Raw genomic sequence first — 288,358 nt, forward strand, 5'->3', positions numbered from 1 at the left:
AAGCAACTTGGTTATTTCTGTCCCCATCACAACTCTTCCATCTTTTAAAACAAGTTCCAGCACTTTAAAAGCTACTTTCCCCTTTGAACGTTGCACATTGCAATCCTTCGAGATATATGCAGCCAGCCAAGGTCTCTGAATCAGCTTCACTTGCCTGCATTTTATTCAAGACTGGTGACCTGTGACCAGTGGAGTGCCACAAGGATTAGTGCTGGATCCATTACTTTTTGTTATTGGAAGTATAATTAGTAAGTTTGCAGATGACACCCCAATTGGAGGTATAGTGGACACACCTCAGATTACAACGGGAACTTGATCAGCTGGTTCAATGGGCTAAGGAGTGGGAGATGGAGTTTACTTTAGATAAGTGTGAGGTGTTGTATCTTGGAGGAGAAAGTGAGGACTGCAGGACTTATACATTTAATGGTAAGGTCCTAGGGAGTGTTGCTGAACATAGAGATCTTGGAGTGCAGGTTTATAGCTCCTTGAAAGTAGAGTCGCAAGTAGATTGGATAGTGAAGAAGGCATTTGGTATGCTTTCCTTTACTGGTCAGAGTATTGAGTACAGGAGTTGGGAGGTCATATTGTGGCTGTACAGAACGTTGGTTAGGCCACTGTTGGAATATTGCATGCAATTCTGTTCCTTCCTATCGGAAAGATGTTGCAAAACTTGAAAGGGTTCAGAAAAGATTTACAAGGATGTTGCCAGGGTTGGAGGATTTGAGCTACAGGGAGAGGCTGAACACGCTGGGGCTGTTTCCCTGGAGCGTCGGAGGCTGAGGTGTGACCTTATAGAGGTTTATAAAATCATGAGAGGCATGGATAGGAAAACTAGACAAAGTGATTTCCCTGTGGTGGGGGAGCCCAGAACTAGAGGGCATAGGTTTAGGTTGAGAGGGGAATGATATAAAAGAGATGCAAGGCGCAACTTTTTCACACAGAGGGTGGTACGTGTATGGAATGGGCTGCCAGAGGAAGTGGTGGAGACTGGTACAATTACAGCATTTAAAAGACATCTGGATGGGTTAGTGAATAGGAAGGGTTTGGAGGAATATGGGCCAAGTGGTGGCAAATGGGAGTAGATTAGTTCAGGACAAATGATCGGCATGGTCAATTTGGACCAAAGGGTCTGTTTCTGTGCTGTACGTTTCTATGACTCTGCGACTCTAAATAGGAAAGCTGGGCTTACTTCCTTAAGTTTGACATTGTAGCATTGTACTTGTCCTCAACTGGACTTTAGTCTAACTTAAGACCACTATTTAGGAAAGCAAAATCACAGATTCTTTGACAGCCTCTAATGATCCATTGGAACCTTCTATTGTACTAATTACAGAAAAGTTAAAGATTTTAAAGTAAATTTAGGAATGTAACATCCTCGATTCCATTGACTAGATCAAAATACTTCCAATGGTCACACATCTCTTGTCTATTTTCCTAAGTGATAGGCTAAATGGCCTCCCCCGGACTGTATCAATCTATAAAGTCACTGAAAAATCAAACTGCAAGTTTGTATCATAATCAAAATATCAGAGTAAACTGTGAAGAATAATTGACTTGTTAGCATCTTTTCATAAATTAAGATTATCTGTTCTTTGAAACATTGATCTCCAATTCTACGTTCAAATTTTTGTCATTCTTTTTCACATAGCATACGTCAGTGTTTCATTATAATGTAAGTAAAATACAATTTTCCCATCTGTTAAATAATATCCTTAATATATTTGTTTCTTGACCTTGAGAGGCTCTGCACCTTACAATGTTAAACATCTCCAGACCCACTAATGATGTGTTGTCTGGTGTATGACCCTCCTGACCAAACTGACTTGCAGCTATGCTGAAGTGAATAAACTTCATCTGAACATTGGCCAGCTGTTTTGTTGCTTTCCATTGGAAGCTGAGCTCTTGCCAAGTAAATGGTATGTAAATTGAAGATGTCACCCAAACGAGTAAAATATCAGGTTAAAGTCAGGCTTAGATAAAGTTCGAAGATAAAGAACAACTTAACTTCAGCGAATTTGTTGTTTAGTGTGACGTTAGTAAAAGGATAGCAGTTCTGCAGTCATTACTATATCTCATCTGTGAACCGCTTCTGGCATATTTTTCTTAAACCTGATTTGATTACTTACAGGCAAAGAATTGGAAAGACATCAATGGATTCTGGCACCAATTGTGGCATACTTAATTAAAGGTAAGGTTGCCATAGTCTTACCAAACCATAGGCCTGGCCTCTCTGCAAGGAAAAACAACTGGTGGTGGTTTTATCCCAAGTGTTACCACACCTCAGACTAGGGAAGCAATTCAGTCCTTCATGGTAACTTCAGCCAGTGTGGAATATGACTGCTAATATATCATAACAGTGCATTAAGTTCAGGCTGGGTATTTTCCCCCTACTTTTCCAGTTCTCTCCTTCATTTCTTTGTGGTTATTTTTACTTCTCTCCTCCCAACTCAACTGTGCACCATTTGTCTTGCTCAGAGGCTGAATGCACAACCTGTTCCCTACTGCGTAACTGGCTGAAAGAATTGTGCATGTGTTGATTGATTTGCTCCTTCCCTGTGGGGAAATTCTTTGATTCTGGTGTGCTCCCTGATTTTCCCAGATGGCCAAGTGGAAGTTTTGTGAAAGAATGGCAGACATTGATCTCTGCTACTGTGTGGTGAAGCCTGTTAATGTATCTGTTCACAGCACTCCCCAAAATGCCTTTGGCCTCACATGACCATCTCTCTTATGTTTAATGAGTGTGACCTAGTTGTACAGTTCAAATGATCTTATTTGCAGTAAGGCAGCAATTGAAAACTAATTTAGAAATTAATTCTTGAAGTTAATCTGTAGTATTTTGTAAATTTGCTATAAATCCATAGAACACCTAATTAGGCTTTCTCAAGCTAGATGTTAGTGTTGCTAATCTAATGGAAGAAATGCTTATTGTATTTATGTAACTCTCCAACTGTTATTATTCCAGAGTCATTTAGAAGAAACTATGGAAGATCAGTGTTACAATATCAGTGATAGCTTATAAACATGTATTTTGTGGCCACCTATTAATGTTGTCACCATTGGTTTTTACTCGATGTACATTTTAAAATTATGAAATTAAGTCCTATCTCAGTAGCACTGTAACTGAATGTAGAGCACTTAATGTTTCAATGGTTGAGACCAACTCCAGCACAACTCAGCAATCAAAGACAGGGCCATTCCTGATAGTTAAGATTCTATCACTCTGAGCAGTGTAGTATCTGACTAAACTTCCAGTGACATTCTTCACAAAGATCATTTTTAATTTTTCCAAGTCAGCCCATGTGGATTATAAATGTACTTATCCCAAATACTTTGGGGTTTGTTTTTTCAAGCGTTGACTGTAATCCGGGCAATGTGGTTTGACAGACATATTTTCATCATGGCATTCCTGCACCCAAAATACAGTTACTCAGTGTGAACCTTTTACAGGGTGTTTAGATCCAATGTCAAGAAGAACAAAGAAACAGCCACATGCAATTTCAAATAAGGAGTAAACCTTTCAAAGCCTCCTTTAACAGTTGCTGTAAAGGTACATTTCATACAATGTAATCCTAGATGACTTTCTATTAGTTTTTTCCAAGCATTACATGCAGCACTGAATAGGATTACATAGAAGCCGAATTCCACAGATGCCTTGCTTTGCAGTTTTTGAAACCCAAACTGTTGTAAAAGTCAAAATTGATGGCATTTGATGAATCACCTTTACCCTATGGTTAGTGCCATGAGTAAATCAAATCATTTTACTATATCAGTTACTACCCAAAGCTTTAAACTGTCAGCAGGGAGAAAAAAGAAAAACGAGGAAGTTGTTGGTACTCTCTTTACACTAAGTTTTCATTGTAAAATGAACCAGAATTGGGCTTATTTGAATCTGCTCCCACTGGACATAATGTGGATTTTCTAATCAGTTGTGCAAGGACAGAGAAGAAGCACTGGGCTGAGAAAATTGGGTCATCAGTTTTTAAGTATGGTTTACACCAGATTAATTCTAATACATGATTTTCTACCTAATTGTAAATACGTTTTTTAACTTTTCTTGTGCCACCAGAGGCAATTTTAATTTCTACTGCCCAGAGGAAATTTAAGTTGTTGTGATTCTGTTCGCCGAGCTGGGAATTTGTGTTGCAGATGTTTCGTCCCCTGTCTAGGTGACATCCTCAGTGCTTGGGAGCCTCCTGTGAAGCGCTTCTGTGATGTTTCCTCCAGCATTTATAGTGGTTTGTCTCTGCCGCTTCCGATTGTCAGTTCCAGCTGTCCGCTGCAGTGGCCGGTATATTGGGTTCAGGTCGATGTGCTTATTGATTGAATCAGTGGATGAGTGTCATGCCGCTAGGAATTCCCTGGCAGTTCTCTGTTTGGCTTGTCCTATAATAGTAGTGTTGTCCCAGTCGAACTCATGTTGCTTGTCATCTGCGTGTGTGGCTACTAAGAATAGCTGGTCGTGTCATTTCATGGCTAGTTGGTGTTCATGGATGCGGATCGTTAGCTGTCTTCGTGTTTGTCCTATGCAGTGTTTTGTGCAGTCCTTGCATGGGATTTTGTACATTACATCGGTTTTGCTCTTGCTGGGTATCGGGTCCTTCGTTCTGGTGAGTTATTGTCTGAAAATGGCTGTTAGTTTACAGAAAAGCCTTCAAGTGAAAGAAATTACGGCATTGTTAAGATACCACAGAATTTCAAAACTTGGAAGTAAGAAGAGTAAATAATTGCATCAGAAAGACATAGCAGGAGAAATAATACCATAAAGAGTGCAAATTGAAGGTAGACCAAAAAGAACACAGAATTAAATATCTTGAAGAAAACAGTTTATAAGATACAGAATTGCTTCAAACTTAAATATTAAATCATAAACTGACCAAATAAATACATTATTACATTCAATAGGACCTAGAACTGATGATGTTATGAATTAGTGAAACAAAAAGGCACAGATACTTTTGAAGATGTTCTAGAAACTTTTGACGACTTTAAATTACAACAAATAATACCTTAAAAGAGTAAGAGTTAACAGAAGAGGTCAGCATACAGGGAAATTCAGATAATTTATTTTAGGAATTCCACAGGTTGGCAGAAAACTGTGACTATGGAACTTTGAAATTAGAATTTGTAAGGGGTAGATCTGCTCTTGGAATTATTGATGAATTTTAGCAGATCTGTTACTATCTGAAGAAGATTTGACTTTGGAAACTACTATGCCAGAAGCATTAATCAAGAAAATTGCAGCAAAATCCTCAATGGGAAGGATAACTTTATCACAGGAGAGACTAGAACTTATCAGGTGACAAGGTAATGCAAAGAGTTAAACAGCAAACATGAGACACTTTCAATATGCTGGAATGAAAAGAAGCCTGACAGTTTAAAATTAATTTCAAACTTGATACAGGTACAAGTGTCACTGCCTCATTATACTGAATACCACAACAGACATTACAGCCTACAGAAATGAGAATACTCTCCAGCTTGCATAACTTTCAAGATTAAACGTATTCTACAAACAGTGCTGCAACAAAAGAGTTTAAAAGTGTTGAGAATGTATATGTGTTTTGCAATGAACTCTTATCACCTCAGGCCCACATGCATCTCATAATCTCAACATCCTTGAGGTAGCTGAAGGAGTTCAATTACTTACAAGGGAAAGCGAGCAGGTCAAGAGAAACAAAGCTATATTAAAAAGGCTAAGTGAATTCGCAATAGAACACAAAAGAAAGATTCTACTAAGATTACCTTTGATAGAATAAACAAAGTGTTTCATATGGCCGCAAAGAACCAGTGGAGACTAAGCCAAAAGAGACTCAAGTAAGTTTGACAAGAATAATGGTGCTAGCATTCACTGGCATTGTGTTGAAAGTTGGCTAGAGCAAAAGTCCAATAAATTGGTCAAGTGCTCATTTTTGAGAAATGATTGCAAACGATCATAGCTGACTTACTTGTATGTGGTAGAAGACTTGTTATTCCAGCTTCCTTTTGGAAGCATGTCTTAGAAATAATACACTGGCAAATACACTATGTGATGCTAGACATACACCCAGGGCTCAGTCAGCAATGTGGTGGCCAATGCTTGAAGATCCCATAAGTCATTGTGAAATCAGTGATTGTCCCAGATTGTCAGGTCTTGAAAACATTCCGAACATTCCGGTCAGCAAAGTTTGCATGAAGAAGCAAATACTGCAAAGAAGAATGTTGAGAACTCTTTAACTGAAGTTCATCATACAGCAAAGCTATCTGCAGAACAATTGCTATAATAGTCTCAAAAGTGATTTCAGATGCTACGATGACACAAGTGTGATAGGATCATTTCAATTTTTTCATTTTCCAAGGAAGTATTGTCAGTATCAGCAAATATTGTCAGTACCAGCAAATCATCAGCAATCCTCAAGTAACATGACTGAACACAGAACATAGAAGAGTATAGCAAAGGAACAGGCCCTTCAGCCCACTATGTTGTTGCCAACCATGATGCCATTGTAAACTAATCCCATTTTCTTGCACATGGTCCGTATCCCACTATTGCCTATCTGTTCATATGTCTGTCTAAATGCCTCTTAAATGGTGTTATTTGTGTCTAGATCCATTACTTCCAGACACCTACCACCTTCTGTGTAAAATAACTTGCCTTGCACATCTCCTTTAAACTTTCCCATCTCACCTTAAACCTATGTTCCCTAGTATTTGACATTCCACCCTGGGAAAAAGACTTTGACCCTTCATCCTATCTATGCCTCTCATAATTTTATGTACTTTGCCCCTTGCCCTCTGATGCTCTAGCAAAAACAATCCAAGTTTGTCTGACCTCTCTTTATAGCTAATGCACTCCAATCTAGAGGACATCTGATAAACCTGTTCTGCACCCTCTCCAAAGTCTTCACATCCTTCCAGTATTCCAAATGTAGCCTAACTGAAGTTGTAACATGATTTGCCAACTTTTATACTCAGTGTCCTAACCAATGAAGGCAAGCATGCCATATGCTTCCTTTACCATCATATCCACTTATGTTCCCACTTTCATGGAGCTATGGATTTGAACTCCAAGATCCCTTTCTATAAGAGTCTGGCCATTTAGAGTATACTTTCCTCTTCCATTTGACCTCTCAAAATGCATTACCAAACACTTCTCCAGATTAAATTCCATCTATAATTTCTCCACTCAACTTTCTGAGTGAGTTATAGCCTGCTGTATCCTTTGACAACCTTCCTCACTTTCCACAACTCCACCATTTTTGTGTTGTCTGTAAACTTGCTTATTAGACCATCTATATTTTCATCCAAATCATTTATTTATATACATATTTTTTTTAAAAAAGCAAATGTCCCAACACTGATTGTGGACCACCACTGGTCACAGACGTCTGGTCAGAAAAGCACCCCTCTATAACTATCCTCTGTCTTCAATGACCAAGCTAATGTTGTATCCAACTTACCAACTCACCTTGGATCTCATGCTAAGTAATCATCTAGACCAACTTACCATGAGGGATCTTGTCAAATGCTTTAGTAAAGTCCATATACCCACCATCTGTGGCCCCATCCTCGTCAACCATCTTGATCACATCCTCAAAATTCACAATCAAATTTGTAAGACAAGAGCTCCCCCATTGATTCTTTCCAAATGTGGGCCCATTCTTTCCAAATGTGAGTAAATCCTTTCCTAAGAATCTTGTCCTATGATTTCCCTTTCACTGCTGTTAGGCCCATCAGCCTATCATTTCATGGATTATCGCCATTGCCCTTCTTGAATAAAGAAACAACATTGTCTGTTCTCCAGTCATCTGGGACCTCATCTGTGACAAAAGAGGATACAAAGATCTCTGTGAAGTCCTCTGAAATCACCTTGCTTGCCTCCCACAGTATCTTGTGATCGCATTAAGTCCTAGACTTATCCATCTTAATCTTTTTCATGACACTTGACTACTTCTCCTTAATAGTGAATTGCCCTAGAATGTCAACATATCCCTCCATATTCTTACCATCATCCATTTTCTTCTCCTTGGTGAATGAATTGCAAAGTACTCATTAAACAGCTCACCCACGTCTCCTGGCTCTACTTATAAATTCTCTCCTTTGTCCTAGAGTCAACCCATCATTTTCCTAGTTACTCTCTTGCTCCTAATATATGTATAAAATGTTATATGATTCTCCTTAATCCTATTCCCCAAGGACAGTTCATGGCCCCTTTTAGGCTTCATTATCCCTTGTTTAGGTTCTTTCTTACTTCCTTTATATTCTTCAATGGCCTTGTCTGATTTCAGTTTTCTTAATCTTACGTTTGCCACCTTTTTCTTGTTGACAAAACTTTCAATATCTCTTATCAACCAGGGTTTTGAAATATTATCATCCTTACTTTTCATCTTCACAGCAGTATGTTGGTCCTGAATTCTGATCTTTAAAAAAACTCCCATATATCAGATGTGAATTTACCCTCAAACAATCCCAATTCTAATTTTTCTAGTTCCTTTTAATGTGGTTGTAATTGGTCTTCCCCCAACTGAGATCTTTCACCTGTGGACCAGACTTATCCTTATCCATAACTATCTTAAAACTTACAGGATTATGATCACTGTTCCCAAAATAGTTCCTCACTGAAACTTTGGTTACCTGGCCAGGTTCATTCCCCAACATAAGGTCAAGTATGGCCCCTTCCCTAGTTGGAAAATCTATATTTCAATAAAGCTTCCTGGATGCATTTAACAAGTTCTGCCCCTTCTAAGCTCTAGCACCAAAGAAATCCCAGACAATATGGGGGAAATTAAGATCACCCACTACAACAACCATGCTGTGTTTACTACCTGTTCCTTTATGGGAAGGCCTATTGTCTAACCCCTTCATAATCATCATAGAATCCCTACAGTGTGGAAACAGGCCATTTGGCCCAACAACTCTCCACCGACCCTCTGAAGAATAACCCACCCAGACCCATTCCCCTACCAACCTACACATCGCAGAACACTCTGAACAATTTAGTATGGCCAATTCACCTAACCTACACATCTTTTGTGATTGAGGGAGGAAACCCACACAGACACAGGGAAAAATATGCAAACACCACACAGACAGTCGCCCAAGGCTGGAATTGAACCCAGGTCCCCGGCACTGTGAGGCAGCAGTGCTGACCACTGAGCCACCATGGCACTCTGTCTTATTTCTGAGTTCTACTCTTACAGCCTTGCTGGATGAGCCCTCCAAGATGTCCTCTCTTAGTGCAGTGTGACATTCTCCTTAATCAATAAATAAACTCCCCATCTCTTTTGCATCGCTCTCTGTCATACCTGATATGCGAATGAGTTGGGTTCACCAGTAAGATAATCACAGAGGGCAAATGAAGATGTTCAACATAATATACAGGTGAAATAAAGGGTTTACTTAGTTCAACACAATTCTACCAGCAGGTTGAAAATAAATATTTGCTTAAAGATTGAAAACGGGCTGCATACTACTCCCAACAGTGAACTGGGACCAACCAGTGTTCACAATATCAGATACAGAGATCTAGGATACAGTCAAGAAGAATTTGCCTGAATTAGAAATCAAGGCTAATGCAAAAAATAAAACACTTGGCTCAACAAAGCAGCTGCATTTGACAAAAATTCATGAGGACATCAAGGACCTTCCAGATAATGTCATGATTGACTATCTGGTTCAGCAGGAACAAAATCCTCAGTGAACGAAATGCAAGATCCTCCAGTGCAGAGAGACCTTGCGATCCACACAAGTTTAAAAACAGAACAAGGGCTTAAGCAAAAGACCTACTAACCATCTAGGTCTGAAAAAAGTGTCCTGGGAGAATTGTGAAACTGCCTGAATTTGTAAAATCAGTGTCTTAATGGGAGATGCTGTGTAAGCTAATTGTTCTGAGAGCTTTAATGTTGGAGATTGCACTGAGCTCTAGTCAATCTAATGATAGTGTATCTGTTTAGGTTTAATTAAGACAGATCAGATTAGGATCTCATGCAGTGAAGACATATCCATAGATATTCTCGTGGACATTTGAACTAATTTGTTCAAATGTGTCATGACTTCTGGGGCAGGTAGGTCTGGAATCCAAGACTTCTAAACCAGAAGTAGGTACATGCCAACAGCCTTCAGCTAGTTTGCTCAGCAGAGCAAAATATATCAAACTAGCTAAATAGCTTGTACTTAATTGCAATAAACTAAGAGAAGAGCCACCTCTAGTTTAGACTCAATATATTTGATTATACATTAAATATACCCAGTCAAGAAAAGAGGATTGGTGACAACATCCTTCTACACACAAATACCACGAAGGTCAATGAAGGATTTCTAAGGACTTAATGCAAATCATACCACCCATCTCTGACTATTCAGTGTATCCCACCTCCATCACTCACCCCAAAGCATAATATCCACATTCTCTTACTCTCTGAGCAAGGTTCACCATGGAAGTCCTTATCAGAATCCCTTGATTATAATTGACCTTGCCATCCGGTGAGCTTATACTCCAATCTTTTGCTGTGGCCTGACTGTATGGCTGGAATGGTAGCTCTTGCAATTTCTACTTTTCTCCCTATTGATGAAGGGAACCAACACCATTGGGAATATTACTATCCAGTCAAATATGTAGCTCACGTAACCTCCTACCCTTTCCTTGGAAACAATTTATTAGCCAGCCCTACCTTCTAATGTAGGTCTCCTGAAAGAAAGTTGCAGTAGTTATTGTCTATGAGTGTACGCTTAGCCTGCCATAACTGAAAGTCAGATATTTTTGAAAGCGACAGTGAAAGATAGGTACGAAGCTGACATCGATAGAAACAAACAACAAGATTCACAGCTGGCCTTGGAGAAACCTGTGTGGGGGAGCTCACTGCAGGGGAGCAGCTCAGTGGATACTTTTAAAGTGTAACCTTCCTGTTTTTTTAAAAAATCCACAACAGTGAATAGAGTGGGTTCATTTTTTGTTATTAGTTTTTACTGAGATCTGTCTCTTGAGTAAACATTAAAAATATAAAACATAAGTATTAAGCTAGCCTGGAGCAATGTTTCTTAGAGCAGTTAGATGTTTATTTTCTGGGATGATACATTGTTAAAGTGCAAAGATGGCCTTTAGTAGAGTAATGTGCTCTTCCGGTCAGATGTGGAAGATTAGGGAGAGTTTCCATGTTATTGATGATTATGTCTGCAGGAAGTGTGTTCAGCTGTGAATCTTATCGGATCGCATGGATCGGTTGGAGTGGCAGTTAGAGGCAATAAAGAATTTACAGGAACTACAGGGTATGATGAATGGCAGTTGCAAGGAGGGAAATAAACTGAAGATACACTCAGGTAGGTGGGTTATCTCCAGGAAAGGTAGGAGAGGGAGGCAGGTAGTGCAGGAGTCTCTTGTGGCTCTCCACATCTCAAACAAGTATGCTGTTTTAGAGAATATAAGGGCTGGTGGACTCCCAAGAGAATGTAGCACAAACAACTAGGTTTTCAGTACCAAGGCTGGCCCTAATGTAGCAAGGGGTACGTCAGGTTCCAAGTGATCAATTGTGATAGTGGACGCTCTGGTCACAGGCACAGACAGACCTTTCTAGCTGACAGCAAGACATCAGAATGGTATGTGGCCTCCCTGGAACCAGGATCAAAGACATCTCAGAGAGGGTCCGAAATATTCTCAAAGGGGAGAAGGGCCAGCAGGATGTCTTTCTTTTTAAAGATAACAACATCAAATTACTTCATAGAGGTGTACAGTATGGAAACAGTCCCTTCAATCTAACTTGTCCATTCCAACCAGATATCCTAATCTAGATCATAGAATTCCTACATTGTGATAACAGGTCCATCGGCCCAACAAGTCCACACCGACCCTTTGAGCAGTATCCCACTCAAACCCATTCCCCTACCTATTACTGTATATTTATCCCTAACTAACACAACCCTGAACACTATGGGCATTTTAGCATGGCCAATTCACCTAATCAGCACATCTTGAAATTGTGGCAGAAAACTAGAGCATCCAGAGGAAACTCACACAGATACGAGGAGAATGTGCAAACTCCACACAGTTGCGTGAGGCTGGAATCAAACCCAGGTCCCTGGCACTGTGAGGCAGCAGTGCTAACCACTGAGCCACTGTGCCACCCCAAATGTGTTATTGTGCACATGGGAACTAATGACACAGGAAGTGAAAAGATGAAATTATGAGGCGAGAATATAGTATGTTAGTCAAGAAGTTAAAAAGTAGACCCTCGAGGGTAGTAATATTTGGATTATTCCCGATGCTACAAGCTTGTGAGGATAGGAGTAGGAGGATAGAGCAGATGAATGTGTGGTTGAGGAACTGGTGCAAGGGAGAAGGGTCCATATTTTTGGATCATTGGAATCTCTTCTGGGGTAGATTTGACCTGTACAGGAAGGATAGATTGCACCTGAATTGGAAGGGAACAAATATACGGGCAGGGAGATTTGCTAGAGTTGCTTGGGAGGATTTAAACTAGGAAGGTGGGGAGAAGGGTTTGGGACCCAGGGAGTTAGTGAGGAAAGAGATCAGTTGGAGACTGATACAGTTGGGAAAATGAATAAGTCAACAGTTAGGGCAGGCAGGAACAAAGCAAAGAACAAGGTGGGACTGATAAATTAAACTTCATTTATTTCAATGCAAGAGGCCTAACAGGTAAGGCAGATGAACTCAGGAAATAGCTGGGAATATGGGACTGGGATATCATGGCAATTACAGAGATGTGGCTCAGGGATGGGCAAGACTGACAGGTTAATGTTTAAGGGTATAGATGGCATTAGAAGGATCGAAAGGGGGACAAGAGGAGAAGTGGTGTTTTTGATTAGGGATAACATTACGTCTGTAACATAGGAAGGATATTCCTGGAAATATGTCCAGGGATGTTATTTGGGCAGAACTGAGAAATAAGAAAGGGATTATCATCTTCTTGGGATTGCACTATACACCTCCCAGTCGTCAGTGGAAAATTGAGAAACAAATTTGTAAGGAGGTCTCAGTTATCTGTAAAAATAATAGGGTGGTTATGGTACAGGATTTTAAATTTCGAAACATAGACTGGGACTGCCATATGTTAAGGGATTGGATGTGGATAAATTTGTTACGTGTGTACAAGAAAACTTTCTGATTCAATATTTGGATGTATCTACTAGAGAAGATGCAAAACTTGACCTACTCTTGGGAAATTAGGCAGGGCAGGTGGCTGAAGTCTCCATGGGGGAACACTTTAGGACCAGTGACCATAATTCTACTGATTTTAAAATAGTGATAGAAAAGGAGAGACTGGATCAAAAAGTTGAAGCTCTAAATTGGAGAAAGGCCAATTTTAATGACATTAGGTAATAACTTTCAAAAGTTGTTTGGGAGTGGATGTTCACAGGTAAAGGGACAGCTGGAAAATGGGAAGTCTTCAAAACTAAGATAACACGAGTCCAAAGACAGTATGTTCCTATTAGGGTGAAGGGCAAGGCTGGTAAGTGTAGGGAATGCAGAATGCAAGAGAAACTGAGGGTTTTGGTTAAGATAAAGAAGAAAGCATATGTCAGGTTTAAACAGCAGAAATCGAAATGAATCCCTAGAAGATTATAAATGCAGTCAGAGTATAATTAACAGGGAAATAAGGAAGTCAAAAAGGGGACTTGAGATAGTTTTGGCAAATAGGATTAAGGACAATCCAAAGGGATTCTACAAATATTTAAGGACAAAAGGGTAACAAGGGAGAGAATAAGACCCGTTAAAATGAGCAAAGTGGCCTATGTGTGGAACTACAGAAGATGGGGGAGATACTAAACAACTATTTTGAATTAGTGTCTACTGTGGAGAAGAATGTGCAATACAGAGAACATAGGGAAATAAATAAAAACATCTTGACAAAATATCCATTTTACAGAGGAGGAGGTGCTGGATGTCTTAAAATACATAAAGGTGGATAAATGCCCGTGACCCCCTGATCAGGTGTACATAAGAACTCTGTGGGAATCTAGGGAAGTGATTGCTGGGCCCCTTGCTGAGATATTTGTATCATCGATAGTCACAGGAGAGGTGCCAGAAGACTGGAGGTTAGCTAACATGGTGCCACTGGTTAAGAAAGATGGTAAGGATAAACCATGGAACAATAGATCGGTGAGCCTGACATCAATGGTGGGTAAGTTGGTGGAGGGAATCCTGAGGGACAGGATTTGAATGTATTTGGAAAGGCAAGGTCTGATTAGGGATAGTCAACATGGCTTTGTGTATGGGAATTCATGTCTTACTAACTTGATTGAGTTTTTTGGAGAAATAACAAAGAGGATTGATGAGGGCAGAGCAGCAGATGTGAACCTACATGGACTTCTGTAAGGCATTCAACAAAGGTCCTCATGGGAGACTGGCTAGTAAGGTTAGATCACACAGAATACAGGGAGAACTAGCCATTTGCACACAGAACTGGCTCAAAGGTAGAAGACTGTAGTGGCGAAGGGTTGCTTTTCAGACTGGAGACCTATGACCAGTGGTGTGTCACAAGGATTGGTGCTGGGTCCACTGCTTTTCATCATTTATATAAATGATTTGAATGTGAACATAGGAAATATAGTTATTAAGTTTGCAGATGACACCCAAATTGGCGGTGTAGTGGACAGCGAGGAAGGTTACCTTAGAGTCAATGAGATCTTGATCAGATGAGTCAATGGGACAAAAAGCTGCAGATATCGTTTAATTCAAATAAATGTGAGGTGCTGCATTTTGAAAAGGTAAATCAGGGCAGGACGTATACATTTAATAGTATTAAGTCCTGTGGAGTGTTGCTGAACAAAGAGACATTGGAGGGCAGGTTCATAGTTCCTGGAAAATGAAGTTGCAGGTAGTTAGGATAATGAAGAAGGCATTTAGAATGCTTTCCTTGATTGGTCAGTGCTTTGAGTATCAGAGTTAGGAAGTCATGTTGAGGCAGTACTGCACATTTGTTAGGCCACTATTGAAATACTATGGGAAATTCTGGTCTCCTTCCTATTGGAAAGTTGTTGTGAAATTTGAAAGGGTTCAGAAAAGATTTACAAGAATGTTGCCAGGGTTGGAGGATTTTAGCCAAAGGGAAAGGCAGAATAGGCTGGGGCTGTTTTCCTTGGAGTGTTGGAGGCTGAGGGGTGACCTTATAGAGGTTGATAAAATCATGAGGCGTATGATTAGGGTAAATAGACAAAGTCTTTTCCCCAGAGAGTCCAAAATTAGAGGGCACAGGTCTAAGGTGAGAGAGGAAAGATGTTAAAGGGAACTAAGGGGCAGCTTTTTCACGCAGAGACTGGTGCATATATAGAATAAGCTGCCAGAAGAAGTGATGGAGGCTGGTACAATTACAACATTTAAAGGCATTGGGCTGGGTATATGAATAGGAAGGGTTTAGAGGGATATGAGCCAAATTCTGACAAATGGTACTAGATTTATTTAGGATACCTGGTTGGCATGGACAAGTTGGACTGAAGGGTCTGTTTCTCTGCTGTACATCTCTATGTACAAGGCTGTAGTATATGAATATGAGACACGAGCCCTGTGTGATAGTGTGTAGTGCACCAAGTCTCACACAAACCAGTGGTTTTCTGTATATGTTACATGACGATGCGTTTAGTGGCCTTGACCATCCATGTGAAGTCATTAAACATCTTGTAGTATTGCTTCCAGGTCCTTGGGGTCTGACATTGTGCACTGCCCTTCCTTATTCACTAATTCTGCAAAGTGCACAAAGTGCTGTCAGTCTCAAGTAGAATATAAACAAACAAGGAAAGCAAGTAGTTCGCTTGGCCCTTTGATCCTGCTCCACTACTCAATAAAGCTATGGCTAATCTCATTTTAATCTCAACTGTACATTCTCGCCAATCCCTGCTTATCTTTCAACCCCTTGATAATCATTAATCTATCTGTATCTGCCTTAAAAGTATATAAAGATTCTGCATCCACTACTTTTGAGGAAGGAAATTCCAAAGACTTACAGCCCTTTGAGAGAAAGAAAATGTTTCCTCATCTCTGTCTTAAATAGGTGACATGTTATTTTTAAACTATGATCCCTAGTTCTGGATTTTCTCACAAGAGGAAATATCCTTTTAACTTTCACCCGGTCAAGTCATAGAGTAATAGAGATGTACAGCATGGAAACAGGCCCTTCGGTCCAACCTGTCCATGTTGACCAGATATCCCAACCCAATCTAATCCCACCTGCCAGCACCCGGCCCATATCCCTCCAAACCCTTCCTATTCATATACCCATCCAAATACCTCTTAATGTTGCAATTGTACAAGCCTCCACCACATTTCTGGCAGCTCATTCCATACATGTACCACCCTCTGTGTGAAAAACTTGCCCCTTAGGTCTCTTTTATATCTTTCCCCTCTCACCCTAAACCTATGCCCTCTAGTTCTGGACTCCCTGACCCCAGGGAAAAAACTTCGTCTATTTATCGCATCCATGCCCCTCATAATTTTGTAAACCTCTATAAGGCCACCCCTCAGCCTCCGACCCTCCAGGGAAAACAGCCCCAGCCTGTTCAGCCTCTCCCTATAGCTCAGATCCTCCAACCCTGGCAACATCCTTGTAAATCTTTTCTGAACCCTTTCAAGTTTCACAATATCTTTCGAATAGGAAGGACATCAGAATTGCACGCAATATTCCAACAGTGGCCTAACCAATGTCCTGTACAGCCACAACATGACGTCCCAACTCCTGTACTCAATACTCTGACCAATAAAGGAAATCTTACCAAACGCCTTCTTCACTATCCTATCTACCGGTGACTCCACTTCCAAAGAGCTATGAACCTGCACTCCAAGGTCTCTTTGTTCAGCAACACTCCCTAGGACCTTACCATTAAGTGTATAAGTCCTGCTAAGATTTGCTTTCCCAAAATGCAGCACCTCGCATTTATCTGAATTAAACTCCATCTGCCACTTCTTAGCCCATTGGCCCATCTGGTCCAGATCCTGTTGTAATCTGAGGTAACCCTCTTTGCTGTCTACTATACCTCCAATTTTGGTGTCATCTGCAAACTTACTAACTGTACCTCTTATACTCGCATCCAAATCATTTATGTAAAGTCCTGTCAGGATCTTATGTATTTCAATAAAGTCACTTCTGACTCTTCTAAATTCCAGGTCTGTGTGGGTAACAAATGCTGACTCCTATGCTCAAAAAATGTTGCAGGCAGATTTTTTAGCCCAGGATGATTAACTAAAAGCAACAGAAACTACAACACAAAAGCAAAAAGATAATTACATGAAACAAAACAAATGCAGTTTCACTTTCAACTCCAACATTAAAATGAAATCATTTAGTCAAAACGGCAGAACAATATCTGCTTAGATTTTATAAGGTCGTGATGTAGAGAGAAGCAAATTAAATTTTCGGAGGTGTTTAATAGATGCTGTATTCTATTATTTGGCTAGGAGATGTCATTTTCGATGAATAGTTTGAGTGAAATCCATAAAAATGTTTCATAAATGTTATTCTGTGCTAAATTTCTCAAAGCTAATCTTATATCTGTTTTATATTGTTCTTGAATCAAAGGAAATAAACAACTGTAATGTGTGAACAAAAGGCAATGAAGCCACAGCACCATGCTACACTAGCAACAGTGTTTTTTGGAAATCACTAGCTTAACTCTCACATTTGCTTTATATTGATATATTTTTGGAGACAGGACTGGCAGAAATTCGTGCAGGCTGTGGCATTATCCTTCTAGTTCTGCCTCATGCCTAGATGCCAACATCAAAGGTAGCAGGTGCAGAAACTACCAATCATCAGGACACCTGCAACTGCACAAACAGGATGAAGACTGACAAATAACCAGTCCTGCATCAACCTCTGCTGCTCAATGGCCCCAAGCAAACCCAGGGAGTGCCACAATAGTCACAGATATCTGGGCACATTTCAGGTCCAATGGAGGCTCCAGCATTAATCTCTAGCATTAATCTCATTCTCATCCAGATACTGACAGACTTTCCACACTTCGCCAGCATTTTCAGATTTAGCATTCTACATCCTCCTTTAAGCATGTTAGGGATAGTCAACATTGCTTCGCGAGTGGAAAATCATGTCTCACTAATGTGTGTTTTGAGAAGTAAGGAAGACAATTGATAAAGCCAGAGTGGTGATCATGATCTATATGGAATTCAGTAAGGTGTTCAACAGGGTTCTTCATGTTAGACTAGTTAGCAAAGATCACACAGAATACAGGGAGAGATAATCATTTGGGTACAGAACTGACTCAATGGTAGAAGTCAGAGGATGGTGGTGGAGGGTTGCTTTTCAGACTGGACCAGTGAAGCGCCACAAGAATCGGTGCTGGGTCCACTGCTTTTCATCATTTATACAAATGATTGGCATGTGAACATAGGAGGTATAGTTACTAAGTTTGCAGATGACACCAAAATTGTAGGTGGAGTGGACAATGAAGCAGGTTACCTCAGATTACAACAGGTTCTTGATCAGAATGGGCCAATGGGCAAATGGAGTTCAATTTAGATAAATGTGAGGTGATGCATTTTGGGAAAGCAAATCTTAGCAGGACTTATACACTTAATGATAAGGCCTGGGCAGTGTTGCTAAACAAAGACCTTGGAGTGCAGGTTCATAGCTCCTTGACAGTGAAGTTGCAGCTAGAGAGAATAGTGAAGGTGGCATTTGGTATGCTTTCCTTTATTGATCAGACTATTGAGGAAAGAAAAAGAGTTCAGAAAAGATTTACAAGGATGTTGCCAAGGTTGGAAGATTTAAGCTATATGGAGAGGTTGAATAGGCTGGGGCTGCTTTTCCTTAAGCATTGGATGCTGAGGGGTGACCTTATAGAGGTTTACAAAATCATGAGGGGCATGGATAGGGTAAGTAGCCAAACTCTTTTTCATGGGGTGGGGGAGTCCAGAACTAGAGGGCATGGCTTTAGGGGGAGGGGAGAAAAATTTAAAAGGGACCTAAGGGGCAACATTTTCATGCAAAAGGTGTTGCATGTATGGAACGAGCTGCCAGAGGAAGAGATGGAGGCTGGTACAATTACTTCATTTAAAAGGTATCTGGATGGGTATCCAATAAGCAGGGTTTAGAGGGATATGGGCCAATTGCAGGCAAATCGGACTAGGTTAGGGTGGGATATCTGGTCAGTGGGGACGATTTGGACCAAAGCGTCTGTTTCCGTGCTGTACATCTCAATGACTCTATAGGGTGGAGATGATTTCTGGTCATGTGATGTTCAAATTCTTATTGCCTATAGGCTTCTATAGAATTGACTATTTTGGGAAGGTACAAAGTGTTAATTAATCCATTTTATGAGTGTAAACTAGATGAAAGTGCATTTACCTATAAAATGAAAGATGCATTAGCTGACAATCACCTCCTAAATACACACACAACAGAGCGGAGACAGAAGCAACCCAAGAAGGGTAATCATAGGTCTTCACTACATTAGTTCTACCCAGTTTTATCAAATTATCCCCAGGATAGATTGCTCAATCTTACTTTTTAAAATTCATTCACAGGAGGTGGGCATCACTGGCTGGGCTAGGAGTTATTGCCCAGAGTGCATTTAAGAGTCAACCACATTGCTGTGGGTCTGAAGTCACATGTAGGCCAGACCAGATCAGATAAAGGTGGTAGTCCCCTTCTGTAAAGAGCCTGAGTGAACCAGATGGGTTTTTCCAACACTTAACAACAGCCATCATTTATTGAATTCAAATTCCACCATCTGTCATGGCAGGATTTGAACCAGAGTCCCCAGAACATTACCTGGGTCCCTGGATTAACAATCCATTGATAATAGCACTAGGCCATCACCTCCCTTGGCCGATCTCTATAAGTCTAAAGAATACAAATTTCTTAATTTAGTAGGGATAAGGTAACTGTATACCTGTTCAGCAATTTTAGAAAAGGTTAATAAAAAGTGGTATTGCACCACTTTTTACAGATTGCTAGAAATGTATATCAAATCAGTTACCTTCCTACTGAATTATTATTATCAAAAATTTCAGTCGTGATGTTATGAAGTATCATCAAAATGTCAGTTGGTTTTGGCTGCTTTCTCCAAAGAATTCTCCAATCAATTTGGTTGGATAGGTGGCCAAAAATCTGCAAGTTGTCTTCCCGATCTTGCCTCCAACAGAATTTCAAAATTGGAACTAGTGTCAATGAGGTCACTATTTGCAGTACCTTTTTACCTATTGCTATTCATGAACTAGTCACTTGCAAGGCAACCTAAACACACGGTCTCCAAGTGTGTAAACCATAATATATTCTATTAATGTAGTTATGATGAGGTATTATAGACCAATATATCTTGAGACTGTGCAGAAGTTCTTTTGGATAATGTTTTGGACCCAACAATCTTCAACTATTTAATCAATGATGTATCCTCCAACACAAGGTCAGAAGTTAAGATGGTTGCATATGACTGCACTGCATTTAACATAATTAACTATCGCTGGGTAATCCAAGATGGAGGACCGGAAAAATTTCTGACTGTAAGAGCTGCTCCTTTTTTTGAGACATTTTAGGTGTTGGAGGTGATTTCCTTAGGTCTCTTTTACATCTTTCCCCTCTCACCCTAAACCTATGCCCTCTAGTTCTGGATTCCCCGACCCCAGAGAAAAGTCTTTGCCTATTTATCCTATTATGCCCCTCAATTTTGTAAACCTCTAGAAAGGTCACCCCTCAGCCTCCGACGCTCCAGGAAAAACAGCCTCAGCTTGTTCAGCCTCTCCCTGTAGCTCAGATCCTCCAATCCTAGCAACATCTTTGTAAATCTTTTCTGATCCCTTTCAAGTTTCACAACATCTTTCCGATAGGAAGGAGACCAGAATTGCACGCAATATTCCAACAGTGGCCTAACCAATGTCCTGTACAGCCGCAACATGGCGTCCCAACTCCTGTACTCAATACATTGGCCAATAAAGGAAAGCATACCAAACGCCTTCTTCACTATCCTATCGACCTGCGACTCCACTTTCAAGGAGCTATGAACCTGCACTCCAAGGTCTCTTTGTTCATCAACACTCCCTAGGACTTTAACATTAAATGTAAAAGTCCTGCTAAGATTTGCTTTCCCAAAATGCAGTGCCTAGCATTTATCCAAATTAAATTCCATCAGCCACTTCTCAGCCCATTGGCCCATCTGGTCCACATCCTGTTGTAATCTGAGGTAATTCTCTTCGCTGTCCACTACACCTCCAATTTTGGTGTCATCTGCAAACTTACTAACTGTGCCTCTTATGCTCGTATCCAAATCATTTATGTAAATGACAAAAATGAGAGGGCCCAGCACCGCTCCTTGTGGCACTCCACTGGTCACAGGCCTCCAGTCTGAAAAACAACCCTCCACCACCACCCTCTGTCTTCTACCTTTGAGCCAGTTCTGTGTCCAAATGGCTAGTTCTCCCTGTATTCCATGATATCTAACTTCGCTAATCAGTCTCCCATGGGGAACCTTGTCGTACACCTTACTGAAGTCCATATAGATCACATCTACTGCTCTGCTCTCATCAATCCTCTTTGTTAATTCTTCAAAAAACTCAATCAAGTTTGTGAGACATGATTTCCCATGTACACAACCATGTTGACTATCCCAACAAAAGCAACCTGCCTGACTGGCACACCATCCATCACCATACACATTGACCTATAGATGGTGCATGCTGCTGGCATTATGTGGCGGTTATGGAAGGAGTCATTCTGTAATAACGAGTGTTTCGTCAATTCACTGTAATGCGATTGACAAATTGGGGACGTTGATTCTAAAGCGCAGACTTTTAAAACCTGTGTTGGCTGTAACACAATTACATTGCCAACATCTTAAGTGCTGTGCCTAAAGCATGATTTTTCTATACAGCAGGATTATACAGGAACGCAACCATCTCGTTATAAAAGAACTGACTGTATTAAATGAACTGCAGCAACTCGCAGAGGTTCCTTCATCACCTTCCAAACCTGCAACTCCTGCCCCCAGAAAAACAATGAAAGCACATGCAAGGGCAGCCAAATTTATAGATGACATTAAAATAGGTGGGAAAATAAGTTGCAATGGAGAAAAAAAATTACAGGCAAATATGATCAGAACATAGAACATTACAGCAGAGTACTGGCACTTTTGTTCCATAGGTCAGCACAACATCGAGGGCCAATCTGAAGCCCATCTAAAGTCTGGTTGAAGATTTGTAGCTCGGGTGTCCGTTGTTGTGGTACTGTTCGCCGAGCTGGAAGTTTTTGCTGCAAACGTTTCGTTCCCTGGCTAGGGAACATCATCAGTGCTATTGGAGCCTCCTGTGAAGCGCTGCTTTGATGTTTCTTCCGGTATTTATAGTGGTTTGTTCTTGCCGCTTCGGGTGTCAGTTTCAGCTGTAGTAGTTTGTATGTGGGGTCCAGGTCGATGTGTCTGTTGATGGATTTTCTTGCCGCTTCCGGGTGTCAGTTTCAGCTGTAGTGGTTTGTATATGGGGTCCAGGTCCATGTGTCTGTTAATGGAGTTTGTGGATGAATGCCATGCCTCTATGAATTCCCTGGCTGTTCTCTGTCTGGCTTGTCCTATGATGGTAGTGTTTTCCCAGTCAAATTCATGTTCCTGGTTGTCTGAGTGTATGGCTACTAGGGATAGCTGGTCGTGTCGTTTTGTGGCTAGCTGATGTTCATGGATGCGGATTGTTAGCTGTCTTCCTGTTTGTCCTATATAGTGTTTTGTGCAGTCCTTGCCAAATATGATCAGAACATAGAACATTACAGCAGAGTACTGGCACTTTTGTTCCATAGGTCAGCACAACATCGAGGGCCAATCTGAAGCCCATCTAAAGTCTGGTTGAAGATTTGTAGCTCGGGTGTCCGTTGTTGTGGTACTGTTCGCCGAGCTGGAAGTTTTTGCTGCAAACGTTTCGTTCCCTGGCTAGGGAACATCATCAGTGCTATTGGAGCCTCCTGTGAAGCGCTGCTTTGATGTTTCTTCCGGTATTTATAGTGGTTTGTTCTTGCCGCTTCCGGGTGTCAGTTTCAGCTGTAGTAGTTTGTATGTGGGGTCCAGGTCGATGTGTCTGTTGATGGATTTTCTTGCCGCTTCCGGGTGTCAGTTTCAGCTGTACGTTAGTTTGGCTCGTGCTGGCTATTGGGTCCTTTGTTCTAGTGAGTTGTTGTCTGAGTGTGGAAGTTGGCTTGTGTGCTGTTATGAGTCCTAAGGGTTGCAGTAGTCTGGCTGTCCGTTCTGAGACGCTCCTGACGTATGGTAGTGTGGCTAGTCCTTTTGGTTGTGGCATGTCCTCGTTCCGTGGTCTATCTCTTAGGCATCTGGTGATAAAGTTGCATGGGTATCCGTTTTTGGCGAACACCTTGTATAGGTGTTCCTCTTCCTCTTTTCGCAGTTCTGGTGTACTGCAGTGTGTTGTGGCTGTTTTGAATAGTGTCCTGATGCAGCTTCGTTTGTGTGTGTTGGGGTGATTACTTTCATAGTTTAGGACTTGGTCTGTGTGCGTTGGTTTCCTGTGTACCCTTGTGGTGAATTCTCCATTGGGTGTTCTCTCTACTAACACGTCTAGGAATGGGAGTTGGCTATCCTTTTCCTCTTCTCTCGTGAATCGTATTCCTGTGAGTGTGGTGTTGGTGATTCGGTGTGTTTTTTCTATTTCTGTGTTTTTGATGATTACAAAAGGTGTCATCGAAGTATCTGATCCAGAGTTTGGATTGGATTTGTGGTAGGGCTGTATGTTCTAACCTTTGCATAACTGCCTCTGCTATGAGTCCCGAGATTGGTGATCCCATGGGTGTTCCGTTGATTTGTTCGTATATCTGATTGTTGAATGTAAAGTGTGTGGTAAGGCACAGGTCTAGTAGTTTAAGTATGCCGTCCTTGTTGATAGGTTCGGCCTCTTGTGTTCTGTTATGTATGTCCAGTAGGTTGGCTATTGTTTCTCTGGCTAGGAACGAAACGTTTGCAGCAAAAACTTCCAGCTCGACGAACAGAACACAACAATGAAGCCCATCTAACCTACAATATTCCATTTTCCTCCATGTGTTTATCCAATGGCCATTTAAATGCCCTTAGAGTTGGCGAGTCTACTATTGTTGCAGTCAGGGCATTCCACGGTCCCCACTACTGAGTAAAGAAACTACCTCTGGCATCTGTCCTATGTCTATCACCCCTGAATTTAAAGTTATGTCCCCTCGTGCTAACCATCATCATCATCATCATCGGAGGAAAAACATTCTCACTGTCCACCGATCTAACCCACTGATTATCTGTTACATCTCAATTAAATCACCTCTCAACCTTCTCTCTAACGAAAATAGCCTCAAGTCCCTCAGCCTTTCCTCATAAGACCTTTCCACCATACCAGGCAACATCACAGTAAATCTTCTCGGAACCCTTTCCAAAGCTTCCACATCCTTCCTTTCATGTAGTGACCAGAACTGTGCCAGTGAATTTGGCAGAATTAAGTTTAACCTAAGTGTGAAGTTATCCATTTTGTCAAAAATCACATGACACCAAGATATAGTCTGAAAGTTAGCATTTTTAAATAAATCTGTTGGACGATAACCTGGTGTCGTGAGATTTTTGACCTTGTCCACCCAGTCCAACAGTGGTACCTCCACCTCATGGTTATCGATTTTGGTCAGAAGAATTGAAAGACAGCTTATTACCCAAGTTATAGTGCTTCAATGCGGAGGTGTCTTTGTTCATTAAATGCAGAAAATGAGTATACGGATACAGCAGATTATTAAAAAGACAAATGGATACTTAGCATTTATTAGTGAAGTAAGGGTATTATAGTATTGCTTATCATGTTGGTCCCCTTATTTGGAGGAGGAACATAGTTGTGTTGGAGGCAGTTTAGGGAAGGTTCATGAGATTGATTCCAGAGATTAGGGACTTGCCTACGAAGAGAGATTGAGCAGTTTAGGCCTATATTCTCACTGGAGTTTTAAAAGAGAGTAGACCTAACTGAGATATCTAAGTTAGCTATTAAAAGGGGATTGACAATGTAGATGCAGAGCACATGTTTCCTGTTGTGGAACAATCAAGAATGAGAGGTCATAGTTTTAGGATAAGAGGTAGCAGATTTAAAAAAGGTAAATTATGAATCTGTGGAATTCATTATGCCAAAAAGTGTGCTGGATGCCAGGACACCGTGTAAATTTAAGAAGGAGATAGATTTTTAGTTAGAAATGTGTTGAATAGACTGAGTAGGCAAATAGAATTGAGATCAGCCATGATCATTAAGTGGCAGAGCAAGCTCAAAGGGCTGAATTGTCTACTCCTAGTTCTAACTTTCTACTAAGTACACACGAAGACCATCACCGACAAATTTCACTTCAAGTCATGTAAACTTCCTGACTTGGAACTATATCATAATTCCTTCATCACTGAAAATCCCTCCCCAACGGTACAATGATATATTTAAACCCCAAGGACTGTTCAAGCCAGCCACTTCTCCAGGGCAACAAATACTGGCCATTGCAATGACACTCCCAACTCAGGATTGAATTTTTAAAATCCATCATTTAAAAAAAATGATACTTTATGACACAAAAGGTGGTCTCTTCTTATTTCCAGGTTCTGGGTTTTAAAAATTGTAACTAGAAGTCTATTCATTAGGCCTTTCTTTTAAAAAAAAGCTCAGCTGAGGAAATGGGGTTGTGCACTAGTTGGAAAGGGAACTGTTGGAAGTGAACAGAAGTTCTCCTGGAGAGAATCAGAAGCCTGGTAGATTTTTATTGATGAGACTCAGTTGAATCTGGTCAGTCAGAAAGCAGGAGCTTTCTGACAGCACAACCATGTGACGTTGAGCATCTTTTAACAAGACACTTGGTCAGCAGTAAGGTCATGCTGGGTGGGAGTGGGAGAGGTGGGGTTGGAACAATTCTGGTTCTTCAAACCACTTGAAAAGTTTGTTTTCGAAGTTATTTCTGCAGTACTCACTACACTTGCCCCTCTCTTTCTCACCCCACAAACAAGGAACAAATAGCTATTCATTTGACAGGCAAGGCTTAGGTGTCAGTTTAGACCCATTTGGGTCCTACAGGTACACATCCAGTCAGGCAGCATCCGAGGAGCAGGAGAATTGATGTTTCAAGCATAAGCCCTTCATCAGAGTCAGTTCATTCCTGATGAAGAGCTTATGCTCAAAATGTCAATTCTCCTGCTTCTTGGACAGGAAGACCGGCTGTGCTTTTCCATCACCACACTCTTACAGTCAGATCTCCAGCATTTGCAGTCCTCACTTTCTCCTATGGGTGCACCACGGAATACAGTCATAGACTCAGAGATGTATATCATGGAAACAGACCCTTTGGTCCAATTCGTCCATGCTGACCAGATATCCCAACCTAATCTAGTCCCACTTGCTAGTACCAAGCCCATAACTCTCCACACCCTTCCTATTCACTTACCCATCCAGATGGCCTTTAACAGCAGAGAATGTTGAATAATGTTTAATAATTGGCAGGAACCTGAACTGTCCATAAAATGTGCAACAGATTAAAACCAGGTATAGAGCAAAAACAAAAATGCAGCAGTTCCATTTTAACTTCTCTCTGCACTGTTCACATTGAGTAGGAAGGTTAAACTTATCCTGATTCTGTAGAACACTGAAAAACAACAGCCTTTTGTACAATTACCTGAAATTCGCATTAATGGCATTGTTGCAATGAAAAAGATTGATTTCACTTCTCCTAACTTCAAAGGTATTCCAAAGTGCTTTAGCAGTTAACAAAGCTCTTTTGAAGCATAGTAATTATGATCTCAACTGATGTAATACTGACAAAAGAAATCCTAGAATGAAACTCACCTTGACAGACATCGACACTTAAAAAAGTCATGAGGTTAATTACTTAAAACATTGACAAGACTCTGCCAGTGTACTTCCAAAGAATAAAATACTTACTAAACAAAAGCATTAACTGCATTCCATTGGATAAAAGGGTTGAAAGCTTTCATTACAAATGCCAGAAAAGGATTCAAACTCACTTCCTTTCGTTTCAGCAATATCCTCACAAACATCAGACCCGAGTGAAGATTTACCAGATTCGCTACACCAAATCATCTTGCTCAGACTGGTGAATGGCAAAGTGGGCAGTTTCAAAAAACAGAGCTGACACTTAGCCCAAGTCCAAGAATAGCACATGCAGCAACCAGTTTCCTTTTGGATGATTTTTTTGATATCTCAACTAAATACTTGTTGTTCAGTTGGCTTTTCTTCCAAGAGACCCAAACAAAACTGCAAACTAAATTTGCTATTTCTTTATTGGTAGTAAAACAGTTTCCTAAATTCAATTCCAGCAGTCTTGCAGGACTCTCTAGACCATACATTCATTGATGGACTCCATTCTGGATTTTTGGGCTGTGTCCCTCAACTCCTTTAAGTAGCAAAGGATACTTTTTCCTAACTTTTGCTCAATGCACTAAACTACTAATCCTCATCTCTTTAATTCAAGCTTGTAAAACCTCACTAAAAAATGTACACAGAGTAGTCTCCAGACTCCTCTGCACCAAATCACAAAAAACTCAAAAATACTGTTGGAATATTGCGTGCAATTCTGGTCTCCTTCCTATTGGAAAGGTATTGTGAAACTTGAAAGGGTTCAGAAAAGATTTCCAAGGATTTGAGCTATTGGAAGAGGCTGAACAGGCTGGGGCTGTTTTCCCTGGGGCGTCGGAGGCTGAGGGGTGACCTTATAGAGATTTACAAAATTATGAGGGGCATGAATAGGGTAAATAGGCAAAGCCTTTTCCCTGGGGTGGGAAGTCCAGAACTAGAGGGCATAGGTTTAGGGTGAGATGGGAAAGATATAAAGAGACCTAAGGGGCAACTTTTTCACGCAGAGGGTGGTACGTGTATGGGATGAGCTGCCAGAGGAAGTGGTGGAGGCTGGTACAATTGCAACATTTAAGAGGCATTTGGATGGGTATATGAATAGGAAGGGTTTGGAAGGATAAGGGCCGGGTGCTGGCAGGTGGGACTAGATTGGGTTGGGATATCTGCTCGGCATGGACAGGTTGGATCGAAGGGTCTGTTTCCATACTGTACATCTCTATGACTCTAAAAGCTAAACCATGCCTCAATCTCCTTAACACAAAATATAAAAGCAAACTTCATTTAAACAATTACTAGGAATAATGTATAAGTGGAAGGAAGCAAGGGCATAAAACAAATATGGCCACAAGGAACAATAAGTAAAATAAGTGTGCAAGTATATGTTTAGCATTTTGGATAATTCTATTGAATAAACTTGCCTTTTAATGTAATTTGTGATGTAGATAAAATATAATTCTGGTTTTGATTCTTTCAGACCTATTTTTCCTCAAAATGGGAGACAGCACTATTACACAAGAATGATCTATTAACACAGATGTTTTATTGGCCACTTCAAGTAGACTACTATAATCAGATTGGACAAAATGAATTTTCTATAATATCAGGACAAGCAGATCAGAAAACAAAGTAACATATAACTAAAACATACAAAAGCAGAATAAACTTGCCCAATTAATGATCTTAGGCCAATAATTTAAGCCTTAGTAAAAACCAAAAGAACTGCGGATAGATGCTGTAAATCAGACAAAAAAAAAAGCCAGGAATTGCTGGAAAAGCTGAGCTGGTCTGGCAGCATCTGTGGAGAGAAATCAGAGTTAATGGAACTGCTGAGGAAGGGGTCACTCAACCTGAAATATTAACTCTGATTTCTCTGTGACAGATGCTGCCAAACCAGCTCAGCTTTTTCAATTTAAGCCTTGAATCTGATCAAGTAAAATAGCATGTTATTTGTAAATTCATGAGCCCTGATGAAATCACAAGACATGAAAAAGGAAGAAATCAGAATGACTCAGTTTATTACATTCAGTAAGTAACACAGCTTGATATCTAAGTAGGAAAAGTTATTGACTTTTAGTAACAGTGAAATAATTAACATTTCAGCCAGGTACCATTCAATAGATCAGTAAATCCAAAAGGTGAAAAAAGCACATGAGACGTTGCTGCAGAAATAATGCCACTTATAATTTTTACTGTAATTTTATTTCACTGATTCTAGAGTATAAAATCTTTGAATCTCCACTTATCCTGTACTGAAAATAAATAATTTCCACTTTGCCCATTGCAATTTTTTTTTATATATCAATACAAACTGTGTCTCTAATGTTGCTCGAAAAAAGGACATCACATCTAAATATAAAGGAAACATTCTTTGAGAAACACATTAGCATTTTAGTCAAAAATTGACTTCGACTTTCAAAGTTATTGTTATAAAAAGATAGTTCACATGCTTTTAAAAAAAATGACAAACATATGATATATAAAAAAATTCTGTAACGATGGCACAATTGATTGCAACTGAAGTCTGCACCAAGGCAGAATGTACACCACAATCAAAGACTTTTAATGAATGGCTGAGATATGACTCTTTTTACCGTAGCCTTTCAATGAATACAGCTCAAAATCTGTTGCTCATTTTCTGTTCAGGATGTCATTAAAAACTGGTTTTGTAAACTCCAATGGCAGCTGAAAAGGTAGTTAACCAAAAGATAACACTGTACATACTTTTATGGAGCTCAATTGTGTACACTGTTTAAAAGTGATCAAATTATTCTGGAAACAATTCTAACACAAAGAACAAAAAAAATGATTATATAGTCACTGTGTTAAGCTCAATGTTGCACGTATCTTCAATATTTTACAGAAGAAAATTAAAAATCTTCTAATTTTAGGTTAAACGGGGGCATTCCTGATTGTCTGAATTAATGGACCCAGTCTTTGGGATTCCTCAGGACCTCCATAATTTCTGCCTCGCTCGTGCCCTTGGCTGGACTATGCATGTATTCCCACCTGCAAGACAGAAGCAAACATGGACCATGAATTAATCCTAACATTGAAAAAGAATCTCAGCAATATAATCAAACTTTGTGCCTTCATTGTATCAATGTACATAGGTATGGTTGAACCAGCAGTTACTCACGACCCAGAACTCATACAGCTAGTGAAAGAACCTGCCAGGGTTAAACCCTCCCCAGTTGTTTGATCACAAGTTGTTGTCTCAAATGACAAGATGCTGAAAGTGAGATATGGCAACACCCCTGCAGGTGTGCCTTTTTATTCAGATTGAAGGATTATGAAATGGACTGTATCTAGTCTGGACGAGGAAACAGTATGAAATCGATTCCAAATCAGGTGCATCAAGAAAAATTAATAGATAAGAGATGAAATTGGACTAAGTTGGGAAAAAAAATGACAAGTTAACTACCATTATTTCAGCAGGGATTTTAAAACCAATATTGCAAAAAAAAAGTGTGACAAATGGGATTAAAAGTACAATTTCTTGCTCTTAGATTGTGACTGAATCTCTCTCTGTTAATGGTGGCTTAAATGCTAAATCAAAACATACGAAATCTTGATCCTTGCATTCTTTTATTTTCTTACTATTAAAGTATCCAAAATGGCACCAAGATCATGGCAAAATTGAAAATGCTTTTCAGTGTTCTTGTTGTAAGATACAGGTGATAATCAAATCGTTCATAAATCATTCATTCACATGTTCTTTTGATTTTCTGGATTTGTTTTTGATTCCTTGCCTGGCCTACATATCACACTGAAATTCAATTGCAGTTTGCTTTCCAATTAGAAATCAGATATCCATCGGAGACCTTATTTGTCTGGCCCCTCCACTGACAAAAACAGCATATTACTGTCATATCAGCAAAGCTGGAGAACACGAGTTAACCATTAGATAAAAGCAACTTGAAGTCCTCAATGCAAAGAGGACATGAGGGAAAGTACCAAAAAGTGAAAAAAAAAGAGAGGCTACATGGCATTGCTAGCAAAAGGAAACCTATTTGGACTATATTATTGGATGTATTTTGAAGAATGGGATTTCAGAGTTAGAAATGTAAAGACCATATTTCACTTGAGCCTATCAAATAGAATAGTGGTTACACATGTTTATGGACTAGGCCAGACCCCCTCAAAACATTAAGTAGGCAAGACCCTGACTTTGCTAGCTGTTTTAAGCAGGTGCAGAGCGGATATTCCCGAAGAGATGCAGCTGGTCAACCACTTTGTTTTAAACAAAACTGAATTTATTTGCAAGATTACTGAAAGAAACACAAGCAAAAGAGAACAGCATACTAAATAACTCAGCCTGTCCGAAAATCCAGTAGATTATCCCAACGTAATGATGCTATTCTGGATGTAGGTTTGATCACCGAGCTGGAAGGTTCATTTTCGGATGCTTTGTCACCACACTAGGTAATGTCTTCAGCGAGCCTCCTGAGGCTCAGTGAAGATGTTACCTGGTATGGTGATGAAATCTCCGAAAATGAACCTCCCAGCTCAGCGAGCAAACCTACACCCAGAACCTCAACCTGAGCTACAAATCTTCTCAAATCTCGTCAATGATGCTGTTCCAAATAATTACAACAATCCCCATACACCGCTTGGCACAAAAGATACAATCAAACCCAGGGTCTTACAGGAGAGATGTCAGAGAGAGGGAGAATCAGCCTGGACCTGCTTCTCTGGGTCCAGCAGCTTTACAACTTTCAGTGAACAGACAGACTGCTAAAAAAAAAATCAAATCAAACCAGAGGAAAGCTGCACTGGGAGAACTGTCCCCTCCCCTTTCATTCTATAAGTGTTTTTTTTTCCCCAAAAACTTGAAAGCCTTTTTTCCTGAGGCAGTATCTGTGAGCTATAATCAAATTGGCCCTAAACCCATCCAAGCCCAGACTTTTCAGAACCTGTGTTTTTTTTTTGCTACCCTCTGAAATAAAAACCAAGGACAACATAACTTTGTTAAAGGGGCAGCTTTGTCCCAGACTGTAGGGAATAATAGCAATGCTGGTATACATTTGTTTAATATCGTAGCTAATAATTCAAAATAATTATTTCTAAGAATTTAATATAAATTATGCTATGATGATTAATTAAATACTGTATAACTTCACTTAATCCATCAGTATCACTCAAACCACTTAGCTTAATTAATGTCACATTTCAGTATAAAACCAAAAAGTAAATGCACAGATAATGGTGAAACTGTGAGATTATCTTGCTGGCCCCTTACCTAGCAGTCAGTGGGAGAGACATCAGAATACTTTCTATCCTAGATCCTGGAGTTGCAAGACCAAATTTTGTTCCTCGATCGTAAACTAAATTGAACTCTACATATCTGAAAGAGAAATCACAAAGAAATAAAAGAGAGCCCACACTGTTAGCAAGGACGGCTGAACAGCTAGTATCATTTACGTCATGGTCAGGAGAACAGAAAGTGTAGGAAATACTCAGCAGGTCTGGAAACATCAGACAGAGAAACAGAGTTAATGTTTCAGATGAAGGAGCCCTGACTGAAAACATTAACTGTTTCAGTCCACAGATGTTGTCTGATCTGTTGCATATTTCCAACATTTTGTTTTAACGTTAAATTTCCAGCATCCGAAATATTTTGCTTTTATGTGTCATGGTAATGCCAGATTGCAGCAAAATGTAAAACTAGTTTTATCTTGGCGTAAATGTAACAGAACCAGAATCTATGATAATGCATGGTAAATCTATAACAAGTGTGCTGAAAATAAACAAGCATTAGTTTGAACTATTTCTTTCTGCCTCTCTGCTTTCACTGCAGATAGATGAGACTAAGATTTGAAACAATCCTATTATTAGAGTTCCAGATTAAGTAATGAGTTGAGTAAATTCAAACTGTCTGTGGATCTTGGAAAATAGCAATGTGAAACTTTGCTTAAATGATTGACAAATAGTGCCACCTATTGGAATATTTTGTAGCTTTCCCTTTAGGACTGAATATAATAGAACAACTGTGCACAAGACAGAAAAGATCTACAGTATTATGAAGAAAAACAGAGAAGGCATAGAGAGGAGGGTTATGTGCCACAGAGCACATTGTAGACCATGGTCAGGTTGGATTGTGCCAAACAAAATGCTTTTCAGCAGAGATTAAACTGGCTTTTGCAACAATGTCCCCGCTTCCAAAAACAGGAATTGCTGGACAAACTCAGCAGGTCTGGCAGCATCTGTGGGAAAAGAGCAGAGTTAACATTTTGAATTCTAACAAAGGGTCACTGGTCTCAAAATGCAAACTCTGCTTTCTCTCCACAGATGCTATTGGATCTGCTGAGTTTCTCCACCCATTCCTTTTTATGATTCAAATCTCCAGCATCTGCAGATCTTTGCTTTATTTTGATGTTCTTTCTATGATTGCTGCATGGCAGCTTAAGATACATGCAGGCTGTTCATAAGTTGTTCCTTTTAAAATAGGACTTGTATTTGTATAACGCCTTCCATCACAACCAGGTGTCTCAAAGCTCTTTTCCCTCAAGTACATTTTGAAGGTGCAGTCACTGTGGAAAAGCAGGAAATATGGCAGACAACAATGTCCTATCATTATCAACGTGATAATGACCAGGTAATTGATGGTGACTGAAGACTAAATATTATCCAGGATACTGGGGATAACACCCCAGCATCTCTTTAAAATACTGCCATGGAATACTCTATCAACCAGAGAGACCAGGTAGAACTTGGTACTTCTGCAGCATTCCCTGAGGTACCACATATTTGGATTAATTTGATTCTTGCTCCAAAGCAAGTTTACAGAGGTCAACGTTTTCACGTCTTGTTGGTTGTTTACACTGAAATAACCCTAATCACCACCAAATTCCAGGATTAATGCACTGTTTCTCTATGGAGGAGATGCATAAAGTTGCAAACAGGACATTCTCTTCACACCCATCTTGAGCAGGTGCTTGTTTTACCAGCTATCAAGTAGCACTGGATACTTATGATTCAACCACACCCACACCCTCCCCAACGAATCGGTCTTGTTTTTTTTTCATCCTAGCTTTTGTTTCATTTTTATCTGCCATTGTTCCTTCTCACACATTTGAAATCCATTTGGAAACACTATTAAAATAACTAAAACCTATACGTGCCACCAGAAGCAACCACTTATAATCAAGTGCTCATCCCTTTAAATATGGCCTGGGGCAGACTTTGCAACGTTCTCCAAATGGCTGCTTTCTGATTAGTAGGTAATCATGTAAATTGCATGATTGTTTAGTTTTATACCAGCATGAGAAGGAATAGACTAAAACTTTGTAGAAGCACAGAAGTCAGTCCTTATTATGCAAGAACTGTTTAAAATTAATGTCAATTAAACTTCAAGGCTGCTGATGGGACTCAATGAATTGTAAACAGAAATGGAATATTAACTCCTTACATTATGGGAAATGGCACATATTATCAACCACTAAAAAAACTTTGGAAAGCTCTCACAATCAGCAATTTATTTTTGAACTGCTAACACATTTCCAAAAGGATAAAATGTTCATTATTAACTAGGCCTCAACTATTGGCCAGATGTAGTTCAAGTCACATTAAACTTCTGCACAATACATTTACCAGAGATTGAGCAGTTAACTAGGAAGATTAATGGAATTTTGCCCTTACTTTCAACAGGGTGAAAGAATAAGAGCAGTGAAGTCTTATTGGTGAGACCACATCTGGAGTACAGTGAGTAGTTTTAGTCCCTTTATTTAAGGAAATATCTCATTTCACTGGAGGCAGTTCAGAGAAGGTTTTTTTCAGGGAGGAGAGATATCCTGGTATGGAGAGATTGTCTTATGAGCTAAGGTTAAACAAGTTGGGACTCTACTCACTGGAGTTTAGCTGAATGACTGAGAGATGGTCTTATTGGAGCATATGAGATTCTTAAGAGGCATACAAATTAAAAACAGAAAAAGGTTATTTGACCCCTCAAACCCACTCCACTGTTTAATACGGTCGTGGCTGATTGGTTTGTGTTATGAATTCCACATTCCATCTGTCCTGAAATCATTTGATTTCCCTGCCCAACAAGAAGTTATCGACCTTTCCCCTTAAAAATATTCAATAAACACACCTTCATGGATTTCTCTGGCCGAGCTCCAAAGTCACACAATCCTCAAACAAAATCTCCTTATCTGGCCTAAAAGGGTAACTCCATTTTTAAACACTTGTGGAAACTGTTTAACCTTTCCTCAAACAACCTCCTCTGAAACGCCTCCAACGCATTAACATTTTCCCTCAGATACGGAGACCAACGAGACACACTACAGGGAAGTGTGACCCCACCACTTCCCTGTATAACTGAAGCACAAAGTTTTAAAAACAAATCACACACCTGGTCATAGTCCAACAGGTTTATTTGGAAGCACAAGTTTTCGGAGCACCACTCCTTCAACCAATTGAAGAAGGAGCAGAACTCCGAAAGCTAGTGCTTCTAAATAAACCTGTTGGACTATAATCTGGTGTTGAAAAATGTATTGCTGGAAAAGCGCAGAAGGTCAGGCAGCATCCAAGGAGCAGGAGAATCGACGTTTCGGGCATAAGCCCTTCTTCAGGAATGAGGAGGGTGTGCCAAGCAGGCTAAGATAAAATGGTAGGGAGGAGGGACTTGGGGGGGAGGGGCACTGGGAATGCGATAGGTGGAAGGAGGTTAAGGTGAGGGTGACAGGCCAGAGAGGGGGTGGGGGCGGAGAGGTCGGGAAGAAGATTGCAGGTCAGGAAGGCGGTGCTGAGTCAGAGGGTTGGGACTGAGATAAGGTGGTGGGGGGAGAAATGAGAAAGCTGGAGAAATCTGTATTCATCCCTTGTGGTTGGAGGGTTCCTAGGTGGAAGATGAGGCTCTCTTCCTCCTCGTGTTGCCATGGTCTGGCGATGGAGGAGGCCAAGGACATGAATGTTCTTGGCGGAGTGGGAGAGGGAGTTAAAGTGTTCAGCCATGGGGCGGTTGGGTTGGTTGGTCCGGGTGTCCCAGAGGTGTTCTCTGAAACGCTCCGCAAGGAGGTGGCCTGTCTCCCCAATGGAGAGGAGGCCACATCGGGTGCAGCAGATGCAGTAAACGATGTGTGTGGAGGTGCAGGTGAATTTGTAATGGATATGGAAGGATCCCTTGGGGTCTTGGAGGGAAGTGGGGGGGGGTGGCGGGGGGGGAATATATACTTGGTGGGGTCTGTTTGGAGGTGGCGAAAATGACGAGGGATGATACGATGTATCAGGAGGTTGGCGAGGACCAGTAGGGTTCTGTCCTAGTGGCGATTGGAGGGGCGGGGTTCAAGGGCAGAGGAGATGCAGTGGAGAGCATTTTCAACCACGTCTGAGGTGAAATTGCGGTCTTTGAAGAAGGCTATCTGGGTTGTTCGGTATTGGAATTAGTCCTCCTGGGAGCAGATGCGGCGGAGGCGAAGGAATTGGGAATATGGGATGGCGTTTTTACAGGGGGCAGGATGGTAGGATGTGTTGTCTAGGTAGCTGTGGGAGTTGGTCGGTTTATACTAAGTGTCCATGTTGAGTCGGTCGCCCGAGAAAGAAATGAAGAGGTCAAGGAAGGGGAGGGAGGAGTCAGAGACGGTCCAGGTAAATTTGAGGTCGGGGTGGAAGGTGTTAGTAAAACGGATGAACTGTTCAACCTCCTCGTGGGAGCACGAGGTAGCACCGATACAGTCAGTCAGTCATCGATGTTGCGGAGGAAAAGGTAGGGGATGGTGCCAGTGTAGCTGTGGAAGATGGACTGTTCCACATATCCGACAAAGAGGCAGGCATAGCTGGAGCCCATGTGGGTGCCCATGGCTACTCCTTTGGTTTGGAGGAAGTGGGAGGATTGGAAAGAGAAGTTGTTCAGAGTGAGGACCAGTTCAGTCAGTCGAAGGAGGGTATCAGTGGAAGGGTACTGGTTGGGTCGGCGGGAAAGGAAGAAGCGGACGGCTTTGAGGCCTTCGTGATGGGGGATGGAGGTGGATAGGGATTGGATGTCCATGGTGAAGATAAGGTATTGGGGGCCAGGGAAGCAAAAATCATGGAGGAGGTGGAGGGCACGGGTGGTGTCCTGAACGTAGGTGAGGAGTTCTTGGACTAAGGGGGACAGGACAGTGTCGAGGTATGCAGATTTCAGTGGAGCAGGAGCAGGCTGAGACGATGGGTTGACCGGGACAGTCAGGTTTGTGGATTTTGGGCAGGAGGTAGAAACGGGCGGTGCGTGGTTATGGGACTATGAGGTTGGAGGCAGTGGATGGGAGATCACGTGAGGTGATGAGGTTATAGATGGTCTGGGAGATGATGGTTTGGTGGTGGGAGGTGGGGTCATGGTCAAGGAGGCAGTAGGAGGAGGTGTCCATGAGCTGGCATTTAACCTCAGCCTCAAAGCCCTCCACTTCCTTCCTTTCCTGCCACGAAGGCCTCAAAGCCCTCTGCTTCTTCCTTTCCCGCCAAACCAACCAGTGCCCTTCCATTGACACCCTCCTTCGACTGACTGAACTGGTTTTCACTCTGAACAACTTCTCTTTCCAATTCTCCAACTTCCTCCAAATTCACCTGCACCTCCACACACATAATTTACTGCATCCACTGCACCCAATGTGTCCTCCTCTACATTGGGGAGACAGGCTGCCTACTTGCGAATGTTTCAGAGAACACCTCTGGGACACCCGCACCAACCAACCCAACCACCCCTCCCACTCCCCAAGGATATGCAGGTCCTTGGCCTCCTCCATTGCTAGACCATGGCAACACAACACCTGGAGGAAGAGCACCTCATCTTCCACCTAGGAACCCCCCAACCACAAGGGATGAACGCAGATTTCTCCAGCTTCCTCATTTCCCCTTCCCCCCACCATATCTCAGTCCCAACCCTCGGACTCAGCACCACCTTCTTGACCTGCAATCTTCTTCCCGACCTCTCCGCCCCCACCTCCTCTCCAGCCTATCACCCTCACCTTATCCTCCTTCCACCTATCACATTCCCAACGCCCCTCCCCCAAGTCCCTCCTCCCTATCTTTTATCTTAGCCTGCTTGGCACACCTTCCTCATTCCTGAAGAAGGGCTTATGCCCGAAATGTTGATTCTCCTGCTCCTTGGATGCCTGACCTGCTGCGCTTTTCCATCAATACATTTTTCAGCTCTGATCTCTAGCATCTGCAGTCCTCACTTTCTCCTATAATCTGGTGTTGTGCGATTTTTAACTTTGTACACCCCAATCCAATATTGGCACCTCCAAATCATTGCTGAAGCACAACATTCTTACTTGTATATTCAATTCCTCTCATAACAAAGGATAGTATTCCATTAACCTTCAGAATCCGGAGGGTCAGAACCAATCCCATGAGGGATTTTTAAAAACTATGATAAGGGAAATATGTTAAGTAGAAAGCTGTTTCTCACACTATTTTGTCAAGTATTCCGGAAGATGCCACATGCCATTATGTTAGAACACATTTTGGTAATATTTATACTAGATGTTGGTTTGTGAAGTAACTGTGAAGACATAGCATTGGTCCAGTGGAGGCGGACTGGTTTGCAGAAACAGGGCTGTAGGGGCAGTCAGGCAGCCAAAGTGCTAGGGGCTCTGGGAAATTGGTAAAAGTATGACTGAAAGACTCGGCATTCTGCCCGCATTGCTGGACAGGATACAAAGTGATTCTTCTGTTCAGTAAGACAAGTAAGATAATGGAAAAAGAGTGTGCTTGTTCAACAGGTATGTACGAAAAAAATAAATTAACAACATGAGAATTCAACAAAGATATGAAAAAAACAGAGCTATGATGAAGGGTACTAGAAGAATGGAATTGAAGACACTGGCAGTGCCACATTTGTCTGGCTGACTGTTAGATGACAATATGCGATACAACTGTGCCAATGCCTCTCTTGTAAATCATGACTCGTGAATAACTTTGGGTGAATGGCTGTCTTACCTCAGAAGAATCTAAGTGGAAAGGCTTGTACCAAAAGATCTGCCTTATGTTTAAAAAAAACTCACATCAAAAGTTCTAATTGTACAGTAGAACCTCACCGTGCATATTTGTCATGCCCCTTGGCTCCCTATAGCAAGCATTTTCATTCCCTTCTCAAACCTGGAATTGACACTGGGTGAGACATGAATAGAGAAACTAGTAACTCTCCCTATTTTAACCTTGCTTCCTCTTGCTCTATCTTCAGGCTCAAGGGACTAAAATAAACATTAATGGTTCTACTCTCTAAAAGACTTTTCATTTTCCTATTTGGATTTGAGCTTGAATGTGAAACTTAGCAATACTCAGCAGCTTCCTTGCATAGAAGCTTTTGATGAAGCTGCATGAGGAGTTGGTTTCACATTGAAAGAAGAAAGTATGAGGTTTAATTTTCCTGTCAAAAAAAAAATTGGTAACTGTAGACTTGTTACTAAAGATTCTACTGAAATAATTATTGAGGGAATTTAAAACATATTCATAGCATTTCCTTTACTTATGTAGTAGTTGCTTGGACAATAGTTCTCGGTGGCTGTAAAAGATACAAAATTTGGAAGGACAATTTAATTTTTTTTTTAAATCTTCCAGCATACCAGTGGAGAATAAACTCATTCTTAAATTAGCATGAAGTAAACTGATTATTTTCTTTTGGATTTCATTCAACTCACCGGCCTCTCCGAAGTTGCTGCCAGGCTTTTTCTTCTGCTGTATATGAATCATGGAGATGCTTCCGCACAATAGGAATATAGCAAGGAACCACAGCCTTAGCACAGCTTTGGACAAATTCGAACAGCCCTTCTGCTGAGGGTGAATTCAAATCATCAAAAAATATGCCTCCCACTCCTCTCCGCTCCCCACGATGTTTGATGACAAAATAATCATCGCACCTTTATTTGGGAGAATGGAAGGAATATATAAATAAAAATGTTAAAATATATATTAATGTAAATTTCTAAATTTTCCTTAAAAATGTCATAGCATCAATTTAGAGCACAATCTGATGATGTTTACATTAACTCTGAAGAATTTAAGATCTAGCACCAAAATTGAACACATTGTATGAGCTTTATCCTCAAAATATGTTCTCAGGTCAGGCTGATCATTATTTCTGTCCTTGCCCCTCATAGAGCACTAAACATATTTTCACACAGAGACTAAGCTTTGAAGATATCTATTTGCATATAGGTCGTACAGGGATGTTTCCCAAAACTTTTAATGCTGTGATACCATATCAAAGCCTGAACGTTGTGGTAATCTCTCAAAGAACTATGGATGAGTGTGTGTGCGCAAGAGTGGTGAGTGGTGGGTGGTAGTGGTAGTGTCTGTTCCAACTTGGTCAAAGCCCCGCAGTAGCATGGCTGTCTTAAAACTTGGGACCTCAACATTTCAGTTCATCATCCGTCTACTTTGGGAAGCCCAGTTCTACAATTCCTCACATACATCTAAGAAAGGAAAGTATCATGGTGTGAAGCGGACTTAAACATAACATACCTCTTGTTAAAATTATGGTTACATAAAACTTTACAACAGATAAATTTGAAGATCTGAAACCTGAATACAGGTTAAGGCGACTAGTTGTTGTCAGGGGCAAGCACTTAAACTGACAATTATGCTAAAGTTGCATACAATGGCTTTTAAGTTACTAACTGCTAATTCTGCTGTATCTGCACAAGTGACTAACCACTGTCTGCTTCAATGGAGATTAGCAGACAATACACCCTTTAAAACATAGAAATAACTCAACTAGATAAGACATTGCTAGCCATCCTGACTGACTTTCGGGTGCAGGTGCAATGGCTCGGTTAGTGAGATAAAGGTGGCCTAAGTGTTGGAAAATCAAATTGGTTCCCAGGAAATATCATTGGACTGAGTAACTGTCACATAAAGCAATATTGTGTATTGATTGGTAATTGTCTGAATGTACTGTGTGATCATGGCCTGTAACCTTCTTTAAGTATGAAAAATGTCTTTGTTTTAAACCATGTGGGCAGCTCCTCCGAGGAATACAGAAGTACACAACCTGTGTGTTTCCAGACGCTCTTTACCCATCTGTATTAAGAATGAAGTCTTAAAGAACCAGACTGTTTGGTCAATAAACACTCACAATCATGGAACAGAGATACCTCCCACCACACCTTCCCCGACCCCCCCACTCCAGGGGTCCAGATCTTCAAATGGTCTTTCCTATCCACACAGAACAATGCTCCAGTGTCTTCTCACATTACTCATATCATCCTATTCCTTGTCCGCTCATGTACTTATTGAGCTTGCCCCCAACCATTCCACATGGTGATGTGTTCCACTTTGTGTGTAAAATCAATTCTCTTAAAGTATGTTGCATCAATGGGGAATTTAAGTTTATAGCACTGAAGCTATTGTGCCCATGTTTTGGTTGAAAAACTATAGTGTGAAGTTTGTTACAAGTGGATCTAAGTTGCTAAGTTTGTAGATGACACAAGATAGGTGGAGGGGCAGGCAGTGATTAGGAAGAGGAAAGGCTGCAGAAGGACTTGGACAGGCTAGAGAATGGGCAAAGAAGCGGTAGATGGAATACAATGTGGGATGGGATGAGGATATGCACTTTGTTAGGAAGAAAGAGGCACAGACTATTTTCCAAAAAGGGAAAGGCTTCAGAAATCTAACACACAAAACGACTTAGGAATCCTAATTCACGATTATTTTAACATTAATACGCAGATTCAGTTGCAGTTAGGAAGGCAAATGCAATGATAGCATTCATTGCAAGAGGGCTAGAACACAAGAGCACAGATGCCCTGCTTAGGCTGTTTAAGGCACTAGTCAGACTGCATTTGGAATACTGAGAGCAGTTTTGGGCCCTGTTTCTAAAGGAGGATGCACTGGCCCCAGAGGAGATTCACAAGAATGATGCTGGAAATTAATGTTTCGTCATGAGGAACAATTGAAGGCTCTGGGTCTGTTCTAAATGGAGTTCAGAAGGATGAGGAGGAATCCACTGAAACCTATAGAATAGCAAGAGGCCTGGATATAGCGATATGCACAAGATGTCTCCACTAGAGACTAGGACCTGAGGGCAAAACCTCAGAGCGAAGCGTTGACCCTTTAGAACTGAGATAAGTTGGAATTTTGTCAACCGGAACGTGGTAAATCTGCAGAACTTGGCCTCCACAGCCTTCTGCAGCAACAAGTCACTGAGTGTCTTCAAGACAGAGGTAGATAGGTTCTTGATTGCTAAGAGGTCAAGGGTTATGGGAAGAAGACAGGAAAATGGGGTTGAGAAACAGACAGCCATAATCAAATGGTGGTGCATACTCAATGGGCTGAATGGCATAACTCTGCCGATTTCTCTTGTGGTTATATAACCATAATATAAAATACTTCACAACCACAGTCTCTTTAATAAAAATGCCAACCTGTGTATTTCTGCCTGTTTTAGTGCAAGGACAGTCCCATATATTCCCAGCATTGGCTGACCAGATTCTCAACCCACTCTTACTGCTATTCAGCTAAGTCAAAAAATACAAAGATACACAGATGTTTCCAATAGGAAAGCTACTGCAATCTCTCCTAAAATAGTTTGGGACAAAAGTACCAAATCAACAGCAAATTTCACAAAGGCAGTTATTATTGCAATTGTAACAATCAGAGGCAAGTCAAACTAGGGATAGGCTCTTAAACTGCTTTCCATTATCATCTTAGTAGCTTTCTTATACAAAAAAAGGGAAGAAACACTGCTGCAAAAAAAAAAAATGGAAATTGTAGAAAATGGCACACTGGGCAATAGATCTGATTTACTTGCATGGAATTCCCCAGCATTTATTATGTGTTTTCCTGCAGCCATCAGTAATGACAGTAGAATTTGGAGAAAACACAGTAGAGAGCAGAGGCTTGACAGTATGAAACTCTGAGGTACTCTTGTCAACTTTTCCAGTTGGATGACACAATCTTGACTTTGGAGTATACTCCAGGTTTTGAAAACAATGGGATGCACAAAAAAAAAATCATCCAACAGATTTGTCACTGGTTATTGTAAGCCAGGTTTGGACTGAGTGAACACACCCACTCCACAATGACAAGTATTTGACAAAAATGCCGGGAATCACACTATAATTCCTTTGTGTACCCTTGATAAGAACTCCTCAGTCCAAAGTCACTACGATCTGGTTTCACACACAAAGTTCAGGCATAATCTTACAAGTCACAAAAATGATCAGTCATTCAACTGACTCTTATCAGTGTGTCCAGCTGCAACTTCCAGCGAGGTTAGCCAAACCTTTCCCAGTGTGCAATCATAGAAAAACAGCAGCTTTTTTAGGAAACAAAGCAAAAATAATCAGAAAACAGTAGCCTGGATAGACCGATAGAAAGAATGGTCAAGAATGCTCATAGTTTTAAAAATTGTAAATCTAACAGAACTTTCAAACAAGTGCAGTGAAACACAAAGTGGAAAACCTTTTCTTTTCAGCTTTAACAGGGTGACTCAGTTTGAAACATAACATGACCAAGTCAAAGAAAATTTAAATATTTGTCTGAAGATCAAAAAGCTGTCAAACATATACCCTTAAGGCACTTGTACTCTAACCAAATAACTGTAGCGCCTTTTCTTCCCTCCACAATGGGTTTCTATTTTCCTCACGTTTACCTACCAGTTTCTAAGATTTTTTTGACCCTCCCACCCTTAGCACTGGTAGAGATATCCAGTTTGTTGGTATGTGCCATTGGGCAGCATGGTGGCTCAGTGCTTAGCACTGCTGCTACACACAGACCTGTGTTCAACTCCATCCTTAGGCGACTGTGTGGAGTTTGCACATTCGCTCTGTGTTTTTCCTCGGAATGCGCCGGTTTCCTGCCAATGTGCAGGCTCGGTGGATTGGCCATGCTAAATTGCCTATGGTGTCCAGGCTTGGTGGATGAACCATGGGAAATCCAGGGTCATTGGGATAGGTACCGGGGGGGTCTAGTTGGGATGCTCTTCAGAAGGTCGGTGTGAACTTAATGAGCCAAGTGGCCTGCTTCCACACTGTAGGGACTCTATGAACCTCTATTAATTCTATGCCTTTCTGTCTTTTCCACCTTTGTAAAAACTCAAATGACTCTATTTTCAACATTCTTGCTTAATGCAATCCCCCACAGTCACTCCACTATGTTACACCAAATTCTGGTTAACCGCAGAGTACAGGAGTATAGACCATCCCATGAGTAACAAATAAAAAACCTGCAAGGTGCTATAATAGAAATTGCCCATCTATTGTGAAGGACAGCACAATCCAACATGTCCTGTCAATTAAAGAGGAGGAAGAAAATCAGGATCAAAATTAGCATCTGCAGTACCCACTTATGCCTGGAAGAAAATCAGGCTCGAGGCTGATCTCGGAAGTGCATGGATGGATTGTATTCTCTTGCACATGGCCAACTTTATATAGGTTTTGTTAATAATGTATATATACTCACAGCACTTGATAATGTCGCACATTAGTAATTAGACATTTTCAATGGATTTGAATGAGATTCTAAAAAAAATCAATCCTTAAAACAAAATCAATGAAACAGCTTCTGCATTCCATTCAACTCACCATTTTTTAAAAGTTGGATAATAACTTTTATCATGCTTGTCACAGGCCTCCTTGAGGGTCTTGTGAAAATGGACAGCATCGTCCTTATTCAGGTATGTCGGAGTAAGGTCTGTGCCCCCACCAAACCACCATGATTTCTGACCTATTAAACAAGAATGTTTAACTCAACAACAACAACATTTATTTCATATTTACAATACTATTCAATTCACAAGATGACTTTGACGCAGAGGTAATTTTTGTATCACTAAGATAAAAGATCAAAGGTCTGAGTCCCATAATGGATAGCCTCAGAGAATAGAGACTAGAATTTGGTGAATAAATACTGCAGTGACATCAAGTGGGCAGTCACTTCATGACAGAAGATGCAGTATTTCCACCTCCCAGTCCGAAAGGTTAAGGTTAAACCCACACTATGCAGTGCTGGAGAGAGAACACTGCAGCACTGTTGACAATGGGAAGCAGTTGTGACAACCACGCAGCAGTGGAGATAGGGTCATTGAAGAGAGTTAAGATGGAGTTAGATTGATTTCCTTGTCAATTCAGAGTCAAAGATTATAGGCTGTGGACAGGAAAGTAAAGTTGACGCCACAATCCAATCTCATCAAATGGCACAGCAGTCTTGAAGAACCAAACGGCCTACTCTTGTTTCCAATACATATGTTAGTATAAAAAGCTTAGAATTACATGTTAGCTTTTGTTTTGAGGGCAAGGAGGTGGTGGTTATTTTAACCCCATGGTGAGGAATGACGTAGCAGTAAATCAGTCTGCCCGATACACAATGTGTGATTTGAACCATTTTAGAGCGGAACCATACTTTTCCCTGTTCCCAGGTTACATATAATATCATCTGTGCTTTACTGATCTTCACATTCCTAAATGCAACTGTGCCAATGATGCTCAACAATGGGTTTAGAAAAAAATCTCGAGCAATAATTGATGGGAATAATTTACTGCTACCATCCTCTCCATGAAGTTCACTGGGGCAGTCTTTCAGTCAGTCAGAGTAGGGGATGCTCTATAGTTAAACGTACCCATCTCGGAGATCTGTGGTAATGGATATTGGTGTCCTGATGTCCTCATTAAATCCTGCCTCCTACATTTCATGTCTTGCTACTCTTGCCCCAATCTACAGCCATAAATGCAACCCATTAATTCAAAATTGACAGAACCATATCACTGAAGAGGTCATGGGTGTCTCGTTGGCATATATTAATTGCCTCCTCCAGTTATCCTTCAGAACATGGGAGTGAGCTGCCTTCTTGAACTGCTGCAGTCAAACCCACAATAGCCTTTGGGAGGGAATTCCATTATTTTGAGCCAGCAATAGTGAAGGAACATTGATATAGTTCTAAGTCAGGATGTGAGTGACTTGGGAGGGAACTTACAGGTGGTGTGCCCAAGTATCTGCTACCCTAATCCTCCTGGATGGAAGTGGTTGTGGCCCTGGAAGGTGCTGTCAAAGGATCTTTGGTGAATCTCCGCAGTGCATTTTGTAGATCACACACACTGCTGCTACTGAATGTCGGTGCTGGAGGAAATGGGTGCTTGTGAATGTCGTGCCAATCAATGTCCCGGATGGTGTCAAGTTTCTTGCAAGTGAAAAGTCTATCACATTCCTGACTTGAAGCTGGTGGACGGACTCTGGGGAGTCAGGTGGTGAGTAATTTGCCACAGAATTCTTAGCCACTGTATTTATAAAGGGAAGTCCAGTTACGTTTCTGGACAGTGATAACCCCAGTTATAATTTGTAATGAGGGATTCTGTGACCACTGAATGTTGTGAGTGATGGTTAGATAGTATCTTATGGGAGCTGGTCATTGCCTGGGTTTTGTGTAGTGCGAGTGTCACTTGTCACTTATCAGCCCAAGCCTGGATATTGTCCAGATCTTGTTGCACTTGAACATGGACTGCTTTGGCCTTACGATGGTACAAAAAGTGATTGATGAAGCAGCTAAAGATGATTGCGTCTAGGACACTACCCTGAGGAACTCCTGCAGGCATGGCCTGGGGTGGAGATGACTGACTTGCAACAACCACAACCATTTTCCTATATGTCGGGTGTGACTCCCACCAGCGAAGGACCTGCCCCCTAATACTCATTGAATCAAAGTTTTGCTAGGATTCCTTAATGTTACATACAGCAGAACATGGCCTTGATGTCAAGGGCTTGTCACTCTCACCTCACCTCTGGAATCCAGCTCTTTTGTCCATGTGTGAACCAAGGCTACAATAAGGTCAGGAGTGGAGCTATCCTGGTAGAACACAAACTGGGTGTCACTGAGCGTGTGCTGCTTGACAGCACTGTTGATGACACCTTCCATAACTTTACTGATGATCAGACAGGTGACAGTAGACTAATGGGACAGTAAGTCCCTGGTTTGGCTTTAGATTAAATCGGATTTTATTGTCACATGTACCCGTGTTCAAGAGTACTTTGTGTGTACAGGGCATACCTGGATAATTTTCGATATTGTCAGACAGATGCCAGCGTTGTAACTGTACTGGAACAGTTTGGCAAGTTCTGGAGCACATATCTTCAATACTATTGCCAGAATGTAATCAGGGCCCATAGCTTTTGCATTATCCAGTGACTCCAATCATTTCCTGATTCTTTGTGGAATGAATTGGATTAACTGAACATCTGTGATGCCGAGGGCCACTGAAGGAAGCCCGGATTAATCATCCACTCAGCACTTCTGACTGAAGATTGCTGCGAATGCTTCTGCCCTCTCTTTTGCGCTGATGTGCTGGGCTCTTCTATCATTGGGGATAATCACAGAATCTCCTCCTCCAGTGAGGTGATTAAATGTTAAAACCATTCATGACTGGATGTGGCAGGACATAAAAGATAAGTTAACAGTGAATATATAAAATATTTTAAAATGGACACTTACCATCTGCTTCTTCAATTTCAAAGTATCTGTAGTTGAAATGGATGGTTGGAATGTGGGGATTCTTGGGATGGATCACAGAACTCACTCCCATGGCACAAAAAGGCAGTTTCCCTGCATCCAAAATAACACAACACACTCAAATGACAGGGCTACATTCATATCGTTTCTTTAAGGGTTGCTTCATAGCCTGCAGCAAAGTTAAGGCTAGGAGTCTAAGGAGGCCTGTGACCAGTGGAGTGCCACAAGGTTCAGTGCTGGGTCCACTACTTTTTGTCATTTATATAAATGATTTGGATGGGAGCGTAAGAGGTATAGTTACTAAGTTTGCAGAAGACACCAAAATTGGAGGTGTGGTGGACAGCAAAGAAGGTTACCTCAGATTACAACGGGATCTTGATCAGATGGGCCAATGGGCTGAGGAGTGGCAGGTGGAGTTTCATTCAAATAAATGTGAGGCGCTGCATTTTGGGAAAGCAAATCTCAGCAGGACTTATACACTTAATGGAAAGGTCCTAGGCAGTGTTGCTGAACAAAGAGACCTTGGAGTGCAGGTTCCAAGGTACCCTTGAAAGTAGAGTCGCAGGTAGATAGGATAGTGAAGAAGCAGTTTGGTATGCTTTCATTTATTGGTCAGAGGACTGAGTACAGGAGTTGGGGGGGGTCATGTTGCGGCTGTACAAGACATTGGTTAGACCACTGTTGGAATATTGTGTGCAATCCTGGTCTCCTTCCTATTGGAAGGATACTGTGAAACTTTAAAAGGATTCAGAAAAGATTTACAAGGATGTTGCCAGGGTTGGAGGATTTGAGCTATAGAGAAAGGTTAGATAGGTTGGGGCTGTTTTGCCTGGAGCATCACAGACTGAGGGAGTGACCTTATAGAAGTTTATAAAAATCATGAGGGGCATGGATAGGAATAGCTAGACAAACTCTTTTCCCTGGGGTAGGAGAGTCCAGAACTAGAGGGCATAGGTTCAGGGTGAGAGAGGAAAGATATAGAGACCTAAGGGGCAAGTTTTTCATGCAGAGGGTGGTATGTGTTTGGAATGAGCTGCCAGAGGAAGTGGTAGAAGCTAGTACAATTGCAACATTTAAAAGCATCTGGATGGGTATATGAATAGGAAGGGTTTGGAGGGATATGGGCCGGGTGTTGGCAAGTGGGACTAGATTAGATCGTAAAATCTGGTTGGCATGGACGGGTTGGACCACAGGGTCTGTTTCCATGCTGTATATCACTATGACTAAGGTATCCTTTCTAGTACAGAACCCTCTCAACTAGAGGCAGATGTGGGAACTGCAGAATTAATCTTGTTTAAACTGTAGAATAGTTTGCACAGTGCAAACCAGCAGTAATTTGGAAATACTGCACATGCTCAAATTTATTTTTATGGAATTGTTTGAAAGTTGTCAGTGTGACAGAGCATGCACAAGCCAGTGATAGAAAAATCCCACTGACAATCTGCACAGCTAACATAAGTGATCATGGTCAGAAAAAGTGGCAGCATTTGGCAACTGACGTAACAGGTTAACAGCATCCTTCAATGTAGTTTCTTCCTCCTCAGATACCAAGCCATTCCTATTATTGTTCTGGCATTGAAATAGGGTCTGCTAACAAACTCAGCACCTCAATTTACACATATTAGCTTTAAAAAACACCAAGGGTAAGGAGGGTAAACACAAGGAATGGGTGCACGCAAGAGAGCGCAATTATAAATGAGAAGGTGGTTGTGTTGGGGAAGATGGCAACAAGCACCACCAAATAAGATTCATCCCAAAAGGTTAAGTACATCTCTATGACTCTATTACCTAGATGAAGTGAGTCTTGAAATTCTTTGGGCTAATACTGACTGAGTTTGGTGTCAAACAGGAAATACTAATTCAGTCTTGGTTCAGCCTTCCTACTTGCGCCTTGTGACTGAAAGGTGAATGCAAGGCATATAGAAACATTGAACATTACAGCGCAGTACAGGCCCTTCGGCCCTCGATGTTGCGCCGACCTGTCATATTAATCTGAAGCCCATCCCACCTACACTATTCCATGTACGTCCATATGCCTGTCCAATGACGACTTAAACTTAGCGAATCTACTACCGTTGCAGGCAAGGCATTCCATACCCTTACTACTCTCTCAGTAAAGAAACTACCTCTACATCTGTCTTATACCTATCTCCCCTCACTTTTAAAGTGTGTCCCCTTGTGTTTGCCATTCCCATACTTGGAAAAAGGGTGGGCAGGGAGAGCCTATCTAACCCTCTGATTATCTTGTATGTCTTTATTAAGTCACCTCCATAAGACCATAAGATATAGGAATGGAAGTAGGGCCATTCGGCCCATCGAGTTCACTCCGCCATTCAATCATGGCTGATGGGCATTTCAACTCCACTTATCAGCGTTCTCCCCGTAGCCCTTAATTCCTCGAGACAACAAGAATCTATCAATCTCGGCCTTGAAGACATTTAGCGTCCCCGGCCTCCATTGCACTCCATGGCAATGAATTCCACAGGCCCACCACCCTCTGGCTGAAGAAATGTCTCCGCATTTCTGTTCTGAATTGACCCCCTCTAATTCTAAGGCTGTGTCCACGGGTCCTAGTCTCCTCGCCTAATGGAAACAATTTCCTAGCGTCCACCCTTTCCAAGCCATGTATTATCTTGTACGTCTCTATTAAGTCTCCCCTTAATCTTCTAAACTCCAGTGAATATAATCCCAGGATTCTCAGCCGTACCTCATATGTTAGACCTGCCATTCCAGGGATCATCCATGTGAATCTCCGCTGGATACGTTCCAGTGCCAGTATGTCCTTAACCAGCTTCTCGCTAACAAGAACAGCCTCAAGGCCCTCAGCCTTTCCTCATAAGACATTCTTTCCATACCAGGCAACATCCTAGTAAATCTCCTCTGCACCCTTTCCAAAGCTTCCACATTCTTCTTATAATGCAGTGACCAGAACTGTACTCAATACTCCAAGTGTGGCCACACCAGCAGCATAACCTCCTGGCTCCAGAACTCAATCCCCCTATTAATAAAGGCCCAAACACTGTATGCCTTCTGAACAACCCTGTCAATCTATTAAATTCTATTAAAGCTCGAAGTTCGAACTGATGAGAACTTGAGGAAATATAGTGATTAGCTGCTCTAAAGCACTTTGCACATTGCCACATTGATTCAACTCCAATTTCACTAAGATTCATGTGTTCCACTTGGCTGCAGAACATGAATTTAAGAACGTAAATGTTTAGGACCAAACTCGCAGTCTGGGGTCTAAAGTCCAAATTCACATACGAACAATGTATAAATCAGTAAGTGGATAAAAATTTTAAATTCTTATGTGGAAATCCTGTCTAAGGCCATCTGCAGGACAAAGCTTCGGGAACAATGATATTGCTTAGATGATACTCTTGAGGATCCACGGGCTCATCCGTCGTGGGTTTTTGGACATGCATTATGGTTGGTTTTATTCACACAGCCAAAAACAAATCAGTCCATTAAAATGGTCAAATCTGAATTGAAACCAACAATTATTGGGTGTCTGTTTACAAAGAAAACAGAAACTGATTAATGCCACATCACTCAAAATGCTCTTAAAAATCTTAAAATCCAAGGTAATGAAACAGAATGTAATTTATTCAATTCACGTGAAAGGAGCAGTTTGATAATTTGCTTTTATTCAAGACTATTTACACTTTGTGGCTGGGAGGAGGAGACTGAATTCTACTTTTGTGATGTTTTTCAGCTTTTCCAATTGTTGTAGGTTGACATACAAGGGAAAATTAGAAACCAAAAAATGTGTTGCTGGAAAAGCGCAGCATGTCAGGCAGCATCAAAGGAGAAGGAGAATCGACGTTTCGGGCATAAGCCCTTCTTCCCACCCCGTGGCTGAACACTTTAACTCCCCCTCCCACTCCGCCAAGGACATGCAGGTCCTTGGCCTCCTCCAGTGCCAGACCCTGGCAACATGATGCCTGGAGGAAGAGCGACTCATCTTCCGCTTAGGAACCGTCCAACCACAAGGGATGAATGCAGATTTCTCCAGCTTCCTCATTTCCCCTCCCCCCACCTTGTCTCAGTCCCAACCCTCGAACTCAGCATCGCCTTCTTCCCACCCCCTCTCCGACCTATCACCCTCACTTAACCTCCTTCCATCTATCGCATTCCCGATGCCCCTCCCCCAAGTCCCTCCTCCCTACCTTTTATCTTAGCCTGCTTGGCACACCCTCCTCATTCATGAAGAAGGGCTTATGCCCGAAATGTCGACTCTCCTGTTCCTTTGATGCTGCCTTACCTGCTGCGCTTTTCCAGCAACACATTTTTAAGCTCTGATCCCCAGCATCTGCAGACCTCACTTTCTCAAAATTAGAAGCCAACAAAAAGCTTGTATTTCAGAGTGCAGGAGACAGAGAGAGACAGAGAGAGACAGAGAGAGACAGAGAGAGACAGAGAGAGACAGAGAGAGACAGAGAGAGACAGAGAGAGACAGAGAGAGACAGAGAGAGACAGAGAGAGACAGAGAGAGACAGAGAGAGACACCAGTTTGAAAGGACAGAAAGAAAGAAAAGTTTCTATAATATGAGAAAGGCAAATGCTGGGAATTATAAACCAACAGATTTCAAATCAAAAATTCCTCCTTACCACCTTTAGTTTTCAACGACTTTCCTCTGCTTCGCATCTGCTTAGCAGCTTCCTCCGAAAGGTTGCCAAATACAACAGAAACATTCACCCCGGCTTTCTCAAACACTTTGCTATCTTGAAGTACGCAGCTTATCCCACCGCCACCTGGAATAATAAGTGTGTAACTCAAATGTCAATCAAACCAGACCAGCGTTGCCCATTAGAGAGCAAAATACTTGCACAGAAGGTCTTAGTCAAGCACACCTGACACAGGTGTGTGCAAAACTATTCAATTTTTGTCTTCCTTTAAATGAACCGTAGGGGGAATAAAGAAAAGGTGCAGATCTGCTCTAATTCCAATCCACTGTAACTTGTTAAGAATTCATTAACGATTTTAAACTAAAGAAATATAAAATAAAGAGGAGAAAGTTCTATTACAACTATACAGAGCCCTCATTGGATCTCAGTTGGAGTACTGTGTATGTTGGGGGAAAGGGATTCAATGGCATTGGTACAGAGAAAAGATGTTAACATTTCAGGTGTAGGCTCTGTTGTCTAACAAGGAGTCGACATCTAAATTGTTCACTCTTCTGTTTTCTCTCCACAGCTGAGTGACCTGCTGAGTTCTTTTGTTTCTCAAAATATATTTTCATAACTATAGGCCATTGCCTCTAGTATCATCCTGGTGAATCTACTCAGTGTTTATTTCTGATAATAGGTCGTCAAAAACAAGGAATATTCCAATTTCAGACTGAGATATATTATAAATTCAACAAAGCCTTCATGATCTTTTATAACGTTTTTAAAGATTCAAAACTAAATATATTGCTTTATTTATCCATCCTAGCACATTTAATGATTTGCATATCTGTAGCTCTTTCCCAACTTATTTAAAATGCAAAATGTTTTTTCCATGTTGAACTACACTTGCTGTCTATAGGCATCTTATTTATTTTAGCTGGTACTGTTAACTTTCACAATTTGGTACAATCTCCAAACAGGTGTCATCAGAAAATGTTAATGCAAATTCTAAACCCAGACTTATTAGATGCATACAGATTGCTGGTGGAACATCACTCAACATAACTAATTTACCATTCTGGGAAACTTCCTTACATACTGACCTTTACATTTAACCCTCCAAACAACTCATTAGCCTTGTATCCAATTTCCCCTTAGTTCCATGATCCGTCAAGTTTATCACAAATCTCTTTCAGGTACCTTATCAAACACTTTTTGCAACTTATTACAATATCCATTACATCTAGTTTTGCTGCTGTAGAGAATTCTACTTGACTGGTTAAAATAAAGCTGCCTTTGGAAAATCTATGCTGACTGCACTCGTTAGCTGATGGTTCTCCAACTGCTTAAGAATTCAACCCGATATAAAAAACTAGAAAGTAGAACACACCCTGAATTGTTACATGCTCGTACTGGCAAAATTGATTAGATGAGGTCAACTAATTTAAAAGGAATTGCAAAAAAAAACCAGGCTCCAAATGAACATAATCTCACCCCATCAACATGAATTACAAGTTTTTTCCTTAAGTGTTTACCTAGAGTCCCCTTAAATATACAGTATCCATGATATTCTCCTGAACTACTCACTGTGACAATGAGTTCTATATATCCTAACACTCTGGGATTTCAAAAGAAATATATAGGTCTTTAACCAATAAATGTATTAGTCATTACCTTGCATTTATGAGCCCTTATTTTGGTTAATACCAGCTCCATCACTCACCACCTTTGAAACCTCTATCTTTTCATAATCATGAAAATTTCTATCACATTATATTTCTCTTCTGAAAATAGCCCCAAACACTTGGATCTTTCCCTACAAGTCTGCATTCTCGGGGATAAGATCACCAGTGTGAAACTTTCTTACATCTTTCCCAGTGCCTCTGCATCAATTTTAAAGGACTCGCTTGTTTTTTCCAATTCCACTCCACTATAAATTAAGTCCAATACTGTGTTACTGTGTTAGCTTTTTTAAAAAAAATAGCCTGATTAACATGTGAACTACTCAGATCTCTCTGCACATCCGCTCCTGCTCCTATAGAATCCTCTTTACAAAAGATCTCCGGTTTCCAAGACAGCCTATCAAAATGTCTCGTTACTGATGAAGGGCTTTTGCCCGAAACGTCGACCCTCCTGATCCTCGGAAGCTGCCTGATCTGCTGTGCTTTTCCAGCACTACTCTAACCTCCAGCATCTGCAATCCTCAAAAAACAGACCACCACGCACTTTGCTATACTAAAAAATATTTACCAACTGCCCATACTTTTCTCCAAGTTTATTAATTAGACGTGGTGTTTTGTTACAATCAATCTCAGTATTGCCTACATTTTCTAATTTGGTATTTGAACATTTTGATCTGGTAATTCTGATTTCCTATTCAAAATTATTTATGCCACGATGAATAACAGTAATCTCGCAACTTACCTTTGTGGACAGCCATCTTCCACTTTCTCACGGGCAAAGTAACTATATCACCAACTCTCTGCTCTCTGTTTTGTAGCCAGCGTGCTATGTATTCTGTTATCTGCCTTCCCCAATTCCAAATGTCCCAAAGTACAAACAGAAAATGCTGGAAATGCTCAGCAGATCTGGCATTATCTGTGTCGACTGAAGCAGTGAGCCATGAACTTTCATCTGAATTAAAGTTACAAATGTTATTGTTTTTATGGAAGCAAATGTGGAGAGAGTAAGGGAAAAAGGAAAGTTGACAGTAGGTTAGAAAGCGAAGACAATACATTACAAAAAAAAGTGTTGATGGGAACAGCCAAAAAAGGACAAGTTAAGAAGTCCAAGGTGGATGGCAAACCTTGTCCACTCCAGTCCCACATCCGCACCTCCAAGAGATAGGTTGAGAAATAGTTGTGAATGATAGAGAAATTAATACTGCTGTTTGAAACAATACAAGAAAAATGAGATTAAGGCCAAAACATGCAAACAAAAGGAAACAAAATGGTGGAGCAGGGAAAACAATCTGAACTTGTTCAACTTAATGTTAGTTCAAAAGGTTGCCAACTATTTAATCAAAAGACAAGTTGCTGTTCCTCAAATTTGCTTTGAGCTTCACTGGAACACTGCAGGAAGCCAAAGTCAGCAAGATCAGCTTCAGAGCAATGTGCAACATTAAGATGGCCAGTCACCCAGAGTGCCAAATGTTCCAATCTTAGTCACAAGCCTATGACTTGTCATTTCAAAACCCTTTCCAAAATAAGAATACATTGCATCTACTGCATTCCTTAATACACCCTGTTACTTCCTCAAAAGAATGCAATAAATTCAGTTAAGCCAGAACTTCCCATTTTGAAATCTTTGCTAACTACTCTTCATAATGTTTTCCACTTTTAGACTTATTTTCTATTACTTCCTGGAGTATCACACAACACCAGGTTATAGTCCAACAGATTTAATTGGAAGCACTGGCTTTCGGAGCGATGCTCCTTCATCAGGTGGTTGTGGACCAGATCACATATCACTCCTGTTGGACTACAACCTGGTGTTGTGTGATTTTTAAGACTTTGTACACGCCAGTTCTACACCGGCATCTCCAAATCATTCCTGGAATATGAAATTTCATTTCCTTCCTACCACCAACAGTCTAAATGGATTCATTCCTACTATCTCCCACTTTAAATATAAGAATCCTGTCAGCTGTCTACCAATCCTCCTAGACTTCCCTTTTGATACATAATGTGTGTAATCTTTATAATAATGACCCTGTTCTATCTTGCTACCCATTTTTTAAAAAAGTCTATACACATGCACAATTCCCTCGAGGGATTCTATCCTCTCCAAATCGGATTAGTTTATCAAAAGAGAAAATGCTGGAAAATCTCAGCAGATCTGGCAGCATCTGTAAGGAGAGAAAAGAGCTGATGTTTCGAGTCTAACTGACCCTTTGTCAAAGTTAAAAAAAGGGAGGAATAGGGAGGTTTTTATACTAGACTGAGAGAAGGTGAGTCATGGCTCCAGAAGCAATAAAGAGATGATAATGACAGTGCATAGAGAGATTATAGGGAGATTAGGAGCTGTGAATGACCAAAGCTGAAGCCAGTGCTATGTGACAAAATATGTGGGGGATGTGGGAATTGGGTGAAGCAGAGGGAAAATGGAAAACAGGGGAGAAGGGTAGCAAAGGGGGAAGAGGAGAGGAAAAAGGTGGTGAAAGAGTGGGGAGCGAGAGAAAGAGAAACAAGAAATAAGAGGTACAGAACACTGAAAAAAAATTTAAAAGGATAAATAAAATAAATTAAATAAAATTATCTGAAGTTGTTGAATTCAATGTTGAGACCGTCAGGCTGTAACGTGCCTAATCGGAAGACGAGATGCTGTTCCTCCAGTTTGCGTTGAGCTTCACTGGAACATTGCAGCAGGCCAAGGACAGACATGTGGGCAAGGACAGACATGTGGGCATGGGAGCAGGATTGTGTGCTGAAGTGGCAAGCCACAGGAAGGTCCAGGACCTGATTGCGTACAGACTGAAGGTGCTGACCATACATTGGACAGCAAAGCAGTTTATTCCACCCCATTCACACCATTACGACAGTTTCACTGACAGTTGGTATTTCCCAATAACATCTGCCTCTCCAGAAGCATGTGCATTTGCACGTAGACATACATTCAGAAATGTTTACCTTCCTTACGGTGCCATCGGTCGACTTTGAAGGTCTGACCACCGTCAACTTCAGCCAAGGCTTTGCAAACATCAGCCTGAACATCCATGATCAGTAACTCCATCTTAGTCCTCATGTTCTCCTTATTTTCCAGCAACTGGTCGATGTTGGTCACCGGATCCGACATGAAGTGTTTGCATTTCTGCAACATTTCCTCCCGCGCCAGCTGGTCCCGCTCGGTCCCTCCGCGCCAGCGTTCCGCTGCCATCACGGCCCGCTGACGGCTGAGCCCAAAGCCGACGGCGGTGACCCCGACCAGCACGGCGCCACCGACCAGCAGCCCCGTGCAAACACCGTCCCCCAGGCCGATCTTCCGAACGCCGTGCCGGCTGAGCCATCGCACGCCGCAGAGGCGCCGGCTGACGGCGGTTCCGCCGGCTCGCTGGTGCGCTGCGACGGGGGCGAGGGCGGACCTGGCGCAGATTCCGCAGCGAGCCAGCGCGATCAGCTGGGACATGGTTACAATGCGGGGCGCGCGCTCCGCTGGACGACACAACGTTCCAATCCCAGATACTCTTTTATGAATGGCCCCGCGCTGCCTTCCAAATGTTACACTAGGATGGGATGACAAGCTCGCGAGCCGGCTTCCGAATGTTACACCGCAAGGGAACTCCCTGTTACTAGCGCTCCTGCCTATGAGCTAGGACACCCAAGTTAATGTCCCACCAGCTCCACAGATGGTGCGCAATGACATCTCTAAATAGGTCGTTTTAAGAAAATATCTATACCAGAAGGGCGGGGCGCCCCAAGTCGTAAATTACACCGGAGAGGCGGAGCGATTAGCACATAACCCAACTGTCTGCTGGGATTTGTAGTTTTTAGTGGGACTTGTTTTGATATTTACATAAAGGATCTTTACCCTACAAAAAAAATTAAAAACCTTCCTCCTAAAATGTCCTTAGTTCCTACAGGAAAATTCTCTGCACCTTACAAACTGACCACACTTTCTCCATGGTGCACTTCCGGGTTGACTGCAACTTTGGTGACGTTCCGGGGCTTTCCACCTTCTACGGTCAATCTGGACAGTTCTCAAGCCTCTCTTGAAATTTGGCCAGCGGAGATGTGGTCACATGCAGCCCACGCCGAGCACAGGAAACGGATCAGATGTGTCTATCCAAGTCAGAACATCATCCATGATTGGACTCAAAATGCTAACTGTGTTTCTCTCTCGCCTATGCTGCCAGACTTTCCGCTTTAGTTTCAGATAATCAGGATGCACAGTATTTTGCTTTTGTCCTTTTACTGAACTTCTGCCAAGTGATTCATTCATGTATCATTCCCATTCACGTGTAACTGTTGAATGAATTGTTGACTTCCACAAAGAATATAACTGCGCCACCTTAAGGAAATGTGAAGCCAACTTGCACGTTCTCCTACCTTCCTTGGACCACAGTACCAGCCCTGAACATAAAACTATCATTTCCCAAACTCTCATCAACTTAATCTCCTCTGGAGATTTTACTCCAATTGCCCCTCATTGAATTTATTCCACATTGCCTTTTCTGCTCCCTTTCCAAGAACAACAAATAGGAATAGCCACATCCACTATTCCAACCTGTTGTTGCTCTACATAACTTACTGCTTTCTCTTCTAACTTTATCTTTTCTTGTCTTTTCCAGTCTCTTCCAATCACTGATAAGTGATTATTTGGATGCCGGCTGCAATGTTAAGTGTTAAAAAATCCATATCTTCTTTATTATTGGATGTCTAGTCCGTGTACACCTCCAGTCTCACCAGGATGGGCAAGTGGGTGTTATGCCTCTTCCTTGAACAGAGATCTGATCAATGCTAGGATCAACACCTTGTCTACCTGGCAAATTTTTTTTTCTTATATTGGAAAACTTTTCTGTTCAATTTCTCCAAGTAAAATCTTTTGCTATTGGAAGTCATATGAGTCCTAACAATACTTGCCTTTGGATATAGTTTTGCTCACTGAGCTGGAAGGTTCAATTTCAGATGTTTCATCACTATACTAGGTAACATCATCAGTGAGCCTCTGGATGAAGCTCTGGTGGTTTGGCCCACTTTCTATTTATGCGTTTAGGGTTCCTTGAGTTAGCAATGTCATTTCCTGTGGTGACACCATTTCCTATGATGATGTGATTTCTGGTTCTTTTTCTCAGGAAGTGTTAAATGGGATCCACATCAATGTGTTTGTTGACTGAGTTCCCGTTAGAATGCCATGCTTGTAGGAATTCTCATGCATATTTCTGTTTGGCTTGTTCTGGGATGGATGTGTTCTCCAGTCGAAGTGTTGTCCTTTCTCATCTGTATGTAAGGATAATAGTGAGAGTGGGTCATGTCTTTTTGTGACTAGTTGATTTCGTGTATCCTGGTGGCTAGTTTTCTGCCTGTTTGTCCAATGTAGTGTTTGTTCCAGTTCTTCCCAGATATTTTGTAAATTATATTCGTTTTGCTTGTTGTCTGTATAGGGTCTTTAAGTTCATTAGTTGCTGTTTTAGTGTGTTGGTGGGTTTGTGGGCAACCATGATGCCAAGTGGTCTCAGTAGTCTGGCAGTCATTTCCGATTATGCTATCTAGTATGGCGACGAAACGTCTGAAAACGAACCTTCCAGCTCAGCGAACAAATCTACACCTAGAACCTCAACCTGAGCTACAAATCATCTCAAACACTAGCTAACACCTATGGGTGCAATCTGCTAAAACAGGCCTGAAAATGGGAAGCCAATGCCATCTGACAGAGCGCCACCTGAGAACAGCTGTACTTCCTGCACAAATGCCTAAGGAAATAGGTACTACCTGAATGTCTTAAATTCAAACCTCTCCTTAACACCCACTAGCCAAAAGAATAGCAGAACAAAACAGCCACAGAATACTGAGAGAAATGATTAATGATGCCCACAACAGACTCTGTATATACAACTGGGAAATTTCGTGTCAAAAGTCTCTACTCAGTAATGCAACAGATCATGAAATAACAGAAGCTGTACAACAAGCCCATAAACATTAGACAGTGACAAACACAGAAAATGAAAAGAATTATCATGCAAAAAAAACTAGACAAACTTACACGAAATAACAACACAGACAACACAGAGGTAGGGATAAAAATCTTATCTGATCGACCCTTAACAGACACTGAAAAAGCCGTCTTAGCAAGAAGATGGAATGACAACTTCCAGGATGTGAACAAGAAAGATTTATTAGCAGCATTAGAAACAACACTGAAAGACCACCAACTCACAGAAGAAATCCAGCAAACCATCAGACAGACAGGCCATCAACATTAAGCAGGAAAAGGGAAGGAAACACAATCCACAAGAATGAATTGCACTAGAAAGATTTTAAAAAATTGTTATCTTACCTGCAGACAGAGGACGCTTGACAGTCATTTTAAATCAAAGATACTACAGTGAGAAAACGAATGCACTACTTGCAGATACTAACGCTTACCAATAAGTGGCAATAGACCCAACCCCACAACTAGTGAATTGCATCACAGCCCTACTCAATAAACTTCAGAAATCTGGAGAAATAAATAAGATCGATTCCAAAAAATGGAACCAGTTGGATCCAACACACCACACTTCTACAGATTACCCAAAATTCACAAACCAGGAGTCCCCCCTCAGACCCATGGTCTTGCTACCTGGAACACCAAATTACAGATTTGCCAAGGAGCTACACTAAAGACTAAAATACTCAGTAGAAGACTCACACCACTCCATCCACTCCACCCAAGAATTCCTGAAGACCAATGATACCAAGATATAATGAAATAATGGTCTCCTTTGACATAATAGCCCTGTTCACATCCAACAATATCAACTTGGCAAGGAAACACTGACTACACTATTAGAAGAACCAAATGCACATACACCAAACACCAAACTTCACCAACAAGGGCAGTATCATCAAGCTAGAGGATCTATGGCTTGCCACCCACTTCACCTTCAACAACAAACCTATAAACAAACCAACGGAACATCCATGGGGTCTCTGATATCAGGGTTCTTAGAAGCGGCAGTAATGCAGAGACTCGAACAAACAGCTCTGCCAACCATCCAACCCAAACTTTGGGTCCACTACGTGGCTGACATCTTTGCCATCACCAAATGAAACAAATTAATGGAAACCTTAAAGATCATCAATAATACCCTTACTGGCATAAAATTCACTAAAGATGAGGCAAACAACAACAAACTGTCATTCCTAGATGGCGCAGTAGAGCGAACTGCCAATGGGGAAATTCAAACCACTGTCTACAGGACAACAACACATATTGACCAAATACTGAACTACAGAAGCAATCATCCCAACATCCACAAATGAAGCTGCATTAGAACATTATTTCATTGAGCAACCAAACACTACAGCACAGAGGAACTACAAAGACCAGAGGAAACTCACCTATACAGTGTATTCAAAAGGAACGGGTACCCAATGAACACAGTCCGCTGATTTCTCAGCAACAAATCCAGACAAGCAGACAAAACACATCCAGAAACCCTAGCCACTCTCCACTACATCAAAGACTTATTGGAAATGACTTCCAGACAACTCAGAACTCTTGACATCATGGTAGCCCACAAACCCATCAAAAGCAGCAGCTAATGAAGTTGAAAGACCCTAAACAGATAACAAACAAAACTAATGTCATTTACAAAATACCTTGCAAGAACTGTAAGAAACACTATATTGAACAAACAGGTGGAAAACTAGCCACCAGGATAAATGAGCATCAACTAGTCACAAAAAGACATGACCCACTCTCACTAGTATCCTTACATACAGATGAGGAAGGACAACACTTCGGCTGGACAACACATCCATCCTAGAACAAGCCAAACAGAAACATGTATGAGAATTCCGAGAAGCATGGCATTCCAACTGGAACTCTACCATCAAACACATTGACTTGGATCCCATTTACCACTCCGTGGGAAAAAGAACCAGAAATGACATTGTGACAGGAAATGACATCAGCACAGGAAATGATATAACCAATACAAGGAAACCTAAACACATAAATAGAAAGCAGGCCATACCACCAGTGTGTCATCCGGAGGCTCACTGATGATGTTACCTAGAATGGTGACAAAACGTCTGAAAACAAACCTTCCAGCTCAGTGAGCAAACTTACATCCAGACCCTCAACCTGAGCTACACATGTTCTCAAAACTTGCTATACCTGCCTTTCATGGAGTCTGTAAAACAATCTTCATTCCAGCCCTGCTCAGATCCAATATCTAAAACTAAATTGCAGCAAATCCAAACTGGAACATTTCAACAAATATAATTCAAGTTTCCTTTGTCACCTTCACATGTTTTAATGGTTTGGTTGTGTATTCTTAATCAATATTCATAATGATTTGTACACGGCACTTCATTCATCTTCGTTCTATCATTATATTAAATAAATAAACCTGGGATCTCACATTGATATGAGGGTAATAAATTGTGGTTGTGGTATTTTTGCATCATGAAATTGAATAAATGGAAATGATTGTTTACAGAGGTCTTGTTCCATTTGAATTTCTAGGTTGGCACTAATTTCCATATTTTCTGACGAACTCTCAACAGCCAAATGGCTTGATCCAGGGGCCTGAATTCCCATGTTTGTGATTTGAATCAAAGTAGCTGCTGCATTTAATAGCTGCTGCAGAGTTAGTGGTCCAAATCTGGTAAACGACAAACACAACTCACTTTTAGGAATCAATACGTGAAACCGGGAGATGACTGTACAATTCAGTGATGTTGCAATAATGATAATGTTAGTAAAGCTGGCCTGTCTGGGCCTCCAAAGTATTATCAAAAGAGAAGAGCAGTGTACAATTCCTGTGAGGACGATACTGTTTAAAGTACTTGTTAAAGAAAGATTATAGGCTACAAGGGAAGACAAATATGTGACAAAGCTGCTTCTTTAACAAGGTTATGTTGTCCTTGTTTTTTTTTATCAGAAAGGCTGTAAAAGACACAAACTCTGAAAAATCTAAGTTGAAGGATTTTAGGGCCAGTTTGATTATAGCTAACAGATACTGCATCAGGCATCAGGTTTTCAAGTTTATGGAAGGAAAACTCGTATAATGAAAGGGGAGTGGCCAGTTCTCCCAGATCAGCTTTTCTCTGGTTTGGTTTGGTTTGGTTTTTAGCTCCTCGGATGCTGCCTGACATGCTGTCTTTTCTAGCACTACACTTTTCGACTTTGGTCTCCATCATCTGCAGTCCTCATTTTCTCCTTGGTTTTTAGCAGTAGTATTGAAAAGTTGTTGGATCCAAAGAAGCAGGTTGAGGGTGGAACTCTCTCTCTCTCTCTCTCTCTCTGACTTCTCTCCTGTAAGACCCTGTGTTTGATTTTACCTTTTGTGCAAAAGGGTATTTATGGGAATTGTTGCAAGTATTTGGAATCATTTGGTATCATTATCTGTTGGGTTTTCAGATAGGTTATTCTGTATTCTGTTCTCTTTTGTTTGTGTTTCATTCAATAATCTTGTTAATAAATTCTGGTTTGTTTAAAATGAGGGGTTTGACCAGCTGCATTTCTCCTGGAATCTCTCCTGTACACCTACTTAAACAGGTAGCAAAGTTAGGGTCTGGACTACTTTCTTGAAATCTTTTGAGTGGGCTCAGCCTGGTCCATAACAAATATTATCCATCCCTTATTACAGCAACAACTTGCAATTATATACCACCTTTATAGTAAAACAAAGATGCACTTTAAAGAGGCAAAAATATAAATAAATAGATACTAAGCCAAAAAGAGATATTAACCCTGATGGCCAAAAGCTTATTCAAAGAAATAGGTAAAGAAACTACAAGTGGATGAGTAAGATAAATAGGCAGAGAATTCAAGAAAGTGGACCATTAAATCGAAGTGTGAATAGAGAAAAGCTAAGTAAATAAATTTTGAAGGTTGGATTTGGCTGTGGAAAGGGTTTTTTTTGTAAATGAAGGGAGTTATAGTGATATATAAAAATGTATTTCAATAGTGAACTCTGGACGTTGGCAAGATCAACAGACAGATAGATAAGTGGATAGAAAGATAGACAGATAGGTAGGTAGTTAGGTAGGTAGATGGATAGATAGATAAACAGACAAAAAGCCAGATGTATAAAATACATTAGTTAATGCGATATCCGAAATTTTCAAATCTCTCAACTTGTAATAGCTAGGTATGATTTTAAATCCAGCAAAAGGATTGTCTAAAATGATTACATGCTGTGCCAGTTGTAAAGCTGAACTAAACTAAAGGATGAAGAGTCAGTGATGTAGTAGTAATGTTACTAGACTAGTAATACAGGGACTCAAGGTAATACTCTGATGATAGGGCTTGATTCCTGCCATGGAAGATTTGAAATCAAAGGGTCTTGTGATGTGACTACTTCCAAACCAAAAGATTGACATTGCAATTGTTCTGCAGGTACATCATAACATATTCAAGTATGTTTAACTCCAAATCCTTTGGTGCTCTTGTGGAACAGTGGTCCTTTTCTTTATCTCTAAAAAGGTCTAGGTTCAAATCCCACTACACCCCAGGCATATGTCATAACATGTCTAAACACATGGACTCGAAGGATATGTTTTTCAGGCAATGGTGTCATAGTGGTAATGTCACTGGATGAATAATCCAATGGTCTAGGCTAATACTATGTATAAATGGTTCAAATCCCAACAGAGCAGCTGGAAGAATTGAAAAAAAATTGTTCAAGTCCCACCTATGCCAGAGGTATATAATATGGCAGGTTGTTTAAAAATATACAAATCAGATTAAAGGTATGACATTATTCCCCAGTAAGCCTCTTTAATGCTCCTGTCAGCAATTACAATGATTCAGGCAAAGCCACCTGAAAATCTGATTGAAAATATTTCAGCATACATGGATAGTTGAAGTAGGATAAAAATTGTTAACTTCCATATTTTGGTAATATGACAAATTATCCCCTGTTTTCAGTTCATTATAGGATATTTCATATAGATTTCATAGAAAAAGGGCTCCATTGGCTACATTATCTTTTGCGATACATATTTTTATATTGTTGACTGCAGTATTTGGCATACTGTGTATTGCGAAGAAGTATTCACTCAAATAACATTGAAATTGTAGTGCCTTGCACTGAGTTGATGCATTCAAGGCTAATTCAACTGAAGTTTCATGAAATATGAACATCATATTTTGGATTCAAAGGATGAGTTGTAGATTCTCATGTAAAATAAAAGAGGGTGTGATAATTAATGGTAGTTAAAATACAGAATACAAGGGAGCAAACAGTTACTTGATGTTTTGGAGAAATATGATACAAATACTTGATACAATGCCACACCACAGAACTGTGAACAAAGTTACAGCTCATAGAAGAAAAGGACAGTAACAATATGGATACTACATTGGCTGAGTGACACAAAACAGAGAGCAGTGGTTAATGGAAATTCTTTGAACTGGCAGAAGATTTGTCTGGACGTTCCAAGGGATCAGTGTTGCTTGGTTATCCTGACATTTATTGGTGATCTTGATCTTGGTGTACATAGGATAATTTCAAAATTTGTGTATGACATAAAATTTGAAAGCACTATAACTGTGAAGAGGACGGTGTAGAAATTCAAAGGGCCCTAGATAAGTTTTGAGAATATAGATGGACACCAGATGAAGTCTGATATGGAGAAATGTGAAGTGATTCATTTTGTTATGAAGACTGCAGAAACTTAATATAAAATAAAATCTGCAATTATAAAGAGGGTGCAGGAGCAGAGGGATTTGAATGTATATGTGCTTAAGTCATTGAAGTTGACAGGACAGGTTGAGAGAGGACAGTTAAATTATGTACAGTATCCTCAGCTTTGTTAAAAGGGCCATGGAGTACAAGAGCAAGGAGATTAATTGTATAAGACACCAGTTTGACCTTTGCTGGACTACTTTGTCCAGTTCAGGGCACTGTACTTTAGAACGGCTAAGAAGGCATAGGGAAAGTGCAAACAAAACCCCGATAAGAATAGTTTCAGGGATGAGGAACTCTAGTTAGGATAGGTTGAACAGGTTGGAAGTATTTTCTTTGGAAAAAGAAATGTTGAAAAGTGATTAGATACAAGTATGCAAAATGAGAAGTGGACGGAATAGATAGAGACTGTTCCCACTCATGAATAGATTGAACCACAGGGCACAGATTCAAAATAACTAACAGAAGAAGCAAACGTGATATGAGAAAGCAAACGTTTTTTTACAGAACCAGTCCTGAGGATCAGGAATGCATTGCCTGAGAGGGTGATGGAAGCGGTCTAAAAGGAATTAGTTTTTTCATTGAAAAGGAAGAATTTGGGGGGGGGGGTAGGTTGGGAAAGGGGACAGCAGTGGGGGAGACGGAGGAGTGGCTTGAAAGGAATTGCCAGCAGAAATAATGGGTCGAATGGCCTCCTTCCGCGCTGGAGCAATGCTGCGATTCTGAGATTTCGTATTTTTCAGTTAATTCGGACTCAAGTTCCACCAGAGGGAGCGCGCTGCACTACAATGGGACTTCTTCACAGAGTGCACAGTAACAGTTAATATTTACTCTAATACCTGAAACATGTTACATCAGTCAGTGTGCACCAGCCGTGCGCATGGGGGGGCAGGTAGAAAACCGGGGAATACCTCCTTTTGAATGCCCTTGACATAGAGGAAGCTGCATTGAAAATATTTTTCAAAAGGTCAATGCTGACATCCAGTTGTCTAAGGTGCATTGAAAGCCGAGTACTCTGCACTTTAAAGCTACTGAGCTCAGAAACAAAACAACCCAGTAGACGTCACAGGTGCGTAGTTTTCCTTGTTGATGTGGGGAATTAGTCAAAGCAGCAGGAACCTCTTGCCAACTTTCTTGCCTTGGCACCGCGTTTTTACTGCTGCGCGCTATATTTTTATGTACCCCGCAGTCCTATAGCTGCGGTAAGGATATAGCACTTTTGGAATGTACATCAGCTATATGATCTATCCAGCACACATCAAGCTGCCTTGTGTGAGACTCTGAACCAACTTCTTAGATTATGCTCATGTCCTTGATCCACAAGGGGGTTGGGGAGAGAAAAAGTTTGAAGCCTCCATTAGTTTCGGGCTGGCGAGGGGAGCAGCATTTGCAACACGTTCCGCCCACACTTCGTGACGCTTCATGTTGTCAATTCAACCACCAAAACACTGGCGGCTGTTTTCATTATTTCTCACCCAAAGGTCAGAAAGCCAATCGGACGTGTTTCACATTGAGACATGCCATTGGCGAGCCCCGTGCGGGGAAAGTCTGACACAGAAACAGGTGAAGTGGGAAAGGGAATCGGCGCGAGCTTTTGACTTGAGGGTGACACGGGACCGTGTATGGTCGCCGATTGGGGATTACCTGAAGCCGAGGTGGGGATAGAGCGTGTCAGGAGAGGGAGGCAAACCGGGGAGGGCCCGCAGGCTGAGAGAGTCACACTCTCTCCAGCCATGGGGACGGGACAGAAGCTCAACAGTTTCAGAGCTCAGTCAGCCTGACTCCTCCCGCGTTCTTCCACTTGGGAAAACAAGGGTCACCGGGAGGAGGAGCAGGGTGGATAAATGATGGAAAACCTAGCACTGTTGGAAAATAGCCCTCAAATTGGGAATTGATGCTGCAACTTCTCTAGTAAAAGGACCTGAGGAGGGTTTACTCCACAAGGGGACAAGATACAACTGAAGACTTTCCTACCTCCAAGAGATTTTAAACATGATTACACTCAGCGGCCAATATGCTTAATTTTCTCGAACTCAATCATTGAACAAACGCACCTGAATTGCGCGATGAGGAAGTGCTTTTAAAAGAAAAATAATTGAGGTTTGCACCTTTTTAAAGGAGCCGACCCTAGTGAGCTAGGGATGACAGTCCAGTGGAGAGCCCCTGGTACAGTCTGGTGGTGAAGAGACAGACGACACTATCTGTGTGTGGAGCGCTTACTGGAACTGCAAGTTTACAAATCAATGCCAACTCCACTGGACTGGAAATTTAAACCGATTCGGGACGGCACTGCCAACAAGCATTGGCAAGCGAACAGGACGGCGCGGTGAGGAAAACTGTTCGCTCCGTAGCGCAGTTTTTGGATGTGCGCTGGTAGTGGACACACGCGGGGACAGAGAGCGTCTGCACTATACTGTACACCAAGAGACAGCAACCGACATCGAGTGGTGCACGCTGGCAGTTCGAGACAAGAACGCATCCAGAACTGGAGGCAAAACAGCTCAGTCAAACTGGTGGTAATATAACGCGGAAACTCGGAGCACTGGCGCACAGCCAGAACTGGGCGCGCCGGCCTCAGTGATTCAACTCTCGCACCCTTTCAGGTATTGGGTTCTATACTGTCACCCTGCCCCTCAGGTGGAGTTTCTATAATGTCCCCCTGCTTCTCAGGTGGGGTGTCTGTACTGAACCCCTGCTCCTAGGTAAGGTTTCTATACTGTCTCCCTGTCCCTCAGGGGTTTCTATACTGTCTCCATATCCCTCAGGTGGGGTGTATATACTGTCCTCCTGCTCCTTAGGTGGGGTTTCCATACTATCCCCCTGCCCTCAGGTGTGGTTTCTATACTGTCCCCAATCTCCTCAGGTGGGTTTTCTATATTGTCCCTCTGCCCCTCAGGTGGGTTTTCTATACTGACCCCAATATCCTCAGGTGTGGTTTCTATACTGTCCCCAATCTCCTCTGGTGGGGTTTCCATACTATCACCCTGCTCCTCAGGTTGGGTTTCTATACTGTCACCCTGCTCCTCAGGTGGGGTTTCTATACTGTCCCCTCCCCGTCAGGTGGCGTTTCTATCCTGTCCCTGTGCTCCTCAGGTGGGGTTCCTATACTGAGCCCCTATCCCTCAGGTTGCGTTTCTATACTGTTTCCTTGCTTCTCAGTCAGGATCTCTATATTATCCCCCTGCTCCTCAGCTGGCATTTCTGTCCTGTCCCTGTGCTCCTCAGATGGTTTTCTGGACTGTCGTCAGGCCCTTTAGGTGGTGTTTCTATACTGTCACCATTCCCCTCAGGTGGGGTTTCTATCCTGTCCCCCTGTCCTCAGGTGGGGTTTCTATACTGTTCTCCTGTTCCTCAGGTGAGGTTTCTGTACATCCTCATGTCCCTCAGGTGTGGATCTATACTGTCCTTATGTTCCACATATGGCCATTCAATACTGTTCTCATCACTTTTAAATTGGATTTCTACACAGTCCTCGTGTTCCTCAAGTGGATTTTTATGCTGAGCTCATGTTCCAAACACTGCATTTCTAAACTATCTCTGCATGTTGCTCAAATGGGTGCCTATACTGTCGTCATACTCCCACTTGAGTGTCTGTGCTGTCCTCACAAATCTTGGGTGCTGTGCTGTGCACTTTTCTTTGTGTCTATCACACACCTCAGGTAAGTGTACCTGTGAGATTTTGTGTTGCATTATTTACTTGGGGCAACTTGGTGACAACTGCTCTTTTTCCGGCTGTCCAGGGCCTGTGACCTACACACCTGAGAAGGACGTCACCTGGAGATGGGTGGTCAGAGAAAAATTTAAAAAGATGTGAACTGCTAGTTGTCAATACACGATGCACCTGCTTGATGGATGTCATAGGAGACAGATACCAGTGCTTCTCAGTGTGATCTATGTTATACTTATTTGGACCAAAGAGATGGGCGCTTCAGGTATTTTTTCAGGTAAGGGAACATTTTATTTAAAAAACACTCTACTGAGTAGTCAATAATGCGATCAAGAGTTAAAGTGTTTGTAAATGTCTGTTTTAGTTTAATTTGACACGTTATCGCCGTGTACGTCAAGCACTTCACTGATTATTATTGTTAATGTGAGGATTATGGAATGACATTGTGCATCCAGTCAGTGAATGTTGACTGTGTTTAATACTTTTCTGTTGAATAAATTGTTTGAAGATTAAAGCTGAACTTGAAGTTGTATCCTGAAACACACAGAATGGGACAATATGTGAGAGAGAGGAGCCTTGAACCTTCTTATTGCAAATCTGACTCTGAGTTTGTCATTACCAATAAATTCAAAGATGGCAAATAGTGGTGAATGGGGCTGTTCATCATTGTGTTCCTTTTAATCTCAGCTTTAAATAATAAATATTGTAATCAACTTTTCAGTCTCTTCAATTAGCTAACATTGATTAATATTTAAGCATGGGTGTTTCTAAAATTTGAATTGCAGAAAATTTTGTAAAATGTTTACTTGTGAGTAGATACAAATAGAGATATAATTATGAGTATTTGTCCTGCGCATTAAGTAAATGATGATGATAATGTTGACATTGTGAACTTTCTTTTGCTAGTTATGCCAACTATTGAAATGTCTAGTTAAGTATATCAGTACAATAGAATTTGCCTCAGTCGACTGCTGCTTTGTTCCTTAATGGTGGGAACTTTCTTTTGTAGCAATAATCTTTTTATTTATAAAATTCACTTTGTTTAAATAATCCGAGGTTTCCCTTTGGGCAGCACATACTAGCAAATGAACAAAGGTCAATCTACTCCCACACCTTCACTGTTTTAGTTTATGGCATGTGGGCATTGCTGGTTAAGTCAAATGTAAAGTTAAAAACACCAGGTTATTGTCCAACAAGTATAATTGGAAGCACTAGCTTTCGGAGTGCTGTTCCTTAATCAGGTAGCTGTGGAGCAGGACCATAAGACACAGAATTTATAGCAAACAGTTACAGTGTCATGCAACTGAACTGATAGTTGTATGACACTGTAATCATTGTAATCTATCTTCCAGAACCGCAGCAGTCCATGTGGTATAAATACCATCATTTTTGAAAGAGGGGTCCAATCTTTGACGCATGAAAGTAATGTAACAATGATTATTTTCCAAGTCAGGATGTGTGTGACTTGGTGGGATACTTTCAGGTGGTAGTATTCCTATGCTTCTGCTGCATTGGTCCATTTATGTGATAGAGATCATGTGTTTGGAAGGTGCTGTCAAGGGAGTTTTGGCAAGTTACTGCAATGTATCTTGTAGGTAATAATCCTTTGTACCAAGGGGTTGGGGGAATGCTAAGTGGAGAACAAGGAATCAATCTTGTATTGACCCAACTCCAAATATGGTGCAAACAGAAATCCTTGCATCTTGTGATTGGCATGAGGCTATTTATACATAGTTATTTTACATGCACCTTGTAGCTGCTACACTGTTGGCAGAGGGACAAATATTTAAGGTGATGGATGAGGCATTGATCAAGTAGCCTGCTTTATCCTGAATTGTCTTATAGCTTCTTGCATTTTGTGGGAGGTCTCTTATCTAGCCAAATGGAGACTATTACAGTAAAATCAAGGCTTGGGCCTTGTAGATGGTGAACAGACTTTGGGGGCAGGAGAAAGTGTGGTCAGGAAATGAGTCACTCATTGCAGAGTTTTCAGCCTTGGACCTGCTCTTTAATTTCAGTATGTCATCCTAACCAAGGCTAAAGTAACAATTTTACTACTGTATTACTTTCAGGTTAATGCAAAACAATTTTGTGTGTGCCTCTGTGCAAGAGCTGCATTGTAACTAAAGAAGGGGATAGTATTGAAGCAAAATGTTGTAATAGGACTATAGAAGCTGTTCTTCTGTTACATTTAAAATTGCCTAACCACAACCCAATATGAAGTCACGTTCGAAGTGTCTCAGAACCCTGTTGCATCTCATAAAACTTGTACTCTTGGCTTAAAATGTTAAAATATATGCCATAGGCTAATTTTCAATGACAAAATAGAGCAAGCTGATGATGGGTGGAGCAATTGCACTACTCACTTGTTGACAATAGCCAGCGGACTGAATTATTTTCATGGTTAAGACCCAATTGCATGTTTACCAGAGCTGTAAGTATTTAATGAGCCCTGAGGGCTCTTGTGCTGTAATGGTAGTATCCCTGTCTTGTAGCCCAGATCAATTTGGCTTCAATTTCCAACTACTGTGGAGATGTGTCTATACAAGTTGATTAAATGAGTACTGAGAGGGAGCTTGTCAATACAGAACAGTGTAAATCTGGCAGGCACTTTGGTTGTGAGTTCCAAGTTTAATTTTAATGGGTACAGGGGGAGATCATTATGGGGTCATGCATGGAACTTAGTACTTTTGGTATCAGGAGCAGATAAAGAGACTAATATCGTAACTTTGATGTGTTATGCAGCAGTACCGTTAGGACCTCAGATCAGCTAAAATTATATGGTGCCACTGAGTAGCACACAAGTGATACATGCGGCTGCCAGTGACATTTGAAAATGAAATTGTTGGCGCATTAAAATCCTCTCCTTCCCCATGTCTTTATATTCCCCTTGTGTTAAAAGTTTGCCACTTTGGAGAGATGATTGTATAAATTCAACCAAATATGCACCAGCTGATTGCTTTTCCATTAGGACAACAACATAGTGCAGCAAGTGTTTAAGTTGAGTCTTTTAGCAGCACACAGTACTATGACTATAGCATAGCAACAGCTGAGATCAGTCTTTGAATAGTTCTGTTTCCAAGTTATTCAGTAAGAAAGTGTTCAAGCACCACTCCCACATGGAGATAGGGAGTTCAGATACATGGAAGCTAACAATCATGAGCCCATATCCCATGACTCTAACATATTGTTTCATTCATTTCTGTTTAACTGCTCTTTTGAAATGAATACTGACAGTGCGGTTACTTTTCAATTTATATGGAAGATGAGATGAGTTGAGGAAACAAAGCATGCTATTAAAATTGTGGATGTGGATTTGGATGTGGATTAAAATGGTATTGTCAGTTAGTGAGTTTTGAGAAGATTTGTAGCTCAGTTGGAGGTTCTGGATGTAGGTTTGCTCACTGAGCTGGAAGGTTCATTTTCAGACATTTCATCACCATACTAGGTAACATCTTCACTGAGCCTCCGGATGAAGCACTGGTGATGTAGCCACTTCCTATTTATGTGTTGGATTTCCCTGAGTTGGTGATGTCATTTCCTGTGATGTCAGTTCGTATGGCAATGTCGCTTCTTGTTCTGTTTGTCAAGGGGTGGTAAATGGGATCTGAGTCAATATGTTTGTTGATAAAGTTCTGGTTGAAATGCCATCCTTCTAGGAATTCTTGTGTGTATCTCTGTTTGGCTTGTCCTAGGATGGATATGCTGTCCGAGTTGAAGTGGTCTCCTTCCTCATCCATATATTTTTGGATTCGATTAGATTCCCTATAGTGTGGAAACAGGCCCTTCAGCCCAACAAGTCCATACCAACCCTCCGAAGAGTAACCCACCCAGACCCATTTCCCTTTGACTAATGCACCTAACACAATGAGCGATTTAGCATGGCCAATTCACCTGTCCTGCACATCTTTGGACTGTGGGAGGAAACTGGAGCAAACCCACGCAGACACAGGGAGAATGTGCAAACTCCACACAGACAATCGCCCAAGACTGGAATTGAGCCTGGGTCCCTGGTGCTGTGAGGCAGCAGTGCTAACCACTGAGCCACTCTCACTAGTATCCTTACATACAGATGAGGAAAGACAAATCTTCGACTCAGACAACACATCCATCTGAGGATAAACCAAACAGAGACACCCACGAGAATTTCTAGAAGCATGACATTCCAACTGGAATTCTGTCAACAAACACATTGACTTGGATCCCATTTAACACCCCCTGAGAAAAAGAACAGGAAATGACGTCGCCGTATGAAATGATGTCACCACAGGAAATGACATCACCAACCCAAGGAAACCCAAACACATAAATAGAAAGTGGGCTACACCACCAGAGCTTCATCCGGAAGCTCACTGATGATGTTACTTAGTTTGGTGATAAAATGCTGAAAATGAATCTTCCAGCTTAGTGAGCAAACCTACATCTGGTATTGTCAATTGTTAAAAATGGTAATTGTGGTAAAGAAAGTTGTAGGACCCTTTGTTCTGTGGTACTGTTCCCATACTAAACAAACCAGTACATTTTAAGGATAGAAATAATATTGTTTCCAGAGATCTAAATTTCTGATTTATGCTTAACTACTTTCTCTGTGGATTGAACATCTTACTGCCTGTACTTCTCATAAATTGTCTGAAAATAAATATGTAAATGTGGCATTAATTAGCTGAGTGAATATCATTGTTTTCTGAATTAAGGCTAGCTATTTTTCATAGTTACTTTGCTCAGGAAGATGACACATTATGCAGTGGATCTCATGAAATATGTTACACCGGTAGGCAATTGTTGAGCTACTTCATCCATATTAAAGGCCCATGGAATTTTGAGGTAACAAAGAATATGGTTAGTCCTGTATCAAACCAAATCAAGGAGTATTGTGAAAATAGAAGTAATGGAGTTTTGTGTTTCGCATGAGCCTATTTACACATAAAATAAGCAAGGGCTAGAAATGTCATACTTTTTTCCTGTTTTAATTGCAGTAAATTCTCGATCTTGATTACATTAAGTGTGGCATCAGGACTGTGGAAATATAATTGTGAAAGAATGTTCATACTTTCACTTAATAATGTATTTTCAACATTATTCCCTTGGTTTGAGATGTTCTTTAACTAACCTTTCCCAAGTGTACAAAGTGACAAGGCCACTTTTGGGACTGTAAGAAATGCAAGCAATGAGTCATAGCCATTGTTAGAACCGTGGATATGACTACTTCCTGAATTTCAGAAGGCAGTTATCTACCTCAACAACTGAATTTTCTTGCATGCAGAAACTAAGTCTTCTTGTGATTTCAAGAAAAAGTTGAAAGTAAAATGAAACTTCAAGAAAAAAACATTATTAAATATCATCCTGGAGATTGTATTAATTTTAATACAACATATTTTCATTTGCCATTTAATTCATGTCAAAATCAATTTACATTTTTGTTGTTCCTGTAACAGATGCATGCATCAAAGTAGGAGATATTGGAAGAACTGGAAGCTTGGTCAAAGGCATAGGTCAGCAAGTCAGTACAGTTTGTAGCTGAGAGGGAAACTGGCAGCTGGTGTTTTCCCGAATACCATATGCCCTTGTCCCTCTCATTTGCAGAGTTTACCACCCACAGCACTTTAGTGCCAGAGAAGACACATGTTCAAATTAGTGAATGAGTTCCTGATCATACAGAATGTGGGTATTTTTTATTGAGGCCAGAATTCTGGGGAGGTGCATTGATTATTGATGCACTGGCCAAACCCCGAGAAATGTAAGAAGGAGGGATGAGCAAGATGGAAAATACCTTCAGAATGAAAACGCATGGCCTCAGGCCTACATCATTGTCATCAGTTGACTATTATCACGGTTCCTGTAAACGTATTCATCCTATTTTATTCACCATGCATGATCATAACTCTTCAGGGGGGATTTTCTATGTTATATGAGTTAAGTATTTTACTGACATGTAGGTTTGCTCACTGAGCTGCAAGGTTCATTTCCAGACATTTTGTTATCCTACTAGGTAACATCTTCAGTGGGCCTCAGGCGAAGCAATACTGAAAATTCCTGCTTTCTATTTATATGTTTGGGTTTCTTTGGGTTGGTGATGTCATTTCCACAGGAAAGATGTTACTGAAGATGTTATATAGTAGGGTAACAAAACGTCTGGAAATGAACCTTGCAGCACAGCGAGCAAACCTACATCCAAAACCTCAACCTGAGCTACAAATCTTCTCAAAACTCACTCATTTTACTGTCATGTTTTATGCTTCTCAATGTTGCTTTTTTAAATGAACGAACTCACAGATATTGGTTAATTCACCTTTTGACAGTCTTTCTTTCACTGGAATTCCACTACCCTCCCCAAAAGGCTCATTCACCTCTGTTGTGTGTTTTTTGGATGTGGCCAGGTATATTAAACTACTGTCTGACCTACAGGGTTAATCTGTCACTGGCAGTATCATTTACTGTCTGTATGGCAGAAGGATCTAATAACTGACTTAACTTATTGAGTTTACATAGGCATGATCTGCCCTGATGGTAAATATAAGACAGGGAGATGATGAGACTTGAGCCCCCCCCCCCCCCCCCCCCATCAATGTACTTGGCAAACTGGATAATAAGAGTATTGAAACATAGGCCTGCTCCAAAGTCACTTTATAGTTGGCTTTAATGAAAGGTGCAGAAGTAGAATGTAGTGACTCTGCCTTTATCTCTATAGGCAGAGAAATAACTATCCTAGAACTTTGTGGGAAAACTAGGGAAGAGATTGCTGGGCCCGTTGCAGAGATATCTGTAATATCATTAGCCACAGTCAAGGTGCTGGAAGACTGGAGATTGGCGATTGAACACAAGCATCATGTACCTGGAGTAGGCTGCAAGGGTGCATTCATGATTCCCAGATGAATTCTCCATTATTTAAGCAATGTGGTAAGGAAAAGCCAGGGAACTATAGACCAGTGAGCTTGACATTGGTGGTGGGCAAGTTGTTGGAGGGAATCCTAAGGGAATGGATTTACATGTATTTCGAAAGGCAGGGACTAATTAGGATTAGTCAACATGGCTTTGTGCATGGGAAATCATGTCTCACGAACTGAATTGAGTTTTTTGAAGAAGTAACAGAGAAGATTGATGAGGGCAGAGTGGTGGATGTAATCTATATAGACTTCAGTAAAATGTTTGACAAGGTTCCTAATGGGAAACTGATTAGCAACATTGGATATCATGGAATAGCGGGCAAACTAGCCATTTGGATACAGAACTGGTTCAAAGGTAGAAAACAGAGGGTGGTGGTGGAGGATTGCTTTTCAGACTGGAGGCCCGTGACCATCAGTGTGCCACAAGGATTGGTGCTGAATCCGTTGTTTTTCATCATGTATATAATGATTTGGATGTGAACATAGGAGATATGTTTAGTAAGTTTTCAGCTGACTCTAAAATTGGAGGTGTGGTGGACTGGAAGGAGATTCCCTCAGAGTGCACCAGGATCTTGATCAGATGGACCAATGGGCTGAGGAGTAGAAGATGAAGTTTAATTTAGATAAATGTGAAGTGCTGCATTTTGGAAAGGCAAATCAGAGCAGGACTTAATACACTTAATGATAAGGTCCTGGAGAAGGTTGCTGAACAAAGAGACCTTGGAGTGCAGGTCTTGGAGTGGAGTTCATAGTTCCTTGAAAGTGGATTCACAGGTAGATGGGTTAGTGAACAAGGTGTTTGGAATGTTTTCCTTTATTGGTCAGAGTATCAAGTATAGGAGTTGGGAGGTCATGTTGTGGCTGTACAGGACACTGTTTATGCCAATATTGGAACACTGTTGTGAAACTTGAAAGAGTTCACAGAAGATTTACAAGGGTGATTTACGAGGAGGATTTAAGCCATAAGGAGAGGGTTGAATAGACTGGGGCTGTTTTCCCTGGAGGTTTGGAGGCTGAGGGGTGACCTTATAGAGGTTTATAAAATCATGAGGAGCATAGATAGGGTAAATAGACAAGGTCTTTTCCCTCGGGTGGGGGAGCCCAGAATGAGAGGGCATAGGTTTATGGTGAGAGGAGAAAGATTTAAAAGGGACCTAAAAGGCAACCTTTTCACACACAAGGTGGTGTGTGTATGGAATGAGCTGTCAGAGGAAGTGATGGAGGCTAGTACAATTACAACATTTAAAAGGCATCTGGATGGGTATATGAATAGGAAGAGTTCAGAAGGATACGGGCCAAATGCTGGTAAATGCAACTAGATTTATTTAGGATACCTGGTTGGGATGGAGTTTGACAGAAAAGTCTATTTCCATGCTGTACATCTCAATGAGTCTTATCACTCTCCGCACCTGCTAGAAATGCAGTTCCTCAATCTAAAAGTGGAGAATTCATCTGGGAATCATGAATGCACCCTTGCAGCCTACTCCAGGTACATGATGCTTGTGTTCATTTTTTAAAAAATCTATACCTGCTTTTAAATTATCAAGAAAATGCACTTTACCTGTGACTGATGTAATCGGAAAGTATTCTATATAATATTCTAGATTTGTGAAATAAAACCTGATAATCACTATTATGTGGTTTTATATGGTTACATGTAGATATTAATATCTATATTAAGTAGTCTTATTTCTATAAAATAGTTTTCAGTTGTGTATAGTCCATACTGATATCGTAAATAAACATAAATATTTACTCAATATGGATGTCGTTCGATGAAAAGTTACTTCCATGTGTTTGGTGTTCCATATTGATTATTGAGAATAGGATGGGTTGGTTGTGCAGAATACAACTAATTACCAGTTTTATACGAAGCTGCTTCTCTATTCACAACAATTGTCCTTGTCACACTTTTATTTGTTTGTAGCACACTAAGAGTAAGTTACACTGTAGTAGTGTACATTAAATGATGAAAATCCTAACAACAACGAGAATGTACCCAGATCTTGGGCTGTAATGGCTCAAAAAAGCAGCTCACCACCATCTTTTCAAGAGCTGTTAGAAAAAGGCAACAATTACTGGCCCGACCAGTGCCATTCACATCTTATGAAAGAATAAAAGGGAAATAGTGATGCCATAGATATCAAGAGCTGCCAGGCATAACCAGGAAGCTGAGCTCCTAATCCGCTGCTTGGGGAACTTAAAACTGTCTCCTGCCACCTGCAGGATCCTGGAGGCTGATTAAAAAATCTAAATTGGCCTCCTTTAAAATGATCTGGGAGTAGACCGTATTAAACTGTGTCAGCTGCCCAACACATAGTGAGCTATGGCCATAATAGAAGCATGTGGTTAACTGCTCCCTGAACTTCACAAGTGACGGACAATTATTTACCACAACTTGCATATTTTTTGGGAGAAGGAACAGGTTATTCATGCTTTCAAGGGAAAGATGAAAACAAAGGAAAATTCAATTAATAATATTATTAAGTTCCTTTTTAATGTTTATTTCTCTTAAAATGACATGAAAGATGGGACTAGGAATTAGCACTCTGGCCATATTTTAACTCCTATGTGCCTCTAATACTGACCACAGTGGGATATAAAAGCCTAGTCCATGATAACATGCAGATGCTGGAGAGTCAGAGTCGAAAAGTGTTGTGCTGGAAAAGCACAGCAGGTCAGACAGCAGGAATGTCGATGTCCCGGGCATTAACCTTTCATCAGGAGTGTGGAGGGGAAAGGGGGCTGAGAGATAAATAGAAGGGTGGGATTGGGGCGGGGGGGGGGTAGGTAGGTGGGAAGGCAATTGCTGAATGCAGGTGGGAGTTAATTGTGATAGGTCAGTGGAGAAGGTGGAGTGGATAGATGGGAGGGAAGTTGAACAGGTAGGACCAAGAAGGCAGTGCTGATTTGGCGGGTTGGATCTGGGATGAGATGGGGGGGAGGGGAGATTTGGAAACTGGTGAATTCGATTTTGATGGTGTATGGTTGGAGGGTCCCAAGATGGAAGGCATTCTTCCTCCAGTTGGCAGATGGGTTTGATTTATCGGTGGAGGAGGCCCAGGACTTGCATGTCCTTGGGGGACTGGGAGGGGGTGTTGAAGTGATTGGCACAGCTTGGTGGGGTTGGTTGGTGCGTGCGTCCCAGAGATGTTCCCTGAACCGCTCTGCAAGTTGGTGTCCGGTCTCTCTGATGTAGAAGGGACCACATCGAGAACAACAGACACAGTGGACGAGGTGCAGAAAATCTCTGCCAGATTTGAAATTATCCTTTAAGATGTTGGACGGAGGTGAGGGGGGAGGTACGTGTGCAGGTTTTACACTTCTTGCAGCAACACGGAATGGTGCTGGGTATAGAGGGTGAGTTGATATGGGGCATGCGCAGCACCTTCCCTTGCAGCTGCAAGAGGTGGAAAACCTGCTCCCATACCTCCCCGCTCACCTCCATCCAAGCTCCTAGAGGATAATTTCAAGACCAAATAGAGATTTTCCTGCACATCCACTCACCTCAGCTACTGCGTCCGTTGCTCTCGATCCGGTTTCCTCTACATTGGGGAAACAGGATGCCAGTTTGCAGAACAATTCAAGGAACATCTCCTGGATGTACGCACCAATCAACCCACAACGCTGTGGCCAATTTCTTCAATTCCCCCTCCCACTCCCCCTCAAGGACATTCAAGACCTGTGCCTCCTCCACTGCCAAATCAAACCCACGCACCGACTGGAGGAAGAATGCCTCATCTTCCAAGTTGGGACCATCCAATCACACGGCATCAATATCGACTTCACGAGTTTTCAAATTTCCCCTCCCCCCACCTCATCTCAGATCCAACCTTCCAACTCAGCACAGCTCTCTTGACCTGTCCTACCTTTCCATCTTCCCTCCCATCTATCCGCTCCACCCTCCCCACCATTAGATAAATAACATAATTGCCTATTGCCTTCCCACCTACCTTCCTCCCAGCTCCACGCCACCCCTTATTTATTTCTTAATCCCCTTCCCCCTCCACATACCTAATGAAGGGCTTATGCCCAAAACGTCGACTATCCTGCTTCTCGGATCCTGCCCGACCTGTTGTGCTTTTCCAGCACCACACTTTTCGACTCCATCTCTGTTGTTCACACACCGGAACCCACTCATTGACCTTGTGTTCTGTTTTCATGCTTCAAACTGCAACAATATTTTCCAGTGTGGCTCCCCTTCAAAAAGGATGACTGCCAGGCTTGCTGTTTCATGTGCCATTAGCACAACATTGTCCAGTCTTCTACTGAGTCAGAAGTAGCTGCCAGCAAGGTGGATGCTCAACCACTGTGCCACAATTATAGTAATGAGGTGGGGGTACCACATTTTTGTGCTGCTTACCTCTAATGTTACCAATGTAGACAGATTATGAAGCATGACCCCTGCATCTGAAATCCATGGCAAACCACCTTTTAACCATTAGTTTTCCTGTGTTTAGTATCATGGGTGAAATGGACTGGGAAAGCAGATATTATTCCCTCTTCTGATTAATATTCAGTCAGTTCTATTTATGTATTGTGAACTTAAAGTGAAAATTTGTTTTAGCCATAGCATTTTTCGTACTTGAGTAATGCTAATGTTTGCTGTCCAGATACTGCTACTTGTGAGAAGGATTTGGTCACTCATGATACCAATACCAAATCAGTGCCATTAACAGATGAATAATGACTAAGGGCAATGATCAATAGCATCAATCAAACACAGGTTTGATTGTTTAATTCTTCACTTCAGATCAAAATTGTAATGTCCATGAAACTGCATGGATATAAATTAAAAGACTTAGTAATGAAGTTACTGTGGGGAGATAGAAACTGCAACTACAGCGTGCGTCCGTGTAGAAAGAAAGGTCACATTAACATAGTTAGACAGTGGTTTATTGTATAGAGTTACAATGACTCTTGATTTTTATAAGATATAATAAATTGTTAAAAGTGATTACGAGGCAGTAATTGAAATTTTCAGATGGTATTGACTATAATCCCCACTTGAATAATTGGTTTATTTGACCACCAAAATAGAGTGTATGATAATATGACAGGAGTTCTGAGAAATTATTTTTCAATGGGAGGTGGTGCTTATGTGATAAATGGATTTAGATTGTCAAGAATTGTGATTTCAGTGGCAATCTATGAGATTACTGGCATCTGGAGTGATTTTTTAATATATTTATTTCACATTCATTTCTACAAAATTTTTTAAATTAACTCTCATGATTAGTGCATTGCAGCAAGTCCAGAATTTATTACCATCATTTATCATCTTTAAGAAGGTGGTAAAATTAACTTGTGTGAAAGGCGATTTAGAAAGTGGGTTTAAGTCCAGATTGATGTGGAGCTAATGTAAATATAGAGTAGGTTTTTTTTAAACTAAAGGACATTTGTGAATCTGTTCAGTTTTTAATAGCAATTGAACAATATTGTAGTATTTTTTTACTGGTATTGGCTTTTTAATTATAGATTTTTAAATCAACTTTTATCATTCTTTTGGATACTGAGGGAATTGCAGAGTCTTTCTTGAGATTAGTGCATAAAATCATGTGAAAGTGTACCCAGTTTGAAGTAAACCCCTATTGCAGAATGATCACTGATTAAAGTGGCGGCATCTCTGTAAAAGTTTGCATCCCTTCTGGTATTAGCTTTTGCATCTTCCTTCAATGGGTAGAACTTACATTGAGTGCTCAGGTCATAGAAGAATAATAGCTGCATTGCAATAATCTCAATAACAACAACAGGTAATGTGAAGTGTGAATAGTATGCATTGCAAGTTAAGTCATAGGAGAATAAGTCAATATTCTCCTGATTTTTATGCACCCATTTATCTCCAATGGGATTGCTCCCATGCATCAGAACATATATGCTGTAATTTCCAAATTTGGAGCAAATGTGAAATTCAGGTAGAAATATTTCACCCAATGTTACTAGGCATATAAAATAAATAGGAGAGCGTATAGCTTGAGATTTAATGAGAGTGTTTAGCCATTAATAATTGTTCCAAAATGTATCCCTATCTAAAAGAAAACTCCTGTACTTAGAAATATTGTAGGCAGGAGTTAAGCCTGTTAAGCCGGTTACCCTTTTGTCAGACAGAATTGTAACTTAATGAACGTTTAATTAACACTTTACATGTTGCTATTTTAAAAAATATATTTCATGCTGCCAGTTCTTACCTAATTAAAGTCTTTAGGGAATCAACTTGAAAAAAGAACCGTAAAGACATAATAGGATTTCTTTAGGTTGTTTTGTATTAAACTTGGCCTATTTGAGTTGAGCTCTTGAAAAGTTACATTAGTGTTTTTCACAAGCACTCCAGTGACTTATGGTTTTGTAAAATACATTTATAAGCTCTGTTAGCTGAGGTCAGTGAAGGTCCAATGCATTCAATTTATTTATAGACCTTTGCTATTGTTCTAATTCGGCTGATGATTAACTACTTTTTTGTTTTATATGGCCAAAGAACAAAATGTGCTGTACCTTATGTGGTACTTTAGCTGTTTCTTCTTCCACCAATGTAAGACTTCTGCTTGACTTTTTCAGATGGAGTTCCATAAACAACCTCCTAAGTTTATACACCGGATATTATATATACAAAAATTCATTTTTGTTTCTTCACAATGTTGTGCATCCCTTAGGAAGAGTTGAGCAATTTTCCTGTATTTTTGTTTACTCATCTCAGTATGTTATTACTACTTTGTCTGTAGTGATTGCAACTACAACTGTCTATGAGCTCTGTTTTCATTTCAGAATTATTGTTGTAATAAATAGCAGTCATGCTTCTTAGGACTCTTAGGCACAGACGGCCAAACATTATTTATAATGCATTGTTACAGACATTGTCATGTGTGTCACAATGTAGTTAATAGTTTACAAAGGGAATCAAAACCTTGCCTCACTATTGTTAGCAGGACAAGATCATTCCATTTTGGCTAGTGATGTTTAGATTAGATTACTTACAGTGTGGAAACAGGCCCTTCGACCCAACAAGTCCACACCGACCCTCCGAAGAGCAACCCACCCAGACCCATTCCCCTACATTTACCCCTTCACCTAACACTACGGGCAACTTTACATAATCAATTCAACTAACCTGCACATCTTTGGACTGTGGGAGGAAAGCAGAGCACCAAGAGGAAACCCATGCAGACACGGGGAGAATGTGCAAACATTCCACAGAGGCAGTTGCCTGAGGCAGGAATTGAACCCGGGTCTCTGGCTCTGTGAGGCAGCAGTGCTAACCACTGTGCCACTGTCCTGCCCATGACGAAAACTGCTAATAACAATCTAATAATCTCTTTTCTACTGAGCTCCCCTTTCTGGAGGCCAGATTGATTAGATTACTTACAGTGTGGAAACAGGCCCTTCGGCCCAACAAGTCCATACTGACCCTGTGAAGAGCAACCCACCCAAACCCATTCCCCTACATTTACCCCTTCACTTAACACTACGGGAAATTTAGCATGGCCAATTCACCTAACCTGCGCATTTTTTTTTGGACTGTGGGAGGAAACCAGAGCACCCGGAGGAAGCCCACTCAGACACGGGGAGAATGTGCAAACTCGACACAGACAGTTGCCTGAGACAGGGATTGAACCCGGGTCTCTGGCGCTGTGAGGCAGCAATGCTAACCACTGTGTTCCAAGTCATCCCTCAATTTTCACAACTGGTTACTATTGGACACTTCACCTATCTAGCTTTGCACTAATTCTTTTTTAACTTGGCTCAGAGAAGAACATTGGTTGAAACTACATGGCATGGCTTCCAGGCAAATAATTAACTTATAATTCTGATACTCGGAAACTGTAGATAATTTTTAAAGTTGCTTTTTATCAAAAGATCTATCAGTCATGTTTTTCCTGGTCCTTTTTTTTTGAAAATTAGCATTTTAATTTTGCTACTTAAGATTTGGAAAAATTAACCAGAACATTTGGAAAAAGCCAATCTAGTGCTCTGTGACCTGATAATGCTTGATATAAGTGACAGATTTACCAATGAGGCATGAAGTGTTTCCAAACCTGATAAAACCACCCATCATTCCATTGCTGATCTATTTACTAGCCAATTTGTCCTTCTAACTTTGTTGAATTAAGATTGCCATATTATAACTAATTATGGGAGATTTGAGACCAATTTATATTGAACATATGCACTGGAAGTTGAATTATGAATCCCCAAATAGAGAAAACAGAATTTAAATTTAAACTGAAAGGGCTGTGGAAGCTGTAAATATCATTTAATGCCCTCTTGAATACCTTGTTTAGAACTGCCCAGTACACATCCAAGCAGTGCATTTCACATCTGACCCTCACACTGTCTGAAAAATATTTTTTCTCAAATCATGGTTACTTCTTCTGCAAATTACTTTAAATCTGTGCCCTATTGTTCTAGATCCTTTGACAAGCAGGAATAATGTCTCCCTGTCCAATGTCCAAAACCCCATGTTGAAATCTTTAGTAAGATCTCCTCTTTAGCTTCTTTCCAAATAAAATACTCCCAACTCCCCCAATCTGTCTTAATTATGCGTGGCGGCTCAGTAACTAGCACTGCTGCCTCTGAGCACCAGGGACCCAGGTTCAATTCTAGCCTCACGTGACTGTCTGTGTGGAATTTGCACATTCTCCCCCTGTCCGCATGGGTTTCCTCCGGGTGTTCCAGTTTCCTCCCACGATCCAAAGATGTGCAGGTCTGGTGAATGGGCCATGCTAAATTGCCCATAGTATTAGGTGCATTAGTCAGAGGGAAATGGATCTGGGTGGGTTACTCTTTGGACAGTTGGTGTGGACTTGTTAGGCCAAATGGTCTGTTTCCACACAGTAGGAAATCTATTCTAATCTAATATAAAACAGAAACAAAAATTGAGGTTGCTGCAAAAGTTCAGCAGGTCTGGCAGCATCAGTGAAGAGAAATCAGAACTAATGTTTCTGAGTCCAGTGACCCTTCCTCAGAACTGATGATGGCTAGGAAAATGTCGGTTTATATGAAGAAGATAGGGTAAGGGGTAGGGGAGTAAACGATAGGTGGGGATAGAGCCCAAAGAGAGTGAAGAACAGTTGGACAGACAAAGGAGGGGATAATCATCTGGCTGGGAGGGTGAATTGCGGTTGATGGTGACTGTTAGTGGTTAACAATAGGCAGTGTGTCAGCTATTGTTAGCTACTAACAGTCACCACCTACAGCTGTTCATCCTCCCAGCAGGATCATTATCCCTTCCTTTGTCTGTCCAACTGTTCTTCTCTCTCTTTGGGCTCTATCCCCATCCATCTTTTACTCCCCCACCCTCTACTCTATCTTCTTCATACAAACCGACAATTTCCGAGCCACCATCAGCTCTGAGGAAAAGTCACCAGACATCAATTCTGATTCCCCTTTACAGATGGTGCCAGACCTGCTGAGCTTTTCCGCTAACTTCTGTTTTTATTTCAAATTTAAATTTGCCTTATTATGTTGTTATAGAAACAATAGAGCTCCCAGTGATAGAAGAGTTTATTTATTGGATTTTATTTAAATTAATATAGCTGTAATTAGATTGATCATGATATTATCTGAAATGGGTGTCTGTTGACTTGCTCCACAATCTGACAGTCATAAGAGATCAGAGTTCAGAATGTGGTACTGGAAAAGCACAACAGGTCAGGCAGCATCCTAGGAGCAGGAGAATTGATGTTTTGTGCATAAGCCCTTCATCAGGAAGGCTTATGCCTGAAACGTCGATTCTCCTGCTCCTCGAATGCTACTTGACCTGCTGTGCTTTTCCAACGCCACACTCTCAGCTCTGATCTCCAGCATCTGCAGTCCTCACTTTCTCCTAGTCATAAGAAATAAGCCATTATCATCGGTAGTTGTTCAGAGGATCAATCACAGGAGCCAGAAATAGAGGTGGAAGAAAAGGAGGGCAGGCAGACAAAGCATCAGTGTGTCCAAGATTAACAGCCCACACCTGACTGCTGTTTAATTGAAGAAACCTTTTCACAGAAATGCTTCATCATCAGACTTGGACTACAACTTAACATCCATCAATAAGTCCACAATTTACATTCAACAGCTTCCTTGTGAAGCCCACAATGAAAATAATTATCAACTTTGCTACCACCAATTTAAATTACGTTTAACCTGTGGCAAATGATTGAAATATGAAATGCCAAATTGATTTTTTAAAAACAAACTTGTGGGACTGTTTGGGTCAGTAGTGATTGCCCATTCCTTGCTTCCTTTCAGAAGTTGGCAGTGAGCTGCCTTCTTGAACCGCTGCAATGCTGTAGTTTGGCCCACAATGCTGTTAGGGAGGGAATTCCAGGAGTTTGGCCCAATTACACTGAAGGAACAGTGATCTATTTCCAAGTCAGGAAGGTGAATGACTTGGAGGCACAATTGTAAATGATGGTGTTTCCATGGTATCTTCTGTCCTTATCCTTCTGGGTGGAAGTGGCTGTGGGCTTGGAAATTACTGTCTTAAGGAGCCTTGGTGAATTTCTGCATTGTTTCTTATAGGTAAGTATACATCACTGTTACTAAGTGTTGATGGTGGACGAAATGAATGTTTGTGGATGTGGTGCCAGTATTATCACTGGCTTGTTAATCTAACGACCCAGGTAATGTTCGAGGTACCCAGGTTCAAATCCTGTCATAGCAGATCGTGGAAATTGAATTCAATAAAAAATAAATCTGGATTTAAGGGTCTAATATTGACCATGAAACTGTTGTCAATCATCAGGAAAACCTATCCAGTTCACTAATGTCCTTTAGGGAAGGAAACAGCTGTCCTTACCTGGTCCAACGTCCATGTGACTCCAGACTCACAGCATTGTGGCTGCCTGGCTAATTAGGAATGGGTAATAATTGCTGATCTGGTCAGCAATGCTTACATCCCATGAATGAGTAAAAAAAAATCATGTGAGCTGCTTTGTTCTTGATGATGTCAGGCTCTTGAGTGTTGTTGGAGCTGCACTCACCCAGGTAAGCAGAGTATTCCATCACACTCCTGACATGTGCCTTAAAAATGGTGGACAGGCTTTGAGGGGTCAGGAGATGAAGTTGCTTGCTGCAGGATTCCCATCCTTTGAGCTCCTCTTGTAACCAATGTATTTATAAGGCAAGTATAGTTCAATTTTTAGTCAAGGTAACACCCACGATGTATTAGCTTAGCCATCGTGGATATTCTTTAAGGAGCAAGACAATATTGAAAGATGTTAGAAGAATGAATGAACTAGGATCCCTGGTTTACACTGCTAATCTGTGACCTGTTGGAAAATGAGAGTTTTGATGTCAAATATTGTCAAACATTCTCGTGATATTCATTATTTTGGATCGTATCAGTATCTACTTGGGTGAGATCCAATAGAACAGCAGAAATTATTGCATCCAGGACTGATAAGGAGGAAAGGAGAGATAGTAAGGTATTGTGTTTGAATAGTTTTAAAGTGGCTGTGTTGATAGCAAATTTGACACGGTTGAGATAAGAACTATTACGAGCTGTTAAGCAAAGTAATCACAATAGTGCTGCATGTTTCTGATTTGAATCTTGTAGGACTTGTAATTTGTAATCCATTTTTATAACATGATAAAAGGCCTTTGAAACATAACTTGTTTCTCCCTTGTATCTGAATATTGTGACAGAAATTTCACAAAAGTATTAAAGGTGAGTTACAGATCAAAGAAGGAATTAGAGTCACAGAGTCATAGAGATGTACAGCATGGAACAGACCCTTTAGTCCAACCCATCCATGCCGACCAGATTTCCCAACCAATCTAGTCCCACCTGCTAGCACCCAGCCCATTTCCCTCCAAACCCCTCCTATTCATATACCAATCCAAGTGCCTCTTAAATGTTGCAATTGTACCAGCCTCCACCACATCCTCTGGCAGCTCATTCCGTACATGTACTATCCTCTGCATGAAAAATTTGCCCCTTAGGTCTCTTTTATCTTTCCCCTCTCACCCTAAACCTAGACCCACTAGTTCTGGACTCACTCACCCAAGGGAAAAGACTTGATCTATTTATCTTATCCATTCCCCTCATGATTTTATAAACCTCTATAAGGTCACCCCTCTGCCTCCGACATTCCAGGGAAAACAGCCCCAGCCTCTTCAAATATCCCCTTCCTATAACCCAAATGCTCCAACCCTGGCAACATCCTTGTAAATCTTTCTGAAACCTTTCAAGTTTCACAACATTCTTCCGATAGGAAGGAGACCAGAATTGCATGCAATATTCCAACACTGGCCTAACCAATGTCCTGTACAGCCACACCATGACCTCCCAACTCATGAACTCAATACTCTGACAATAAAAGAAAGCATATCAAACACCTTCTTCACTATCCTATCTACATGCAACTCCAATTTCAAGGAGCTAGGAACCTGCACTCCAAGGTCTCTTTGTTCAGCAACACTCCATAGGACCTTACCATTAAGTGTATAAGTCCTGCTAAAATTTGCTTTCCCACAATGCAGCACCTCACATTTACCTGAATTAAACTCCATCTACCACTTCTCAGCCCATTGGCCCATCTCATCAAGATTCCATTGTGATCTGAGGTAACCTTCTTCGCGGTCCACTACACCTCCAATTTGGGTGTCATCTGCAAAGTTAATAACTATTCCTCTCATGCTCACATCCAAATCATTTATATAAATGACGAAAAGTAGTGGATCCAGCACCGACCCTTGTGGAATTCCACTGGTTACAGGCCTTCAGTCTGAAAAACAACCCTCCATCACCACCCTCTGTCTTCTACCTTTGAGCCAGTTCTGTATCCAAATGGCTAGTTCTCCTTGTGTTCCGTGAGATCTAACCTTGCTAACCAGTCTACCATGGGGAACCTTGTCGAACGCCTTACTAAAGCCCATATAGATCATGTCCACTGCTCTGCCCTCATCAATCTTCTTTGTTACTTCTTCAAAAAACTCAAGTCAAATTCATGAGACATGATTTCCCAAGCCCAAAGCCACATTGACTATCCCTAATCAGTCCTTGCTTTTCCAAATACATGTACATCCTGTCCCTCAAGATTCCCTCCAACAATTTGCCCACCATTGATGTCAGGCTCACTGATCTATACTTCCCTGGCTTGTTCTTAGCACCCTTAAACAGTGGCACCATGTTAGCCAACCTCCAGTCTTCCGGCATCTCACCCGTCAGTATCGATGACACAAATATCTCCGCAAGAGGCCCAGCAATCACTTCCCTAGCTTCCCACAGAGTTCTAGGGTACACCTGGTCAGGTCCTGGGTATTTCTGCACTTTTATGTGTTTCACGTCATTCAGCATTTCCTCCTCTGTAATATGGATATTTTCTAAGATGTCACCATCTATTTCCTTACATTCCGTATGTTCCATTTCCTTTTCCAGAGTAAACACTGATGTAAAATACTCGTTTAGTATCTCCCCCATTTTCTGTGGCTCCACACAAAAGCTGTCTTGCTGATCTTTGAGATGCCCTATTCTCTCCCTAATTACCCTTTTGTCCTTAATGTATTTGTAAAAACCCTTTATATTCTCCTCAACTCTATTTACCAAAGCCACCTCATGTCCCCTTTTTGCCCTCCTGATTTCCCTCTCAAGTATAATCCTACTGTCTTTATACTCTTCTAAGGATTCACTCGATCTTTCCTGTCTGCACCTTACATATGCTTCCTTTTTCTTAACCAAACCCTCAATTTCTTTACTACTTGGTAGTGTGGATGAGCAGAGGGATGTTGGTGTCCATATACACAGATCCCTGAAAGTTGCCACCCAGGTAAATAGTGCTGTGAAGAAGGCATATGGTGTACTGGGCTTTATTGGTAGAGGAATTGAGTTCCAGAGTCCTGAGGTCATGTGCAGTTGTATAAGACTCTGGTGCGGCCTCATCTGGAGTATTGTGTGCAGTTTTGGTCGCCATACTATCGGAAGGATGTGGAGGCACTGGAACGGGTGCAGAGGAGGTTTACCAGGATGTTGCCTGGCATGGTAGGAAGATCGTATGAGGAAAGGCTGAGGCACTTAGGGCTATTCTCATTGGAGAAAAGAAGGTTTAGGGGAGATTTGATAGAGGTGTACAAGATGATTAGGGGTTTAGATAGGGTTGACAGTGAGAACCTTTTTCCGCGTATGGAGTCAGCTGTTACTAGGGGACACAGCTTTAAATTAAGGGGAGGTTGGTATAGGACAGATGTTAGGGGTCGATTCTTTACTCAGCGAGTTGTGAGTTCATGGAATGCCCTGCCAGTAGCAGTGGTGGACTCTCCCTCTTTATGATCATTTAAGCGGGCATTGGATAAGCATATGGAGGTTATTGGGCTAGTGTAGGTTAGGTAGGCTTCAGTCAGCTCAACATCGAGGGCTGAAGGGCCTGTACTGCGCTGTATTTTCTATGTTCTATGTTCTATGTTTAGTTATGCAGCCTTCCCTACACCTAACAGCTGTTCCTTTCACCCTTACAGGAATATACTATCTCTGGACTCTCGTTATCTCATTTCTGAAGACTTCCTATTTTCCAGCTGTTGCATTACCTGTGAACATCTTCCCCCAATCAGCTTTTGAAAGTTCTTGCCTAATAACATTAAAATTAGCCTTCCGCCAATTTAGAACTTCAGTTTTTAGATCTGGTCTATCCTTTTCCATCACTATTTTAGAACTAATAGAATTACAGTCACTGGCCCCAAAGTGCTCCCCCACTGACACCTCAGTCACCTGCCCTGCCTTATTTCCCAAAAGTAGGTCAAGTTCTGCACCTTCTCTCGTAGGTACATCCACATATTAAAATCAGAAAATTCTCTTGTACACTTTTACCAAATTCCTCTCCACCTAAACCCTTAATACTATGGCAGTCCCTCGTCTATGTTTGGAAAATTAAAATTCCCTCCCGTAACTACTCTATTATTTTTACAGATAACTGAGATTACTTTGCAAATTTGTTTCTGAATTTCCCCTGACTATTAGGGGGTCCATAATACATCCCAATAAGGTGATCATTCCTTTCTTATTCCTTAGTTCCACCCAAATAACTTTCCTGGATGTGTTTCCAGTAATATTCTCCCTCAGTACAGCTGTAATGCTATCCCTTATCAAAAATGCCACTTCCCCATCTCTCTTACTTCCCTTTCTGTCCTTCCTGTAGCCTTTGTTTCCTGGAACATTAAGCTGCCAGTCCTGTCCATCCTGAGACATGTTTCTGTCAATTGCTATGATAGCCCAGTCCCATGTTCCTAACCATGCCCTGAGTTCATCTGCCTTCCCTCTTGCATTGAAATAAATGCAGTTTAATTTATCAGTCCTCCTTGTTCTCTACTTTGTCCCTGCCTGCCCTGACTGTTTGACTCGCTTCTGTCCTCAACTGTACCAGTCTCAGATTGAAATCTTTCCTCACTATCTCCCTGGGTCCGCTCCGCCCCCCCCCCACTAGTTAACTATTTTAAATCCTCCTGAGCAGCTTGAGCAAATTTCCCTGCCAGTATATTAGTCCCCTTCCAATTCAGGTGCAATCTGTCCTTCTTGTACAGGTCACTTCTACCCCAGGAGAGATTCCAGTGATCCAAAAACATGAATCCTTCTCTCATACACCATCTCCTCAGCCATGCATTCATCTGCTCTATCCTCCTATTCCTGTCCTCATTAGCTCACAACACCAGGAGTAATCCAGATATTACTACTCTCGAAGACCTTTTTAAATTCCGGCCCACCTCTCTATATTCTCCCTTCAGGATCTCATCCTTTTCCCTTCCTATGTCATTGGTTGCAATGTGTACAATGATCTTCTGCTGGTCCCTCTCTCCCTTGAGAACATTCTGCACACTCTCTGAGACATCCTTGATCCTGGCACCAGGGAGGCAACACACCATTCTGATGTTTCACTGCTGGCCACCGAAATGTCTGTCTAGGCCTTGGAGTAGAGAGTGCCCAAACACAATTGATCTCTTGGAACCTGACATACCCCTCATTGCATCAGAGATAGCCTCGATACCAGAAACTTGTCTGTTCATGCTACATTCCCCTGAGAATCCATCATCCCCTTTATTTTCCCAAACAGCATACTTGTTTGAAGTGGGGAAAGCCACAGAAGACTCTTGCATTACCTGCCTACCTCTTTTACTTTTCCTGGAGTTAACCCATCCATGTGACTATATCTGCAACTTTTCTCCCTTCGTATACCTGCCATCCATCACATCCCCGTGCTCTTGTAAATTCCTCATTACCTTTAACTGTCTCTCCAACTGATCCATTTCGATCTGATAGGATTTGTAACGAACGGTATTTATTGCAGATATAATCCTCAGTAACACATAAACTCTCTCTAAACTGCCACATTCGACAAGAACAGCATATCACTCTACTAAAAGCCATTTTTGCTTCTTTCAATCTACAGACCCAGACAATTGCACTGTCTTAGTCCTCTACAAAACACTGCTCCAGGCTAACTTAATACTTACAGCTTATATTTTTAATTTTAATCAAGAGACATAGCTCAATGTAACTTATAATCAAGAAAGAACCCACTCCACTCACTACTGCAGACTTAGTTTAAGGCCACACTTAAAATCCACTTATCAGTTTCTGTGCTGTGATCTCTCCCAAACAGGTTCCTCCAAGATCAGTTGTGAATTTCACTGTTCGTTACTTTTCCTAGATACACTCTGATGTCCAGTGATACATGAATTCAGAGGCAGTAACTGCACAGGTTCAATGCTGTGTCAGTTAGCATTACCCCAGGCTGTTTTTATAAAATTCTTTCAGAGCCTTACCGTAAAGGCTTTAGAGAACTTTATGGTTAGAGATGAGGTAAGGCACAAGAACAGGAATGGTAGGATATTTTCAAAAGTAAAGCAGCCTTAAGGTTCATCATTAGGTCGGTGTATACTCCTTGTATTTAATTCTGTATTACAGGATGTATACTAAAATTATTTGTCATTGCATTTTTTTTATATAAATGCTAGTTGATTATGCTTCATAAGGATCACCTATCTTGCAGAAGTGTCTTGGAAGATTAAAAAAAATTCAAACTTGATCTAATGCTGTATATCACACCTGATAGTGCATCTAGTCCATCATGAAAATGCACTAGAATTTTGTTTATGAAAATATCGTGCGATATAATTCTATATCATGTAATTGCACAAGGTAGAGTTTAAGAGTAAGTGCATTTTTCCTCAAAGTGAGGGACTGTTGATGATGCTGTCACTGCCAACACACTGTACCAGCTGGAATGCAGCAGTTCAAGAATTTGCACCACCTTCTCAAAAGCAGTTCTCAGTGGGTAGCAAATTCTGGGCTTGTCAATCATGCTGACATCCTACTGAAAAAAAATCCCACCAATTCTAGTGAGGATGCTTGAATTTGCAAATTGAAGACTGGAATCTTACCAGCATTGCAGCTTTTTCTACGTTGGCAAAAAAATGCCAGTCCCAACTTCAAGCATATAAAACCTGAAAGTACTGGTGAATTCAGCAGGTCTGCCAGCATTTGTGGGGAGAGAAAAACAGAGTAAAGATTTTCAGTCAGATATGACTTCTCCTTTGGAACTGGAAGCTACCAGCTTCAGTGATGTGAGCTGGGCGTAGGATGTTGCAATCTTACAGAAAGTAACCAATTAAGAATACCCTTCCTTAATTGAGGACAATGGACAGACTGCCCAGGTGGGAGGCCCATTCAGAGAGCTAAAAGCTGTGGAAGCCGGCAGCCTCACCAAAGGAGATGGATGCTACTCAGAGAGGCAAGGCTCCATGACAGCACCTCAAACTGGAAATGCTTTTGACAGCTTTCAAAAAATGCGAAAAACATTGGGGGACACAAATGCCAGACTGGCTTTGTGGAGTGGTGGCAGGAGCCAAAACTGTAGCCCTGTTCTTCTAGGGTCAGCATACCTAGGGTATTAATTCATGGCCTCAATGGTGTTCTGGCTTGCTCCTAGGAGTTTCCACCTTTCATATGTCAGACTCCAGCTTCATTTGAGGAGCCGACTATTGTGGCAAGATCCCCAATATGCTGCAACCATTCCCTTTTTTGATTTCTTAAAGGGCCCACTTGGCTATCTGCTACTGCAGAGCAGGTAGCTGTTGCTGCATTGACCCTGATCCAGCAAGATTGACTCATTCCTACACTGGAGCAATCTGATTCTCAAGTTTCCTCCTGATCCTGCCTCCCTGTGTGGTTCCAGGAAAAGTTCACTAAAGGTGTTATTCATTGTTAGGTTTCCAGATATTTTCTCTTTCAATCTGTTCAGAGAAGGTAGAATTTGAACGTAGTCCACTGCATCACAACACCAGTTTCACGTTAGTCTTCTTGTCGTGATTGTAATGAGGTCAGCCAGGTGGACCTCATAGACTATGAGTGCCCTGACTTAGCTTGGGGAGCACAAATTGAGTGAAGGCAATTGCATTACCTCATTCAGGACATATCCTGATCTGAGGGACTTCAGGTCAGTCCACAGGAAAACCCCAAAACAAAGCCAACCCTCAGCCAAACAGTTAATATTTTCTTCAGGATCCGGATTGGCAAGCCATTGTAGTTGCTGCTGGCATGTGGACCTGAGAGAGCAAAACGGTCCCACTGGATCTGAATGGAGTAAGAGTATGAGTTCATAGGCTTGTATCCAGGAGACTACATACCCTGGAAAGTCCACCTCCAGCTGTTTTGGAAGACTTAAATTGCTTAGTAATATCCAGATCAGAACCAATCAAAATAAGCATTCTGTTAAATGGTCACCCAATACTAATGGAGGCTGATACTGGAACGGCCATTTCACTGATCACAGAACCAATGTTTAACAAAGCTTGCTCTGGACTACAACTCTTAATTCTGTGCAAAACCTCGGTGAGACCAAGAATCTGCACTGGAGAACCTTTACAGACTAAAGGTACAACTTCAATTCTGGTCTCTAATGAGAAACAGCTGGTTCAGTTACCACCGATTGTAATAAAAGGCTTAGACCTAAGCTTGATTGGTGAAATTAGTTGAGAAAGATTCACCGATATTGGTCCAACATTTTTTGATTAGAAAATGGCTGCCAGGTTCTACCCCAGGTGGCCATTTATCTAGATTATATGCTAATAACATGGAAGACCAATAAGAAACACTTACTGAACTTGGACAAAGTCCTCAGATATTTTTCCCAAGTCAGGGTATGACCTACCTGGGTTACAGAGTCGACAAGACTGGGTTACCCATTGGAAGAAGAAGTGAGGACGATCAATGGTGCCCTGGCTCCCACGGCCATGCCAGAGTTTAGGTCTTTCCTTGGATTGGTGAATTAATACAGAAAGTTCATACATAACCTGGCCTCCATCCTGTCACTTTTCTATCAATTCTTAAAAAAGGGTCAGCCTTGAAATGGTCACATATCCAAGCCAAAGTCTTCATGGAATTGAAGAAACAGCAATCATGCTTTAAGGTGTTGGCACACTATGATCCCAAGAAAGGTCTGGTATTGACATGCAATGCCTCTTCATATAGGCATCAGGATAGTATTAGGTCAAAGGTGGCCCAAAGGAGAGGAATATCAGGTCGCATATGCCTCCAGGGCTTTGGATAATGCAGGGGTACATATGCCCAGATGGAAAACAAAGGTTTGGCCGTCATATTTGGAGGCAGGATCTTCCACCAATACCTATATGGACATAAATTTGTAATAATAATGGACCACAAACCTCATAAAGAGGACAAGGCAGTGCTGCCCATAGCTTCAGGCCGAATTCAGCTCTAATGCTGAGTGCCTATTATTATAAGTTGGAATGGCATCTGGGAGCCCATAAAGCAGGTGCATTGAGCTGCCTTTCACTGACAGATTAACCACAGGTAGTAGTGCCACTGGAAGAGTCCGTGATGGTTTTAAATTTTCTGGACATATTTTCAGCCACAGCTGACGATATCAGACTTTGGGCACAGAAAAATCCAGTCCTGGCAAAACTTAAAACAGCTGGTGGTGATGGGGGAAGTCATCACAACTCGAATTGAAATCTTTCTGGACCTGAGAGACCAGATCACAGTGGAGGATGGAATGTTATTGTAGGGAGAAAGAGTGATTGTCCCAAACAACGGTCACCAGCAGATATTGGCTGAACTTCACCAGAGTCATCCAGAGTTTTCCAGAATGAAGATGTTGGTGTGAAGTCGTGTCTGGTGGCCAGGATTTGATGCAGACATAGCTGTGTTGGTGGGGTAGAGTCCAGAGTGCCAACAAAGACAAACATTACCACCAGCATCTCTCCCACATTCATGTGAATAGCTGGGGAAACCTCGGACTCAGTTACACGTCGACTATGCAGGCCCTTTCATAGGCTCAATGTTCTTAGTCATCTTGGATATTGACTCAAAATGGCTGGACATGCACAGAGTTCATTCGTTAAACACTGGTACAATGAAAGAAAAATTGCGCGCATCCTCTGTAATACGTGGACTCCTGGAAATATTAGTCAGAGATAATGGGCCATTGTTTATCAGCAGGGAAGTTGCACATTTCCTAAAATTGTACGGTATTTGTCATATAATGAAAGCTCCATACCATCCATCATCCAATGATCTGGCAGAAAGAGCAATCCAAACTTTGAAGGTTGGCTTAAAGAAACAGTCTGCAGCTTCACTAGATACCAAACTGTCCTGGTTCCTATTTGTTAACAGGACGACCCCTCATGTAACTGCAGGGATAACGCCAGCAGAGTCTCTAATGGGGAGAAGACTCCGCACCAGGTTAAATCTGATCTTCCCGGACCTGGCAGTGAGGGTGAAATGATATCAGGAACATCAACCCAGACACAAAACTCCGCTAAGTGAGAGAGATAGTTTACTTCAGGTAATGAAATTTGGTGTAGAAACCATGGGAATAGCCCTGCACGGGTAAAAGGCATGATTGACGCAAGGTCAGGTCCAGTGATGTATAAAGTTCGGATAGGGGCAATGGTGCAAAACAAGCATGTGGACCATATAAAAGCTGTTCCTGATTCTCCATAGATAAATAAATAGTAACACAGCGAAGGGAATCTGCCCTCTGTGAAGTTATTTCACTTCTAATTTGTAAGTATTTAATTGCAACTGTTTAATCCTCATCGTCAATAAGGACACTTCATGATATCTTTGGTGTTTGGTAGTGTGTTCCATCCAACTTTAAAAATATCTGCAGACAGAACACAAGTGCTGGTCTCCTTCCTATTGTAATGATGTTGTGAAACTTGAAAGGGTTCAGGAAAGATTTACAAGAATGTTGCCAGGGTTGGAGGATTTGAGCTTTAGGGAACGTTTGAGGAGGCTGGGGCTGTTTTCCCTGGAGCGTCGGAGGCTGGGGGGTGACTGTATAGAGGTTTATAAAATCATGAGGGGAACGGAAAAGATAAATAGATCAAGTCTTTCCCTGGGGTGAGTGAGTCCAGAACTAGTGGGTCTAGGTTTAGGGTGAGAGGGGAAAGATAAAAGAGACCTAAGGGGCAAATTTTTCACACAAAGAGTGGTAGTGTATGGAATGAGCTGCCAGAGGAAGTGGTGGAGGCTAGGACAATTGCAATATTTAAAAGGCATTTGGATGAATATGTGAATAGGAAGGGTTTAGAGGGATGTGGGCCGGGTGCTGGCAGGTAGGACTAGATTGGGTTGGATATCTGGATGGGTTGGACCAAAGGGTCTGTTTCCATGCTGTACATCTCTATGACCTGGTCACACTGTATAAGCAGAATGTTCATACTTGCTTATTTGATTTGTTTGCAGTATTAAAAATGGCCAAGACATCATTTTTTATAACAATGCAAATAAAACAAAATGGTTTGCATGATGGTTTAATCAAATAATACTGTACTTAACAAGTTGGGCTTAATGATATCCAGTGGCCTGTGCTGCGTTATGCTTGTAGGGTGAGCTAAAATTGGACAGAATTATGATGTTCTCCACTGCTAAATAATCTGTCAACACTTCCTATTCAGAATTGCATATGAAAAGTGGTTGCTTTGGTGATGTACCAGAAGGTTGCCAACACTTGTCCTGGATGGAAAAACACGTATGAGATGGATTTAAGTCACTCTGCATCACAACAGTGTAAATTAATGAGTCTTATGTAACAAAACCGTATTCATGTTGCCTATGTATATTAGAGCAAATGTTTTCAAATATTTTTTAAATTCGATTTCCACTTCCACAAATAGAAATGTAACACAGCAACTTAAAAGTAATCAGACTGTGGGTAATAAGATGGTAATTGTGCCTTGTGGAAAACTAGTGTTTGGAACCTGTGTTCACTGACCCAGAAATCATTGGGAAGTCAAGCCATTAGAGTATTCTATTAATGTTGAGTGCCAATATTCATTCATAAAAAATCCACAAGATTTGCAGAATAAAAGACATATGCTATGATTTCTGATCCTTAGCAAATGGCTGGAGGATTTCATTAGTATCAACAAAGTCAATAAAAGTTTCTTCTTGCCCTAATTTTAATGGAAAGTATGAAATTGATGCAATTAGGACAATATTACAAATTATTCCCATTGTAGCCGTTGAAGGCTGATAATTACTGCGCCCTGGGAAAGTGATAATATTTTCATCCTCACATGATGCTGAATATTGTCAACCATAAAAGACCAATGAACTGGATGTTTCAAGCAACATGTCGTAAATGATTGGTAGAGAATATTTACTTTTTAAAAAATCTGTTTGGTCAGTCTTTATATGCCAGTCTTGATGTCCACACACACACTGTCACTGACACAAAGCAAACATTTTTAGTATACAAAGCCCATTGGCACACCGAAAAGGGCGTACATTGAAATGCAAATCAGATTATTTCAGAAAATAAAATTCTAGAAAACATTATTCGAGCACTTTGAGACAAAGCATGTGGTGAGTGCAGTGAATCTGAGAACAAACAGTGACATTGTTTCCAGTGCTCACCACCACTGGAATTTTATTTTTGGGTCTGTAGTAGACTAATTGATATGGATTGATGCAGTGATTAGTCAGTAATTCCACTATATTTGTTTCTAACAAGTAGAGGATGTTGAATCTTGTCATTTTTTTTTCTTTTAACCAGCCTAATATCTATTAAAACAATGCATGCCATTCCCATTGGGTACTTCACTCTTCCTAATGAGATGTACAGAGCTGCTGATTCTATATTTTATAGGTCAGGAATGTTAGTATATGTTGCACATCTACTGTGCTACTCACTCATTAATTTCTCATGGAACAATGCACCAATTCATAGAACAGAATGACATACAATGTCTTTTTTTGTTGTTGGTACTTCTTAAAAATTTTTCTGTTTCCTTCTTTGTCGTTGTCTTCATTTTTCACTGAAGGCTGAATTTAATGCTCCCTGAGGAATAGAATAAGAGGCAGAAAGGGGGAATATAATGGGGCAGGAAGGCACCGTTGCCTCCCTAATTGAACCCAGTTGTGTCCAGGGCAGGCACGGTAAAGAATGAACTCTAACCAAGCTGGCACTTTGAGGGCCTCATCCTGCCACTGGAAATCAACCAGCTCATACCGTGTGAGGAAACCTTCATACTGTAGCCTTGTGGAGGAGAACTACTTCCTTCTTGGGCGATAGGAGACCTCACCATTGCCAAGTGAGGGATTATTGGAAAGCCATTTCCCCTCACTTGATAACAAAACCCCTCTTGCCCTCCCTAGGGTTTTCTTCACTGGGCCTGGGGTTCTCAGCCATCTTAGCTATGTCCTGAGGCTCCAGTGACCTTTGATCAACTGTCAGGTCTTGGAATGCTGCAGGAAAGTGTCCCTGCAGAAACTGTGAACCCCAACAACAGACAACGCACAATCTGATTGAGATTTCATTCTGACAGCACTTCCAAAAATGACCAGAGTGGATTGGCCCACCCCCTATGATCATTAAATTTTATCAAAATTTTTCTGGGATGAAAATTCTTGGAGTGTTTATGGAAACTTTGTCATTTGTGAAATGGCAATGGATCTTTTTAGTAAAATCATCTCCAGGAGAGGTTAGTGAATAAAATGCTAAGATGATGGCTGGGGGTAGTCCGTCCAAAACTTAAGGAAGCCTAAGCTATTTAACATTTTCAAACTGATATCCTTTGAAGAAGAAAGAATATTTGTTTTTGTAACTTTAAAGGTAAGGAAATAACAGAAGTTTATCTTGTTACGTACATTGCTACGAGTCAAAGCAGTATAAATCCATGTGTTTTGTCTGTAACATATTAGCCTTATTGTGTGGGCAAATTTTTAACAAATATGCTATATCTCTATTGTTTAAAAACACCTATGCATCATTGCACGTCATTTACGTCCTGTTTTGCAAAAGGTCTGTTTATATTCTTTTAGCTCAAGATTCCTGGGGCTAGAGAAGGAAATTGAAGCTAATTCCCTTTTCAATATATGCATTTGGAATCCTACTTTCCAAGATCCATCTTATTGGCAATCTTGTGAATGGGGCCCTAACTATCTGCTCATCACATAAGCTTGACGCTGAGAAATGGTGTGACAAAATGATCCCATAATAGCTACTGTAGGAACTGCAGACTCATGAAGGAGTCTGTATCCACCTCTTGGCTCTGAACAGTACCCTGTCTGCTGCAGAGCGAAGGTGTCTCAATAGCTGAAGCCAGCTTTCACATATTATTACTTTGCAGTATACCCTGAGGGATTTTCTTCACTGTTATAGGGAGGATATTATTAAGCTTGCAAGGGTTAAAAGAAGATTTACCAAGATGTTGGTGGGAATGGTGGGTTTGAGTTATAAGGAGAAGCTGGAACGCCTGGTACCGTTTTCACTGGAATATACAAGGTTGACGAGTAACCTTATGAAGATTTTTTGAATCATGAGGGATAAAGATAAGATGAATGGCAGGTGTCTCTTCCCTAGGTTGGGGATTTCAAGACTAAGAGGTATATTTTGAAAGTGAGAGGAGAAAAATTTAAAAAAAGACATGAGGGGCAACATCGTTACAGAGTGGTTTGTATGTGGAATGAACTTCCAGAGGAAGTAATGGATACAGTTACAATGTTTAAAAGGCATTTCGATAAGTACACGAATAAGAAATGTTTGGAGGGATATGGGCCAAGCAAAAGCAGCTGGGCCTAGTTAGTTTGGGACTGTGGTTGGCATAGACTGGTTTGACCGAAGGGTCTGTGACTGACTAATAGGATGCTGCCATAAGGGCAGAAAAATATTTTGCCTAACACAAAAATGAATAATAGGTCATATGCACGTCAATGCTAGGTTTATAGACCATACTTCCTACTGACTGGCAGAGTGTATCAAACAACATGTCCTGTTGACCATTTACAGCAAACAGCATGCTAAACATCTCAACCAGCCTGTGTTTACAAACCTCGAAACACCATGAGCAACATTAGATGCTGGAAATCAGATACAAAAATAGAAATTGCTGAAAAAGTTCAGTAGATCTGGCAGCATCTGTGGAGAGAAATCAGACTTAATGTTTCAGGTCCAGTAACCCTTCTTCAGAACTGATGATAGCTATCATAAGTTCTGGATGTAGGTTTGCTCACTGAGCTGGAAGGTTCGTTTTCAGAAGTTTCATCACCATTCCAGATAACATCATCAGTGAGCCTCCGGATGAAGTGTTGGTGGCATGGCCCACTTTCTATTTATGTGTTTAGGCTTCCTTGGGTTAGTGATGTCATTTCCTGTGGTGACATTATTCCCCGAACTGCAGAAGCAATCGTCCTAACACCCACAAATGAAGCTGCATTAAAACATTATTTCAATGATCCACCACACACTGCAGCACAGAGGAATTACACAGAGCAAAGGAAAATCACCTACACCGTGTATTCAAAAAGAACGGGTACCCAATGAACACAGCCCACCAATTTCTCAGCAACGAACCCCAACAAGCAGACAAAACATGTCCCTAGCCACTCTTCCGAGATGCCTTTGATGTAGGGGAATGACTGCTGGACTACTCAGATCACTTGGCATCATGGTAGCCCACAAACCCACCAACACATTAAAACAGCAGCTAATGAACTTGAAAGACGCTATACAGACAACAAGCAAAACTAATGATATTTACAAAATACTATGCAAGGACTGTAACAAATACTACCTTGGACAAACAGGCAGAAAACTAGCCACCAGGATACATGAACATCAACTAGCCACAAAAAGACATGACCTAGTCTCACTAGTATCCTTACATACAGACGAGGAAGGACACCACTTCAACTGGGACAACAGATCCATCCTAGCACAAGCCAAGCAGAAACATGCATGAGAACTCTTAGAAGCATGGCATTCCAACTAGAAATCTATCAACAAACACATTGACTTGGATCCCATTTACCACCTCCTGAGAAAAAGAACAGGAAATTACATCACCACTGGAAATGACATCACCAACCCAAAGAAACCTAAACACATAAATAGAAAGCGGGCCATGTCACCATCAACACTGATGACATTACCTTGTATGGTGACGAAACATTTGAAATCGAACCTTCCAGCTCAGCGAGCAAACCTACATCCAGAACCTCAACCCGAGCTACAAATCTTCTCAAAACTCACTAGCTCTCATCAGTTTTGAGAAAAGATCACTGTAGCCAAAACATTAACTCTGATTTCTCTCCACAGATGCTGCCAGACCTGCTGAGCTTTTCCAGCAATTTCTGTTTTTGTGCTACATTAGATGTGATTCTGCTGATGGACCACATTTATTAAATTATCTGCACTAAGAATTATATCAGAAACCACTGTTAAGTTTATCAGTCCAGCTTGTGCTACAATCTATGTATTTTAACACGTAGGATCCTGCTTTATGTAGGCAGAAGAAATTTGTATGGGCATTACAACATTTCATTTCAAAAAGAGTCGTCGAGACTGCCAATCTTTGCTGTGTTGCCATGGCAATGCCCTGACTAATTAGAATTGACTAACCTGATCTGAGAACTAAGCTTGACAATTAACTATTCTTGCTGCATCTTCATACCAGCACTGATCCAGTCAGCACCCCCTTTGCATATTATATGAATTGGTGTTTATTTTCCACGTCTGGTTACTTGTGTTCTCGTCCTATTGATTGCGTGACAAAAAGTTTCAACATTGTGTCACCTCTCAGCAATGTTTAAGCTCTGTACTACCAAGCAACTATCAAGATTATTTTGTCTATATCCTGACATATTATACTTCACAAGGATTAGGTTCTGTGCATAGAGGTTAAATGGCTCTCTTTGAGACAAAGGTGATTTTATTTCCGAGGTCCTATTGTTGCAAGTTGAAGTTTAATCTTTGAAAGGCAATCAGGACAGATATGGGCAGTGTACCATGGCTATACAGATTGATTTTCCAGTATTTGATTTGGGGAGCCCAGGCTATGGTTGGGAGAGAGGGGGTTCGACAGCATCTCATTTGTATTGGTGGTGAGGATGCCAGGAACTTTGGGACCTGTTTTGATTTAAATTAAGCTTTAATTTTCCTCATATCATTAAGTAACATCAGTGGAAGAATGTTAAAGCTCTTTATCAACAGAAGTTTTCTCTCGTGCCCTTATTCAGGTTGACCATTCCCATTTCCATCAGCATTTCTTCCGAAATATGATTTCCCATTATTCTGTTTTTTGGTCAGACTTGCTATCGGTCATGAAACACATCAACCATTGCACTTACTTTGAGCAAAGCCAAGTAATTTACATTACATCATCTAACAGATGATTAAAGAGAATTCTTATCAGTGGCACTCAAACTATCAAATACTGGAGCTGTACTTGGCACATTTGCAGCCTACAGAAAATACTGTAGATGAGTAATGTAGTCTTATTTTACTTCTGTGAATTTTCTTGGCCATGTTTAATCGTCTTCCTGTGCTGACAATTTCACCAGTAGAGGAGAACAATGTGGGAAGCAAGCTCACAATCTATACCTGTAACCCAGCCAATTCTATTGCGGGGGCACACATTTCTCTTCCTCCTGTAATCTTTCCTGAATTCTGGCCAGTTTCTTGAGTACTCTTAGATTACAGACCCATAGGGGAGTCTGGATTCATGAGCCTTTTAAAAAATAAGTTTACAAGTTCCTATCCATTTCCCCTCATATTGCCCATGGTTCTTCTCTGTAATTTTTATTACACTCATGCTCACTTTACATTCCTCATTCCCCATCCTTGTCCTCTTCACCTTCTTGCCCACTCACCTAGTATACACTACATACAGAACTATGAATCAGACAGTAACAACGACAAACTTTGATTCAAAATAAAGCTGTTAAGAAATCTACTTTGAAAAGCAACTGCTGCTCTTGCAAAATTGTAAATCAAACATTGCCATCCATAATTTGAGGAGCATAAACGTTTCCCCACTTCATACTTTTAATCTTGTCCAAATAAAAATCCACTCATTGGCTGGGATTTTTTTCTCTGGAGTATAGGAGGCTGAGGGTGACCTTATAGAAATCATGACAGCAAAGATAAGGTAAATAGCCAAGGTCTTTTCCTAAGACTAGGGGAGTCCAAAACTAGACAGCATAAATTTAAGGTGAGAGGGGAAAGATTTAAAAGGGACCTGAGGAGCAACGTTTTCCACACAGAGGGTGGTGCATGTATGGAACAAGTTGCCAAAGCAAGTGGTAGATCGGAGTACAATTACAACATTTAAAAGATATTTGGATAGGTACGTGGAAAGGAAGATTTATAGAGATATGGGCCAAATGCAGGCAAATGGGACTAGTTCAGTTTTAGAAACCTGCTCAGCATGGTCGTGTTGGGCCAAAGGGGCTGTTTCTGTACTGTATGACTCTATAACTCAAGTTCTAAAAAAAAGTAAAAAGCATTTTATTAATGAATGCTAACACTCCACTACAGTATGTGTCAACAAACCCCTGTACAACAATTCCAAAAATTCAAATTCATTGGTCATTCATAGAGATAAGCGAGGTATTTATCATGGAAAAAGAGAAGTCTGGCTATATGTCTCCATTGCTTGATATTGAAGCACTAATTACAGGGGCCTGTGTATCATGATAAGTCTTAGGCCCAAAGTCTGGGGCTCATTAGGTCTTCCCAGTTGAATGCAGATTGTTAGTGTTTTAAAAAACAGTTTTGTGATTAATTTCCATGGCAGGTGGGACTTGAACCTAGATCCTTTGTCCCAGAGGTATGGACACTACCATTGTGCTACAAGACCACTAATGCTTGACAACTTTATCTAATTAATTTTCCTAATCAACCTGTTCAGAGATGTGGATCTTCAGCTCGTCTCACTTCAGAGATAGGGTCTCTACCATTGTGCCAAAACAGGGCCCCAAGCTTGGCAATTTAAAAAAACGTATTTTTCAACTTTTGTCCATTTCAGTTAAGGGGTAGTAATTTGACCATTGTCTACAAGAGGGGCCCAAGCTTGGTCATTGTTTTTTGTTTAACCTATTTTTCTAATCAACTGTTCAGAGATTTTATTACTCACCTCCAGAGTTGGTGGGACCTGAACCTCCTGGTCTAGTGGTAGGAACTCTACTCCAGTGCCACAAGAGGGCACCAAGCTGGACAATATTGTAATGGAAAGATGATTGGAAATAGGTGTGGAACATTGAATTACTAGCTTAAAAAGTAAGGTTAATTTCAGCTGTTGTAAAATGCAAGTTTTTAGATGTAAAAGGAAAGGTTTGTGGGACTTGGGTGTTGCTAACAGAACTATTTTTTTTCCGGACAAGTTCTCTTCATGGTTATCATGGAGTTACATCACTATTCTTTCAAACATGACTTTGGACATTAATCCAGCAAAAGCAGCTGGAAGGATAACATATACGGTTATTAAAGTCAAAGGTAAATTTAATATGATAGTTTAAATTCAGTACTAAGTTGATGCTAATGTTAAAAAAGACTTAGCAAGGAGATTGAGTCAATGCTTTTTTCAACATTCTCCTTCAAATGGGGTACAAGAGACAGAATCTGGGCAATGTAAATGTCACATTGTGAAAATACAGGATTATCTGTGTGATTAAAGTACATTAGGTTTATGCAAGAAGGCTCTGCATTATATCTGTCCTAACTTTCTCATGTTGCAAAATGTGTTTGATGCAACTGTCTGCGAATGGAAATATTGTTAACAATATTTGTTCATGAATTATACTTGTTCGTGAAAATTTCCAGCATGATCCCAGGCTAATTACATAACACTTGAAAAACAAACTCATAATTATATTTGCATGAAGTGTTTAAATTGAATTTAATACCACATTTTTAAACTTTTAGAAATATTTTGTAAATAGAGAAAATGTAAATATGCAAGACCCATTTTATAGTTGGGAGAATATTCATAGGAGAATGTGGTGGTTATGTACAGTGGTAATGCTGCTGTAAACCTGTATTAAGAATTTAGATCATAATTTAATTATTTCTGAAAGTATTTTGATTATTATGCAGAAGAACATTTATAAAGGCAATAGCAATGAAGTACAAGATTGTATTAAGTAAATGTGTTGCTGGTTAAAGCACAGCAGATCAGGCAGCATCCAAGGAACAGGAAATTCGACGTTTCGGGCAAAAGCCCTTCATCAGGAATCCTGATGAAGGGCTTTTGCCTGAAACGTCGAATTTCCTGTTCCTTGGATGCTGCCTGACTTGCTGCGCTTTAACCAGCAACACCTTTCCAGCTCTGATCGCCAGCATCTGCAGACCTCACTTTTTACTTGTATTAAGTAAATCAAAATCATGTTTTAAAAATCTAAAATATGCCTGATAACCACCCATCCCCTTTTGGAAAGAAAATGCCCAAGAAATACCCAAATAAAATTGCTGGAAGTGCAAGCTGAAAATGTGCAGTTACAGCAGCAGAGTTTCTGGAGTTTTGACAAACAATGGGATAACGGTAGATTGAGATATAATGAGAAGAACATCAGAAGTCACAAGTCATCAGGTTATTGTGCAACAGGTTTATTTGAAATCGCAAGCTTTCAAGCACTGCTCCTTCATCAGGTGAAGTGATGAAGGAACTACACTCCAAAAGCTTGTGCTTTCAAATAAACCTGTTGGAGTGTGAGTTATGACTTTATCCACCTAGGTCCAATATTGGCACCTCCACATAATGAGAAGAACGGCTGAGCTAGGAGTGAATTATTGTGGGAAAATTCAACATACAATAATGTACTGAAGATTTAATGGCCTGGATATTCATATCAAGGTGGGTGGTTGAGTTAAGAAAATTCCTCACTTTGTGCATGTGCCTTTGGAGAAAAGGTCTGGTGCAGGATGCAGTTAGCCCAGCTGACCTGGGAAGGAAGTCAAAGGTAGTCACATGGTTATTGCGTGCTGGGATGACCTCTTTAAAAGGCCAGCTTTGGTGTCGCTGGACTTCATCCAAGTTAAAACAAAATAAGGAAGAATCCCTAGCCTTTACCCCTCATTCTATCTCAGGCCCACACAATCCCAATGTCTCCTCCATGCTTCCTCATGCATCCTGTGTCCCTCCAGTTAACCCCTGATGCTCATAAGCTAAGCTATGGGACATCCTCACCCATTGGCTACAAACTTCACAGAACAAATGAACTTTAAAATAACAATAGGATGTCTAAGGAAAGTCTCAAAGAAGTCATTCATTTATTACTTTCTATTATGTTAAATAAAACCTTCCTATTAAAGAGTAATTAAAAGTATGAATCATGCAGGCTGTTGAGCATCAATCACCTTGCGTAAGTAAACATTGGGCAATTGGAAGCAGATATTGGAGAGATGGAGCTGTCAATCAAGCAATACTTTCCCTTGGGCTCAACTGTTTCAATAGATTAATGGATTTCTGGGCTCTCAGCCAAGTCAGATTCTGCATTTACTTATCGGATGATTAATGTACTATACTACAGAGAGCTATCCCTTCCTTAAATTCTTAATACAAGCTAAAACCCCATGCTGTAAGACCAGAGATCATAAGATCTAGGTAGGTGCAGATGCAGGCTATTCAGCCCATTGAGTTTTCCACTATAATGAGATCATGTTTGATCGATTAATCTTCAGTTTCACTCTTTTGCCTTTTCCCCATAATCCTTGATTCCTTTACAATTAACGATCTGTCTATTTCAGCCTTGAATATACAGCTGCTACAGTCTTAAGTGACAAATAATTCCACCGATTCACTACCATCTGAGAGAAAAAAACTCTTCCTAATCTGATTTAAAAAGGCAAACCTTGTTCTGAGACTAAGCCCTCTGGTCCTAGACTGTCTCACAAGGGGGAACAACCTTTTCACATTAACCCTGCCAAGTATCCTAAGAATTGTCTGTATCCGTGGAGGACTGAGATGAGGAAGAATGTCTTCACTCAGAGAGTAGTGGAATTCTCTATCACAGGAAGCTGTTGGGGCCAGTTTGTTAGCTATATTCATGAGGGAGGCGACATGGTCCTTGCTCCTAAAGGAATCAAGGGTATGGAGAGAAAATAGGAGTGGGATTGCATGATCAGCCACGGATCATCTTGAAAAGTGGTGCAGACTCGAAGAACCGGATGGCCTACTCCTGCACCTACTTTCTGTTTTATATGTTTCTATGTTTTAATAATGTTGCCTCACATTCTTCCAAACTCCAATGAGTAAAGGCCCAATTACTCCATCTCTCTTCATAAAACTGTCCTTCCTTTCCTGGGATCAGCCTAGTAAAGCTTTTCTGGACTCCCTCCAATGCTAATATATCTTTCTTTAGATAAGATTCCAGCTGTGATTTAACTGGTGCTTTGTATGGTTTTAGTGAGGCTTCCCTATTTTTATACTACATTCTGTTTGAAATAAAGGCCAACATTCCATTTGCCTTCCCTGTTTCCTGCTGAAAGGTTATGCTATCTTTTTGAGATTTATTCACAAGATCTCACAAATCCCAGCTCCCTGCAGTCTTTTTCCATTTACATAACACTCAGCTCCTTCAATCCTTCTGAAAAGTGCATAACCTTATGTTTTCCCACATTGTATTCCATCTGCCATGTTTTTAACCACACTCTTAACCTGTACGTATTCCTTCTTTGTGTCATCCTCACCACTTTCCTACCTACTTCTGTGTCATCCACCAACTGGTCTATAGTCCATTCACTTTCCTCATCCAAGTGATTAATATATATAAAATAAATGAATCCTCAGCACTGATCCCTGTGACACTTCACCAGTCACAGGCTGCCAGCCTGATAATGTGCCCTTTATCCCAACTCTCTGTCTTCCAGTAGTTAGCCAATCCTCTATCTATGCTAATATAATACCTCAAACACCACACGTTCTTATGTTATTTACTACCCTAACATGTGGTACCTTATCAAATGCTTTCAGAAAATCCAAATATGTTATATTTGCTGTTTCTCCTTTACATAGCCTACTTGTTACCTCCTCAAAGAATTCAAGTAAATTTCTCAGGCATGAAGGTGCCCTTCATGAAGCCACAATGACTCTTTTTGGTCATACCATATATTCCTAAGTGCTCTACTATTATATCCTTTATAATAGACTAACATTTTCCCAATAACAGACATTAAACTAACTGGCTTGTTGTTATCTCCTTCCCTTTTCAAATAAAGGTGTTACATTGGTAGTTTTCTAATCCTATGGGAATTTTGCAGAATCTAAGGATCCTTGGAAGAATCATGCTATGTGTGCATACATTATGTACACTTTTTATTCAATTGTATTTACAGCAGTAGGTCTGAAGTGACTGCCATGTGCAACATGTTCGCTTCTCATTGTATCATAACAGCCAGTGTCAATAGAAAAACAATGTCCTCAGTTTTCTGAGAATTTTCAAACTGATGTTGGGCAGCAAGGCACACACGGGTGATTCTTTTTTCTGATGACACTAGGGCAAATGTTGCTGATTTGCAATTCTTGATGTATTTCTTCCATGCTCCAAAGATGTTTGCTAACTTTCACAATAAATAGTCTTCTAAATACAGTCTGGCCCATTATCCCTCACTGACATATTCAGCAAACAGTGAAAATACCACAGGTGGTATTGTTGGGATCTGATACCTTTTTAAAATGATTTGTTTGGTATTCTTCTGTAGATACAGTCACAGAGTCATAGAGATTATAGCACGGAAACAGACCCTTTGGTCCAATTTGTCCATGCCAACTAGATATCCCAACCCAATCTAGTCCCACCTGCCAGCATCTGGCCCATTGCCCTCCAAACCCTTCCTATTCATGTACCCATCCAGGTGGCTCTTAAATGTTGCAATTGTATCAGCCTCCACCACTTCCACTGGCAGCTCATCCATACACTTACCACCCTATGCCCTCTGGTTCTGTACTCCCTGACCCCAGGGAAAAGACTTTGTCAGTTTACCCTATCCATGTCCCTCTTGATTTTATAAACCTCTATAAGGTCACCCCTCAGCCTCCGATGGAAAACAGGGAAAACAGCCCTAGTCTGTTCACCCTCTCCATTTAGTTCAAATCCTCCAACCCTGGCAACATCCTTGTAAATCTTTTCTGAACCCTTCCAGGTTTCACAACATCTTTCCGATAGGAAGGAGACCAGAATTGCATGCAATATTCCAAAAGTGGCCTAACCAATGTCCTATACAACCTCAACATGACCTCCCAATTCCTGTACTCAATACTCTGACCAATAAAGGAAAGCATACCAAACAGCTTCTTCACTTTCCTATCTACCTGCAACTCTACTTTCAAGGAGCTATGAACCTGCACTGCAAGGTCTGTTTGTTCAGCAACACTCCCTAGGGCCTTATCACTACATGTACAAGTCCTGCTAAGATTTGCTTTCACACAATGCAGCACCTCGCATTTACCTAAATTAAACTCCATTTCAGTCCATTGGTCCATCTGATCAAGATCCTGTAGTAATCTGAGATAACCTTCTTCGCTGTCCACTGCACCTCCAATTTTGGTGTCATGAAAAACAGTCTGAAAAACAAACCTCCAGCACCATCTTCTGTCTTTTATCTTTGAGCAAGTTCTGTATCCAACTGGCTAGTTCTTCCTGTATTCCATGAGATCTAACCTTGCTAATCAGTTTCTCATGAGGAACCTTGTCAAATGCCTTACTAAAGTCCATATAGATCATGCTCACTGCTCTGCCCTCACCAATCCTTTTTGTTATTTCTTCAGAAAACTCAATCAGGTTTGTGAGACATGATTTCCCATGTACAAAGGCATGTTGACTATCCCTAATCAGTCGTTGCTTTTCCAAATACATGTACATCCTGTCCCGCAGGATTCCCTCCAACAACTTGACCACCACCAACATCAGGCTCACTGGTGTATGGTTCCCTGGCTTGTCCTTACCACCCTTCTTAAACAGTGGCACCACATTAGTCAACCTCCAGTCTTCCGGCACCTCACCTGTGATTATCGATGATACAAATATCTCAGCAAGACACCCAGCAATCACTTCCTTAGCTTCCCACAGATTTCTAGAGTACAGCTGATCAGGTGTTAGGGATTTATCCACTTTTATGCATTTCAGGGTATCCAGCACTTCCTCCTCTGTAATATGGATATTTTGCAAGATGTCACCATCATTTCCCTCCATTCTATATCTTCCATGTCCTTTTCCACTGTAAACACTGATGCAAAATACTTGTTTAGTATCTCCCCCATCTCCTGTGGCTGATCTTTGCAGCGCCCTATTCTCTCTCTAGTTACCCTTTTGTCCTTAATGTATTTGTAAAAACCCTTTGGATTCTCCTTAACTCTGTTTGCCAAAGCTGTCTCATGTCCTCTTTTCGCCTCCTGATTTGCATCTTAAGTATACTCCTACTGCCTTTACACTGTTCTAAGGATTCACTCGATCTATCCTGTCTGTACCTGACAAATGCACTATGGTAGTCCCAGTCTCTGTTTGGAAAGTTAAAATCCCCAACCATAGCCACCCTATTATTCTTACAAATAACTGAGATCTCCTTATTAATTTGTTTAGGCAGAAATGAGTACTGCAGATGCTGGAGATTAGAGTCAAGAGTGTGGGGAATGAATCAGGAATAAAGGACTTTAGCCTGAAACATTGATTTTCCTGCTCCTTGGATGCTGCCTGACCTGCTGTGTTTTTCCAGCACCACACTCCTTTCAAACTTGTTTCCCAATTTCCTGTTGATTATTAGGGAGTCTATAATACAATCCCAATAAGGTGATCATCCCTTTCTTATTTCTCAGTTGAACCCAAATATCTTCCATGGATGTATTTCCAGGAATATCCTCCCTCAGTACAGCTGTAATGCTATCCCTTATCAAAAATGCCACTCCCCCTCCTTTCTTGCCTCCCTTTCTGTCCTTCCGGTACCATTTGTGTCCTGGAACATTACGCTGCCAGTCTTGTCCATTCCTGAACCATGTTTCTATTACTGCTACGATATCCCAGCCCCTGTTTCTAACCATGCCCTGAGTTCATCTGCCTTCCAGTTCGGCCTCTTTCATTGAAATAAAAGCAGTTTAATTTATCAGTCCTATCTTGTTCTCTGCTTTGTCCCTGCCTACCCTGACTATTTGACTCACTTCTTTTCTCAACTGTACCAATCACAGAAATTTATAATCACTATGCCAGCTATCGAGAAACAGTGAGCAAAATACTGAGGGATGTACAAATCCATACCTGTTCTTGGCATTTCTACAATATTCAATTTTGGATCATACTAAAAATAACAAAACTAAGAATACTGTAATTGAGATTTATCTGCAGTTCATGAGTTGACAGGCACTTAATCTGTATGTGCATTGTATGTTAGATAGCATCTATTTAGCAAAGATGGATTTTAATTATGATGATTTTTTGCGTGGTGTCTACTTTAATTCATGCCAGACGTAGCGTGTGATTTTTGATTGTAATTAGTACTGAAGTAATTTACACACACCGATGATACTGATGGTGAACAATGCATATAGAATTTAAAGTAACCTGATAAATGAAGTATGGTATTTTGTATGAATGAACAACACGCTGTTAGAGAGCATTTTAGCTACAATTGTATCAATGGCCAAAATCTTATAGGGGTGTGAACCATGTGAGAAATAGGGCAGAACCACGTGAGAGGTCCAGTGAGCCCTACTTTAACTTCATGAACAACTTGCTTCATCACAGAGAGAGACTCTCTGTGAAACCCAACAACACTTAAACCAAATAAAAGTTCGATGCATACCAAAACATTTGTATCAAATATTCTGTGTAACTTCTCCATACTCAAACTACGTTTACTAATTTATGAAAATTATGTTGCAAGATCCTAGCTCCTTCGAACAAATCACCATTTTATTAATTGAACTTTTCATGTTTTGGCTGCATTTCAGAACTTACTGACTGAAACTGGATCCTAACTGCAACATTGTTACACTTAAATTCCCTATCTTTCTGAGATTTATTACACATTAAAACTTCTACATTAAATGGTACATATTTGCAACTTTCGCTGAGCCTTGTATGTAATGCACTGGCTAGAATTTATATAGCTCTCTACTTTCTATATCTGTTTCTCTTTTGGACACATTTTACTAAAAAGTAAAAAGTAAAGAAGTGAAAAGTAAAAGTCCAAGGGATTCAGGATAATATGTCAAATTGGATCCAAAGTTGGCTTAGCAACAAGAAACAAAGGGAAATGGTCAATGGCTGCCTTTGTGAATGGAAAACTGTTTCAAGTGGTATTCTGCGAGGTTTGGTGCTTGGACTTCTTTGTTTTATATATTAAAGATTTGAACTTGAATGTGGGGAGACACAATTTGGAAAACTTGCAGATGACACAAAAATTGGCTGTGTCATGGATAGCATAAATGAAAGCTGTAAACTCCAAACTTCTGGAGATGGGTTGCTGGAGTGGGCAGGAAAGGGGCAGATGGAGTTCAGCTCTGATAAGTGTGAGATAATGCATTTAGTGAGGTCAGACACTAAAAGGAACACTCAATAAATGGGAATATACTGAGAGAGGACAATGAAGTCAGAGGTTTTGGTGTGCAACTGTTCAGGTCCCTAAAGGTAGCAGTGCAGGTAGATAATGTTGTAAAGAATGTATATGGAATGCTCTCCTTCGCTGGCAGAGGTATAGAATACAAAAGTAAGAATGTAATGATAAAACTGTATAAGACATTACTGACATCCCAACTGGAATACTGTGTGCAGTTCTGGTCACCACATTACAGGAAGAAGTTAATTGCTTTGGAGAGGATGCAGAGAGAAGTTATTCAAATGTTGCCAGGGCTGGAGAATTATAGCTACGAGGAGAGATTGGAAAGGTTGGAGTTGTTTTGCTTGGAACAGAGAAGCCGAGGGGTGACATGATTGGTATATAAAACTGTGAGGGATGGAGATAGAGTAGATAGGAAGAACCTGTTTCCCTTAGCTGAGAGTTCAAACACCAAAAGTCATAGATTCAAGCTAAGTGGCAGAGGGATTAGACAGAATATGAGAAAAAATATTTTTACATAGAATGGTGGATGCCTGGAATCCGCTGCCTGGGTTAATGGTGTAGACAGAGATCCTGAACTCTTTAAAAAGTACCTGGATCTGTACTGTTAGTGCTGTAAGCTGCAGGGCTATGTGCCGTGTGCAGGAAGATAGGATTAAAAAGGGCATCTGAGGGTCTTTAGGTTGGCATAGACAACATGGACTGAATGGTCCCATCTGTGCTGTATTATTTCTATGCTTCTATGGTACATGATTTATGTCAGGTCAGGCGAGTCGTGAACTAACTGGGAACGATTTCCTGGAGTCAGGAATCTTCTGATAGCTATGTTTGAAAAATGTTGTCAGCATCATATATCAGATGTTACGTGATTATTTAATTATGTTTGTAATGCAGTGATTTATGATTGGTCATTGTTCTTAAAAGGTAGGTGACCATTAAATTAACTTGCATTGTGAAAGTGTTCAGATACATTAGAGTACTTTATATAGAAGCTAAAGGATTCTTTTTCATTGAAAACAATTGAGATTCAGATTTTATTCTATCAATTGGTATCAATTGTGTTTTGACATTTATTTTCCTTTGCAGTCCAGTCACCTGTTGAGGGAAGGGTGGAGTAGTGAGTACTGAGGGCTAATGTGCTTAACAATCACGTGTAGAACAGGTTCAATGTCCCAGTGAATAAAGGCTTTTTTACCCAACTGCCTCTGCACCTGCCTCAGAAGTATCTGAGTGGGTGTCACCCAATACCAACCTGACTCTGTCATTCACCACAAAAACTTTATGGATGGGCACTGCTAGACAAAATGTGGGATCACAATGTCATGAATTCTTTCAACTCACAATTTCTACCTCAAAGGGACAAATGCTTCCCATTTACTTGAATACTATTTACTATCCCATGGCTCTGTCAGGATAGCCAAAATAATTGGTGCACTATGAGTAAAACATAATCCACCCCTTTACTCTGAGAGTGAGTAGGAAAGCACAGGATAGAAATAGTGTTCCCTTCTTGGTCCTCAGATTAAATCAGATGCAGAGAGGCAGATGAGAATAGCTTGCTCACCTGGAGGCCAATTAAAATCCTTAAATGGCCACTTAAAACATCACCCTGCTGTTGCTGGTGTTCAGCCATGCTACATAAGGAGAGAACACCACCGTGGCAATTAAGTTTAGCTATATTAGCGGGCATTTCCCTCATTGGAATAGAAGGGGAGGTGGGAATTAAATGGATATTGTTGGTAAATGTCCCAGCAATCATGTCAATAAAGTATTTCAACGTCAACATTCTGGAAGCAAGATCTGACAAAAACAAAGTTTGATATGTGCTGCAAATTCAAAACAATACTCATATAGGTCATTTTTACCTACTTTGGTCTTATCTGACCACTTTCTAACTGCAGCTGTGAAATGTTAGCCAGGCCCTGAAAACCATTTATTGTTTTTTAACAAATAATGAAAATAATAAAGATCGTGGTTGGACGAATTGCTGGTTTATTTTACTTTTCACAGATCTTGACACAGTCTGTGAGTAATGATAAGATATATATATAGATGAGGGAATAGATAAGATGAATGGCAGGTGCCCTTACCCTAAGGTAGAGGATTTCAGACTAGAGGGCACTTTTTAAAGTGAGAGAAGAAAGATTTAATAAGACATGAGCAGCAACGTTTTTTACACAGCAAGTGGTTTGTATGTGGAATGAACTTGCAGAGGAAGTGGTGGATGTGGGTATAGTTACAATGTTTAAAAGACATTTGGATAAGTACATAAATAAGAAATATTTGGAGGGATGTGGGCTAGGCGGTTGGGACTCGTTTACTTTAGGATTGTGATCGACATGGACTGGTTGGACCGAACAGTCTGTTTCTGTGCTGTCAGACTGTAATGAGAATAGTGCAGGATCAAATTGTAAATGTGATTTCTTTAAACTAAAGTTGAAGCAAAATGTGTTGATTGACAATAATGCAAGTTCTTTCTTATTTGTGCTTGTCGAGAGTGAATGCAGCAATCATGAGATTGCTACAATTTCACTAATATTATTGTGTGTGAGTGCAAGATCAAATTCATGAATCTCATCTTCTCACATCAAATTGCATTTTGATGTTATAGTATATTTTATTTTGTTTGACTCTTAATGTTTTATATTTGATATTAAGTCTAACAAAGCTAAATTCTACTTAACAATCAAGTTTTAGTCATGGATTTTTAAGCCTCATTTTATGCTACATTGATAGTGATGACAGAACTTTTTAAATCACATGTTGCCAGCCCAGGTAAACATCATGGCTCAGAGATTTCAATCAGGGTTGGAAACCCTATTTTCACCCTTACCTGCTTACCTTTAGGTCATTTCTTGGACAGGGGCCTTCTGTTGCGAAACAGTGGAGACCGATCCAAAAAACCTCCGAGTGAGCAAAGAGAATCATTGTGGAAACCATGATCCATTTGCAACAATAACTGTGCTGTGCTCTAAAGTTTAAATGCCAGCAGCGGAACAATCCATTTTGACAGTTAATGTATGTGTGGGAGCAGGGAGGATGGGAGGGGGAAAGATGGACTGTGGGCGACTTGAATTGTGTGCAAGATGAATGAAATAGATAGGGTGCATGGTGGGTGAATAGTTCAAGTAGAATAACAGGTGAGTGAGTGACTGGTAGGGTGCCGTGTGTGAGTGTGTTAGGTACACATATTTGGATGAATGTGGGTTCAGCAAAGTTTTGGGCTTAGAGGCCATTGCAGTGTGTGTGTGTGTGTGTCTGTGTGTGTGTGTGTGTGTGTGTGTGTGTGTGTGTGTGTGTGTGTGTGTGTGTGTGTGTGTGTGTTCCAGTAGAAAGGCTGTCTGATATGGCAGAGACTTGGTGATGGCTTTAGGTCTGGCATTGGGAATGGAGTGGTATTGGGTCCAGCATGGGTTAGGGGCAATGGGGGTTGGTGTCTCGAATCCAGTGATGATTGTATCAAGAATGCCAAAGGGGTGACTGGCCAGTCCAGAATGAGGGATCTGCTGGGTCTGGTGGTGTTGATTGTTAGGTCAGAATAGGGGTGTGAGGTATAAGGTCAGGGAAGCTTTTTGTTCTGCAGAGATATGGGTATCAGATCTGGGTATGTCAGGAGTTGGTAACTCTAGTTGGTGGGATCAGTGGTAAGTTGAGATTTCAGGTTTATAGTTCCCCAGAGTTTCAGTAGGTTTTTAGTCCTCTAACCTTTCCTGGGTAATTATTGAACTTGGATTATTTTTCATCAGTAAAGTGATAGAAGATGTCATCAACAGTGGTATCAAGCAGCACCTGTTCAACAATAACCTGCTCAGTGATGCCCAGTTTGGGTTCCATCAGGGCAATTCAGCTCCTTACTTCACTTCAGCCTTTGTCCAAACATGAACAAAAGAGCTGAATTCCAGAGGTGAGGTGAGAGTGACAGCTCTTGAAAATCAAGGCTGTTTTCGACCGAGTGTGGCATCAAGGAGCCTTAGCAAAACTAAAATCAATGGGTATCAGGAGGCAAATTTTCCACATACCTGGCACATAGAAGGATGGTTGTGATTGTTGGAAGTCAGTCATCTCAGCTTCAGCACATCTCTGCAGGAGTTCCTCAGGGTGGTGTCCTCGGCCCAATCATCTTCAGATGCTTAATCAATGACCTTCCTTCCGTCATAAAGTCAGAAGCAGGGATGTTTGTCGATGATTGCACAATGTTCATCACTATTTGCAATGCCTCAGATACTGAAGCAGTCCATGTTCAAATGCAACAAAATCTGGACAATATCAAGGCTTGGGCTGACAAGTGGCAAGTAACATTTGCGCCACACAAATGTCAGGCAATGCCATCATCAAAAAGAGAGAATCTCATCACCATCACTTGACATTGAATGGTGTGACCATCACTGAATCCCACCACAACCAACATCCTGGGGGTTACCAATGACCAGAAACTCAAGTGGATTCACTACATAAACGCAGTGGCTGCAAAGGTAGGTCAGGAGCTAGGAATCCTGCGGTGAGTAACTCACCTGTTGACCCCTCCAAAGACTGTCCACTGTCGATAAGGCACCAAGTCAAGTGTTTGACAGAATACTCCCCCTTGTCCAGTTGGGTGCGGCTCCATCAATACTCAAGAAGCTTGACACCATCCAGGACAACGTATCATGCTTGATTGGCACCAAATCCACAAGCATCCACTCCCTCCACCACCGATGCTCAGCAGCAGTAGTATGTACTATCCACAAGATGCATTGCAGAAATACACCAAAGATCCTCAGACAGCATCTTCCAAACCCATGACCACTTCCATCTAGAAGGACTAGTGCAGCAGACGAATGGGCACACCTCCACCTTTAAATTTCCCTCCAAGCCACTCACCATCCTAACCTGAACGTATATTGCTGTTCCTTTGCTGTCGCTGGGTCAAAATCCTGGAATTCCCTCCCTCAGGGCGTTGTGAGCCAACTCACAGCAAGTGGACTGCAGTGGTCCAAGGAGGCAGCTCATCGCTACCTTTTCAAGGGCAATTAGGGACAGGCAATAAATACTGGCCGGTCAGCAACACCCATTTCATACAAAAATGATTTTTAAAAAAGTTGAAATCCTCTGAAGTTTCAGACATTTAGCAACATTTCTTGAGGGTTCAGATGCAGGGAAATTGTTGATTGATTTTTTTTCTGTTTCTCAAGCAAATCCCTTAGGCTTTCACATGATGCTGACCCATAACTCCAGTCTAGGCTGCAGAAACTGCAACCTGGTCATTGGAGTGTCTGTTTTCTTCAGCTATATGGCATGCCATATGAACCAAATGAAATAAAGTTCTTGACATATATGAATTATGTAACGTATGCACATGCTGCATGGAGAGAATTAAGTATAGACTAATAAAACTTACAAGGTAACTCTTTCCTTAAATTGACCTTAATTTCCTGTTACAGTGTATATACTCTGTATGCGTGTGGATTATAACAATGGGCTCAGAGCTTTATTTTAATTTTGAAGGGAGCGTTTGTTATATTCAAAATGTGAATGCATTATCAACAGCACTGTTGACTCTGGCTCTGGGAAGCTTAGGAAATCTCATGAAAGTAACTTTAATCATATTGAGGTAAAGTGTCTCAGATCCTTTTGAACTGATTGTAGCCTGTGGTAAGAACTATTGAATTGTCAATAGGAAAATTCGAAGAGCGAATTAATACAAGGTGAGAAAAAAAATGATGATTCACCTTACTTCAAAACTTACAGCTAGGATTTCGTTTTCCAGTTGGGGGTTCATCAACTATGTGTTAAAGTTTGTTTGTTTTAAATCCTTTTAATTGCACATAATCAAAATATTATTTCAATAATGTCATATTATTTGCAGATAAGATTGGAACAGTTTAAGGGCAAATCCAGAAATAAGTTACACCAAACATGGATATTTTTAATTTGTGCTGAAATAGTGAAGCATGCAGAATGTTTGCAGCACTCCCCAAAACTACTTTCAAATACTCAACTCATTTTCAGGTTTGAACTTCACCTTTATTTCAAGTAAAGAGAAGTTCATTTTCACGTTAGAAAATTTGAGATGTTGCTTGGATCAGAATAACACTACACCTTGACCAGGTGTGCATCTAACTAGGCTTTACTTAATAATCACAGTTTAATCTTGTTAATCTGTTATCATGCATGAACGCAACTGTTGTCTCTGTTGCTTTGTGGTGCAGGCATTACATTTAAGCATTCATGAAACTGTATTAATGGGGGTAGATAGTATCAGTTGCAGTATATTACAGCAATTAAGATGACATAGTTAATGCAGATCATTTTGTTGAAGGCTGGCCTAAAGCAAGTTATTGCATAGTCTGTTCCAGGAAGCATCTCACATTATAACAACCATCATTGTAATTTGATATGTTGGAAAATCCATCTCTTTAATGTTACTTTCCTACAAAGAGATGGATTGAACTGAGAAATTACAACCCAAGGGAACTCATTGTCGACTATTAGACAATAAGCCTCGGCAAAGGAACTTCAAAGAAAAATACTCTGGTGGAAAGGAACGTCCTAAACAGTAAAACACCCATATTTTCCATAACTAGAATTTCATTTCCTTTAGGGAATCACCAGTTGAAATATTTGTGTAAAAGTTTCGAGTGTAGTATTTTCACAAAATGGTAAGTGTGTAACCAGTTTCATTTATATTCTACCTCAGCTCCCTGACAAAGATTTAACAGCTTTCAATAGTGTATTGGTTTTTCCGTTTTTTCCCATGGCATATTTACAGATGTAAAATGTCTTGATGGAGTTGATTCTAATCGTCTCTACGTGGCACGGCTCTCTCTGTAACATTAGTGTTTTGACAAGGGCCTTCAGAAGAATAAGGCAACTGCCCACCCAAAACATGCAGGAATCTCTTTAAAGTATTTAAATCAGGGTCATATGGAGTTCAGAGAATGCAGTGTTATGTTCATTAGGAAAATTGGAAGTCATGCTCAACATTGGACTTGAACGCTACTGAGGCACAGGCAGGAAATGGCTTTGGGGAGTCCCCTTTAAAGAGCCACTCACCCGCAAAGTACTCGGGTCATTGGAATCTGCTTTGCCCAGTTGGATATTTTGTAGAACTTTTGATCTTGGAAATCACTGTATTTATGCTTTTAGTCAGCTTAAAAGTCTTCAAAACACTGAAGGAAATCCAAAACACAATACTCTTCCATCCTCCTTATATGCTTCCACCACCACTGTCCCCATTCCCTCCCATACATACTGCACACATAAATGCGCAAAAACACAGAGGCTGACTGTTTGCAGAAAAAGGCTTTCTTATTATGCCTGACTCATGACAATATCTATGTAACATCTGCTCACTGACTGCAAGTTGATAGAACCTGAGCTGTGGACCATTTGTAGTTACCCTGGGTAACTCCTTGGATTACCAAACCTGGTTTGAGGGATATCATGTATTGTTTAGATCATCCTGCATTATAGTTCTCTGCTATGTTTTACACAAATTTGCTGTGGAATTGAGTCTTCTAAGTTGAGGTTTCATTGCAAGAAGATCTTTTATAATTTGATAATAAAGACCTCAACAATATCAGAAGCAAAAGTGTTAGCCTGCAGCTGGAGTTCCTTGCTGCTAGTCGAATAATCGATATTCCTGCTAAGTAGTTGCAAATTCAAATTAATCTCTACACCATCTTTACCAGCCCAACCCCATATTAAAGTACTTCCAACCTTTGAACACAATTGGCACTACATGCTAAAGACTGTTTAGCCAATACAGGATCACATTACAGACAAAATTTACATATTCTAATACTTTGATATTGTGTTACCTGATGCATTTGCTGTCAAATATTACGTTTGTCTATGAGTTAGTGATAGAATTTTGTTTAAGTGATTTTTTTTGTTTATTTTTGCAACTTACAAAGTGCTATCCCAATAGTTGCCTGGTGATGGAAGGTTGCTGACCTCAGGAGCTTAGAGCTGTGAGGGCCAGCTGCTTAATTCAAGTTGAGTTTTACCGGATCCATTTGTCTCAAAATCCAGATTCAAGTGTATTCATTCACCAGGAACTGAATATTGCTTTAGGTTCACACCAAATATAATATCTGTTGTTACTATTTGCGAAGTACTTTTGATTATGGGTACCAGACTGAGTTTATTCCATAGATGATGCTGAAATTGCAGTTCCTCATCACCTTCACTTTAATCAGTCTCTCACCTCAGCTATAACCACAGTGTTGGTTGTCATTATTTCATGTTACCTATTGTCAGCGGAACGAGCTCAAATTCCAAGTTTCAAAGGTTGAGTAGCAGTTTACATCACTGAAGTGCACCCACAAAACCTGAGAACCACAGGGATGTGCTCCCCCAGCACAACTGTTATTCACTCATAAAAATTCTGTCAATGAAAGCAAAAATCCCATTATACACGAGGAACTCTCTCTTTCATATTGTTTTTAGAAAGAAATCACCATAGCTACAGAAATGCTTACAAGTTAACCATTCAATCCCCTCAGACACAGACAAAAATGTGCATGCCAACAGTATATACTCTAAAATAAATGATATTATCTCTAGATAAATCACACGACTTACATCACAGTATTGACTTCTGTGTTCCCACTGTCTGTAGCATTCTGCTGTACTGTCAGTGCTGATTCAATTAAAAGTTCACTAATGATTTCATGCTGACTGTCCTGCTTAATTCTAAAAGCAGTGTTTGGTGTTTGCCTCAAGTCTTGCTGACAGTTATCCTCTCAGGATTCTTCCGTTGTATTGGGGATAGGAAGCATTTCCTGTAAACCAGTGGAACCTGTGGCTTCTCACTGCTGGTAGTGTGAAAGAAATTTTGATCTCCAAAATAAGTGATTTCCATTGGCTAAAGCCTCTTAGCCATTAATCTTGTCAAAGCCTTTCTTGTTAAAATATTTTTTGTTTTAGAAAATTATTTAGAGCTTTAAAATACTGTAATTTTGTAATATCTTTCTAATAACACTTTTGAAATTATTTTCAAATTTCAATGATTGATTATACATTCTGTTAAGAGCTTTTACTCCCTGTTTTAGGAATTTGAATCAGAATTCCTTTTTTTTGCTTCTTCTTGGGAAATTTCTCACTTTTATAAACAAAATGGAGGGCTTGTACACTATCTCTTTCATATTGGGGCGATTTGTGGCTTCAAACAATGACAGAATGATGTATTTTAATTCTTTCCACAATTAAAATATCCTGATTTTCAAATAAAATGTGTTTTGTCTCTGAACTGCTTTTCTCAATGTAATTTTCTTTTGCAGTGGATTTGAGACATATAGATTTGTTCCTGACATTCCCAACTTCAGTATTTAGTTATAGCCCTGTTTTAATTTTTGCAGCTGTCTCCTATTTGTGTCTTTTCACAACTGCAACAATGCCTGTTTATCAGTAAATACTCCAGCTTTATTTTTTCAGCCTCTCAGTCTGGATTTTGTGCTGGATTCAGGAAGGTTTATTCCCTTCTGGATCCAAAATGTTGCTAGAGTTTTGTCCGCCATTCACATCTCAGTCAGTTCCAAACAGATCGGCTCCCTTAGCGCAAAGTGCGACTATCGATACCTTATGCTGTTTTTTTTTTGAAATTTTTTTTAATGAACCTGTTCAGTAATGTTATTGCACACCTCTTGAGCAGATGGTACTTGAATCTGGGCCTCATTCCTCAGTGGTAGGGGCACTACCACTGGTGAAAGTGAGGACTGCAGATGCTGGGGATCAGAGTCTAGATTAGAGTGGTGCTGGAAAAGCACAGCAGGTCAGGCAGCGTATGAGGAGCAGGAAAATCATGTTTCGATTCCTGATGAAGGGCTTTTGCCCGTAATGTCGATTTTCCTGCTCCTCAGATACTGCCTGGCCTGCTGTGCTTTTCTAGCACCACTCTGATCTAGACTACCACTGTCATGTCTAGCTGCCTTTTCACTTCAGAGTGCAGCTGCTTACTGGTATAGCTAGCACGAGCCTGTGTTGACTGACATCCATTTTAAATACTTCCAGCTGCTGACTAACATGTTAAGCCTTTCCTAAAAGGAGCCATGCTTTTAAAATATTAACTCCCTTGTCTGCAAAGCGTTTTTTTTTTCTCTTTCCTTTAGGTTCTACATGTTTTCCACCCCTTCTGATGGTGGTCAGATCTACAGCACTGCTACCATGTTCTAACAGTGATGAGAAGATCTAGACCCAACCATTTGTGGTGGGGGTAGAGCACTGCTGCCATTTCTTCTTCTTATGCTAGTATAGGGGCTTTCTCATAGTCTGTGGTGAAGAATATACTGTGGACAAATCTCAAAAGAGGTTCTTGTCTTAGGTGCGAGAGTGTAGTAGTTCAAAGCACCTGTTGGACCTCGGCTGAGGTATTGTGCCCTGTTCTGGACAGCATATTATACGGAAGATATGAATGCATTGGAAAGAATACAGAAACAAAGAAAATGTGTTAAAGAAATTGGAACTGTTCTACTTGGACAGAACAAGTCTGGGAGGGGATTTGAAAAAGGTTTTCAAATCATGAGTGGACTAGGTAGAGTATATAAGGAGAAGCTGTTCCCGCTCATGAAAAGAAACAAGAATGATAAGGTGCCTATTTAAAATAATGTGCAAAAGAAGCAAGGGGATTCAAGAAAGAGGTTTTCACACGGCGATTAGTTTGATATGGAATGCACTGCCTGGAAGTGTGGTGGAGCCAGGTTCAACTGAGGCATTAGATGATCATTTGAATAGAAGTGGCATACAGGGATAATGGGGAATAGGCAGGAAGTTGGCACAAGGTAGTAGATCTAGTGTAGACACAATGGGCCAGATAGCCTGCTTCTGTACCATAACAATTCTGTGATTCTGATATATCTCTTAGATCATAACTCTTAGACTTATCAGCTATTATTAACAAGACATGTGTGTCTCCATGAGATTGTGCCAAACTCTTAATGCTATATGCTCCAACTTCCCAAGACTGCCTGATGCTGCACTCAGTTGTTTTGGGTCATATAGCAAAATAGGCAGATGATCAACAAAGCTCAGACTAACGGTTTCATATCCATTACCTTATACAACACTTTACAAAACACTTAGCCTGAACTCCTACTGTAAGCACCATGTTTAGAAAGGATGAGAAACTAATAGCAAGTAACAACTAATAACAGAGGTGAGAGGTTTCAGTTACATGGATAGGTCGGAACACCTGGCATTGTTAGAGAACGTTGGGAGGAGATTTGAAAACCATGAGCAGTTTAGATGGAATAGGAAAGGACATATTTGACTGAATCTTCCCAGCCACTGAATGAGTGGGTGATGGCCAGAATGTTGGGAAAATTGGGTGAGATACCTAGCAAGGAGCTTCACAACTCCTTGACAGACACAAGTCCGATTTTCCAGAGAAATGTTGAAAAGAAAGATGAGTTTCTCATTTGTGAGTGGGAAGAGTCCTATTTACATGCATTAACATCTCCTTCTTATTTAATCCTAACCCTATCACAGTTATCCTCACCTTAACAGAGTCATAGAGATGTACAGCATGGAAACAGACTCTTCGGTTCAACCCATCCATGCCAACCAGATATCCCAAACCAATCTAGTCCCACCTGCCAGCACTCGGCCCATATCCCTCCAAACCCTTCCTATTCATATACCCATCCAAATGCCTCTTAAATGTTGCAGTTGTACCAGCCTTCACTACTTCCTGTGGCAGCTCATCCCATACTCATACCAGTCTCTATGTGAAAAGGTTGCCCTGTAGGTCTCTTTTATATCTTTCCCCTCTCACCCTAAACCTATGCCTTCTAGTTCTGGACTCCCCAGCCCCAGGGAAAAGACTTTGTCTATTTATCCTATCCATGCCCCTCATAATTTTGTAAACCTCTATAAAGTCACCCTTCAGCCTCCGACGCTTCAGGGAAAACAACCCCAGCCTGTTCAGCCTCTCTCTGTAGTTCAGATCCTCCAACCCTGGCAACATCCTTGCAAATCTTTTCTGAACCCTATCAAGTTTTACAACATCTTTTCAATAGGATGGAGACCAGAATTGCACGCAATATTCTAACAGTGGCCTAACCAATGTCCTGTACAGCCGCAACATGACCTCCCAACTCCTGTACACAATACTCTGACCAATAAAGGAAAGCATACCAAACGCCTTCCTCAATATCCTATCCACCTGCGACTCCACTTTCAAGGAGCTATGAATCTACACTCCAAGGTCTCTTTGTTCAGCAACACTCCCTAGTACCTTACCATTAAGTGTTTAAGTCCTGCTAAGATTTGCTTTCCCAAAATGCAGCACCTAGCATTTATCTGAATTAAACTCCATCTGCCACTTCTCAGCCCACTGGCCCATCTGTCCAGATCCTGTTATAATCTGAGGTAACCCTCTTCGCTGTCCACTACCCCTCCAATTTTGGTGTCATCTGCAAACTTACTAACTATATCTCTTATTCTCGCATCCAAATCATTTATGTAAATGACAAAAAGTAGAGGGCCCAGCACCGATCCTTGTGGTACTCCACTGGTCACAGGCCTCCAGTCTGAAAAACAACTCTCCACCAACACCCTCTGTCTTCTACCTTTGAACCAGTTCTGAATCCGAATGGCTAGTTCTCCCTGTATTCCGTGAGATCTAACCTTGCAAATCAGTCTCCCATGGGGAACCTTACTGAACGCCTTACTGAAGTCCATACAGATCACATCTACTGCTCTGCTCTCATCAATCTTCTTTGTTACTTCTTCAAAAAACTCAATCAAGTTTGTGAGACATGATTTCCCAAAGCCATGTTGACTATCCCGAATCAGTCCTTGCTTTTCCAAGTACATGTACATCCTGTCCCTCAGGATTCCCTCCAACAACTTGCCCACTACCGAGGTCAGGCTCACCGGTCTATAGTTCCCTGGCTTATTTTTACCACCCTTCTTAAACAGTGGCACCACGTTTGCCAACCTCCAGTCTTCTGGCGCCTCACCTGTGACTATCGATGATACAAATATCTCAGCAAGAGGCCCAGCAATCATTTCTCTAGCTTCCCACTGAGTTCTCGGGTACACCTGATCAGGTCCTGGGGATTTATCAACCTTTAACCATTTCAAGACATCCAGCACTTTCTCCTCTATAATTGGGACATTTTGGAAGATGTTACCATCTATTTCCCTACATCTATATCTTCCATATCCCTTTCCACAGTAAATAATGATGCAAAATATTCATTTAATATTGCCCCCATTTTCTGTGGCTCCACACAAAGTCCACCTTGCTGATCTTTGAGGGGCCCTATTCTCTTCCCAGTTACCCATTTGGCCTTAATATATTTGTAAAAACCCTTTGGATTCTCCTTAATTCTATTTGTTAAAGCTATCTCATGTCCCCATTTTGCTCTCCTGATCTCCCTCTTAAGTATACTCCTACTGCCTTTATACTCTTCTAAGGATTCACTCGATCTATCCTGTCTATACCTGACATATGCTTCCTTCTTTTTCTTAACCAAACCCTCGATTTCTTTAGTTATCCAGCATTCCCTATACCTACCAGCCTTCCCTTTCACCCTGACAGGAATATACTTTCTCTGGATTCTTGTTATTTCATTTCTGAAGGCTTCCCATTTTCCAGCCGTCCCTTTACCTGCGAACATTTGCCTCCAACCAGCTTTCGAAAGTTCTTGCCTAATACCGTCAAAATTGGCCTTTCTTCAATTTAGAACTTCAACTTTTAGATCTGGTCTATCCTTTTCCATCACTATTTTCAAACGATTAGAATTATGGTCACTGGCCCCAAAGTGCTCCCCCACTGACACCACAGTCACCTGTGTTGCCTTATTTCCCAAGAATAGGTCAAGTTTTGCACCTTCTCTAGTAGGTACATCCACATACTGAATCAGAAAATTGTCTTGTACACACTTAAGAAATTCTTCTCCGTCTAAACCTTTAACACTATGGCAGTCCCAGTCGATGTTTGGAGAGTTAAAATTCCCTACCATACCTACTCTATTATTCTTACAGATAGCTGAGATCTCCTTACAAGTTTGTTTCTCAATTTCCCTCTGACTATTGGGGGGTCTATAATACAGTGTAAAAAGTGAGGTCTGCAGATGCTGGAGATCAGAGCTGAAAATGTGTTGCTGGTTAAAGCACAGCAGGTTAGGCAGCATCCAAGGAACAGGAAATTCGACGTTTCGGGGCTCTGGCCCGAAATGTCGAATTTCCTGTTCCTTGGATGCTGCCTAACCTGCTGTGCTTTAACCAGCAACACATTTTCGGGTCTATAATACAATCCGAATAAGGTGATCATCCCTTTCTTATTTCTCAATTCCACCCAAGTAACTTCCCTGGGTGTATTTCTGGGAATATCCTCCCTCAGCACAGCTGTAAAGCTATCCCTTATCAAAAATGCCACTTCCCCTCATCTCTTGCCTCCCTTTCTATCTTTCCTGTAGCAGTTGTATCCTGGAACATTAAGCTGCCGGTCCTGCCCATCCTTGAGCCATGTTTCTGTAATTGCAATGATATCCCAGTCCCATGTTCCTAACCATGCCCTGAGTTCCTCTGCCTTCCCTGTTAGGCCTCTTGCATTGAAATAAATGCAGTTTAATGTATTAGTCCTACCTTGTCCCTGCCTGCCCTGACTGTTTGACTCACTTCTGTTCTCAGCTGTACCCGTCTCAGATCGATCTCTTTCCTCACTATCTCCCTGGGTCCCACCCCCACCTCCCCCCCACCTTATTAGTTTAAATCCTCTCAAGCAGTTGTAGCAAATATCCCTGACAGTGTATTAGTCCCCTTCCAATTTAGTGCAATCCATCCTTCTTGTACAGGTCATTCTACCCCAAAAGAGATTCCAATGATCCAAAAATGTGAATTCTTCTCCCATACACCAGCTCCTCCTCCATGCATTCATCTGCTCTATCCTCCTATTCCTGCTCTCACTAGCTCGTAGCACTGGGAGTAATCCAGATATTATTACCCTTGAGGACCTCCATTTTAAATTTCTGCCTAACTCTCTGTAATCTCCCTTCAGAATCTCAAACTTTTTCCTTCCTATGTCATTGGTTCCAATGTGGACAATGACCTCCTGCTGGCCCCTCTCCCCTGTGAGAACATTCTGCACCCTCTCTGAGACATCCTTGATCCTGGCACCAGGGAAACAACACACCATTCTGCTTTTTCTCTGCTGGCCACAGAAACATCTGTCTGTACCTCTGACTACAGAATCCACTAACACAATTGATCTCTTGGAAGCTGACGTACCCCTCGTTGCATTAGAGCCAGTCTCGATACTGGAAACTTGGCTATGTTATGCAATTTCCCATTCTTATAGCAACTGATGAGAAACTAGGTGCTGAGACTTCCTGACATGAAAATCGGAGCAATTATTTGGCAACTCCAGTTTGCCTCTTGGTCCACTAGACTGACAGTCCCCAGGACCACGGCCTCAGCAGGATAGGAAAGGGTGAGATTGGAGCACGATCATGGTTAGGACTAAACTGTAGGTATGGGGCCAAGGACATAATGCTAAGAGTTGTAGGCATAATTCTAGATGGTGGGTGGGAACGTGTAGGCAATCAGTAGTGTTTGGCTGTTTAGGGAGTGCTAGGAAGAAAGGGATATGGAACTTTGAATGCTATTTCCTCCAAGCGACCAAGGCACAGGGTTGGTACTGACTTTGGATGTCCTAGGACGCTGAAAGATGCCAGCTGCTGGCTTGGCAACTACGAGCTGAAGGTATGGTAGACAGCATATCCTGGCTGGCCATCAGAGCTGGCTACTTCCAAAGATCCATGGTGGCAAGTGTTGGATCTATTAATCATCCGTCTATAAATTTACCAATGCTCCGACCAGAGCCAGTAATACCAGATCACAACATTTCACTTTGACTCCCCATGACAAAGTCATTGTTACAGCACAGTAGGATTTGGCAACATAGTTGGCTTCTGTCAGGTGCAAGGTGTGATAGACCGTACAGACACCACATGAAGAGAGCCATATCACAACTCTGTTAAGTCCATTCCATCACTGCACGTTTTATCTTTAATCATTGGTACTGGATCTTGGAATTCTGTACCAGGTTCCCTTGGAGCAGCCATGATATCTATATCCTTGTAAGCAGTTATATTCCTACCGCACTTGAGGGGCCAGAGGTCTTACAAGTATGGTTATAGGGCGGCACTGTACTTTGTAAACATAACTCTGTTATGTAAACCCTGACTGAAGTAGAGCATGGATACAATGCAACCTGTTCTTCAGCCAGGACCATTATGAGGCAGATGATAGGCCTCCTGAAGATCAGCTTCTGTTGCCTAGATCAGTCTATGGGACCTTACGGTATGGTCTTGTAGAGTGCACTGCGTCATCCTCGCTAACTGTGCCCTGCACACCTGGAGTAGGCAAAGTGAGTAAAGATGGAGGCTGATGAGTCAGGAGAGTGGGAGCAGTTTTCTGAGGAGGAAGATGAGGACATTGAACAAGAGAAACATCACCTGCTACATGACAAGAGGCAAGCAAGAGGCTGGAAGCACACCAAGCCAGGCAGCATCAGGAGGGGAGAAGTCAACATTTTGGGTGCAACCCTTCTTCAGGACTGGTGGTGGGTGTAAGGTGAGCTACAGATAAAGTGGGATGGCAGGGCAGGCTGGTGAGGTGGGGTTAGGTGGAGACAGGCAGAGAGTATGACCTGGTTGGTCAATGTAGGAATGAATTCAGTTGGTGGCTAAGAGGAATGGAAGAGAGGGGGAGGATCTGGGAAGGGAGTCAGGGATTGGGAAGGGAGGCTAATTGAAACTGGAGAAATCAGTGTTGAGTCAGGCTGTAGGCTGCCCAGGTGGGAAGATGAGATGTTGTTCATTGAATTTGTGGTCTGATTCGCTGTGGCAATGATGGAAACCAAAGATGGTCATGTTGGAAAGGGAGTGGGAAGGGAAATTAAAATGGTTGGTGATTGGGAGGTCCGGTCGGCCCCTGTGGGCCCGGCTGAGATTCTCAGTGAAACATTCTCTTAGTTTACGTTCTGTCTCCTCGATGTAGAGAAGACCATATCAGGAGCACCTGATACAATAAACTAGTGTGGAGGAGAATTAGGTGAACCTATCTCACCTGGAAGGACTGTTTGGGGCTCTGGATGGTGATGAGGGGTGTGGTGTGCTGGCATGTTTTGCATCCTTTCCAGTTGTAGGGAAAGGTATCTGGGGGTTCGGGGGGGCTCGGCGAGGAGAGTGGCGCAAACCAAGGACTGTCGAAGGGAGCGGTCCTTGAGGAAGGCAGAGAGGGGTGGGGAGGGGAAGACATTCTTGGTGATGGGGTCTAGTTGGAATTGGTGGAAGTATTTAAGGTTGGTTTGTTGGATACGGTAACTGGTGGGGTAGTAGGTGAGAACAAGGGTCACTCTCTCTTTATTGTTTATAGAGTGGGGGTGTTTAGAGCAGTGGGACAGGGAATGGAGGTGGTGCAGTGGAGGGCTGTCTGGGAGATAAAGCACATTTGTTACTCCAATTGGATGTCTCTAACAAGGCAGAAGGCAACAGCATCTGGCTCTACAAGCCAGATAGTAATTAATTGGCAGCCAATTCCAGTAGATTAATTTTAAAACTGTTGGTGATCAAAAGGCAAGTGATCTATTTATGTTGAGACAGGGAAATCCATATTTTGTTTACATAGAACGTAGAACATAGAAAAATACAGCGCAGTACAGGCCCTTCGGCCCTTGATTTTGCGCCGACTGAAGCCTACCTAACCTACACTAGCTCAATAACCTCCATATGCTTATCCAATGCCCGCTTGAATGACCATAAAGAGGGAGAGTCCACCACTGATACTGGCAGGGCATTCCATGAACTCACAACTCGCTGAGTAAAGAATCTACCCCTAACATCTGTCCTATAACAACCTCCCCTTAGTTTAAAGCTGTGTCCCCTAGTAACAGCTGACTCCATACGTGGAAAAAGGTTCTCACTGTCAACCCTATCTAAACCCCTAATCATCTTGTACACCTCTATCAAATCACCCCTAAATCTTCTTTTCTCCAATGAGAACAGCCCCAATTGCCTCAGCCTTTCCTCATACGATCTTCCTACCATGCCAGGCAACATCCTGGTAAACCTCCTCTGCACCCGTTCCAGTGCCTTCACATCCTTCCTATAGTATGGCGACAAAAACTGCACACAATACTCCAGATGAGGCCGCACCAGAGTCTTATACAACTGCAACATGACCTCAGGACTCCGGAACTCAATTCCTCTACCAATAAAGCCCAATACACCATATGCCTTCTTCACAGCACAATTTACCTGGGTGGCAACTTTCAGAGATCTATGTACATGGACACCAAGATCCCTCTGCTCATCCACACTACCAAGTAGCCTACCATTAGCCCTGTAATCCATCTTCTTGTTACTCTTACCAAAGTGAATGACTTCACACTTAGCTACATTAAACTCCATTTGCCACCTTTCTGCCCAGCTCTGCAACTTATCTATATCCCGCTGTAACCTGCCACATCCTTCTTTGCTGTCCACAACTCTACCGACTTTCGTATCATCCGCAAACTTGCTCACTTGTTTGTTTGTGCTTTGATCACTTTTTGCTGTTAGTGAATAAAAATGAATGGTTTGAATCATTTGAAGGCCCGTCCTATGTAAGTAGTCTAACTAGATCACAGGGCTGCTCTCTGTCATAGACCTAAGGATTACCATACTTCAGACAAAAGGAGAGGTTGAGAAGGAGAGTCCTTCACAGTAACCTCATTGATAGTCCTACAGTGAACATGATAAAATGCCAGTGGACACCAGAGAAAAAGTCACATGATAATAGCATGAGAAAACCCATGAGGTCTCACAGCCTGTTGTTCACATGTAGGGAAGGATCGAGAACCAGACTCGTCCTAATGAGATTTGTGTAAGTCATGATGATATAACTGATGATATGACTCTGATGTCAGTAAGAGAAGATGCCAGGAACAAGCATGTGAAGAGAGAAGTCTTGGACACCACATTAGAGAGCTTGTGCTGATAACTTGTTTTGTACAGATGTAAATATAGAAGTATAACGGTGCATGAGGATTAAAGAACCTTAGTTAGAGTTAAGGAAAAGTAGCTTCAAGGACTGTTTATATGCAGACACCTAGAGATACTCCAGAGCAGGATCTCAACGTGCAGTTAGCAGTATTATCTCAAAGCACAAAGAGCACCAATTTAAAACAAATGACAAAAATCAAAGGCAACATGAAGAACCTCTTTAACAATGGTTATTACCTTTAATACACTGCCTAAGTGTGTGGTGGAAACAGATTCAATTCTGGATTTCAAAAGGGAATCAGGGAATTACCTGAACAGAAAAAAAACATGCAGGGCTATCAGAAAAAGAGAAGAGCATGAGACAAGCTGAGTTCTGAAGAAGGGTTACGGGCCCGAAACATTAACTGTGATTTCTCTCCACAGATGCTGCCAGACCTGCAGTTTCTATTTTTGTTTGATTTCCAGCATCTGCAGTTCTTTCAGTTTTTACTTAGACTAGCTGAGTTGATGTTGTAGACAGCAACAATGGATTCAATGGGCTGAATGGTCTTCTATGCTGAAATCATTCTGTGATTCCATATCAAGCAGCACAGCCTGCTGATGTTTTTATCAGATCGCACCATTTTTAACTTCCTTTGATCATGATCCGTTGTAACATCATTATGAGATTTATGCTTCAGTAAGAATGTACTACAAGTTATTCCAGATAATTCATAACTGTTTGTTTGAACCTGCGCACCCTTCATGATTATTTATTGGCCTTGGCTAACTTGACATTGTGGAACTGCAATGTCAGAATTTCAGAATGTTCCAGTTTTGTCAGTGAATTTTTCTTACTTGGAGATAAATAATCACGAACAACCAGCATGGCAAAGCAGTGAAACATGTCTTATTTAAGGGAGGTTGGCGTGGAAACATCCCGCTGGAGTTTGTTATCTGAAATGAAATGCCATGGATTCCTCCTACATGATGTGAGCATTCTAATATGAGCTAGTATATATATCTATTAACTGGCATGATTGGGATATATATTTTTAATCTCAGGGAGATATTTTTAAACATTCATTATCAGGCACTTGTCAGATTTCGAAGTCAGATTCCATTAGACCTTACTGCTGTTATTTTAATGACGATAATAAGCGCTGTTTGATTAATCAGACTGTGCTCTATGTCTTACTGTTTTTTTCTACCATACTGGACTTTTACAGTATAATGCTGAAAAGATTCAGTAGGCTGCTACAATATGGTGTGTAGATAATTATGCTTCAAAGTTAACAATTGGCTGACCATACAAGAATTACCAGATGAAAAATGATGGAGTCTTACATAATTCTAAACTTGAAAATAGATTCCACTTGTTATGTAAGCCAAATTTATAGAAGTGTAATTAGGAAGAATTTCCATGAGAGTTTTCCTATTCTTCTGCAGTAACTTTGATGGACGAACTGTGGACATCCTGGAAAAACGAACCACCAAAATGACCCCCTGATTGTGGGTCATTTTGGTGGTAAGGGTCTGGAAACCTCTGAAAATGGAATGGAACCCAGTCATGCCATTTGGAATGTAGCAAAAGAAGTGATGATTAATAATAAAAAGTTGACTTGTCTTAAATGAAAAAGAAAGCAGTGCAACAAAAAGTGATATTAGGTGATCATGTGCCAAATGGTGCTACGTAGTCTGTAGAGATACTAGATGTGCTTTTAGTTTCAGTTTTTACCAAGTGGGAGTCAAGTAACTTAATTGATCTGAAAAGGGAGATGGGAATTATTATAGAGGGATCTAATAAATTTATTCATATTACTACTAGCTTGGAACATGACGCAGGTATTAGAAGGACAATGAAGAATTGTAAGGTAGAAGTTTTGGATCTTTATTTGTCTAATTTTGTACCAATGATGGCGCCATTTTTGGCAACATTGTACACATTTCACTGTACTCCTATACTTTCGTACTTGAGTACATGTGACAATGAAACCTAGTTCAAATTCTGATGTACAGGAATCCCACAGATCAGATCAGTTGCATCAGTGAAAGCATAGGAAGTGAAAGGAGGAAATTACAGGGACTCTGACACATTTACCAGAGAATACTGAACATTACATGGTGACCACGAGCATGGCAGCTATTACTTCTATATTTTTCAGAAAAGTTAGCAAATTCAACCCCAGAAAACAGCAGACTGCTGACAGGTGGGACTAGATTGAGTAGGGATATCTGGTCGGCATGGACGGTTTGGACCGAAGGGTCTGTCTCCATGCTGTACATCTCTTATGACTCTATGACTCTAAATTCAATTGGTTTCTTACTTAAGTATGGAGAGCAACATTGTGGACAGCATTTTAGATCAATGTCTTGGACAACTATAATGAAACTTCTCTATTTTTATAATGCTTTTCCCTTTAAATAAATGACAATGTTCAATTTGCCTTCCTAACACTTATTGTACTTACACATCAACCTATTGTGATTTGTGTACCAGGACTCTCAGTTGACACTATATCGCAAACTTCTGCAATCTTTTTCTTTTTAAATAATGGTTTCCTGATTTTCCGGGAAAAGTGAACAAGTTTATATTTTCTCACATTATACTCGTACATTACGAAAAGCCTGTCTCTTTTTCTGCTGAAGCCATTGGGGTAACCGTGAGGAATTAAAAGGAAATGACTTCTACCAAAGCTAAGAATCGCCTGTTGCATCTCTGTGGCTACAGACATTCCAGCCTATCAAGTACTTGGCTCCCTCACTTCCTGCTGGTCTTGCTCATGTTTTAATCTGGCAAAATCCAGTTAATCCAGGAAACTAGGGCTGACAGTTACTGCCAGAGTCTGTGATGAAAGGTGTAGTTAATTGACGTTTTGCATGTGTTAATAATAGCCTGGTCCATCCTATGGGAATATCCTCTGTATTCATTTACTCGCTCAAATTAAATGCAGAAGCTGATGGGTTCCTGCCAACTTCTCAACTTGCCTGCACTTTCTTGATGTTTGAATTTCCTGCAGTCACAAACCCTCTCTGACACTGGCAAGCTAACATTTACCCATGCAAGAGTTCAGAGCATGGCAGCAATTTAATAAGCTGTCCCTTATCTGCCATGCATTAGCATTGTACTCTGTTTATAAGGAACAGATTGCTATAGGATTTCTTTTGAGTCTTGGCAACTAGCTCAACCTTCTCAAAAAGTATATATATGTGCATACCATTCGGTCTCTCTATTCCTATCATGTTGTCCAAATTAATGCTGTGTCATTATTTCATATTCACTACCTCCTTGTTGCCTCCAAAAAAGTTTAATTTTTAAAGATTTACTGATAACAACGGTAAAATATAGGTCCAGACTTATTTAGAAAGTGGTAGTGCACAGCAATGAAGATTCTACCTTATGCCTTGATAGTCTTTTCTTGCATCCTGTTGTAATCGGTTCTTAACCTGTTTAGTAGATTGAACTGGGATAATTTATCATTTATTCTCATGCCGTAACACTAATTAAAGTAATTTTTCTGTAATTGATTGCTGAGGATTTATTGTAACCAAAGAGTTTCTGGCTGTTAGTCTTGGGGCTAAATACAAGACTTGATTTTGCCGTGATAATGTTGACGAATGGGTGAATTAATTAAATGGATGAAAAGCCATACTGTAAATAGAATATCTCGGTGTCTGACTGCCTTACTAACATTCTCACTATTAATCTGTCAGTTAAATTATTCCTAAACAAAAGGATTGGTAATATGATACTGCTCACATGTATGTGAAACCAAAGATAACTACTGTTATTGTTTTGCTATTACATAACCTATTATTGATATTATAATACAGTAGCTAGATTACATCAAAGCTCAACAATTTGGTTCATGCTGATTGCTTCTGCTTTTACGTGGCACAGAATGCAGTTAACACCCAAAAATGAATGGTTTAGAGCTCGTGGCAGTTAAAAATTGTAAAATATCTGAACCCTAGCCCCAACCCACCACCAACACCCTCCATTTCCATTGAAGGGAGGCCAGGAGCACCATCATTTTAAAAGACAAAGCTGTGTGTCTCCTTTCTATCCCCAGAAGCCCAACTTTCCTGCGTCTTGGAAAACCAAGGAATTGGACAAGGTGTGTGAAGTTGGATCTAGGAATTCAAGTGCCATTCTCTGCATTCATACAGCCTCCATTAAAACTCTCACCCCATAGCCTTCAAGTTGCAACCACCCACACACCACCCAGGCCTCCCACGCCATTAGTTCTTGCCGGAGCCCTCCAAGACCCCTTACCAACCTCTGTGAGTGCAGTAGAACACCTCTCCCTACTGCCAACAATTCCAGGATCCACTCCAATGACTGGGGTGGAGCCTTCCCCACCAGTTTGGACTCAGACTTAGTCCTTCAGCCTCTCCTCTGGTGTTTCGGGCCCTACAACACCAAACTAGATCAGGTTGGCTTCTTGCTGGTACATGTGTTAGTGATGTCACACACATGCTGTCAGTTTCCACAGTGTGCAAGTTAACATTGACTTACTGGATTCCTTTTTGTTTTTCCTATGTACTCCCAATAGGTTAAAAGGTTTTTCTAACATAAAAAACTCTTCCCGCAGAGTGTTCTTTATATACTCCATATGTTTCTCCTGTTCCTATAGATTACTTATCCAAAGTTTTGCGTCGTCATACAGAGCAAGCTTGTGATGGTGGCCACCTAAACCTATATTGCCCTCGAGGTACAACAATAAGTATACAGTCAGCATTCTATGGACGTAAAGTGCCAAGTTCCCTCTTGTGCCCTGGTTCACATCCCGGAAGTAGAGCGGAAGAAAATCTAAACTGCACAGCACCAACCACTTTACAGGTACAGCAAGAATTTTATTTTTTTTTACTATCCTAAAAATAGAATGTAAAATGACAGTAAGAATAACAATTGTGCAATTTTATCGTTAGGTGATGTTAATAGTGGTCATCGTTTCCCAATTATACTCTTCTTGAATCATACAATTTTAGCACCTGCTATAACTATTAGAATAGATGCATTTCAGCTGAGTCAAAATTCATAAGCCATCAAAGGTTTGTCTGGAAATTGCAAAGTTTATTGATTTTTTAAACTAATTTTTAGTTTGCTCCACAAATCTGATGCAGATACAATGGTTTAGCAAAGGACTATCCTTTCTAACATGCAGTTCCAACTTTAGGCTTCAGTATATTTTATCATATCATATTGACAATTGCCAGTTTCTTTAGTCCATGGTAATTGTCTGAAATGTGGTACCTTTTAATAATAATAAATGAATATCTTCCAGTACTTGAAAGTGCCTAAGATATTTTACTAGTCCAAAAGAGGCCGAACCTAATAATGCAGCAATTGCAACTAAATTATAGAAACCTACCTCTGAGCAAAGAAGCCTGGGTTTAAATTCCACCTGCTCCAGAAATGTATAATGTCATCTCTGAACAGGTTGATTGGGAAAATATGAACATCCGATGTTTTATGAAGCTGTTCATCTGTGTTCGATTGAAGAACTATCATGGTATACAAAAGCAAAACCAAGAACTGTGGATGCTGGAATCTGAAACAAAAACAGAAGTTGCTGTAGAAACTCGGCAGGTCTGGCAGCATCTGTGGAGAGAAAGCAGAAAGAACACAGCTTCTGAAGAAGGGTCACTTGCCTTGAAATGTTAACTCTGAGTTTGTCTAACAATTTCTATTTGTGTATCATTATATACAGTCGATCTCCAGAAAAATTGACTTGCAACAGAGATTCAGTGTGATATTGCCAGAGATAATACATCACAGTTCTGAAAACAAACCTGAAAACTATTTTTTCTGCAGCTGTGGTGGTTGATAGAGATCTTCAAAACTATTTTGAGATATGTTAAGATAAATGTTGAACAAAAGGTGCATTTCACCTCAGAGTCTGTGTTCGTGCCTCATGACGGTTGCAAACATTTTACCATCTCTCAAAGAATGAAGGGAATCTGGATTGGTGGGTATAAGTCATAAAGGGTATGGGTATGCACAAACTCAAATCTGCATAAAATGCAGTTTTTCTATCTCTCTAATTCTCCTATGAATGCACACTTTTCAAAAATTATTTCATGGAATGTGGCAACATTGACAAGTCCATCATTTATTATTTATCCCGAATTGTCCTTGATAAGATAAGTCACCTTCTTCAATTGCTGCAATGTGATAGGTACACCCACAATATTGGTGAGGATGGAGTTCCAAAATTTTGGCTCATTGACAGATCAGGAACGATGATAGTTCCAAGTCAGGATGTTGTGTGACTTGGTGGGGAACATGGAGGCTGGATACTCAAGCATCAGGTGCCATTGTATTTCTAGACGGTAGAGACTGAGGCTTTGCAAGGTGCTGTTGGAGGAGCTTTGGCAAGTTACTGGGATGCGTCATTATTGATGGTACACACTGCTGCCATTGTGCTTCAAAGTGAAGGGGCCAAATGTTGAAGATGGTGAATGGGGTCTCAATCAAATGAGCTACCCTGTCGTGAGTGGATTGATCATCTTAATGATATGCAGATGTTCAAACAGAAGTGAAGAGTTAGATTTCACTGCAGTTTCAGGACTGTACAGAAACAAAAATTGCAAAAAAAATTTACAATGAGCAGAAAATGTGCAATTTTCATCTCTGTTTCTGTCTCTATTTTCATCACATTAGGAAAGGTATCAATTGGGAATTCCACATGCTGCTTCTTCAAAGCTGCTGGAATCATTCTGACAGTAAACATTTCAGAACTTAATTTTCAGTGAGATGGCCATAGTTTGGAAACCATACAGTATCATATCTACGGGGTAGATTAGAGACAGAAAGAATTTCAAATGTGAGTACAAGTCATGTTGCCCCTTTTGTAGTTTATCATGAAACGATGTTTATTAAAATGAGTAATGATAGTGCTGTGATTAGAAAGAATAAATGGCCACTAAGTGATGTCTTTTGCCGAGTTACTCCTAGCGGTCAGTTAGCTTAGCTTGCTGGATGGCTGGTTTGCAATGCACAGTGATGCCAGCAGTGAGGGTTTGATTCAAGTACCAGCTGAAGTTACCAAGAAGATTCTGCCTTCTCAACCTTACCACTTGCCTGAGATGTGGTGACCCTCAAGTTAAAGTCGCCTCCCTCTAATGCGACAGTAGCCCTGCGGGACGATAGCAACTTCTGACAACTGGAAAAGTTGTCAAGTAGGAGAACAACACTGTAAAAGCAGAAGAGTCTTCAGATGCATTAAAATAAATTTCCACTGGATAAAGTATTATTCTGCATTGTAAAATATTAAAAGGCTAACCTAGTTTGAGAGGAATAACAACTTGTTTTAATTATGCTATTAGCTATTACTAAATCCTGTGTGACTATTTGAAAATATTGTCAGATGCCTGAGCTTTCATTCACTTTGTGCAGAATGACTTAACCATCTGTTTGGCTGTTTGCAAATTGTGACGGAAGTAACAGTTCTTGGCTTCCTTCAAAGTGATAATGGATTCTGTACTGCAAGGTTTATTTCTGAAATTTTCCAGGTTAAGGTGAGTTTTAATTGACAGCTTGGCTGCCAACCAAAGCACTACTGAACATTATATATGTACTTGTACTGGGAATATGAATTTGATGCTTCTGACACATTTCTGACTCTTTTTAAATAATTAATGAAAAGTATGCATTGCTGGCCATATCAACTATTATTGCCCAACCCTAGTTGCCCTTACGAAGGTAGTGGTGAGCTGCCGTCTTGTACTGCTGCATAATTTGTTTAGTGAAGGTACATCCATTGTGTGGCTAGGGAGACATTCCAGGATTTTGACCCAGGCACACTGAAGCAAACAATTGTTCAAGGACAATAAAGGGTTCCAAGTTATTTCTCAAGATAGTTATTTATTTTGACAGATTTATGAGATTTTTAAAGTAGACAAAATTTTAATGCCTATAAAACTGTTGGTTGTTTGTTTTAACAGATTTAGGAGCTTTTCAAAGATTTCTGTATGTTCTTGAGGACCTGTGAATCATCTATAACATGGTTATGGTGTGAAGGATATGCAGAGGGGGTATAAAACAGCTTTCCTGCTAACTTTCTTTTCTTCTGCGTGGACCTCCAAGGTTGGACACAGCAACCACTTCTGGGACAGGAAGTCAGTGCTGTGATTGGTGTTGATATGGCAATCACTGTGCACAGATCCTTGAAGTAGCTGCACTTGCATAGCGTTTAGAACGAAGGTTAATGAAAAGTGAGTGGATTGGGGTGAAAAGAGTGACAGGGTCGAAGTTGAGGGGCACAGAAATGAAAGGAGGGAAGGGGTAGGGATAAGGGGTGAGAAGATGCTTTGCATCAATTGGATGAACTGGGCCAATGTTTCTGTGGATGGAGGCTGGCCTTATAAGGGAACTGCCTTAGCATCAGCCTCCTCTGTCTCAAGGAGAGGCAATGGCCTACTGGTGTTACAGCTGGAATGTTAATCTAGAGACATATGTAATGTTCTGGGGAACTCGGTTCGAATTCTGCCACGGCAGGTAATGGAATTTGAATTCAGTAAGCTCTAGAATTCTATCTAACGATGACCATGATGGTTGATGGGAAAAGCCTATTGGTTCACTAATGTCCTTTAGAGAAGGAAACTGCCACCCTTATCAGGTTTGGCCCTAGTGTGACTCCAGACCGACTTCAACGTGATGCTTCACTAACACCTGGGTTATTTGGGATGTGCCATAAATACTGCCCAAGTTAGCGACGCCCTCATCCTGAGAATGGTTTTTTAAAAAACTGTTGGGTAATGACATTGAGAAAATCCTGACTTCCAGATTCCTGCCTCCATGTTGAAAATCCATGTCATGAGTGCATGTTTACATTAATTTTTCTTTAAAAATATTATGTGGTAGAAATCACTGGTGTCACCTTTCATAAAGATCTACCTTTTATGGTTTTTATTCTCATGCCAGAGCTTGGGGAGGAATTCATCTGTAAAGTGAAGTAGAGCAGAAATTTATATACCACCAATCTCATGCTCCCTGGCATTGAGATGAACAGGAATTGGCAAGTAGATAAAACTTAGTCTTGGGCTAATAGCTGTTGTCTGGGAGAACTCAGTGAGAAGCCAGTGACCACATTCCATTCCATTCAGTGTTGCATAGCTGGGAAAATGTTAGTTTATGTTGGGGAGCGAGAGAGAGAGAGAGAGAGAGAGACTGGATACTAAAAGAGCCAAGGAAAGCAAAAGCAAATTAGAGAAGCAAGAGGGTATGTGTTAGACATGAACAGTGAATCCAGATCAGATTTGTTTTGAACTGATAACGGCTTAGTCAAATAGAGACACCAAACGGATTCAGCTACTTGGAGGAAAATAGATATTTGGAACAAATGAAGGATGGAGGCTGAGCAGGAGAATATTAAAGTCAAACCAAAGAGGAAGTTAAAATCATGACTACCATATGTAATTTTAATGATGTTCCTCTTTTCTTCAATGTAAATATAGTAATCACACTCAAGAAACAACAATGTGAGATCTTAATTTGAAGTTAAGACCATCTGCAGGTATTATTCACTTGGAGGCCAAGATTATACCTCTGATTTCTTCTCCACCTATTTGCAGACTGATTACAAATCATGCAGCAAATATTCCATCCTGTCATGGTGGTAACTATGGATAGCAATTTAAGATATGATCCCTTAATGGTATATCATATCACAGCAGCTTCATAGGGACCTAAATAATCCATAGCACCTGAATTTGCTTGGAACAATTGACAGTATTACAGACATTTTGCCATCTTGCAGAGTTACATCTGTTCCTAAAATGACTTTTTGATTTGTACCTGGACTTTCTTTGAGTTAATTTTGTTGCAAGCATTAAGTTTTAACATATTTGGTAAAAATGCTGGTCAACCAAAGCGATGTCTAGCCATCATAATTATTGCCAAAGTACAATCTCTAGAATATTGTCTAATGTTGACTGCAGATTCTAAGCATTTCTGTTCTTTGTTCAAAAGTTTTTAAAAAGTTCTTAATGCATTTGGTTTTTAAAGCTATTTAGATCACACTTTCAATCTAATAGTGTTTCATGGGCTTGTGCTTTCAGATAATTCTCTTTATTCCTGAACTCTGTCTCTTTGCTTTCATTCTTGCCAGAAAATACTGGATGAATGCCAGGATCAGCAATCCTGCCAGCTTCTTGTCAATAGACGTGTTTTTGGACTTGACCCTTGTCCAGGCACCAGCAAATACCTCCTTGTGTCCTACAAATGCAAGCCGAGTAAGTAATACATCCACACTTAATGAATGCATATTTTCTGGATCAAGCTCTCTGTTTGAGTTACATAGGGTGGCTAGCAAAAATTGTATAATTAGGTATAAATATTTGATGTGATCTACCTTATAATGATAACAAAATCATATCTTATTCATAGAGTAAAAAATGAGGTCTGCAGATGCTGGAGATCACAGCTGCAAATGTGTTGCTGGTCAAAGCACAGCAGGTTAGGCAGCATCTCAGGAATAGAGAATTCGACGTTTCGAGCATAAGCCCTTCATCAGGAATAAGAGAGAGAGAGCCAAGCAGGCTGAGATAAAAGGTAGGGAGGAGGGACTAGGGGGAGGGGCGATGGAGGTGGGATAGGTGGAAGGAGGCATAGCCAATTTGTACAAATCCATCTAATTTGACCCTTGACATCACTTCGTAATTCAGATTTAACTATTATTAATATCTGTGAGCCAATACAATGACATCTGTTTTCATTTGTTAATTCACTTCCATTTTGTCTTGTTCCAATGGAAGTCCGAAAGAAAGGACACTGGTCAGCAACTTAGCACTAAAGTGTTATAGTCTTTTCTCCCACTGTGTTCCCATTCCAAATGCATGTCTCAACCTGTTCTCAGTGGGGAGGTGGAAAGGTTTGGAATGTGGCCCTCGCCACAGCAGTAGCATCCAAGAGCAGATGGTAGAAAGAGTGATTCAAATAGAAAGAGTTTAGTCAGTCAACATCAGTTTTCCATTTCAGCAGGATAGCATTTGTATTCCTAAATGTGACAAGCATAGCTGCCAGTTTTTAATGATTGTAGGCAAAATAAGACATTATGTCCAATGATTTTTTTTCTCTTGTTTTAGCTTCTGAACTATTAGTTCTGAAAAATAGAACATATTTCCATTTTGGTCAGCAGAAAAGTAGTCTGACATTAGGTATTACATCCCTCCTGGCCTACCCGACAAATTGCACCAGTTTCAGCCTCAGAAGTATACTACTTAATGCACTGATGTCTCATTTTCTGGATTAAACGCTATTCAAATTATGATGACTCTAAATAACTGTTAATGGAGATTGTTAGTAGCTAACAACAGATAGTGTGATAACAAGGCCTGGTGTGTGGGCTAGGGGTAGGGACATGGGAGAGCTCAAGCCCGAAAGTTGCTGAACTCGATACTGGGTCCGAAAGGCTGCAGGGTCCTGGGGGAAAATGAAGAGATGATTGAGTCTGCTTCAAATGTACAGATCACTCAAGACCTCTAAAGTAGGTTAATCATGAATCAGTGTGAGTTACATTTGTGTCCAAGAAATAAAGGTACACTAAACTACCCAGAATTTTTAATCTAAAGCTGTCAATGACCAGCAGCCTCTTGAATCAGAAAAATATGAATGAAGAGCAGAAGTGAGCCACTCAGCCCTTTCAGCCTGTTCCCCAACTCAGTACGATCCTTGGCTGATCTGATTTCAACCTCAATTCCTTCTTACCCTGATCATCTTTCACTCACTTGCTTATCAAACATCTCTCTACTTCTGCTGTAAAAATATTCAACTACTCTATTTCCACTGCTTTTTGAGGAAAGTGTTCCAAAGACTCATGACACTGTGAAAAAAAATTCTCCTTATCTCTGTTAAAGAGCCAAATTCTTAAACACGAGTTCTAGTTTCACCCACCAGAGGAAACATCCTTTTCACACCCACCCTTCCACCCCAGGGTTTTGTTCAATCACGTTGCCTCTTACTCTTCAGGCTTCCAGTGTTTAACTATTGCTCATAAGACAACCCACTAATTCTGGTGATTAGTCAAGGTAAAGCTTCTTTAACTATTTCTAACACTTTTCCATTGTTCTTTAAATAAGGAGATCGATACTGTATACTACGCTAAATGTGGTCCCACCAATTCCCTGCAAAACGGAAGCATTACCTCTCTACTTTTGTTTTTAAATTGCCCTGGGAATAAATGATAAAATTCTATTAGCTTTCCTAATTACTTGCCGTATCTGCAGACTAACGTTTTTCAATTCTTCCACTAGAATACCCAGATCTCTCTGCATCTCCAAGTTTTTCAATCTCTCCCAATTAGATAATACACTTCTGGCTTATTGTTTCAGCCAAAATGGATAATTTCACATGCTCTTTCACTGTGTTCCGTTTGCCAGACATTTGCCTAATTACTTAATCCATCTAATATCCCCTTGTATCCTCCTTTTGTCCTCTTCACAACTTATTTTCTTTCCTATCTTTACATCATCAGCGAATTTAGCAACCATACCTTCAGTTCTTCCATGCAAGTCATTTATATAAATAATTAAATGTTGAGAACAATGGTATTAATCCCTATGGTATACCATTTGTTACCTCTTGCCAGTCTGAAAAAGACACATTTATGCTTACTCTCTGGTTCCTGCTTGCTATCCTATCTTCTATCTATGCCAATATATTACCCCATATGCCATGAGCATGTACTTCCTGCAATAATCTTTAATATGGTACCTTATCAAGTGCCATTTTAAAAATTAACCATACCTCCTCCATCCCTTTTCCTCAGCACATATTACTTCAAACTAATTTTGACAGTAGAATGATGGAACAGAAAGCACGATTTACAAATAAAACATTCAGGACTAATTTCAGAATGTTCTTAACACAAAGATTAATCAACAAACAGCAGACCACCTTTCAGTATGGTAGTGGAAGTCAAAACTGTGAAAGCATTTCAGAAGCTATTCGATGACCTGATGTTGACGAAGGGCGGGAGTTTAAAAAATCTAAATTAATGACTTAAGACAGGATGAAAAGCATTTCTATCCTGGCAACAAATATCGGAGCAGTCAATGACCATTGAAATGTTAGTGAAAAGTTCCACTTTGAATTTTGTTATTGGATGGTGAAAGGAGAAGCTGCGAAGTTTACATGAAACTTTTCTTTAAAAGTAGAACTGACAGTTTCATGCATTAAAGAAAATTACATTTGTTGCAGTCAACTAGACATGTTGCAATTTATTTACAATAATCTAATTCTGCTTTTTCTTACAGATGAGTACAAAAGCAAAGTCGCCTGTGAGGGGAAAGCACTTAAACTGCGCTGTAAAAACTCTACATTGATCAACATCTATTCTGCAACATATGGCAGAATGATGAATGGAAACAAGGCTTGCCCTTCTAACCTTAAACTGCCTGATATAGGTATGTTGAGTATAGGGGTTGTAACATCATCTTGCGGCTGTTCAGGACATCGGTGAGGCCGCGTTGCGAATACTGTGTTCAGTTCTGGTCTCCCTGCTATAGGAAAGATGTTGTTAAACTCAAAAGGTTCAGAAAGGATTTACAAGGATGTTGCTGGGATTGGAGGGTTTGAACTATTGGGAGAGGCTGAATAGGCTGGGGCATCAAAGGCTGAGGGGGTGACCTTATTGAGGTTTGTAAAATCATGAGGGGCGTAGATAGGTAGGGTGAATAGCTACGGTCTTTTTCCCAGGGTAGGGTCGTCCAAATCTAGAGGGTGTAGGTTTAAGGTGAGAGGGATAAGGGACCTGAGGGACAACTTTTTCACGCAGAGGGTGGTGTGTGCATAACACTATCTGCCAGAGGAGGTGGTGGATGCAGATACGATTACAACATTTAAAGGCATCTGAATGGGTATATGAAAAGGAAGGATTCAGAGGGTTTTGGGCAATATGCTGACAAATGGGACCAGATCAGTTTAGGATTTTTGGTTGACGCAGATGAGTTGGACTGAAGCGTGTGTCTCCATGCTGTATCACTCTATTGCTCTAGGTAATATGGAGCCCATTACGACCATGGTTTGGTTCTTAATGGCTGCACACTGTGTGAACACTGAGGATAGAGTTTGAGAGTATAAGTATAAAACTTGAAAAACTCTCTTCTTTGAAATTGATGTATTAATTCAGAATTATCCATGAACTTCAGCTGAAATCTAGACTTTATGAGAGGATTATTTCCTTAGTTGAAAGATAGACAGAAATTAGTTTTGTTATAAATGAAAATAATGGTGATGTGATGATCTTATGTAATTAATAATCCACAGAAATCAGTTCAAATTCCACCCTGGCCAGCTTGAGAAATTGGATTCAGTTTTTCAAAAAGTCTGAAAATGAAAAGCTTGTATAAAACAAAAGGTTGTCAAAACATTGTCTGAAAGTGCTAAATTCCTGGTTCACAATGGACCTTTTTGGAAGGAATCCTTTTTGGGGCTGGTCTGTATGTTACTCCAGTTCACCTAAATGTTTGATACTCGAACCATCCACTGGCATCATCCAGGTACTAAATGCTGGCCTTGCCACTGATACCCACAGCCCAAGAATGAAATCTATGTAAGAAATCTTGATTATGTGATATGTATTGTTACAGCGGCAATACCACACAATCCTAGCTACGTTAACAAGGTGGCAATGACATCTCTGAGTCAAATTCTTTGATCCCTATTATTTTAAGGGATTGAATCTATCAAATCACTATCCAAAATGCCAAAAGCACTATCAACATCTATGTCCCCATTTTGTGTGGCATGGTGGCTCAGTGGCTAACACCAGGGACCCAAGTCCGATTCCTGCCTCAGGTGACTGTGTGGAGTTTGCACATTCTCCCTGTGTCTGTGTAGGTTTCCTCTAGGTGCTCTGGTTTCCTCCCACAATCCAAAGATGTGCAGGTCAGGTGAATTGGCCATGCTAAATTGTGCATAGTGTTCAGGGATGTGTAGGTTAGGGGTGTTAGTCAAGGGTAAATATGGGGTAGGGGAATGAGGCTGGGTGGATTACTCTTCGGAGGATTGGTATGGACTTGTTGGGACAAATGGTCTGTTTCACCTAGGTAATCTAATCTAATTGTTTTAATAAACATCAGGATCTTTCGGTGCCAGTAAGTTGATGTTAAGTATTCTATTGGGTCCTGATGCTGGTGAAGCACATACGACAATCATCTCATAAGGCTGCCTGCAGGACCATTACAGGGTTTACTGCCAGCCTAATTAGGATAGAACTGTTGAGCTGTGGTGCTGTTTGCTGCTTTAGGTGTATTCCACCATTCATTGACCTCTGAGGGATTCAATGGGATCAGCATTCTGCTCCTTCTGGTTGTACGATAAGGTGGGTAAAAAAATTACCGTTGTGTGGCAGTTTCTAACAACCCCTTTAAAGGTTACCTGTTGACTGTGAAATGCCTACAGCTCAATGCACAATACATCTGGCACAGAATGAATGCCGATCCATTGAAGTTTTGTGGCGCATAATGTTATGTCTGTTCACAGGCGCAGATGTATGCTACTGTTGTGCAGGGTATGATACAGAGGAGATGCTGATGTATTGGTAATGTCAATGGACTAATAAGCAGATCTCCAGGTTAATGTACTGGGGACATGTCATTGAATCCTATCCCTGCACATAGTGAAATTTGAATTCACTAAAAATCTTGAAGAAGAAAGCTTGCATTATGGTGTTTAATAACGTGAAAACCAAACTGATTTGCTGTTATCCTTTAGAGAAGGAAATCTGCAGTCTTTCCCTAGTCTGGCCTATGTGTGACTCCAGACACATAGCAATGTAGTTCACTCCTAATTGTTCACTCCAGTTGGTGGTGAAAAATAAATGCTGGCCCAGTCAACGATGCCCACATCCATAAAATAAACTTTAAAAAGGTAGTGCCAGTATTACATCCTCCAGATTCTATTCATACTTTCCAAATCAAGCTATTTCTCAAGACTAGTCAAGCCCTTGGTAGGGTATTTGCTTTCATGAAGACTTTTTGCCAAGACTACCATTCTAGTAGTTTTACCTAGTCTCTTGAATTCAGAATCAGTAACTGGATAAGTGCATTTGATTTGGCAGTGTTCAGTTGGATTTCATTTTAAAGTTACTTCCACATGTGGTAACTGAATTGTTTTGTTTGTGTTCGTAGTTTAAATGAATTTCTGAGATTTGAACATGGCAAAATCTAAATAATTTTCCAAAGTACTCTGATTTCACCTTGCAAAGGTTTTATTTTAAAGCTAACACAGTATGTGTGCTTAAAATTTATCTGATATATTATTCACTGAATGCATAATAGACCTATTCAAAAAGTAAAATGGATTTGTTTACAGAATTTGTTACAAGGGAGCTGTTGATTTTGTTGAGATAATATTATATGGCACCCGACCATAAAATGATCCGGCTTGTATGAACATGAGTTCCAGGAGTTTCATCATCAGACAATCCATAACTGAATAGCCTAACTCTCATGGTTAGAGGAAACTGCAGCAATGAGAGTAAATGGCCCATACAGAATTAAAAGTTGGAAACAATATATAATTTAATCAAAAGAACAGAAGCCAAGATGGCCTGCCAAGGAACTAAGTGTGAATGTTTGGGCAACAGTTTTACAGTTACCTAGGAGTTACAGCAGGTTTCAATCTCTCTCACTTTGCCTGGGTAGCTATTAAGATAAGTAAGTCAGACCCAATGAGTGCCTGATTTTACTCAGAATTGGGAATATTTTGAAGGGGATCTCCTGATGCAAGGTAGCTGCGTATCAGAAGTTTAAATGTTCTGGGGAATCTCCACACAGTTAGCACATCAGGACTTCCGAAGGTATGTCTGGTCTCACATGATCTTGTGAATGAAAGATTTGGATTAGTTTGTCTTTATGAACATCAAGGGCACATTTGTATTGTAGTTACTGGTACAAGATCAATAGCTATAAGCATTAGTTTTTAACCAAGCAGCACCGCATTTACAGGGCTAGATTTGCAGTCAGTGGTGAAATAATGTCAATCAATGCTAACCTCGAAGAAAACTGCCCACAAGGATCCAAAAGCCTCTGCACGTAGACTTCCACTGTCTCAATGGCAGTTTAAATTCAAGTTAAAGGGATCTTCACCTATCCAGTAGCAACAACGTCAGCCAACAGGATAAGCAGAAAGGTGTAGTGCTGGAAAAGCACAGCTGGTCAGGCAACATCCAAGGAGCAGGAAGATCCATGTTTCCAGCAAAAGCTCTTCATCATTCCTGATGAAAAGCTTTTGCTCAAAACGTCGATCCTCCTGCTCCTCGGATGCTGCCTGACCGGCTGTGCTTCTTCAGCACCACAAACTTGACTCCAATCTCCAGCATCTTGCAATCCTCACTTTCCCCAAGGATAAGCAGCAAATCGCATTGACGTAATGGCACAGACAGCAAATCTGAAAATAAACATCACTGGTTATCATTTTTAATTATTATTTCACAAGTTGCTGTGGAATATTGAATTGTGTATGGGCTTTCTCTGATTAGTTAAATTTTTGGAACATTTTAGCCCAATGTTATCTTGTGGAATACAGCTTTTATATATCATGAAATGATGGACAATCTCATGGTGGATGAGTCAAACCATATCACAGACAGGATTTGGATGTTTGATGGAACCTATTTAAAGCTGCAGTCATTCATAGAATCACAGAATCCCTACAGTATGGAAACAGGCCTTCGGCCCAACAAGTCCACACCGACCCTCCAAAGAGTAACTCACACAGACCGATTCCCCTACCCTATTATCCTATAATTTCCCCTGACTAATGCGCCAAACCTACACGTCCCTGAACACTCTGGGCAATGTAGCATGGCCAATTCACCTAACCTGGAAAAAGTGAGGACTGCAGATGCTGGAGATCAAGTATGTGGTGCAAGAAAAGCACAACAGGTCAGGTGGCATCTGAAAAGTAGGAGAATCGACATTTTGGGCATAAGCCCTTCATCAATTCACCTAACCTGCACATCTTTGGACTGTGGGAGAAAACTGGAAGAAATCCATGCAGACATAGGGATAATGTGAAAACTCCACACAGATAGTTGCCCAAGGCTGGAATCGAACCCAGGTCCCCAGTGCTGTGAGGCAGCAGTGCTAATCAATGAGCCACTGTGCTTGTGAAGTCAAGTCTTTGCTGACGTTCCTGTCCTGATAAAATGTATCCTTCGAATTGTGTGAATGGTACATTCTTTAGGTTTGTCCAGAAGCTCCTTTTAGAAATATTTGATGAGTGTAGAGAAATGATGAATTCCACAAATATTTCAGCTAAGTTAGCTTCAGTGAAATCACATTCTGTACCTTAGGCTGGTGTCAATGCTATGAATTAGTGGGGCTATTGTCAGTATGACATGAACTCAAGCCTATCTTTCCTGAAATAGACCTGAACTTCAAATTGATCTTCACAAATCCAAAACAATATTCTAGATCTGTACATTCATTGTCAGAACTGCCAAACAGTTTTATCCTTCTCAGTCCTCCAGTGCCCAAAAGGAAAAGTTTGACTGTCTGTTATCCTTTGTCAGTTATCTGTTGATCCATAAAGATCCTTAAAGTAAAATTCCTTCTTCAAATAACTGAAGTTCTGACAGAAGATTAATCGTATGCCAGAGAATTGTTGTGTGTTTTCTTTTCAATTCCATTGTGCCTTTTATGCTCTTTAAAATGTCAGTGTAAGAATCTGTATAGTAATTTAATGCTTTTCTGTGACTTGGTGTTGGCTTCTCTGCTTTCTTCGATATTACACTTTGCTGCCACTTCAATTGCAAGTGCGTAGTAGCAGCTTTTTTTGCCAGTAGGAAACATTTATACCAAAAATAGGAGTGTTTTGTTTATTTTCATGCTAATTTGGGAGAAGATGGGGATGGAATTGACTGATGTCTGGATCCAGGTAAATCTTTTTTGAACACACAAATTAGGAGCAAAAGTTATTGCATTTGTCGGGGGGAGGAACCATATCTTTGGTCTTATTTAAGGAAGGATATAATTGCAGTGGAGGCAATTCAGAGGAGGTTTACTGGATTGAAACTTAAATTGAATGTAATGTTCATGCATTGAAAGGGCTACCAAGCTTATTTTTAACTAATTTTTAGGATGTCAGCAAGTCTGGAAAGTCAAGGATTTATTGTCAAATCCTAATGTTCAAATCAATCGAATGAGATGTTAGACCATTTTAGGATGAACTACAATAGTATGAAGCTAAAGATGCATATGACCAAACTGAGCAAAGACGTTTTAGTCAGGTAAACCAGGGCAGGACTTATACAATTAGTGGTAGTACTCTAGGGAGTGTTGCTTAACAAAGAGACTTGGCATGCAGGTGCATATAATCTTGAAAGTGGAGTCACAGGTAAATAGGGTGATGAAGAGGGTGTTTGACATGCGTGCCTTCATTGGTCAGAACATTGAGTATATGAGTTGGGCTGTCATGTTCTGGCTGTACAGGACATTGATGAAGCCACTTTTAGAATTTGTGGGCAGCACGGTGCACAGTGGGTGGAACGGTGGCACAGTGGGCGGCACGGTGGCACAGTGGTTAGCACTGCTGCCTCACAGCGCCAGAGACCCAGGTTCAATTCCCGACTCAAGCGACTGACTGTGTGGAGTTTGCACATTCTCCCCGTGTCTGCGGGGTTTCCTCCGGGTGCTCCGGTTTCCTCCCACAGTCCAAAGATGTGCAGGTCAGGTGAATTGGCCATCCTAAAATTGCCCGTAGTGTTAAGTAAAGGGGTAAATGTAGGGGTATGGGTGGGTTGCGCTTTGGCGGGTCGGTGTGGACTTGTTGGGCCGAAGGGCCTGTTTCCACACTGTAAGTAATCTTAAAAAAAATCAAATCTAATCTAAAAAAAAATCTGCACAAAATTCTAGTTGCCCTTCTATTTGAAGGATGTTGTTAAACCTGAGATGGTGCAGAAAAGATTTACAAGAATGTTGCTAGGACTGGAAGGTTTGAGTTATGGGGAGAGGCTGAATAAGTTGGGACGTTTTTCCCTGGGAGGGAAGGGTGACCTTACAGAGGTTTATAAAATCATGAGGGGCATGGATAGGGTGAATAACTATGTTCTTTTTCCTAAGGTCGGGGAGTCCAAACTGGAGAACATAGGTTTAAGGCGGGAGGGGCAAGATTTAAAAAGAATCTGAGGGGTAACTGTTAGACATAGAGATGGTGCATGTATGGAATGACCCACCAGAGGAAGTGGTGGAGGCAGATACAATTACAACATTAAAAAGGCATCTGGATGGGTATATGAATAGGAAGGGTTTAGAGAGATATGGGCCATAAGCTGACAAATGAGACGAGGTCAGATTGGGATGTCTGGACAGTATGGACGGGTTGGACCAAAAGGTCTGTTTCCATGCTGTAGATCTCTATGTCTCTAAGGCATCTCTCCTGTATGGACATTTGCGAACCAATTGGATTTTTAACAATTACCTGACACCTTCATGGTCACTGTTACCAAAAGCAGCTAATTGAGGCAACAGAAACAGTTAAAGTCAAACCACTGCTTTAAACCTGTACTGCAGGCAAGCAAGCAAAGGGATAAACTTGGAGAAAACAAGTTCAAGACTAATGTTGGGAAACATGTATATACGTGTATGAAATTACAGTGTCTGTAATATCTCCCAGGCAGAATAATAGATCTCAGATTTCAACACAAAAATGATGTAGTTAGGTCAAATCATTTCTTTCATCCAAATGTATCATTATAATTTATTGTAAGATACTTTTAGAGCTGTGCATTCTGAAATCCAATTGTATCTGCTGTTCTTAGATAATGTGGAGGTCAGGTATAGTACTAAATAAATATGATAGCCTAAACCAAATTTCACTCCATCATTGTTAGAATTGTTTTGTTAAAGCTAAATTTGTTATTTCCAGTCACAGATATACAGTGCTAATCTAGCAATGAAAATAAGCACAATTTTAGGGAGGAATTCATGGTTCGTGGTTATCAAAGCTTTCTCTTATTTATTTGCAAACGGCTCAACATTGAAATGTTGAAAACAGCCTTTGAATCAATAACAGTCATTGAATGGGTATCATTGTTTTTAAAAAAGAGCAGTTCCATTTTCTATATATGTTGCCAGAATAGCGTCGCATTAATGAAAAAAGTGGCCTTAGCTACATATTGTTTTGTTCTTGTCATTATTTAAAACCTAATAAATTTACCTATTTATTTTCGGAGTGATAGTGATTAAGAATGGAATAGTTGTGGGGCCTCTTCCTACCTATTCATCAATGAATGTGTCTGGAAGCAGCAGAATTGCAGAGTTCAGATCTGATCTGTTGGTTACAGGATTGTCTAGCTTGGTCTATCACATGTAGCCTGGTCTTGTGGCTTCACTAAGTAGATAGCTCATTATTACCTATTTCTGCTCCTGGCATTTTCTTCATTGAACCATTATTGATCCTCTGGCTTGATAATAATGGTAGAGTGAAGTATGTACTGGTTAATCAGACACCAGTGGCTTCTGAGTCTAAGGCTTGCTGATTGAGGCCTAATGTTTGGGGGAATCCAATAGTGAGGAGGTAAGACATTTTTATCTTCTTGCTGTGCATTGGGGTTTTGAGGAAGGAAAGGTCTGGGGGGAGAAGGTGGTCAGAAACAGACAAGGTGGTGATGGCTTTCGAAGGTCATCCCCTTGCCTCAATCCATGCGTCTGATTACCCCCAGTTTGGGATAAGTGGAGGCTCCTCTCTAAGCAAGCAGGATGCCATAGTTTTGTCATCAGGAACGAGCAAACTTTTTGTGCACCAGGGAGGCATGTGATTGAGGAGCTAGTGAGTTAAGGCCCTTAAGTGACCATTAGCTGACAACTGAAGACCTGAGAAAGTCCCTATGGTATGTTGTTGCCCAGTATTTAGTTACTGAGTTGGTGAGAAGAGGGTGAGTATGTGTCCAGAATCAAATTGCTGCACTATTTCCCCTTCTTGCCACTTCCCTCACCACCTGTTGGGAGGGGAAAGTTCAGTCCAATGTCATCTCTGCTTGATCCCACAATGTGCTGTTTTGAGAAATTGTCTTAAACAAGTTTCAGACCTTATCCAACTAACACTGCTGTCAATTTGATTTATCTGGTGTATTTTCGATATTTGACCTTATTTCAGATTTACAGCTTCTGAAGTATAAATAGTCTTGAATCTCAGATTCAAAACAAGAAGAAGACACTAGATAAAAGTTTCATTCTATCGCTATGCATTGAAGTAGTAAAAATGCTCAGAAGGTTTCTTCTGGGAAAATGTTCATGATTTCAATCAAGATAAACCACACTTAGCAACTAGAGGAGTTCTTACTTTGTCATATCAGTTCAATGTAATGGAGCTTCATGTCCCATTGTTCTGGAAGTTTAGTGCGGAGAATACTGCTTCAGTAAACAGCCAATTTTAAAGTATAAAATAATATCATAGAAGCTACAGATGTGAATCAAAGCTTCAACTAATTGTAGAATTTCTACAGTGCAAAAGCAGGTCATTCAACTCATAGGGGCTGCAGTGACCTTCCAAAGAGCATCCCACCCAAACTCATTCTCCCCCAATTTTATTCCCTGTAACCCGCATTTACCATGGCTAATCCCCCTAACCTACACAATCCTGGATACTATGGACAATTTAGCATGCTCAATCCACCTAGCCTGCACATCTTTGTACTGTGGCAGGAAACCAGAATACCCAGAAGAAACCCATGCAGGCACAGGGACAACATGCACACTCCACACAGACAGTTGCCCAAGGGTGGAATTGAACCTGGGTCCCTGACACTGTGAGTCAGCAGTGCTAACCACTGGGCTATTGTGCCACCCTAGCAACTGTGCCACCCCTTGCTTCGGTCCATGCATCTGATTGACCCCAGACTGGGGCAAGTAGAGGCTCCTGCCTAAGCAAACAGGTTACTACGGTTTCACAGACAGGAAACTAGCCCAAGTAATGGTCTTGCACTTGTCTCCAGAGGTCAAACGACCTCTCCCTTAAAAACGTATGGACCTGACTCACTTTTTTTTATTAACCAACAGTGTGGAGGAATATTAGCACATGAAAACTAGTTTACTCATAAATATGGTTTTCTAAAATAATGTTATGTTTCTGCGTGCACCAAACCTTGGCAATTGCTGGGAGGATAATAGCTATTTGTTAATTGCCTGTCTCCAAGAGACCATAAATGGATAACAAAATATAGTGCACTCAATAGTATTGAGGCATTGTTGACCTAGATTTTGCTCGAGTCAGGTATCCTGCAGAGTAACCTATTGATTAGACTTTCCAGCACACTTTTCAAACTTCCCAAGTAATCATCTTGTGTAAATTGTCAGAAATAAGACTTGATAACAGTATGGTGAGGTCAACCAAACTCCTTGTACCTTTATGAACAAGGGGGGCCAACAATCACTCAGAAGTAGCTTTTTGTCACATGTTCTCAAATGTGTACAGTGAAAAGTTTACAAGTTGTCACTTATGATGCCATCTTAGGTACAAAGGTGCCAAAGTATAGATTCTTCAGTATAAATTCTTAGTGAAAATAATAATGAAATAAAAAGGCCAGCATTAGGAATAAATTAAAAAATAAAAAGTTCAGAATAACAATCCTTCCAACCCAGTCCACTCAAGCACCTAGCCTCTAATCCATGCCAGGCCCTGAATCCAGACCACACCGGGCTTTACCTCAAGGCTGGGAGACTGCTCTGGAATCATGTTGAGGCTAAAAATCCACACTGAGGCCACACTAGGCCAGAAGACCGCCACACTGGGCCGCCAAGAGACTGCTACGCATTAACTAATATCAGATAGAATTGAGAAAGAAAACAGAGAAATGATTGAATAGAGAACAGAATCAAGTTAGGTGCAGAAAGGGGCGTATTGAGGACCAGAAAAAAATAACATTGGAAGAAAAATCTTCAATAAAGTTTAAAAATCTCCAACAACAATTTACTGTCTGTAGGAATGTTTTTTTTTCTTGATAGGCTGGAGGTTTTAGGTAGGGTCGCAAAAAATTTTAAATTTTCAAATTTAAAAGGCTACTTAAGTTATTAAGTAGCAGCACTCATTTCTGGGATAAATTCAATTGGCGGGTAATACAGAAATGTGACAGTCTCCTGAAACCCAACATTGAGGGCAATTTACTGTTTCGCATGACCAAAAGTGAAATAGTACAAATTCTTCAGCAACTCATGAAATTCACAGTTCATGAGTATCTTGTATATTCTGGTGAGAAGGAAGGACTGTAAAGAGGAGGGATAATCTGCCATGGGTGTCTAAGGAAATAAGGGAGGCCATCAAAATGAAAGAGAAGGCATACAAAGTGGCCAAAAACAGCAGGAATCTAGAAGATTGGGAAAACTTCAAAGGTCAACAGAAAGCCTCAAAAGTATGAGAGAAAACTAGCACAGAATGCTAAGACAGATAGCAAATGTTTCTATAAATATATAAAATGATGAAGAGTGGCTAAAGTAAATGTTGATCCTTTAGAGGATGAGAAGGAGCAGTTAGTTTTGGGATATGATGAAATAGCTGAGGCACTGAACAGGTGCTTTGCATCGGTCTTCACAGCGGGGGACACTGATAACATGCCAGTAAGTGATAAAGAGACGAAGGTAAGTGTGGACCTGGAAACAATTATTATTATGGAAGAGCTAGTGTTGGGTAAGCTCATGGAGCTAAGGATAGATAAGTCTCCTAGCCCTGATGGAATGTATCCCAGGATACGAAAATCAATGGCATGAGAAATAGCTGGTAGTAATTTTCCAAATGAACTCTGGGGCAATCCCAGCAGATTGGAAAATAGCAGATGTGATGCCACTGTTTAAAAAGGGAAGTAGACAAAAGATGGGGAATTATAGACCAGTGAGCTTAACCTCTGTAGTGGGGAAGATGCTTGAATCTATTATCAAGAAAGAGATAGCAGGGCCTCTCCAAAGAAATTGTCCCATTGTACAGAGACAGCATGGGTTCACGAAAGGCAGGTCATGCATCACAAATCTTTTGGAATTCTATGAAGGCATTTCAAGCATGGTGGACAATGGGAGCCCAGTGGATGTTGGTGTACCTAGATTTCCAAAAGACCTTTGACAAGGCGCTACACGTGAGGCTGCTGCATAAAATAAGGAGGTATGGTGTTAGGGCTAGAGTATTAGCTTGGATACAGGATTGGTTGACTAATAGGAAGCAGAGAGTAGGGATAAATGAGTGCTATTCTGACTGGCAATCAGTGCCTAGTGATGTGCCTCAGGGATCGGTGTTGGGACCACAATTATTTACAATTAATATCAATGATTTGGAGTTGGGGACCATGTGTATGGTGTCAAATTTTGCCGATGACACTAAGATGAGTGGCAGAGCAAAGTGTGCCGAGGACTGTGAAACTTTGCAGAGGAACACAGATACATTGAGTGAGTGGGCAAAGGTCTGGCAGATGGAATACAGTGTTAGTAAATGTGAATTCATACATTTTGGTAGCAGTAACAGCAAAATAGATTATTACTTGAATGGTAAAAACTTGCAGCATGCTGATTTGCACAGGCTTCCTGGTGCCCTTGTGCGTGAATCACAGAAGGTTGGTCTGCAGGTACAACAGTAAATAGCAAGGCAAATGGAATTTTGTCCTTCATTCCTAAAGGGATTGAGTTTAAAAGCAGAGAGGTAATGTTACAGCTGTATAAGGTGCTGGTGAGGCCATACCTGGAGTACTACGTGCAGATTTGGTCTCCTTACTTAAGAAAGAATGAACTGGCATTGGAGTGGGTGCAGAGGAGGTTTGCTATGTTGATGCCAGAGTTGAGGGGATTGGCTTGTGAGGAGAGACTGAGTGGATTAGGATTATATTCATTGGAATTCAGAAGAATGAAGGGGGATCTTATAGAAACATATAAAATTATGAAGGGAATTGATAAAATTGAAATAGATAGGATGTTTCCACTGGTAGGTGAGACTAGGACAAGAGGGCATGGCCTCAAGATTAGAGGAAGCAGGTTTAAAACTGAACTGAGAAGGAACTTCTTCACCTAGAGGGTTGTTAATCTATGGAATTCCTTGCCCAGGGAAGTAGTTGATGCTACATCAGTAATCGCTTTTAAAGCTAAAGTAGACACTTTTTTGAAAAATAAAGGAATTAAGGGACATGGTGAAAATGAGGGTAAGTGGAGCTGAGTTCTCGAAAAGATTAGCCATGGTCTTACTGAATGGTGGAGCAGGTTCAAAGGGGATGACCTACTCCTGCTCCAAGTTCATCTGTTCTTATGTTTTATCTTGTCAATGCCACAGATAGCTGGATAACTTGCACACTGATAATGACAATTGCTATTGAACTTGTTGCTGTTTCAGCAGCAAAGGTTTTGTCATGTCACCATGCACGTTTCTTTGATTTTATGAAATCTGCCAATGTTCTTTTTACTCATTAGGAGCAATGTTTTCTTACATTTGGTTTCAACAAGCTGCTGATTCTGTATCTAGTTCTGCTTATTTTAAATGCATTAGTATTTAGAGAAGAGAAATTATTTATCATAAGATATGTCAATCAACACAATTTGCTCCTTTGAAATCGTTGAAGCAGGATTAGATGTCCAATACCTCTGAAATGAGGTGGGATGATACTTGAGCATCAAAAACATTAGCTGAGCATAATATCTTGGAATAGTTTATTAATCTTATTAAATTAGAACAGAAATTGATTACTTGAACTTGGAAAGGTAATATTCTGTATCTGAGAAGGGTGTGGTTGAAATGTGGCAAGTTAGCATGTATCTTTTGTTGGGGTTTTGAGGAATTATCAGTAATCTCGTATGTCTAATCAATGGCACTACAAAAATGTTCAGTTAAAGGATTCACATAGTTAATCCGTAATATACTTTGTCAATGATATTTTTATTCCACACTAAATCTCCAACAGTGGTTCAGGCATTATTACACAAATGCTAAATACTAATGTATGTATACGAAAACATGCCGGCATCTTCAGAAATTTTCAGAATTTTTGGAGACTTCTGTCATGGGAATGTTATTAAATCTACTGAATTTTTTTTAGCTCTTTTAATGCGTTGCTTATTCCGGTACATCCCAGATTCTTAAGAGCAAAGCCATTATCCCCAGTAGTTATTAAGATATTTTATAAACAGCCAGTTCAGAGATGTTATTACATACCTCTGAACCAGATAGGTCTTGAAAACAGGAGTCCTAGCTCAGAGGTAGCGACAGTACTACTGTGCCACAAGAACAGATACAGAGGAACCTCGATTATCCGAAGGTCATGGGAGTATTTTGTTTGGTTAATTAAATTCTGGATAATTGAATGCTGGATAACATAGTTTAGCCAAGCATTGGGACCTTGTGATCTTGTCAGATAATCTGTTCCTCTGTAGTTGTTAAAAGTTCTATTTTTAATTAACCTTACCAGTTCCAATCCAATTTTTGACTACTGTATATACTCAAGTAATAGTTGATCTCATGTAAAACCCCCTATTTTTGGCCAAATAACCAGGAATTTTCCAATTATCACATGTAAACATCGACCCTAGTTCTTCACAGATAACAGATCAACATTTATGAGTCAGTGCGCCGGCCGTCACCTCCTGCTCCAGCTTTCCAGTATACCAGGTAAAAACAAGGACTGCAGATGCTGGAAACCAGAGTCTAGATTAGAGTGGTGCTGGAAAAGCTCAGCAGGTCAGGCAGCATCTGAGGAGCAGGAAAATCATCAGGAAGGGCTTTTCTTTCCAGTGTACCAGTTGTTTTACTCCTTTCCTGGTATTCCAGTCAGCTGGCTGTTGTGTTCTGCTCTGCATTTTCAGAGTTACCATAATTCATTTTTTGTCCTTTATTCATTTAGAGATCAGTTGGGCTTCTGCTATTAACGCGGTATGAACTTTGACGGGCATGAGTTTCAGCCCCTCAAAAGTAGTATCCATGTTATAGTCGACCCCATAAATTTAACCTTAAAAAATAGTCATAGACATTCAGCTATTACTCGAGTCTGTACGGTAATAATTGAATCGTTTCAGATATTGATGCAGAAAATCTAAGCACCACTCAACATTGCATAGTATTTTTTTGCGATTGATGTACAATGGGCTTTACTTTAGTTAAAATAAACTTTATCACTTAGGCCAGAAGTTTTTTATTTACTATTTTTGCTAATTGGCATTTGCAAATTCTACTCTAAACCTCACATCATCCTGACGTGAAATTATATCACCATTCCTTCACTATCATTGTGTCAATAACATGGAATTCTTTCCTAACGACCCTGTAAGTTTACATACGTAAGATGGAATTCAACAGTTCAATTAGGCAGCCCTTTGATACTGTAGTTAGGTGTTTATCTTTCTGTCTAAGCTCACACAACAATGTCAGGATCTTCCATCCTTTATGAACATCGAGCTAAAACTGGGGAGGACAGTTGTGGAAAATTAGATGGGCTTAAAAATGTGTTGCTAGAAAAGTGCAGCAGGTCAGGCAGCATCAAAGGAGCAGGAGAATTGACATTTCGGGCATAAGCCCTTCTTCAGGAATGAGGAGGGTGTGCCAAGCAGGCTAAGATAAAAGGTAGGGAGGAGGGACTTGGGGGAGGGGCGTTAGGAATGCGATATGTGGAAGGAGGTTAAGGTGAGGGTGATAGGCCGGAGAGGGGGTGGGGGCGGAGAGGTCGGGAAGAAGATTGCAGGTCAAGAAGGTGGTGCTGAGTCTGAGGGTTGGGACTAGAAAAGGTGGGAGGAGGGAAATGAGGAAGGTGGAGAAATCTGCATTCATCCCTTGTGGTTGGAGGGTTCCTAGGCAGAATCTGCATTAATCCCTTGTGGTTGAAGGGTTCCGAGGCGGATATCTGCATTCATCCCTTGTGGTTGGAGTGTTCCTAGGCGGAATATAGCTTCTTCCCGACCTCTCCGCCCCCACACCCTCTCTGGCCTATCACCCTCACCTTAACCTCCTTCCACCTATCACATTCCCAACGCCCTTCCCCGAAGTCCCTCCTCCCTATCTTTTATCTTAGCCTGCTTGGCACACCCTCCTCATTCCTGAAGAAGGGCTTATGCCCGAAATGCTGATTCTCCTGCTCCTTTGATGCTGCCTGACCTGCTGCGCTTTTCCAGCAACACATTTTTAAGCTCTGATCCCCAGCATCTGCAGTCCTCACTTTCTCCTAGAAAATTAGATGGGGCCAATCCTGTGTGGTGTCCTTGCCCCTTTTCCCATCAGTGCCATCCGTTTGAGCAGTCATGTTGGGATGATCTTAAAATGCTAGAAATGCTGATATATTTTTTCCATGATTTCATTTGTAGCCAAATCGGGCATAATTCTGGTATGCAGCATTGGAACAGATGACAAACATTTAAACGATTTACTTTCTGAGCAGTCAAATGCACAGGCACAGACACAGCATTTCTTCCATCAAAATAAAATGCTGTTTTTGAATTTAGGCTGAAGAATCTCTGAGCTGCTGGAAGACAGCTTCCACTCACTCCTAGCAGATTTTGAAAAGCCCACTGAAATCATACAATTGTTTTCTTGGGCCAACATCAGCCAGGGTCAGGAATGCAGTTTTATAATGGGTGAAAGTTCCATCTGCAGTGGAAATGCATCTCATTTGTACCTTTGTAAGAAATTGAGGCTTGAATAATTGCAGACTATTCACCCATAATGAGAATCATAGCTGGAATACATCATGCTCCTGTTTATTGATGTATCACATTTTGAAAAGGCTCACAGGGAACATTCATAATCAATAACTCTGTTTGATTAATTCTTTCTCGTAGAAAGGTGGTAAGACAAAAATTAATGCATTGCCAAAACTAACTCAGAATAGTCTTGCAATTCAATCTCGTCTTTATCCCACATGACTCATTTTCAGATTGGACAGCAGACTTTTTGAAAGAGCTATCAAAGGATTATTTGAGCTTAAAATATTTAAAAATTTCTTTTTAAAAGGAAACCCCTGCTACTTAGATTAAGGGCTATGTTGTCTTTTTCAATCCCAAAATATAAAGAAAATACCAAACAAGACTACCACAATGTTTTTGAAAAAGTTCCTACTGTTTCTTTATGAAAGCAAGGAACTTGAAGCTGTATCCTGCTGTCTTTATTCTCCTTATACAATTGGCTGTCACTCACCCGAGTACAAGGCTTTTATTTCTCTCTGAGAAGTCAGTAGTTCAGTTTTCTTGGAATTCAGTGCTGGTAAGCATGTTACTAATATCTTTGTAGTTGACAGGAAAGCATTTGTTTATGCAAAATATTTCTGGCACTAATCGAAATCTCAACTAGAATGTTCTTCAAAATTTGCTGAAAATTTGCAAATTATGAAGTCATATTTTTCAGGTACAAGTTTAAAATGATGTACATTTGCCAATTTATTTAATGTTAATGTTTATAGAGCATCATTAGTTTAATGGAATTTTGACTGGCCAAATCATTGCAGTTTAACTCTGGAGAGGAAGTAAGATCAACGTAGATATCCAATCTTGCTTGCAGTTATTTTCCATTATTTAGTTGTGAATAACACACGGCAAAACTAACCTTATATACTTCAAAAATTTTTGTTTTCCTTGTTATCGTTGTGTTCCTTGCATGTTGTGAAATATTCCAGTTAGGCATTAAACTAATGGCATAAACAAATAAATTCCTGTCGGAAGTGCATATTTTATGAAGGAACTACAGAACTTGCAGCCATGGCTGTTCGCCAATACATAGCATGGTTAACATTGACTATGATATCTGATTCTCAAACTGACTTTCACAGTGTGAGCTAACCTGGAGATCCTTCTCTCTCATTAAAGCTAAACAAGTCTTCCAGCTTTGTTTAAACTTTCAAAACCTTGATCTCTTCAGTCTGGGCATGAGTTCCAACACTCATTTTACATGCTGCGCATTAGAGACTGAGGGTGGAATCTTCTTTGCCTGTAACCAACATGGGCAATGTCAGTTGGGAAAATATGACAAGATCAAAAAATGAGATTTTCGACATTGAAACTGAAAGTTTGATTTTCCATTCACTAAGAATCTCACTAGAGATGAACGGAGGCTTATTTGTATGCATTAATATCTCATTAATACCTAATAATGAGAACTCCTCCCCCAAGGTCAACATGGGTGTACCTACAGCACGTGCACTGCAGCAGTTCAAAAGGTAGCTCTCCACCACCTTCTGAAGGGGTATTAGGGATGGAAAATAAACACTAGCCCAGTCAGTAATACCCATGCACCATTATCAAATTTTGAAAGAAATCTCGCCTCATTTATATGCAGTTTGCTATTTTTCCAGGAGCAAAACTAGATGGCGAGCAGTTCCTAACATGAAATTCTGAGCAGGTGTCTAGCAATACAGCTTGCTGCCTGCTTCAATGGACCTCCAACTTAGCTAGCAGTCCCCAAAAGTCCAGAAGGTTGAAACAGCCTAAACAATCTTTCCAGGTGCAGCAGCGTTTCACTCGTACCTCCTCCAATCATGTGTATTTTATTCGCTGCACCCAATATGGCTCACTCTTCATTGGACGGCTTTGCAGAACACCTCCAGTCCATGCACAAGCATGCTCCCAGCTTTCTCCGGGCAGGTCATTTCAACATAATGCCTTCCTCACGTGCCCATTTGTCTGTCTGCTTCAGTGAATCAAATTGCAAACTGGAAGAACAGCATTTCATCTTCAGATTAGGTACCTTACAACCTTCTGGACTTAATATTGAGTTCAACACCTTCAAATTGTGTATCTACCCTCATTCTGTCCCTTTCTTTTAGCTTCACTTGTTGCATTCTGTCTTCATGTCCTCTCTCCCCTCTGAGGAGAAAGTGAGGACTGCAGATGCTGGAGATCAGAGTCAAAAAGTGTGGCGCTGGACAAGCACAGCCAGTCAGGTAGCATCCAAGGAGCAGTAGAGTGAATGTTTCGGGCCTCTCTCCCATCCCCCCACTCCAGCGGGACTGTCTGTTCATTCCAGTCTAGCCAGGCAGGAGGCTGGGAGAACACAGCAGACCAGGCAGAATCAGGAAGTGTAGAAGTCAACGTTTCAAGTGTAAACCTTCTTCAGAGCTGAAATGTTGACTCCTCCACCTTCTGACGTTGCCTGGCCTGCTGTGTTCTTCTAGCATCCTGCCTGTCTATTTTGGATTCCAGCATCTGCAGGTTTTTTTTGTCTTTAACCTTGTTCTTTCCAGTCTAGAAGTTAGATACACCATTGGTTTGCCATTCTCACATTCTGATCACTTAATTTGAACTATCAACACTTTTCTCCCTCAGCATTCCGACCTCCCCTCCACTATCGCATAAATCCTGCCGTTCAGTAATCCACATCAGCTCTAATGAAGATTCATGTAGATATGAAATGTTAGCTTGCTTTCTCTCTGTGGATGCTGTGATCTCCGCGGTTTTTGTTTTCAGTGCAGATTCCAGCATCTGCAGTAATTTACTCCTATTTGATGGCATGATTTGTTGCCTCAATATTAATACAGGTCGTCCTGCTAATGTGATTCGCTGTAACGTGACTGACAAATTAGGACTTTCTAAAGAGCAAACTTTTAAAATACATGTTGGTTGTGACATGATTTTGTCACCAACACGTTTAAGCACTGTTTCTAAAGCATGATTTTTCTATTATGTGAGGTTGCACAAGAAAGCAACCATTGCATTATCGAGAACTACCTGTATGGGAAAGGGAAACAAAAATCAAAATGCTAACAGTTGAAGTCTTTCCTAAACAATCAAAAGAATTGTAACAGCAGCAGCAATTATCTACACTCCAATGCCCCTTGACAAACAAATTATGCCTTTATCAGACTTTAATGATATAATTGGGAACATAGTCCAATGGCCATGCATACACACCATTTACAGGCATTCACTGCCCTAAGACTGCCTTAAATAAGCAATTGGAATAAGCTAATGATGCGTAGCCTCACTTAAAATTTACGTACTGGCCAACTTTATCAATTAGTCTTAAGACATTAATTTTGAATCTTTGATTAGCTATTTGCTAACTATATTTTTATGTAAAATCTATGGTATTTATCAATTGATAGTTATCAGTAGGATATGATTAAGTGTTGATAGTTCTCTGGAGTAGGAAGTTCCAATAATTCGTAAACATCAGAGTCAGTCCTAACTTCAGAGCCTATCCTGAGACTGTAACCCCAAGTTCTACACCCTCTACAAGGGCAAACAGCCTTTCAGTCTGTAAAACACTTTATCAAGCAAGCCTATTACAAAACTCCTGCCGACAAACTAGTAAGGTGGTGGGGGTGAGACCCAGGGAGATAGTGAGGGAAGATTTCAAACTGAGACATGAGCATTTGAGAACAAAGGCGAGTTAAACAGTCAGGGCAGGCAGGGACAAAACAGAGAACAAGGTAGGACTGATAAATTAAACTGCATTTATTTCAATGCAAGACACCTAACAGGGAAGGCAGATGAGCTCAGGGCATGGTTACGAACATGGGACTGGGATATCATAGCAATTACGGAAACATGACTCAGGGATGGGCAGGACTGGTAGCTTAATGTTCCAGGAAGGACAGAAATGGAGGCAAGAGAAGAGGGTGAGTGGCGTTTTTGATAAGGGATAGCATCAGAGCTGTTCTCAGGGAGGATATTCCTGGAAATACATCCAGGGAAGTTCTTTGGGTGGAACTGAGAAATAAGAAAGGGATGATCACCTTATTGGGATGTATTATAGACCCCCTAATCGTCAGAGGGAAATTGAGAAACAAATTTGTAAGGCGATCTCAGTTATCTGTAAGAATAATAGGGTATTTATGGTAGGGGATTTTAACTTTCCAAACATACACTGGGACTGCCATAGTGTTAAGGGTTTAGATGGAGAGGAATTTATTAAGTGCATACAAGACAATTTTCTGATTCAGTATGTGGATGTACCTACCAAAGAAGGTGCAAAATTTGACTTCCTCTTGGGAAGTAAAGCAGGGCAGGTGACTGAAGTGTCAGTGGGAGAGCACTTTAGGGCCAGTGACCATAATTCTATTAGTTTTAAAATAGTGATGGAAAAAGTTCGACCAGATCTAAAAGTTGAAAATCTAAATTGGAGGAAGGCCAATTTTGATGGTATTAGGCAAGAACATTCAAAAGCTGATTGGGTGCAGATGTTCGCAGGTAAAGGGAAAAGGGGAAGCCGTCAGAAATGAGATAATGAGAGTTCAGGAAAGTATATTCCTGTTAGGGTGAAAGGAAAGGCTGGTAGGTATAGGGAATGTTGGATGACTGAAGAAATTGAGGGTTGGTTTCAGAAAAAGAAGGAGGCATATGCCAGGTATAGACAGGATAGATCTAGTGAATCCTTAGAAGGCAGTAGGAGTATACTTAAGAGAGAAATCAGGAGAGTGCAAAAAGGGGACATGAGACAGCTTTGGCAAATAGAGTTAAGGACAATCCAAAGAGTTTTTAATGAATAAATTAAGGACAAAAGTGTAACTAGGGAGAAAATAAGGCCCCGGGGCTGAAAATGTGTTGCTGGAAAAGCGCAGTAGGTCTGGCAGCATCCAAGGAAAAGGAAATTCGACGTTTTGGGCATAAGCCCTTCATCAGAAAATAAGGCCCCTCAAAGTTCAGCAAGGCGGTCATTGTGGGGAGCCGCAGGAGATGGGGCAGATACTAAACAAATATTTTGCATCAGTATTTACTGGGGAAAAGCACATGGAAGATATAGAATGTAAAGAAATAGATGATGACATCTTGCAAAATGTCCATATTACAAAGGAGGAAGTGCTGGATGCCATGAAAAGCATAAAAGTGGATAAATCCCCAGGACTCTGATCAGGTGTACCCTAGAACTCTGTGGGAAGCTAAGGATGTGATTGCTGGGCCTCTTACTGAGCTATTTATATCATCGATAGTCAAAAGTGAGATGCTGGAAGACTGGAGGTTGGCTAACATGGTGCCACTGTTAAGGACAAGCCAGGGAACTATAGACCAGTGAGCCTGACATCGGTAGTCAGCAAGTTGTTGGAGGGAATCCTGAGGGACAGGATGTACATGTACTTGGAAAGGCAAGTACTGATTCGGGATAGTCAACATGGCTTTGTGCATGGGAAATCATGTCTCACAAACTTGATTGAGTTTTTTGAAAAAGTAACAAAGAAGATTGATGAGGGCAGAGCAGTAGATGTGATCTATATGGACTTCCGTAAGGCGTTTGACAAGGTTCCTCATGGGAGACAAGGTTAGGTCCCATTGAATACAGGGAGAACTAGCCATTTGGATACAGAACTGGCTCAAAAGTAGAAGACAGAGGGTGGTGGTGGAAGATTGTCTCTCAGACTGGAGGCCTGTGACCAGTGGAGTGCCACAAGGATCGGTGCTGGGTCCACTACTTTTCATCATTTATATAAATGATTTGGCTGTGAGCATAAGAAGTTTAGTTAGTAAGTTTATCGTTAACACCAAAATAGGAGGTGTGGTGGACAGTGAAGAAGGTTACCTCAGATTACAACGGGATCTTGATCAGATGGGCCAATGGGCTGAGAAGTGGCAGATGAAGTTTAATTTAGATAAATATGAGATGCTGCATTTTGGAAAAGCAAATCTTAGCAGGACTTATACACTTAATGATAAGGTCCTCGGGAGTGTTGTTGATCAAAGAGACCTTGGAGGGCAGGTTCATAGCTCCTTAAAAGTGGAGTTGCAGGTAGATAGGATAGTGAAGAAGGCATTTGGTATGCTTTCCTTTATTGGTCAGAGTATTGAATACAGGAGTTGGGAGGTTGAGTTGTGGCTCTAAAGGACATTGGTTAGGCCACTGTGGTAATATTGTATGCAATTCTGGTCTTCCTATTGGAAAGATGTTGTGAAACTTGAAAGGGTTCAGAAAAGATTTACAAGGATGTTGCCAGGGTTGGAGGAATTGAGCTGTAGGGAGAGGTTGAATAGGCTATGGCTGTTTTCCCTGGAGCGTCAGAGGCAGAAGGGTGACCTTATAGAGGTTTGTAAAATCATGAGGGGCATGAATAGGATAAATAGACAAATTCCCTGGGGTTGGGGAGTCCAGAACTGGAGACAATAGGTTTAGGGTGAGAGGGGAAAGATATTAAAAGGGACCTAAGGGGCAACTTTTTCACGCAGAGGGTGGTACGTGTATGGAATGAGCTGCCAGAGGAAGTTGTGGTGGCTGGTACAATTGCAACATTTAAGAGGCATTTGGATGAATGTATGAATAGGAAGGGTTTGGAGGGATATGGGCCAGGTGCTGGCTGGTGGACTAGATTGGGTTGGGAAATCTAGTCGGCATGGGCAGGTTGGACTAAAGGGTCTGTGTCTGTGCTATAAATCTCTATGACTCTAAGTAAGGCATTGAATTCCCCTTGCCTGCCATGACCAGAGCAAATGCCAGCACCAATGCAGGGCAGCTCTGGATTGACGGTGCTTGTCCAGGTACACAATAAGATTATAAAGAAGGCACAGGCACAAGGGGTGTTGGCGAATTCCAAGGTATCTGTTGAGTACTGCATTGTTCCAGGAATGGTACGTGGTAAAATTGGCTAGAAGTCAAATGTGAGAGATACCATTATGGCCTGTTGGCTAATTATTGCAATGGGAGTAAGAGAGTGTGTTAAATATCGCAGCAATAAGTCCTCCAAAAAGCTTGACAAACCATTCAGCCCCCTATATGCAGCCCACAGCTGACTTACTGGCAGGTAGAGTCGTGATATTGTGTATTTTCAGAACAGGAGTCCTTGAAGTTGAACCTTCTTAAGAGTAAGATATACATACTGTATTTCACTCTCCATTTCCAACAGACCATCTCAAAAAATTCCTATGAAAGACTGGGTGCTGATGTAGCTCAGCCTCAGCCAATTGTTCCATCATTCCAGCACATTCCCACCAGAGATACAGCAGGAGTGTATTAAAAATAGTTCTCAGCACTAAAGTGTATTTGCAAAGGCAACAGGGGGTACATGATTATCGGTCATTATTAGACATCAACTTCAGAATGCCATTGAGAAGTATTCATTGCTATTCACAACGAATTTGCAATTAAGCGGTTAACCTACCTAGAGAAAATATTTCTTATAAGTATTACCTAATGGTTCAAATAACTTTTCCATTTACACAACAGAATACTAACTGGAGGTTGATTAAAAGGGCTGGTTACGCATTTTAACATTATCTCAGAGCTTTGCAATTTTAAAATTAATGTATGCCATAAAAATGCAGGAGAACCTGATTTAATTTACTTAGATGGGTTGGTGAGTCTCACAGCAGTAATCAGCAAGCTCCTGGTAACAGTACTGAAAGTGATAAGCACATGTTACACACTCACTCTATGGCCAAGTGAACATGAAAGCCAATATTCATGATGAGGTTTAGTGGATATGATTTATGTCATGATTAGGCTTAGGCAAGGTCTGGGATAGTGCATCCAAATGGTAATCAAGGTTTTAATGCTACCAAAACATAAATAAAACAGTCAATTTTTAATATCATCTTGAAGTTTTAAAATATTTGTTTTACATTGGTTGCAGTAATAATATAGCTTATGTATAGTAGAAGCAGAAGTAGTTTCACACTGTTTTAAGCTGAAATGAGCTGAAGTTGCTGTAGTTATTCTTAGATTTATGGGCAGCAGCATGATTGGGATACTCAAATCCTTGCTGTGTAATGTGTACGTATCACATATTAGAGGAAGCAAAGATGCTACTTAAAGCTTTATAAACTAACCATGGATCTATGTGTTGTAAAACAGGATGACTTTCAATGAAGGAATCCAAGGCTGGGACGATTTTTGCTAAGGACAGCAGGATAATTTCAGATGGCTAACAAATGTTCCTAATTATTCAAGGCTAAAGATGTTTGCTCTGAAACGTAGGCTTTATGAGAATGGTAATCTGAGGTGAATTCAGTAACTCCAAGCGAAGAATTCAGGATCATTGTAACAACTTTGTTTAAAATTGTGGTGTTGAAGTATCACTGTCAATGTCAAAATGACGATGTGAAAAGCCCTTGACTTTGGTTAGAAGTCAGATCTGATAGATGTTGGATGAATTCCTGAGGAAATAGCAGCTTTTAATTAACAAAGTGATGGAAAATCTGATGTGCCTTGAGGCAGAAAAAAATCTCTAATTTGTTTGCTTCTGTTTCCGGACAATAGATTTCAGGGTCAAATATAATCTGGAGTACAGATTCAATCTGGCATTAAAAAGCGGGAAAGCATTGTGATTATACAGATGCCAGAACTTTGGAGTATTATATTTTATAAACAAAATTACAGTCGGATTAGATGTTGAACTTAAAATTCAAAAGTACCTAACAGTTACAGCTATGTTTGCCATTTGCCATTAACAAATACAGCAGGGACGTAATGTCCTCATAATAGATTCAAGCTGTTTTTCAATGAGCATTCATTACTTATAGTGGCTGAAAGCATTGATTTTAGCAGCAACCCAGAGGCTGGACAATGCTTAAGATCAATCTTATTCACTGTCATTAGATATGACAGGATTTAGGGGCGCCAGTGTTGGACTGGGGTATACAAAGTTAAAAATCACACAATACCAGGTTATAGTCCAACAGGTTTATTTGTAAGCCCTAGCTTGGTGAAGGAGCAGCGCTCAGAAAACTAGAAAGCCTTTTGGCCCCCCCAAGACCTATCCCACCATTTGACCAGATCATGGATGATCTACTCCAGGTTTCAACTCTATTTTTCATAGCCAATGGCCCCCCAGTACTTCAAATAATCTATGTTCTCTTTAAATGTTTTTTGTTATCTCACCTCCACAACTCTCTAGAGTAGAGAATTCAAGGCAACCCCTACCTCTGGGAAAAGAATTTATTTGGAACTATGTTCAAAATGAGTGTCATCTTATTCTGGAATTATGTGCTTTAGCTCCCCCATGAATTAAAGTATCTTCTCAAAATCTATCCTCCCCCCCCCCCCTTCCAAATCATGTCTGTTTCAATAAGTTAACCCTTCATTCTCCAAACTCTAATGAATACAGGCTAAACCTGTTTAGCTGTTCTTGATAAGGGGCCTAGATTAGAGTGGTGCTGGAAAAGCACAGCAGTTCAGGCAGCATCCGAGGAGCAGGAAAATCGACATTTCGGGCACAAGCCCTTCATCAGGAACAGAGGCAGATTGCCTGCAGAGTGAAGAGTTATTTGAGAGGAGGTTGGGGGTGGAGAGAAAGTAGCATAGAGTACACGTCAACCCCTTCATTCTAGGAATCAATCTAATGAATCTCTGTTGAACCTTCTCCAATGTCAATATACCCTTTCTTAAAAAGGGGAAAACTACACAGTATTCCACACATAGCCTCATCACACTCTGTACAGTTGTAACAAGACTTCACCACAGTTCAACTGTTGATCCCTCCATTTCATTTGCAACCATGACATTCCCTATTTTGCCAACTGAATTTGTGAAGGCCACAACGATGTGGGCTATTCTTTAACGGTGGCACAGTAGCTTAGTGGTTAGCACAGCTGCCTCACAGAACCAGGGACCTGGGTTCAATTCCTGCTTCGGGTGTCCGTCTGTGTGGAGTTTGTACATTCTCCCCTGTGTCTGTCTGCGTTTCCTCTGGGTGCTCTGGTTTCCTCCCACAATCCAAAAATGAGCAGATTATGTGAACTGGCCATGCTAATGCCTGTAGTGTAGGTTATTAGTTAGGGGTAAATATAGGGTAAGGGAATGGGTCTGGGTGGGTTACTGTTTGGAGGGTCAGTGTGGACTTGTTGGGCCAAAGGGCCTGTTTTCACACTGTAGGGATTCTAATTCTTTCTGGGTGATACTGCAAGGCTCAAGAGAGATCCAAACATTGGCACCTTATCCTAAAGAGGTTTATGGTCTGCTCTTCTGTGGCCCTAGTGGACGTCTCCATACAATGTGTTTTTGTTCTGTGTAATTTTTGGTTTTCATAAAGATGGCTTGAGCCATGTTGTATGGGATAGCCTTTGTTTCCTGGCAACCATCCTTGTGTGGTCTGAGACCTTAAAGGAGGAGAAACTTGATCGGAATGACAATGCCATTCTTCTGTAACAAGCTTTGTCACTTGTGCATTCCACAATCAAGGTTTTCCTGCTATATTGGAGGAGTAGATTTCTACCAGTAAGCCAACCTGGTAACCCTTCCCTCTGAGGAGAAGGTGATCTTCCACATTGTAGCTTGTGAACTTGTATAAACCTACAGTTCAGTGTGTGATTGTGGCAGAGATGAGTTGTCATCTTCCAATTCTATTTATGGAATGCTCAGATGATGCTTTTGAGGGAGCTAGGGCTTTTCTCATTGGAGCGAAGAAGGATGAGAGGCGACTTGAGAGAGGTGTACAAGGTGTTGAGAGGCATAGATAGAGTAGATAGCTAGAAACCTTTACCCATGGCTAAAATGTCTATCACGCGGAGGCATAATTTTAAGGTCATTGAAGGAAGGTTTAGGGGAGATGTCAGAGGTAAGTTCTTTATACAGAGAGTGATGGGTGTGTGGAATGCACTGCTGGCAGTGGTAGTAGAGTCAGATACATTAGGGACATTTAAGCGACTCTTGGATAGGCACATAGAAGGTAGTATAATGAAGGGTATGTAGGTTGGTCTGATCTTAGAGAAGATAAAAAGCTGACACAACATCGACGGCTGAAGGGCCTGCACTGTGCTCTATTGTTCTATACTTTATGTTGTTGGCTGGTTACATTTGCTTAGCTGACATGACAAGGAGATAACTAGCATGCACAGCTGATTGGACATGATTGTTTGAGGCCATAATTTTTAATGCTACTATGGGGCAAAGTATAAGTTGGAGAATGAATGGCCTGCTGATGAAATGAAATTTTGAAACCAGATGGACACATTTACTGAATCTGTGCAGGCGTGATTACTGCAAGTGCCCCAAACAGGGTCTTAATTCCAAAAGATTTTCCACCACCCTGAAGGAAACAAACAGAAGCTCACTCAGCTCATTTGACAAAAGGTGCCCATGATTATGTGCAACCATTGTGCAGACTGGCTTTTGAATGGTTTCACCTGAAACATTGACTTCTCCACCTCCTGAAGCTGCCTGGCTTGCTGTGTTCTCCCAGCCTCCTGCTTGTCTACCTTTTGATCAGATATGGCAATGTTCCAATTTTGTTTTCTTTTGAATGAGTTGCAGGCTCCACCTCCATGTCCCCTTGAGACAGCACCACCAACTTGGCAAACTGCTGTGCAGTTGATGATCCTACACCCTCCTCTTTGAGAAGCCAGAGTGATGGTAACCCAGGGGGAAAAAAACCTCCCCTGGAGCTACCAGTCCCCTGCTATGATCTATGAGAATTGCACACTTGCATTGTAATCATTCCCTCAGTGACCCAGTAAGATGAACCCAAATCCAACACACGAATTGCATGATTTTCCCAGAACTCCGTAAGATTATCCCCTGGTAGCTCACTGCCTGTTATTGAATAAACCCCCAGGACAGATCATGTGCCCCCAACCGCTCTTCCCCAGACTGACTTGACAGGACGGCCCTAATCAAGCACATCCTGGATTGGTGTCTCCTTGGCACCATGACTGACCTACCTATGATTCCCAGACGAGTTCCTTGTGAGCTACAGGACTGACTCTGACTCAGTCCCAAGAGTGCAAGTTCATAACTGCCTAGATTCTGGTAGGAAAAGGATAAGATGGGGGGAGGGGAAATGAGGAAGCTGGAGAAATCTGCATTCATTCCTTGTGGTTGGAAGGTTCCTAGGCGGAAGATGAGGCGCTCTTCCTCCAGGTGTCGTGTTGCCATGGTCTGGCGATGGAGGATGCCAAAGACCTGTATGTCCTTGGCGGAGTGGGAGGGGGAGTTAAAGTGTTCAGCCACGGGGCGGCTGGTTTGGTTGGTGTGGGTGTCCCAGAGGTGTTCTCTGAAACGTTCTGCAAGTAGGCCGCCTGTCTCCCCAATATAGAGGAGGCCACATCGGGTGCAGCAGATGCAGTAAATGATGTGTGTGGAGGTGCAGGTGAATTTCTGACGGATATGGAAGGATCCCTTGGGGCCTTGGAGGGAAGTGAGGGGGGAGGTGTGGGCGCAAGTTTTGCATTTCTTGCGGGTGCAGGAGAAGATGCTGGGGGTGGAGGTTGGATTGGTGGGGAGTGTGGACCTGATGAGGAAGTCGCGGAGGGAGTGGTCTTTCCGGAATGCTGATAGGAGAGGGGAGGGAAATATATCCTTGGTGGTGGGGTCTGTTTGGAAGTGGCGGAAATGACGAAGGATGATACGATATATCTGGAGGTTGGTGGGGTGGTAGGTGAGGACCAGTGGGGTTCTGTCCTGGTGGCAATTGGAAGGGCGGGATTCAAGGGCGGAGGAGCGGGAAGTGGAGGAGATGCGGTGGAGAGCATTGTCAGCCACATCTGAGGGGAAGTTGCAGTCTTTGAAGAAGGAGGCCATCCGGGTTGTTCTGTATTGGAATTGGTCCTCCTGGGAGCAGATGCTCCTGAACACTTTAACTCCCTCTCCCACTCCGCCAAGGACATACAGGTCCTTGGCATCCTCCATCGCCAGACCATGGCAACACGACACCTGGAGGAAGAGCGCCTCATCTTCCGCCTAGGAATCCTCCAACCTCAAGGGATGAATGCAGATTTCTCCAGCTTCCTCATTTCCCCTCCCCCCATCTTATCTCAGTCCCAACCCTCGGACTCAGCACCGCCTTCTTAACCTGCAATCTTCTTCCTGACCTCTCCGCTCCCCCCACCCCCTCTCCAGCCTATCACAATCACCTTAACCTCCTTCAACTATCGCATTCCCAATGCCCCTTCCCCCAAGTCCCTCCTCCCTACCTTTTATCTTAGCCTGCTTGGCACACCCTCCTCATTCCTGAAGGACTTATGCCCGAAACGTCGATTCTCCTGCTCCTTGGATGCTGCCTGACCTGCTGCGCTTTTCTAGCAACACATTTTTCAGCTCTGATCTCCAGCATCTGCAGTCCTCACTTTCTCCTAGATTCTGGTAGGACCAACATCTTGACTGACAATGGCCAACCCCCTATTCCATAATGTAAAGAGACAGTCTGTTGACTACTTGTGGCAGTACCTCCTGACTAGCTCTGTTCCCCTTTGACCCCTACTGTTCCTTGATATTCATACATGGCCATTTGCTTGATGCTCAAGCAATGACTTTACTAACTAAGCCGCTGACACCTGTTGCAGGTGTGACAGTGGTGTAGACCAGTATTGTCCAGTAGCATGTCCACCCCCTTGACCGTTCATTGCTCACCACTGAGACAAGCTGCCTGCTTCTCCCTCTGTGCTAGAAGGCAATGCAAGCTGCAGTGATTGGGAGCCTGTAATTTACCTGCATGCTTAAAAGCGTTACAACTCATGTAACACCCAAATAAACATGGAGTGAGTGAGCACTGAAAAAACAAGCTAATAGCCTTCAGATATCATTCTTGGCAAATGTATCAAATATGTGCGTGTCACTGTGTGCAACTCGACCTGGCAGAAGCATGCACATTGTAGGTATCCCTCATCTCCAAAGGAAAATCATTTAAGAGCTGAAGAGGTGAATGAGTTGATCCAAGAGCAGGCATAATGATGTGGTGATGCTGGTGGCTTACAGCTGCTCATCTGCGTGGACCAAGAGTCGGGCTGGATGTTGGCCTTGGATCTGTGGAGATATTGTCCTGCAGATGCAGTTAAATAATGGCCGAGGCAAGCAGTTGATTAGATTAGATTCCCTACAGTTGGAAACAGGTTCTTCGGCCCAACAAGTCCACACCAAACCTCTGAAAAGCAACCCACCCAGATCCATTCCTCCACTTTTACCCCTGACTAATCCATCTAACACTTTAGCACGGCCAATTCACCTAACTTGCACGTCTTTAGAATGTGGGTGGAAACCCACGCAGACACCATGAGAATGTGCAAAGTCCACACAGACAGTTGCCCAAGGTGGGAATTGAACCCAGGCCCCTGGCACTGTGAGGCAGCAGTACTAGCCACTGACCCACCGTGCCACCAGCAATCTGTAGTTGCATACACAAAACAGAAATTGCCAGAAAAGCTCAGCAGGCCTGGCAGCATCTGTGCAAAGAAAGCAGAGTTAATATTTCAACCCTTCTGAAGAAGGTCACTGGATCCAAAACATCAACTCTGCTTTCTCGCCACAGATGCTATCAGATCCACTGAGTTTTTCAAGCAATTTCTGTTTTTGTATCTGCAGTTCTTTGGTTTCATTATTGCCAATTATATGTTAGGAATTGGTGCCATCCAGTTTTTTTTGGAGAAGGAGAGTAGAATTGGAAATGGCTTATAAATAAGGGCTATTATTGAGTTGCAAATAAAGTAAAGTAAAAGTTGCCACCATCTTACCAGATCATAGGGCTTCTCTCTCGTCAGGGAGCAATGACTGGTGGTACTTTAACCTGAGGATCACCTCGCGCTTCAGATAAGGAGAGAGCATGAGAAGAGGGTTCCTTCATGGTGATCTCAGTAGTGTGGAAAGTGAACCCATGCTGTTGCTACTACTCCACATCAAAATAAAATCAACTGCCTAGCCAACTGAGCTAACCAACCTCTGGAAATAATGGTAGCTGCCAGTCAATCGTGACATTCTGAAGATGCGATTTAAAGGTTAAGGAAAACATTGGAAAACATTTTCTCAATGTTGAAAGACTGCTTTTCTTTCATTTTCATCATACTTTCACAACGTTCTCACCATTGCCCAAATCACACCAGGGAGAGAAAAATTATGCATGTTTTTCTCATCTCAAAAAGCAGTGGGTACAAAAGTTTAGGAAATAAGAATGTATTATCAGAAACTTAACTAGTTTCGGTTTCTTTTCTCCATCGAATAGTGGTGACATTGATAAGACAACTTGCATTACCGATAGTTAGTTAGACAATTGAGTGACTGTTTGAATGTGCATTAAGGTCTAGTGCAGATGAGTCAGGTGGAGGTCAGATTAAGTTGGTAAATCATACTTTGGTTTCTGAAAGATATTATTAAAACAGTTCAATTTTTACCTCAAAATGGCAACTTTATTTTTTGTCTAGCACTGGTGCATGATTTACCAAATGTATTGATTTCATGTACGGATTTAAATGCACCTCTAGGTTCTATTTTTGTAAACTATCATATCTGTGTGGTTAATGTGCGTTTTAACATATATCCTTTTCCTCTGTGTTGCAGAATGTTTATCGCACACTGCCCTGGAAGTTGTATCTACAAACTGTTATGGTAAACAAAACTGTAAAATTATTGCTAGCAGCCACTATTTTGGAGACCCTTGTTTTCCTGGAACACGGAAATATCTCAGTGTCATCTATGTATGTGGTAAGAGTAAATCATTTTGACATTCAATTATTTATTTTCAAAGAGAAATGGGTTTGAACTTCTTTTCAGGAGAGATTTCGTTATTTTTCTTTTCATGGCATACCAGAACCCTTTATCACAAGCATCAAGATTGAAACGGTCACACTCCAGTACATTCCAGCCTATCAACAAATACATCTTCTTCTGGAAGTATTGCTGCTTTAAAAAGAAATCTGTCTTAAGAATTTATTCCTATCAGCTAAAAGGCATTATCAAAGGTTTCAGCATATGATAGTTGCATATGCAAAACACAGTCGCATTTGGCCATATTTTACCATGGGTTTCTGGGCCATGGCATGGGAATAAAAGATGCCTCTGAGTCTGCATTTCCCGGCAGTGGGACCAGCTTAGTCATAAAATCGCTCCAGTATAGAAACAGGCACTTTGACCCAACAAGTCCACACCGACCCTCTGAAGAGTAACGCACCCAGACCCATTCCCCTACTATACATTTACGTCTATCTAATGCACCTAACCTACACATCGCTGAACACTATGGGCAATTTAGCATGGCCAATTCACGTAACCTGCACATCTTTTTTTGGATTGTGGGAGGAATCCAGAGCAGCCGGAGGAAACCCACTCAGACATGGGGAGAATGTGCAAACTCCACGCAGACAGTCGCCCAAGCCTGGAATCGAATCCAGGTCCCTGGCGCTGTGAGGCAGCCATGCTAACCACTGAGCTACCCAGTCATTTTACAGAAAGCAAGTTCCTAATTGGTCTACCATCCTCTCAAAGGATTAGCAGTTCTGAGGCCTTAGCTAAGGCACTATGAGAGGTGGGCACTGCTGAGACTGGTCAGAAGCTGAGGGAGGCCTCAATATGGAGGGATGCCTCAGATAAAAAAAAGTCAACTTTATAATTCAGGATAACTGATATCGTTAGGCCATGCCATTTGCAGACCGAATCACTCCAGGGGACGTTTTGGGTCCACAGCCTCCATTAAGGAGTGGAGCACCTCTGACCCCAATGTAACCACATCCCCCTACCCCCAAAGGACTGTCGCAGATGGGGGGGCCTTTCTGTCTTCATCAACATGCTGAGAGTTCTATAGAATGGGCAATCAATCTGCCTCACAGACCATGGGAGCAGCAATAGTCATCCCTTCTGACACAGGCTCCACATTATTTTATAGCACTCTCCTACCCCATTCCCACCACCTGAAGTCTAGTAAAATTCATTGTCTCAAAAGAGAGGAAACTGAAAAATCTCCTTAGTGATCCCTCCTCTGATCCCCCTTCCTGTATAACTGAACCGTAATTGAAGGAATAAAACAGTAGTTGATTTGTTTTAATTAGAAGGTCATTCTATTTCAGAGCCTACTTCCCCACTGATTATTTGCACCACAGAATCATGGGTCACAAGTTTAATCCCACAATTCCCCATGCCAGTGAAGTCTTAATCTTCAGCGGCAGTGAGAGCTTTGATGTTATGTCGCCTGTGTGTGATGGCTGATAAAGAAAGTACAGTATTTCGTGATGCAGAATCCCGTGGGGCCTAGACGGTGAATCATAGGAGCCTTCATTACCCTTTCTACATTAGAAATTGTAGTCCACAGCTGCTTGTTAATGCTTTTTTTCAAGCCAAGTCTCTGTTGATATCCATGTGATCTTAGTTACAAGGACACCAGAAATATGATTCATTCTTCTCTGTGTAGAGATAACTAGAAGATTAAAGATTCTAGATACAAACTGTTATTTGATATGATTCAAGTGAAAGATATATTTATTATAAAGCTCAGTGGCATCAGTTATTTTCATAGGAGACTTGGGGAACTGCACAGTGTTGTATTAGAGTGCCCTTATTGTTGACAAGTTGGTGATAGTCCTGAGATGAATTTTACTGATCACCCACCCTCCTGAGTTAAAAGTCAGTCTGCACCTCTCCATCATCAAAATCTGACTTCCCTTAAAATTGGAGACATCATTAACTGGTGAAAAGTAGTGAATCTACTCTTCAGGGACTGGATGTCCCAGCCCAGAGAACTGCTGGCTAATTTGATCGGCATTTCGATAGTCCCAGCAGCCAGTTGTGCCAGAGGGATGACTAACTATTGCTGTGGCTACAAGCAGTCCTTTGTAAGAAGTGACCATTTCTCCTCAATTTCAGGTAGGTCTAGAGATCTTGGATGGGCACAGTTGGGAGACTGCAATGAGGGCATGAGGTAAACAAGTCAAGAGTGGTAAGGTGAAAGAGGTCAGGCGAGGATATGAAAGAGGAGCACTGTTTTGGTATGTGTGCTCCTAATGTGCACATGGAATCTCCCCACAACCCCTCAAATAAGGTAGTCTCCCTCTTTGCCCACCACTAACCATTAAGCGAAAATGCTGAGCTGTTCACCATGAACATGCCTTCTCACCCGCACTTATATTGTGGCAGATCAGTGGCAGTCGATTGTCCACTTAAGGGCCAGAATAAACTTCAGAGTGGGTCATCTACCTGATTCTTTCCCCAGTCTCCTAATGTGGGGTCAAGTTGAAGTTGGGTGGGAAGGCAGTAGGCTGGCATCCAACTTTATTTCATATGTTCTCATTGCCTTCAAATATATCAGCAAAAAGCAGTAATATTAAACTTCCCCTCCCCCAATGCCAGAAGGTTGAAATGTCTGGCCAATGAGACACATTGGTCTAACTCATCCTCTTCCTTCAAAATAGATACCCAGTCTGACCAGCCCTTTCAGCTTTTCTTGTTTTCTTGTGGGACATATGTGTTGCTGGCTAGCTAGCATTTATTGCCTGTCCCTAGTTGCCCTTGAGAAGGTGGTGGTGAGCTGCCTTCTTGAACCACAGCAGTCCATGTGCCGTGGGTTGACCCACAATGCCCTTTGGGGGGTAGTTTTGGGATTTTGACCCAGTGACAGTGAAGAATAGCAGTGTATTTCCAACTCAGGATGGTGAGTGGCTTGAAGGGAAACTTGGGTGGTGGAATTCCCATCAAGTATTATTGTTATTTTACCAGCTTTTCTCTCTCAGTCTCCTACCTTTCTTTCTTCCAGTTTGCCCATAGGAACAGGTTAATTGTGAAATATGAATCATATTGAAGCTGAAATCTTGAATTAGTGCTTGTCTACCCATTTCCACTTTTCAAGTGAACCTAGATCTGAGTGACCATTGCCAAATCTCATATTCGTCGGATGTGTGTATTACATGTAAATACTTACTCTTACACCAATCTTCTAAACAGTTATTATCTATTTTAATATGAAATGTTGCCATTTATCGATTTGATGCAATGAATGACACTATTTGGCTTTGTACCAATCAGTTCTAAAAATCATCACCTATACTATTCAGCAAGAGGTATTTATTCTCTGTTTACAAGTATGATGGTCAAGTTTGAATGACAAATAATTAGAAATCTATGTAAAAGCATGAGAAAATTTGTTCATATAATGGAATCTTTCAAACTGTGTATGTAAGCAATGATTGATAAAAGTTATAAAGTTCACATTGAAATATTTAACAATTTGCCTGCATCTGGCAAATTATAAACAGATATCAGAAATCGACGAGTTTTGAGAAGATTTGTAGCTCAGGTTGAGGTTCTGGGTGTAGGTTTGCTCGCTGAGCTGGAAGGTTCATTTTCAGACATTTTGTCACCATAATAGGTAATATCTTCTGTGAGCCTCCAGACGAAGCACTGCTGATGATTCTTGCTTTCTATTTATATGTTTGGGTTTCTTTGGGTTGGGGATGTCATTTCCTGTGGTGATGTCATTTCCTATGGTGATGTCATTTGTGTTTTTTCTCAGGGGTCGTAAATGGGATCCAAGTCAATATGTTTGTTGATAGAATTCTGGTTAGAATGACATGCTTCTAGGAATTCTCATGCATATCTCTGTTTGGCTTGTCCTAGGATGATGTGTTGTCCCAGACAATGTAAGGATACCAGTGAGAGTGGGTCATGTCGTTTTGTGGCTAGTTGATGTCCATGTATCCTGGTAGCTAGTTTTCTGCCTGTTTGTCCAAAGTAGTGTTTGTTATAGTTCTTGCACGGTATTTTGTAAATAGCATTAGTTTTGCTTGTCTGTATAGGATCTTTCAAGTTCATTAGCTGCTGTTTTAGTCTGTTAGAGGGTTTGTGGGCTACCATGATGCCAAGGGGTCTGAGTAGTCTGGCAATCATTTCCAAGATGTCTTTGATGTAGGGAGAGTGGCTGGGTTTCTGGATGTGTTTTGTCTGCATGTTGGGGTCTGTTGCTGAAAAATCAGCGGACAGTAATCATTGGGTACCCTTTCTTTTTGAATACACTGTATAGGTATACAGGAAATGACATCAGCAACCCAAAGAAACCCAAATATATAAATAGAAACCCGGAATCATCAGCAGTGTCTCGTCTGGAGGCTCACTGAAGATATTACCAAGTATGGTGACAAAATGGCTGAAAATGAACCTTCCAGCTTAATGAGCAAACCTACACCTAGATATCAGAAATATTTTACTGTTACTTCCAAAATTTGTCACACATTTAAGATAAAGTGGACTGTTAGCATTGGAAGCTCATTTTTATTATTAGCATGGGGTTATCTTAGTACCAAATATCAGTAGTTTTCAAACTTTTATTAAATAGTGACCTATTTCAAATTATGTATACATCACTGTGGCAAATATTATGTGTTCAGTGGATACAGGAAACATTAAGTGTGTTTGCCACTGTAAAATTATTGACAATTCCTGATACATGTGAATTTAAATTTGAAATAATTTATACATTTAATTACAAATAGTTTACATCATATAAAACATTAGATCTCATTTTATGGTGTAACCTGACAATTAATGCTGTTGAGGCCCAATTGCTCACATAAGGAAATGCTATAGATTGACATATGAAAAATTACAAAGTAAAATTATTGTTCCTATTTTTCTATTTCTATGGAATGAATATAGGGAGAAGGTTAGAGAATGGTACTGGGTGAAGTGACAAGTAGGAGAACCAGGGCAAGCAGTATGGACTGAACAACCTCTTTCTGCACAGTAATAATTCTGTGGGAGTTTCTGTAAATGAAAATTTAGTATAAACTTTTTTTGTCAACACTGGAAATTTTACCAATAATGTAAAGATCTAGAATAAACTTTTGTTTGAAGCACTGTTAAAGTAGCTTTTGCAAATCAAGCCAGACCAATTGTATTAACATGTACATGGCTATATATAAATGGTCTTCAATCATAAGATCAAAATACTGTCAGGTATGATGGCTACACAAATATGATGTCTTATATTTGTGATCAACTTTATAAATACGTGCATTTACGTTTCTATATATTTGTGTGAGATATTTGTCAGGTTCACCGGTCATTCTCAAAAAGTGACCTCATTCTGTACAATCCAGTTTCTGTACAATATCTAAATGTATGATAGCATGACCAAACAATTGAAGCTGAGAATCTATACTCTGTAGATTAGTTACCAGAATGTACCATTCTCCTCCCTTTGTGAACAATGAACAAGATAAAAACGCTTACCTCGATAAAATAATTTCTCACAGCTTCAACACTACTAATTGTATTACAAACATTGAGGAGGTTCACCCACTGTATTTTTGTCATGATTTTATTTGCTACATCTTGTTAAATTTGTGTCAGTTTTGTTTGTTTTCACTAATGTCCACAATAATGTACTCCAGTGGTAGCTTGGGACAAAATAACCTTGGTGAAGCTTTATGTAGGAATATGGGAACGAGGAACAGGAATAGCCCATTCAGCCCTTCAAGTCTGTTCTGTTATTCAACAAGATCATGGCTGATCTATGGCCTAAGTTCATATACCTGCCTTTGGCACATATCCCTTAATATCTTTGCTGAATAAAACTTAATCTATCTCAGATTTAAAATTAAGAATTGATCCACTGCTATTATGGAAGAGAGCTCCAGTCATTTATCACCCTTTGTGTGTGGAAGTGCTTCCAAACATCTCTCCTCAATAGTCTAGCACTAATGTTTAGATATGCCTCCAACTCTAGAATCCCTAAACATTGGAGATAATTTATCTGTATCTATCTAGTCTTATCTTTTTTAAATCCAGAGAAAGTATATTCCTGTCAGGGTGAAAGGGAAGGCTGGTAGGTATAGGGAATGCTGGATGACTAAAGAAGTTGAGGGTTTGGTTAAGAAAAAGAAGGAAGCATGTGTCAGGTACAGACAGGATAGATCGAGTGAATCCTTAGAAGAGTATAAAGAAAGTAGGAGTATACTTAAGAGAGAAATCAGGAGGGCAAAACGGGGCATGAGGTAGCTTTGGCAAATAGAATTGAGGAGAATCCAAAGAGTTTTTACAAATATATTAAGGACAAAAGGGTAACTAGAGAGAAAATAGCACCCCTCAAAGGTCAGCAAGGTGGCCTTTGTGTGGAGCCACAGAAAATGGGGGAGATTCTAAATGAATATGTTGCATCATTATTTACTGTGGAAAAGGATATGGAAGATATAGACTGTAGGGAAATAGATGGTGACATCTCGCAAAATGTCCATTTTACAGAGGAGGAAGTGCTGGATGTCTTGAAACGGTTTAAGGTGGATAAATCCCCAGGGCCTGATTAGGTGTACCTGAGAACTCTGTGGGAAGCTAGAGAAGTGATTGCTAGGCCTCTTGCTGAGATACTTGTATCATTGATAGTCACAGGTGAGGTGCCGGAAGACTAATGTGGTGCCACTGTTTAAGAAGGGCGATAAAGGCAAGCCAGGGAACTATAGACTGGTGAGACTGACCTGAGTGGTGGGCAAATTGTTGGAGGGAATCCTGAGGGACAGGATGGACATGTATTTGGAAAGGCAAGTGCTGATTCGGGATAGTCAACATGGCTTTGTGCGTGGGAAATCATGCCTCACAAGCTTGATTGAGTTTTTTGAAGAAGTAACAAAGAAGATTGATGAGGGCAGAGCAGTAGATGTGATCTATATGGACTTCAGTAAGGCGTTCGATAAGGTTCTCAATGGGAGACTGATTAGCAAGGTTAGATCTCATGGAATACGGGGAGAACTAGTCATTTGGATACAGAACTGGCTCAAAGGTAGAAGACAGAGGATGGTGGCAGAGGGTTGTTTTTCAGACTGGAGGCCTGTGACCAGTGGAGTACCACAAGGATCGGTGCTGGGCCTGCTACTTTTTGTCATTTACATAAATGATTGGATGCGAGCATAAGAGGTACAGTTAGTAAGTTTGCAGATGACACCAAAATTGGAGGCGTACTGGACAATGAAGAGGGTTATCTCAAATTAAACAGGATCTGGACCAGATGGGCTGAGAAGTAGCAGATGGAGTTTAGTTCAGATAAATGCGAGTTGCTGCATTTTGGGAAAGCAAATCTTAGCAGGACTTATACACTTAATGGTAAGGTCCTGGGGAGTGTTGCTGAACAAAGAGACCTTGGAGTGCAGGTTCATAGCTCCTTGAAAGTGGAGTCGCAGGTAGATAGGATAGTGAAAAATGCTTTCGTTTATTGGTCAGAATATTGAGTACAGAGTTGGGAGGTCATGTTGTGGCTGTACAGGAGATTGGTTAGGCCACAATTGGAATATTGTGTGCAATTCTAGTCTCCTTCCTATCGGAAAGATGTTGTGAAACTTGAAAGGGTTCAGAAAAGATTTACAAGGATGTTGCCAGGGTTGGAGGATCTGAGCTACAGGGAGAGGCTGAACAAGCTGGGGCTGTTTTCCCTGGAGCGTCGGAGGCTGAGGGGTAACTTTATAGAGGTTTACAAATTATGAGGGCATGGATGCGATAAATAGACAAAGTCTTTTCCCTGGGATTGGGGAGTCCAGAATGCAAGGACATAGGTTTAGGGTAAGAGGGGAAAGATATAAAACAGACCTACGGGGCAACCTTTTCACATAGAGAGTGGTATGTGTATAGAATGAGCTGCCAGAGGAAGTGGTGGAGGCTGGTACAACTGCAACATTTAAGAGGCATTTGGATGGGTATATGAATAAGAAGGCTTTGGAGGGATATGAGCCGGGTGCTGGCAGGTGGGACTAGATTGGGTTGGGCTATCTGGTCGGAATGGACGGGTTGGACCGAAGGGTCTGTTTCCATACTGTACATCTCTATGACTCTATCTTGCAAACTTTGATAACATCACTCTTCAACCTTCTAGATTCTACAGAAATCAGGACTATTTGTATTATTTCATCTCATAACTTATCGTCTGAAGTCTAGGTATTATTCTTGTTAACTCTTCTGATTGTTAAAGTTTTCGCAGTAATGTTTTCTTATACTGCTGAACGTGCTTCCATCTTGAACAGTGCAGTTTAGGAGTATAACTTCCAAAATCTAATAATTCATTCATAGCTCTTTACTAATAGCATTCATTTCTATAATAACATTTCCATACCTCTTCACCTCCTGTACTTTTAAATTAAAAGCAAAATATCACTCTTTATAAAATTTAAGACTTCTGTCCTTCATGCACCTGTGTTTCAAAGGAACTGAAGAAAAAGCAGCGTAGATATTGTAAAGATATTAAGCACTTTATGTCTCTCCAATAACAACCCACCCAGCATGCAAAAAAGATACACAAATAAGAGAAGCACAAAACAGATATGGTAAACGAAATACAGAAGGGAGAGAGAGAGAGAGAGAGCTGCATCATTAAAACAGCAGACATAGTCAACAAGATTAAGCTTCTAAGAATTATAATATTTGATTATCTGCTGCTGATTCCAAATTTCAAAAATATTTGGCTTTGTTGTTTCCCAACAACTTATCAAAGCACATATCTGACACAGAAGTATTTCCAGACCCTTTGAAGGTACTTACAACAACATAATGTCCAATTTGCAGGAGGCAATGCAAATGGGGACGAGCAAATTATAGAACAAGCTATCTATGTGTTTTTTTATTGCAGTAATGAGCTATCTGTTCAAATGGATGTACTGTTGGTGCTTGCATGCAGGAGATGATTCTTTTAAACTTTGCTGGTTGTGTGGGTGTGATGAATACTGTGTAGCAACACCATAGGTTGAAGCTAGGACAGCTTTGAAAATTGACTGGAAAATCAATGAAACACCGTTTCATTGCAGGATTGATTTTTTTTTAACGGCAAACAAAATATATTTGTTACACTTAACATTTTAAATAATTCATAACTCTAAAGTTGGTCGGGGACAGTTAGCTTAGTGGACAAGGCAGCTGGTGAGAGGTTGAGAATTGTCCCAGCGCCACAGGATTCAATCTGGGTTTCAGGTGCAGAAGAGCTGCACCTACCAGCTTCACCTATCATTTAGTAAAATTATGGCACTAGCTCAGGTATGGCTGCCCTCAAATAATTGAGGGCGCTACCTAAAATGGTAATCCGAAAACTGTAGCATCACCACTCCCATAGTAAGCAACTCAACTGTGGCAGGGTAACTGTTTTCAGGAAAAGGAATGAGAAATGAAATAATATCCTTCATTTGAGGGTTTGCTTTGTTATGGTCATTAAACATAGTTCTATTAAGTTGTTACATACCTATGAAGAATGAGCACCATTTAACATACTTTGATGAAAATAGTTTTCTCTAAATATGCCAATGAGTAAAGCCTGCAATAGCAGCATATGATGTGGTGATTAGCTGCTGCACTAAGTATGAAACAGTGTGAGATGTGTGTGATTTAGACAGTGATGGGCTTGACAAATTGATGTGGATTATACAAGGTCTTGATCTTGTTCTCGTAATCATACTTACTTCAGAGAGTGAAATCGGTGATTACTTGGAATTTTTGCATGCCATGCATCACTCAACAAGACACAAAGGACAAAATTTTTGAAATTCCATGGCATCGAGGGAGGCTGTTTTGATGGGAGTTTCCAGTGGATACACAGTGTTCTTCTCAGCCATCAGGAAATAAACATGCAAATTCTTAGTGATATCCTTATAGGGATAATGCTTGCATGAAAACAATCTGATCAAGTTTTCTTATAATTTGTTTAGAGATACAATGCAATCATATTAAAATTCGGCATTGCATCATTTGGTTTGGGCATCATAATGAAAACAGTGCACAACTAAGACTGCCCTTGGTAGCTGAAGCAGCATTTTACATCCAATTTGAAAGACAGAGGATTCAATCCAAGTCTAGTATTTTAAATGCAAGTAAGGACAATTCTGTGGACATGAAAGCTGAGCTAGCTGAAGTGACCTAGCATACTAGGTTGGAAGATAGATGAGTAGAAATGTAGTGGCAGACGTATAAGGAGTTGGTTCAGACTTTTCAGAATTTCCACTATACTAAAGGGAGGGCCCACCATCCATGGTTAACTGAAGAATTCAAGGAAAACATTAAACTTAAGAAAAAAATCATTTAACTGCATAAAGATAAATGGCAGAGAATGACTGAAAGGTTAATCATGTGAAAGAAATTAGTGTGTGAGTGGAAGCTAACTAGGAATGCAAAAAAAAACACAAAAGTTCCTACAGGTATTTAACAAGGAAAAGAGTAACTAAAGTGAGTGTTGGTCCTCTAGAGGGTGAGAATGGGACGTTAGTAGTAAATAATAAGGGAGTGACAGATGCAATGAACAAATATTTTGCTGTCTTGGTCATAGAGGATACCAAAATCATATCAGTAATACTTAAATCAAGATGTGGAAGGAAAGAACAAAGTTACAATCACAAAGGAAGTAATACTAAGCACACTGATGGATTTGCAGGCCTATTAGTTTTTGATACACTGTAATTTATAATTTGCTTAAAGAGAAATCAACTGTTTTTAAGTTCTATAATCGGAATCTTTTGAGCAGGCTTATGTTCAAGTGGTGTATTGGGAAAGCAGTCTAATTAAGAACTGACTGAAACTGGCACCTCATTTATTGAGTTAGATAGGTACTTTGTTTTCAGAACATTATAAGTATCCATCCCAGTGTGACTGAGCATTTGAGCGTGACTTACAATCAAGTGCAGGAGTTCAGTCTCTCAAGGAGATCAGTGAAGGAGGGAAGAGAGATGTGTAGTTGATTTTTGCCTCAACAGCTGATTGTTGAGAATTCCAATCTTTAAAGTGAAAATAAGGCATGCAGTTTGTGTTCAGGTGTCCGGTCTTTCATTCCTCTTTTTTTAAAAAAATAGCCTTTAGAATAGAATATCCCTTATTGTCATGTGTTCTGAAGGACAGACGTACAGGAGAACAGTAAAAAGTTTTACAATATCACGACTAATTGCAGCATGTTAGGCATAAGTACCCAAGTATAAATCTTAATATTTTACAGAAATAGGACATTGTTAAAAGGATAGGCATTACTGTCATATAAACAAATTATATATAAGCATTACATTGCAGTAGCTGAACTCAGAGGCTTCCACACATGGTCTGACCGCCCATGCCAGACCCCAGTCCAAAAACTGTCACACTCTGCATTAAGCCTCCAATCCGTTCCGCACTGGCTCTCAGCTGCTACAAAGTAAGTTTTCTCCAGGACCGCTTCCCCACATTGGCCTCTACTCTGGGACTTGATTCCACTCGATTATTAGGTTTAAGATTGTTACTAGAGCATTATAAAAGGGAAACAATACAATAAAGTGCAGAGATGCTGTGGTGATTTTAATTACTCTCTTAATTAACTATGATGTGGTGGTGCTGGTATTGGACTTGGGTGGATAAAATTAAAAATCACACAATGCCAGATTATAGTCCAACAAGTTTACTTGGAGGTACAAGCTTTTGGAGCACTGCTCCTTCATCAAATACCTACCTGATGCAGGAGCAGTGGTCCGAAAGCTAGTGCTTCCAAATAAACCTGTTGGACTATAATCTGGCGTTGTGTGATTTTTAACTTGATTACTGTGACCGAGATGTTAGTTTGGATGATGCAACATATGAGAGCTGCTGAGCACCAAGGTGATCACGTTAGTAGTAAGAGTTTGCAGCTCAAGCGCTTTTGGATCAGAGTTTGGGGATCTGGAATCTGAGCTGCGGAATGTGTACTCTGTCAGGAAGGGATAAGTTACCTTGATACTTTGGGCCAGGAGGCAACCATACACCTTAAATTAGGTAATTCAGTTAGTCTCTGATCAGTGATAGGGAAGTGTAATTATAAGTGAGGCAGGTATGAGGCTCAAAGGGCTGTCCTTGAGAAACCTCTGTCCTTCAATAATGCAACAGTAGCAAGGTTCTTGCAAGGTATGTGGATGAGAGCTGGGATTGTAGGGAGGATGAGCAATCTGACCATGACATTGTGGTAAAGGGAGCTATTCAAGTGGAGGGAGGAAATAAGAATGTAGTAGTGATAGGAAACAAAACAGTAATGGGTAGATACTGTTTTCTGGAGCTATGAGCATAGATTGTAGTGTCTACCTGGTACCAGGCTTAAAGGCATCACCTCAGGGCTAGAAATGAACTTGCATTGGGAGGGGAGAGATCCAGGTGTTTTCATCCACTTTGATACCGACAACATTGATGGGACTGAAATGGTAGTTTAGCTGAAAGACTTTGAACAGTTAGGAACTAAACTCAAATGCAAGATCTCCAAACTCATAATCAGAGGATTGTTACCTGCCCCACTGCAAAGTTGGCACTGGATAAATAAATTAAAGGACTTAAGTGTGTGGTTTAACGATTGGTGTGGGATTAATGGGTTTCAGTTCCTGAGACACTCCTGATGAAGGGCTTATGCCCGAAACATCAACTCTCCTACTCCTCGGATGCCTCCTAACTTGCTGTGCTTTTCCAGCATCACACACTTGATTCTGATCTCCAGCATCTGCAGTACTTACTTTTTCCTTTGGATAGAAAGGAGCTGTTCCTGTTTGACAGCTTTACTTAATCTGTATTGCGACCAGTGTCCTAGTGAATCAAACAACTAGGACTGTAGAGAGAGCTTTTAATTAATTTGGGGGTGGGAGTGTTCAGGAGGAGGAAATCTAGGCTTGCAAATCAAAAAGACAAGGCAGTATTGCAGGGCAACTATTTTAACAATGCTATCCTGAGGGGGCAAGAAGGGAATAATATACCAGTATAAAACAAAGCAGCAAACAGGGACAAAGAGGGAACAAAAGATAATTAGGAAAAAAATAGTGGCTGTTTACTTGAATGCAAATAGTATTCAGAATAAAATAAATGAATTATTGGCACAAATCCAGGTAAATAAATATGGTCTTATTACCATTACAGATGCAAAATTGCGAACTAAACGATCATGGGTATGAGACCTTTTGAAAAGCCATGCTGGAATTGAAGAGTGGTGGGCTCGCTTTGTTAGTCCAAGATGGAATTAATACATTAACAAGAAATTATCTTGGATTGGATGGTGTAGGATCTTTGTGGATGGTGCAAGCATTAAAAAGGGGAAGAAGACATTGGTGTGAGTAATGATCTATAAGATCCCAAACAGTAGCCATTCTGTAGGATTCAGACTACCTGAGGAAATAATGAGGACAAGTTAAGAAGGCAACATATTAATAATTGATCTCTTTAATCTTCATATGGATTGGAAAATAAAATTAGCAGAAGCAGGCATGAAGATGAATTCATAGCATATATTTGGAATAGATTTCTGGAATGATATGTTGTAGATCTAATGAGGGATCAGGCAAATTTGGACCGTATAACGCATAATGAGGCAGGTGTAATAAATAATCCAAAGTAAAAGGTTTCTGAGGGAACAGTAACCATAATGTGGTAGAATTTAGCGTTAGGTTTGAGTGAGAAATTTGAGTAGTACTAAACTTGGATAAAGGTAATTACATTGAAATGACACTTGAGTTGGGTGGAGTGGACTGAGAAAGGGTTTAACTGAAAGTATGATTGGTGAACAACACTAGATATTTTAAAAAATTCTTGGCAAAGATATAAACCAATCAGGAAGAAGGATTCTAGGAAGGGGATAAACCAACTGGGAAGTTAAGGATGTATCAAATCAAAATTTAAAAACAAACATGATAAAGATTAGTGCTAAATCAGATGGTTGGGAAGATCTTAAAACCAACAAATGATGTCCAAAAGAAGTGATTGACAAAATAAATAATGAATGCAAGCTAGCAACTAACATAAAAATAGACTGTTAGAGCTTCTTCAACTATATATAAAGGAAAAGAGAGGAAACATTGAACAAAAGCAAATTACTGTGGATGCTGGAATCTGAAACCAAAAGAGAAAATGCTGGAAAAACTCAGCAGGTGGCAGCATCTGTGGAGAAAAATCAAGAGTTAACACTTCAGGTTGAGTGACCCCTTTTTCAGAATTGACTATAGGCCATTTATCTGAACAGGTGTTTTTGGTTAAATGTTCGAGCCTGCTGTAATACTACTATAATCTGATAAAGTATTATACGTTAATCTCTTCTCATCTCACTATAATCCTACAACAGCAGACCACATGTGGGTTGGAAACCCACATTTTCATCGGAGTCAATATGGCTTCATGGAGGGGAAATGAGGAAGCTGGAGAAATCTACATTCATCCCGTGTGGTTGGAGAGTTCCCAGGCGGAAGATGAGGCTCTCTTCCTCCAGGTGTCATGTGGCCAGGGTCTGGCGATGGAGGAGGCCAAAGACCTGCATGTCCTTGGCGGAGTTAAAGGGGGAGTTAAAGTGTTCAGCCACGGGGCGGTTGGGTTGGTTGGTGTGGGTGTCCCAGAGGTGTTCCCTGAAACGTTTCACAAGTAGGCAGCCTGTCTCCCCACATCGGGTGCAGCGGATACAGTAAATGATGTGTGTGGAGGTGCAGGTGAATTTGCAGCAGATATGGAAGGATCCATTGGGGCCTTGGAGGGAGGTGAGGGGGGAGGTGTGGGTGCATATAGACAGGTTAAGTTAGTAGACAAAAAATCTTGTCGTTTCGAATGCCAAGTGGGCAAATATGATGCAATGCACTTTGGCAGGGAGAATAAAATAGCTGAATATTATTTAAATGGGGAAACAATGCGGAAAGTTGGAGCTCTGAGTGATTTGGGGTTCCAATGCATGAATCACAAAAAGCTAGCATATAAGTTCAGCAATTAATAAGGAAGGTAAATAGAACATTGGCCTTTATGGCAAAGGGAATGGAGTATAAAAGTAGGGAGGTATAGCTAGAAATATGCAAGGCTCTGGTCAGAGTACATCCAGAATGCTGCGAACAGTTCTAGTCAATTTATCTAAGGGAAGATATACTAGCATTGGAGGAATCTAGATAAGGGTCATTAAATTGATCCCGAGTAGAGAGGAATTTCCTTGCAAAAGAATGGTTGCTTAGGTCGGACTTATATTCATTGGCGTTTAGGAGAATGAGAGGACACCTTATTGAAATGTACAAGACTCTTAGTAGGCTTAAAATGGTAGATGTGGAGAGATTGCTTCCTCTTTTTGGTGAGTCTAGCACCAAAGGACATAATCTCAGTATAAGGAGTTGTCTATTTAAGACAGAGATAGGTGGAATTTTTTTCTCTCCAAAGGTGGTCAATCTGTGGAATTCTTTGCTGCAGACGGCTTTCAAAGCTGGTTAGATATTCAAGGCTGAGATGATTCTCTGAAAGAGAATCAAGGGTTTTGGCGAAAAAGCATCAAAGTGGTGATGGGATTATCATGTAAACTATAAAGTTTTTGAGTAGCAAAGCAGACTAGATGGATTGAATGACCAACTTCTGTTCCTACATCTTGTGGTTTTATGGATCCAGATGGATTTCTTTCATTCATTCATATTTCCCATAACTAGTTGCCATTGGGAAGGTGATGGACACTACTTTTTTTTGAACCATTGCAGTCCATCTGATGTGAGTTGACCCATAATACCATTAGGGCAGGAATTCCAGGACTTTGATCCAGCAACAGTGAAGTAATGGTGGGTGACTTTGAGAGAGCTGCAGATGCTGCTATTCCCATGTATTTGTTCCCTTTCATCCTTCTAGATGGCTGCAGTCCTGGGTTTGGAATGTGCTATCTAAGGAACATTGTGAATTTCATCCTTGGGTCATAAAAGAAGGTTAAAATCTTCTAGGAGAAAGTGAGGACTGCAGATGCTGGAGATCAGAGCTGAATCAGAGCAGATTCCTGAAGAAGGGCTCATGCCCGAAACGTCGACTCTCCTGCTCCTTGGATGCTGCCTGACCTGCTGCGCTTTTCCAGCAACACATTTTCAGCTCATAAAAGAAGGTGGCTAATGAAGTGGGAGATAAATTCATGTTAAATTTCCAAACTTCCCTAGGGTCCATTGGATTCAAATGTAGCAAATATAATTCCATATTCAAGAAGGGAGGGAGGCAGAAAACAAGAAATTAGAGGCCTCTTCATTTGTTATTTGTTGTGGGGAAGGTGTTGGAATTAATCATCAAAAAGATTACAGCTGCACACTTAGAAAACTCAAGGTAATCAGGAAGAGTCAGCATGGTTTCATCAAAGGGAAAACATGTTTACCCAATTTATTGGAGTACCTTAAAAGTGTTCATGTGCTGTAGATAAATGGGAGCAAGCAGATGTATTCTACTTGGATTTCCTGAAGGCATTTGATATGATGCCACCTGGAAAACAATGGAGGAAAATGAAAGTTCAAGGTTAAGTGATAACATATTAGCATGGATAGAAGATTAACAGTTGGCAGAAAGCAGACAGTATGCATAAATAGATCTTTTTTGATTAGCAGAATATGATGAGTAAAATGTGTGGGCTACACAGCGTATGTGATGAGGTCACAAGATTTGTACAATTTACATCAACCATTTCGATGTGGGGCATGAAGGCATGATAGCTAAATACCCTTCATAATAAACTATAACATTCATGTTAGCTTTCCTAATTACATTGGACAGTACAGCAGAGAACAGGCCTTTTGGTCCAACAGGTCTACACCTACCCTCCAAAGAGTAACCCACTCAATCCCTTTTCCCTCTGATTGATGCACCTAATTGACAATTTAAGCATGGCCATTTCACCTAACCTGCACATCTTTGGACTATGAGAGGAAACCGGAGCAAACCCACACAGACACAGGGAGAACGTGTAAACTCCACACATACAGTTACCTGAGGTTGGAATCAAACCCGGGACCCTGGTGTTGTGAGGCAGCAGTGCTAACCACTGAGTCACCATGCCACCCTGGCCAAGATTGTGCCGAGACTTAATCCAATTGTAAAATATAGTAACTCACTGTTATCCATGTGCATGTCCAGCAGTTGCTTAAATGTCCCCATTGACTTCGCTTCCACCACCACAGCTGGCAATGCATTCCATGCATTCACAACTCTCTGCATAAAGAACCTACCACTGACATCCCCTTTATACATTCCGCCTAATATCTTCAAAATATGACTTCTCGTGCCAGTCCATCCTGCCCTGGGGAAAAGTCTCTGGCTATTGACTCTATCTATTCCTCTCATTATTTTGTACACCTCGATCATGTCTCCTCTCTTCCTCCTTCTCTCCAGAGTGAAAAGTCCGTGCTTATTCAACCGTTCTTCATAAGGCAATCCCTTCAGTCCAGGAAATATCCTGGTAAACCTTCTTTGCATCCTCTCCAAAGCCTCTGTATCTTTCCCATAGTAGGGCAACCAGAACTGTACATAATATTCCAAGTGTGGTCTCACCAGGGACTTGTAGAGCTGCAGCAAAACCTCGCAGCTCTTAAACTTGATCCCCCTGTTAATGAAAGCCAAAACACCATATGCTTTCTGAACAACCCTATCCACTTGGGTGGCAACTCTGAGGGATCTATGTACTTGCACACCCAGATCCCTTTGTTCCTCCACACTACCAAGAATCCTGTCTTTAATCCTGTATTCAGCATTCGAGTTCGACCTTCCAAAATGCATCACTTCACATTTACCTAGGTTGAACTCTATCTGCCAATTCTCAGCCCTGCTCTGCATCCTGTCTATGTCATGCTGCAGCCTGCAGTAGCCCTCTATACTCTCAACGACACCTCCAACCTTTGTGTCATCTGCAAATTTACTAACCCACCCCATAACCTCCTCACCCAAGTCATACCAAATGTGCATATTAAGCTTTTATGTTCATGCAGTAGCTCACCCAGATTCCTCTGCATCTCAGGGCTCTGCAACCTCTCACTATTTCGATAATACGCTCCTTGATTCTCCCTGCAAAAATAGATATTTTTACATTTCCTTACAGTATATTCCATTTGCTAGAACTTTGCCCACTGACTTCACCTATTTTTATTTCTTTCCAGCCTCCTTATGTCCTCCTCGCAACTTACTTTCTTTGCTTGCCTTTGCATCCTCAGCAACTCTAACAATCTTACCTTCAGGCCCTTTATCCAAGTAATTTATATAAATTGTGTACAGTTGTGGTCCCAGCATGGCTTTCCATGACAGATCAATCTTGCAACTTACCAACCAGAAAATGACATGTTCATGCCTACTGTCTGTTTCCTGTTAGTGAGCCAATCCACTGTTGACATCAGAATATTGCCCCAATATCATGAACTTTTACTTTTTGCAACAATCTTTGATGTAGCACCTTATCAAACATCTTCTGTAAATCTCAGTACAATACATTAACCCGTTTCCATTTATCTAAGAAACACATTGTTTCTTCAAAGAACTTCAAATATTTAGTTAAACATGATTTCACTCTCACAAAACTATATTTACCCAGCCAGATTGATTTGAATATTTCTAAGTACTTTGCTATAATGTCATTAGTAGTATCTTTTAACATCTTCCCTCTGATGGATGTCAAGCTGACTGACTGTATTTACCTACTCTTGTCACCCTCTATTTTTGAATAAAGGAGCTACATTTGCCATTTTACAATCTAATGGAACCTTCTCCAAATGTTGTGAATTTGTGAAATTAAAATATCATACCATCATTTCACTAGCCACTTCTTATAACAACCTACAGTCAACACAGGGAAAATGTGCAAACTCCACACAGTCACCTGAGGTTGGAATCAAACCCAGGACCCTGGTGCTGTGAGGGAGCAGTGCTAACCACTGAGTTACCATGCCACTCTGGCCAAGATTGTGCCAAGACTTAATCCAATTGTAAAATATAGTAACTCACTGCTATCCATGTGCATGTCCAGCAGTTGCTTAAATGTCCCCAATGACTCTGCTTCCACCACCACAGCTGGCAACGCATTCCATGCATTCACAACTCTCTGCATAAAGAACCTACCTCTGACATCCCCTTTATACATTCCTCCTAATATCTTCAAAATATGACTTCTTGTACCAGTCCATCCTGCCCTGGGGAAAAGTCTCTGGCTATTGACTCTATCTATTCCTCTCATTATTTTGTACACCTCGATCATGTCTCCTCTCTTCCTCCTTCTCTCCAGAGAGAAAAGTCCGTGCTTATTCAACCTTTCTTCATAAGGCAATCCCTTCAGTCCAGGCAGTATCCTGGTAAACCTTCTTTGCACCCTCTCCAAACCTCTGTATCTTTCCTATCGTAGGGTGACCAGAACTGTACACAATATTCCAAGTGTGGTCTCACCAGGGACTTGTAGAGCTGCAGCAAAACCTCGCGGCTCTTAAACTTGATCCCCCTATTAATGAAAGCCAAAACACCATATGCTTTCTGAACAACCCTATCCACTTGGGTGGCAACTCTGAGGGATCTATGTACTTGCACACCCAGATCCCTTTGTTCCTCCACACTGCCAAGAATCCTGTCTTTAATCCTGTATTCAGCATTCGAGTTCGACCTTCCAAAATGCATCACTTCGTATTTATCCAGGTTGAACTCTATCTGCCATTTCTCAGCCCTGCTCTGCATCCTGTCTATGTCATGCTGCAGCCTGCAGTAGCCCTCTATACTCTCAACGACACCTCCAACCTTTGTGTCATCCGCAAATTTCCTCTTCCTTGGTGATTTTGTAATATTCTTGAGTTCCTTTTCTTTCCATTTCTTTATTTATAGCTATATCCAGGATATTACTTATATCCTCTATAGTGAAGATCAATATAAATACCTGTTCAATTCATTGTCCAACTCCTTTTTCAGAATGAAAAGGAGAATGTTTTTTCTCTCAGTGGGTTGTAACTCTTTGGAACTCTCTTCCTCAAAACATGGGGTGAACAGAGGTTTTGAATATTTTTAAGACAGAAATAAACAGGTTCTTGTTAATTAATGGGGTGAAAGGTTATCACAGGTAGGCAAGAATATTGAATAATCATTTAGCCATGACCTTCTTGACCAGATTGAGGGCCGGAGTGTTCCTGCTCCTAATCTGCCTATTCACTTCTGAAATGATGGAGGGAGGCTGTTGTTCAGCAGCTGAAGATCCTTGGGCCTAGGGCACTGTGCCAACTAACTCCTGAAAGGCAAAGATCATTGGATGCCAACAATCACAACCATCTACCAGTGCCAGAGTTTCTCCCTGATCCTCAATGACTTGAGTTTTTTTAGGGCTCCATGATGCCACACTCAGTCAAATGTGCCTTGATGTCAATCTCACCTTTGGAATTATCTCTTTTGTCAATGTTTGGACTAAAGTTGTGCTGAGGTTTGAAGCTATGTGGGCTTGGTGGAATTCAATTGATGATGAATGAGAAGGTTTCTGGTGATGAGGTGCCACTTAGCAGTGCTGTCCAGAACACCTTCAGTTACTTTGGTGATTTTTGAGAACAAAATAAGGAGGTGGTAATTGATTATATAGGATTATTCCCACTTTTTGTGGACAGGACACATCTGATCAATTTTATATGGGTAAATTTGTCCTAGTTTTCGTGGACAAAAGAAAACTGAACAATTTTTTGTCAGGTGCATGCCATTATTGTATCTGCAGTGGGACAACTGGATTGGATATTTTGGAACACTAGCTAGAACTACAGGCCTGGGCACCCATTCAATGTGACTGGCATCATCAGTGGCAAATTTGACAAGATCGCCTATCCTAACAAATAGGCAAAAGTGAGGACTTCAGATGTTGGAAATCAGAGTCTAGATTAGAGTGGTGCTGAAAAAGCACAGCCGCTCAGGCAGCATCCGAGGAGCAAGAAAATGGACATTTCAGGCAAAAGCCCTTCATCAGGGTTTCTATCCTAAAAATAGCTCACCAGTCCTGGTGGGCACTTGACAGCGAGCTCCAGAAAATATCTCCAGCAGAGTTCTTGAAGGAGCAGAAGGAAAGAAGTTCAGGGCAGTGATCATTCCGAAAGTATGGCCTGTAATCAGTATTATTTGTTCCAGCCGATTACAATTATCTGCCACCATCTGATGCCAAACCCTGACTATCACAAGGTTTATCCTACTTGGTTAGTATGGACCCCTGTAAGCTGTACCTCTGAATTCATCCCCGTCTCCTTTGGAACAGTAGGTCCATGCAGAGGCAGCTGTTGTCACTTCTGCTGGTGTACACCCTGCCACATTTTTCTGTATCTAATGCTGTTAATGCTGCTGGTCATCTTGATCCCCATCCAAGTTGTAAATTAAAACCATATGAGCAGTGTACTTCAGTATACCCTCATGAGTTTCAGTTACATGCAGAAGTCACAATTTGGAGCCAATTTCCAACATGCAATCAATTTCACACTTTTAACTCCCAGCTTCTCCCAAACTCCCACACTCTTACTGTTAAAACTCACCCTAAAGCAAGAGAGAGTTCATAGAAAAGGAACATAGTTTGAGAGGGGATTGCAGAGATTTTCAGGATGATGCTGTTCTGGCTGGTGGTGATGATTTTTAATGATGATGGTGGTAATGGTGATGAAAGTTTTAAATTGGAGGTTTTGGAGACCAAAGAGAAGATTGGGATCTTCACAGGAGTATAGGATGAGTTGAAGCTCATTGGGAAAGAGGCTGGAAAACTAGCCAAGGTAATATTGGGATCATTGAGTCTGGAGATAACAACGGAATGGATAAAGTTTTCATCAGTGAATGGACTAAGTTTGGAACAGGTGACAATAACATTTTATTACATTTTTAATAGGTCTTAATCTGCTGTCTTTGAAATTGAAGCTATATTTAGGAGTATAATGAATGTGTGCACTGATTATTTTTTTCTTAGCAATGTAAATAGGAAAACTGAATCCTGTCACTGTAACAAACTGTATATTGTTTGTTCATTTATTTTATGTAATCTAAGCTGATTGCACATTTGAAATTATGCCTTGTGTTGGAGGAATGTTTTTCAGTCTGCCAATGGCAGTGTATTCAGTAGCTGATATATGTAGCAAAGCTATCATCCCTCAGTCCTGCACTTGCTTAACTAGATATTGGAGTGTAAAAAAGTCACCATGGTTCATGAGGGATATGGGAACCATTTATGGGAGAGACTACTAATGCAGAACTTGAAAGAAGAACATCTTATTTGCATCTGAAATAAAAGACCATCTACAGTAACATGTGGTCTGAGAATAATGTCTGCTTTATAAGCTACAAGACTTGCCAAAGACTGTAATTGCTGGTTTTTCATTTAACTGAAGCTTCTTTTTAAAATCTTTTTCAGTTTCCAAACTGTTACTACAGGAAGCTGATCCAAATTTCTCTGGTCTTACACCTTCATGGGTTTATAATGAAAATGGTAGGTTTACTGTCTATTGCTGCTTCTATTACAGCCTAATCACTGTCAACACTACTACAGAGGAACCTTGATTATCCAAAAGAGATGGGCGGACACTATTTCGTTCGGATAATTGATTATTCGGTGAATTGATTCAATGCCTCTCCTCTCGGTGTTGGTGTTTTCTGAAGCTTCCTTTTTCCTTGCTCTGCCTGTCTTGCTCCCTCTCTCTGTCTCAGGGTTTGTTTCTGAGCAGACACACACTTGTGTGTAAGGGACCAACAGTATTGCTGAAGTCCCCCCGCCCCAATCAGTTCAATAGGATTGACGCAGTGAGCACTTGCTAAGTCCGCTCCCCATTCAGGAGATAGGCAGCAGCACACCATGTGCAAAGGGGGGAGGGTTTAGGGTACACCCATGTATAGAACTCCAGGGAAATTGTGGGGAGAGAGCGAGAACGCGCAGGTGGCCAGTCATTTGGAGACGGTGCCTGGGCTCCCATTGATGTCCAGGACTGTTCTTGGCAGCATTTTCATTTGCGGGTTCATTTTAATCATTGTAAACAAAAGATGTGAACAGTATTGAAACACATTTTTGATATAATTAGGACCTTGAGATCTTCTTCGGATAATCCGAAATATGGATAATTGATATTCGGATAATCAAGGTTCCTCTGGATTTGAAACACTTGCTAACATTAGTTGACGCATTGTTTATATATAGCTGACCAACAACAAAAAGCACGTACGCAACAGACACCATTTCAAGGCATGGGTGAAATTAAATCTAGCCCCTCGAAAGAGGAAACATGGTGGCCAAGCCCACTTAATCACTGCAGAGGCTGTGTGTCAGTCCGCCAGTGGTGGGAAAACCACCCACAGTGGAGTGGGGAGGTGGGAAAGGGCTGATGCAAAAAGTAAGCCCTGTGCCTTTGCATTGGTGGTAGCTTGGAGATTAAGTAGAATTTGCATGGCTGTCCTGTGTTTCCAGAAGAAGGCAAAGCAAGCCCTGTTGAACTGGGAAGCAGTGTACTCAATAGAAAGGTCCCTCTTTGTCAGCCATATAGTGCTCAATTGAGAAACTCAACACTTGGAAAGACAGGGGGCTGTTGAAAGCAGCCCATTGTTTATTTGGGTCTGAAACAATCTGAGAAAGGTTAATACTAACTAGCACTACCCATTGCGATAGCATCACAAGGATTTTGAAAGACCGGGTCCTCCCAACAGTCTCTGAAATAATATATACCATATTAGATTAGATTCTTTACTGTGTGGAAACAGGCCCTTCAGCCCAACAAGTCCACACCGACCTTCCAAAGAGTGCCCCACCCAGACCCATTTCCCTCTGACTAATGCACCTAACACTATGGGTAATTTAGCACGGCCAATTCACCTGACCTGCACATCTTTGGACTGTGGGAGAAAACACGGGGAAAATGTGCAAACTCCACACCAACAGTCACCCAGGGTTGGGATTGAACCTGGGACCATGAGGCTACAGTGCTAACCACTGAGCCGCCATGCCACCCATATCCTTGTAGCATGTACTGTAAATGCTTGCAGAGATGCAATAAACGATATGCTGTTTACTACAAGATACTCATGTAGTTAGACCAGAAGTGGCAATCCTCATTTATACTAGACCATATGGACTGCAGAGAGACATATAACTAGAAAGTATTGATGGCAGTGTCTACAATATGGTGAGCTATGAAGCTGACTTGAAGATTTGCTTTAGCTTCATTTTAAAAAGTAATCACCAATGGATAGTACCTGAAGACTGATTGACATGCACATGCCCCACAGTGAGTGTGAAGATCATCGGTGGATACCTGAAATTCTAATGAATCAGAAAAAGAAAATCTTGCAGCAACTCATCTCTGATGCACACTTCAAAGGACAACTGCAAGCATTTTTGGAATGATAAGAGGTGCACCGCTACAGAGGGGGAAACCTTAAATAGTGCAACAATTCAAGCTGAACAGTCGAGAATTTAAATAAGCTGAGTTAGAGTTCAGAGCTGAAAATGTGTTGCTGGAAAAGCGCAGCAGGTCAGGCAGCATCCAAGGAGCAGGAGAGTCGACGTTTTGGGCATGAGCCCTTCTTCAGGAACTGACACTGCCAAAGTGCACAAAAAAAACAGAAGTAGCAGGTACAAGACAGAAACTCACAAACTGGAATCAGAGAGTCAGGGCTATCACAAATTTACCAATTAAAATTGCATAAGCACTGGGTAAATTAAATATTTAAGCAGTCCTGATCTAACAGGGAAATCTCTTGGATGATAAAGGGAAAATCCCCATTTTAGCCACAAAATGCAGGAAAATCCTCCATTACACGAAAGCACAGATGAACCAGCTTCACTGCAAATTAAGATAAAGATGCAACCACATTCGGGAACGTGCCCTCAGAAAAAAAAGTATTGCCTGGAAGATTTAATTTCAGAAATGAGCCAAATAGTGCACAACATTGGGTATCCTAGAGAAAGCAATTCTTGAAGTATAATAATGATTTTGAAACAGATGCTCTCAGGAGCTGACCAAGTAAGTAGACTTTTGCGCGGAATGGAGTGTAGCAGATGTTATAACTCAGTGGAGTGTAAAAGAATCAACAGATAAAATTGAAGAAATATCAAAAGGTTTTGGCAATCATTTCAACCACTGACATAGTAAAATTCCTGAATGAGAAGATTCGCAGCATCCAGAGGATTCCACCAGTGATTTTGTTAATGGTTTCCACAAACTAGTGGAGAAATGTGAATATAGTGATTTATATCCTGAATTCATAAAGAGCCAAACTGTGATAGGCATTGATGATAACTTGTCAGATCTATAACAGCCCAAAAATTATTCAAATAGTGAGTAAAGCAGACGTCCTGAATCAATTCTAAGAGAAGATCAAATTTGGCACAGGAGCTCATCAGAAAGGTACAGAAGTAAATTTGATAAGCCATACATGTATGGGACAGTACAGAACTTGAGTTGTGCTGGAAACAAGTTATATTTTAATCAAAGCTTTACATCTTGCATTCATCAAGAAAATTCATAATACATCAATTCAAAGCGAAAATCAATATTGATGCTGCATGAGAGATAAGTGCTGGTTGGTTAGCAAGTAGACTCTGATTGGTCAATGTGTTGGAAATTATCTTGATGAGTACAAGACAAAAAGCTTTGACAAAATTTGTCTTTTCAGCAATACATTGACAGTCCTTGTGAATGCTATGGAACAAAAAAAATCTCACTGGCTCAAACTATTCCCAGCTATTAATGTTCTTTTATTATAACACTTTTGCTATAAAAACAACTTTCAGAAAATATCTCAAAGCAGGACACAGCCTCTGAAAAACAAAAGATGAAAGAGTTATCTGCACAAAGATAGAACAATAGAACAATTACTAGAAGATAGAAAGTTTCTTATGGGAAATAGGTGATCCAGACCTGACATTTCTGGATATGCCATGGCATCTTGTGAATTTCAAATTAGACACTGGAGCAAATGTCATCGTATTATTGGATGGTGAAACTTGATTTGAAAATTACACTCTCAGGCTGACAGAAATGCAACCAACTGGTCCAATAGATGTAACACTTTAATACTAATATGTATGCTACAAACAACTCCCTGACACATTGGACACAAAATAAGAGAAGACCTAAAAGTACTTCACAACCTAGAATTCTCGCTTGAGTTGAAATCTATATATAGTCATCAATTTCATTCAACAGATGGAAGAGGTTAAAGTATAAAACATCAAAAAACAGCTGGTAAATATTTTACACAGCTAGATAGCTCATGGCAGAACATAATCATAAAGCAGAATTCCCTGAGTTAATTGCATTGGGATAAGAGATTTAGTTAATTAATATCAATGGCATGGAAAGCTGGGACTGTACTGCCTGAGTGGAAATGTGTTTCGCTGCTGTCAGTGCTCAACAGTGTTCAGACTCCCAAGATCCAACAAGGCTTGCAAGGAAACACAAATAACGAGACAACTAATGAACCATATATCCCACTTGAGATAACTTAAAAATCTATAACTGAAGTAACTCAAATTGCAACATTGCTTAGTGAACAACTTGTTATGAAAAGAGTCAAATATAACCTTAGAAGCCAAAGTGACTTGGAAGAAACAAGTTCGAGCAGAATATCTGACCTCCTTGTCTTCCACAGGAGAACCCTAGTACAGTAATGGCGATCATACCAAGCAAGAATGTACTCTTCAAGTAAAAGAACTGAGGAAGTGAACAAACTGGTTTCACCAATAATTCAATTGCTGAGGGTGAACAAGAAATTCCAAATTATTTAATAAATTGAAGTAATAGTTCTACCTCCTCCAGCACAGAATTGTAGGCTGATTAAGACTGACAGAGATTGACAATGTGATATATTCAGCTCCATAAGAGTCGCCACTAAGAAGGGACTACCAATGTCCACAAGTTCAAGGTACTGCAAAGAAAAAAAACTGCCTGGTTGAACAAGGCCCACATCCTCCATGAAAGAAATTCGACAGATTAAAAATCCTTCCGTCCGAGAGAACTACAAGCCTCAGACCATCAGAAAGACAGTCAAAGGCACCAAATTACCATACTTCCAAGTTTGTGGAGAACATGGTCAGGGAGAACAATCACTCCTCCAAGTCATCTGACTTTGGATAAACAAAGATTGGAGAGAGTCAGGTTGTGATTAATGTAATTATACAAACTTACTGGCTATACTGCCTGAGTGGAAATGTTTTTCACTGCTGTCAACTCTCAACAGTGTTCAGATTCCCAAGATCCAGCAAGGCTTGCAAGGAAACACAAACAAAGAGACAGCTATAACCATATATCCATAAATTTATATGATGTAATTATATAAATGAGTAGAAGTGATGTAATAAAACAAGCATGAAGCATTATAAAGGCAGTAGGAATATACTTAAGAGAGAAATCAGGAGGGCAAAAAAGGGGACATGAGATAGCTTTGGCAAATAGAGTTAAGGAGAATCCAAAAGGTTTTTAATTAAGGACAAAAGGGTAACTTGGGAGAGAATAGGGCCCCTCAAAGATCAGCAAGGCAGCCTTTTTGTGGAGCTGCAGGAGATGGGGGTGAAACTAAACGAGTATTTTGCGTCAGTATTTACTGTGGAAAAGGACATGGAAGATATAGAATGTAGGGAAATAGATGGTGACATCTTGAAAAATGTCCATATTACAGCGGAGGAAGTGCTGGATGTTTTGAAACGCATAAAAGTCCCCAGGATGTGATCAGGTGTACCCTTGAACTCTGTGGAAAGCTAAGGAAATGATTGCTGGGCCTTTTACTGAGATATTTGTATCATTTTTAGTCACAGGTGAGCTGCCGGATGACTGGAGGTTGACGAACATAGTGCCATTGTTTATGAAGGACAAACCAGGAAACTATAGACCAGTGGGGCCTGACGTCGGTGGTGGGCAAGTTGTTGGAGGGAATCCTCAGGGATAGGATGTACATATATTGGAAAGACAATGACTGATTAGGGATAGTCAGCATGGCTTTGTGCGTGGGAAATCATGTCTCACAAACTTGATTGAGTTTTTTGAATTATTAAAGGGGACTGATGAGGGCAGACCGGTAGATATGATTTATATGGACTTCAGTAAGGCATTCCACAAGGTTCCCTTGGGAGACTGGTTAGCAAGGTTAGATCTTATGGAAAATAGGGAGAACTAGCTATTTGGATACAGAACTGGCTCAAAGGTAGAAGACAGAGGGTGGTGGTGGAGGGTTGTTTTTCAGACTGGAGGCCTGTGACCAGTGGAGTGCCACAAGGATCGGTGCTAGGTTCTCTACTTTTTGTAATTTACATAAATGATTTGGATGTGAAAATAAGAGGTATAGTTAGTAAGTTTGCAGATGACACCAAAATTGGAGGGGTAGTGGACAGCGAAGAGGGTTACCTCAGATTACAACGGGATATTGATCAGATGGGCTAATGGGCTGAGAAGTGGCAGATGAAGTTTAATTTAGATAAATGTGAGATGCTGCATTTTGGAAAAGCAAATCCCTGTGATTCAACTAAAGATCTTTTAACATTATTCAAAGAAGTGTAAGTAGCTTTCCATAACTCAACGTCACCAGTAACACCACTACAAAAAACATTAACTGGAGATTTAGCTGTCTGTGGAATCTTGCTATGTACTTTGTTTTTGACGTAAGTAATTAATTGTATGTAAAGATTTGCATGAAGCAAAATTTATAAATTTTGAAAATCTTTTTGTATTTATAGCCAACAAATCCTTGCGTCCTCAAGAATCCAGCTTTTCTTTGAAAGAAGGCAAAATTGTTATCAGCACCCTGGTTACATTTGCTTACATCAAAAGTAGGTATACAGTATTTTGGTGAATATTAGTTGGTATTGATGGAAGAGTATATTTCATGGCAATTCAGTTCCTCCTTATTTACTCGATCAGGGCATTTTATGTGCAAATGCTCAAAGAAGACACAATTTGTCAAAGCTTTTCACTCATTTTGGATTAAAAAGTTTTGATTTGAAGACCATAGGAAATAGGAACAGGAATAGTCCTTTCAGTCCATCAAGCCTGTTTCACGATTCAATAGGATCATGGCTAATCCGATATTCCTCGCATCCATTTTCCTGAGTTTTCCCCAATACCTTTGATTCCCATATGGATCAAGAATCTATCACAGCCTTTACAAAATATGTATTTTTAAAACATTATTCAAGTTCTGTGTGACCAAATGAACATTTATCCATCTTAGTATCCCCTCAACCCAATATACTTGCAGTTTTGAACTTTTGAATTGATCTGGTCCCAACAGCCATAAAGGCAAGTTTCAAACTTCCATGAGACTTTGTGTGAAGGAACATTTTCTGACTTCACTTGGACGAGTTTAGTTCTAGTTTTAAGAATATGGATGTCCCCTCCATCCCATTAGTTTTATCTGACCACCTATCAAATCAGATCATTAACTTAAACATGTCAATTAGATCACTTTTTAATTTTCTACAGTCCAGAGAATGTACATAGAAGCAAATGTTTTAAGTAGTAAATCATTCACCTACTTAAACATGCTCTGCTATTCATTAAACTCATGGTTGATGTGTTTGTCCCATTCCCCCTACCCTTAATATATTTTGATTCCCTTGCCCAAAGGAATAAGGTGTTTCTCTGTGCAAGCTCTAATGTGTTTTCTCATGTAATTCTCCGTTACACATCTCACTATGTATGCACTGTGCCTATATGGCACTACACTCACGCTACCACCAGCACTTGAAGTACCCACCAGTGCTAGGAACTTCCAGGTCTTCTGTCACTGGCGTTATATTTAAAGTTTAGCTGTGCACCAGATCAAGGGCTGCAGGCCACAATTAGTCCTTCACAACATACATACTGCAAGAGAAATGCAAATGAACAGTATATAAATGACATGGGTGACACTTCTTTGGAAATAGAAGCTCACATTCATAAATATATTGCTACTTTACATTGTCGCCTGTCTGATCAACTGTCATATTAACTGCAGTTACACATGGTACCCATCTTTAGCACCGTACCATGTTAGAACTCTCTCCCTTTGCTACTGTTTCCCTTATGCTCAACATAATGTAACATCTTGTCATTTTTCAATGGGGGGAGGGGGTGGGGGCAGCCATCCCACGTTGGAAAGCCTACAAACAGTTGAAAATGTTAACTTATAATTGTACAATACAAAAGCAAAAAAAACACAAGCAATCTACGTTCCCTTCTGGGCATGCTCTTCTTTTGAGCAACAACAAGCTTGCAGTCAATGAATGATTACTTCATCCAAAGGTATATTGGAAACCAGTGTCAATTAAATTCTGTTCAACTCATTGTACCTGATGCTGCAGTGCTGTAAAATAGTAGTGGTGAGGTTCCTCTTGATGTCCTCATCATCTTCCTCAGAAGTGCTTCCACTTTCCCAGTTGTTTGGCATCCATCAGAACCCTTCCTTTGCAACTTCGGTTGTCCAGAACACAGCATACAAAGGTTTTGCTGCACACTATGTATTGTATTACAAGCCTCCATCCCCAGATAAATCCCAACACCAGTCCTATCGTCTGCCTCAAAGGGCCCTGATGGAAGGATGAGCAGTATTATATCTCATCTTTGGTCAGGAGTAACTGAGTCATCAGGTTGCAAAGGGTGGCTCTTGTCTCCTAGTAACCACCCTTATAAGACATCTGGCCCTTGAAATGAAGCAAAAACACGAAAGTTCTCATTGGCATCAGGAGAGCTTCCTTTTGGCACTAGCCCCAGGTGTTATTAAGGGGAGCTTTGCAAATTTGTCAGGGCTGAGTTTGCCTTTGTGATTTCGATGCCAGAGGACTACTTAGTCTGTTCCTGTCTTTCAATTTTGTAATGGCTCTTATAACTGTGTGACTTGCTAGTCATTTCAGAGGGCAGTTAAGAGACAACCATATTGTGATAGTCTGGAGTCACATATAAGACAGCAGTTACCCTCCCGATGGAGAACCAGATGAGCTTTTACGACACCTGACAGTGATGTCATGGTTGTCTTTAGTCCGTTAATTCCAGATTTTTATCAATTTCAAATGCCATCCTCTGCCATGAATATTAAATGAGTCTCTGGATTAGTTATCCAGCAACAGTATCACTAGAGCATCACTCCCTCCATGGTTCTCAGCCATGTTCTTTGGAATTGTGCAGCAACACTCTGTGAAGGGCTATTCCTGACTGCCATTTTTGACCTGGTGCTGGACTTTAAATGTATCACCAGCAGCAGGCAAGCCAGAAGGTTCTGGCTGTGGTGAGCACGTCCACCTCTGGTGGATGCAAGGTAGCAGGAGCACATACCTTAGGGACATGATGCATGGGAAATCAGGTGGAGAATGGCATGAGATAACTTGTTAGAACTCCTGGGAAGACACCCTTCATGAAACTCCCCGCGAAATTAACACAATTGATTCTTAGTACATTTCAGCCCATCATTATCAAGACTGTCAGGAATGTAAAGCTGGTTTTAGCAATCTGTATTCATAATTTAATATTTTTAATCCTGGGTCAATTCTTGTGAGTCTACGCTATTCCTTCAGCAAATTCAATCTATCCTTCCTGAACTGTTCCTGTATATATATTTCAATATAAGGCTTCTCTTGGTTGTTCTGAATTCGTATCATCACTTTACAGGTTTCTGAATTAAATTTTATATCTAATGTTTAAAACCTCTTCATTATATGGAACAATATTTTCAGATTTTTGAAGAATATATTGTGTTTTTTTTGTGCAAGATCAAGGATGTTTATAAAACGTGTTTGCATAATGTTTCTGTGTTGCAGATAATCCAGAAATGGTCGGTTTGTTGTTTGTATCCAGTGTCTGCATTGGCTTGATCTTCACATTGTGCGTGTTAGTGATTCGAGTGTCCTGTCGACCAGATCTACAAAAGTTTTGCAACAAGAACTCTAATGATAGGAAAATGGATTGTTGTCAGGATGAGAATGAAGATGAGGGTAACAGTAATGATGATGAAGATGAAAGCAGTGATGATAATGAAGAAAGTTCCTTGGACTTCACCTTTGAAGGATTAACAAAACTCTACAGGATAACAGGATCTAACATCAATGAAGCAGCAGAGATTGCTGAACGCATAGAACGTCGAGATAGGATTATACAAGAAATCTGGATGAATGGAGGTTCAGAACTGCCTGTGATTAGGAATCTTAACCAGTATTATTGATAACTAAAGATATGAAAATCATCGGTGTAGAGGAATTTGGCAGTATGTTATTGTGGACATGTCACAGCATAGCCTTTATTATAACTGCAAACACTTTGTTTTAATTTCTATTGATCACTTTAGTTACGGTTCCTTCTATGAAGGAAATTAATTATTGTAAAATGTGTTAAGTAAAGTTACAAATGAATATTTTTAACAGGGTGACATCTTTTAGCCAGACCTCAACTTCCAAGAAAGCACTGTGAACAATTCATTTAGTTTACTGTAAGTTTAAAAGTTTCAAACACTGTGCAATCCAGGCATCTCAATATTGAATCAGGTTAGTTTTGCATCATTGCCATTCTAAAGCTGATTTATTCCATCTTTGATAAAATCAGATCAGATTCCTTAGATTTAGTGATGCAAATGTTACTCATAGTCTGAATAACAGCAACAAAAAGCTAAAGGATTAGTGAATAGTTTCAGTGTACCATATCCTTACAATCAATTTGAGCTTTTTGCTAAAAATATTGTTTTGATCATAAGAAATCATCTTTGAATATTTTCAATGTATCTAATTCCTAAAGGCAGCAATGTAAATATTGATACTTCCAATCTACTTCTTTTGTAAAGAAATGCCACTTTTCTTTTCACTGGTTGAGTGATAATATTTTGATTGAGGAGGTAAAACACCTATTGATGTTTAAGTATCATTAATCCACAATGTGTATGTCGTGTTGAATTATACAAGGTGCAGATGCTGCTACAAGTGGTTTAAAAGAATATATTTATAGCCAAAACTTATATTTTGTTCTTTTTGTAAAATAATCATCTAACAAATTGAGAGTATTATGTACCAAATGGTATATGGAAAAAATCTATCCACCATATTTCTTTTGTATTATCCAATTCTTGCAAAGATATGAATTGAGAGCAGAAATATCCATTTGATCCCTCAAAGCCACTCTACCATCAGTAAGACTGTGACTGATCTGTTTTGCTTCATATTCCACATTCCCTCTATTATTGATAACCTTGTATCTCTCTGACAAACAAAAACCCATTAATCTCCACTTGAAAAATACACAATGACTCCACCTCCAACACCGGTAGAGGCAGCGAGTTCCAAAGTTGGACAACTTTTAAAAGAAAAGAAATTCTCCTCACCTCTCTACCAGAAGAGTGACTCTTTTCAAATGCTGTCCCCTAATCTAGAGTCATGCACATCAGGAAATATCCTTTCCAAATCCATCTTCTCAAGATGGTTCAGAATCTTGTATACTTAAACCACATCTCCTCTCATCCTTCTAATCTCCAGCAGATACGAGTCGAGAGTGTAGTGCTGGAAAAACACACAGGTCAAGCAGCATCCGAGGAGCAGGAGAATTGACGTTTTGGGCATAAGCCCTTCATCTTCAATGCCCAAAATGTTGGTACTCCTGCTCCTCAGCTGCTGCCTGTCCTGCTGTGCTTTTCTCGCACCACACTCTCAATTCTAATCTCCAGCATCTGCAGTCCTCACTCTCTTCCAGCCATCAATCTAATACATAAAGGAAAGTACCACAGATGCTGGAGATGTGAAATGAAAAATGGAACATGCTTTAAAAACTCAGCATGACTAGCAGCATCAGTGAATAGTGGAACAGTGAATACTTCAAGTCCAGCACAAATTTTGGTGAGAACTGAAGTGGGCTGTACAATGATGATTTTTTTTTAACTGTTGAAAAAGAATGGGGAAAGGGGTGATGGTGGGGAGTGTGTAGAACAGATGGTACGATTGGCCTTTATTTCAAAGGAAATGGTGTATAAAAATAGGGACTTTGATGAAGAGTTATCTAGACTTAAAATGTTAGCTTGCTTTCTCTCTATGGATGCTGCCTGACCTGCTGTGATTTCCAGCATGTTTTGTTTTCAGTACAGATTCCAGTATCTGCAGTAATTTGCTCATATAAGAATAGGGAGATCTTGCAAAACCTGTAGAAGGTACTAATCAAACCACTTTTGGAATACTGTGAACAGTTTTGGTTCACGTTAGCTAAGGAAAGCTATACTGGCATTGTAGGTAGGCCAGAGAAATTTTACTGGACTGATGCCAGATATGAAGAAGTTTTCTTATGAGGAGAGGTTGAGTAGGTTGCTTATATTCATTAGAGTTTTAAAGAATGAGAGGAAACTTACCGAAACAAATAAGATTCAGGGAGGGGCGCCTGACAACATCAATGCAGTAATGTTTTCTTCTTGGGAATGGTTTGTTACAGACTTGGGGACAAACAAGCATCACTTCTGGATAATCATGTATATTGAACAACAGAAAAAAATAGTTGGTTCCATAAATTTGACACGTTATTTTCCAAGAAATTGTTGAATGCATAAAATTATAAGGAGGAAAGGCAATTATAATTGTTCGAATCTAATTCTGCACATAATCAATTTAAGTAGAACCTGAAAGTTAACAACCAATACATTATTTTTAATAACATTTTATTGAAGAATTAATGAAATTGGTATAGCAAACCAATAGATTATTGGGCTTGAAATTGAGACAGGCATTGACTCTATTTGTAACTTCATGAAGCAAATACTTTAGTACGAGATGTTCAAGGGGATGATTACAATATCCTTCCAAATTGTCAACATCGTTTAAAGTTGTTTTTAAAAAACAGTGAATAATGTGAAAACCCTTGCTTTAAACTCCAGTTATACACTCAGTGATATCCATTGGGCTTCATCAAGTAAGCTTAATTTTCTCATAATCGGATTTTGGAGAATTTAAGATTCTGCAAGAGGGCCAAATTCATTCTCCAACTTTTGTAGGAGATTATTTCAAATGAATATGACACAGGGTGAAATATACCCATTTTGCATTCTACTTCTGTTGTGTTTGGCCAAATGAAAGCATCTCCATGAAATCTCTCATCTTAAATTTCACTCCTCAATTTTTAAGATTTCCCACTGTCCCAATTTGATTGCTGTTTAGTGTCCTTCTACATGCAGGATGTATCTCAGACTAGATAACTTTAAATGAAAACTGGATAGACTTGTCAAAGCTTGCATCAAGCGGACATCTGCTAGCATTTATGGTCAAAACTCATATATGAAGATTGGACATTTCAATAAAGTACTGTAAGATGATCAGTCCCCATAAAATAAGCGAAGAGTGGCTGCTTTCAAAGTTGAAAGAAAGAGTATGGAAACAATTGCTTACGTAAAGTGTATCCAGAGCTAAATTATAATTCACTTCTCCAGATCAGAGTTGTTCAGTTTTGGCACATACCAAAAATATTTCGAATACATATATACGTTTCAAAGATAGTGCATGAAAATACGACCAAGAGTTCCTATTCAGCCCTTCAAGTAATTTTCCCACTCAAGGAGCTTCTAGAGGATCTGTACCTCAACTCCATTTAACTACTTTTAATTGCATGATCTCTTAATGCAATATTCATTGTCAGCTTCCTTACTCTTGCCAAGAATTAGATGCAATAGTGCAGTAGTCACTTCTGCTATAAGTCTCATTTTTGCATTACGGTTTTACTACTAGCAATGGAATGACAGTAAACTCCCAAACGTACACAGTCCAAAGCCAGAAGCTCGCTTCTTCAGAAGAGTACTGTGAAGATGTCACCATTTTTTGGGGACTGCCTGTTGATGTCTGTCTGCCTGAGAGCTACGATCCTCTCGCTCTGGCTCTTCCATTATGCCTGACTTTGCATATATAGACAGGCATGAGACAAAGCTGATGATACTCTCCTCTAGATTAAATGATTACCTGATGTGAGGTATTAGAGCATTTCCATTGGTGTATATTACCAGCTGCTTGGAGGAATAAATGAGAACCAAAGACATTGTGGAAGATAAATGAACCTTGACCACATTTAACACTAGAGTGTGAGGCTTTCAGTGACTTAGAGGTAGTAATATTGTCACAGAGATGTAAAATTTACCTTTTGATGTCATTACCTAATGAAGGTCAATGGCTCTCAGTTTTGGCATTTTCAATTGGTCTGACCACAAGAGTTTCTTGAGTGGGGAGTTCCACACTTCTTCTCCTTTATATCATCTAATACTTTTGGTCTATATTAATCAGAATAATCTGTGTAACAACTCTTCTGGGGCAAGATGGATTACACTGCAATACGCAGAACTAAATGCAGTACACCAGATGCAGTCTAACTAAGCTGTGTAAACTCTGTCCTTACAACTAAGTACCATTCATGAGCCTTGCACTTGAGGTGTAAATGGTTGCTGAAAAATGTTAATGAGCCTTTCGAGATATAGGAAACTATTATCACAGAGTTCCCCAGACCTCAAAAGAAGAAGTTGATTCTGGTTCTGGGTTCCTTTGGTACCTGAACCTGCAGGGTACCACAGGAAGTTTATATAGTCACCCTCTATGCTGCAGTCATGAGAAGGAGAAGCACACCAACTCTCCTACTGATATTACAATATGATTCTGTCACCAGTGATCATTAAAATAGGCTTAAATTAAATAGAAATATTCTTAGCTCATTCCTTGTCCAACTTATTACCCTCTGAGGATTGAAATCCAGTTGACATTGAGCTCATTAGATAGCCGCCATGACCCTCCATATTTCAGTCAGTGCTCACACATTGAGTTGACTGCCATGCCTGAATCTTTCATGATGTGGCAAAGTTTTTCAGATACAAAAGCAGTTGTTGTGCCCTGCAATAATTTAAACCAAAATTAATCAGTTGCCTTGGTTTAAAATGAAAATTCCAAATCCATTCACAGGCAGACCTTGTGACCAAAGTAGTGGTCACATTACTTTTGTTGGCCTTAGCAGAGGAAGCACAACACAGATCCAAAAATCTCGCCTCTGTGAGAGCCTAATCTAACATGTGGGGCGTGATATCTGATCTGTTGAGAATTTTCAGTCTTCTTTGGTTGTTATTTCAGATTCAAGATTAGAGTGGTGCTGGAAAAGCACAGCAGGTCAGGCAGAATCCGAGGAGCAGGAAAATCGATGTTTCAGGCAAAAGCCCTTCATCAGAAATCTGTTATTTCAGATTTCCAGCTTCGACAACATTTTGGCATTGTATTGTGTCATGGGTAAATGCTCCATGTGATGATGTTGAACCAAATAGACCAAAAGTTACATGTCCAACGGTGTTGTTTATTTGAATACATAGTGATCACAAATTATTAGTCAGCAAAAAAAAGGTCCATTCTACAGTATTTTGCAGTAATTCTTGTTATAAATAATGTATGTTTGAACATCTGTGAAATGATTTCATCTCATCAATCAATCTGGCCTGATAAATGAATTTGCAGAGATTGTGTCTGGCTGCTAGTTCTAGAGAAATGATAAATTCAACACATTTTGCCCAGAAATCCTGATCAGAGGAAATGTTTAATGTCCAAACATTTCAGTTTGAGAAGAATGATGAATACGCGATTGTGCTCAACTGCAGCACTTTCCATTGTTGCACAGTTTCCCAACAATCACTATTTGATCAACACATCATTACTGAGTTGCTGTAGGCTTCCAGATCTTCAGTAAGTTGTCTAAGTAGACCCCAATGATTTGCAGAAGAACCTGATTCAGTGAAACTATTTTGAGAACTTCAAGCCCAATTTCAGGCTCCATAAATATAACTCCTCTCCTGCCACCAATCATCAGGAACAATTAGTCAGTACTTTCATCGAATTACTTTTACAAGTGGAGTAATATGTCATGATAAGGGACATGTATTGATATTTAACAAGGATGTGGCCGGATATGGCAATTGTGCAGCGTTTTGTAAATATTTTACCGATGAATGTATTACCTGACAATGGGAAGAATTGGTTTTCTATCTCAATCAGGACCAATTCTTTTCTCATAGAATCATGCAACACGTTGACTATCAAGAAAGTGATAAAATTATCAGGGGAGGTGCTAGATAATCTCAACAATATAATGCGACACTATGTTGTGAAAGAGGATTCTCCAGAAAAGTTCATATGAAGGAATTCATAATAATCCATACATAGTTCTCTCCAATGAAAATCAACTACAAATTGTGGGTGTAATTCTTCAGTTAAAAGATTGGATATTATATCAAATAACAGTTTAACCAAACTCTTGGCACTATCCTTCATAAAGGCCTGAAAGAACAGCAAATTAAGCATTCATGGTTGCATTAAGCTGATATTGTTATGGCAATTTGCATTATTTAAGTATTTATTTGCACTTAAACCTGATGTCTTAAGTTAAATTTTATTCCAAAGATTTATTTTACTGGGCTTGGGCAACGGTAATGGTGGCATATATGATTTAGCTACAAATTTTCCAAACATAACGCCAAATTTTCAAACAGTAATCTATTATTGTCAATTTTATTTTAGTGAGAAAAACAGTAAAGTACAGTGAAATGCTTTTCCACTGTCGCCAGGAACCTGCACCATTTAAATAGTTTTAAAAATAAGCAAATAAAGAACAATATAACTTAAAGAGATTCCATCAATCCTGAGCCAGCTCAACAGCAATGATGCCTGTTCCACCAACCTGCCTCCAGTGCCTTGCTGCTGTTTTCACCGGACCCAATCAACATTGAAGTCCCCACTCTTTAGACACTATCTTTCGCCACTGGATCAATTCTTATATCTACTGGTTCCCCTTTTTTCTATCCTGTTTGGTATCTCCTCAAAGAATTCTACTAAGTTTTCAGGCATGATTTCCCCTTCATAGTCATACTGACTCTGCTTGATTATTATATATTTCTAAATGATCTGCTGATACATCCTTTATGATAGACTTTGAAGATTGCTACCAATGCATTCATTACCTCTACAGTTACTTTCTTTGATATCCCAGCAGGCAACCCATTAGGTTGAGGGGACATATCTGCCTTTAGACCATTAGTTTTCCTAGTGCCTCTTTTCTCTCATGATAGTTATTGTATATATTTTCTCTCCTACTGTTCTCTCTTGATTACTTAGTATTTTTTTTCTGCTGTGACTATTGATGGAAAGAATTTGTTCAATTCCTCTGCCACTTGCTGGTTCCACATTATATTTTCCTTAGCCTCATTCTCTAAGGTGCTTATGTTCACATTGACCTCTCTTCAAATATTTAAATATGTTCTTGTTCATTTTGATATTACTTGCTAGTTTATTCATAAAGTTTATTTTCTCCCTTCTTTGTTAGTTTTCAAGATTTTCCCAATCCTCTGGCTTATCACTAATCTTTGCCACATTGTATGTGTTTCCTTTTAATCTGACATTCTCCTTAATTCCCTTGATTAACCAGAGTTGGTTTATCCCTTCTCTAGAATCATTCTTCTTCATTGGGATGTTACAAGAGTTGAACTATTTTCTTAAACTTTTAAACCAATTAAGGCATCTTGGCACAAACCTTGGCATGGTCATCTCAGGAGATCCCTGGCATGATGTATTCCAACTTTTAAAAAAATCATTAAGGGGATGTGGGTGTTGCTGACTGGGCCAGCATTTACTGACTGTTTAAACAATCCTGAGATAAGCACATGGATGATGATGGGATAGTGTAGGGGGACGAGCTGAGAATAGTTCACACATTGGCGCAACATCGAGGGCCGAAGGGCCTGTTCTGCGCTGTATTGTTCTATGTTCTATATTTCAAAATCTCCTGAGAAATGGTGGAGAACTGTCTCCTTGAACTTCTGTAGGTGCACTCACAATTCTGTTAGAAAGAGAGTTCCAAGATTTTGATGCAGCCCTGATGTAGGAATGGCAATATAGCGCCAACCCAGGATAACATTGATTATTTCAGCTTCCTACTGTCTTTGCAACTTAAAATAATATGCACATTAAAATGTCAAGTTGTTTTTTACTTATTGCTATTAACAAAAAGACATAGGTTTCCAGAAAATTGGACAGCACTGAGTGTATAGTTCCAGTACTTCTGAATAAAACACATTGGGTAGAGACTCAGTTTTGGTGATAAAGTTTCCTGCTTTTCAGTCGAATGCAGTTCCAACATTGTGGCAACAGAAATGTGGATTTTGGTTTGACAAAGGGAGGAAAAGTGTCACTTCCTAATAATGATGTTGATGTAATATATTCCACTCTATAAGGCTCCATTCTATCTGGGACTTTATGTTCTTGGCTGAAAAGCAGGCGAGAAGTGGGTGGAAATAAAATAAGTGCTTTTGTGTTCATAAGCAATCATAAATGATGCACAAGGTAAACGTCAGGGCATAGATCATTTCCTTACAGTCTCTGTTGATAAAAATGAGTCATAGGAAATTAATGTAGTTTCCAATAAATATACTGTACTTACTAAATTCTGGCAACTTGTATTGATGTGAATCCATAAAGTAGCATTCTACAATTCTTTCCAGAGGAAGGAAAAGGCAAAGGTTCTATCAGATAAGAAAGTCAAGATTGATTTGTTTTGTAGTGCACTACAATTTTTTGGGACTAAGAATTTTCCCAAATATGTTAAATAATGTCAGAAGCATCACAGAAATTTGTTTTTTTCTGAAATTCAGTGATTAACATAATAGCCAAAAATGTTTTCAATACTGTGTGCAAATATGCTGAACTGAAGATTTTTTTAAAAAAGGACTTAAAATTATAGAACTATACAATAATGGCCAAAAGAAAAATACAATCCCGTAGTGCAGAACAATAAAAGATTTTAAAAAACCAATTTGGGAATCCAGGCTATGAGCTGTCAAGCTTGAATCTTGAAAATCTCATGATTGAAGAGAATGGAGACTGAGGAAAAGAAGTCTTTTCGCATTTTGAGATAAAATTTCAACTGCTTGAAACACTCAGCAAGTCTGACAGCATAAGCAAGAAAAGTCTTGATGTTTTAAGTGTAATTATTGAAACTGTATTTACAACATCTGCAGTGTTTTAATTCCTCAAAATCCTTCTTTGCAGAGGGATCTGTGTGTCTTTGTGTAGAGTCACAGAAAGTTAGTATGCAGACACAACAGGATTAAGGAGGTCAAGAAAGATTTTTGACATTTATTGCTAAAGGAATGGTGTATAATGGCCAGGAAATGTTGTAACAGTACAAGACATTGGCTAGGCCACCTCTGGAATACCGGAGACAGCTTTGGTCCCCTTACTTGAGGAAGGATGTAACTGTTTTGGAGGCAGGTTAGAGAAGGTTCACTGGATTAATTCCAGAAATGAAAGGCTTCTCTTGTGAGGAAAGATTGAGCAGTTTAGGCCTGTACTGACTAGAGTTTAGAAAAATGTGAGGTCTAATTTGATAAGGAGCAGCATGGTGGTCCAGTGATTAGCACTGCTGCCTCGCAGCACTAGGGACCCAGGTTCGATTTCAGTCTCGGGCGACTGTCTGTGTGGAGCTTGCACATTCTCCCTGTGTCTGTGTGGGTTTCCTCCGGGTGCTCTGGTTTCATCCCACAGTCCAAAGATATGCAGATTAGGTGAATTGGCCATGCTAAATTGCCCATAGCGTACATCATTCAGAGGTAAATATAGAGTATTTGGGATTAGATTTGGGTGGGTCAGTGTGGACTTGTTGGGCCTGTTTCCATACTGTGGAGATTCAAATTGAGGTATACAGGATGCTAAAGGGGATTAACAAAGTAGATGTCGAGTGGGTATTCTACCTCGTGTTCAACCTACAACTAGAGGTCATAGTTTTAGGTTAAGGGATGGCAGATTTAACACAGAGATGAGGAGAAATCATTTGTCTACAAGGATCAGGGTATCTGTGGAATTCATTACCCCAGAATGTGGTTGATGTTGGGAAACTGAATATACTTATGGTGAAGTTAGACAGTTTTTAATTTACAATGGATTCAAGAGTTAGGGGGAGCAGGCAGGATAGTGTAGTTGAGCCCTAGGTGAGATCAGCCATGATCACATTGAATGGTGGAGCAGGTTCAAGAGGTTGAATTGCCCACTAGGAATTGTCATTCCTAGTGCATACGCTCTTATATTTATCACTCCCAAGCTGTAGGAAATGTTCTCACATTTATCACAAGAAATCTAAATCTCAAGAACTTAATGTAGAATACGAAGATTTTGTTCACAACATAGCACATATTAATGGATTCCATACCATATCAATGTCAAGTCTATAGAGGGAGTACAATTATAATCACAGGTGCTCTGCTCAGGGTGAGGAAATTCAAATACAGAGAAAGTCTTGAAAAACTCTGTCATTTTTGTTCAAATAATGTGAATTGTATAGTGATTTAATTGTATGTTTAACATTATGAAAAGATGGGTCTGATTACATAGAAAAGTACAGCACAGGTACAAATCATTTGCCTCACCATCTCTGTCCTGCCCATGATGCCATTCTAAAAAAATCCCATCTGCCTGCATGTGGTACAGTCTTTTTTGATGCTGTTACTGACCAGCAGCATGCAGTAAGAAGTACAAAAGGAACAAGGCTAGCATGTCATAAAGTTATTGAGATATACAGCATGGAAACAGACCCTTCGGTCTAACTCGTCCATGCTGACCAGATATCCCAACCTAAGCTAGTCCCATTTGCCAGCGCTTGGCCCATATCCCTCTAAACCCTTCCTATTCATATATCCATCCAGATGCCTTTTAAATAATGCAATTAAAGAAGAATAAGAGAATCCATTGCAGCTGATGCTCTGGCTGTAGAAAGAATGAAACCAAGTGAGTGCAATGTTTTGTGGTAAGCATAAATTGTACAAGAGAGATGGTTTGCACCTTGATAGGTTGGGGACCAGCATTCTGGCAGGCAGGTTTTCTACTGCAACACAGCTGCATTTAAACTAAGTAGGGGGGGGGGGGGGGGGGAGGCAAACTGGATGTTTAAGAAGGAAATTGAAGGGAAAGTTAGAACAAGGGAAGTCAAGAAAGATAACTATATCAATGAAGCAGAAAACTCAAAAAGGGATCGTGCTGTAAGGTTGAGTGAAATAGGAGTTGATGAGAAGGGTGAGGGCAGTAACAAATTAAAAATACTATATATGAATGCACGAAGCATTAGAAATAAGATGGATGATCTTGAGGCTCTTTTGGAAATTGGCAGATACGATATTGTGGGGATAACTGAGACGTGGCTTCAAGTGGACAGGGCCTGGGAAATGAATATTTAAGGCTACACGTGCTATCGTAAGGACAGACTGACGGGCAGAGGGGGTAGGGTGGCCATGTTGGTAAGGGATAATATTCAGTCCCTTGCGCGGGAGGACCTAGAATCAGGGGATGTATAGTCAGTATGGATAGAGCAGAGAAATTCTAAGGGTAAAAGGACCCTCTTGGGAGTTATCTACAAGCCCCCAAACAGTAGTCTGGATGTCGGATGTAAGTTGAATCAGGAGCTGAAATTGGCCTGTCGCAAAGATGTTGCTACAGTTGTTATGGGGGATTTCAACATGCAGGTTGACTGGAAGAATCAGGATGGTATTGCACCTCAAGAAAGAGACTTTGTGGAGTGCCTCCAAGATGGATTCGGTGACTTTTACTTTAGTGATGGAGAGGGATAAGTGTGCACTGCAGGGCATGAGTTATAGCTGGGGGCAGGGAAATTATGATGCGGTGGGGCATGACTTAGGATGTGTGGATTGGAAAAACAGGCTTCGAGAGAAGAATACTAATGATATGTGGAGATTGTTCAAGGAACAGCTACTGAGTGTCCTTGATAAGTATGTACCAGTCAGGCATGGAGTTAAGGGTCTTGTGAGGGAGCCGTGGTTTAATAAGGAATTGGAATCCCTTGTGAAAGGGAAGAAGGCGGCATATGTAAAGATGAGGCGTGAAGGTTCAGTTGGGGCGATTGAGAGTTATAAGGTAGCCAGGAAGGATCTAAAGAGAGAGCTAAGAGCAGCGAGAAGGGGACATGAAAAGTCCTTAGCTGGTAGGATTAGGGAAAATCCAAAGGCTTTCTATAGGTATGTCAGGAATAAAAGGATGACTAGGGTAGGTATCGGTCCAGTCAAGGATAGTAGTGGGAAGTTGTGCGTGGAGGCGGAGGAGATTGGAGAGACACTAAATCAATACTTTTCGTCAGTATTCACTCAGGAACAGGACACTGTTGCTGGTGTGAATATTGAGTCACAAGTGATTAGAATGGATGGCATTGAAGTATGTAGGGAAGAGGTTTTGGGAATACTGGAAAGGATGAAAATAGATAAGTCTCCTGGGCCTGATGGCATTTATCCTAGGATCATCTGGGAAGCTAGGGAGGAGATAGCAGAGCCATTGGCCTGTATTTTTATGTTGTCATTGTCAACGGGAATAGTACCAGAAGACTGGAGGATGGTGAATGTGGTCCCCTTGTTCAAGAAGGGGAGTAGGGATAGCCCGAGTAACTATAGGCCAGTGAGTCTGACTTCTGTGGTGGGCAAAGTCTTAGAGAGAATTGTAAGGGATAAGATTTATGAACATCTGGATAGGAATAACGTGATCAAGGATAGTCAGCATGGTTTTGTGAAGGGCAGGTCGTGCCTCACAAACCTTATTGAGTTCTTTGAGCAGGTGACTAAGGAGGTGGACGAGGGTAAAGCAGTAGATGTTGTGTATATGGATTTTAGTAAGGCGTTCGATAAGGTACCCCATGGTAGGCTAATGCAAAAACTACGGAGGTATGGCATTGAGGGTGCATTAGAGGTTTGGATTAGAAATTGGCTGGCTGGAAGGAGACAGAGGGTAGTAGTTGATGGTATAGGTTCATCTTGGAGTGCAGTTACTAGTGGTGTACCTCAAGGATCTGTTTTGGGACCACTGCTTTTTGTTATCTTTATAAATGATCTAGAGGAGGGGCTTGAAAGCTGGGTGAGTAAGTTTGCGGATGACACAAAAGTCGGTGGAGTTGTGGATAGTGAGGAAGGATGTGGCAGGTTACAGCGGGATATAGACAAGTTGCAAAGCTGGGCAGAAAGGTGGCAAATGGAATTCAATGTAGCTAAGTGTGAAGTCATTCACTTTGGTAGGAGTAACAAGAAGATGGATTACTGGGCTAATGGTAGGCTACTTGGTAGTGTGGATGAGCAGAGGGATCTTGGTGTCCATGTACACAGATCTCTGAAAGTTGCCACCCAGGTAAATAGTGCTGTGAGGAAGGCATATGGTGTACTGGGCTTTATTGGCAGAGGAATTGAGTTCCGGAGTCCTGAGGTCATGTTGCAGTTGTATAAGACTCTGGTGCGGCCTCATCTGGAGTATTGTGTGCAGTTTTGGTCGCCATACTATAGGAAGGATGTGGAGGCATTGGAACGAGTGCAGAGGAGGTTTACCAGGATGTTGCCTGGTATGGTAGGAAAATCGTATGAGGAAAGACTGAGGCACTTGGGGCTGTTCTCATTGGAGAAAAGAAGGTTTAGGGGAGATTTGATAGAGGTGTACAAGATGATTAGGGGTTTAGATAGGGTAGACACTGAGAACCTTTTACCGCTAATGGAGTCAGCTGTTACAAGGGGACACAGCTTTAAATTAAGGGGTGGAAGGTATAGGACAGATGTTAGGGGTAGATTCTTTACACAGCGGGTTGTGAGTTCATGGAATGCCCTGCCAGTAGCAGTGGTGAACTCTCCCTCTTTATGGTCATTTAAGCGGGCATTGGATAGGCATTTGGAAGTTATTGGGCTAGTGTAGGTTAGGTAGGATTCAGTCGGCGCAACATTGAGGGCCGAAGGGCCTGTACTGCGCTGTATTTTTCTATGTTCTATGTTCTAACAGCTGGTGCTGGAGCCTACCAGGGAGAAAGCAATTCTGGATCTGGTATTGTGCAACGAACCAGAATTGATCAGGGACCTCGAAGTGAAGGAGCCATTAGGAAGTAGTGACCATAATACAATGAGCTTCAATCTGCAATTTGAAAGGGAGAGGGTACAATCAGAAGTGATAATATTCAGTTGAATAAAGGGAACTATGGAGCTATGAGGGAGGAGCTGGCCAAAGTTCAATGGTGCAATACCTTAGCAGGGATGACAGTGGATGAACAATGACAGATATTTCTGTGTATAGTGCAGAAGATGCAGGATCATTTCATTCCAAAATGGAAGAAAGATCCTAGGAGGAGGCATGGGTGGCCATGACTGACGAGGGAAGTTAAGAAACGTATAAAGTTAAAAGAGAAAAAGTATAACATAGCAAAGATAATTGGGAAAACGGAGGACTTGGAAGCTTTTAAAGAACAACAGAGGATTATTAAGAAGGAAATATACAGAGAAAAAATGAGGTACGAAGGTAAACTGGCCAAAAATATTAAGGAGGATAGTAAAAGCTTTTTTAGGTATGTGAAAGGCAAAAAAATGGTTAAGACTAAAATTGGGCCCTTGAACACAGAAACAAGGAAATGTATGGGGAACAAAGAAATGGCAGAAGAATTGAATTGGTACTTCAGATCTGTGTTCACTGGGGAAGACACGAACAATCTCCCTGTGGTAACAGTGGCTGAAGGACCTGAACTGAAGGGAATTTATATTTGCCAGGAATTGGTGTTGGAGAGACTGTTAGGTCTGAAGGTTGATAAGTCCCCGGGTCCTGATGGTCTACATCCCAGGGTACTGAAGGAGGTGGTTCGAGAAATTGTGGATGCGTTGGTGATTATTTTCCAGAGTTCGATAGATTCGGGATCGGTTCCTGCGGATTGGAGGGTGGCTAATGTTGTACCACTTTTTAAGAAAGGTGGGAGAGAGAAAGCAGGAAATTATAGACCAGTTAGTCTGACCTCAGTGGTGGGAAAGATGCTGGAGTCTATTATAAAGGATGAAACTACAACACATCTGGATAGAAGTAACAGGATAGGTCAGAGTCAGCATGGATTTATGAAGGGGAAATCATGCTTGACTAATCTTCTGGAATTTTTTGAGGATATAACTCTGAAGATGGTCGAGGGTACCTGGACTTTCAGAAAGCTTTTGATAAAGTCTCACATAGGAGATTAGTGAGCAAAATTAGGGCGCATGGTATTGGGGGCAAAGTATTAACTTGGATTGAAAGTTGGTTGGCTGACAGGAAACAAAGAGTAGTGATAAACGACTCCAGTTCAGAATGGCAGCAGTGACCAGTGGGGTACCGCAGATGAGTGGTCAGATGCATGGCAGATGCAGTTTAATGTGGATAAATGTATGGTTATCCACTTTGTTGGCAAGAACAGGAAGGCATTGAAATCAATGGTATAAATTGATTCCTTTGATACCTAAATGGAATCAATTTAGGTAAAGGGGCAGTACAAAGAGATCTGAGTGTTCTTGTACACCAGTCAATGAAAGTAAGCATGCAGGTACAGCAGGTAGTGAAGATGGCTAATAGCATGCTGGCCTTCATAACAAGAGGGACTGAGTATAGAAGCAAAGAGGTTCTTCTGCAACTGTACAGGGCCCTGGTGAGACCACACCTGGAGTCTGGTGTGCAGTTCTGGTCTCCACATTTGAGGAAAGACATTCTGGCTATTGAGGGAGTATAGCATAGGTTCCCGAGGTCAATTCCTGGAATGGCGGGACTACCTTACACTGAAAGACAGGAGTGACTGAGCTTGTATACCCTTGAGTTTAGAAGACTGAGAGGGGATCTGATTGAGACATATGAGATTATTAAAGGATTGGACACTCTGGAGGCAGGAAACATGTTTCTGCTGATGGGTGAGTGCCGAACCAGAGGACACAGCTTAAAAAAAGGGGTAGACCATTTAGGACAGAGATGAGGAGAAGCTTCTTCACCCAGAGAGTGGTGGCTGTGTGGAATGCTCTGCCCCAGAGGGCATTGGAGGCCCTGTCTCTGGATTCATTTAAGAAAGAGTTGGATAGAGCTCTCAAGGATAGTGGAATCAAGGGTTATGGAGATAAGGCAGGAACAGGATACTGATTAAGGATGATCAGCCATGATCATGTTGAATGGTGGTGCAGGCTCGAAGGGCAGAATGGCCTACTCCTGCACCTATTGTCTATTGTCTATTACAATAGAACCCAGTGAGGAGAATCGTATTGTCAACTGAGTCAGACATTGAGATAGGTTGAGAAGAATGAAAAGAACGTTTTCTTTCTCACAGTAGAATAGTATGTCATTTATGTATTTGATAAGATTAGGTTTAGTTTGATCATTGTAATCCTGATTTTAACATGATAAACAATATTTGCATGCTTGGTGGTCTGTCTAAGTAGAAACGACCTTGTTTCTTTAAAAACAAAACATTTAGAAATGTGGTTGTTGCTGACAAAATCTGCATTTGTTATCCATTCCCTAACTGCCCTTAAGGAGATGGTGTTAAGTAACCCCCTGGAACTACTGTAATCCATGTGGTGAAGTTACTTTCACAGTGCTATTAGTTACATGGTTCCAGAATTTGGACCCAGCTATGACAAGGCAATGCTGACATAGTTCTGAGTCAGGGTGGTGTGCGACATAGAAGGGAATTTGCAGGAGCTGGTGCGTCCTGTTCCCATGTGCTATCTCTTTGTCTCCAATCCTAACTTCCTTCATGTTTGTGAGGTGATGCTAACTGGGAAGGACATATGAAGGACCTGGGACCTATCTTGACGAATTAGGTTTTGCAACATCCTGGAATCAGGTGATCGTCATCCAACAAGGATAACTACCTTTTGTAGCAGTTATTGACTGGACATCTTTATTTCTGTCAAACGGTTCACGCAGCAATTAAAGTGGCCTTTTCAACAATGACATTAGCAAGTTAATTGACAGAAAAAGCCCATAGACTTTCTTCCTTTTTTTGCTTGAAGAGGGTGGTACTAATTATGAGTTTAAAAAGAGACTATTTTAAGTGTACTAGTAATTAACAGAAACATAATTCTATCCCCTTAGAAAACAACCTGACTAGACATGCCTCTAATTGAAAAGCAGGTCACTTTTGACCATCAGCTACTTAAAATTGAGGTTGGCTACAAAAACCTTTGTGAGGTAATTCTCCCCAAGGAGTTCAAAGATTTCATATCCTTTCCAATCAGGACTTGTGTCAACGAGCAGCGGGTAGCAGGGTTCAGAGAGTTGGCCATTCTGTCTGATAGCTGTGAGTTAACACATTGATCTCTAAACTCAGTGAGAGACTGGGGTCTGGAAGCATTCATAGAACAGAGACAAGTAAAGGAGAGACAATGATTCCTCAGGCAAGCTGGAGATAAAACGGAAAGCCATCCCAGAAGAGGGCTGTGGGCTTCGAGACCAGTGTCTACAGTATTAAAGCTGGGCATTGTCTGCTCATGCATAACTGTTGACCAGGATAGTTATCAGGGATTTGTGTTTGAAGGAGTAGTGACAACTGACTGATTTACATGGTAAAAGAGAAAAATTCTCAGTCTCCAACATGCCAGGTTCTCATAAACATTTAGTAGGAAAATGAGAGACCTTCTACCATAATGCAACTTAAAATCCTGTGTCCTGACAAAAGGGCTCATGTGAAAGAGGTGCCACTGGTTAATGCTGACTGGGAAAGTGAACTTGTTCTGGGTATAGTAAAGTGGGGTAGTCCCAAGCTTGCCATTGTCTGGAATAAATATCTTATTGGGGGACAACCTTGCTCGCAACAAAATATCCCCCTCAAAACGTAAAAGTTAGGTCAGAGAGCCTGGAAGGACTAGAGAAAGCCAATAGTGAGCAACAGAGAAGCTAGGAATTGAGAAATATTCAGAAACTTTATAGGGGGCATTGAGGCTATGAGGGTTGGAGTGACTCAAGCATGGGCAGTTGAATTAAGCAACACTTAAGTCACGCCAACAGTGCCAGAAAGCTCAGGATAGAATCCAAAGGAGTTAAAGGGGCCACAATTAGACCAACGGCCATCAAAGAAGTCACAAAAGTGAGGAAAGGTTAAAGATGACAACACAGAGGTAGAGATCGGGAACATGATGGCTATCGTTCTTCAGGGCCAATCATTCAGGTTAGAGGAAAGCTCATTCCTGAAACAAATTTTAATGTTCAGAAAGGATACCTCCTACAGAGGTAAAAACAAGGACTGCAGATGCTGGAAACCAGAGTCTAGATTGGAGTAGTGCTGGAAAAGCACAGCAGGTCAAGCAGCATCCGAGGAGCAGGAAAATGCTCCTCGGATGCTGCCCGACCTGCTGTGCTTTTCCAGCACCACTCTAATCTCGACTCTCATACCTCCTACAGACACCACTTATGGAGGTCCCAGTGAGGTGAAAACTTTTGAGGGATTAAATGAACAAAACCAAGTTTTAAACCCAGTTCAATCAGGTTGATGTATTGTTCAATGAGAGTTAGGCACGGGACGCAAATCAGACATCTCCAGGAGGCAAACATCAAATTACTGTCCACTAACACTCTGAGAAATCAAAGCACTCTAAGCCGTATGTTCATTCTATCTTGACTTTGTACTGGATACTACTACTTTGACATTGTACCTGTGTGTGTGTGTTTATGCTTAAAATTGCATGTTTATTATTCTTCACAGTGTTAGCAGATATTAAACTCGCTCATTCTTTCACTCAAGAAAGCCTTATAATAAGCTTCTTATTATTTTTGATGAAAGCTTTGGGAGGAGTGCACTCAAAGTCAGGACCCATGTGCCAAGAGACACATGAATAGTCTAAATGTCTTATTCAATCACCAAAAATCATCAATTTGTTTCTCTTGATTACCATTAACTAGAACAAAGTGACTTTCCCCATGTTTTTCAATAAATTCAAAAGACAAGCTTACTCTTCAAATAATTGGTAACTAAACTGCTATTTAAGTTATCTATATTTTCCCCTAATCGCCAACATACGCACATTCATATGTGGACAGGACAAAGACCTACTTGAATCTGCAGAACCTTTATTGGTAGAAGAAATAACTAGGTATCCGGAATAAGGTGGGTGAATATGCAGCATGGTTTTGATACTGCAACTTTGATATTGTTGCCACTTTGGAGACATGGATAGAGCAGGTTCCAGGATTTAGATATTTCAGTAAGAACAGAGAAGATGGTAAAAGAAGGGGAGGTGTGGTATTGTTAGTCAAAGACAGTATTACAGTAGCAGAAAGAATGTTTGAGGACTTGTCTACTGAGGTAGTATGGGCTGAGGTTAGAAACAGGAAAGAGAAGGTCACCCTGTTGGGAATTTTCTACATGCCTCTGAATAGTTCTAGAGATGTACAGGAAAGGATAGCAAAGCTGATTTTGGGTAGGAGCGAGAGTAACAAGGGGGTTGTTGTGAGCAACTTTAACTTTCCAAATGTTGACTGGAAGTACTATAATTTGAGTGCTTTAGGTGGGTAAGTTTTTGTCCAAGGTGTGCAGGAGGGCTTCCTGACATAGTATATAGACAGGCCAACAAGAGGCAAGGCCAATTTGGATTTGTTACTGGATAATGAACCCAGCCAGGTGTTAGATTTGGAGGTAGGTGAACACTCTGGCGATGTGACTACAATTCGGTTACTTTTACTTTAGCGATGGAAAGGAATAGATATTTTCCACAGGGCAAGAGTTATAGCTGGGGGAAAGGAAATTATGATACGATTAGGCGGGATTTAGGATGCATGGGAGGGGAAAGGATGTTGCAGGGAATGGGCACAATTGAAATGTGGAGCTTATTCAAGGCACAGCTACTGTGTGTCCTTGATAAATATGTACCTGTCAGGCAGGGAGGAAGTGGTCGAGCCTGGGAGCTGTAGTTTACTAAAAAAATTGAATCTCTTGTCAAGAGAAAGAAGAAGGCTTATGTTAGGATGAGATGTGAAGGCTCAGTTAGAGCACTTGAGAGTTACAAGTTAGCCAGGAAAGACTTAAAGAGAGAGCCAAGAAGATCCAGGAGGGACATGAGATGTCAATGGCAGATAGAATCAAGGAAAACCCTAAAGCTTTCTATAGGTATATCAGGAATAAAAAGTGACTTGAGAAAGATTAGGGTCAATCAAGGATGGCAGTGGGAAGTTGTGCATGGAGTTCAAGGAGATAGGGGAAGTGCTAAATGAATATTTTTCGTTAGTATTCACACTGGAAAAAGACAATGTTGTCACAGAGAGAATGCTGAGATACAGGCTACTGAACTAGATGGGATTGAGGTTAACAAGGAGGAGGTGTTAGCAAAGCTGGAAAGTGTGAAAATAGATTAATCCCCTGGGCTGGATGGGATTTGTCCAAGAATTCTCTGGGAAGCCTGGGAGGAGATTGCAGAGCCTTTGGCTTTGATATTTATGTCATTATTGTCTATGAGAATAGTGCCAGAAGACTGGAGGATAGTAAATGTCTCCTTGTTCAAGAAGGAGACCCTGGTAATTATAGATCAGTGAGCCTTACTTTGGTTGTGGGTAAAGTGTTGGAAAGGGTTATAAGTGATAGGATTTATAATCATCTAGAAAGGAATAAGTTGATTAGGGATAATCAACACAGTTTTGTGAAGGGTAGGTCACGCATCACAAACCTTATTGAGTTCTTTGAGATGGTGACCAAATAGGTGGATGAGGGTAAAGCAGTTGATGTGGTGTATATGGATTTCAGTAAGATGTTTGATAAGGTTCCCCAAGGTAGGCTATTGCACAAAATATGAAGGCATGGGATTGAGGGTGATTTAATGATTTGGATCAGAAATTGGCCAGCTGAAAGAAGACAGAGAGTGGTTTTGATGGGAAATGTTCATCCTGCAGTTCAGTTACTAGCAGAAATGACCTGGATGAGGGCATAGAAGGATGGGTTAATAAATTTGCAGATGACACTAAGTCGGCAGAGTTGTGGATAATGCTGAAGGATGTTGCAGGATACAGAGGGACTTAAATACACTGCAAAGCTGGGCTAAGAGATGGCAAATGGAATTTAATGCGGAAAAGTGGAAGATGATTCACTTTGGAAGGAGCAACAGGTATAAAGAGTACTGGGCTAATGGTAAGATTCTTGGTAGTGTAGATGAGCAGGGAGATCTTGGTATCCATATACATAGATTCCTGTAAGTTGCCACACAAGTTGATAGAGTTGTTAAGAAAGCATACGGTGTGTTAGCTTTCATTGGTAGGGGGATTGGGTTTCGGAGACAGGGAGTCATGTTGCAACTGCACAAAACTCTGGTGAGGCCGCACTTGGGGAATTGCATACTGTATTGCATTAGTGGAAGGATGTGGAAGCATTGGAAAGAGTGCAGAGGAGGTTTATTAGGATGTTGCCTGGTATGGAGGGAAGGCCTTAAGAAGGAAGGTTGAGGGACTTGAGGCTGTTTTCATTAGAGAGAAGAAGATTGAGAGGTGACTTAATTGAGTCAAGAGTGTGTTGCTAGGAAAGCACAGCAGGTCAAGCAGCATCCAAGGAGCAGGAGAATGGATGTTTCGGGCATAAGCCCTTCATTAGGAATGAGGCTTGTGGGCCAGAGCTGAGAGATAAATGTGAGGGGTTGGGGTTGGGGTGAAGGTAGCAATAGGTAGATGAAGGTGAGGGAGAAGGTGAAAGGTCAGTGATGGAAGGATCTGGAGGCTGGTGCCAATTTGGAGACTTGGGACTGGGATAATGTGGGGTCAGGGGAAATGAGGCATCTAATGAAATCCACATCCTGTGTGGTTGCAGGGTCCCAAGACGGAATACGAGGCATTCTTCCGCAAGGTTTGGGTGGTAATAGTTTGGCGGTGGAGGAGGCCCAGGACTTGCATGTCCTTGTCTGACTGGGAGGGGGAAATTGAAGTGTTCAACCATGGGGCGGTGGAGTTGGTGGGTGAAAGTGTCTCATAGATGTTCTCTGAAATGATCTACAAGAAGGCATCCTGCCTCCCTGATGATTTGGAGACATTTGATTATTGATTTACATTGATTTGAACTGATGAGTACAAAGTTAAAAATCACACAACACCAGGTTCTAGTCCAACAGGTTTAATTGGAAGCACTCGCTTTCATTGCACTACTCCTTCATCAGGCTGTTGTAGAGAATAAGATTGTAAGACACAGAATTTATAGCAAAAGTTTACAATATGAGGTATTTGAAATTATATATTGAAAAAGACCCGGATTGTTTGTTAAGTCTCTCATCTTTTAGAATGACCATGTTGGTTTCTGTGCTTCCATATGTAAATGACAAAACTTTTTTTAAAAAGTTACATTCTCAAATGCACTTTAACAATTGGGGTCATGTCAGCCCAGATAAGGTATTAAAGGTGTTAACTCCCTGTGAGACTGTCTGTGCCACAATGGTCAGACTGAATCTAATCTAAAAAAAAGGATTTACAGAATCTTACATGGATTCATGCAGTTTTTGAGCAAAGTAAAATGTAATTCTGCAAGTACAAATTCATCCCACAAACGTATGTATGTATGTATGCATGAGGGTGTGTGGGGGGGTGGTGGGGGATTGGAGGTTACAAGTATCTGTGAGAGGGCGTGTGTATGTGTGTGTGAGTGTAAAGAGGTTTAAGCCTGTGAGAGGGTGTATGTATGGGAGTGTACATGTGAGTGTATGAGAGATAGTCTGTGTGTTCATGCGTGTATGTGTCTGTCTGTGTGTCCGTCTGTTTGTGTGTGTGTATATTGTAATGAGGTCACCTGTAGTGTGACATGAACCCACGGTCCTGATTGAGGCCATCCTCATGGGTAGTGAACTTGGCTGTCAGCCTCTGCTTGGCCACTTTTCACTGCTGCCTGTCCCAAATTCTGCCTTGGAGAATGGTCACCCAAAGGTCTGAGGTTGAATGTCCCAGACCGCTGCACTGTTCTCTGACTGGGAGGGAACACTCCTGTCTGGTGATTGTTGTGTGGTGCCCATTCATCCATTGCCTCTTTTGGTCTCACCAATATACCATGCCTCAGGGCATCCTTGCCTGCAGTATATGAGATAGATAATGTTGGCCGAGTCACATGAGTACCTGCTATGTACATGGTGGGAGGTGTCCCCACATGTAATAGTGGTATCCGTGTTGACATTCTGCCACGTCTTGCAGTATCTACTGTGATAAGGTTGTGTGGTATTGTCCTGAAAGCTGGGCAGTTTGCTACAAACAAATGATTTGTTTGAGGTTTGGTGGTTGTTTAAAGGTGAGAAGTGGAGGTGTGGAGAAAGTCTTGGTGAGGTGCTCATCCTCATTGATAATGTGTTACAGGCCGCGAAGAACATGGTGTAGTTTTTCAGCTCCTGGGAAGTACTGGACAACGAGGGGTAACCTGTTGGTTGCAGCTCATGTCTGTCTCCTGAGGAGGTCATTATGGTTCCTCGCTGTGGCACGTCAGAACTGGCGGTGGATGAGTTGAGCATCATACCCTGTTCTTATAAGGGCATCCCTGAGTACTTCCAGGTGCCCGTCACGTTCCTCCTCATCTGAACAGATCCTGTGTATGCGTAAGGCTTGTCCATAGGGGATGGCTTTTTAAATATGTTTTGGGTGGAAGCTGGAGAAGTGTAGCATCACTTGGAAAGGTGCCAGGAGTGGGGTGTGAGTTGGTGAGGGGCGTTGACCTGACCAGGGAGTCACAGAGGAAATGGTCTCTCCGGAACGCTGATAGGGATAGGGAGGGAAGAATATCTTAAGTGGTGGCTCCAGTTGGAGTTGGCGAAAGTGCAGAGGATGGTGTGATGTATACGGGGGTTGGTGGGGTGGAAGATGAGGACTGAGAGTTCTGTCCTTGTAGCGTTGGAAGAGGTGGGGTTCAAAGTCGGTGGTGCATGAAGTGGAGGAGATGTGCTGGAGGCCACCAATTCCACCTCAGAAATTCCGAGATCGTCTCCTTTATCTATGATCACAACTTCCCTTCCCATATGGTAGATGATATCCTCCAGTCCAGCCCATCTCCTCCACTTCACGTACCATTGCCCTTGAATGCTAGCCCCCCCCCCCCCACCCCCCACCACCACCACCACCACCATCACCACCACCACCACCAATGCAACAAGGACAGAAACCCATCAGTCATCACCTTCTACCTCACCAAGCTCTGCATACGTTGCATCATCCTTCGCCACTTCTGCCACCTACAAAGGGACCCCACCACCAAAGATATATTTCCCTCCCCACCCTTATCAGTGTTCCAGAGAGACTATTCCCTCCACAACTCCCTCGTCAGGTTCACAACCCCCACCAGCCCACAGCCCACTCCTGACACCTCTCACTGTCACCGCAGGAAGTGCAAGACCTGTGCCCACACCACTCCCTTCACCTCCATCCAAGGCCCCAAAGGATCCTTCCACATCCGTCAGAAATTTACCTGCACCTCTACCAATGTCATCTACTGCATCCGTTGCACCTGGTGTGGTCTCCTCTGCATCAGGAAGACAGGATGTCTACTTGCGGATCATTTCAGAGAACATCTCTGGGAAGCCTGCACCCACCAACCCCACCACCCCGTGGCTGAACACTTCAACTCCCCCTCCCACTCCATCAAGGACATTCAGGTCCTGGGCCTCCTCCACTGCCAAAACATTACTACCCGACGCCCGGAGGAGGAATGCCTCATTTTCTGCCTTGGGACCCTACAACCACACATAATAAATGTGAATTTCAACAGCTTCCTCATTTCCACCACGTTATCCCAGTCCCAAGCCTCCAAATTGGCACCAAACTCCAGATCTGTCCATCATTTCTCCATCTGACCTATCACCTTCGCCCTCACCTTCATCCACCTATCGCTTTCTCAGCTACCTTCTCCCTAACCCCAACCCCCTCCCATTTATCTCTCAGCCCCAGCCCACAAGCCTCAATCCTGATGAAGGGCTTATACCCAAAACGTCGATTCTCCTGCTCCTCAGATGCTGCCTGATCTGCTGTGCTTTCCCAGCACCACACTCTCGACTCTGATTTCCAGCGTCAGCAGTCCACACTGTCTCCTAGGTGACTTAATTGAGAGATATATGATAATCAGAGGCTAGATAGAGTGGACTGTGAGAGCATTTTTCTTTGGATGGTGATGACTAGCCAGAGTCATAGCTTGAAATTGAAGGGTGATTGATAGAGGACAGATATTAGAGGTAGTTTCTTTACTCAGAGAGGAGTAGGAGTGTGGAACGGTCTGCAACAGTAGTTGGCCCAGCAACTTTAAAGGTCATTGGATAAACATATCGATGAAAATGATATAATATAAGATAGACAGGCTTCAGATTGGTTCCACAGGTCAGTGCAACATTGAGGGCTGAAGGGCCTGTAATGTTCTATGTTCTAAAATGTGGGGAAGAAAAGCACCAGTGTAGGTTAAAGGGCAAAGTCAGGTGACAAAAACAGATTGGTTTCTCACAATTGCTTTGAATTCCCATTGACGGGATCTGATCATTCTAAGTTTCAGACTAGATTCCGAAATCAGCTGAAAAACAGCTTGGAGTCCTGATTTTTTAAAAGATTATCAAGTTTTCTTTCAAATTACTTCACTGAGAGATATAGGAAATGCTGCTTTCAATTCCAAAGTTTGATTCTTACTGACTCAGTGAAATACTGCTGCAACCTTGCAAATGTCTCCAGCAACTTCCTATAGCTTCTGAAAAACACCCATTGCTCACTCAAGAGGCTTGTTCTTGGCGATGGCATGATAGATCCATTAAGATTTTCCTAGTCTGTTTACTTAACAATTAAAATAATTAAGCTCCACCCTTATCTGTCTTTAAAATCCTTGCTGTATACTGCCTTCCCAAGTACTTCTATTTTGTAAACAGCAAATAGAATCATAATGTTATTTAACTTTATGACCTTTTAGTTTCAAACAATCACATGATAAACTTGGACTGATCCCTCCTGCCTGGAAGAGATTCCAATGATTTGAATATCTGAATCCCTCCCTCCGACACCAGCTCTTTGGTCATGCTTTTACCTGTAGTATCTGGCGTCACTGGCGTGTGGCACAGGGAGGAGTCCTGAGATTACAACCCTAGAGGTTCCTACTTCTCTCAATTTCCCACCCAGCTCCCTAAATTCCCATTGCAGGACCTCATCTCTATGCCTATGTCATTTGTATCAATAAGGACCGTGACCTTTGGCTGCTCATCCTTCCCCTTCAGAATATCCTGTGCCGACTCAGAGACTTAAGTGTCCTTGATTCTCCATACACTGCAGGAGGAGCACAGGACACACACACAAGACTGAGTTCTGCTGACATTGTGAATCTTGCCAACTACAGACAATAAACTGGGAACCAATTACACAACCTGACACACCACTCACTAAAATCAGATTTCACACTCTTGTTCTCTATTGCTAAAACAATACAAAAATAAGGACTTTATTGTTTTTCTCTCTCTAGGCACTACTCACTCAGGTTCTAATCCCATGTAACCTTTTAAACCCTGACTACCCCTCCACAGCTCCACCTCGATTAGCTCTGTTCCACTCTGCTCCCACCAACACTCTGACTGATCTTGAACCAGTGTTCCAGTAACCAAGGGTAAACTACGATAAAAATGGTTCTAGAGTCACAGCGTTGTACAACAGGAAAACAGATCCGATGGTCCATCTCGTCTGCGCCAACTAGATATCCTAAATTAATCTGGTCCCATTCGCCAGCCTTTCTCTTCCTATTCATGTACCCATCCAGATGCTGTTTAAATATTGTAATTGTACCAGCCTCCACCACTTCATTGGCAGCTCATTCCCTACATGCACCACCCTCTGTGTGAAAAAGTTGCCCCTTAGATCCCTTTTAAGTCTTTCCCCTCTCAACTTAACCTATGAGTTCAAGTTTTGAACGCCACTACTCTTGTCTATTCACCCAATCCAGGCCCTTATGATTTTATAAACCTCTATAAGGTCACTGCTCAGCCTCCGAGACTCCAGGGAAAATAGACCAGTCCATTCAGCCTTTCCCTTTAGCTCAGATCCTCCAACCCTGGCAACATCCTTGTAAATCTTTTCTATACCTTTCAAGTTTCACAACATCTTTCCTGTAGGAGGAAGACTAGAATTGAACGTAATATTCCAAAAGTGGCCTTAACAATATCATGTACAAATGCAGCATGACATCCCAACTCCTATATTCAATGTACTGACCAATAAAGGCAAGTGCACCAAACGCCTTCTTTGCTACTCTATTTACCTGTGACTCCACTTTCAAGGAACTATGAACCTGCACCCCAATGCTTGGCAGTGCTCCCCAGGATCCTACCATTAAGTGTATAAGTCCTGCCCCTGATTTGCCTTTCCAAAATGTAACGCCTCACATTTATCTAAATTAAACTTAATCTGCCATTCTTCGGCTCATCAGTCCATCTCATCAAGGTGCTGCTGTACTCTGAGATGACTTTCTTCACTATCCACTACACCACCAATTTTGATGTCATCTGCAAACTTACTAACCGTTCCTCCTGGGTTCACAGTCCAATCAGTTATATAAATGAAAAAATGATCTTTTCCTTTAAAAAGTTACAAGAAATTCTGCCTGTGTATGTCTTTTGCAGTCACAATATTTAAACAGATAAAAGCTTGCTGAATTGTTTCTTTTTGTGGTCAACCTCACCTGGTTGAAACAGGAGGAAATGTCAACTTCTCTGATTTTCATCTACAAAGCAAACAAATGTCTTTATTCATGAAAAGTTAGCACTCCTTCATACTTTAAACAATCACGCCTTACCAGAAACAGCACAAGCTTTCTTTGTATTGAAAGGTAGAATCCCATGGGTTGGATTGATGTGGGCTATATGGCAAAAGACATGAGACAATCGGCCAAAAAGATGGGATTGGAATCACTTGTGGAAGACATCGTACAGCTACAGCAGGTGATTAATGTGGTGAGTGAACTCATAGGGTCTCATGGCAAAAAATCCTCCAAAATCCAACATGCAACCTGACTAAGCAAATAAAAATGTAAGATCCAGCCTAAAGTCTTTTTTTTCACAGTAATAGCAGAATGTAGGCATTTGATTGCCAAATAGAGCACAACCATTGTAACCCTTTTATCATCACCAGCTAGGTCACCGTGGACTCTTGCACTCATGCTGTTAAGCATGTGAGAAAGTGAAAATGTGCCCAATTTGGCATTAAATCAATTCTAGAAAATGTCCGGCTTCTGTTTTAAAAGCAATAGCAAAGTTATTCTAAGGGAATTAGAAATAAATTCATGTGACAGCACACGTTTGTAATAAATCAGCATTAAACATGCCTGTGGCAAATTGTCAGTGGTCTACATCATTATCAAGTGTTTTATTGCTTTGTCCTGTGATGTGGGATTGAGTGCCTCATTTGGGCGGTTGTGAAGTGAAGGATGGATATGCAGGCTGGATTAATGAGAGGCATTGCTGCTAAGCCTAGGACCTGGGCCTTACTGACGGTGAAAAGTGAGAGCTGCATTCTGTGGCAGTGACAGGGGTCAGCCTTTGCACCTCATGACATGCCTTACAGAAGTTTAAAAACATGGGGAATTTCCAGAAATACAACCTCCGTAACTACTCTACAGCACTTCATAAGAAAAGTGCTGTGCAGCGCAGGGATAGGCAAGAAGCTTTGGACTGTTGCTTCTCCAAAAACAATTGTTTCTTTCTGATGTCTTGTGCGCATAACACAAATTAAATGAACCTTCGATCGTTGCTCGTTATCGAACATAAGCGTTTGCGCATGATTCAGCAAAATTTCAATGAATCTTTCTTTATTTTTTAAATGGGCTCAATAGGATTGATTTATTCAAACAGTGCTTCTTCTGTCACATTGTCTGTCAGTACATGCTGCTCACTGGAATTGGAATACCACCCAGTTTTATATCAAGTTTATTTTTCTTGCACTTATAGAAGCCGCAGTAAGCCAGTTAAGTTTACTTGCATTCAATTTCTGTCACCAGGAAGTGGAGTCTCTTGCTATGCTTGGATCAGTTTTCTCTGGCAATAATTCAAGAGCTTTATTGCAGGCTGCTTCCGTCATTCAAATATTTTTCTCCTTTTGCTTTCATTCATCTTTTCATCCTCACTCCATTATATCATATTCATTTCCAAAATCAAAAGGATAGTTATCAAATATGCTTCTATATTTCTGTCAATGCTACTCTGTAACCAAATGCTGATGAGAACGACCTTGGTTGAATTACTTCCTAGATTTTCCTGCCTTTGTATAAGAAAGTGACTCACCTGCATCAATGCCTTGCCTGAATAAGGTAGTTAGCCTGGAACTCCATGTAAGAGTACAAATTGAACACTTTGTATGCATCCAGTAATTACAGTGTTTTAGTGTGTTATTAATACCAAACAAAATAGTTCAATGACATAGTGCAGCAGCAATCTGAGTGACTGGCATTGGATCCTATTTATGATAATCGTTTAAATTCACACGTATTTCTTTGTGATTTTCTGTCAATCCTAAACTGAGCCAACGGTAATATATTTAATTCACTGTGCGGGCCGCAGTTTCATGAATTAGACCCTGCAAGTGACTCTGGAGATTTAGTACACCATTGAAAGAGATGCGCCGAGATATACTTCATCAATGTTCTGGGTCAATGAATACACCTTAGCTGAATATCAAAGTGAAATTCTATTTACAAGCACAAACAGCACCTCTACTGTATTTCCAGAGATGGATGACAAAAATAGCCCCCAAAATTGGTCCAGGGATCAGGATGCATGTTCTTTCTTTGTTCTTTCAGGGATGTGGGTATCATTGGAATGGCTAGGATGTGTGAAGGTGGTGATGAATTGCCCTCCTGAAACGTTGCAATCCATGTGTGCAGAAATCCCATGTCATTATGGAGGTATTTTCAGGATTGTGAAGGAACAGCAATAAATTTCCATGTCAGGCTTGTGTGTGAGTTGGAGAGGAATTTGTAGGTAGTGGTGTTCCCATATATCAGCTGCTCTTCTCCTTCAAAGTGATACTGGTGGGTTTGGAAGGTGCGGTTTCAGGATTCTTGGTGTGTTCTTGCAGTGCATCTTGTGGACGGTGCACACTGCTGCTATTGTGTGTTGTTGTGGAGAGTCTGAATGTTTATGGATGTGATACCTAGCAGGCAAGTTGCATCATCCTGATGGTGTTAAGCTTCTGAAGTGTGTTTGGAGCTGCATTCATCCAGCCAAATGCAGAGTATTCCATCACACTCCTGATTTGTGCCTAGTAGATGGTGGAACAGTCTTAGGGGAGTCAGGAGGTGAGTTGATTATTGCATGTGCTCTTGTGGCCACAGTACTGATATGACTATTACAGTTCAGTGTGTGGTCAGTTGTAACCTCAGGACGTTGATAGAATGGTTACTTCTGTCACTTCTGATGCGGGAAATATGTAAACATATTATCATTTGTTTATTGACATGCTTGCATTTTGAGTCCAAAATTAAATGAACATTTGATCAACTCCTTACCCTGGTTGGGTGCTCAAATTAGGCCCAGCCTAACACACCTAAAACCAAAGTTAACACATACCTTTTGAAGGGATGATGCATTCCATTTGGAGTAGGTACAGGGAGTGGCTGGGGATAAGTACTTGAATTGAAAGCGATGGGACTTTTGGATTGAAATCTCGCTCCAAGTTTCTCAAATGCTGTCTTGAAGGTTTTGGTGCTGGAGATGGGGAGGAGGTAAGGGATTTCCCTTAATGCAAGAGTCTTGAGTCTTGCCAGACAAATGTGATGGTGGTGGGCCAAGTGCTGTCATGGTCAGTGTAGTCCTGAGCACCTGGACCTTGTGCCACAAAGAGTTTAATTATCCACACAAATCGTTAAAGTCAGTGAATGCATATTCAAAGCCCATAATCTACTAAGTCCCCAGCCTTCACACATCAGTCAATACTTCACACCTGAGGACAAGGGATAACATAGCATTGGTGGCAGCATCCCAGAGGGCAAAGTCACACATAGGGTCTGCTGCCCAGATGAGGACATCAGTGGGTGGATTACAGACAGAGACTGATGGACATGAACAGTGAAATTCTTGGCTGATTGGAAAGATAACCAGAAAGCCTGTGATAAATATCAACTTAGTGCTGGGCTTTGTGCAGCCCAACCCTAAAAAGCATCCATTCCAGTGTGGCAGTAGCGACTAACATCAAGCGAACACTTATAGACACAGTTAGGATGCATCTTTTCAGGTCCCAGCTTCCATTGCAGCACAAAGTGAAGATACCTAGCAGCTGCGTGCCGCACTGGAAATTCAGGCTGACACCATCGTCGTAACTGTGGGCATGCATCCAAAGGGACATGGGGGTACTCTCATAGCAATCTGCAAATCTGTCCTCCAGCACATAAGATAATTTCCCATTCCAGGTGTCTATCAAGTGAACCTTCACTAACTGCTCCAATGCATTTGCATCCTTTCTTAAATAAAGAGACCAAAACTGTACTCAGTACTCCAGATATAGTCTCATCAATACTCTGTATGACTGTATCAAAACATCCCTACTTAAATAATACAGTTCCTTTGCTATAAATATCATACAGGCAATATTGACTCAAGTTTTGCAACTATGGTTTCCATGGGTATTTCAAAAGGCAACTTGAACAAAATTATTAACTGTTACTTTTCAGTTCTTCGGGCATAATGCAGTTGTTCTACCTCCAGGAGCTGTTTCACTTGCTATGCATTTCTATTAATGTTAAATCAAACTTTTTCTAGTAGCTGGAGGTGAGAGTCAGCTTGCTAAGAGAGACCAACTCAGCAGATTTGCTTTTGTTGGCCTTAGAGTAAAAAGTGAGGTCTGCAGATGCTGGAGATCAGAGCTGAAAATGTGTTGCTGGTTAAAGCACAGCAGGTCAGGCAGCATCCAAGGAACAGAAAATTCGACGTTTCGGGCACAAGCCCTTCATCAGGAATGAGGAAAGTGTGTCCAGCAGGCTAAAATAAAAGGTAGGGAGGAGGGACTTGGGGGAGGGGCGCTGGAGATGTGATAGGTAGAAGGAGGTCAAGGCGAGGGTGATAGGCCAGAGTGGGGTGGGGGCGGAGAGGTCAGGAAGAAAATTGCAGGTTAGGAGGGCTGTGCTGAGTTCGAGGGAATCGACTGAGACAAGGAGGGGGGAGGGGAAATGAGGAAACTGGAGAAATCTGAGTTCATCCCTTGTGGTTGGAGGGTTCCCAACACATTTTCAGTTTTGTTGGCCTTAGCACACCTTCCCAGACATTGGAGTAAATGCATTGTTTGAAACAGAATTATAAATCAAAGCCAATTTTCTGTTATAATATCTGCTGTGAGATCTACCCTACCATAAACAGGGTTTCTGATACAAAACCTTATATGGGAACTGATGTTACAAGCCCTGTATTCCAAAGCAGCTTCTTACCAACACATTTTCTTTGTGTCAGTTGGTCCTTCCAACCTTGCTGAAATATAACTTCTCAAGTATTATGTTTCTAAAAGAGCAAAGCCATGAAAAGCTTATTGCTCAAACTGTGATATCCCTTGGCCAAAAAGTTACAGACAGATGGTTTTCTGACAGATAAGTAACTCAAACCATCTTAATCTCCCATCTTCCTGTTTTGTTAGTAAGGTAAGATTAGATTTGTGCACTCTATCTTTGGGTTTATTCCAATGATCTTCAGCTCAATGCACTGAGATATAATAATAACGCTTAGTCCGTTGGAACTTTTTCTTGATGTGAAATGGAAAGATCTTGCACACTAACATAAACTTCTCCAGCCTAATGAACAATCGAGATAATTACAGAAATCATATAACTTCTCTGATAGGTCTGGTAGCTTTCACTCTCCATATGAATCAGTTCCTTCAGTTAAAGTGTATTACGTGAATTGAGATGTTTTGCCTCATCATTGCCTCACTCCAAGTGTCCAACGTTGATTCCTCTTGGTGTAATTGTGCTTTGATGCAATTAAGTGGCTCAGTGGTTAGCACTGAGTGGGGACCTGCATTCAATCCCACTCTTCGGTGACTGTCTGTGTGGAGTTTGCATATTCACCCAATGTCAGTGTGCATTTCCTCCCGAGGTCCAAAGATGTGCAGGTTTGGTGGGTTGGCCATGCTAAATTGTCCAGGGCTGTGCAGACTAGGTGGATTAACCATGGGAAATATAAGGTGGGGAGGTGGGTCTGGGTGGGATGCCCTTCAGGGAGTTGGTGTGGCCTTGATGGGCCAAATGGCCTGCTTCCGCACTGTAGGGTTTCTGTGATTCTATCTTCGGCTGTACCGTGGCAGCATTGTCTTTTTTGATGCTCCCTCATTTCATTTCTAAAGAAGTCTGTTCATACTGAAAAAGCAGCTAAATTCTGAAGGATGTGCTGCTTCATGTATTTCTTCCCACGTTAGAAAGGGTAACATGATCCTGCCTCCTACAGATGTTGACTGGTTAGGAGGATCAAGCAGGTACTGCTATCCTGAGGCCCAGCAGCCTGTGGGAACATGCCACTCGGAAGTAGCTCAGTGAGACAATTCTTGGCAAGAAAGCTGAGCAAATGGCACCAGAATGAACACAGAAGTCTGAAAAGAATCATCTATCTCTAACAATCCCACGCTGCCTCTCTTCCAATGGAGGGCTGTTAGGTCTAGTCTGCCATGTTTGAACAAATTGGTTGAGAGAACATGTATTAACTGCAGTGAAACTGATCTGATCAACCAGAAACAAAGGGTGAAATCTTCCCAGGCCCCAAACAATGTGGGCAGTGAGAGCCAGTTCAGAAAATATGGCAAGATCTGAAAAATGAGATTTTCGATGGCAAGAAACTAATCCAATTTTCCACCCTAGAATTTAATGCCGAGATGGCACTCTCATGAGTGAATGGTGAGACCCGTTTTTGCATGCGTTCACACCTCACTATTACCTTATCTTGTCCAACAGCCTGTAAGTTCTGAATGAGGTAGCAATATGCAAAGAAACAAGGCAGGGGGTGCTGTGATCATCCAAGCAGGCACAAAGTGCTACAAACCCTGAGATGCACCCAACTCAGATGATTGACCATTGTGCAAAGTGGCCTAGCATTAGAACATAACGTGGGTTTGGAGGCAACATACAAGAATGCATGCAGAAACAATTTATAAGAGTGGGAGATGATAAAGCATTGTAGGGCATGTGTTATTGCATGAGGAAAGATGATTGAAGGTCCATCTACGATGGGGCAACAGTGCATAACAATGATTGGCATCAATGTTCCATTAGGCTGCCACCATACGGTCACTTAGAAGGTCCATCCATGTCAACTAGCTTCCTGATACAGTAAACGGCTTCCACTTCTGGAAAAAGCTACCACACACACACCTCAGAGATTCATGCAGCAGCAGCTTGCATAATGGAAATGATAAATGGCTGCCATCACTGAAAGTGGACAGAATAAATTTTATTTTGCTCTGAGGGAGTGGGCCCTACTTGTAGGCAATTTTTCTTCTTATTCACTCATGCATTCAGTAGTCATCCTTAGTCGTCCTTGAGAAGGTCGTGATGAGCTACCTTCTTCAACAGCTGCAATTTTTCTGATGTAGATAAACCCACAATGCTCTAAGGGAGGGAGCTCCAGGATTTTGAGTCAATGCCAAGTTGTCAATTCAGTTTCATTTCTTTTCCCCTTTCTAGAAGTTGATGCAATTTAATGGTGTGCTAGGCTATTACAAAGGGAAGTGAAGAGTCAATCACATTAGTGCAGTTCTAAAGATGGCACGACGGCACAGTGGTTAGCACTGCTGCCTCACAGTGCCAGGGACCCAGGTTCAATTCCCACCTTAGGTAACTATCTGTGTGGAGTTTGCACATTCTCCCCATGTCTTTGTGGGTTTCGTCAAAATGGTTTCCTCCCACACACCAAAGATGTGCAGGGTAGGTTAATTGGCCATTCTAAATTGCCCATAGTGTTAGGTGCATTAGTCAGAGGGAAGTGGGTTTCTCTTTGGAGGGTCAGGTTGGGCTGAAGGGCCTGTTTCCACACTGTAGGGAATCTAATCTAATCTAAAGTCACATGTAGACCAGACCAGGTAAGGACAACAGTTTTCCTTCCTAAAAGGATGTTAGTGAGCTAGATAGATTTTTACAAAAGTCAACAAGAGTTGTCAGGAGAGTTTTAATTCCAGATTTTTATTGAATCCATGGTAGGATTTAAACCCAGGCCCCCAGAACATTACTTACATCTCTAGATTGCTAGTCCATCAATGATACCACTTGAGCAACACCTCCTCAAGGGACCTTTAATCAAGACTCTTACACAATACAATTTAGCCACATGCAGTAACTGATTACGTTGAATGCAAATCCTGGCCACTAGCAATCTTGACCCACCATTGGTATTCTATATTAACCATCAGTAACCTCTATGAAGCAGAAGTAATAACAGGTGATCTTTGAAGTGGCAGCTATAGGCCACAATGCACAGAGACAGTCCAAGGGTTCACTGGCTGCAAAAGGCCACAGAGCTGCTTTCCTCTTACTTTAAACTGTAAGTATATGACAATACTGCATTTACGGTTGATGTAGGGATGAGGTGGAGGAGGCAAGGTTTCAATGCAGTTATTGCACTTACAACCTCCTGCCCTACTTGTGCAACATGTCTTTTGCTGCATATGTCAGAACAAGATCCATTGTATACAAGTTTCATTGACAACGCCAAATGGCTAATTTCATCAATAGAAAAGGGTCTCATTCAATCATGTGCAAGACAACTGTGATCAACTGGACCACATCTTAGAAACTGTCCTGATACCTAAATCATATCCATTTCAAGAGCTGGATATCTTACAAGAATGGTTACCAGGAGACAAGAGCTGCCCTCTGTGACCATGACTGCTGACTCTGTTATGCAACACCTTGACCGAGGCTGAGTGTTGATACAATGCAACCCATTCCTCCACCAACACCATCCTGACACCAGCAGACAATATGTTTCTTGAGGATAAGGTTTCAATAGTTCAGATGGTTCTGGTGTGCCTCGCAGTATATACCTGACATTGTGCTAGTCTGAAGAATTGGAAGAGTGGCAGCGATCTTCCAAGGAGGAAAATGATGACATTGAGTAGGAGGAACATTGCCTTCATCATGATAGAGCAGTTTAGCTTTGGGTGCTACATGCCAGACCAAATTTAATTGGACTTCACTTTCAGCAGATATGAGTTGAGTGAAGACATCGTTCATTGCCTATAAATTTACTGTTGCTCAAAACGCAAGCAACTCCTGATGCAGGTTAATAGTTCCGTGAAAGAGGAGTCATAGGTAGACAGGGTAATGAAGAAGGCATTTATTGGTTAGTGCATTGAGTATAGGAGTTGGGAGGTCATGTAGTGGCTATACAGGACAGTTGTTAGGCCGCTATTAGAATATTACATCCAATTCTGCTCTCCCAGCCATAGGAAAAATGCTTTGAAACTTGAAAGGGTTTAGAAAAGATTTACAAGGATATTGCTGGAGTTGGAGGGTTTGAGCTATTGGGAGAGGCTGAATAGGCTGGGGTTGCTTTCCCGGGAGTGTTGGAAGCTGAGGGGTGACCTTATAGACAGATATAAAATCATGAGGGGCATGGACAGGGTGAATCATCAAGATCTTTTCTCCAGGTTAGGGGAATTCAGATCTAGAGAACATAGGTCTAAGGTGAGAAGGGAAAGATTTAAAAGGGACCTAAGTGGCAACTTTTTCATGCAGAGATGGTGCATGTATGGAATGAGCTGCCAGAGGAAGTGCAACGGCTGGTACAATTACAACATTTAAAAGGCATTTGGGCGGGTACATGAATGGGAAGAGTTTAGAGGGATATGGGCCAAATGTTGGAAAATGGGATTTGACTAATTTAGGACATCTGGTCAGCATAGACGAGTTGGACCGAAGGGTCTGTTTCCATGGTTTATGTTCTCTATGATTCTAGTCCCAGAAGTGAATGCAGCATTTTTTTTATTGTTCTTTTCTACTTTTCCCATTGTTTAATAAAAATACTGTTAGCAGCTGAAGACTTTAGGCCATCTGATGTTTCCACATTCAATAACAGTAGGATTTTATGCTACGATGGATATTAGGGAAAGAATAGTAGTGTTGAAGAAAGATAATCTCTGTTGCTTCATTCTTGTAGTTGCAGTTAAAGCATCCATCCAGCAGACAGATAATGGCTTAAAGTCCCAATACATTTATGAATGTAAATTTCTATCTATAATGAAGTGTCACTCCAGCCACCAACATGTCTTTTGAAGCTTTTTTTTTTAATTTCCCTCCCAGTATGTCTACTGTGAACAGCTAGTCCTCCTGGCCAGCAGTGTTTGTCCTGATGCAAAGCTGGGTATTAAAGTTGATGTTGATGATGAGCATGAGATAATGTGAAAATGGTGCTGTAAGATGAGGTACATAATGAGTCAGTGACAATTACATGAGAAACATTTTAGATTAGATTAGATTACTTACAGTGTGAAAACAGGTCCTTTGGCCCAATGAGTCCACACCGAACCGCCGAAGCGCAACCCACCCAGACCCATTCCCCTACATTCACCCCTTCACCTAACACTACAGGCAATTTAGCACGGTCAATTCACCTAACCTGCACATTTTTGGACTGTGGGAGGAAATCGGAGCACCCGGAGGAAACCCACGCAGACACGGGGAGAATGTGCAAACTCCACATAGTCAGTCGCCTGAGGCAGGAATTGAACCCAGGTCTCTTGCTCGAACGTATGGAGAGAAATCCTCCATGAAACTCGGCAAGACCGATAGCCAAGTTTCTTGGGAAAATTTATTCCATAGTTTCTAAATAAAACTGAATAACATCTCTTAATTACATTATCAGCCTAATACTATCATTCTGATATATTTAAAAATAAAAGGCACACTATGGCTCCAACAAGGAATCAATGAATAGAAATTCATAACTACCATCCTTAACTAGAAAAATGAACAGATTCATAACTTATATAATGCTTTATAGGAACATTAATAATTGGCAAGCCAAGACACAGTTTGGAAAATGAGATTATTTAACAGAGAGTAAAAAGTGAGGTCTGCAGATGCTGGAGATCACAGCTGCAAATGTGTTGCTGGTCAAAGCACAGCAGGCCAGGCAGCATCTCAGGAATAGAGAATTCGACGTTTCGAGCATAAGCCCTTCATCAGGAATAAGAGAGAGAGAGAGCCAAGCAGGCTAAGATAAAGGGTAGGGAGGAGGGACTGGGGGGAGGGGCGATGGAGGTGAGATAGGTGGAAGGAGGTCAAGGTGAGGGTGATAGGTCGGAGTGGGGTGGGGGCGGAGAGGTCAGGAAGAGGATTGCAGGTTAGGAGGGCGGTGCTGAGTTGAGGGAACCGACTGAGACAAGGTGGGGGGAGGGGAAATGAGGAAACTGGAGAAATCTGAATTCATACCTTGTGGTTGGAGGGTTCCCAGGCGGAAGATGAGGCGCTCCTCCTCCATCCGTCGTGTTGTTGTGTATCATGTTGTTAGCGAGGTGATGTATTATCTAATGTTTTCATTTACTCATTATTTTCAAAAAAGCACCCAGATATAACATGTTATTATGTCAAATACCTGCTGTACACACTCATTACAACATATCATTAAAATACCACGCTCAGTTTATCTCAGTCAGACATCTAATGTTAACATGTAAGCGAGTGAAATACTATTCAATGCTTCTCAAATTACTTTTAATTTTTCATCTTATACAATTGAGTGAAAAGTTATTGACATGAAGGATTGCATCCAATTTTATTTTTATTGCAAGCCTACAGTCTACAGTACATTCATTGGTGGTCAGCATATAATGTGATATTTTTAATAATATGAATGCTGCTCAATTATATAAACTAAAGTATTATCCAATAATCCACAGTGGTGACATTGCAGTTGTTCAACAATTTAGACTGTTAATCCTAGAGTGGCAAATGTATGCTATAATTTTCTGCAGAACTCATTGGAATATGTCACAGCAAGTAAGACAATTGAGTGAGAAGCAGAGCAACCATTGCCTGATACTGATCCAAGGTTCTGAGGATTTTTCCCACATTTCTAAGTACTTGCTTTAGGGAAACTGGCATAGCATCTTGGGGATCATGTTAGTTGCTTATGGTTGTTGACATGCCTTCTCGTGATAAAAGCTCAATTTCAATTCCTCGTATAGTCCTCATAAATAACATTTAATCACAATCACAAAAGCACCAGAACTATTCCAACTTGGATAAGCTTAAAAGTAAAATGAGTTTCTAACTGCATCAGGCATTCTCTTTTGCAGATGTTATGGTTTCTTCATATTCTCCAGATGTACAATTTAACTTTGGCTGACGTTGTTACTTAGCAATTTTAAACACATGAAGCCTTGTGAATTTATCACTACAAACAAAGGCTTACATATATTTAGTGCTTTATGAAGTCTCTCAGAAATATGTCCTGGTTTTAAATTTGATTTATGAGGCTGAGTCTGGGGATTCTCTTTGGATTGTGTGCTCTGTGGATGATGAGACATCAAAACCAGCCATCTTGAATAAACAGACAAATCAAATTACTCTATAACGCACTCTTATGTTGTCAGTCTATGTGGAAGAGGTATGAGCAGTGCTTTAGATGAAGTACAAAATCCAGAGAATAGTAACATTTGGTGGAATGTTCCCATGTACAGTTTGAGCGTTTTGTCAGTTAGGATTCATGGCTTTCAGTCTACCATGGCACACAGTGACATTTCTCACCCGATCTTCTACTCTTTACCTCATTAATTATGCAGCCAAAATCTCCAGTGTCCATTCTGTGTGTTCACACAGCAGGACACGTGGAAGTGCTGTCCACTGCTAGCACCTTCCAGTGTTCATGCTGTTGGTACCATATTTCATGCCCAGCTCCTTATCACTTCAGACAAGAACCACCCCTCATACTGTGCTGCTGGACCACTTTGGCAAAGAAAGAAAGCTCCACACGTTTTGTGGAGAAGCTGCTGGATAACGAGCTAGAGAGGAGGGCAGTCCTTTCTCCAGCCGATTACCACAGGCAGCCATGACACAAGAATTTAATGCAAGATGATACATGTGGGCAGGACAAACAAGACAAGGGGATACAGGATAAATGGTAGGACCCTGAGAAACACATGGAGCTGAGGAACATTGGTGTCTGTGAAATACTCCACAGAGACTGGTAAACTGTCACCAAGTCACCCTTTATTTGCACATGGAGAGTCCTTAACCCTAATCCAGTTCCTTCAGAGCCAGCTCTCAGAGTTAACAGATGTTTTGACAATCCTGTTTATATCTGTCAGCCAGGGATCCCTGTTTGGACAGATTAACAGCCCCAATCAGGGAACTCATATTCAATGAGGTCCATTTGGCTGACCTTATTACAATCACTACAGCTTGCATGTTGACCAGTTGTTAAAGTAGTTAAGAAGCCAAATAGGATACTTGCTTATTAATGGCTGAAACATAAAGTTTAACTGGAACTGTAAAAAATTGGTGAGGCACAGCTCCAGCATTGTGCACAGTTCTGAACGCCACATGATGGGAGGGAAGTAATTGCACTGGAGAGGGTGCAGAGAATGTTACGTGGGCTGGAGACTTTCAGTTATGAAGAGACATTGGAGAGACTGAGGTTGTTTTCCTTGGAGCAGAGAAGACCGATGGGGGATATGATTCAGATATGCAAGATTCTGAGGGGCAGTGTTAGGTTAGACAGAAAGGAATTTTTGTCTCGATTAGAGTGGTGCTGGAAAAGCACAGCAGGTCAGGCAGCATCCGAGGAGCAGGAAAATCGATGTTTCGGGCAAAAGCTCTTCATCAGGCCTGCTCCTCGGATGCTGCCTGATCTGCTGTGCTTTACCAGCACCACTCAAATCTAGACTCTGGTTTCCATCGTCTGCAGTCCTTGCTTTTACCTAGTTGGTTTTAACCAGGAAGGAACTTTTCCCCTTCGTGGGTGATCAATGACTGGGTGGGGTGGTGGGAGGGTGGTTTGTATCGATTTAAGGTGGGGGAAGGATGTTTAGAGAGAGCGGAAGGAAAAAAGTTTCACCCAGAGGGTAGTGTGAATCAGGAACTCACTACCTGTAAGGGTAGTAGAGGCAGAAACCTCATGCACTTGTGATGTCAAGACACCCAAGGCCATGAGTCAAGTGGTGGAAAATAGAATTAAAGAAGTCAGGTGCTTGTTTTTGATGGGTGCAAACTCAATGAATTGTAGGGTTTTTAAAATATTCTGTAGACCTCCATGACACTGTCACTAATTTACAACATGATATTGTATCTCACTATAATTTCCTAGAATTTGTGGATTATGGATGAACATTGTGGTAGTTTTCAGCAAATTCAGGTCCATATCTTTAACTGACTAATAACATTATTGTGTAATACTTTCAGTTCTCTCATCCATTAAAATGTAAGTTCATGCTCTTTTTGAAATTATTTTCAATATCAACTCATATAAAACTTTTGACGACAGTGCAGATGCCACACTTTAAAGCATCAAAAAGGTAGTGAGAAAGGGAAATGGTCATTTCAATATTTATTTTTTTGACTCAGAGCCAAAAATTTGCAAACAGTTTCCAAAGTTCTGTCGCCAAACAGTAATTAAACATTGCAGTATCTCCAGTTGTGCTTACTTACAGCAGTTGGATTGTTTGAATTTCAAAGGTTTTAATTTTAATGAAAAATATCTGCTGCCAGGAGGGGATGGGTTTTATCCACGGTCTTGTAGCTCAACATCAATGCTGATCACAGAGTGTAGCCATGATGATATTCTATGCCTGCTTGGTGGAAAGATATCTATTTCTGTAAAGGTCAGCTTGGCTGCATTTTACAACTGTTCCACAGGATTCTTGAAGATAAAGATCAGAAGGTGACAGAGGAAGGTTGCCACCACTCATCCCTTGGCCAGTGAAATGAAAACATCGACCCCTGACTTTTAATCTTTTCATCATGTTTCTTTTCATTCATCCATGGGATGTGGGCATTGCTAGCTGGCCAGCACATTTTGCTTTTCCTAATTACCCTCAGGAGAAGTGGTGGCCTAGTGGTATTATCGCTGGACTTACCCAGATAATGTTCTCGGGACCCAGGTTCGAATCCTGCCACGGCAGACCATAAACATCTGGAACTAAGAGTCTAGTGATGCCCATGAATCCATTGCCAATCATTGGAAAAAACCCATCTGGTTCACTGATATCCTTTAGGGAAGGAAGCTGCCATCCTTACCTGGTCTGGCCAACATGTGACTCCAAACCCACAGCAATGTGGTTGAGTCTTAACTGTGTCCTTTGGACAAGTAGGAATGGGCAATAAATGCTGCTCAGCCAGCGATGCCCTCATCACGTAAAATGAATAAAATAAAAAGAACATTGTGATGAACTGCTGTGGTACACCTGCAGATGGTACATTCACAATGTGCCATTATGAAGGGAATTCCAGGAATTTGGACCAGCGACAGTGAAGGAATGACCACAATATATTTCTAAGTCAGGATGATGAATGGCCTGGAGGGGAACTTGAAGGTGGTGGTGTTCTCATGTATCTGCTGTCCTTGTCCTTCTAAATGGAAGTGATCATAGATTTGAAAAGTGCTCTCTAACAAGCCTTGGTGAATTTCTTGTAGATAGTACACACTGCTGCTACTGAACATCAATGATGGAAGGAGTGGATGTTTGTGGATCTGATACCAATCAAGCAGACTGCTTTGGCCTGGATGCTTTCAAACCTCTGAGTGTTGTTGAAGCTACAATCATCCAAGCCAGCACCAGGAGAGGGGTTGTTGTACTCCACCATACTCACAATTTGTGCCTTGTAGGTAGTGAATGTTTGGGGAATCTACAGTATTCCTAGCCTCTGACCTGTTCCTGCAGCCTCAATCTTTTTATAGTAAGTCCAGTTCAGTTTCTGTTCAACAATAACACCCAGGATGGTGATAGTGGAGATTCAGTGATGGTAATGCCATTGGAGGTCAAGAAGCAATGGTTAGATTCTCTCTTGTTGTAATAGGAAGAGGCCAAGGAATCCTCTGAGAGGGCTGATGATTATGGAGGAGAACTGTCACACAACTTCACTGCAGACAGATACACCTCATGATAGGGTGATGGGTGAGAAAGGTCTCAGGGTGAGTTGGTGTCTGCAATAGAGATAACAAAAGCATATATGATATTAGCTGGGGCCAGTGTGGGAGATTGACAAGATTCCTCTTGGAAAATGCAGCTCTGCTTGGCTGCACACAGATAGTAAGCCTGGACAATTCACCAAGAGAGCAGCAACAATAGAAAATGTGTGAGGTTCTACCAGTCCTTGCAGGGTCAGAGTGCATTCGTGGAGAGAGAGTGAAGGTGTCTATCTTTAGGATGAGTGCCATTGTTTATCAGGCCTTTGTGCTGATGTCCACTTCCATGGAAAGAGGGATCACCTGCATCATACAGCACACCCAGAGGCAACCAGGTACTCTTTTGTCCTGACCATTGGATGGTGTACTCAGCCACCACTTTAAATGGAATTTAAATTGCCCCTTGGCATTTACTGCTTCACCAAAGTGCAGCGACATGCTCCCCAGTTCATGGCGATTAGGGATATGCTGGTGGACTTCGAGAGGGAAGATGGAGAAGGAGCTCATGGCATTGAAGAGTTTTCTCACTTCTCTTCAACTTCTCATTCTTCTCCCAGCGCCTCAGTGAGTGTTGCACATGCTACCGACTGACTAGTTTAGTGCCTGCACAGGTGGGGCACTGTTTGGGAATGTCCTCCTGGGCTTCAAAGTCCTCAGGGTAATGGGCTAACCCCAACCAACTTCAGCTATTTATTCAGTGACCTTCTGTTCATCATAAGATCAAAAGTGAGTAATTTCATCGAAGTTTGGCATCATTCACAACTCGCAACATAAGCTTTGCCACATCAGGTAAAATACTCTCATCTTGTCAACTGGACAGATTTCCATTACATTCCTATCTTTTCTCTAGTAAATGATGGACAGGGTCCAGTGAGATGGGAACTGAGTTTCACACTGCAGAATTCCTAATGCTCTAACCTGCTCTTGTAGCTACAAGGCTGGTCCCTTTAGTTCTTGATCTATGATCAATCCCCAGTTGTTAATATTGGGAGCTTCGATAATGATAAAGCTATTGAAAGTCAAAAGGCAATGGTTAGATTTGGTCATTGCTTAGGTGGCATGAATGTTACCATCAGTCCCAGTCTAGAAATCTTGCTACATTTAGACATGGACTGTTTCAGTATCTCGGCAGTCTGAAATAGTGCTGAACATTGTGAAAATCTCTCTTTATGACTTTTAGACAGATAGACAGCATTACTAATCAAGCTGATCAGGTCCAAAAGAACAGAACTACTAGATTGGATCTGACACAGATGGTGAGGGAACCAACAAGAGGGAAAAATATACTTGACCTCATCCTTACCAATCTGTCTACCACAGATGGATCTGTCCATGACAGTATCTGTAAGAGTGAGCCTTGCACAGTCCTTATGGAACCAAAGTCCTCACATTGAGAATGCCTTCCCTGGTGTGGGGTAGCATTAACACTGTGATAAATGGGACAGACTCTGAACAGATCAAAAACTCAAGATTGGGCAGCCATGAGGCGCTGTGGGCCATCAACAGCAGCAGGTCACAGGCTAAAAATACTGCGGTGCATAACTCACTTACTGACTCCCCAAGTCTTGCAATCCATCACCATCAACAAGGCAGAAGTCAGGAGTGTGATGGAATACTCCCCATGTGCCCCCCATTGAGTAACTGCAGCTCCAACAACACTCAAGAACTTGATATCAACAGGACAAAGCAACCTGCTTGATTGGCACTGCATCAACGAATATCCATTCCCTCTATCATTGATGCTCAGTAGTAGCAGTGTGGACTGTCTACTATGTGCACTACAGAAATTCAACAAAGGTCCTTAGACAGCCACAACCACTTCCATCTAGAAGGATAAGGACAGCAGATACATGCCAACACCACTACATATAAATACCCCTCCAAGCCACTCACCATCCTGACTTATTAACATTTCATCATTCCTTCAGTATCTATGGGTCAAAATCCTGGAATTCCCTCCCTAATAGCATTGTGGGTCAACTCACAGCAGGTGGTTTGCACTGGTTCAAGAAGGCAGCTGACCACCACCTTCTCAAGGGGCAACTCGGGATGGGCAATAAATGCTGACCCAGCCAGTATTGTTCATACAAGTGAATAAAAAGTAATTTCATTCAAAAATATTTATTATGAAGCTGGATTGTTGAGGAAGTAATTGTATTTTGAGTGCTGCTTTATTTTATCAGAGAAGAAAACTGAAATTAATTTTCATAGATTTGACGATATGAAGCTGTGCACTTTTAAAATGTGCTGGAACAATCTCTCTGCAGAGAATTAAGGCCAAAGAGGAGATTTATATCTACAACTAGAAAAGTGATTCAGAAGCGTAAAGTGCCTTTCCACTTTCCAGTTTTATTTTGTTCTGGGATGGAATATAATAGCTCCTTTTTGTTTAAATGAATCCAGGTTTATTTTCCTTTTTGTGGCAACTTTCTGTTTTCACCAGAAACATGCATTCAACAACAGTTTGTATTAATGAACAATATCCTAAGGCACTTCACAGAAATATAATTGAACAATATTAAACCTCGAATGAAAGGAGATATTAGGGCCAGTAACTAAAGTTTTGGTCAAACAGATCAATATTAAGGAGCACCTTAAAGGAGGAGAAATAGCCAGTGAGGGTTAAAGAGGAAATCCTAATGCTTAATGCTTGGCCTTGCACTGAAAGTATAATGCCAAAGACAATAGGGAGCCAAGGATATTAAAAATAAAGCTAGCACCCTTAACAACATCCTTTTCGAGATCAGAAATGCCAACATGGGCATTGTTGATACTTGGATGCTCCTGATTCATTTGCTTCTGTTACTCACTGATTAAGTCTTTAGCCAATGTATTTCAGCCAAGACAACGTGTGTTTCACCAGATTTTTAAAAGTTAAATCCACACATTTACATATACACTAATCCTAACATTTGTTACATCTCCCACATCAGTGTGTCAATATACGTCTAGGAGATATGTTTATGATATCATCCCTGCATCACATTACCTGAGAGATTTCAGACACCATCTTCCTAGGATCTCTTGAAGAATGTCATGCCATTAAGACCATGATCTTCTAAGTAATGATTAGCCTAGTCCAAACACGTAGGCGAAAGTGAGGACTGCAGTTGCTAGAGATTAGAGTCAAGATTAGAGTGGTGCTGGAAAACACAGCAGGCCAGGCAGCATCCAAGGAGCAGGAAAATATTTTAGGCATTGGGGGCCATGGAAATGGAAGTCTTGGAGGAGGTGGAGGGCGTGGGTAGTGGTGAGTTCCTGGACTGGGATAGATAGTATCGAGGTAGGTGGAGATGAGTTCAGTGGGACAGGAGCAGGCTCAGATGATAGGCCATCCGGGGTAGTCAGGCTTCTGGATCTTCGGTAGGAGATAGAATTTGGTGTTGCTGGGTTCCCGAACTATGAGGTCAGAAGATGTGGGTTTTAGGCATTGGGGGCCAGGATTTTCCTGCTCCTCAGATGCTGCCTGACCTGCTGTGCTTTTCTAGCATCACTCTAATCTAGTCCAAACATGTGTTTCTCTGTGAATATAATAATTGTTTCCAGCTGCAATAAATGTCTGTTGGATCTTTCAATACTACATTTTCCATATCTAGTTTCACGTGTTCTGAGGGGTCAAGGTTTGTTTTCTTTTTTGTGGCAACTTTCTGTTTTTACCAGAAGCATGCATTCAACAACAGTAACTAATGCTGTATTAGGCAAAGCTACCCTGCTGAAGGCAAAATCCACATCTGTCTCCCTTGTCCAAAGCACCCTCTATAATTCAGGTATCCCAAGGCTGATAGACTCATCCTTAAATTTACAGAAACACTGCTGACTCCACTAACAGAGAGTTGAAATTATATTGTGTTGTTTATCACGGAAGGATGCCTCCAAATAGTTTACAGCACAGAGAAAAAGGGTGGGAAAGAGAAGAGCAAAATTATTTGATAAGCTGTGATAGAAACCTCAAGGGAGTTGACCAACTGCAGTGCCTGAACTTCACAAAATATTGACTCCAAGTATCTGGGCATAGAAATCCTTCCCTCTCTCTCTGACACACACTCTCTTCTCTTTTAATATTGTTAATTTTTCACCTTACATCATGTCTCTGTCATATCTGCATTTGTCTTTTCCCTTTATAAGTCAATTTAAAGGCCACAAGGTTCACTGTGGGCGGGTGTGTGCAGACAAAGATCTTCCAATTCCTTTCTATTTTGTTAATTTACCATTAAAACAAATGCAGCCTTTCATTCCATTGGGATCCCTTCTAGCATAATGCAAGCAGAATAACAAGTAACCTGATTTCAGATGAATAATACAGCTATTGTGTCCCAATGTACCACCAGGTCACGAACATTGCATACTTTTCATTTTCAGATGTTCACATGAGCATTGAAACATAGGATTCCACAGCTGCATGGTAAAATACAGTATATTCTAATGTAGTACCTTTAGATTTATTTGAACTTTGATACATGTGTTATGAAATGTTAACATTAGTGAGAATATTACTAAGTCCTCCCTCTTGTTTCTTGCATCAGTTACATTCCTGCAACTCCCTCGGGTTATGACAGAGACAATGTTTTTGATAGTCTGGGATTTGGCTCTTGCTAAAGCGATATCCCACATCTAGACATGAATAAAATAATAAAAGCTCTCACCCACTGAATCCTGATCCTAGCTACTGAGCTGGAATGTGAAAACAATCTACAGTGCTTTGATCACCTGAATACAGATAGGAAGACGTTTACACAGAATAGAATCATAACTAGCCAGATTACCAAGGTCCCTTTGGAATCCCTTACAACGTAATTACCAAGGCCCATTCACTTTCTAATGCCTATTCAGTCTGTAGACTTTTAACTATTTGAGAATTGGATCGATGCTGAGAGACAAATATGCATGCCCCACACACTCAATCATGATCAACAATAATTGAAAATAAAGTACATAAGCTCCTCACATATCAACATTGTGCGGTTGTCTGACTCTTGCCTGTAGTTCCTGCTGAAGAATGAAGCACTGAAGACAGGGGATGTTGCCTGTTAGTGGAAGAAAGGAGGCCAGTCTCTCAAACCAAGACAGGCTGGTTGGAAAGGGTTGAATAAATGGACAGGATTGTGGACCTTTGAGCCTCAGAGGGCTCACGAGGGCAGGCGCTATATATGGCAAACTGCACACACTGACTTTCCCAGCATTCACTGCAACAGTACTTCTTAAATCCAACTACCTCCCAGGGTCACCCATGCCTTTCTCTTCCACATCAGCATCTTAAGAGCCAACACTCACACTCACCCTCACTTTTATGCCGCACATTAACACTTAATCATTGGTGTCTATTGCTGCTCTCCACATTCCCCATTTTCCAAATTCAATTCTTTGCTTTCCTACATTACAGAAGCAATACCCAACATCTCCTAGGAGAAATACAGGACCAGGGACTGGTAGTATATGCCCATCTGCCTCACTGCAAAGATGGTCATTTTCAAATTGGGTCCAAAAACCCAGACTGAGCTGTAAAAGCCTGAGTCTAATAAGGCTCTGGTTCTCTGGCACGTTCAAAATCTGATCCTCTCAGCCCATGGACCCTGTGGTGGAGGTATTGCCTTCATTAAGCTGAATCCCTGTGTCCATCCTTTCTTGTGGAGTGGCATGTGGCTGAGAAGAAAGCAGAAGGTTCAATCACTGCTGGTATTTGTCTAGTCCTTTCTTATCAAAGAACCATGGCTGCAGCTTCTGTGCTGCAGTGAATGCTGTCAGGGACAGTCAGAACAAGATAAGTAAAAGGTAGGTGAAACAACTTTCAAAGTGTCAGAATTCACCAATGAAACTCTGAAAGCGCACTCTCAGACCAGGTCACAGCAGTGCAAGCATTTTCTGTGGGCGACCCAGCATCTGTGCAGCTCACTGTTTAAAAGATCTCCAGCCTGGCCACTTCACTAATCAACACCTCTCCGGTGCGCTCTCATCTTGTCGACCTTGGTGTACTCTGCACAGTTCAGGAAACCTTTGTAAATCCAGAACTCAGGGCTCCTGGTTCAATTAAATAACTGCCCTGAGATCTCTATGGAAATTTCCTGCTCATTGCCACCCTTGAATTTTAGCAAGATAGAGTATTCAGGTTGAAAAGTAAATTCATATATTCAAATCAACATAAAGTGGCTATTTTTTAATAACCTTGGTCACTCAAGAGCCAGTACTTGTAAAAAAAAGGTGGAGAATATATAGATGATTGTATCTTTGATAATGACAGCCTAAAGTTTTACAAACTTTCCAAACCTGTGTATTTATCATCACCCCATACCCATGTCTATCACTAAAGTGTTTTAGTCACAATCACTAACTGAGCTGACCAAACCCTGGAATATAGCACTATCAGATTGGACCTGTGTTCATGAAAGTACCAAGGTGAGGGAGTAACTAGATTTCCCTAGTTCTCATCAATCAGCATGTGGCAATGATAAGTGAAATTGTATTATTAGTGATATTGTAATGATCTCAAAATTTAACTTGGGACAGGAGGTTGTTTGGAATCAACAATGAGTACTTCAAATCATTGGTATGGTCCCAGACTAATTCAATTTAATTACAATATATACGGAGTGACTGTTACTCAAATCCAGTGAAAATGACATGGAGACTAACAAGCAGGGATCCTGAAACTGAGGGTGCAGACTCCAGGAAATGACAGTTAGCTTAGTCCTTCTATGGGAGGTTTGACCAAGTATATGGCCAGAGGGAGAGATAGAGCTGGGAAGATGAGGTTCATGAATATTGCATTTGGGGTCTGGACCAGGATTCCTGATTTGCTGGCCCACAAAGAAAGCTAACTTAAAAGCAGCACCCTTCTGGAACTGCTCCCGTGTTGACACAGCACAGAGATGTTTATGTCAAATTTGCACCAGCAGATCCAACTTTTGAATAACTAAGAGGCCTTTGTCTGCTGAGAGCATGAATCCTGCTCTCCTTACAAAATCCAGGAATCAAAACTATAGCCAGTGAGTGCAGCACCATGCAGGATGTTGCTTTGGGAGGGGAGGCAATGGCACTGTTGAATTATCGGTGGACTAGTAATTCAAAATGGAGAAATTGAGGACTGTAGATGCTGGAGATCAGAGTTGAGAGTGGAGTACTGGAAAAGCACAGCAGGTCAGGACACATCCAAGGAGCAGATCTCAGACATGTCCCTCCCCTTCCTGGATCTCTCCATCTCTATCAACAGTCCATTTCAGACACCTCCCTCCTGTGCCTGGACCTCTCCATCTCCATCAAACAGTTCATCTCAGACACCTCCCTCCCCTTCCTGGACCTCTCCATCAACAGTCCATCTCAGATACCTCCCTCCCGTTCCTGGACCTCTCCATCTCCATCAACGGTGACCGACTCAACACAGACATCTTCTACAAATCCACCGACTTCTCAGCTATCTGGATTACACCTCCTCCCACCTTGCCTCCTGTAAAAATGCTATCCCTTATTCCCAATTCCTCTGCCTCTGCGGTATCTGCTCCCAGAAGGACCAGTTCCATCACAGAACACACCAAATGGCCTCATTCTTCAAAGACTGCAATTTCCGCTTCCACGTGGTCGATAATGCCCTCAAGTGCATCTCATGCACTTCCCACACCTCTGTCCTCAAACCCCATCCCCCCAACCGCAACAATGACTGAATCCCCTTGGTCCTCACCTTCCACCCCACCAACCTCCAAATACATCACATCATCCTCTGCCATTTCAGCCACCCACAAATGGACCCCATCACCAGAGATATATTTCCCTCCCCACCCCATCCACTTTCCATAAAGACCATTCCTTCCGCGATTCCTTTGTCCATGCCCCCCACCAATCCCAAAGGATCCTTACACATCCATCAGAGTTTTACCTGCACTTCCACACATACCATTTACTGTAGCCGTTGCTCCCAATGCAGTCTTCTTTCCATCTAGGAGACAGGACGCCTACTTACAGAATGCTTCAGAGAATATCTCTGGGGCACCTGCACCAATCAACCCTACCTCCCTGTGGCCAGACACTTGAATTCCCCTTCCCACTCTGCCAAGGTCATGCAGGTCCTGGGCCTCCTCCATTGCCACACCCTAACCACCCATTGCCTGGAGGAAGAATATCTCATTTTGGGACCCTCCAACCACGCGGCATCAATGTGGACTTCACTAGTTTCTTCATTTCCCCTCCCCCCAACTTATCCCAGTTCCAACCTTCGAATTTTCACCTCATGATCTGTCCTACTTGTCCATCTTCCTTCCCACCTAGCCACTCCACCCTCCTCTCCGACCTATCACCATTGCCCCCACTTCCGTCTACCTATCGCACTCTCAGCTACCTTCCGCCCCAGCCCCACCAACTCCCATTTATCTCTCTACTCCCTCAGCTCACAAGTTTCATTCTTGACGAAGAGTTCTTGTCCCAAACGTCGATCCTCCTGCTCCTCGGATGCTGCCTGACCTGCTGTGCTTTTCCAGCACTACACTCTCAAGTAGTAATCCAGAGGCCCAGCCGCTGCTCAGGAAAATTCATAAAAACGTCATTTTCCATCTCCCTTCAGTTCCAAAGAAGAGGTCAGTTCAGACGAAACATTATCTTTGTTTTTCTCTCTGCCAGATCTAAGCAGTTTCTACTGCAGTTTCTGTTTTTAATATTGCTTCGGGAACCAGGGCTTGAACGTCATCAGTAAATGGGTAAATTTGATATCATATAAAAAAAACAGGAATTAAAAATCTAATATTGACCAGAGGTGGAATTTTATAGGGACCAGGTGACTTCGGCTATGATGAGATTTCAGCAGAATCAGAGGGGCAATCTGGTTCGGCTTTTCTCAATGTCAGGAATATCTTGTTCCATTTTATCTGCTTTGGTTGATTTTCTGATGCCCATTATGCTCGAGAGTGTGATGCTGGAAAATGACAGCAGGTCAGGCAGCATCCGAGGAGCAGTAGAATCAACAGTTCGGGCAAAAGCCTTTCATCAAGAATGAAGGGCTTTTGCCTGAACCGTTGATTCTCCTGCTCCTCAGATGCTGCCTGACCTGCTGTGCTTTTCCAGCACCACACTCTCAACTTTAATCTCCAGCATCTGCAATCCTCACTTTCACCTGATATTTACTACGACCAAGTGATCCAGCTCGAGATTCAGGATCTTTAATCATCATAAAACAGGACCAGATCCTACTCAATGATTTCACAATATTATCATATATTTAAAAATTAAGAGGTAACTGAAATAGTTTTAAGTCAAGTGCAGCTGTACATTGTTTTTTAGCTTTGGATTGTCATAGAATATTGTACAGTTTATGCCAGGTTTCAGTAACGTTCAAAACATCACTGAATATTTGGACAGCCCACTGGTGTTCCAGTATTTAGCTCGCAATTCATGGACAGATTTCCTCTTTGAAAGTGGGGATTGGAAGGTGGGTTCAATTCTGGGTCACAAACCCATCTCCTATATTGTGAGCCATGGGGGAAGCCAATGTTAATGATCCTGGAGATGATTCTCTGCCTAATTGATGAGTGTGGGGTGTGAGGATGGAGGCAGGATCTTGGGGAAGTGGGTTCATTTGGTCCTGATTCAGCAATCATTCTGTGCAGTGTTTAAAACCATGGGAGGATCGCTGTGCTCACAGTGGGTGGGACAAACGGAAAGCGGAGATCATGGATAGGTTCTGGAAATATTTGTCAATAAAATGTATCACTGTTCAGCACTACTTGTTTTGTCCAAGTATTGACTTGTGTTAAATCAAACCGTTTCAGGGCTCCTCCTTCACCAGGCTGCGACTGTTTGGTTTCAGGGAGCTCCTAATGGCTGCATGTACCCATGAAAATCTCAGGAGGTTAAAAGATGAGTTTGAATCATAGAATCCCTACCATATGGAAGCAGGCCATTTGACCCATCAAGGCCATACTGACCCTCTGAGAATCCCAACCATACTCACACTATTTGGCCCTGCGTTTCCCATAGCTAATCCCTGCACATTCCTGGACACTATGGGCAATTTAGCATGACCAATCCACCTAACCTGCACATCTTTAGACTGTGGGAGGAAACCAGAGCACCTAGAGGAAATGCATGCTTACACAGAGAGTTATTTACCTCAGGCAATCTAATTAACCAAACTTCAGCTTCTCACATCCTGTTATCCAGACTGTTGCACAGGCTACTCGCCTATGTCATTTATCTCTATTCCATTTCTACTTAGGATGTGAAAAATTCTTGCCTGAGTGTTGAATTTAACATCAATTTCTTATTCTAAGTTTAAATATACAGCAGTGCCACTAGATGGAGACTGTTTCAATGGCCCAGTGCTATACATTGAAAGAAAAGACAAGTTGGAGTGGCTGTATGGGTGGTAGATATGTTTCAATGCAGAGAAGTGAGAGGTGGTGCAATTTGGAAGGAAAAACATTTAAAATATATCTAAGATAGAGGCACAATTCAGAGAGGTGTAATGAAGCAGTGAAATCCGGCTGTATATGTGCACACACCATTGAAGATGTTAGGACAGGTAAAGAGAGCAGTTAGTAAACCATATAATCAGGGAGTCTATATAGCATTTGGGTTATGTTCATGTGAAAAAAACAAGCAGTTGGCCTTTCCATTGTGCGTCTGTTAAAAGATGCTCACAGGTACTCAGTTAATGGGAGTTTGTCACAGAAAGGAATCCTGATCTTTGGATCATCATTAAACTTTCGGCACTGGCTTCAGCAAAAGGTTTTCACACCAGACTCTTGGTACTGTGTTACCATACTAGGGTGGCACAGTGGTTAGCACCGCTGCCTCACAGCGCCAGGGACCCACATTCAATTCCAGCCTCAGGCAACTGTCTGTGTGGGTTTCCTCCCACAATCCAAAGACGTGCAGGTTAGATGAATTTGTAGGTTTTTTTTTTAGATTACTTACACTGTAGAAACAGGCCCTTCGGCCCACCAAGTTCACACCGACCCACGACCAACCCAGACCCCTTCCCCTACACCTAACACTACGGGCAATTTAGCTTGGCCGAATCACCTAACCTGCACATTTTTTGAATTGTGGGAGGAAACCAGAGCACCCGGAGCAAACTCCACACAGAGAGTCACCTGAGGCAGGAATTGAACCCGGGTCTCTGGCACTGTGAGGCAGCCGTGCTAGCCACTGTGCCACCGTGCCATTAGGTGCATTAGTTAGGGGTAAATGTAGAGTAATAGGTAGGGGAGTAGATCTGGGTGGGTTATCCTTTGGAGGGTCGGTATGGCCTGTTTCCACATTGTAAGGATTCCAAGGTGCAAACTAATGAGTGCAGTATAGCATGAGTGCATATGAGTGAATGTTTGAGATTAAGTGAATGAGATAAAAAGGGATGAGCTGTTGAGTGAAGCGGTGTGCACATAAGAACGATTGTGAGAGTAGGCATTGATAGAAGTGAAAGGCTGAGACAGTGTTCATGAGAGTAGAGAGGCGATTATGAGGGGACGAGACCATTAACCGAGGAAGTAAAGGATGCAAAGTCTGTGTTCATTGTATTTCACTCTGCTATTTGCCTGGCAGGCTCTCCCCTAACTCAGCCCACTTCTATTGATGTCTTATCCATTCCAAAACTGCACCAAGACCTGAGTCTTTCTGAACCTCTCTTGACATTTCTCCCAAGTAACCTAAGAACCTTTCTCCAAGCTGGTTGGCTATGTCGCTGAAAATGTGTTGCTGGAAAAGCGCAGCAGGTCAGGCAGCATCCAAGGAACAGGAGATTCGATGTTTCGGGCATAAACCCTTCCTCAGGAATCCTCCCATTCCTGAAGAAGGGCTTATGCCCAAAATGTCGAATCTCCTTTTTCTTGGATGCTGCCTGACCTGCTGCGCTTTTCCAGCAACACATTTTCAGCTCTGATCTCCAGCATTTGCAGACCTCACTTTCTCCTCCTGTTTGGCTATGTCACAAATTTCAGAGAAAGGCAGGGTCAAATCCTGTGGTAAAGCAGTAACCTTAAACACGATTAGTTTTTAGAGATGGAGTGCCCTCAGAGGTTTAGTTATTTTCTCTGTTCTCAACGAGCTTTCCCTTATACATCCTCAAAGGGCAAGCTGTCTTACTGAATGAAACAAATATCTGCACTGCAAGAGTTGAGATAAATGTTGCAATTAAAGATTGTGAGAAAAATTAGACTACAGGTAGGAATGAAAGACTGCAGTGAAGTTAAAAACAATAATAAACACAGATGTTTGCAGCAATGTTTTGTTAGCCTTTCTGTAGTGTGGCAAACTCTACCTGTTGTGATATAAGTTTGATGATAACCATACAACAGGTGAACGACAACTTTGGCAAGGTTAGATAAATGAGCAAGTATAATGTATGAAAACAAAAATTAATTGTTCATTTGATAACTCCCCCAAAAAATGGTTCACCAATTTATATGGAATTTCATAACCGAATTCTTCTCAGTTTGTGTCGCCGTATTCCAAGCTAATTTGAGTTAACTCAAGAAAAAAAAATTATTGCAACTCAAGCTTAAATAAAAATAAAAATTGGCAGCATTAGGAAATGGTGGGCGAAGAATGTAAGAAATCAGAATAGCTTCAACTAATTCCCTGAGATCTATTATAATTGGCTGTGTGTCGAAATTTCGTTCATCTTGACATCCAATATAACTGCAAATTATTTTCTGGATTTTTCAAAAACATTCCAAAGTAGCTAAAACCATTAAACCAGTTGAATGATTTTTATAATTTAGTATTGCTGCTCTAGAGCTAAGATCAAAATTAAATCAGAATGTCAGGAGAAAAATATTTCAGTGTTATGTGAAAGCAACTGATCACTGGCTTCACTATTTTGCTATTAGTAGTTTTCAGCTTTTCAAATGTATGGAATCATTATTACCATGGGAATGCGAAAATAATTCATTCTGATCCTCCTGTTTATCCATCTTTTGTTGAACTGAGTGAAATTAAGCTTGCGAATAAGTTGTAACAAATATCGTTGACAATAAGATGAAATATCAATCCATGGTAAAAGTTCAAATTTCAAGAAAAAGCTATAGCTGAATAGATACATCACAAAATATTTAGAAATGATCACAATACATGTTCCAGCATTAGCCAAGCTCATACATTGAGTAAAGAACTGATCAAATGATTTACAATTCTTCTGAAGAAAGACAGAAGAACAAAATCAGCGCAATGAGTAGCATGACTTTTTTTTTCAAATTGAGCATAATATTGACTTTTCAGATGATACATCTGCATTTCTTAACTGAAAACTCAACATCAGTCATGTGAGATGAAATCAACTGCTAATCTTTAACAGAAAATGTTGACTTCTTAATCCTGGATTGCTGTAGCTAGCCAACAAGTCAATGTGAAGTGTCTTGCATAATCCTTCCCAAACACGTAAAAATCAACAGTCCCACAACTCAAGTGACTAGGGGTGTTCTCCAGCATTCAATGAAAGAGTACAGAGGTGAAATGGAAGATGATTTGAGACATTTGGAAAGCAAGACCAGAAAAATGTTAGACTGTCACTGTGATGGAACTGGGCCAATGAAGTCTGTTTTCATTAATTACCAGTGAAATCCAGGCTAAAAAAAACACTGAACGTATGCAAAGGCATTCAAAATAAAGTGAAATAGACCTTTAGGTGGTGCTGGAAAAGCACAGCAGTCAGGCAGCATCCAGGGAGCAGGAAAATCAATGTTTCAAGCAAAGGCCCATCCTTTTGGATGCTGCCTGACCTGCTATGCTTTTCCAGCAACACACTCAACTCTGATCTCCAGCATCTGCAGACCTCACTGTCTTTCTGTAGGTGGTATGTCAGCAATTACCTATTACACCATTGCCATAATATCTAGGTGTCCTTAGAACAAGGAATGTCAGGGTCATGTATGAACGTACCTGTATATGTATTGAAGGGAAATGGTACCATGGTGTTAGGATTAGCTAGATTAGTATTCTGGAGGTGAAGGTTAATGCTCTGGGGAAATGGGTTCAAATCTCACCACGGCAACTGATGGAATTTAAAAATTCAATCTGGAATTGAAAGCTACTGTCAGAATGGTGACCAGGACAGGTATCAGTGATTGTTTTGAATCCCAGATCGAGGTCACTAGTGCTTTTTAGGGAAGGAAATCTGCTGGGCTTACCTGGTCTGGTCTACATGTGACTCAGGATCTAAAGCAATGCGATTCACTCCTAACCTTCCTCTGAAATGGCCCAGCAGCCACTCAATTCAGGGGCAATTGGGGATGGATGACAAACCAGTGATGTTCATAGCCCATGAGAGAATAATCATTCCTGAAGTGATCAAAAACAGATCCGTTAGCAAAGAAAGCAGCCCCAGTGAAAACAAAAGAATCAACAACTGCAAGGTTGGAAAGACCTTGTGAGAATACTGTCACCCAGAAAATTCTGGGTGTCTACCTACCACAGCAGAGCTGGCTATCCAACACATGATGGAGCTTATCAAAGCCAGTGACTGACTTGCAGCAGGCAAATGCTAATGCTGTACCACCCGAATACCTCAAGCCTGATAACCCAGCTTTCCTCCTGGAACTTCTGCATACTTCTGCTGGAGGGATGGGGCAGTGTCCCAGGATACACATAGTGCAAAGTATTGTGAGAGAACAGGGGAAACCATAGTAATGGCAATAACTATCAAGGCATCATCATGCTGAGAATCATGGAAAAATTTGCCTCAGTCAGATTGTAGATCCTGGCTGGTCACATTTATCCCAAATCCTAATTTCAGAACTGTATTTTGCTTTTGTCAATCTCCCCAAAGCATTTGACCGTGTGAGTTGATGGGGTCCATATAATTGCTGGATAAATTGGTTTCCAATTGAAACTGCTCAATGTGTTTCCCTAACAACATAATGGATAAGGATAGCAAGGGAAACTTTTGAGATCTGCAGTGCAATCAAAATGGCTGTGTTCAGCACCAACTTTCTATATTCCTCTTTTTGTTGCTATCCAATGTCTCCAGGGTATATCTATTCAAAGTACACAGAGGATTCAGACATACTTGACTCCAAATGCACCCAAAATGTCCAAGAGAATTAAATTACAAAGTTAAGACTATTGAGGTAAAAGGTCAACCCCACCCCACCCAGCCCCCGCCAGAAATAGTGAGTAGCTACTCACCCAATCACAGGCAGTTTCTTTCATGTGATTTCTGCTGGAAGCCTATCAGCAGGAAGTGCATGAGAGAAGCATTCTTGATTGGAAGAATAGTGTTTCATTGGAAATGGCAGTGGTGAGTCTCCAGGTAAAACTCTGGAGGCAAGGAGGGCCATCTGCCAAGGGCTTTTAGGGGTAGTTGCTCTCTGCCAGGAATTTCATCTGCCAGGAACACAGAACACAGAACATAGAACAATACAGCACAGAACAGGCCCTTCAACCCTCGATGTCGTGCCGACCTATGAACTAATGTAAGCTCATCACCCTACACTATTCCATCATCATGCACGTGTTTATCCAGGGACTGTTTAAATGCCCCTAATGTGTTTGAGTTAACTACATTGGCAGGCAGGGTATTCCACGCCCTCACCACTCTCTGAGTAAAGAACCTGTCTCTGACATCTGTCTTAAATCTATCACCCTTTAATTTCCAGCTATGCCCCCTCATACGAGCAGATGTCATCATCCTAGGAATAATACTCTCACTGTCCATCCTATCTAATCCTCTGATTATCTTGTAGATCTCTATTAAATCCCCTCTTTGCCTCCTTCTCTCCAATGAGAACAGACCTAAGTCCCTCAGCCTTTCCTTATAAGACCTTCCCTCCAGACCTGGCAACATCTTGGTAAATGTCCTTTGCACCTTTTCAATGCTTCCACATCCTTGTAATGAGGTGATCAGAACTGTACACAATACACCAAGTGCGGTCGCACTAGCGTTTTGTACAGTTGTAGCATGATACCACGGCTCCAGAACTCAATCCCTCTACCAATAAAACCTAACACATCGTATGCCTTCTTAACAGCACTATCAACCTGGGTGGCAACTTTCAGGGATCTATGCACATGGACACCAAGATCCCTCTACACATCCATACTTCCAAGAATCTTTCCATTGACCCAGTATTCTGCCATCCTATTATTCTTCCCAAAGTGAATCACCTCACATTTAGCTGCATTGAACTCCATTTGCCACAGTCAGCCCAATATTTCAGTTTATCCAAGTCTCCCTGCAACCTGTAACATTCTTCACACTGTCCACCACTCCACCGACATTACTATCATCTGCAAACTTACTAACCCATCCATCTATGCCTGCGTCCAAGTCATTTATAAAAATGACAAACAGCAGTGGCCCCAAATCCCAGATCCTTGTGGCACACCACTGGTAACCAGACTCAAGGCTGAATATTTTCCATCAACCACCACTCATTGCCTTCTTACAGAAAGCCAGTTCTTAATCCAAACTACCAAATCACCTTTAATCCCATGCCTCTACATTTTCTCCAAAAGCCTACTATGTGGAACCTTATCAAAGGGTTTACTGAAATCCGTGTACACACATCAACTACCCTTTCCTCATCCATATGCTTGGTCACCTTCTCAAAAAACTCAATGAGGTTTGTGAGACACGACCTGCCCTTGACGAATCCATGTTGTTGCTTGCTAGATGATTATAAATCTTATCTCTTATAATCCTTTCCAAAACATTTCCTACAAGAGACATAAGACTCACTGGTCTATAATTACTTGGGTTATCTCTACTGCCCTTCTTGAACAAGGGCACAACATTTGCAATCCTCCAGTCCTTTGGTATCAAACCTGTAGACAATGATGATTCAAAGATCAAGGCCAAAAGCTCCGCCATCTCCTTCTTAGCTTCCCAGAGAATTCTCAGAAAAATCCCATCCAGCCAAGGGGACTTATCTACTTTCACATATTCTAGAATTGATAACACCTCCTCCTTACTAACCTCAATGCTTTCAAGTCTAATAGCCCATATCTCAGTCTTCTCCTCTACAATATTCTCCTTTTCCTGAGTGAAAACAGATGAGAAATATTTGTTTACCGCCTTTCTGATCTCCACAGGATCCACACACAACTTCCCATTTGTGTCTATGACTGGCCCTATTCCTACCTTAGTCATCCTTTTATTCCTCACATACCTATAGAAAGCTTTATGGTTCTCCTTGATTCTACTTACTAAAGACTGCTCATGTCCCCTCCTTGTTCTTCTTAACTCTCTCTTCAAATCCTCCTGAGCTATTCTGTAACTCTCCATCGCCTCATCTGAACCATCTTGTCTCAATGTCACATAAGCTTCCTTCTTCCGCTTAACAAGAGATACAATTCCTTCAGTAAACGACGGTTCCCTTACCTTATCATTTCCTTCCTGCCTGACAGGGACACATCTATCAAGGACACGCAATATCTGTTCCTTAAACCAGCTCCACATTTCCATTATCCCCATCCCCTGCATTTTGCTTCTCCATTCTATGCGTCCTAAGTCTTATCTAATCGCATTATAATTGCCCTTCCCCCACCTATAACTCTTGACCTGTGGCATGTACCTATCCCTTTCCATCGCTAAACTAAGTGTAACTGAATTATGGTCACTCTCTCCAAAGTGCTCACCTACCACTAAATCAAATATCTGGCCTGGTTCATCACCAAGCACCAGATCCAGTGTGGCCTCCCCTCTTGATGGTCCTTCTACATATTGTGTCAAGAAACCCTCCTGCACACATTGGAAAAAAACTGATCCATCTGATGTACTAGAGTTATAGCATTTCCAGTCAATGTTAGGGAAATTAAAGTCTCCCATAATGACCACCCTGTTCCTTTCACTCCAGCCCAGAATGGATTTGCCAATCCTCTCCTCCGCATCTCTGGAACTTTGCGGAGGCCAATAAAACACTTCCAGCAGTGTGACCTCTCCTCTTCTGTTTCTAACCTCAGCCCATACCAATTCAGTAGACGAGTCCTTATCAAAATTTCTTTCAGCCACCGTTATACTATCCTTGACTAACAAAGCCACACCTCCCCCTCTTTTACCACCTTTCCTGATCTTAATGAAAGATCTAAACCCTGGAACCTGCAACATCCATTCCTCACCCTGCTCTATCCATGTCTCCGAAATGGCCACAACATCAAAGTCCCAGGTACCTATCCATGCTGCAAGCTCACCTACCTTATTTTGGATACTTCTGGCGTTGAAGTAGACACACTTCAAGCCAGCTTACTGTTTGCCAGCACATTCCTGTGACTGTGAAATCCTATCCATGTCCTCCCTACTCTCATCCTCCTGTGTACTAGAGCTACAACACAAGTTCCCATCACCCTGCTGAACTAGTTTAAACTCACTTGAATAGCACTAGCAAATTTCCCAGAAGTATATTAGTACCCCTCTGGTTCAAGTGAAGACCATCCTGTATGTAGAAGTCCCACCTTCCCTAGAATAAGCCCCAATTATCCATAAACCTGAAACCCTCCCTCTTGCACCATCCCTGCAGCCACGTGTTCAGCTGATATCTCTCCATGTTTTTCGCCTCACTGTCCCGTGGCATGGGTAACAATCTGGAGCTAACAACTGTTTGATCTCGCTCTCAGCTTCCACCCTAGCTCCCTGAAATCCTGCCTTACATCCCTATCCCTCTTTCTACCTACATCATTGGTACCTACATGGACCACAACTTGGGGCTGGTCACCCCCTCCCTTCAGGACACCAAAGACACGATCCGAGACATCACGGACCCCATCAGGGAGGCAGCACACCAACCATGAGTCTCTTTCATTCCCAACAATCCTTCTACCTGGCCCTCTACATATTGAGTCTCCAATGACTAACACTCTTCTCCTTTCCCCCCTTCCCTGCCATGCAACAGGGACAGGCTCTTGCCAGAGACCTGGGCCCCACTACAGACCCCTGGTAAGTTGTCCCCCCAGCAGTATCCAAAACAGTATACTTGTTTTTCAGAGGAATGACCACAGGGGATCCCTGCACTGACTGTTTTTGTCCCCCTTCTAACAGTTACCCAGCTTTGTTCTTGCCTAGGATAATTACTTCGAGTAGAAAGTGAGGTCTGCAGATGCTGGAAATCAGAGCTGAAAATTCCTGATGAAGGGCTCTGGCCCGAAATGTCGAATTTCCTGTTCCTTGGATGCTGCCTGACCTGCTGTCCTTTAACCAGCAACACATTTTCAGCTAGGATAATTACTTCCCTGTCACTCTTATCTGTTACAGACTCTGTCTCCCGAATGATCCGAAGTTCATCCAGCTCCCGTTCCAGTTCTCCAACATGGTCTTGGAGGAGCAAGAGTTGGATGCATTTGCTGCAGATGTACTTGGATGGGACACCCTTACCTCAAACAACATGCAAGAGGAACAGTGGAAGCAGGAAAATGGTAGAGAACAAGAGGGGTTGGGGGAGAAGGAAGGCTGTAAGAGGGATGGGGACTGGGAAAGAGGCTGCAAGAGAATGTGGAGGGGAGGTGGAGTTGGAAAAGAAATGAGTACAGTTTTGTAATCTGTCAACAAAGGACTACTCAGCCAACTGGGAGTCAGGTCAGTTTTAAAATACACATGTCATGAATTTCTTGAAAATGGATGTATATTCTCAGGTGTAACAATGGAATTTTCAGGAGCTACATTACTAAATGTAATGGATTATAGTTTATTGAACATTGTTTCAATTATTACATTGAAATCTGAGACCGATCTGAGATGAACTAAGTAGGAGTATAAAAATCAAAAGAACTACAGATACAGAAACACAAACTGAAGTTTCTAGAAAAGCTCAGTAGGTCTGGCAGTATCTGTGAAGAGAAATCAGAGTTAACGTACAGGGTAGTTGACACACAAGAAAGCAAAATTAGGACAATACATCAATATCCTCAATAGCTATCACTGTTCCATTAACTTTACAAGGAAACCATTCATTTTCTGAACACTACATTATTGGAATTGACACAGTGCAATATAGTTTAGCGAAAGTGCTTTTGTTTTTATCAAAAATTAAGACACCTATTGTTAGCCACTAATCGTCACCATTAATTGCTATTCACTCTCCCAGCCAAATCATTTTCCACTCCTTTGTCTGTCCAAGTATTCTCTCTGTTTGAGCTCTATACCCACTTACTGTTTACTCCTTACCCCTCCCCCCCCCCCCACCCACCCCACCCTACCTTCTGCATTTGAAATGACATTTTCCCAGCTACCATCAGTTCTGAGGAAGGGTCACTGGACCTGAAACATTAACTCTGATTTCTCTCCACCTATGCTGCCAGACCTGCTGAGCTTGTCCAGCAATTTCTGTTTATGTATCACAAAAGCTGCAGCTGTTATGACCATGTTGAGAATGAGTGTGAAACAAGAACAATCAGACAGTTAGCACCAACTCTGAAAACATTGCAAGTCAACTTAAACTGCATCTCCAGAGCATTTCTCTACAGTGGTGAGACCTTCACAACATATGCTCAACAGGAGAGACAGCTGATCCACTATTTCAGATATAGCCTCGGCATCTCTTGGCAAGACAAGGACATAAACTGAGGGATCATGGAGGTTTTTAATTCCACCAACATATGTTCATTGCTAAGGCAACAATAGGTTCAATGATCCTCCTGAAGACCCAAAACATTAACTCTGCATTCTCTCCAAGATCTGCTGCGTTTCTCTAGCAATTTCTGTTTTTGTTTCATCTAATAGTTGACTGGTGATATCCAAAGAGCATCTGTATAGTTAATTGGCCACTGGGTCATGATGTCTTTGACATCTACATTTCTGCTACAGGGACACTTACAAGCAAGATGGATGTGGCAGACATTAAAACTGGCATTTGGAAAGCAATTGCTGAAGTGTATGACCTCTGAAGGCCGACTATTTGGCAGGGCATGAGATGAGCAGAAACACTGGCTGAAAACAAGGCTCAGAGAAAATGGAGGCCAGTGAAGTTTGCATTTTCTCAGCATCCTGTCTCGCTTTGCCGCAAATGTGATATAAATTCCCCATGCCAGAGTGGGCACCTGAGCCTTAACAAGTGGTGTTGTGTTAAACAATCATTTTAGAAGATAGAAGGCTTCCACTGCTAGCTGAGTCCTCTAATTTGAATTACTAGGGATTTTCTGCTACAAATCTTTGTGACTAATACCTTCAGAAGGTCAAAGTGCATGTATTTCTGTCGTTCTGTGAGGAATAAAAGGATGACTAGGGTAGGAATAGGGCCAGTCAAAGACAGAAGTGGGAAGTTGAGTGTGGACCCTGTAGAGATCGGAGAGGTGCTAAACAAATATTTCTCATTGGTTTTCACTCAAGAAAAGGAGAATATTGTAGAGGAGAAGAGTGAGATACGAGATATTAGACTAGAAAGGATCGAGGTTAGTTACGAAGAGGTGTTATCAATTCTAGAAGGAGTGAAAGTAAACAAGTCCCCTGGACTGGATGGATTTAATCGAGGATTTTCTGGAAAGCTAGGGAGGAGATAGCGGAGCCTTTGGCTTTGATCTTTGAGTTGTCATTGTCTACAGGTTTAGTACCAGAGGACTGGAGGATTGCAAATGTTGTGCCCTTGTTCAAGAAGGGCAGTAGAGGTGACCCAGTTAATTATAGACCAGTGAACCTCACTTCTGTTGTAGGAAAGGTTTTGGAAAGGGTTATAAGAGATAGGATTTATGATCATCTAGCAAGCAACAACTTGATTTCAGATATTCAACATGGTTTCGTCAAGGGCAGGTTGTGTCTCACAAACCTCATTGAGTTTTTTGAAAAGGTGACCAAGCCTGTAGATGAGGGCAGGGCAGTTGACGTGGCATACATGGACTTCAGTAAAGCCTTTGATAAGGTTCCACATGGTAGGCTGCTGGAGAAAATGCAGAGGCATGGGATTGATGGTGATTTAGTTGTTTGGATTAAAAACTGGCTTTCTGAAAGAAAACAGCAAGTGGTGGTTAATGGAAAATATTCAGCCTGGAGTCCGATTACTAGTGGTGTGCCACAAGGATCTGTTTTGGGACCAGTACTGTTTGTCATTTTTATAAATGACTTAGACACAGGCATAGGTGGATGGATTAGTAAATTTGCAGATGACACTAAAGTCAGTGGAGTAGTGAGCAGTTTGGAAGAATGTTAAAGGTTGCAGGGAGACTTGGATAAACTGAAAAATTGGACGGAGAGGTGGCAAATGTAGTTCAATGCAGCTAAATGTGAAGTGATGCACTTTGGGAAGAATAACAGGAAGGCAGACTACTGGGTCAATGGAAAGATTCTTGGTAGTGTGGATGTGCAGAGGGATCTTGGAATCAATGTCTTTAGATCCCTGAAAATTGCCACCCAGGTTGATAGTGCTGTATTTTTTATATAATATATTTTTATTAAGAAAAAATAGATTTTTAAATATTACAACAAATACAAAAGAATGCAATTCAAAACTGTACAGAAATAGTACAAAACTAAACCCAAATAATAAAAAACATTCCCCAACCCACCCTCCTATACGAATGTATAAACATATATAGAGAAGTATAAAACTTAAAAAACACCTAAACTAGCTATTTAACTACCTAAATAAATACCTAACAACAAACAAATAAATAATGATAACTCAGCCCAGCCAAACAAAACACTCATACATTCACAGTTCCTCCTCCCTGGATATTGGACACATGAAACACAATCGTTACGGCTATATAAAAGTCCTTGTTAGTGTGGCAGATAAATCTGTGTCCAGGTATTTCAAAAAGGGTTGCCATGTTTTGTAAAAATTCTCAGTTTTGTGGTGTACCATATTTGTGAGAAAATCCAGGGGAATATGCTCCATAACAATCTTCCGCCAACCCGACAGGCCTGGGGGGTTTTCTGATATCCAACCTAGCAAGACATTCTTCCTTGCACAGAATGTAAGAATATTGAAAAGTTGTGTCTTATGTGAATCTGCAGGAAATACAATGGGTAGGCCCAAAAGGAGTGAAATAGGGTCCTTCTCCACCCCTACATCTAAACTCCACTCCATTGTACCCACCACAGCGCTCCAATTTGTTTGAAGTCTGTCACAAGACCAAAGACAATGGGTAAGAGTGCCCGTACAGACCTTGCACTTGAGGCATGCTGAAGATACCCCTGGTTTAAATTTTGATAAACGGTCTGGGACTAAGTGGACCCTGTGGAGAATCTTCAACTATAAAGCATGGGTCCTATTGCAAATTGATATCTTCCTTGCATTCTCCCAAATATCCTCCCATGCCTCTGAAGAAACTTCAACACCCAGCTCTCTTTCGCACATCTTGCAGAGTCGATCAGACTCAATTGAGGTGGCACCCCCCAATTGGTGATATAGAGTACTGACAGAGAGTGTACTCTTAGCCCTTAGTACTCCTCTTTCTATGTCAGATTTGTAGGGAATCAGTCAAAAGTGTGGTCTTTTTTTGAATAAAATCCCTAACTTGAAAAAAACGAAAGAGGTCTCTATTAGGTAACTCGTACTTCCGTACTAACTGATCGAAGGACATCATTACATCGCCCTCAAATAAATCACCCATGCAAGATACACCCCTAGCTGCCCACCGTTTAAATCCTGAATCTATCATACTTGGTTGAAAACTCGGCAAACCCACTAAAGGCGTAAACAAAGATGTTTTGCCAATATTACCTTCCCTTTGCCGAATTGCCCTCCATGCTTTAACAGTACTGATGACTATTGGGTTATGGCAATATTCCCTAACTGTCCTTACCTTGTCCAAAAACAGCAAACTGGAAAGGGGGCACCTTGCCTGGGAGGTTTCGATATCTAGCCATATTGAAAGAGGGTCCCCACAAACCCAATCACTTACATAAGTCAAAAGCGAGTTTAATTGGTAATTTTTAATGTCCGGAAGGTCTACTCCCCCCAATCTTTGAAGCAAGTGCAGTTTTGCTAATTTAATGAGGGGCCGTTTACAGTGCCAGATAAAGGAGCTGAACCAACTGTTCAGCCTCCTGAGTGTTTGTTTATTGAAAATCAGGGGGATCATCTGTATAGGGTAGAACAAACGAGGGAGAATATTCATCTTAATAAGTGCTATCCGACCCAACCATGAGACTGGAAGGGCCTCCCATCTTTGGAGATCTTGTTTAATTTTTTTCAAATAATTGAGTAAAATTGGCTTTGAACAGGGAATCCAGAACTGGAGTAATGAATATGCCCAAATACACAACCCCCCTGTGACCACCTAAATGGGAATCTATAGTCATTCTCAAGAGCCAACTCTTTCGTAAGACCACCCATAGGCATAGCCTCTGATTTAGCAAAATTAATCTTATACCCTGAAAAAGCTCCAAACGCGTGAATGCATTGTATCAGGCAAGGCACTGAAACTGCTGGATTTGTCAAGAAAATTAAAACATCATCTGCATCCAGCAAGATCTTATGTAATTTTGACCCCACTTCTGGAGCTGATATATTGAGATCCCCACGAATTGCCAACGGTTCAATCACCAACGTAAAAAGTAATGGTGAAAGGGGACAGCCCTGCCGGCTGCCCCTAGAAATATTAAAATTGCTTAATCATACCCCATTGGTAATGACCGCAGCGAGAGGTACACTGTAGAGAACCTTTACCCATCTAATAAAAACTTCGCCCAGACCAAACTGGTCTAGAGTATAGAAAAGGTACGGCCACTCAACTCGGTCAAATGCTTTCTCTGCATCTAAAGAAATCACCAATCCCTGTATTGACTGCTGTTGGCATGCTTGAATTACATTAAGCAGCCTCCCAACGTTATTGGAGGATCTGCGACCCCCGTTTGATCCTCTTTAATAATAGAGGGTAACACAATCTCCAGCCTTAACGCAAGAGTCTTAGAGAGGATCTTAAAGTCCACATTTAAGAGCGAGATGGGCCTGTATGAAGCACAGTCTTCCGGATCCTTCCCTTTTTTAAGGATAAGTGAAATATTGGCCTCTCTCAGAGATGGTGGGAGACAAACATGACTGTATGAATCATTAAACATATTCAGCATCGGACCTGACAATATACTTATAAATTCCTTATAGAATTCACTGGGAGGTCCATCAGGACCGGGCGCCTTTCCATTCTGAAGCTGCCTCACAGCTTCCTGCACTTCTTGCTCTGATAATGGGGCATTGAGAAAGGACTGTTGTTCAGGAGTCACACCCGAGAGCTCCAGATCTCTAAAAAAGGATTCCATTTTGGCCTGCCCCTCCTCACAATTCTCAGACTGATATAACTTAGAGTAGAATCTCTGGAATGCCACATTAATCTTTTTAGAATCACATGTTAGGTTCCCAGACCCTTCCCGCTATCTCTTTCTGGCAAGGTATGCTAAGTTTTGCCTGGCTTGTCACCATGCTCGTATAACTTTTGCTTTGCAAAAGCCAGCTCCTTCTTTGCCGTCTGCGTGAGCATGAAATTTAGTGCAGACCGCAGTGCCGTAATCCTCTGTAGTTTGACCAACGAGGGTCTGTCAAAATAGGCCTTCTCGGCTGCCTTCAACCGTGCTTCAAGGAGATGTTGCTGCTCACCCTTCTGCTGCTTCCTACTGGTGGAATATGAAATAACTAACCCTCTGGCATAAGCTTTGGCAGTTTCCCAGAGAACAGATGAGCTATCAACCGAGCCTATGTTGATGTCTAGGAATGCCCGAAATTCCATAGAGAAATACTCCACAAATGCGCTGTCCATGAGAATAAAGGGGTCCATTCTCCACTACCTTGTTTCCACTGTAAAATCCTTAATTTTAACCATGAGGTACACTGGAGCATGATTAGAGATGGCAATATTACCAATTGTACAGGATACCCCCAGATCCAGGGTTACTGCCGGGGTCAGAAAAAAATCAATCCTCTTGTGACATCTGTGCGGATTGGAGAAAAACGTGAAATCCCTACCTGTAGGGTGGAGACACCTCCAGACGTACACCAATCCTAATTCCCCACCCAAACCCAATAACTGCTTAGTTTGTGCAGAGGGTATCGAGGAACCTTTAGGCAACCAGTCTACTGTAGGGTCCATGAGGCAGTTAAAATCTATAATGATGTGCTAAGACTTGAGACTTATCAGTTTAGAAAAAGCATCTACCAAGAATTTAAGAGGATGAGCTGGGGGACAATAAACACTTAAAATGCCATATTCTTCCCCATTTATTAAGGCTTTAAGAATTACAAACCTCCCGTATGTGTCTTTAACACATTCCAACAATTTAAATGAGAGATTTTTCCTTACCAATATAACCACTCCCCTACTTCTGGTATTAAATGATGAAAAATAAACTTGGTCAAAGCCATTCTGCTGTAATTTCAGACGCTTGTGGTCATCCAAATGTGTCTCCTGTAACAAATCCACCTTCTCCTTTCTAAGACTCAAGAGTACCTGCTTCCTCTTAATTGGTGAGTGACTTTTCTTGATATTCCAGGTACACCATTTAATCAAATCATTAGCCATAATCTTCTGCAATTACATTTAAATTCCAGAGAGGAGGAACCCGAACCACAAATTGCTGAGCCTTAGTGTCGCATTGTCCACCAAATATAAAAACTACATAACCTAAAACCACTACATTTAACAAACATATAAAATTATTAAAAATAAAAAAACAACAAAACTAGAAAACAAACCAACATATAAAGTGCCAATAGCGCTGAGTAGAGGAACTCACCCCCTGCCCGGAGGGGGCTACTACCCATCCTGAACTGCCCATAAATAGGCATCTAACCATCTCAACCACCTTCACTTCTCCCAGCTAGAGCCACATCACAAGCACAAGCTTCCTTACCTTTAGGCAGACCAATGATCCGAATGTTTTTTCTCCTGCTCCTGTTTTCAAGATCATCCACTTGGTCATGCAAATTACGAACCTGTGTCTTCAGGGCGTGGATCTCTTCCTTGAATGAACTGGCATCAGCTTCCACCACTGTGACCCTGTGCTCCACCTCATCCGTCCTCTTCTCCAGGTCTCCCAGCTGCTGCTCATGCTTCTGCAGCATGAGAGAGACTGGAGTCAGCTTCTCTTCAATCTGTTTCCCCAACATCTCGCGAGATTTCGAGAGCTGGATCACCAGGTCCTGGAGAGTAATTGGCTCCAAGGCTGCTGCAGGCTGAGCTGCAGCAGGCTGAGCTGCAGGCCCGGCCTCAGATGCTCTTCCTCCCTTTTCAGGCATTTCTGGACAGCTGAAAATACAGGTAAGTCAATTTTTAAATGTTTCTTGGGGCTCCACAATCTTTCCAACACCCCAAGAAATCCTGATGACCTGGGTTGGGTGGGTTAAAGGACCATCCTGCTCCTGCTGTGATGCGAAGCTCTGCAGTGTGATCATCTCAGATCGCCGCCATCTTAGATCCACGATAGTGCTGTTAGGAAGGCATACGGTATGTTAGGTTTCATTGGTACAAGGATTGAGTTCCGGAGTCGCAGTATCATGCTGCAACTTTACAAAACGCTAAAGTGGTCACACTTGGAATATTGTGTACAGTCTGGTCGCCATATTTCAGGAAGGATGTGGAAAAAGTGCAGACGAGATTTACCAGGATGTTGCCTGGTCTGGAGGGAAGGTCTTATGAGGAAAGGCTGAGAAACATGAGTCTGTTCTCATTGGAAAGAAGAAGGCTAAGAGTGGATTTGATAGACACATACAAGATGATCAGAGGATTAGATAGGGTAGACAGCAAAAATCTTTTTCCTAGAATGATGACATCAGCTTGTATGAGGGGGCATAACTACAAATTGAGGGGTGATAGGTTTAAGACAGATGTCAGAGGCAGGTTCTTTACTCAGAGAGTGGTAAGAGTGTGGAATGCTCTGCCTGCTAATGTAATCAACTCAGCCACATTAGGGAGACTTAAACAATCTTTGGATAAACACATGGATGATTGATGGGATAGTGTAGGGGGATGAGCTGAGAATAGTTCACAGGTCTGCGCAACATTGAGGGCCAAAGGGCCTGTTCTGTGCTATATTGTTCTATGTTCTATCATCAGAGCCCATGTGAATAAATAATAATTTTATTTCCAATGCTCCAAAGTTTATTCTTTCTTATTTTCTCATATCAGTAGACAACAGTTCTTTGTATTGCTGAAGCATACACAAATAGAATTCGATTGTGCCTTCACAGAAAATGCAAAGATGAACAACTCTCAGCACCTAACTGACGAATTCCCACCAGCGCTGGATTTCTTTTGAAGATTAGCCTGACTGTTCCTACAAGCAAAAGTAAATATTTAATGGAATATTAAATGTACTCACAGAGAGCATTAGATTTGTTACTCAGTTTTAAGTACAGTTGCAATAATTATAGTATTAATGGATCCGTTTTAAAATATATACTAAGTGTTTTCTTACATTGTCACTCACTCAACCACGTAATCTGCAAACCTTCAGGGGATTTTGATAGTACCACTTTGTTTCCAATTATTTATTGTATAAACTCAAATTGCTAAAAGAACTTTTCATAACTTCTGATCATTTATAACATTTTATTTCTTAATGCAGATTTTATTTAGTTTCTGTTAGTTTTGCTTTTATTCATAAACATGGTACATGTACAATGGTTATAGATGGGATGTGTGAATCCAATCTTTAATAACATTTTTAACCTATGACATTGCGAAGTTCAATGGGAGAGTAGTTGGGTGATGAATAGCACAGAGCAATTGCAGAGAAGCTACAGCAGATGTGTAAGAATAGCACAGACAGATAAACACTCCAGACTATGACAGCAGCAATAACTGGAATCAGTACCAACAGTGTGGAAATATTAAACTTAGTTTTCTATAGACTTTATACTTATTTAAATTCATTCATTATTTATTTAAATTCATTACTGGTTAGGCCAGCATTTATTGCCTCTCCATAATTGTCCAGAAAATAGTTAAGCATCAAACACATTGCCATGGGTCTGGAGTCACTTTTAGGCCAAACCAGACAGGGATGACAATTTCTTCCCCTCAAGGATATTAGTGATCTAGATCGTTTTTCCTGACAATTGGCAATGGATTTATGGTCATCATTAGATTCTTAATTCCAGACTTTTATTGAATTCAATTTCTACTATCTGCCACGATGGGATTTGAATTTGGATTCCCAGAACATTACCAGGGTCTCTGGAATAATATCACAATAATACCATTGCTATATAAGCAATACAGAGGAACCTTGATTAGCTGAAGTACACGGGTGGGGAGCATCTTGTTCGGTTAATTGAATGCCGGATAATCAAGGTTCCTCTGTATATGCAACTTAAGCAATGGTAACATTAAAAAATATACTGTAGGTGTTGAAAATCTGATGCAAAAACAGGAAGTTGGTCAGGTAGTATCAGCGGCGAGCACAGAGAAATTAAAATTTTGGGTATTGACACATTATCAGATTGCAACTTGGCCTGTTAAACATTTCCATTTTGAATTCCTTTTTAAGCTCAACTAATGCCATCTGCCTGCCAGAGAACTTAAATGCCTTTAATTTAGGTATTTAGATATTTGTTGTCTAAATTCTCTGCTAAATGGAACCTCAGAATCCCGATAGTGCAGAAAGAGACCATTCAAAGAGCATCCCACCTATACAGGTATTAGAGCAGAGAGAGTAGAAAGTTTTACATTTAATTGTTGGTCTGTAGACAGTCTGCTAGTCACAGCCAGGCCAGAGAATTGGGTTCCACAGTTGGCTTTGGCTACTGAAGGAAAACATAAGTAAGGATCAGTGACTAACAACGCCTGCTGAAGATACCACCGGAAACTGGGCTCGAAAATGATGCTAATTATTACAGCAAAGTAAACTGCCAAACTAATAAAGCTAATGGTCAGCTTTACAAGAACAATAGTTCCCCTGTATATCTCATCTATCTTTTATTGATTGCAATTAAAGCCCAATGAACTACACAGGAAAATATTCACCCATGCTATATCAGTAATATTTCATCATGGCAATAGGATTGATTGACTAGTCGATCTGATTTGATAAAGGCAAAATACATTGGACCTTGGAGATCTGAAAGAAAATAGAAAGAGCTAAAGAAACCCAGCAGGTCTGCAAGCTGCTATGGAGAGAGTTAACCAAGTTAACACCTTGAGACTAATATGATGCTTCTTCAAAACTGTTTTGATATTGGTTGAGGGAAATGGTAGGAAATGGTAGGCCAAGGTACCAGAATTCCTTGCTGAGTTTCAAATTTTGAATGCCCCACCTCAAGCAAAATGACCAACAGGATGGGATCTCTGCTGCAGAAGGAAGAACTAGAATCATAATGGTTGCCAATATTGAGCCATAACCATATTTTAGAGGGCTTCCGAACCAATAGAATCATTACATTAATAGGAGCTTTTTCCTTCATTCATTCATGAGTTTATAAGCTGAATATGTTCCCATCCCCGATTTCTCTTGAAAACAGTTAAGAGTTAACCATATTGCTATAGGTCTGGAGTCATGTATAGGCAGACTGCGTAAGGGTGGTGGATTCCCGTCCCTAAAGGACTTTAGTGAACCAGATGTAGCAACTGATGACAGTTCAATCATTACTGTGACTTGCCTTCAATTACAGTTATCCTCAATCATTGGAATATAAATTCTAGCAGCTTCCATGGTGGGATTTAAACTCCTCAAAGCGTTAATATGGGATTTCACTGACATTACCTCTACACCCACAACAATGTAATTCTTTGAAAATCTTCAGATCTTCCAGTGCGAAACATTACAAAACAAGCAATTACACTGCTCCAATATTTATGCAAGCTTACAAAAAGATATGATGAAATGTAGAATGCAAAGAAGCACATATCTACTCAAGACCCAACTCCCTAAAGTAAAATCACCAAAATGTCAGCAGGAAAGGGCTTTTCTCAAGGGTATCTAGAGATAGGCAATAAATGTTAGTCCAGCCTACGACACCTACATCCCATGGGCGAATAAAAAAAGTGCTAAAGGAAGGAAGGTACCGTATTTGGACAGAATCAGAGGAGGATGTTACTCAATATTATTCTGCATTGTAGGAACTCACGCACAGAACCTCAACCAAGAATCTTCAATTGCCTGTAAAGTAAGGTTGGGCAAACTGTATTACAAATTTGCAGGATAAAACTTGTAAGGAAATGGAATTTAGCATTTGTAATCTTAAGAATTGAACACAACTGGCTATGAAGAATTTGTTTCAACTATTTTCTTGTGAAAATCATTTAGAATGTTTTTACTTGTTTGGCAATGGGACAGACAGCATAGCGTGAAGGATGATGTCAGTGAAGTCACACACCAGCCAACACCTGCGTAGATCTTGAGCTGATAGACGATGATTTAAAAAAAAAATTGTTAAAATGCCAATGAACACTTCTTACATTGTAACAGGTTTTTACAGGTTGTATGGTCAACAACCAATCAAGATTAATGCCTCTTTGTGTACCGTCTGCCACCCATTCAAAATAAACAGGTGCATAGGATGTACAGGGTGAACTTGTAGAAGAGGATTCTTAAACATATGCACCCATTAAATGGAAATCCTAATCATATCCCAAAGAAGATTTGCCAGAATGAAGACAGGAGTGAAGGACTTCAGTTATGTGGAGAGATTAGAGAAACTGAGATTGTTCTTCATAGAGTGGAGAAGGTTGAGAAGGGATTTAAATTGCTACCTTTAGTGCTTTTAGCTCAATGACTGCAAATAAATGAGATTTTACCTCAAAATAATCTGTAAACAGCAGGCACAGTCCATTCACTTTTATTAGAATCCAACAATTAATCTATTGTAACTGCAGGAAATATAGTCCATTTCAGTTCCATGATTATACTGGCAATATGTGACAAGGTGTTTCAACATGTTTAAAGCTTATCCATCACTTACAGTTTGTGCAATTATATACTTTCATTAAGATCACGTCTAAAATAAGCAGAACTGATTTTAAACTCAGAAAGCTTTTCTAAACATAGAACCTATATCATAAAACAATGGAAAAGATCTTGATCAAAGAAGATCCTATTAACTGCATAATGAAAGAGAAAGTAGTTGAGACATGCCATAGTTGAAAAATCGATAAAGAGGAGGTATTGTACTTAAAGTTCATTAGGCACCAGGACCTAATCAGATTCATCAAAGAATATTGAGCAAAACAGGGATAGAAATTGCAGAGGCAATAGTCATAACTTTAAACTTTTCTTAAAAATAGGGATAGTGCAAGATGGTAGAAGAATTGTACATGCTACATCTTTTTTTTAAAATGCATGCAAGGATTAAATGTGAAATTACAGACCAGTCTATTTAACCTGGATGGTGGATAAGTTTTCAGATATGACAATATAAGACAGCATTAACAGTTGCTTGAACAATTGTGGACTAATTAGGGAAAGTGAACTCAAATATATGAATGGCAAATTGTGCTGAAGTAATTGAATTGAGTTTTTTTTCTTGAGGTAACACAGAGGATGAATGTGGATAATACAGTTGATACCATACAGGTGGTTATCCAAAAGGCAATTGATAAAATGTCACAAACAGGCTTGTTAGTAAAATTAAAGATGATGAATGAAAGGAGCACGGATACAAAGTTGGTTAAGTGATAGTAATGGGGAACTGAGTGAAGGGAGATATTTCCTAGGGATCAGCAGTGAGGACTACTACATTTCTTGATCTATGCTAATGACCCCAACTTCGAGGTACACTGTTACGATATGATGACACATGTCTTTAAGGGAGTACATCTTAAACTGCTGACAATCGACATCTTCAGCCAGATGGTGGTGAATCTGTGGAACCCATTGCCGCAGAGGGCAGTGGAAGCCAAGTCAGTGAGTGCAATTAAGACAGAGATAGATAGGTTCTTGATTGGTAAGGGGATCAAGTATTACGGGGAGAAGGCAGGAAAAATGGGTTGAGAAATATATCAACTATGATCAAATAATGAAGCAGACTTTTTGGGCGAAACAGCCTAATTTTGCACCTCTATCTTATGGTCTTGTACCTGAATGGGATATCATGTGTTAGCCCCAAATCTTGTTAGGCAGAATGAATCAGCAGTGATAAGAATAGGATGTACCAAATCTAGCTCCCAATGAACATTATTTGAAGATAAGAATATATACAAAAATCCCATATCATTGCTTAACCAATTTTTGTGTAAGATTTCTACATTGGTATCTAAAGAGTTTACTATGCAATGTATAACTTCAAAATTTGCATGACACGCATGCTAGAAATGTTGTAAATTGTGAGGAATTTAGAGATAGACTTTGAGAGGATGTAATCAGTATAATAGAACGGGTAGACATGAAGCAGATGAAATTAATATCACAGAAGTTTTTTTTAGATTAGATTAGATTAGATTACTTACAGTGTGGAAACAGGCCCTTCGGCCCAACAAGTCCACACCGACCCGCCGAAGCGCAACCCACCCATACCCCTACATTTACCCCTTACCTAACACTACGGGCAATTTAGCATGGCCAATTCACCTGACCCGCACATCTTTGGACTGTGGGAGGAAACCGGAGCACCCGGAGGAAACCCACGCAGACACGGGGAGAACTTGCAAACTCCACACAGTCAGTCGCCTGAGTCGGGAAGTGTGAAATTATACATTTTGGTATGAAGCAGAGAGGAAAGGCAAAATAAAAGATACTAATTCCAAAAGGGATGTAAGACTGGATGGGGTTTGGGAGTACATATGTACAAGTATGACTTCCAAGATGGTGGTGGGGTTGGCAGCGTTTTGTTCCTGAGCGCGGGGTTCTGCCACATCTACATGTCTTCATCATTGTCTTTCCAGCTCAGTAACAGGGTTTTTTTTTTCATTTTGGTTGACTTGATGCCTCCTCTTGATGCCCTCCTGTGGGAGGCCAGGACTCCATGTATCTCCATTCCCACTCGATCTTGTGTGGGGGCATTGGAAGACAAGCCAGGAACCAATCAGTCAACTTGGAGCTAGGTCAGTTGCTGTCCGGTGTCAGAGGAGGTGCTGGACCCACATACCGTGACTGTCTCCAGCTCCAATATTGGGTGGTGGGGACTGGCGAAGCAGAAAGGGTGCAGGAAAAATTGGTGAGAATGCTCTGTAGATGAGAGATTCCAGTTACATGAAGAGGCTGTGGAAGCTAGAGCTGTTGCCCTTAGACAAGAGAAAGTTGAAAGGAGATTTATTAAAATTTGTCAGAATCATGGTAAGTCTGGTTAGCATAGACCAATGATAAACAACTCCCATTGGTGCCAGGAAGGTTGCAAACTGGTGGAGTACAATTTAAGCTAATTTTAAAAAGGCTTATAGAGCTGGCAAGGAGTTGGGGGGTTGTGGGGGTGGAAGAGCCTTCTCCTCTATTATAAAAAAATTCAATGATTCTGTACAATTTCCCATTAAAATCAATATTGATATCTCAGAAGACATGCCATAGATGATTTTTGTAAACATTTACTAATGTGGTTAGATATATAAGCACTTTAAGAAAGATCACACATTAAATTTGTCGTCGGTGTAAGAAAAAGTATATAAAGTATGTATAATGCACATAATACTATCGTGTTCTCAGTGTTCTAAGGTGTTTAATATGCAATCATTTTTCCAAGTGCATCCACGTAATTAAAGTATTTCAAAGTTAGAACATGAAAAATAAAATTTAATTCAGCAATGCAATTCCTTTATTCATAAATGAGTGGAGACACAAAGCAAAGAACGAAAGGATAGTTAGTTTAACATCTGTCAGCAGGGAAATCTTAGAAGCTATCATTAAATATATTCTAGCAGGATAAGCAAGGTAATTAGCAGAGTCAACGAGATTTTGTGAAAGGAAAATCATGTTTAACTAATTTCGTGGAGTTATCTGAGGTGGTAACATGTGCTGTTTATGAAGATGGACTGGTGCATATACTGTACTTAAAATTTCAGAAGGCATTTGATAAAGTGCCACAACAAAAATGATTGTGCAAAATAAAAGCTCATGGTGCAGGGTTCAACATGTTGCAACGTTCAGAGGATTGGCTAGCTAACAGGAAGCAGAGAGTAAGCAATACTGTCAGTTCTGATATAATGCAATAGTTCAATTTTCATGCGATCTCACATTATAAGATAACTGCACAATAGCTGTGCCATTTAAACAAATGGAGCCGGAATCGTGTTATCGCCAATACAGTCAAGGAGAGTTTGCATTCTACAGATAATAATCTGAATTCTTTAATCGCGTTAAAGTCAATTCACATCGAAGAAACACATGTTATAGCGGAATTGACTGTAATAGATGTTGTGGTTAGAACGATGTAACGAATAGTGTGCACCAGGGGTTAGTGCTTGGGTTTCAACTTCTGGCAATGTAAATAATTACGTGGATGAAGAGACTAAAGGTAATGTTGCTAAATTTGCTGGTGATACAGAGATAGGTAGGAAAATAAGTTATGATGATGACATAAGAGGTTCCAAAGGAATATGGAGAGCTTTAGTGAGTGGTCAATATCTTGGGAAATGGAGTATGTCATGACTCAATCCTAGGTTAGGTTCCCCACATTGCTAGTTTCAGATGGAATACACCAAATTGTCAAGCTTCAGGAGGGATGAGCTGACTCACCTTTTTTATTCAGAGCCAAAAAGTGTGGCACTGGAAAAGCACAGCCGGTCAGGCAGCATTTAAGGAGCAGGACAGCCGTCGTTTCGAGCATAAGCTCTTCATCACGATTCCCTTCACATTCTTTATTCATCCACCTTCTCAGTTAGTCTCAATAAGTCAACTCATTTTCCCTTATGGATGGATATCTTTCCCCCAGAGTAAGAGAATTTATGTTTAATAGAAGCTAATTCAACTACCCTTTTGGATATTGATGAAGCAGTGAGTTTATTATTTACTAAATGTGAGAAGAGATAATATTGCAAAACACACCTTCCTCAGACAGCACCTTCAAAATCCACAACCACTACGATATAGACATGGGCAATAGATATATTGGAACACCACCTACAACAAATTCCTGTCCAAGTCACTCATCATCCAGACTTAAAAACTTATTGCCATTCCTTCAGTGTCATCAGAATCATAGAGATGTACAGCATGGATACAGACCCTTCAGTCCAACTCATCCATGCCGACCAGATATCCCACCCCAATCTAGTCCCACCTGCCAGCACCCAGCCCATATCCCTCCAAACCTTTCCTATTC

At 41.1% G+C, this 288,358-nt stretch overlaps 2 protein-coding genes across 9 annotated transcripts; one reads left to right on the top strand and one right to left on the bottom strand.

Annotated features, from left to right (window-relative positions):
* Positions 1 to 28,375: 28,375 nt before the first annotated feature.
* On the bottom strand, positions 28,376 to 57,216 carry cpox (coproporphyrinogen oxidase). Of its 2 annotated transcripts, none has more exons than XM_060833727.1 (7): positions 56,423 to 57,216; positions 51,798 to 51,938; positions 47,166 to 47,276; positions 44,269 to 44,410; positions 39,385 to 39,603; positions 32,007 to 32,111; positions 28,376 to 29,773 (listed from the first exon to the last, which is right to left on the bottom strand). In XM_060833727.1, the coding sequence occupies exons 1-7, from the start codon at positions 56,916 to 56,918 to the stop codon at positions 29,686 to 29,688; spliced, it is 1,302 nt and encodes a 433-aa protein (XP_060689710.1). In that variant the 5' UTR covers positions 56,919 to 57,216; the 3' UTR covers positions 28,376 to 29,685. The 2 variants fall into 2 exon arrangements, with proteins under 2 accessions (XP_060689710.1, XP_060689709.1); XM_060833726.1 differs by having other exon boundaries at positions 28,377 to 29,773; positions 51,795 to 51,938; positions 56,423 to 57,215.
* An 8,819-nt stretch (positions 57,217 to 66,035) lies between these two features.
* eva1c (eva-1 homolog C (C. elegans)) lies at positions 66,036 to 211,044 on the top strand. Of its 7 annotated transcripts, none has more exons than XM_060833728.1 (10): positions 66,036 to 66,202; positions 67,252 to 67,736; positions 68,874 to 69,077; positions 137,038 to 137,243; positions 142,516 to 142,639; positions 145,661 to 145,810; positions 177,471 to 177,614; positions 199,954 to 200,028; positions 206,257 to 206,349; positions 209,311 to 211,044. In XM_060833728.1, exons 3-10 carry the CDS (start codon positions 68,969 to 68,971, stop codon positions 209,709 to 209,711), a joined length of 1,302 nt encoding a protein of 433 aa, XP_060689711.1. In that variant the 5' UTR covers positions 66,036 to 66,202; positions 67,252 to 67,736; positions 68,874 to 68,968; the 3' UTR covers positions 209,712 to 211,044. The 7 variants fall into 7 exon arrangements, with proteins under 7 accessions (XP_060689711.1, XP_060689715.1, XP_060689712.1 ...); XM_060833729.1 differs by lacking the exon at positions 66,036 to 66,202 and adding an exon at positions 66,408 to 66,788; XM_060833732.1 differs by lacking the exon at positions 67,252 to 67,736.
* The last annotated feature ends 77,314 nt before the right edge of the window (positions 211,045 to 288,358 follow it).

The sequence above is a fragment of the Hemiscyllium ocellatum genome, chromosome 12, assembly GCF_020745735.1.
Source record: "Hemiscyllium ocellatum isolate sHemOce1 chromosome 12, sHemOce1.pat.X.cur, whole genome shotgun sequence".
Taxonomy (NCBI): domain Eukaryota; kingdom Metazoa; phylum Chordata; class Chondrichthyes; order Orectolobiformes; family Hemiscylliidae; genus Hemiscyllium; species Hemiscyllium ocellatum.

What these genes read in the sequence shown, in the direction of transcription:
- cpox (XM_060833726.1), bottom strand. Translation starts at nt 56,918, where the DNA reads ATGTCCCAGCTGATCGCGCTGGCTCGCTGCGGAATCTGCGCCAGGTCC. An exon ending in TGAAATTGAAGAAGCAGATG is followed by an intron (nt 44,411 to 47,165) that starts GTAAGTGTCCAT and finishes CTTGTTTAATAG; the next exon opens with GTCAGAAATCATGGTGGTTT. An exon ending in TATCCAACTTTTAAAAAATG is followed by an intron (nt 39,604 to 44,268) that starts GTGAGTTGAATG and finishes TCCCAAATAAAG; the next exon opens with GTGCGATGATTATTTTGTCA.
- eva1c (XM_060833728.1), top strand. Translation starts at nt 68,969, where the DNA reads ATGCACCTGCTTGATGGATGTCATAGGAGACAGATACCAGTGCTTCTC. An exon ending in CAGCACCAACCACTTTACAG is followed by an intron (nt 137,244 to 142,515) that starts GTACAGCAAGAA and finishes CATTCTTGCCAG; the next exon opens with AAAATACTGGATGAATGCCA. An exon ending in ATGGGTTTATAATGAAAATG is followed by an intron (nt 200,029 to 206,256) that starts GTAGGTTTACTG and finishes TTGTATTTATAG; the next exon opens with CCAACAAATCCTTGCGTCCT.